The sequence below is a fragment of the Podarcis melisellensis genome, assembly GCF_964234715.1.
Source record: "Podarcis melisellensis genome assembly, chromosome: 4".
Classification (NCBI taxonomy): domain Eukaryota; kingdom Metazoa; phylum Chordata; class Lepidosauria; order Squamata; family Lacertidae; genus Podarcis; species Podarcis melisellensis.
In genome coordinates this window covers 71,611,264-71,899,621 of record NC_138531.1, presented here as the reverse complement: position 1 = coordinate 71,899,621, position 288,358 = coordinate 71,611,264, and the positions used below count along the sequence as shown (strand labels likewise).

The following is a 288,358-nucleotide window of genomic DNA, read 5'->3' as shown; positions in this document are numbered from 1 at the left end:
GAGGCCCCATTAGCTAAAGTGGTACTTCAGGTTGAGAACAGTTTCAGGTTAAGAACAGACCTCCAGAATGAATTAAGTTCTTAACCCAAGGTACCACTCTATACAAATATGAAACCAGTAAAACCATTCCCAATTGAACAGAACAGCAATAGTGGGTGACATCGTTTTGGCATGCCTTTTTTCATGACCAGAAATATACGGTGTGCAACGTACACAATAAGAGGCACATCATTGTTCCACCATTTTATGTTGTCTTCCTTGTTATAAAATGACTGCTTTTCTGCATGTGTGTGTTTTACAGGCTGCACAGATGTGTGTGTGTGTGTGTTTTCATCTTTCCCATCATGGCAATTCCTTGGTACTAGGACCAGTTTGGTTTTCTGAGAATTGCCAGTGTCTCTTCTGTTATTGTTGTTGTCCTAGAGCCCTTCCCTGCCAGCAGATCCAGTCATGAACAAACACCCCAGCCTGCTCCTTTATGTCTGAACAGTTTCCCCACTTTTCTTCTCTTGTTTTTCTAGTAACATGAAAAGGAAATGTGGGGGGGGGGGGAGAGAGAAGGCTGCTCAAAATGAGTCTTCTGGAGAACCAGGTTGCCATTCTAGGCAGCTCCCTTTGTTTGCTGCAGGAGTCTCTCTGGGCAGAGATGAGTCATACATTAGCAGTGCAGAGACTGCGCCAGCCAAGCAGCAGCCATTACTCTCTCAGCAAATTTGTGAGAGAACCCTGCTTTAGAGGGGGAGCCCAGGAGGAATGAAGACCCGGGACAATATCCCCCATCTTTGCCTTCCTGGAGGCAGCTAAAAGAATAAGCAAACTCCCCCCTTTCATCTTTCCACCCATGAAAGTGAGACATGTGGGTAAAGCAACAGACAGAAAAACAACCCATAAGCATTAGGTTGCACAAGTCAGAGATTTGCATGTGCCCTCTATGTTCAGCACCAATTCCAATGTGGATAGACATGGCTGCTCCTGTCTAGCCCTTCACCTCTCATCGTCTTCTTTCAAATTCTTCATGCCATGGGTCAGAGTTGGGGGCTAAGTGCTGCCTCTTTAGCAGGGCCTCAGGACTCTCTCTCTCTAGGCCAAAGCCCATCCCCAAGCTACACCCCTCACTGGCCCTGCACCACTTTTTTCCTGAGTACTTTTGCCTGGCAGTTTGCACTTTCACAGTAATAGCTGTAACCCAGCCATATTTGGGCATTCACAGTTCTCTGAATGTTGTGATGCAGTTCACCCACAACGTAACACATCTAATAGGGGTAAAGTATGCATTCGAAAAGCATATACTAGTGAACATAACATCCAAAAATGCATAATACTAGGGGAGAAACTGCTTTGCAAAAAAAATGTCTATATTGGGCAAGATGGTATACAAAAATGTGCATATTAAGAGAAATTTGCTATTAAGATGCTGGTGAATTTTCATGAATACTCTTTTTCTTAATCGCAAACTTATGTCAAAATGTGGAAAGCTCAACTTAAAAGTGGAAAAATGAGGGAAACTAAAATGGGCAGACTTACTCATCCCCAGTGACCTAGCCACTTGCCCAAGCAGCTTCCTTTCTTTTGGTGAGCATTTTCTCTTATTTGGGTCAATCCTTTTTCCTGATGGCTTCTTTTCAAACATTTTATGCTGTTGTTGCTCCCCCATCAAGATCTAAAACCCTCCTTAGTTCTGGACTGGGGTTATTTGGAGAAGAGGTTGAATTTCCAGGCAGGTCTCTGTCATGTGGTGAATGTGGGGTAAGTGAAGCTAAACTTCAGTTCCCAGATGGAACTGCATGATTCCAGGATTGTCCCAGTGTGCATGTCAGTGTTTTGGGTGGAAAAGAAGCTCTCAAGAACCAGATGACCTTTTCCTGAGAATTATTCAAAGATGCTGAATATGTACTGAACCAAATGGAATCTGCCCATCATTGTGTTGAATCATGTGCTGATTTAAGATACAGAACTATATACTATAGACATTGATTTCCTGTTCCGTTAGTGTCTGACTTTATTGGGAAGCCTTTCGTACAAGGGCCACAATGTGGGGGAGAAAGATCAATAGACATACCCACCAACAAGGCATATGCCATTAAGGTTGCAGTCCTTAACAAACTTACTAAAGTGTAGAGCTGAGTAGAAAGTGATTTGACTGAAAAGTCATGAAATTACCTCAGCAACCTGAGAAGAAATGGTTCTGTGAAATTGCCCCACCCTGATTTTGTTTCTCTAAATTATTTCATGAAGTATTCAGCACATTTACCTGGGAGTAAGTCCCACAAATCTCACATAGCTAATTTCTAAGTAGGCACACATAAGACTGCACTGTCAATCTCTTACTCCCCACTCTCCTCACAAAAAACCAGCATGAGATGCCTTTTGAATCTTCAAATAAAGCAGTGGGGGTTGCAGTATATTCTTATTTTTAAAAAAATAATTAAACATAAAACAGTAGATCAGGATTAAAAATAGTATTGCATGAAATGGCACACTGAGACTTTCTATTTTTAACAAGCCCATTTCAATCTCTTTTTCAGTCACCTTTGAGAAGGGGATGAACACTGCTCTTGAGGGTGGGAGGTACATTTTTATTTTTACTTGTATTATTATTACTTGGTTTGAAATAAAATAAACATTTAAAAAGAAAGGTTCGAGCGATTTTTTGCTAGTTTGTCAGTGTTTAATATAATCCCCACAACCCTCACTCACCCAAGTTTTCCACTATCTCCCTCGCAATCTCCTCTCATCCTTTGAAGTCTCCTCCCACCATGCATGTTTCTCCCCTTTCCCAGATGGTGGTCGCTCACATCCTACTACATAAACTGTCACTTTTCCATTGTGTCATTCAAAGTAAAACCAAGAAACTAGGGGCATCTGCCTTGAAGAGCAAGTGGCAGACCGTTAACCTCAAGTTAAGCCCACAGAGCTGGGAAGACTTTAAACACATCTCGTAGTCACTTGTCCCTTACAAGAAAGGTGAAGGCAGACATCTGCTTGCCACTCAGGGAACCTCAGGTTAAGAACTTATACAGTGGTACCTCAGGTTAAGAACTTAATTCATTCTGGAGGTCCGTTCTTAACCTGAAACTGTTCTTAACCTGAGGTACCACTTTAGCTAATGGGGTCTTCCACTGCTGCCACCGAGCCTCCACCACATGATTTCTGTTCTCATCCTGAGGTAAAGTTCTTAACCCGAGATAATATTTCTGGGTTATTGGAGTCTGTAACCTGAGGCATCTGTAACCTGAAGCATCTGTAACCTGAGGTACCACTGTATTTTGTATACAAACATTACCTTTTAATATATGACATGGGGCTGCCACTCTAACTCCCCTAGAGCTTCTCCTTCCCGCCCCAAGGAAAAGCTAAGCTTCTTTTTACACCTTCCTTAACCCTGTGTCTGAAACCACTCCTAGTCTGCAGCCCTGCTTTTCACCCATACCTGCCCCCTCGCCACCTGCACACAATCCACTCATATGCTAACCCCGTACATACATTGCAAATTCTAAGCACTCCTTTCACCTTCCACCCATTTATGTAGCCACCATCCCCTCCTATTCTGCCACCCCTTTTGCACCCCACTTTCATCTTCACCCTCATTCCCATGCCTCCTCCTCTTTCCTTTTTGCACCCCCACCCACATTTTCACCTGCACCCACTTTTCCCTCACTTCTCCTCCCTTTTCTCAGCTCCCCCCCCCCTTGCACATGGACCACCTTCATTTCCATGCCTCATAATACCAGGTCAGACTACTGGTCCATCTATATACCTGTGAATATTCCTGGGGAAAGATTTTTAGAGTAAGTCTGCCACCTAGGGGCTGAGATATTGTATAGTTCTGTGTCAGCCTAAGACCAATACACACAACAACAGCAAGCCTTGTGGCACCTTAAAGAGAAACAAATTTATTGAGGGTAAGATTTCATGGACCGGGGTCCATTTATCAGATGCACGACTGTCAATCCTAAATGCCTAAATCTGTAAACGCGGCTTTTGTAAGAATAAAAAAGTAGTATGGGCTGAGGGAAATAAAATGCTGAAAGGTCAGTGGTAATTACTGTATTTTTTGCTCTATAAGACTCACGTTTTCCCTCCTAAAAAGTAAGGGGAAATGTGTGTGCCTCTTATGGAGCGAATGCAGGCTGCACAGCTATCCCAGAAGCTAGAACAGCAAGAGGGATCGCTGCTTTCGCTGCACAGCGATCCCTCTTGCTGTTCTAGCTTGCTTCTGGGATTCAGAATATTTTTTTTCTTGTTTTCCTCCTCCAAAAACTAGGTGCGTCTTGTGGTCTGGTGCGTCTTATAGAGCAAAAAATACAGTACATAAAGGCAAAACAGCTACAGTGACTAGGCGCACCGGGAAAACGTTTGCAAACCGGAACACTTACTTCTGGGTTTGCGGCGTTCGGGATCCAATTTGTTTGACAACTAAGCCGTTCGAGAATCAAGGTACCACTGTGTTTTTAATAGAATTTGCACTCCCATTGATTCTAACTGGAGGATAATAAAATCTACCATCTGGAGGGTTGGTGTGCATTATTCCTCCCATGGCAGAGAAGGGTGGCTTTGGAAATGCAGTCTTTCCAGGAGCAACAGCTGTGGTCCAGAGCTTTCTGCAGCTTCAAGGAAGACGCCTACAAGGACAAAGGTCTCTCTCTCTTGCCTCAGAGGATAGTGAGCTGTTGCACTCGGGTCCTCCTTTCAGTTTTCCATAGGCATCTGGTTGGTCACGGTCAGAACCGGATGCTCGACTAGACAGGCCACACCCAGCAGCCTCTGCTTACATTCTTAAGATCTGAAAAATCCCATGAACCTCAGGAGGCCTTCACAGGGACCTTCAGATTTCAGCCTAAAACTACATGCTTATTGTTGTTCTCTATTGTATCTTTCTTTTTTGTTTTTGCTGGATTGTGATGTTTTGTCTTATTATATGAAATTTTAATAAATATCTTTTTTAAAAAAATAAAACTACATGCTTATTTTTGTTTTTGTTTTACTTAGCCTACCCTTCCTCCAAAAAGCTGAGGCAATGGCTGTGTACAAGGTTTCCCCTATCATCCTCGCAAAAACCTTCTGCAAGTATGTGTTTTCCTGTGCACTGACAGGAGTGGGTAACAGGCCAGGTTGGGAGAGCAGCAGGAGAGAGGGGCAAATCACACTGTTGGCTCATGTCAAGTTTGTGGTCAACCAAGATCTAGGTGTCTTGGTTGACCACAAACTTGACATGAGCCAACAGTGTGACGCGGCAGCTAAAAAAGCCAATGCAATTCTGGGCTGCATCAATAGGAGTATAGCATCTAGATCAAGGGAAGTAATAGTGCCACTGTATTCTGCTCTGGTCAGACCTCACCTGGAGTACTGTGTCCAGTTCTGGGCACCACAGTTCAAGAAGGACACTGACAAACTGGAACGTGTCCAGAGGAGGGCAACCAAAATGGTCAAAGGCCTGGAAACGATGCCTTATGAGGAACGGCTAAGGGAACTGGGCATGTTTAGCCTGGAGAAGAGGAGGTTAAGGGGTGATATGATAGCCATGTTCAAATATATAAAAGGATGTCACATAGAGGAGGGTGAAAGGTTGTTTTCTGCTGCTCCAGAGAAGCAGACATGGAGCAATGGTTCCAAACTACAAGAAAAAAGATTCCACCTAAACATTAGGAAGAACTTCCTGACAGTAAGAGCTGTTCGACAGTGGAATTTGCTGCCAAGGAGTGTGGTGGAGTCTCCTTCTTTGGAGGTCTTTAAGCAGAGGCTTGACAACCATATGTCAGGAGTGCTCTGATGGTGTTTCCTGCTTGGCAGGGGGATGGACTCGATGGCCCTTGTGGTCTCTTCCAACTCTATGATTCTATGATTCTATGAAATAACATAATAGCCAGAGAGTGGCTGTGATTTTCCACCTTGATTTTCTTCTTTTTTCTTTTCGTAAACTGCTTTGAAGTATTTTACAATCAAGTGGTGGTGTAGAAACCTTATGAAATAAAATAAATAAATAGGACTTCCAAGACCTAGAACAAATGTGAGGTCAGCCTCTTTTATCCAGAGGAACTAAAACTAAGTCGCAAAGGCAGGGAGAAGTCCTTTAAAGGGCAATTGTAATTTATCTATAATGACTATGCACTCGTACCACAGTGCCATGTCTACTTTTAAGTACAAACACTGTAGTCTGTGAAAGCTTAAGCTACAAATACACTTGTCAGACTTTAAGGTGCCACAAAACGCTTCGTGTTTTCTCTCTCTCTCTTTTTGCTGCAAGGGATTCCTCCCGATATCCCTCTTCAACAAGCCCACCAGTCCTCCAGTGTTTCAAAAGGGACCTGTTTTTCCCTTACAGTTTTTCAAACCAGACAAAGGGTGGGAGTGGAGGTGAATGGAGAGTGTGTTGCAAAGTGTATTCTGGTCCCAGAGTATTGGTGCCTGCCTTCTGGAACAACGCACTCCTTGTAATATGTGAACAGCAGTGCGAGAGCATTTCTGTGTCAAACATGCTCTGTGAAGCCGCAGCCTGCCAGTGGCACCAGATACAATCGCTACCGTGTGCATGTTGTTGGATTAAAAACTGCACTGAAGCTGCTAATCCTGTGCCCCATAATGTGATGCATTTCCCATGCCATTCTCCAATTAACGTGTAAGAAAAATAAGGTGTGAAATATTTTTTTGGGGGGGAGCATTCCTTGCAACTTACAAGCTTATACCTCCACCCACATAATATGTCTGGGGGAGAAAATCATTTTACATTTCTCTTATTCTCTCTGGCTGGCACCTCCTTGTTAGTGATGAGCTCAGAGTTGGCATGTGCAGCCTGTGGAATGGCCAATGTTATTTCAGGTGTCCTCCTTCTGCACAGGTGTTACAGGTAGAAGAAGCTGATAGGTCTTCTACCTAAGAGCATTTGCAAATGTGAAACTAAAAATGCTCCCGAGTCTCATTTTTTGTCATTTATAAATGTTGTTAATGAGCAAGCGAATTCAGAATGCAAATGAATACCTTTTCCTCTTTCTTGACATATCAGTGTAAGATGGCACATTTAAGGTGGCAATCCTATACCCAACTGACCTGGATGTAAGCCCTATTTGACCACAAGAGATCTTACTTCTGAACAGACATTATTGGATTGCAGTAAGTTCCTTTATTTCTACTAGAATCAGGTAGAAATTCAAAAATAATATTTTCCATTTTTATTACATCCAGCCAAGACATGTTAATTCTCAAGAAGATCATGAAAACACACCACAAATCTCTTGGATGGTGAACTCATCTGCCATGGAGTGTACTCAACATTTAGCAGTGTTAGAACATGATGGCATTCTTCATGCATGAACACTACATAGCAATAGTAAAGGAAGTAACATTGACCATATTATAAAGTTGGAGATGGATGATCATAGGACTAATTTGTGCAATTTTGCCCTTCCCTGGGCACCTGCTCATATTGACCAGCTTCAATGTGTGGTCATGGATTAGCAACTGATTTATTTTTGTGACTGAGCCAAGTGAAGAAAAATAAATGAAGTGATTGCCAGTAGCTGTGGCTGATCATCTGGTTGTGCACATGGCTTGTTAATGAAAATATGTACGATTGCAAGTCCACAACTTGCATGAGTGCAACCATCATAAGAACGTAAGAGCCCTGTTAGATCAGATCAGTGTAGTCCAACATTCTGTCCACTGTGTGAGCAGAATAAATCACACAGCGAATCTTCCATATAGAAGAACAGCATATAAGGCCTTTACAAAAAGTATTTTTATAAACACCAAAAGGACTCCAAGCATTACAAAAAATTAGATTTAACATCTGCTGGATGAACTTGCTGATGGGAATACAATGAAAATCTCCCCTCTCCCAGGTGGGCATGCTAAGTGTTGCTCACAACATGAAGAGACACAGTTCTGATCTTAAAGCATTTACAACCTACAATAGACATTCAAAGCAGGGATGGTTGAATAGGATGAGCAGAATAGGTTCTTATTTTCACCAGTAAGTTAGTTCAATGAGATATATCCTTACTCATTTGGTCTCTCTGATAGCTTAAACTCTGAAGAAGTCATGGCAATGTCCTTTTAAGAGACAGTGTTCAAGAAGAGCACTGTGATGTAATGTCTTTCAGTAATGAATATGTTCCTGAGAAACCATCTGACCTATATGAAAATAGATTGAAATAATTTTAAGTTCTATGTCTTCTTAATGGGAGTCTTTCCTCCTCTCTTATTTGACATGACTGGTAGCAAGAGTTCCTCATCGGGATTTGTTTTACTCTGTGCCTGTAAGGCTGGGAACTGCAAGAGCAGAAGGGGTCTCCTGTTCTTCTTTTGGTCCTACGATACTTGCCCAATTCACCATCCAAGATTTCAAGATGTGGAAAAGCCGGCACATCACTAAACATGTTCTTTTCTTTGCTGCAAGAATGGCAGCCTTAAATCCTGTTCTGTCCAGGGTGCTACCAGGCATTCTTGTGCTGCCCAGGGGTCCTTTAAAATGAATGGGAGGCTACAGATGCCCAGGTGGACTCTGTTAACCTGGAGAAAGTGGGCTCCAGTTGTGCTTCCATGCTGCTGGCAACTGTACCCTGCAAAGGAATTGAAGCAGAGGACGATGTGGCAGGCAATGCAATGTTGCTTCTCAGGAATGGTCCAGGAGGGCTGCTGCTTGCATCACTCGCAAGGTTGGCCACATTGAGGGCATTGTTGCTGACTGTCCATAGGCATGGATAGTGACTGAAGCAAAGCAAAGTAAAAACAACAACACTCAACAGTTGAAATTTGCAGTGGTCTCTAGGGATGCTGAGGGATGCGGGTGGCGCTGTGGGTTAAACCACAGAGCCTAGGACTTTCCGATCAGAAGGTCGGCAGTTCGAATACCAGCGATGGGGTGAGCTCCCGTTGCTCGGTCCCTGCTCCTGCCAACTTAGCAGTTCGAAAGCACGTCAAAGTGCAAGTAGATAAATAGGTACCGCTCCGGCGGGAAGGTAAAGGGCATTTCCGTGCGCTGCTCTGGTTCTCCAGAAGCGGCTTAGTCATGCTGGCCACATGACCCGGAAGCTGTATGCCGGCTCCCTCAGCCAATAAAGCGAGATGAGCGCCGCAACCCCAGAGTCGGCCACGACTAGACCTAATGGTCAGGGGTCCCTTTACTTTTACTAGGGATGCTGGGTGTAAAGCACTTCTTGTAAACTAGCCAGCCATTAGCCCTAAGTCCTTTTGAAAAAAATCACAGCCAAACAGAAGCAATGGAAATCTTTCAAAAGGTGCAATGCTCCTTTTATTAAATAGGGTGCCTTGTGTCCTACTGTACAGAGGTTAGTCTTTCATTTGAAGGGCTGTTTAAATCATTGTAAGAAGCAAAAGCAAAGATCTTGAAGCTGTCTGTCAACAACTTGCACCTAGACAGCGCACTAAGCAGACACACAAAACTCCCAGTCAGTTTTCACCCAGTCTGCTCCACTATGGTGGGTTGTAGTGCATTTCTATTTAATTTATTTCTAAGTATGCTCCATGCATATAAGCTAGGATAGGAAAAGATTGTGCAATTGCATGTCCTCTTTTTTTGACCAGGTGTAAAGGCCACCCACTATTGGCAGAGTTTTTGTCTTAAAGTTATACATTGTTATTTCATTGTTTTACAACAAGATTGGAATCCATAGTCTCTACTGGGACCTGGGTTCATTCAATTTTTGAATCCGTTCTCATTCTGCCACCTCACATGCCATCCTTCGAACAAATGGAATACTCCCCTGTCTACAGCTACATCCAAGTGGAAATTAGGATGGAAGGTAAGGCTATGCTAGAGCCTTTCTCCCTACTGTACTGGTGCTTCACTTCCAGGCCTTTTCCCCCCATGGAAAAACTGAATCCCTTCCTTGCCATTCCAAGTGAAACAATCCACTCTACAATCTTAGTATTCTACCATCTCATTCTGCTGCATGTGTAGACCACACCTTTACCCATTTCCTCCACAATTTTGTGGAGAAGGTTGAGCAAGAAGAGACTTATTCATATCCAGGGAGGCCACTGTCATACGTGATGGTTCTCCAAGGGAGCTGTTACACTGAAAGCTGCTAAGGTTGCTCGGTGGCTGCTGCTGATACGATGGGCAATTGCAAATCGATGGTGTGCTTACCTTGGACCCGGGGTGGCCGTACCACTGTTGTGTGGCACTGGGAGCAAGTTGCCATGGTGACTGGAGGGTACTGCAGCCCAGCCTTCGTGGACCGATGGCACTTGAAGTTCATTGTTGCTGCTTTCTATCAAATTCACTTTAGAAAAGGAAGCAGAAGTTGTTAGCAACAGTGACATGTTTCTAACAAAATTATTTTAAGATGACAAATTAGAATGCATTTGTTTATTTGTTGTTGTAACTGCTTTGAGATCCTGTATTGAATGTCCTGGAAGATTGAAGTGTTCTCCAACTGGCTTCTCTGTCTTGTGATTCCTGATGTCAGATTTATGACCATTATCCTTCGGCAGAGGGTTTGGCCTACTTGTCCAATATAGAGAGCTAAAGGGCACTGTGGCATTTACTAAACTGAAAACTATGGCGAGACCGGTTCTGAATAGAGATATTGGATTCTTGTCTCATTACACATGCTAAAGCTATTTTTGGTCATCTGCATACCATCCCATGCTTTTTCCCGTAGGACTAATTGCAGTCGTCAACAGGTTTACCATACCCATTGAGTCAATCACCCATCTCCTACTACCCTACTGAGAAAAACCCCACCCCACCCTCCCACTATATATCAGGGTCTGGTGACTTCTGTTTCAGTGTATCTGAAGAAGTGTGCATGCACATGAAAGCTCATACCCAGAAAATACCATATTTTTCGCCCTATAGGACGCACTTTTCCCTCTCCAAAAATGAAGAGGAAATGTGTGTGCGTCCTATGGGGCAAATGCAGGCTTTTGCTGAAGCCTGGAGAGCGAGAGGGGTCGGTGTGCAGTGACCCCTCTCGCTCTCCAGGCTTCAGGAAGCTATCTGCAAGCCTTGGGAGCCCGGCAGGAGTTCCCATCGGGCTCTCAAGGCTTGCGGACAGCAGCCTGCAGCCCGAAACCCGGGGAGCGCAGCGGAGCGCGCCCCGGGCTTTGGGCAGATATCCGCAAGCCTGGGGAGACCGGCGGAAGTTCCCGCTGGGCTCCCAAGGCTTGCGGATAGCAGCCTGTTCTGGGGGCTGGGGTCGGGGAAGCTCGGGCTTCCCCAGCCCCGCGCCTGGGGGGGAAATAATTTTTTTCCCTTTATTTCCCCTCCCAAAAAACTAGGTGCGCCCTATGGGCCGGTGCACCCTATAGGGCGAAAAATACGATACTTAGTTGGTCTCTAAGATGCAACTGGACTATTTTTATTTATTTATTTCGACTGCATCATACCAACATGGCTACCTACCTGAATCTAGAATCATGGAAAGCTAATAGCTCAATATATTTGTAATTTGTCTAATCCTTTTTAAAAGGCACCTAACCTAATTGCACGTCAAAGTGCAAGGAGATAAATAGGTACCACTCTGGCGGGAAGGTAAACAGCGTTTCCGTGTGCTGCTCTGGTTCGCCAGAAGCGGCTTAGGCATGCTGGCCACATGACCTGGAAGCTGTATGCTGGCTCCCTCAGCCAATAAAGTGAGATGAGCACTGCAACCCCAGAGTCGGTCACGACTGGACCTAACGGTCAGGGGTCCCTTTACCTTTACCTAACCTACCGTATTTTTCTCTCTATAACACTCACATTTTTTCTCCTAAAAAGTAAGGGAAAATGTCTGTGTGTGTTATTGAGCAAATGTGTGGTCCCTGGAGCCGACTGCCCCGAGTGCAGGGGCTAAAATCAGATTGCGCGGAGGAGGGAAAGCTGTAGAGAGGAAGCTGCTGCTTTCCTGCATTCTGCCTCAGGGTCTTACTGCCCACCCTCTTCTGTTTTCGGTTGCTGTGTTTGCTCAAACGCAACAAAAAGCAGGGGAATCCCCTGCCCTCCTGGCAAGCAGAGGGGAAAGGAAAGGATCGCGTCCTTTCTTCTAATTCCTTCCTAGTCACACTGCGCACAGGCTCCAGCTCAGGTTCCGTCGGCTAGGAGCGCAGCCGACAGCCACCACCTCCTCCTCTCTGTGCTGCTGCGTCCAGCATTCTAGGGACTCGCAGGCAGCCGGAAAACATGCAGGTGGGGGGGGAGAGAGAGGGGGGGCTGGCTTGGGTGGGTGGGTGGGGGAAAACTTTTGCCTTCCTTTCCTCCCTCCCGTTAAACCCCTCTCCTGCATTGTTAGCCAACTGCACACCCCTCTTGTGCTCTTTGTCCCTTTTGTGTTTTTCCTTCCCTCCCCACTTAAAACGTGGTTACAAAGCACGGATCCACATGGATCCTCAGGATCTTTGCATTGGGTCACCCCAAATTCACCATCAGATCACATAGCATGTCCGTGGCTACAGCCTGCACCAAAAAAATCACACACCCACTGTTGCCTGGGGCTGCAATGGTGCAAAAACGTGGTTACAAAGCATGGGTCCACATGGATCCTCAGGATCTTTGCATTGGGTCACCCCAAATTCACCATTAGAGCACATAGCATGTCCATGGCTACAGCCTGCACCAAAAAAATAACGCACCCACTGTTGCCTGGGGCCACAATGGTGCAAAAACGTGGTTACAAAGCATGGATCCACAGGGATTCTCAGGATCTTTGCATTGGGCAACCCCAAACTCACCATCAAATCACATGTCTGTGGCCACAGCATGAAGCACAAAAATGATACATCCACTGTTTCATTCAGAATTTTTTTTTCTTGTTTTCCTCCTCTAAAAACTATGTGCGTGTTATGGTCAGGTGCGTGTTATAGAGCGAAAAATACGGTAATTGCCATCCCCACATCTCAAGAGGTAAGGGAGGGTATTGCAGAAAAGAGATGCCTAAGATGCACTCATGAACTTGGGAAGGGGAATTCTTTGAGATCATAAATATCTTTGCCCTTAATTTAAAGAAGAAATAGGAACCATTTATCCATGTGTGGAATCAATAGGGGAAAGTTCTCCTAGGAAAACTCAGTTACAGATAGGTAGCCGTGTTGGTCTGCCATAGTCAAAACAAAAAAAAATCCTTCCAGTAGCACCTTAAAGACCAACTAAGTTAGTTCTTGGTATGAGCTTTCGTGTGCATGCACACTTCTTCAGATACACTGAAACAGAAGTTTCCAGACCCTTCTATATAGTGAGAAGGTGGGGAGGGGTATTACTCAGAAGGGTGGTGGGAATGGGTGATTGGCAGATAGCTGTGATGAGCCTGTTGACGACTCTTAACGACTGCAATAGGTATTACAGGAAGAAGCAAGGGGTGAGAAGGTGAAAAGCGGCTTTGTCATGTATAATGAGATAAGAATCCAATGTCTTTGTTCAGGCCAGGTTTCTCCATGGTTTTAAGTTTGGTGATAAGTTGCAATTCAGCAGCTTCTCTTTCCAGTCTATTTCTGAAATTCCTTTGTAGTAAAACAGCTACTTTGAGATCTTGTATAGAATGTCCTGGGAGATTGAAGTGTTCTCCTACTGGTTTCTCTGTTTTGTGATTCCTGATGTCCGATTTATGTCCGTTTATTCTTTGGCGTAAGGTCTGGCCTGTTTGTCCAATATAGAGAGCTGAGGGACACTGTTGGCATTTGATGGCATACACAATGTTAGACGATGAGCAATTAAATAGTCCTGAGATGGTATGTGTGATGTTGTTGGGACCTTCTCACTATATAGAAGGGTCTGGAAACTTCTGTTTCAGTGTATCTGAAGAAGTGTGCATGCACACGAAAGCTCATACCAAGAACTAACTTAGTTGGTCTTTAAGGTGCTACTGGAAGGAATTTTTTTTGTTTTGACTAGGAAAACTCAGTTTCTTTGACTTTTGATTTGCACTTGTTAACATTTGCAATGTAAATTGTGTGCTTCCTTATTGTTGCTTTTTAGGTCGTTGCTCTTTCCCCATAAATACCGGTAGTTTTTTAAAATGTCAGGCCAAGAACTTACCTGTTGGAGAGTGATTTCTTTGCATGTATGAAGCAGGGTATGGAACAGCCCTATGTCCTCGAAGGGTCGAATAGTGCTCACAGCCATGGTGAGAATGGGCAGCAGGAAGAGGAAAAGACCCACCATACTGATAGCTTGAACTTCCTGCTGTGCACATGGCATCTGGGTTAGAAATCAACCAGCCACCCACTAGAGAGACATTAAGAAAGGAGCATTGATCAAGGAAAATAACAGCAAATGACAATCTCAAAGCCCCTTTCTTTGCCTCTGTGTGTGCGCGCACACAATCTACCAAAAATGTTTCAGGCTCAAAGAGAGGAGGGAATTCTTTTAGTTTAAGATACCCGAACAGCCTTAGTTTCACTATCAACATAAAGCCAAGCCTTATGAGGAACTCTCTCTCTCTTTTAAAGTTTCTCTTTTATTTATTTAAACTTTTCAAGTTTATACATTTCACTTATTTTATACATTTCACTAATTTTACAATCATTTTGACATTTCAAAATTTGACTTCCTTCCCCCTCTTTCTGCGGTTCCTTAAATTTATTTGTAATACCTTCTGCATATCCAAATTAACATAATTTACGCATTTAATCATCTTCTTTAAATATATACTCTTATAAAACTGCAGGTTATTGCAATAACCCTGCCAATGTTTTTATCTGTTTATAATTTATCTGTAAATATTCAATACACCATTTCCATTCTTTTGTAAAAGTTTTGTTGTCTTGATTTCTTATTCTTCCAGTAAGTTTCACCATTTCTGCATATTCCCATAGGTTTTCGTGTCCATTCTTATGAGGAACTCTTGAGGGAGTTGGGTATGTTTTTAGCCTGAATAAGAGGAGACTGAGAGGAGGTATGACAGCCATTTTCAAAAATCCAAAGGGTTGTCACATGGAGGATGGATTCAAGTTACAAAAGATTATGACTCAACATCAGGAAGAACTTTCTGATGGTAAGAGCTGTTTCACAGTGCAATGTACACCCTTGGAAGGTGAATGATTCGTCTTCACTGGAGGTCTTTAAGCAGAGATTAGATGGCCATCTGTGATGGATGCTTTAGTTGGGATCCCTGAATTGCAGGGAATTGGACTAGATGACGCTCGGGGTCTGTTCTATGATTCTAAGAAAACCGTAAGAATCTGGTAATGAAGGAAGTGCAACCAGCTTAGCATGCTGGTAATTTAGGAAGTGCAAATGGCTTAGCATGCAAGCAGCACACAACAGAAAGGTTGGGGACAAAATAAATAAATAAGCAGCAAACAAACTGTTGTGGGTAGAAGAAACCTTCTGGTTATATGTCATCCTATCAACAACCAGATGATATCTGGCATACAATGCTAATCAAAGGAGGTAGAGCTGGGAGGGGGAGGGGATGTATAAGTCAAATGGTAGCTGTTGAAAATAGAAGTAATGTTCCTGATGTTAGAAGGTTAGTTATCCCCCCAGAAGCCTTTCTGGTACTAACCACTGACAGATCAAGATGCTCGAGCCAATTGGTCATTGGCATTGACAAATATGACAAAGAAATGAAAAAGCAAAACTTACAGTGAGAATATGTGATGTGCTGACTTTCAGAGACAATATCTGAAGCATCCTTGGGGTGGTTTCTGAAAGATAGTATTATTAAGGTTATTTCAATTCTAGCAAAACTACGTCCACACAGATGCCTCCCCATTTAACCATGGAATTAATTGAGTAACCTTGGTCTGATCATTATTTTTCAACCTTACCTGCTTTTTGTGAGGGGGAAACAAGAGGGAAAGTCCAGAATGTTTCTTGTGGGGAGTATGGGGTACAAATGTTGTTATTGTTTTAATGCCCCATCATCACAGTGCACCTTACATGTTTATTCTGCCAACAGAGCAAGTAGCAAGCCTGGGGACGATTATCTGAGGTCACTACAGCACAAAAGGGCAGCAGGTATAATGAGGCTTATTAGGAAATAAATTCACCTTTCTTTTGCATCCAGAAAAGCTTTGGCAAAGGGGTTGTACTTGATCTTGAGAGCTGTTATCTTGAGTTTGGAAAAAGAAAAAGAGTTGCATTAGCAAGAAAAATTGACGTTTGACAATTGATCATCTGAAGCCTGCCATTTTCCAGAGTAAGTTTTGCCAGAGGCAATCACTCTCGCGGAAACTTGCATTCTATTTAATCATGTAGTTATAAGTCAGTGGGTTCACTATACTGAAGGACTGCCCTCTTATGAAGCAGTGGCATTTAGTTTGCTGCTGGAAGAAAATGAATTATAGGCCCCGAATTTCTGTTCCATATGCTATTGGGCAGCATCCCATTGCCAACATCCACAGTGTCCCTAGAGAAGCCAAAAAGATGGTTAAAAGACGACAACAACATGGATAGAATTTGTTTCTTTCTCCTTTACATAGCATCATTAAAATAAGCAAGAACTAAAGCCCTATTCTGGTGTTTAGGGAAAACACATGTGACTAAAAGTGGGCAGAGTGGGCGGGCATGCACACACAGACAACCTCCTTCCATTCTCCCTATGTACATTAATGCCACTTCTGACCTTCCATGTTCAGCATACAGGTCTTGTGGTTCAGTGAACGTGCTTAGAACGTGCATGACTGGGCACCTGGATAACACAAGGTTTCTGTTTGCAAGGAGGATTCTAAGCATATTCACCCAATCACACTTACAATCTGCTTTCAGACCTTCATATTGCACTTAGGAAGATGTGTAGGGAATATACACAGGAACATTGATCCCGTATATGTTTACTTCAAAGGCCAAAATAGGGCTCAATACTTTTCCCCATAGGCTACCTGCAGGAGAGAGAGAGAGAGAGAGAGAGAGAGAGAGAGAGAGAGAGAGAGAGAGAGAGAACTAGGCACAGAATAGGTCTAACAAATTCTACATTAAAAAGATGAGATCTTAACATAAAATAGACCATCCAACTATGAAAGTGGACAGAACAATAAATAAGTGAAAGTGTTGCATTTTGATGAAGGCTGACTATTGTTGTTCTATATTAAATTGTTTATCATCATTTATATCCTGCCTTTCTATAGGATATTCAGGGTGGCTTACAATCAAGATTAAAATACAATTTTAACCAAAAAACCCCACCCCTTTCATCCTAATTTTAGCATTTAAGTAGAGAAGCATATCACTGGTTTTAGCGTACACAGTTATAGGGTTTTCTTAAACAATTCCCAGCTGTTTTGATGTTTTATACCCACCTACCTCTTCATTTTGGTAAGCAGTCACAGCTATGAACTGAGTTTCAGGAAAGGAACAATTCATTACCATCCTGTGTGGGCCTCCAACTCGAACAATATGAACTTGCGGCTCATATTTGTGCAGAGAATTCAACATAATCTGTGGCAAGAAAAAGTGAGGCAGAGATTGACCAGAAATAATGGTCCTGAATCAACAAAAAACCTAATCGTGATCATGTCTCATTGAAAGCAATGAAACTGAAATGAGCTGAGACTGGTTAGTTCCTTTGACTTCAGTGGGGCTTAGGCATAGTCTGAATTAGCCCTGGATCAGGTCTAATGTCTTATTCAATTCCATATCATTGGCCTGCATCAATGGTAGCCAACATGGTGCCCTCCAGATGTTATAGACAACATCTACCATCATTTCCCAGTTAGCATGGCCAATATCCAAGGATGATAGAAGTTGTAGTCCGAAACATCTTGAGGGCACCATGTTGGCCTCCCCCTGGCCTACATGGCTCTATCTTACCTACTCCAGCTTAGGGGAGAGGGAAAGTTATGCGTGAATGCACACATGTGTGAAAAGGAAGCACTACTGAGGCGAGAGAGAGGTTGGAGAGCTAGCTGAAGGAATCATGCAGCACAACATATCTATCTTGGAATCACTCAGATGTGCGGTATTTTTTTAAAAAAATAACAAATATCAGTAGCCCCGATCACCTCAACTGCCTGAAAAACTAGGCAAACCAAGAGGGCCGTCCCAATGCATTGTCATACTATGGGAGAAAAAGAATGTAAATTAGCTGTGAATCATTCAGTCCTGATATGTGGGCATCCACTGGTCTCTCAGGCTTGTATGTGGAGAGGCCATGTGAGGGCTCATTGAAAGTGGGGGCATCACGCACGAGGCACAGTATCCTTGTGATAACATGAATTGCATGAGAGCAGAGTGCTCACAGAATCGCACTGGTGGATACTTTCCTTGCTTCTGTACTGTGCTTTGCTATGTACAAACTTATAACTGAAATAATTTTGTGTGGTTATGTTGGTTGTTTGTAATATTTAACGAAAATAATAAAAACAAGTTTTCAAAAAAATAAAAGCCCCCCTCCTACCCATTAAGACCATTAGGTTCAAGAAATAAAATTATCTAGCTGCACCACCATCGCAACAAAAAACATGGGACTACAGCACTGCAGGGAGCCAGTGTGGTGTAGTGGTTAAAAGTGGTAGCCTTGTAATCTGGTGAACCGGGTTCACGTTTCCGCTCCTCCACATGCAGCTGCTGGGTGACCTTGGGCCAGTCACACTTCTCTGAAGTCTCTCAGCCCCACTCACCTCACAGAGTGTTTGTTGTGGGGGAGGAAGGGAAAGGAGAATATTAGCCGCTGTGAGACTTCTTCAGGTAGTGATAAAGCGGGATATCAAATCCAAACTCTTCTTCCTCTTCCTGCATGAGTGTTTAGGCACCACCACAACAGCTAAGACATCTGTATTGCAGTTTATATGCAGCTACTGTCTATCACTAACTATTTAGAATAGGAGCTACTGAGGATTAATGGCATTCCATTCCCAGTTCTCTTTATTCCTTTCCATGACTGAACAATCTTGTACTTAGGATATAGGCTCAGCATTTGGGAAGCCAGGATTCCATTTCAGGTTTGCTACTATTCCGCTGTGTGACTGAACTGGCAAGCCAGGGGTCCTCTGTGCCTCTGTTTTCTTATCTGATGAGATATTGAGCTCCATTTCCCACTTCATATCTTTCTCAGAAGGCTAGATTCATTAAGATCCTGACTGCCTGTGACCACCAACAAACTAGAGCATACAAGATTGAAAGTTCACCTGTTGCTTGCTAATGGGTTTTCTGACAGTTTTGTTCCAATACAAGAGTTTTGCACAAAACAAGTCAAAGGCTTGTTTTTAATATGCATCTAAAGCTACAAACAGCCCAACAGAGCCAACTTTCCTCTTTGCATTTTTAAGGGTCTCGGAGAGAATGCCACTTATTTTCTGGTACAGGTACATGTTTTCTATTATTATTCCCAAGGCCAAAGATGATTCAATGGAATATTGATAATTATCATGAAGCAAAAGCAAGCACAGTAATTATTTCATTTAGGAGAAGCCTTTTATTCGAGTACCTGACTATTGCCAACATTCCACTTATGCACCAAACGGCATGGGGGAGAAAACAAAACCTTAATACCCACAATCATTTCCCCCTTCTCTGAAGTCCTGTGTAAAAACCTTAACACACAAGAAAAAACTATAGGGGGAAACATCCCTGATGGTTAAACCACAGCGCACTCTGTCTCTCTTAACATCAAGGAGTCCATTAAAATCTGAAAGCCCCAATTAAGACCTGTTTATTCCTGTTTACATTTGGACTCCATGGAATAATTGGCATCTGTGGGTGAAGAGGCCTCTAAGGGCCCTTCTAATTGCATAAATGCACCCTTGATATTTCTTGATTGGTAGAAGCCTGAAACCAAAGCCAAGAGGCATGGAGGAAACAGGGTGCCATACCTGCCCATTGCCATTCAACTTGTTGGTAAGTTTCACTTTACTGAAAGATACCGCAGCTTTCATCCAGTGCGCCCCAAAGTTGGGAGAGTCTGGGTGGATATAGACACAGCTGTGATTCGACGGCTCTGGCTTTCCGGCTGGGACCCATTCTCCATTCACATACTTCCAGCGGTGGCTGTCAGTCGGAGCAAAATCAAGCAGGAAAGAATACATGGCATTGGGATCCAAGCCCGAGACACTGATCTTTAAGACAGGGAACATCCGTCTGTAAGAGAAACATGAGGAATGGGGGGCATTAAAACTCCGAAATCATCTTTCTCAATTACTTGTTCAGTAACTTCCTTATAAATTATGTCTGGATCTGTTTGCGTGTCGAGGTCCCCAGGGCCACCCCAATAACTCACACATCACACAGAATTTTTGTTTAAAGTTTTTGGCATAATTTTGGCCACAACTTTATTAAAATACAAAAATGTGAGTGGTTGCTTAGGCATTGGTTGCGACTATCTGCCCCCACCATGGGGGACAGACTGACATTCCGCACGATGCAAAAGTCAGAAAAGGGGAATACACTTGGGGGTAGCGACGGAGCAGGGAAGCTGCCCTCAGCCCTCCCCAAATGCAACCAGGAGCTCATTGCTATGGCCCGAGCCCCCTTGACAGAGTGGACAAGCAATAGTTAGCCCCCAATTCCTTTAACGGAATCCCTTGCAGCAGCAGCATTAGAGGGGCAGGCACAGCCAATCCATGCCCCTCAACCAACCAAACCATAAACCAATGCCTAACCGCAACCTTACGAGTTGTGACGATTTGCTACGCAGTAGGCAAAAACCAAATGGCCCCAGCCAACCAGCCAGATGGACAAAATTCCTACCGGGCCCCTGCCCCAAGAGCAGGCGACCCCATGACAGGCATAGCAAGGTCAAAGCGAACAACCCTAATTCTAGGGAGGGGGGACGGGCAATCCAATGCACGGGCGAAAAGAGGAAGCCCTAGCCTAGTGCAAGGAGTTTTAGCATTTCTGGCTGTCAATCAACAAATGGCAACATTAGCTTCTTCCCAACAACAAGGGAAGTCCAATCACATCAGTGGCCAATGATCAATTAGCCAACCCCCAACTCTGGAGTGTTCTGGCGGCCCCCACCGCAACACGTGCTCTCCATGAAGGAGAACACGCTTTAACATCACAATGTGCTTTCACCAAAACAGCCAGCCATGATTGCATAAGCTAGCATGCATTATGACCAGGGCAACATTTTCTGTTTCTAATAAAGAGTTAAGAACCCCACTTCTGGATCTCCTTTGTCCAGCATCCTATTCTCATAGTGGCCAATCAGATGCCTACAGGAAGTCTGCAGCCCAAATAGTCATCCAGACCCTCCAAGTGTCCCGATTTTCCAGGGACAGACCTGAATTTACAAAAGCTGCCCCATTTTCTGATTTGATTATAGAAGATCCCACTTTTCCTTGGGATGTTCCTATTTTTGCCAGAGAAATATTGGAAGGGATGGAATAGGACATTCCTGTTTTCATCAGAGAAATGTCACTACATCATCAATACAACTGAGAGGGGATTTGCTTGCCAATCTCCCCTTCCCTCTCTCTTACAAACAACAACTACATTTAAGCACATTTCAGTACCAAAATGGTTCATCTGATGCATTTATTTAATGCTGGTTCCAGGTTCCGAGAGGAACTCGGGCACGATATTCTCAGATACCCAACTGCCCCTCCTTGCCATTATCATTGCTGTCCATTTACCCTTTAGGCCCATACTGACCACTAAGACAAAACCTTTGATAGACCTATCATCCATGAACATTAACCATCATAGTTAAATGAAAACGAAGTGTTCAGAGGCAGAGGTACTATACCCTCAAGGAAGAAACAAGGCTGGCCCTAATATTAGGTAGAATGAGGTAGCCTCCTCAGGCAGCCTGCATGTGAAGCAGAGGCAGCCAATATGTGTGTCCCATACTGTCCTTTACCTCAGCAGCAAAATATCTAGGGCTTCTCAATATTTTGTGTTGACCCTGAAAGATTTCAAGTTTCAGGTTCAGTTCTGGTTCACTAGAAAACATATATTTGAGGTAGCAATCCTATAATATTCTATGGAGTGATGCTCTTTTGAGCCCAAAGTTCTGAACAAGTATGGTTAGGAATGCACTGTCAGTTTGACCTAATTTGGGGGGGTTGAGAACAGATTCCGTGTAACCCCCTGATTCTAACCATGTTCATTTTGTCAACGAACAATGTAAATCAATATTTTAACAAAGTTCTGGGTGGATTTTGGCAAAAATCAGCTTGGGTATTCATGCGCTCTTTCTGCCATGACGTCAGACCTGTGTGTGCCCCATCATATATGAGAAAAACACACATGACCATTTAGATGTCATGAAAACCCATCACTAATTGCATAATGTGCACATATGTTGAATGGGTCGCTACTTTTTGTTTTAATGTTAATTTCATTAATGTGTTTTTGGCTGGCTTTGCATTTTGATGTTAAGTCTATTTTGGGGGGTTCTGTTGTGAACTGAAAAGTAGGGTACAAATTAAAATAAAGTAATTTGCGTACATTTCCATGCTTGTTGTAAAACACATAGGTTATATAGATAGATATCTGTGCGGGAAAATCACATCCCATGGAGCCCTTATAAGGTACAATATTTCTGCAAGAAAGTTCTGTATCTCTGAGGGTGGGGGTTAGAGTGTCAGACTAGGACCTAGTAGCCCAAGGTTCAGATCCCCTCTCAGCTATGAAGCTCACTGGGTAATCTTGGACCAGTCATGCTTCTCAGCCTAATCTACCTCACAGGATTCTTGTGGGGATTAAATGAGGAGAAGGAGAATCATGACCACCTTCAGCTCCCTGGAGAAAAGATGGGATATAAATGCAATCACTCAGTCAATAAGACTGTGTACTGCTAATGAAAATACTATTCCAGAAGATGATGAATGTTTTAGTTCTTTCAACTTTCTGCTTATTCATTAACATCCATCAGCTACGTACACATCACTCAGATATTCCATCTCCAAATCTACAGAAATAGCAGCTCTCAACAACCTCTGAATTCTGGAAAAGGGTAAATGGGCAGGTTTGTTCATATATCAAGAAAGACCAGCATTTGTTCAAAGAAGTATTTGGGTGCAATCCACTGGCAAAGTATCCTGCCCAAGCACCACTAAAAGAACTGGGAGCTGTGCATTAGTGCTACTACTCCCTGCTCTCGTTCAGTCCCATTCAATGGGTCTTGCGCAGGAGAATCCCCCCAGTGAGTTGTTGAATAAACTAAGTGCACAGTTAAGCTGCTGTCCCATAAACAGTTCTCTTCATCCCTCGCTTCCTCTAAGCAGAAGATAAGACTCACCTGCCATTCTTCGTGACAATCATCTCATTAGTAACTTCTCTGAATCTCTGCCATAGTGCAGCATCCTCTAAGACAACCTGGAGCTGTTTTTCGGTGGGGTCTCCTTTGTCTCTGCCAGCTTGGAGCTCGTTCTCCACCACATTGAGCAGCCTGGAGACAGTGCAGTCACTATGTTTCTTGCAGCCCAAATCAGTCATGGTGACTTTAATGTCAGAAACTTCTCAGATGACTTAAAAAAAAAAAAAGCAGCAACAACAACCCCACAGATCTGAACCTAAACCAATTAATTAGCCACAGTGGAACAAATGTGCTCACCTCAGCCTTTTGCCACAGACTTGCTCTTCCCCCCACTATGTCCCAGCAGGAGGATGACACCTGTGTGTTAAGGTTTTAACATGCACACACAACCATTTTCTAATTACTGACTGTCAGGTGGGAGACAGCCTGATTAGGCAATTGGCTGCCTCTGAAGAAGAATCTTCCATTCAAATCACCAAGCTTTTATCTTTTCTGAGGAGGGTCTAATTATTCTGCTCAAGAACTATATTTCCATTAATGAAAATGGTTTAATGCCTCAACTGAAACAGTGAATGGAAAGTGGGTCTGTGCAGATGCAAATACCTGCTAGAAATGGGAGAAGTAACAGCATTCAACAGCAATCTGTGGGGATATTACTTGATGGATATACAAATCTGCCCATTTACCTGTTATATATTTCTCAACAGCAAATCTTCTGCTCAACATCAGACCATACTTCCTTGAAACTGGAAAATAACTTGTGCAGGTTTCCTGTATTTGAGATTAAGGAGCTAATTCTGGGGAATGAAGTGAAGGTGGGTGAGGGGAAGTGGTGTGATTAAGTTTTCTCAAAAGAATGCTCATACTTTCTGTTCACACCCAGCAGTCAAAACCAAGAACCAGTTTACACAACCATTCATAGGAGCCCACTCCTAGGGGCTGTGGGGGCTGAAGCCCCCACAATAAAATATTTGAGGGGGTTGGGCCCCTGCTAAGTTGATGGGCATTCCCATTCAAATGGCGTGTGTGCACTGCGTCATGCGATCAATTATGTGAGGGGCAGCCTTACCTGGGCCCCCACAATATTTTATTCAAGTTGGTACCCCTGCAACCACTTGTTCCATTTCAGAGTGCTTTTCTTGTCCAGATTGCACTTGTGAGACTGCAAAGGGATGGTCTTATAAATTCATCATGCTTACAAAACTCAGTTTGGCGATAAATCGTCTGAATCCCCTGAATAACAGCCTAAATATCTAGGGCATTTTAGTTGAGAAAAAAGGTTAATAAGAAGGGACATGATGGGAGCATATAAAACTGCATGTGGTCAGCAGTATGGAGAAAAGAGATAGGGAAAACATTTTCTCCTCTCATAATACTGACGTAGATGGCTTTACAAGTGGAATAGTCCATTAACTAAGCGTAGTTTTACTCAGAACAGTCCTTATTAAAATTAATGAACCTTAGTCATGTTAATTGAATTCAGTGGATCTAGTTGAATTCTAGTTGAATACCATCCTAGACCTTGAAGGATCTACCAGCCAGTGTAAAAATATTATTGTTAAATGTTCATTATATGTTTACTTGAGAAAGTGTGTTTGGGGAAGTGCGCGTTTGCTTTATAGGTAGACATTGCACACCATCATGTTGTATTCCTTGATTTTGGAGAGGGTGTCAAATGCTGATTTCTAACTGAATTCAGCTTTTTTAAATATATATTGAGCTGGAGAGACCTGGGCTTTATCTCTGATCAGTTACTAAATTCACTGAGTAATTTTGGACCAGTCACCCTCTGAGTCAAGCGTAGCCAACATAACAAAAGGATGATGTGCAGGCTAGACCTATCTCCTAGGCTTACAACAAAAAGCACTCTGGCAGATCATAGAATCATATAGAGGTGTAGGGGAACCCAAGGATCATCTAGTCCAAGGATCATCTAGTCCTGGCAATGATCTACCCATTGTCATTGGAGAGAGGAGGAGTGTGCGTGGGGTGGGTGGATTGCCCAGAGTTGTTGAGCTCTTTTTTTGAGGGAGGTTTGCACAGAGATCTACCTGTAGATTGCAATCTGCTGGTTGAACATCCCTGAGCTAGTCCAAACAGCCTGCAATGCATATCATGACATCATTGCTCCTGCTGAGAGCTGCACTCTCTCATATTAACATTGGTTAAAACACATGGTGCCAGTGATTAGTGAAGCAGTTAATGCTTCAGTAAACTATTGGCTAAATAAAACATAATGGAACAGGGTGGAAATTGCAGAATAGTCTCCTGTATACTCAGTATACTCTGCTGAGAAATGGGAGAAAACATAGTTTTCAAGATGCTTACTTCACCTTCATAAGGGAAGATAAATTCAACATCAATATTGCCAGATTCATTTAAATAAGCATAGGTAATTATTGACAATTTTATGATAAGCTATAAATTATTAGAGACATCACCTTGTCAACAAAGGTCCGTATAGTAGAAGCTATGGTATTCCCAGTAGTGATGTATGGAAGTGAGAGCTGGACCATAAAGAAGGCTGATCGCCGAAGAATTGATGCTTTTGAATTATGGTGCTGGAGGAGACTCTTGAGAGTCCCATGGACTGCAAGAAGAACAAACCTATCCATTCTTAAGGAAATCAGCCCTGAGTGGAAGGACAGATCGTGAAGCTGAGTCTCCAATACTTTGGCCACCTCATGAGAAGAGAAGACTCCCTGGAAAAGACCCTGATGTTGGGAAAGATGGAGGGCACAAGGAGAAGGGGACGACAGAGGACGAGATGGTTGGACAGTGTTCTTGAAGCTATGAACATGAGTTTGACCAAACTGCGGGAGGCAGTGGAAGACAGGAGTGCCTGGCGTGCTCTGGTCCATGGGGTCACGAAGAGTCAGACACGACTAAACAACAACAACAAATAAATTATTGCAATTATATATCTGAATATGGTACTTGAGGGAGATAATTTAGCCTTACCACACCTAATTTCCATTGTACAATAGATCAGGCATATCTTGATACAGTCAAACCTTGGTTCCCAAATGACTCCGTTTGGAATGTTTCGGCTCCCAAATGATGAAAACCCGGTTTTTGCTCCGGTTTTTGAATGTTTATCAGAAGCTGAATGTCTGACGTGGCTTCTTTCAACCAATTGGAAGCCGTGCCTAGGTTGTCAAACATTTTGGAAGCCAAACGGGCTTCCGGAATGGATTACGTTCGACAACCGAGGTTTGACTGTAGTGGGTGGGTGGAAAGCAATCATTTGGCCAAAGACTAAAACCTTCCATGCTTTGGAAAAGTAGTGTGTGGTTTGACTGCTCAACCATACTTCTCTTGGCTTCCCTGAACTCTATAAAAATTGAGAACTCTTCTTCTGCCATTAGCAACTATCACCTTAGCTATTAGGTGCTGATGTGCACCAGTCCTGCAGTCTGCCTCTCTCAGCCACTAGACACACGGTTAATTGGCCCTTTATCTGAACTGATCCCTGCAAAAAGCAATGAAAAGACTAATCTTTCCTAAATCACGTAAAAGTCCAATAATCTCCGATGGTGTCAAACCCTGATTAAAAACACCAGCAAAGCAGCTGTCTTTTTGTCCTTCGTAATTATGACTTGGCATTGTATGTCATGGCTGGGTGGGTATTTGGTTTCCCCAGGCTTCTGGAACTGAACGTACAGGGAAGGGACGGCATTCAAACAGGACGTCTGGGAGATGGAAAGAATGAGCTTGTTTCTTGCAGATTTCATTTGATCAAGAATGTCTCCTCTTTTTTTACATGCAGTACAAAAGTCTGTAGGAAAAAACAGCTATCAAATATCAGACAAGGAGGGGGAAAGACCTTTCCATCTTCCCCCCAACCTTGTATGATGTGAGCAGGTATTAGCTAAAGGGGGAGTTTTAGACTTAGCTTAATCAGCAAATCAGTAAGTCAAGAAATAATCTCAAGCAACGTCTAGGCAAACGTGCGCACTGGTAAACCTGCGCAAGCAATGTTAATGTATTAAGCATTCATCAGTGATGACCGTTGCCTGTACCTGTTTGTAATATTCTTTAAAATCAAATGTCACCATGCTTTGGATTTACAGTATTACCGGTAATGGCAAATGCATTGCAAAGACAGGGATGCAAATTATTGGTGTTGCACTATGGCAATCTGACTTGCTGTGCAACATTTATGGTTTCATTCTATGCATGTCAGACAATAGGATGTCCCACTCCTGCATGTTTATGCCAAAGGTGCACTATTCTGACATTACACAAGTTCACTCATTTACCATGTGATAACCCAAAATAAAGGGACGCGGGTGGCACTGTGGGTTAAACCACAGAGCCTAGGACTTGCCGATCAGATCGGCGGTTCGAATCCCCGCGATGGGGTGAGCTCCCGTTGCTTGGTCCCTGCTCCTACCAACTTAGCAGTTCGAAAGCACGTCAAAGTGCAAGTAGATAACTAGGTACCGCTCCTGCAGGAAGGTAAACAGCGTTTCCATGTGCTGCTCTGGTTCGCCAGAAGCGGCTTAGTCATGCTGGCCACATGACCCGGAAGCTGTATGTCGGCTCCCTCGGCCAATAAAGCGAGATGAGCGCCACAACCCCAGAGTCGGTCACGACTGGACCTAATGGTCAGGGGTCCCTTTACCTTAACCCAAAATAAGCTGTTTTTTTACCAAGTCAGACCACTGGTCCATCAAGATCGGCATGCCTCTACTTCACTGACTGGAAGTGAGTCTCTAAGGTTTCAGCCAGGACTCTCTTACCTTTCTGCCATTTGAACTAGTAATAATTCATTTCTTATACCCCGATCAACTGCCTGGGCTGCCTCACCCACGCTGGAAAGCTTCCAACAAAAATTAACCCCCCCACCCCCCCAAAAAAACACCACCCACAAACAAACAAACATCAAACAGTAAAAGCTTCATGAAATAATAAGAAAGCAAGCAAACATTATCTTCCATTCCATGTTCATTAAGAACCTTTCATATGTAAGGCTGTCCTCGGATCTGGTGTGGAAGGCACAATTAGTGCAGAACACAGTGGCCAGACTGCTCAAAGGTTACCAGCAACATGTTACTTTTTTGCTGAGAGCGCTGTGGTGGTTGCCCATGCGTTATGTTAATTCAGAGGTGGACAACTTGGACCCAAATATCTGAAGGACCTCCTAATCTGGCAGAGGGCCTTCTCGGTAGTGGCACCCTCCTTTCAGATGTCAAGGAGATAAAGAATGACACAACTTTTAGAAGACATCTGAAGGTTGCCCTGTATTGGGAGGTTTTTAACACTTGATGTTTTTATTATGTTTTTAGATATGCTGTAAGCCACCCAGAGTGGCTGGGAAAACCCAATCAGATGGGCAGGATATAAATAATAATAAAAGTTATTTATTTATATTAGTAGTAGTAGTAGTAGTAGTAGTATTTACCAGCTCGATCTCAGATATCTTCTGATAGGGCACTTTTGCTGGTCACCCATGCCCCAGAGATTAATTCATCCCTTATCTGGGGCTGCACACTTAAAGTGAACTGTAAAAGACTGTAAACAATTTCCTGTTCCCATTATGGTATGTGGCCAACACTATTAAAATCTAATCCATTGTTCAAAGACTACTCCATAGCTTCAGTATCAAATTTCAGCTTTCTTGAAATGTTTTGCAGTGCTAACTTTATAGAAAAATGATGTACACATGTGTTGAGAAACCAGCTTTATTACAGAAGAGATAGTGCAGTAAGAGTAGTACAAAGTAGTAGTTCTTTTCTTAAGGCAGAAAAAAAGACCAGCATATACAAAAGGTACAATACAAAAGCCAACAAGAAAAGTGTACAAAAATGGAACATCCATTCAAGCTTTTTAAAAAATCAAAACCTTATTACAAAAGTCTCCATTAATGCAGTCATATTGCATGGTGCAAGTAGGCACTTTTTTGTTTTCCAAAAAAGTACATCTTAAAGAAGCCACCTTATATTTAGTAGCTGAAAGGCCTTAAGCTATGACACATTGACATATTTGTAGTTAAGGCCAAGACTGGGTTCATCTAAAATAGTGTTGTAACAAGTGTAAACAAGCTACTGATTAATTTGAGAAAGTGACCATATACATCTAGGACAAGAAGAATATGGAACAAAATCATTTCCATAATGTGAAAAAATGCTTTATGCCAGAACACAAAGGGTAACTATAGCAGAAATTTAAAATTCAGTATACAGGTGATTTTAAGGTTCTGGGAAATAAAAATGTACTAAGATAGTGACAGCTATGTCTTACCACCATAATCCACATTTAGCAAAGGTCCCAGTAAATAAAAATCAATGTCATGATTTGAATATTTTTAACTACGTCCAATGTTATCAAGTGACTTAAAATTGGACTGAATTAGTTAAAAAAATATATTCAAATCATGACAAATATTCAAATCACAACATTGATTTTAACATGTGAATAAAAACCCCAATCTTTAATATAAATGCAGCAGCAGTGTCAATATTAGAAAGGTACTCAAAGACAGATTTTAAATAGAGAAATTGCAACTAGAAAGTATCAGTATGAATATCTGAAATGCATTCCATAATTAAACATTGCAATATTTGAAGAGGAGCTGCTTTAGAAGAGATGCAGCATTGAGGGCTCAATGTGATAAATACACAACTACTGATCCTACCCCTCTTCATACTGAAACCAAGTGCACTAATAATCCAAATGTAATAAATGGATTTCTGAAAAAATGAACTTTCTCCCGATAAAGTAAACCTATTACTACAGCAAGGAAACTTGAATAAACTGCTCAAGTTCTTCTTTTAAGATTTGTGAGTTCCAGCAGTAAACTAGCATCACACTTAACATCTGGACAAAAACCTACATTACTATTGTGCAGCATCTGCAATTGGGGGTGAAGACCCTCTAAATCAAGGAAGTTTTGAGAATTTTAAAGAATGCAAAAGCACCATTTTACCAGAGGCGACCATGGGGAAAATGTGAAACAAAGGTTCCAGCTTGTGATGTGCACATTGCCTTCTACACTTTGGGGAGAGGAGGAACAGACCTACTGTCTGTCTCCAGCCTAAAAAAGCTGGTAAGAAGATCAGAGCTGGTATTTTAAAAAGACCCAATAGGATTTATGACTCCCCTGTACAGAAAAACCAGACCCCCCAAACTCTGAGAAAAGTAGATGAAGGGCAGAGTTGCCCCTTGCCACTTCTCAGCAATGACTTCCCTGCAAGTATTTCTCCAGTACTGAGCTACCAAGCCCAAATGCTGAAGGATCCCTGTCCCTTTTAAGAAAATTCTACCTGGCTCTTAGCTTACTGCAATGGTGTGATGAGAAAAGCCACACCAGATGAAATTCTGCCTTCTGTGCAACAATAGCTGTCTTAGGGTATGACTGGCAACCCTGTGCCTTTTCGCCCTATGCCTATATGACTAATAAATCAAGGCTGCAATTTTCCACTTGCGCACTGTAAATTGGTAGACTACTCAAACCAAGAAATTTCACAGACTTTCATTTTTATAGCTTACTGACATCAGAGCTGCAGTTCTAGAATCTTAAAAAAAATATAACATCCTCATAAATACCTAATTTTGCAAATCTCTAAATGTGCTTGCTTGGCAAAGTTGCACAGTACAACTAAGCTTCCTAAAAACCCAGGTTATAAATAGTCAATAATATCCTATGAAAAAGCTATAGAGAAAGTTTTAGACAAGATTAGGGTGAATTCTGGTACTTTAGAGTTGTTCAAGGAAATTTCTGTGCTCAGATACACAAGTGCTAGTCTCTGCCCAATGATGGGAGAAAGCAGAATAGGAGGTATACTAGATTAAGACGGTCAGTCCCAAAAGCCACTACAGCAAAGAATTTGTTCAGTGGCTCTTTTCTTTTGCAAACAAACACCTGCAGCTTCAAGGTTTCCCAAAATGCTCTATTGACAATTCTAAGACACAAGCTTTAGGATAGCATTAAAAAAGGACAAATTACTCTCGAATAACTGTACAGTATTTCTTTGGAGGGGAGAATACCCTTCATTCCTTCTTACATGGAGACAAAAAAATCTAATGACACCAGTGGAATGCAGCAAAGATTCCCAATGTTTAGGTGTTTGGTCCAATCATTACATGATCATGTCCTATTAGGAAGCCAGAGTGTCATGAACACAAGTCCCTCCAACTGAAAGCAATCATCAGCTAGGCAGACAATGTAAACAGAAATCAAAACAGCAAGATTAAATAGGGGAAAGGGAGCTTGAAAAATACAAGATTTTCCTCCACTCCACAGTTGGGAGAGCTGTACAAAGCCATATTTTAGATGGATGTGGGTGGGAATCTAGCAAAACCGAAGCAGCAAGAGTGGCAAATAATTCATGAGGCAATGTTAGCACTAAGGCAGAGGTCTTGATGTTACTTCAGAGACCATAAAAAGTAGGCAGTAAACTGCTTGCAGAAATGGAAGGGCACTTGCTTGCTTTCATGATTCCCACTAGTATATTTGCTCATGCTGCTTCTGTTGCTGGTTGGACAATGAATCAATGTCTCGGTTATATTACAATAAGGAATCATGCTTGCTGTTCAGTTAGAAGGCAGCTCCTCTTAAGTTCCCTTATACGATGGTAGGAGACAAAAAGTACTTTGGGACCCAAGAAATGAACTCTGAAAATCAATCTCTTTGCTATAAGGCCACAGTAGCCAATGTGTAAGTTGTTCTTTGGACCCTGTAAATTAAGAATGTGTGACTAGTAAATTTAAATCCCACCTACTTTGCAATTACCATAATATCATTTTCACCAGCAAAACAGCAAAATCTGAAGCTGACAATATTGCACCAAACGCACACAACGGCTTAGCTAAGCGAGTGAAAGGAATGTTTCGTTGCTCTTTGGGCTTCTTATCACAAAACTCATTACCCTTGGGAGAATACTTTGTAGCTTTGTCCAGTGATTCACAGGTTCACTTAGCAAGATTAATAGCCTTGCCCCTAGGAAGGTGTGTTTAGATGCAAATGCCATATGACTGTGCAAACCTTCTAGTCCTCAAGGTCACATTTCAGTGTAAGGAGATGGTGCTTATCTTGCTGGCCTGCACAAAAGCAATGAATTATATTTTGAAATAAAGATGATAGCTCTCAGTCAAAAGCCTTAACAACATTTACAGCTTTACATCGGTCAGGTTGTATATTGTTTTCCTTTCCCAAAGTACAAGTTAAATTATAGTAAGACACTTTATAGCATGGGTAGGCAAACTAAGGCCTGGGGGCCGGATCTGGCCCAATTGCCTTCTAAATCCAGCCCGCGGATGGTCCGGGAATGAGCGTGTTTTTACATGAGTAGAATATGTCTTTTTATTTAAAATGTTATCTCTGGGTTATTTGTGGGGCCTGCCTGGTGTTGTTACATGAGCAGAATGTGTGCTTTTATTTAAAACGCATCTCTGGGTTATTTGTGGGGCATAGGAATTTGTTCATTTCCCCCCCCAAAATATAGTCCGGCCCCCCCACAGGGTCTGAGGGACAGTGGACCAGCTGCCTGCTGAAAAAGTTTGCTGACCCCTGCTTTATAGGTATACAGAGGCTTCTGCACACACAGAGAAGTGCTTATGCCTTCTCTACGAATAGCAGCCTGCCGCCCGGCACGCAGAGTGCCCTGAAGCAGAGCGCCCCGCGCGCCGGGCAGACATCCGCAGCGTGGGGAGCCCTGCGGGAGTTCCCGCGGGGCTCCCCACGCTGCGGATAGCAGTCTGCCGCCCGGCACGCGGGGCAGACATCGGCCAGCCCCACAAGCTCAGGGGACAGCGGGGAGGCGCAGCGCCGCCATCCCGCTGTTCCCCGACCTGGTTTTTTTTTGGGGGGGGGAAATAAAGGGGGGAAATTCCTTTATTCCCCCCCCAAAAAAAATTAGGTACGTCCTATGGGACGGAGCGTCCTATGGGACGAAAAATACGTAAATCATTAAGCTGCCTCACTTTATCCAGAAACAAGCTCCAGGGAGTTAGACTGTTTAAGACTGGAGCTCAAGTACTAACAGGCTGAATCTAGACATACCAAAGAAGAGATTCAGTTAAATGCGTTGTAAACCTCATACAGGGAAATCCCGTTGGCGAAAAATGGGCCTCCACAGCGCCATCTGGTGTCATGGTGTTATAACGTGTATAAAACACTTCACAAATGTAGTTGAGTCCTCATTGTACAGGACAGTTTATATTTGTTTTATGGTTCTCTTTTGTAAGATATCTTGAAAATCTAGATTTAAATACACATTTTCAAATAAAATAAAATAAAAAGCTAGCAATGTTTAGGTATGCTACTTAAGAGTATAGTCAGAAGGAGCTGGGGATATAACTATTTTACCACAATATTCCCCCCCCCCCAATACTTACCAAGTTTTTGTCTCTGTTATGTGATACATACGGTGACACACTTCTTCACAGCATCCCTGCAAAAATAAAAACAAATACACTGTCCCCTTAAGTATTTGAATAAGCCGCACAAATATTTAAAATGTATAAGCAATGATCCTTCACAGCAGCAGTGATTTTTGACAAACAGAATCATCTTAGCACTGCTGGGTAAATTAACTCCTGTAGTGGGACAGAAGCCATCCTTTCTACCGAATTGCAACTTCTCAAGCAGTTCAATAGTTGAATAGAGTTGAATAGAGACAATGGTTTCCTGTCCCACTATAGGTATGAAGGGTCACCATGCTCATTTTGCAAATGTTCTGCTCTAATTATATGGCCACTTCACTCAACAATGCTAAGGTGTTTTTTGTTATCACCAATCACTGCTGCTGTGAAGGGTCAATTTGCATACACAAGCTCTAATTCAACTGTCTCATAATGCATTTTTACCTTTTACATTCCACTGCTATTTAACCCTACCTTCTACATTAATCTTTTCCCTTTTCAGCAGTGGTGGTTAACCCACTGACTGTATGTGGCGCTATCTGCCAATACATTGGTACCTTGGTTCCCAAACGGCTTAGTTGTCAAACAAATCAGCTCCCGAACGTCGCAAACCTGGAAGCAAGTGTTCCAGTTTGCAAACGTTTTTCGGAAGCTGAATGTCTGACGCAGCTTCCGATTGGCTGCAGGAAGGTCCTGCAGCCAATCAGAAGCCGCACCTTGGTTTTCGAACAGTTTTGGGAGTCGAACGGACTCCCAGAACGGATTAAGTTTGAGAACCAAGGTACCACTGTATACAGGTTTTGGGTGGCCTGCAGGGACTCAGCAACAATTCTGTGGCATCCAAGCCTATGTACAAGTGAGGATCACATTTCATCTGATGAAGCATATGCCATAATAAAAAACCTTAAATCTTTAAAGCACCACCAGACTTTGTTTTTTCTTGCAATAAACTAACATAGCTACCTGTCTGCAAATTGTTACAAAGACTTTCAACATAGATCTATGGGTAGTTTTGCCACAAACAAAAATATATAATGCTGCTACTCTCTGTTCCCACAAAACCAACATTTTCCATGAAAACTTGGTTCCACTCCTTAGCCCCTAAGCTTTACTGTAACCAAAGTGAAATATGTATCTGAAATAACCTCACATTCTTTTCTTATTTGCTCCTGCCTCCACTTCCTCTGTTGTCTCTTTTTATCAAATTATATATTTTAAGCCCTCAGGGCAGGAGCCTAGCCTCTTGTACTTTCTCAAGTACAGTAATGGCACTATATAAACAATCTAAATGATAAACATTTGTTTGTGATTTATTAATCATAAAACACGTTTCACAAGAGTGCTGAGCTTTCTATATTTTCAATCACACAGTGCTATTTCATCCCTACGAGTGAAATATTTCCCTTCCTCTATTCAATCATTCCACATAGCAAGTAATCTCGAGAATACAGAGAAGAATGCATTAAAGGGAGATTGATTTTTCCAGCCATCCCTATCACAGAAGAAATTCCCCTTTTATGTTTTATGACCTGGGTCGCTCCTGAAGCAAATGGAGGTCAAGATTACCTTGCATATGGTATGAAGGAAATGCTGTACCTAGAAGAGAGAGAAGACAAACACATGTATTAGGAAGAACAGGCGAATACACACACACTCTCTCCCACAGAGTGTCGATGGCAAGTCTGCATAACACATGGCCCAAGCCAAGGATAGTCTACCACATATTGTGGCTTGATAAGTGACTGACAAATTAAAACTAGCATTCGCTTTCCAGTTTAGTTTTCCAACTATCCATGTCAGGATCAGTTTCCATCACCTCTCCCATCATTTCCACATGAAGTAGAGTCTCCTTCCGGGAGAAAGGTAGAATATAAGCTCATTTTCTCGTTGTTAGCAACATCTGCGCACATGGAGACCACTTGTGAAAGAGGAAAGTGGCCGAATGTGGAAGATCAACAGAAGTTGACAATAGTTTAGCCGGGCCTTGGTGACTCTTGCTTTAAGGTAACTAACTAGACTTTCATAAGAAACTTCCTGTCCAAATGGAATCCCCAATGGCAATTGGTTGAGAAAATTTTAGGAGGCGGTGTATTTATGGACATTGGGCTCCATTATTGCAGTCTTTTTATAAAGATATGTGACAGAGAGGGTGAGGAAAGAAACCTCTCCTATTATACATATACACAAACCTATTGCTATTAATAAATATAAAATAATAATAGTAATAATATCGACCTCTAAAGCACCTAAAATTTTCAAAGCACTGTACATATATTAAAACTAGGGGATAGCCAGTTCTACTCAGTGTGCTCAGCATCCCCCCACCCCTCTTTATTTCAGTTTTTCCCTCCCCAGGACCACATTTCCCCCTGCCTGCCTCAATTTCTGCTCAGGACAACCTCACCATGCCTCTGTTTCATTAGACCTGCCAAAGAAGCCTCCCACAGTGCCAGGGAGAAAGACATGGAGGGAGAAGAAGCCACCACCACCCCCAGCAGGAAGGTGGAGCCTTCCTCTGCTGTTCTCCTCCGCCCACTCAGGTGACCCATCCAGGCTCTGAGGTGGATTCCTGCAAGGGCCAGTTTTCAAATCTCCATTCAGTCAGTGTGCTCACCAACAGCTCAGGCTGCCTTCACAATGCTGGGGTGATAAAGGTAAAGGTAAAGGTACCCCTGCCCGTAGGGGCCAGTCTTGACAGACTCTGGGGTTGTGCGCCCATCTCACTTAAGAGGCCAGGGGCCAGCGCTGTCCGGAGACACTTCCGGGTCACGTGGCCAGCGTGACAAAGCTGCATCTGGTGAGCCAGAGCCGCACACGGAAACGCCGTTTACCTTCCCGCTGGTAAGCGGTCCCTATTTATCTACTTGCACCCGGAGGTGCTTTCGAACTGCTAGGTTGGCAGGCGCTGGGACCGAGCAGCGGGAGCGCACCCCACAGCAGGGATTCGAACCGCCAACCTTTCGATCAGCAAGTCCTAGGCGCTGAGGCTTTAGCCCACAGCGCCACCTGCGTCCCCTGCTGGGGTAATAGACGAGTATAATTTTAAAATTATGTATATATATATATATATATATACACACACACACATTAAATGAAGACAGTCCCTGCCTGTCAGCTCACAATCCAAAAGACATAAAGGGTGGGCATTACTTACCATGCTAAGGCGAAGAACTGCAAAATGCAGAAGATGAGGGCAAGTCCCTTATTGTGCCACTGAAAGAGGAAGAAATCATCATAAATCAAGCAAAGAAAATGTCATTAAATTTATATGCATAGTTACATCGGAGATTCAAGTACTTACCCAAAAAGCTGCACAAAGAGTTAATATGAGGCATAACTAAAAGAGAGGAGAAACAATCTTAAAATAAGCAAAACATTAAAACTGTAACTGAAGATGAACATGGTTTTGGGGGGTTTTTTTAGCACTGGACTACAGTGCCAGGCTGCAATCCTAAGCATACTTAAGTGGGAATATTTTTCTTCTTTTTAATCGTCTGGTTTAATTCATCTCTGTGCTAGAAATTGTCAGACTGCATGTTTTATGCTATTGTTATTTTATCATACTGTATTTTATCTTTTTATGTTTATCAGTCACCTGGAGAACACAAATATTGGAAGGCCTTATACTGAGTTAATTATTAGCAACAGTCCCACTGAACTGAAGTGAAACTTACTTTTGAGCAGACATGAATAGGATTGCACTGTCAGTCTGAACATCTGACCCAATAGTACTGAAGTAAAAGGTAAAGGTACCCCTGCCCGTACGGGCCAGTCGTGTCCGACTCTAGGGTTGTGCGCCCATCTCACTTAAGAGGCCGGGGGCCAGCGCTGTCCAGAGACACTTCCGGGTCACATGGCCAGCGTGACGAAGCTGCTCTGGCGAGCCAGCACCAGCGCAGCACACAGAAACGCCGTTTACCTTCCCGCTATAAAGCGGTACCTATTTATCTACTTGCACTCAAGGGTGCTTTCGAACTGCTAGGTGGGCAGGAGCTGGGACCGAAAGACGGGAGCTCACCCTGCCGCGGGGATTCGAACTGCCGACCATGCGATTGGCAAGCCCTAGGCACTGAGGTTTTACCCACAGCGCCACCCGCGTCCCATAGTACTGAAGTACACTATAGCTAATTTAAAGTAACCCAAGGATCAGCAATAGATGAGTGACCTATGCATTTTGGATTTTCCAGGGAATTATGGCAACACTTTTGCCCCTACCTCATGAAGAAAGGACCTGGTTTCAGCAATATACCAATAAGGACACACCAGGTGTATCAAGTTGGGGTGTCCTTATTGTTACAGAACTTCCTAATTAAATACTCCACTTAATTAGCAGGTTATGTACCGATAAGGACACCCTCACACTATATAGTTGCAATGAATCAGAGGTCAATAAAAGCCCTAAGAATATGTCCAATATATTTGTCAAACTATTTCTAGTATATTATCCCAGCACAAATAAAAAAAAAGACAAAGCCCCCATCTCAAACATAGTAGCAGTCGTAACTAAGAAACATCAGTCCAGTTCTGAAGGAGCAGTCTAAAGATACACATTTGCCATGACAGCTAAATGGGATCATTACACAGACACAATAGCCCTCCAGGTACAAGGTGCTGGGGACATACGGGAATACAAATCATTTATTTATTAGCCTGCCTATAAATAAATGCACATAATTAAGCGCTACAAAAGGCCCACATGCCCATTACAACGTAAGCTATATTAAGAAGAACCAACAGAACAATCCCAGCACAGTTAACAAACCATGGGGAACCTTCTTCAATCCAAGACCATGTAGCCTGTGGTGTGTGAGGCCAGAGGCAAAAATGAATGGAATATTCAATATGAATGTTAGCTTTCTACAGTAGGCTAGTTTCCACACACAGTCACACACCATCATCCAGCCAGGTGACTATGACACATTACCAGAGTTCAAGACAGAAACATTTGGAATGCAATTTTTTTTTGGGGGGGTGGCCTAGGGAGACTTGTGAGGGCCAGGTAGAGAGGGCTTGAGGTTCCCCACACCTCCCTTAACTGCTCCTTCGGTTCATGAGACTTGAACTTACAATTTTTTATTATTATTTTACAAGAAACACATGCTGGAAATTCTGCCCCTTTGTTTTGCATCACTTGTTTTCTGACTTGTTTTCTGACTACTGATATTTTACCACAAGGTACTTTTATGTGCTACATTTGCTTGTATTTTAAAATTAAGCAAATTCCCTTAAAAAAAGCATTAACACCGATAGCCTTCTCAATTCAAATACAAGTTAAAACAGAAAAGTTTTGTTACTTACAAGCATAACAGATGTAGCTATCAAACGAGTGGGTTCAAACATTCTTTTCAACTGATTCATTGGTCCCATAAGAAAGACAGTGCTATAAGAAAAAAATATTTAACCCATCTGCTAAGAGCAAAACACACAAATGCACATTATACAAGCGTAAACTGCTACCATTACTGTATTGTAGGAATCATAAACAGACCATACTTTAACCTCAAAGATACTATAATCACATAGTATAACTCATAAGAGAAAATTAGGGAACACGCTATTGGAAAACAAGTAGTAAAATCATATAGTATTAAAAGCAATACAGAAGCCATGCCAACAGAGTTAAACTGTTTCGCTAAACCCCAATCATAAACATGAGACAGGGAATAAGAGTTGAGAGGGATACAATCAAAATATTTCGATTGTAAAATATTTTGATGGTAAAATGGAGAAAGATTATATATTTCAAGAATGAAGTGCTTAGTTCATTCACCTATTTGATATTCTGAGCAAACCTACTAATTCAAGGAAAAGAAGATTACCTTCCAAGAGACGCGATATTCCCCAGTGTGTAAAATACTGCAAACAAGATTAGCCCTTTCCTGGGAACCCATAGCAGACAAGTACCCTGGAAAGACAGACAAAAGAAGGAACATACACCGTCACTGTAAGGAAAAAAAGTCTGTAAAAACAATTACCTGTAGAGAAAATAAGTATTTTGATTGCTCTCATTCATCATCACATAAAATGTGTTGCCTTAAGTTTTCTTTTGTCAAAGCCTATTTTAAAAATAGCATATGTTACTATTATTTTACTTTCATGAAAAATCCTCTTAATATTTCATCTAAAAGCAATAATATTTCAAATTTAGATTTCATCAAGCTGGGAGTCATGCAACATGATCCCAAGTTGCTTTCTGTAGTGGCTTTGTATTGATCAGATGTATGTGCTGTTGTTTTAAACTGTGTATACACACTTATATATGCACATCTATATATATGTGTAACTGTTTTGTGTATATTTTTAGTATCCTGCAATAGTGGGAAGCAAGACAATCAACTGAATCAGCATTCAATCAGTCTGTCCTTGGTATTCTGAACACTTAAGTAAGCCAGGCTCACCACACTGGGAAAACAAGAACTGCAGGCTGCATGTACCCAGTATCATGACGGTTAGGTGTGTTAGCCAAGGCGATGACTGAATACAAGTTTATGACTTGCCCACCCATCAAGAAGGATTTGATATCCCAAGTATGAATGAAAAAGATCAAATCACTGGCTTATTGTCGGTTGCTTGAAAGTATCCCTAAAGCATCAAACACGTCAAATTTACACAAAGGATATTATAGAGATTATTGTTATTAGTCTTTCCAGTCTTAGAATTTATGATGGTTTGGGCTGTATTTTCTCTCTGAACAACAGGCTTCTCATGACACTGCAGAAAACTTGCAACCAATATTCCACATCAAATTACCGTATTTTTCGCCCTATAGGACGCACTTTTCCCCCTCCAAAAATGAAGGGGAAATGTGTGTGCGTCCTATGGGGCGAATGCAGGCTTTCGCGGAAGCCTGGAGAGCGAGAGGCGTCGGTGCGCACCGACCCCTCTCGCTCTCCAGGCTCCAGGAAGCTATCCGCAAGCCTTGCGTGCCCGGGGGAACTCCCCCCGGGCGTGCAAGGCTTGCGGGCGGCAGCCTGCAGCCTGAAGCATGGGGGCCCTCCGGAGGGCGCCCCGTGCTTCGCGCAGGTATCCGCAAGCCTTGCGAGCCCTGCGGGAGTTCCCGGGCAGCCTGCAGCCCACAAGCTCGGGGGACAGCGGGGAGGTGGAGCACCGCCATCCTGCTGTTCCCCGACCTGGTTTGGATTCCCCGACCTGGTTTTGGGGGGGAAATAAAGGAAATTTGTTTCCCTTTATTCCCCCCCCCAAAAAAAAACTAGGTGTGTCCTATGGGCCGGTGGGCCCTATGGGACGAAAAATACGGTACATTTAGGTTGCAAAATGTACAAGGTGGCATCTAATGATGCAGAATGGATTTCTGCTTGTACAACTTGTAGGTCTTCCCTTTGCTTTTCTCTCTCTTTTGCACCCCTAAAATCCTCCTCAGAAGGTCCTTCAACCCTCCAGAGAAGATTTGGACAACTCATAGGAGTTGCAGGAGAAAGAAGAGGAAGTATGCCCGCACAAAATTGGCGTCACCCGTGAACATTTACATTGGAGTAAACCCTACTAATCTACAGTAGGACCTTTTCCACAGCAAGCATATAAAAGATTGCACTATCTCAACTGATGTGAAAATAAAAGGGGATAGATCAGTCACCGTGATTACTCTTCATGGAGTCAAAAATTTTATATTCCTTTAGCAATGATAGAGCTGAGTGCAATACTGAGCAGCTGGGGGGGGGATGGTTGCCTTGCACTGTGGAAGATATTATACAAGAAATCCAAACTTTATCCAACAAAAGGTGATGAGGTGGGGAAGGAAAGCTCTTACCAGAATGGAACACAGAACGCCAATAGCAAAACAAGCTATAAAGCCTTTCAGTCTCGTACTCCAGCTTAAGGAAGATGCATCAATCACCTGGAAATATTTTTTTTTAAAGAGAGAGTCTTATTAAAATTGTAGTGTCAAGGTTTTAAAAAGGCATGCATCAATATACAGCCAGTTGCTTTCATTTCCTCCCAGCAGCTTCACTACACGAGGAAACTTAAAAACATGCTTCTAACATCTTTGTGAAAAGTGCCTCGTCTTATCTGTTCTATGAACAGATATCATTTCCTCAATGTTAATATAAGGCAATATTCAATTTTCTTCTGCTTCGACAACAGCTTCTATTAATCATCACTCAAGGCAACTTTGAGCTTATTCCTTTCACATGTTTACAGAAAGCAGCTACATTTCCCTGGCCATTAGCATTATTTCTATTCTAATATTAAAAACAAAGAGTGTATTGAATCCATTTCAACTGTTTCGCATAGTCAAAGTTTCGTGCCAAGTTTCTCCAAAGAGGATTCCATTTTAAAAAAAATACTAGAAAAAATTCCAACTATTATAACAAATGTATTCAGATAGTTGTATTATGTCTGATTCTACTCTACTAATTCCTTCTTATGACTTAATATAGTTTTGAAAATACTATAAAGTTTCTATCAGCTATCGAAGTATAAATATTTTGTAAGCAAGGGCATTCCTGTAATAAAAGCAGATTTGGGTCATTTTAGTCATTGTTATAAAATCCAAGAATAGCGAAACCATTTAGTTTTTTTATCTATATAACATCAGCCAATTAATATGCAGTTGTCTGAAATCCAAGCAGCTAAAACATGGAAACAAAAACCTGAGATCAAAAGCATTTTAGGCACATCCAAAGTGATCACTCTCACCAGACACTTTGAATTACCTTTTTTTTAAAAAAATGAAATGAAATGAAAAATAGTTTGGCCATATTTAACGCAGCATTGGATGGGCTGTTAATTTCACAAGTGATTTCACATCTGGGCATCAAAAGCCTCATTGGCATGCCTAACTAGTGGAGTAGTTCTTTGGATCCTGGCTAAAAGAATTAATTTATACCATAGAAGAAAAATGAAGGGAAAAAAAGGTGGGGGAGGCACAGAATGATAAGCAAGCAGAATTTAAAGCATGCTATCAAGTAGAATGGAACTGATCCTATGTTTCCAAAATATTTTGTTGTATTTGTATTTATTTGTATATTTTGCAACAAATTATTTTGTTCAAAATTATTGTATTTTGATAATAAATTGATGGAAAAAGCAAACTAAATTTAAACTAAGATCATCCTGGGACATAAATAAAGATTATCATACCCAACATGTCTAGAGCATTTTCAAGTGTTCAAAGAGCTTCAGTTATCTAGTTGCAATCCTTACAAAAACCCTGTAAGTTACATGAGTGTTATTATCCATCAGATTGCAAACGGAGATGAGGACTGAGGCTGAGCGAAGGGCTTGCCTAAGGCTACTTGGTGAGTTCATGGCAGAGCAGAGATGAAAACCCAGGACTACCTGATATGGAGCAAAGTCTCTTAGCAGCCAGACTACATCAATGTTAACTTAGATACTTCCAGATGCAAACTTCAAGGTTGCTGGTTTCCTGCAGGGATGTTGTGTTTTCCCAACCCAGGTGTGTTTATTAACAAGGGCATTCAGAGGTGAACTCCTTGCTGCTGAAACTACAGCATAGCACTGTGGTTGTGCAAGTGTCATAGGTATATCACTAGTGATAATGACAACTCTCTCCACAAACATACATGATAAGCCTCATCTTGTGAACTTTGTATTACTGATCTCCTGAAGCACTTATGCAATGCCCTTTAAAAATAAAATAAAATGCAGTACAACTACCCAACTTTTCTAACCATTTACATTACTTTTAAAGTCACTTTGAATTTTAAAAGACTCCCTTACTCTTGATATGCTCTAACACCGACAAAAAAAAAGGTAATTAAGTACTCATCAAGCTGTTTACCAAACAAACAGAGCACACAAGAAATATGCCTATCCTATCTCCCTACAGCAAGATTAGTCCTGTTAAACTGGGAATAGAATATCATGCTACATCTGCCAAGCTAGAGTAAACAGCACAAGTAGCAGCAAGGATAAGAACCACAGAGGATCCAATAATTTTTCACCGCTCATCCCACCATTTTAAAAGCCCCCCCCCCCCCCGCCGCCGCCGCCGCCCAATTAAGCCTACATTTATTGTGTTGAATTACTTTGGGGGTTACTTTGATGCCAAGGGTTGCATTCCGAGCTGACTTTGTGCTAGCAGAATGCACTTCCATTTATGCAAGAAATGGCACCTTTGCTGGAAGAAAATGCTGCCCATAGTTTTTTCTTTCTAGCCCCCTATCACAGTTACGCAGCAAAACCAAAACAGGTTTTACTTATGGACTTCACCAATCAGTATTGATTTAATCTGCATTAATTGGTCAACTAAAGCTTGCAGGCTAAGTTTTAGAACATACCAAACTATCACAAAGATACACCTTGAGAGAGTGATGTTTCGCTTTCCATCTCCTTATGTTTTGCAAGTTCTACCCAGGGTGCCGTTAGTAGTAAACAATTATGACACAGCTTCCCTTTGGCCTTCGTCCCTTGAGCACAAAAGAATACAGTACAAGAAGTGCCCTTCCGTAGCCTAGGATCATGTTCTCACAGTGGCCAACCAGATGTGCAATATTAACACACTAGCACTCTTCAGCTCCTGCTCTCTAGCAACTGGTATTCAGAGGCATCCTGGGTGTGAAACTAGAGTAAATATATAGCTGTCATGATAAGCAGCCATTCAGTCTGTCCTGTATTTTTCACTCTTCCTTCAGTATGTCAAAAGAAATGCATTTAAGCCAAGTGATCTGTTGAAAGACAAACCGGCGAAACCAATTTATGATTCTTTGGTCGGATGCATAAACGCCAAATTAATTTCTCTAGAACCGCCCTAACCTGGGTGGACTCTGTGCACCTATTCAGCACCTGCTGAATTGCAAGCAAGGTGTGGGTTCGAGTCCAGTTCAGCAACAGGTAAGTACCAAAAGGGGAGGCAGCATTTTTTTTCCCCCCTCGGGTCAAATGAAGTGGGGCGAAGAGAGCTTTGAGCAGTACTTAGCGTGTACACTGTACACAGGATGAGAGCTTGGGTCCTGGGGTTTTTTTCCTGGAGCTTGTGACGTCAGATCCCAAACACCTGGGCGGGCAGGAAGGCAGCAATTAAACGAGAAGCATCAACACGCACTTTGGCCAAGAGAGGGGGGAGAGAGCTGGGCGCTAGGAAGGGTCTCTCACGGCGGAGTTGAAGGCTCAGAAAGCCCCCCTGGCACGGGGGAAGGTTATAGGCGACCTTCCTTTATGGGGTGGGGGAGGGAAATAGCAGGTAGTTGAGGAAAGGAGAGGAATGAAAGGGGCCAAAAAGGGCCAATCAACAACGACGGCCTCAGCTGCTCCCCTGAAATTGGTGAGGGGGGCTAAGCGCCTTAGGGGTGCGGAGAAGGAACCGGGGCGGCGAAAGGAGCTGCCTGAGGCAGACCGGGCGACAAAGCCATGGAAAGAGCCTCCTTCACCCCACACTTTCCCCCTCCCCCGGGGCTTACCTCCGCCAGTGGCCCCGGCTCCTCGGCGTCCTTCCCGTTGAGAACCCGCTTCAGCTTGTCCATGACACTTGTCGCCCCTCGCCAGCTCCACTTCCCGACGCGGCTGCCTCCACTTCGCCGCCCAAGCCTTTCGGAGACTACAACTCCCAGCAATCGAGGAAGGCCGGGGCTCGCCAAGCTTTCCCTCAGCGCCTGGAGCAGTGCATCCTGGGATATGTAGTCGGAGGGGTGCTTCCTGGCACCTGCGCGTTGCAGAGCTCTTTCGACTACGCCTCCGATCCTCTTTGTGGCAACCGAGTTTATGTCCAGTAGTAGGCGGGTTGCGCTTGTGTTTTTTTTTCCGCAGAGAGTAGCAAGCTTTTTCCCGCCCCCCTTTCCTTCTTCTCTATGCTGATGGCTGTTATTTACTAAATTTGTATAGCGCCCCTCACGCGAAGATCTCAGGGCCGTTCACAACATAATAATGCAAGATGAGAACACGAAATACATGAAACAAAAACCAGTGACCTCCCTTCCCACAAACACATTTAAAAGGCCTTACAATATTAAACAGCCAAAGATATGTCAAAATGCTTTTGACTGGTGCATAAAGATATGTAATGAAGACACCTTCCTGAGGATAGCATCCCATAAAACGAGAGACACAGCAGAAAAGGCCAGTTCTTGTGTTGCCACCCTCCAGACCTCTCCTGGTTTGAAGATGTTGTGTCTTCCTAAATAACTGGCAGGGCACATTGATTAGTATTCCTGTTTTGCACACTGACTGGGAAATAGCAGCTTAAGCAGGCTAAGGGAGAGATGGAACCCAGATTCACAACTCATGGTGATCAGGTGCAATCCTAGCATTGCTTTTAAAAAGAAAAAAGAAATTTAAATCTGGGTTAGAAGATATTTTTCAGAGTATTTTCCCCAGGTAGATTTTTGTTACTTAAAATCAAAACCCAATTACTAAAAAGTGTCAATAGTTTGGGCCAGTGTGTAAATGTGGTTGTAGCATATACACGCTACCAATCATTAAAATGTTTTAACTGTTGCCCCACTGAAAGCTTTCTTAACATACATAGATAGTGATTCTCATGATTTTTGTTTGGACCATAGCATGGGACTGAAGGGTAAAATGGCAACGCCACACTGGCCGCAAACCTAATTGTGCAGTTATTCATTTTAAAATGTTCATGTTAGATGCCAATATGCATTTCCTAATGCTAAACGAGATGTGACTAAATGTAAAGATCCACAGCTGCTCATCTGCTCCTTTCACTGAAGGTTGACAGTGCCATCTTCTGTCTTCTAGATGTACAGCACTAGGGTATAGTATGCAAAATAACACATGGGGAGAGAAAACAGGGTGTTTAAGTGGTATCCCAGTTTTAACTCAGGCATATAAACGGTCAATACATTCCCTTCCACATGTGATCTTGTAATAGCGTCCACACTGGCCATCGAGGTAGTTAACAGAATACAATCCCTTGTAGAATTTATGGACACTATAAGGGAGGTGGTAGTGAGCCTGTGACCCTAAAGATGTTGCTACCAGGAATCCCACCAGCCCTGATCCTTGGCCACACTGGGTAGGGCTGATGGGAACTGGAGTCCAATTGAACAGCTGAACCAGTTTCCCCTTCCTACAACAGAGCTTTAGATCAATCTAATGTTATTACCAGGCTACTTAAGGAAAATATTTCTTTCTCACAGTAAAGACAACTGGAAGTTGAGAGATTAAAATGTGGCATACATTTTTATTTAGCAACAGCTGGTTATAGTACAAACCCATCACTTATTTGGCTGACTAAAGGACAATACGAGAGGCCTTTGTGTGTGAAAATCTTAAAACTGCTTCTGCACAAATCCCACTGAAATGAATTTCCCTCCATTTCAATAGACTTGTGCTAAAGATACCCTCAGATACTGAGGGTATCTTTAGCACAAGAGACTTGCTTGTCTTTTCTTTGTCCTTCAACTTTCTGTATGTATTTTCACCCGGGTTCCTTCCCCAGGTCAAGCAATCATCATCTTTGTTCTGTTTATTATATGACTGATAATAATGAAAGAAGAGAAAGGTAGCCAACAAAATTAACAGTTAGTATGAGCAACTGAGATATTCCTAAGAATTACAGAATCAGCTGACCATCTGCATAAATTGTGGTGTCGACACATGCATGTTATTTACAGGTTATACATACTCAATTCTTTAGAAGAATCGCTTTGCAGTGCAAACTGCATCACTGAGTGATTTGCATGAAGTCAAGGTCTTCCATATGCAGGTATGTTCAGTGGTGACCTTTTTACCATTGATCCTTTGGTATCCACCTTTAAAACTCAGCATTCCGATCCTATGCATATTTACTCAGAAATAAGCCCTACAATGTTCAAGGGAACTCCTATTAAACATGCATAGCATTTGACTGCTTTGAAACTCCAAAGCAGATAGGTTTTAGAAGTGGGAAAATGTAGAATAGAAAAAGAAATTCTTGCTCACCACTGAAAAATGAATTGGTAGCACAGAAAAACAAGCAAGCCTGAAACAGTTGCTCAGACTCTTCACCGTCATGTGAAACCGAAGAAATACTGTCATGGCAGCAGAAATGCATATGCTATTAGCAGAATATCTCTAAACTTCCACTGCCATTGGAGGGGTGGGAATTCCAACTTAAGTTTTCCTTTGGAGGGGTGGGAAAGCACACAACACACTTCCCCCATCTCCTGCAATCAGTACAATTAATCTCTTCTCTTATTAGAAAAAAACAACAGCACCATAACAAAAGACATGAAACACAGGTTTTCATCCAAAATATATAGCTCATTAGAAAGGCAGGAAAAGGGCTTGGTAGCAGAGTACTCTCAGTAACTTGTTTTAAGTTAAAATATCAATAACTTAAAATTACAAGTTAAACATATTTGAAGTAGACTACTACGAAGTAAATTACTGACACCATATAAAGGAATCTCATGAATTTATATACTCTGGCAATGTAATCAATATTAACTCCCAGGATTATTATTTTTTAATGGGAGGTAACATTCACCAAGAATATGGTACTGTGCAATCCATTTCAACGATTACTCCCTATTAAAACTGCCTAGCTTGCTTAAGAACCAACTCCATCAAAACTGTTAGAAAGCAACCTACCGTGAAACACTACTGGACCAAACTGATTATGCAACTCTTTGGCTTGGATCCAAAGGTATCTTGCACAAATGGAAATGGGACTTCTGCATGCACATTGGAAGCCCTGTCCATTTTTTCCAATTCCTCTGTTCCACTGCATTTTGAGGGACCCTCAGTCCTCGAGAGTTGCTTTTGGCGGAATGTAGGACGAGGAGCAAAGAAAGCCCCAATTTGCAAACCGAGTTCCATTTTGCCTCCAAACTTTTGTTAAATTGCTTTTCCAAGATCTATGAAACGGTCATTGTATTGTACTTAATGATGTCTGTGAGAGTGGAACAGACTTTTGCTCACACAACAGGACTTCACATTCCCCTTCTCCTCGTTGTAGCCCCTCAAGCATCCTCAGTTTGCTCCAGAGGGTGAGATTTTGGAGGTATGCTTTGGTAGGAAAGTAAAATCTTGCTCCATGAGCAGTATACAACACAGTGCTACCCTTAGTTTCATTTAGAAGGCATCAGCCTAGTTCGCATACCAAATTAAACCATACTTTACACGTCGTTATTTCACCCATGAAATCACCCACCACTTCTGACTAAGCTACACCAACCATAAGTGGAAGCCAAGGTTTCTTCTTCGTTTACCACTCATGGTTTGGCAAGAATCAAATCACAAGCAGAGGGTCACATGTTCCAGCATGTCCAACCCAGGCTTGTTTCCTCTTCTGTGTGCCACAGACAGAAGCCAGGGAGAGCTCATTTATGCAAAACCACTTTATTGTAAACTACGGTTTAATGTTGCATGTGAACAAGGCCAAATAGTGTTTCTCATGTATTTCTTGCTTTAAGACAGACACCATACATTAAAAGAGTAATACCATCCACTGAGATCCAAAAACTTACCAATGTGCTTAGTCCTATGAATCTTATGAAACAAGGCCCTTGTATAAAAAAGACTATGTTAAAAGAAAGTTCGTAGTAGCTGTACGAGCTTATGAATGAGTCTTGATTTTTCCTAAACCCACTAAACTTTCTTGAAATGCTGTATGTCTCAAAAGAATTACTGGTGATTTGTGGGCTTATTTTCCAATGTCAGGTAATTCCAGTCCAGAACCAGTTTCAGGGCACATTTGAAATAGACACAACGAAAATATTAGCAAAGGTTTGAAATTATGTCCCTGCTCCTGCCCATCCACAGCTACAGAAATTTTAGTCAGACATCCAAATAGATCTGTATCTAGCAAGTAGATAAATCTTCAGTGACAACGACCGAGGCATTACATGGTCTCAGAACAAGGTCTGTTTCGAGTCCACAAAATTACGGAGATCCCACTTAAGTGCCTTCTGGTGCTGCTTCAGATTCAGGATGCAAATTCTCGGGGAACTCCAACTTCTCACATATGTTCTCCTTGACAGGTAAATACTGAGCAACCTCATTAGGATCCGTGAAAAGGGGTGGAGGAACATGCTTAAAACCAAAAGAGAAAGAATTATGCAGAGCCCAGCCAAAGAGAAAACATATCTATACACACTTAAAAGGGGCACTGCTAAGCTCAAATTAGAATTATTCATATTGTTTATATAACCTTTACACATATTAACACTACCAAATTTCTGCTTCAAAGCGAGTCTCTCTCCCATAAATGGGCAGCTTGAGAAACATGTTCAGGTAGTGAAAAAGTGCATTACCCTGGAGACTAAAGCTCAGTAAAAAAACAACTATTAATAAAAAAGGTCTTACTACACGAAATAATTTTTAAATTTAATTTCCCTAGTAATAAAACCTTGTAGATGCTCATGAAAGGTAGCATCTGCCAGTGCCCTATCAAAAAGTGATTTGCATCAAGAAGTTACCAACACTGACAAGAGAAAGACGCTCATGGGGTGCCACTAGGGGCGCATCGGAAGATGGCTGACAATAACATCTCTCCGACCTGCACAAGGTAATTAGGAGGCTGTGATGGGAGTAAATAGCCTCCCTACCCCCCCCAAGATTGTCGGGGGGCTGCCCTTGCCTGCTGTGCCCTATACCACCCCCGAATTTTTTGGGGTGGGGGCACTAGGCAGAATGCCCTTGTGCGGATCTCGGTGCTCCTGGACGCTGTCTCTGATCCGCACCTCTAGCTGCAATAACTTCAAAAGAAACAATTAGGAGGAAGCGAATGCACATATTTCAAGGAAGGAGGGGGAGTAAAGACTGCTAACTGAAGAGATCTCTGAAAAACAAGACGGGTCGGAGGAACAAGAATAAATCATGAGAAGATTCACCAAGGCTCGGTATGGCAAAGGGACTGGATGGGGGAGGGGGGAAACTTTCCTTTCTTTTCTCTATGTGATTAAACAAGAATCCCCCCCCCCACAAGTCAGAAATGCCGTTTTAATGACTTAAGCTGTGGATTTATGACTGTATGGAGATAACTTTCTAACCAAAGCATGTTTTAAGAAGATTGTGGAAAGTATAAGAGCTTTGGAATGACGCAGTAAAAAATACCATTGTCATGTTGGCAAGTTCTGTCGGAGGACTTAAGTCTGGGAGGAGGAATAGAGCTGTTTTTATATTGTGGGTGAGACTCCTCAGAGGGACTTAAGAGCGACAGATCTGAGAGATGGAAAGAGTGATGTTATTTATGAAAGCAGTGATATATGGAAACCATCTTGATATGAGGATTGGACGAACGGAAAAATTCACACAGGATTATAATTGGTGTTTATCTGCTTAAGGAGATTATCAGAAGAGATCATAAAGAAAAAAATAAAAAATATACGAACAAGATGAGATGTGGAAACAGCAAGATAAGACTGGATAGAATTGTGAACATTATTTGGATTGATTTGGACATTAATGCAGTAATAAGAAGCTGATCGGAATCCCCCTTCGGAACTTGAAATATGGGTCCCCTCAACAAAAATTTAACATTCAGCTTTGTAATTCAGAATTTATGTGATGTGATTTGATTGGTCGGTTAATAAAAAATATTTTTTTAAAAAAGAGAAAGACGCTCATGCGGAAAATGTTAATACCTTTAAGCTTGATATTTTGCTTTCCCTCGAGGTGTATTCCCGTAACATGTAGTGTTTATCAGCCTAGTAAGAAAGAAAACAGCTGAAATGTAACTGCATAAAATAATATATGATTCTACAGACAGACATGTTGGAAGGACTGGTCATGGGGAAGAGGTTAATTCCCGTCACGGACACAAATCACTCCTTGTATGAGATAAGCCAACAGGAGCAGCATCAGCCAAACCAGTTGCTATGGCAACTGCCCAGTGCCAACTACCAGTATAGAGGTGCTTAAGTTGTATCAGTTCATTTGTCAGTCAGTGAGTCTGTACTTGACTCAGAGTCTGTATTACATCTTGTATTGCTGGAACAACAAAAATATTTTGCATTTGTCTAGATCTGTATCTGCAAAGCCTTATCTTCCTAGCAGTAGAATATTTTGGACCTTAAGCTGCCTCTGTGTGGTGACTGGAACTGGGGGCCACTTCCACTACGTGAGTATCTCACATCAGATTCCCAGATTTACTTCAATAAATGTGAATACACAGAAATTAAATGTAAATTGACAACGCAGATGGTTGGATTTGAAAACATGCTTTTCCCATTACCATTTAGACTAAACTAAAATAGAAATCTGTTGCATCAGACCTTAAATCGCTATCATTTTCAATGAAAATGAGTTTTTGACATCCTCTAATCTACAAATCTGAACAAGTAATGTACCAATTGTGTCTTTCACCAACAATATCCTTGAAGTAATGAAAATTACCCAGGTCGTATGGAACCAACTAAATCAAGCAAGACCAATTTGAAATAATACCTAAGCAATCTTTTCATATCATTTGTGAGTGACAGAATTATTTTGTCTAGTTTTACAGATACTGTTTCATTACATGAATGAAACTTGACAGTTGAACTTGACATCTAGACTTGACAAATGTTCTGGTTACTGAATTTATTAATTTGTATATTAATTTGCATTTATTGCAATGTGTATTTTTGTTTATTCATTTTGAATTTTTGTTTACTGGATTGTCTTTTAAGGTTGTCAACTGCCTTAGGATGGGTATGGAAAGCAGTATGTGTTTAAAAATGAACCTGAATAGTTTAGTTTAAAGGCATTTCTTCTACAAGATTCCACATCAGTACTTATGACAATGAATCCATAGGCACCTGCAGGGGTTTTTTGGGGGGGGGAGGGAGAACACTGAAGGGGGAGAGAGCAAGCTAGCCCCCCCCCAAAAAGGGACTTTACATTTTGCTTCATATTGCAGGATTTACAAATGCTAGGAACTTACTCTTTTTAAAAAAAGAAAGCTAGGAAACCAGAGATTATGGTTACTCCAGGGCAACTGCCCCCCCATGCCCTTGCATAAATCTACCAAGGGTACACAGTTCTAAGAGGACAAAAATCATGTGCAGAGAAGTCTGTACTTAGTCTTCTTAAGACTCCAGGAACCTACTCAAACTAGATTGACAATTCCTAAGAAATAGGAAGCCATCTTCCTGCACCTATCGCGATATCGCTAAAGAGCGCTCTCTCTCTATATATATATATCTTTTGTAATGGCTTTGGCTAGACAATATAAATAATAATAATAAACATACAAATCACAGCATATGGCATTTCATTTCTAAATATTAACCACTTTATGGTCTTCAAAACAAAATAAGCATATTAGGATTTCCTTACCTCATGATAAATCCTTGTATCATTCATTCTGATAAGCACACCATCAACTCGCAGGAAAAACCTCAAGAGCACAAAGAAGCTTGAAGGCATTACCCTCTGTGAAAAACAGGAAAAATAATTTGCACTTGCACACATCTACAATATTTTGCTCTTAAAAGGTAAAGGTACCCCTGACCGTTAGGTCCAGTCGCGGACGACACTGGGGTTGCGGCGCTCATCTCACTCTATAGGCTGAGAGAGCCGGCGTTTGTCCTAAAAAAAACTTCAGTGTGTAGCTCTTTTTCCACTGTTCAACTAAAATACTTTCTTGTGGATATTTATCCTCTAAAAATGTAAATATTATGCAAGAGTAAAGCTGAACTAAAATGTCTGACCTGTACTCAGTTTTAATACAAAGTCTTACAAAAACAACAACATGCATAGCAATCACAACTTTAGTGTTACAGAATATACATTGTTACAAAGTAATTATTATCAGAAACTCAGATTTAAATCTTCAGACAGCATCTCAGATTGCACAAAAATAATAAAGTGCCTACTGCAAGTTAGTATCAAGTTAATATCAGTACAGAACTTCAATTGAATCGGAATAGCCTTCACAAGATAATAATCTTGTCCTTTTAATGGAACCTCATAAGCTATATCCTTCCTGTCTCAAAGTCTTAAGCAAAGCAAAAGTTGAGATGGAAACTGCATCCAGCCCATCATTACTGGTTATTTTGTATTATATTGCTTAATGTCAAAATAGGCTTTTAAACAATTTACAAGTACTATACACAAACCAATATATTACTGAGCTTCTGTTGGCCTTTGGGGGGGGGCGGGGAGATAGAATTAGCTGACATCTTAAAGGAATATATTTAACACAGAGAAGGAAATGTAAGTTGGGGCACTACACCTTTTCGTTTTTTTCCTTCAGTCAAACTCTAAAGACATTTCCTACTGTAAGATATAACATGTACAAAGTGACCGAACTCACTATTTTTACACTCAGGCTTGAAACTCCATGATCATGAAGTTCATCTTCAAACAGAAGTATTTCCTCAAAGAACATAATCTGTTCCCTGGCTTTTAGTTTCTCTGTATCTATATGTTCTGTTGTGGGAGAAACCTGGAAGAGGCAAAATAATTTAAAAGTTATGTTTTTTTTATAAGAGTGCTCTTCAGACATTGTTTAACTGCTTAGTACTACAAAGTATGCAGCCATTAATAGCAGAATTAAGAACGTACCTTTAACTTTAACGTATCACCTAGAAGAGTTCCTTTGTAATCTGTTGTATAGGTCCAGTCATATGGTTTAACAACTTCCTTTGTGTGCTCAGGCTCAGACCTCAAGGAAAAAGATACACAACTATGTAGCATGTCAGGTTCAGAACCAAAGGATCTCTACTGATAGACCCAGTTTTTTATAGAGGCTATGGAAATGTTGCCTGTATATTTGCAAATTCCAAGAGATGTTGAAGATTGACATAACATTATCAGCTGTACAATATCAGATTTGTTTATTCTAGATTAGAAATCATATATTGTAATTTATTTATTTTTGCTCAAGTTTTTTGCTCATTGTTGGCTAGCACATCTGTATTAGCAAGCAGAAATGTCAGAAACCTATTTCATCATAACTAAAGTTGTGGACTCAAGAAGTAATAAATATATGAGACACTGTTAGTGGGTGGTTCCCTGACATCACATTCTCAAAAACCGTAACTCAAGGGAAAGAGAAAATGTACAATAATATGTTATTTATGTTAAGGGAGAAAGTGACAAGCATTAAGCATTTATTCAGGTTTCATCTCAAGTGGGTGACATAAAAAGTAAAAATCTAAGCTATTGCTCCAAAGTAGCTGAATGTATTAATTTGTCATATTAGATTAGATTAATCTTATATCTTATTACCTGCTTTCTTGCCACTCCTCTGCACAGGCAACTTTAACCATACCTTGAGTGTTATTTACACATCTTAAGGCATCAGTTGCATTGAACTCTATTCCAAAGAGAGATTCATGTTGAATTCTTAAAACATTGTCTCCAAACATCATTTCTGGAACACAAGGCATGTGTAGTTCTTCAGCTAATCTGTATGGAAACAAAAAAGGTATGTCACTTTGGAACTATTTCACACTTACCACATAATTTAAAACAGAGACATAATTTGTTCTGAAGAATATTACAATATGCCACATCTACCGTAATTCCAAATATAGTAACACTGAATCAGCTGTGCTTATTTAAGATGAAATTAGCTCTGGAGAGTTTAACCTTCTCCAAACATGTACGTTCCTTTCATTTTTGGTCTGTCTCATAAGTCCCCAGCTAGACCACAAGAGGTTAATTCACTGGAGGTCGCAATTTACTACAATACCTTAACAGCACATGAGCACCACAAATACACTTGTCGGATCAACGTCAGCATTTAACAAGAGGATTTGCCACAAATGTAGCAGCACACGAAGCAGCCCTCAGAAAGCAAGAAAGTAAACTACAAACATATCACTTATAAATAACTGGTGAAGTGTATATGATCTGATTGATCAGAGGGCTTAGTCATCTGGCAGAAACCTTATACAGTGGTACCTCGGGTTAAGTACTTAATTCGTTCTGGAGGTCCGTTCTTAACCTGAAACTGTTCTTAACCTGAAGCACCACTTTAACTAATGGGGCCTTCTGCTGCTGATGCACTGCCAGAGCACAATTTCTGTTCTCATCCTGAAGCAAAGTTCTTAACCTGAAGCACTATTTCTGGGATGGCGGAGTCTGTAACCTGAAGTGTATGTAACCCGAGGTACCACTTGTAACTTGATTACTTAAAACAGCATGCCAGTTCAGAAACCTTACAAGCATCCCCACCCTCCTGCAAAGCATTTGTTTTCTGCACACTTGGGTTCAGGTGAGATTTTTAGGAAAGTGGAAAAGGCTGTTGGTCGGGGGAGGGGGTCACTTTACGTTTCAGCCGCCCAGGAAGATTTCCGGGCTTGTTTTCATTGAAATCCCATCAATAAAAGCCGCCGGCCATCCGAACTGGCCTGCTGCAACCTGAAGGGCTCGGCCGACCCAGAAGCGAAGGCTCTGGCGACAGTGTTCCCTAGCATCCCCGGCCCCCGCCGCGCACCTCTCGGCCTCCGACGACTTGATGATGTGGGTCCGAGCGGCCGTCAGCTTCCACGGCCCGAAAGTGAAGTCTCTCCGGCTGCTCTTGAATACGGGCATCATGTTGGCGGCGACTGAAGTAGCATAGAGAGGGAGAAGCGGGAGAGAGAGAGAGCGACTTGCGGAGACCCTTCCACGAGGAAAGCCCCGAAAAGGAGCCGTCGGAGGAATGAATTAGTAACGGGGTCTGTTGTTGCTTTTTTTTCCCCCTCCCCCAAACAGCCGCCTCCGGAACCAGAAAGAACCCTGTTTCCGCTTCCGGGTTCATCACATGTGCGTTGCAAAAGAGGCTGCGGTCTTTTGCTAGTAACATTTCCGGTTCTTGGTTGAAGTCGGTGCCGTCTCCCATGTGCGGGGCAAATGCATATGAATCGGTGTGGAAACTCAAGCAAGGAGGCCCTTTGTCGATGAGGCGTTTGCAATAGTTGCTCCCCCTTTTCCCCAAATCCCATGCAAAGGGAAAAAGAGACTAAACAAGGATGAGAGCCTCGTTTGTTTTCTTCGCAGGGGTTACACCACCGGGTTGGTGGGTGCGGAGTTTCTGCCCTCTCCAAAGCCTTAGAGAAAGCAGAAATTAAACAGAAAGTGACATGCTTAAAGTGATGGCCGTTCATTTTCTATCTGCTATGTAGTTTTGAAATAGCCCGGGAGTGTATGTAACCCATAGGTGCAATGTTTTCGACAGAATCGTTGTGTCTACCCAAAAGATGCACAGGGTTTTGTTTTGTTTTTAAAAGTGGCCGACAGGCTCCCATGCCTTTAAAGATGCCCAACAACATCTGGGGACCCACAGGTTGAGAACTGCTACCACTGCTGTAGATACACAAACTGACTGTCTTTCTCTAGGCACTGTCTGCAGGGAATTCACACAGGGCATGGTTAATGTTGCCACCCTTCATGTCACATTTGTAGACATATTTGGAAGAGTTGATCTGCTAACCGGCCTAGTGCCTGAAGCCAGCTCCCTGTGGAGCACGTCCTTGGGGATCCTGCCATCTTCCATTCTGCGGATGTGACCAAACCAGCGTAGACGTCACTGGGAGGACAATCTTATTGGCAAGGCAGCTATGGTATTGGTTCGCCTCTCCAAAAGGCTGTGGGAGAATGTGATGCTAACAACCAAGATCAAGGTCAACCAGGCTTGCCAGTTAACCATGCTGCTTTATGGAAGTGAGCTGTGGACGACTTATAAATCAGTGTTTAATGACTTGGTATATGGCAATTTATTATGTTCCCCTGGGGATGGGGGGAGGCAGCAGCTTCTGCTCATCCTTCTTCCATTCTCGCTCCAGCACACCAGACTGCCTTCCCCTGAGAACAAGGAGCAGCAACTGTTGTCCAGGCTAAGGGATGGCCAGTTGAAGGTGCCCTGCCCAGGGTGTGGCAAAATCCTCCAGTGGACACCCACCCTCATATTCCATATCCCTCTGTTCCATAAGAGTTCTGTGTCAAACATTCATCAAAAATCTGTTATCTTTTCATTTTCTGGCCAAGCACATACTTTTCCTTTGTTCCTTCAACTGCCTAATTGACAGTTTCTATTTACTCTCTAAATCATTTAATCTAAATAGGGAATGAAGTGGTGCTTTAAATTCTGCCAGTTGGATAGAGCTACGTGGGTAGAGAAGAGCAAGGAAAGACACCGAATAAACAAAACGCTTACTTCATCATAACTCTTCATTTATTAACAAAACCAATCAAATGTTACATACACGAAATGCTTGCTTTTAACTTTTCTGTGTCTTCTAACACTTGCCAGCAGCTTAACTGCATTTAGGAAACACCCACCACAGAGTTTTCTGTTCCAACACCCAGTGAGCAAAAGGATTTTTCTTTTGGCTAGAAAGCATGTTTATCTTACTCTTCCACATTTCAGAGATGAAATTAGGCCAGCTCTTGAGTGTTCGCAGTAGCCTTATTCTTACAGCCAGGACTGGCTGAGTCCAGATACATATTTATAGATGTTGTTACACAGGACTCTTCTCCATTTACTGTACATCATAAATTTTCTTTTTTCTAACAATTTAAGAATGTTTAATCTCACAAATAATATGGTTCTTCTTATTGCAGAATAGCTGAAACTCATTTTTACATGTTGCTGTTACTCAGCTATACAAAAGTAACCCATATGTACTCAGAAGCTGCCAGATCCAGTCGTCTTTCAACAGCTCAAAAGCCTAGCTGCTAATCCATGCTATACACAACCCCAAAGAAGTGTGTAGAATTTGTAACTCAACTGTAAGACTATAAAATCTTCCTCCAAGGAGTTCAGGGTGATATACACAGTTCTTACTGCCTTTTCATCCTTAAAACTTTGTGCAACAGGAGACACTCATCTTTCTATTACTAGTGGTGGCAAGAATGTCAACGGCCAGCAAATGGAAAACTTGTTCACCTCTCTCCATTGATTATTGGTTTGGTATAGTCTGGGATATAGCTCTCTCTGAGCATCTTATATATCAATTAAAAGTAACTAGGGAAGAATCTAGATCGGATCATTTTTATGCTATTTGGTCAATTTATATATATATATATATATATATATATATATATATATATATATATATGCTTTCGTAGATTTTCACGGGTACAGGAATGCAGGTTTTGGTGTCCTCGGGTGTCTTCCCGTGTAAAAGTTGGGGTGTCTAGGCGACGTTTCGACGAGGTCTCACTCGTCATCTTCAGGCTGGTGCTTTCGGCTTCTTGTTACTGGAACAGAGCAGGATCTCAGTGTTTGAGTTCCTATAAATACTGTTGAGGGGGTGTGGTGTATAGCCTCCAATGTTCTGGGCAGAGAGGAAGTTCCCAGGTTAGTGTGCCTTTTCTTCTTTTGTTCCTTAATTACTTGAGGGATATCTTGAGTGATTTCTTGAGTGATATCCTGAGTACCACTTAGGTGGGTCATTAGGTGTGGATTAGTTGCTAAAGTCTTTGTGTCTTGACCTCTTGAACTTTGTGAAGAGTTTTTCTGAGAAGATGGCTGTACTGCACTTAGTTGTGCTCTGGCTTGGCTTCGTGTATAGGGGCGAGCTGTGGTTTTGTGGCCTGTGTCAGCCAGATCTGTGTAGGGATTGCAGGGGGGTGCAGCATCCGGAGGTGCCACCATGGTTTGGCTACTGGATGGTGTCTGTAATTTATCTGTGGAGAGGGTCTGGGTTTGGGTCTGGTGTGGTTGATTGGTGATGGCGTTCTGTGTGCCTCTGGATCTGGTGTCAGTTTTTGTGGGGAGGGCTAATTTCCAGATGTCTGGCAAGCGGGATGTGTCATATACCAAGTCATTAGCAACTAATCCACACCTAATGACCCACCTAAGTGGTACTCAGGATATCACTCAAGAAATCACTCAAGATATCCCTCAAGTAATTAAGGAACAAAAGAAGAAAAGGCACACTAACCTGGGAACTTCCTCTCTGCCCAGAACATTGGAGGCTATACACCACACCCCCTCAACAGTATTTATAGGAACTCAAACACTGAGATCCTGCTCTGTTCCAGTAACAAGAAGCCGAAAGCACCAGCCTGAAGATGACGAGTGAGACCTCGTCGAAACGTCGCCTAGACACCCCAACTTTTACACGGGAAGACACCCGAGGACACCAAAACCTGCATATATATATATATATATATATATATACACACACACACACACACACACATCAATACAACAGAGATGGAACATAGACAATGGTCCAATTTAGTTTGTAGAGAGACTATGTTCTAGAAGAATAGGATTAAGTGATTTTCCTTGTATTGTGATTATAAAAGATGCATCACATGGATTAATGGAGGGTATTATTTTCCCTTTCTCTTATCCATTGTAGTTTTCCTTATTTTCCCCTTACTGATATAAAAGCTTGATGTTGTTTTTATTTTGTCTTTATTTTAAAAATTAATAAAGTTTCTCTCTCTTAAAAAAAAAAAAAGCTTTGTGAAATAGGTAAAGGAAGAGATTTTGCCCAGTGAGCTTTAGGCCTGAGCTGAGATTTGCAGCCAGATCTTCCCAATCCTAGCCAGACACATCCATACCAGACATTTAAAGCATATTTACACCGCTGCCATGGCTTCCCGTAAAGTATCCTGGGAACTGTAGTTTGTTAATGGCACTGGGAATTGTGAAGAGTAAATTACAGTTACCAGGATTCTTTGGGGGAAGCCAGTGTTGCCACTACTCCACACTGGCTCTCAGCTTAATTCATTTTGGATCAGTCAGAAGAATTTAGCCCAGGCGTGGGCAACTTGAATCCCTCTGGAGTCATCTTCCAGGGCTGCATTCCAGAGGTGGGCAGGCCTGGCACCAAAACTGGGTGGAACAACTTCTTTTCTTCCACCGGCTTCTCCTTTCCTCTCTTTGCCACCAACATTCTGAAATTACTCCAAGGGCTGCATGAAATTAAGCAGAGGGCCGCAGGTTCCTTAATTGTGCTTTAGTTTGATGGACTAGGACGCAAACTGTTGGAAAACCCGCTGAATTCTGTAACTTCATTGAAGGTGCTTTGTGTCATTGAACGAAAGCCCTTGTTGCAAAATTAGCTTTGTGTGCTGTTCTGATCTTGCCCTAAAATACTGTGGACTCCATCCCTTTCCCACAAATACTCCTTTCTCTTCTTATCTCTCTCCGTGTTGAGTCTGGTGCACAGCAAAATGGAGGGGAGAGAGAAAGTTTATGGAGTGTGAAAGACAGGAATCCTGAGGGTGGAGGGGAGAACAGCTATATAATATAAACTGTTTAATACTGGCGGTGAACCAGAGTACTGCTTAGGAACATCTCCCAGCTGCTGGTTTTCGAGTAAACCGCCTGGTCTCTAAAAGGCAAGGCAGCACTTTTGCCCAGGGCGAGCCTCGGCGTCGTTTCCTCACGTTGCCCGGCGCTGACTCGCAGGCAAGCGCGGAGCCTTGGCTCTCTTTCGCCTCGCGAGCGCGAAAGATCAAGAGGCGATATGAAAAGCGGGGCAGCAAACTGGGGAAGGACAAAGGAGGGGAGGAGCGGGGGGGGGGAATGGGAGGAGCGAAACGGGGACTGGCGGGATGGGGAAGAGTAGCTGGGAGGATGGACGGGGAGGAAAGGGGGTCGGGCGCATTTTCTGGGAGTCTGGCGGCGGCGGCTGTGGGGGGTCCTGGGCGCGGTAACCTGACTCCGCTGGCCCTGGACGGTCGAGCAGGAGGAGAGCGGCCGGGTCTGACGGTGAGTGGGTCTCTCTTCCCCGCGCCCCAGCCCGGGATGAAGGGAAGGTGCGCGCAAGGGCGAGCGAGCGCGCGCGCAATGGAGGGGCCATTGTGTACGAGAGGAGGTCCCGGCTGGCCGCCTCTTCGGCGGGGGACCCTCCGGCCCCCGAACTGGCGGGGCCTCCGCGGCTGCGGAACAGAACCGGCTTTGTCTCTCCCCGCGGCTGGCAAGGCGGGCGAGGGAGGGAGGGAGGCGCGCGGAGAGCCCCGCCGCCGCCGCCGCCACGGCCCCTTCCACGCCTCCACGGGTGGCAGCTCCAGAGGGAAAGGGCTGGGCTCCAAAGACGCTTGCACGGAGCAAAAAGAAAAAAGCCCGGCTGGTTGCGGGCAGCTCCGGGGACTGGGGCGGAAGGACGGCTGGGGAGAAGCGGAGGGCTTCGTCCACTTCTCAGGGTGGCGTGTCGAGAGCATCCAGGGAGTGGGGGACTCGGAACCGACGGCCTCCTCTGCGTTTGGGTTGCTTTCGACGGGTGACGAGATCTTGGGCTGGCAGGGATCCCCAGATCTCACACCCAAAAGCGAATGAGATGGGGAAGCTTCGTTGCCCGAATCCGTCTTTTGGTGCATGCAACTCTAGGCCTGCTTAAGATCACAGACGGCTTCCATTGATTCACACACACACACACACACAATTGTGCGGGAAGGAGTTGCTGCCTCGTGGTGGAACCCCGTGTCGCTAGCAAATGTGTGAATGAAGCAAAGCACTTGGGGAAAGAATCCTAGACTGGTAGAGTTGGGAGGGGCTCTGAGGAGCATCAACCTCCTGTAATGCAGGAATCACAACTAAAGCATCCATGGCAGATGGCCATCCAACCTCTGCTTTAAAACCTCCAAAGAAGGAGAGTTCACCACGTCCCATGGGAGTCTGTTCCACTGCCCAACAGTTCTTTCAGAAAGTTATTCCTGATGTTTACTCAGAATCTCTTTTCTTGTAACTTGAATCCATTGGTTCAGGTCCTGCCCTCCAGAGCAGGAGAAAACAAGCTTGCTCCATCTTCCATGTGACAGCCTTTTAGATATTTGAAGATAAGGCTCACATGATTGGTCTTGCCCATATGGTTCATAGCAAGGGCAGCCAATATGGTGCCCTCCAGCTGTTCCAGACTACAACTTCCATCATCCCTGACCATTGGCTACAACATCTGGAGAGGACCACATCAGCTAGTTACCCGTTTTATAGTACTGTATTACATTTCTGCACACAAACAGGACTGCACCACAAGAAAGAGGGAACCAATTGTTCTGGTTTTTTGTGGATGAAAAGAGCTGATATACAGTGTAGGATTTCTGATCTGTAGTAGTAGGCCCCTTCTTGAACTGTGGTATTACATGTTCTGCATTAATTAATAGATCCAGATCAAAAGGGCAAAGGTTGCATTTGTGTCCCTGCATGAAAAACTGCTGTGGTGTACATGCAAAACTAATGTTGAGCACTTAAAATCCCATTGATTTCAATGTGAGAATTAAGCAAGTGATTAATTTCCCCCAGTTGATGTCACCGGATCTTAGAAAGTGCTTGCATTTGACTAGAATCATACCTCTGATTGACAGACCTTTGGGCAGCTTGCTCAGGGTACCAGTGGTAACCAATGGAGGGAGTAGGCTTTGAATTTCCTGATGAGTAAGAATTGCTACTGCCCTACGTGTGTAAAATCTTTCGGAATTCTTGAGCACACTATTGCTCATTCAACAGAGAAAGGTACTGCAGATTGTGGGCAGAAATCCCTGCTTCCATTTAAAAGCTAGAACAGGGAGCTATTCCTATCACTAGCTATCTGCGTGTGTGGAATGCAATAAATGTTATGTACTTAACCCTGTTGTTGATTATTGTTATTACTCAAAGGACAGATTTAATTGGTGTAAAGGGAAATAGAGAATTATCTGTGTACCAAGCAATTAGATACACAATAGTCACTGTGAGACAGATCTGTTACCCATACAATGAACTCTTAATTCATTGCCGCCTCAATTTTGCTACCGCTACTATAGCTGGTTGAAATTCTTGAAATGTCAGGGAAATACTGAAAAAACATTGGAGGCTAACAGTGCAAGCCTAACCATGTCTGCTTGGAAGTAAGTACCGTTGCATTCAATGGAGCTTACTCCCAGGTAAGTAGGGTTAGAATTGAAGTCCCATAAATTTCAATGTGAAGTGTGCTCAACGAATTTACTCTGGATCCAAATGGTGATGGGTGCCACTTTTCAGTAGATTATTAAAACAATAACGATCAATAAAACTTTATAAAAAAACAGAAGAGGCTAATTTTGAAGAAGCTTTTTTTTTTCAATTGCAGGAGGGCAGTTACACCCCTTGGAACTGGGTGGTGGCAGCTCATCAAGCTGTTTCTGCTTCTTCTCCTTCACCTCAGGGCAAGGTGGCTGTTTGTTTACACTGAGTTGTGCCTTCCAATTGAGACATCCCCCACTACCTACTGTATTGGCCCGAATATAAGCCCCAACTCAAATATAAACCGCACCTTGAAAATTGATTGGGGGGGGGAGGGGAGGAAAAAAACAATACCCGAATATAAGCCGCACCCTTAAAATTGGAGGGGGAGGGGGATTCCGAAAGGCACCCGCCCAATGAAGTGCAATCACACAAGAGGAACACACACGAGGCTTGCCCAAGGAGGGTGGTTGGGAATCAAAAGGGGGGTCAAAAATCACCTGTCCCAAACAAGCACACTCTCACCACCGAAGCCCATACGGTCGTCAGCTGCCTAATACAGTGACTGCTTTGCTGGCGGCCTTCCCCCTTCCTTACCACAGCTAAGGGGAGGCTTGGGAGTGGAAGGTGGGCTGCGCATCATTCCCTTGCGCTCCTGGGCTGCTTCCTGGTGGGGGAGCCACGCCTCTTTGCTGGTGTCCTTCCCCCCCCCTTCCTCCTTCTTTCTGGTGGTTCGGGCAAAGCTTGGGAGCCACGGTTGGGACAGGCACCCTTGTCCCACACCCTTGACGGCCCTCGTGGGCAGCTGTTTCAGCAGCGATATCGTAAGGTCACAAATATCAGCCACACTTTAACTTTTCACAGTTGGAATTTGGGGGGGGAGTGTGACTTTGGGCCAATATGGTATATCTGCAGCATTCCTCAAGAGAATAGGACAGACACTGAGTGTGAAAAATCTGCCAGTAAGTCTCCACCTGCATTGGCAGAGAATATATATAGTATCTCTTCTTTTTCAGGTGTCCAGCATGTCCTGGCTGCTCCAACACAGGACGCTCCGACAATGAGCATCAACTCGCCTCTCAGCAACGAGAACGCCTCAGGGAACCTTACGGTGCTGGAAGACGGAGCTGGCCGAGTTACAGAGTCCATTGCTATTATTGTCATCACCATTTTCATTTGTTTAGGAAACCTGGTGATCGTCCTCACTCTTTACAAGAAGTCGTACCTCCTCACGCTGAGCAACAAGTTTGTTTTCAGCCTGACCCTGTCCAATTTCCTCCTCTCCGTGCTGGTTCTTCCTTTCGTCGTGACCAGCTCCATCCGGCGGGAATGGATCTTCGGAGTCGTTTGGTGCAATTTCTCTGCCCTGCTCTACATGCTGATCAGCTCGGCCAGTATGCTCACTCTTGGACTCATTGCAATCGACCGGTATGTTGTCATAGAATCATAGCATCACAGAGCTGGAAGGGACCCTGAGGATCATCTAAGCCCAACCCCTGCAATGCAGGAATATGCAGCTGTCCCTTATGGGGATCAAACCTGCAACCTTGGTCTTATCAGCACCAGGCTGTAACCAACTGAGCTATCCAGCTGCTTTCATTACAGATGGGATGTGGGTGAGCAGTAAAGACAAGCCAGAATACACCTGTGCAGAGAGGGAGACCCGGCTTAAAGTAATACAGGACAAGATTGTCCTGACAGAAAATACTTTTGGGGGAGTCTACAAGCGCGGGTGGCGCTGTGGGTTAAACCACAGAGCCTAGGACTTGCCGATCAGAAGGTCGGTGGTTCGAATCCCCGCGATGGGGCGAGCTCCCATTGCTCGGTCCCTGCTCCTGCCAACCTAGCAGTTCGAAAACACGTCAAAGTGCAAGTAGATAAATAGGTACCGCTCCGGCAGGAAGGTAAACGGCGTTTCCGTGCGTTGCTCTGGTTCGCCAGCAGCGGCTTAGTCATGCTGGCCACATGACCCGGAAGCTGTACGCTGGCTTCTTCGGCCAATAAAGCGAGATGAGCGCCGCAACCCCAGAGTCAGTCACGACTGGACCTAATGGTCAGGGGTGCCTTTACCTTTACCTTACAAGCATCAAAGAGTGATCAGACAGAACCATTCCTCTATGGGGCCTCCCAGAAGACATCTGGCTAGCCACTCTAGGAAACAGGATAAGAACATAAGAATCCAGTTGGGTTGACCAATGGCTCATCTAATCCAGCGTCTTGTTCTCTCAGCGGTCAGCCAGATTACAATGGGAAGCCTGCAAGCAGCGTCTGAGTTGGACAGCACCCTCCCCTGTACCTAATAATAAATAACATTTTAAAATTTATACCCCACCCTTCCCGGTTCAGAAAACCGGGCTCAGGGCGGCTAACAACAAATTCAAAACAATTGATGCAACAAAAAACAGCATAAAATACAGTATAAAACGTGAATAACAATAAATTCATAATTCAAAAATCAATTTAGTGTGCACTAAATTTAGTGTGCACATTCATGTAACATCATAAATGTCAGCTGGTGCTCCAGCATACCTAATTAAAAACTGCACCATAATGACAGATTTGTACAATTTATATTTTAGCATCATCACTTTGTGTGTCCTTTGAGCTCCAAACCATCCAATAGCTGTATCTGTAGAAGTTGCCCATTTGGTTGATTACTAGGGCGAGTTTCAAATAACCAAGAGCAAGTTTTTTAAAGAAAAGACTCATTTCCCCTTCTTACTGCATCCTTTGTTAGGTTGCTGAATCCTCCTTTTCTTTTTCCTCAGGTACTACGCTGTCCTGTACCCGATGGTTTACCCAATGAAGATTACAGGTAACAGAGCTGTTGTTGCCCTTCTGTACGTCTGGCTGCATTCTCTCATCGGGTGCCTTCCTCCGCTCTTTGGCTGGTCTTCGTTAGAGTTTGACCAGTTCAAATGGATGTGTGTGGCCGCGTGGCATAAAGAAGCAGGCTACACTGCCTTTTGGCAGATCTGGTGCGCGCTGCTGCCCTTCTTAGTCATGATGATTTGCTACGGATTCATATTCCGTGTGGCCAGGATTAAAGCGCGGAAGATTCACTGTGGGAGCGTGGTCATCGCAGAGGAAGACACCCAAAGGAATGGGAGGAAAAACTCCAGCACTTCAACGTCCTCGTCAGGCAGCCGAAGGAACGCTTTCCAAGGAGTCGTTTATTCTGCCAATCAGTGCAAAGCTTTGATAACTATCTTGGTTGTGATTGGTGCTTTCGTAATCACATGGGGGCCTTATATGGTGGTTATTACATCCGAGGCACTTTGGGGGAAAGACAGCATTTCTCCTGCTTTGGAGACACTGGCAACTTGGTTGTCTTTTACAAGTGCTATTTGCCACCCTTTGATTTATGGACTCTGGAATAAAACGGTACGCAAGGAGTTGCTGGGAATGTGCTTTGGAGACCGGTACTACAGAGAATCATTTGTTCAACGGCAAAGGACATCCAGATTATTTAGTATTTCTAATAGGATCACAGGTAATAAAGCATGGTGGTATGGCTTACGGTATGATTTCTCTAAATACCACTTTCTCACCCAAAGGCTTGTTGCCTTTTTATTATTTTTATCTTGCCAGGTGATGTTGAAGAAATATTAGTAGTCTCTCAAATGTGTTAGCTAAGGTTACTTAAACATCAGTTGCTCATGTCAACAGGGAAACATTCAGATTCCACTACCACTGAAAGGGAGAGGAATAAATTCCCCGTCTTTGATTTCTCCTTTGGAGATGGCATTCCTGTCATTTGGTGTTTAACTCTGGATTATGCAAACATACTTGTAGCAGCCTTTTCATTAACTCTCAGCACAGATGCTGCAGTTTAGCTGTTGGCTAAATCAAACAGCTGGATAATAAGTCGTGGGAGCTTTGGAACATGCTTTTGTTAAATCTCCCAGCACTTCTCCAGGATGTAGTTTGCTAATGCTGAAGGACTTTTTTGCAGATTTGGGACTCTCTCCACATCTCACAGCTCTCATGGCAGGTGAGAGGACTTTAGGACACAGCAGCAGCACCGGCGATACAGGTTTCAGCTGCTCTCAGGATTCAGGTAACTCTTCCTTTTTTAAAATTTCACTTGCATTTTCCAAGTTGTGAGAAACTATTATTATAAGAAACTGGATTAAAAGTGGCACTTGCTGGTAACAGTGTTTAGCAGTTTAAGGTGCTAGTCTTGATCTATATATCTATATAGCCCTCCATGACCTGGGACCTCTGTGCCCAACAGAATGCCTCCTCCCATTTTTTTTGCACGTATTCATCATAGTAATTCTTCCATAAATTAACTGTACAAGCCATGGTCTTGTTTTAGGAACAGATGTCATGCTGCTTGAAGACTATAGTTCTGATGGAGTTCATCACCCACATTGCCTTTATCCCCATCGACGGAGGAGTTCTGTGACTTTTGAAGATGAAGTGGAACAAACTAAAGGTGTGCTGAGGCTGGGTATTTTAGTCCAAAGCAGACAGAAAACACTTAAAATATTACTGTGTACTATTCAAATGTTAAAAACCAGACAGATCTCTGTCAAAATAGCTTACAGCTATGAGACATAAAGTGGAAGAAAAGAGATGTTGGATGAAATATGATTTATTTTACTACTGTACATAAGGTGTACAGTCACTGCATTTTTCTGGGGGTAATCAACGACACACATTACTGGCACCTTTTTTCTAGAAGAAAAGCACTGTGTACAGTACTTGACTATATTCAATTTGGAAGGTTTTGGTTCAGCTGTGGTGTGGTGTGTCATCTGGACCAATAAACTATGGTCAACACTAACTATGGCTAGTTTCAAACAAGCCAACAGAACTCAGATTACTGAAACCAGTTGGTTTAAAACTAACCATATTTAACATTAGCCATTGTTCCAGATCTAGATGACATGACAAACTGAGGTTAATCCAAGGTGAAAGCTTCCAAACTCCTCCAGGTAGTGAAGGAGCAGGGGAGGCTGGCAGGGAATGTGTGACTTCAGGAGGTGACCAAGCTTGATCAGGTTTCACTAAACTGTTCGCGTCTTGCTAAGCCATACTTTAGCATGGCAGCTGTTCTTCACTAATGGAAGCTAAGGAATAACATGCAAAAAGCCAAGGGGTGAAACATACAGAAAAGAAGGATGAGCTATAGATTGTAAGTGGATAAGACACAGAAGACAATAAAATAAAGTGGGACCTGAGTTAAGCAAATTGTTCAAGGGCAACTTACAGAACTAGTGCTGCAGGTATTGAATAAAATAATAACCTGTAATTTCTGTGCTACCAGTAAGACCAGGCATGGGCAGGTGTTTTGTTAGCTCATGGAGCTGGGTGCAAAAAACAATGATACAAGTATTTGTCCTGTTATTATTACTGAAGTCAGTGTTTAATTCAGAACCATTTTTTTCTCCATTTAGATGACTCTTGCGAGCAGCCTCAATATCTGCTGCCAATGCACTGTAGTTTTAAATTTACGGATAGATGTCCTGATTAAAATATCAGGCACTTGCTTTGCTTTGACTCTCCATTTGGTTAGCTTTAGAATTATTATGTTATTCCATGGTAGAATCCTGAAATTATCTGTATTAATAGATCCACTGAAGAGCTACTTTGTGTATGAGGTCTACAAATAGTTCCTTGTGGGCAAGGGTTCCATACATTCTTCTAAACTGTCTGTTTCCTCTCTTCAGAAGCGGCAAAGAATTCTGTTCTCCAGGTAAAAGCTGACGTTCATAAGTCTCTGGACAGTTACGCATCCAGCCTGGCCAAAGCTATTGAGGCGGACGTGAGGATCACCTTGTTTGGTGGAGACGCTTTACCTGGCTCTCTGTTTCCAGTGCGAACTGTGACAGGCAGCAACGGTGGTGCCCGGCGTGGGGGCAGGACCCACGTTGGCCAAAGACTGCAGCTACAAAGCATTGAGGAAGGGAACACTTGACATTTCTTCCAACGAGGAACAGACGGAACCACTAGGGACGATACAGGGCCTTTTGAAAAGAAAGCAAAATGGCCTTCAGGGTTTTAGTCCAAGGACATCTGAAAAGAAAAAACCTGAAGTTTGTCTTAACAGTATTAGAATTTGTGTGCATATGTCAAATATATGTGTTTTGCCCTTCAGGGTAGGGTTAAGGCCACCTTGTGCCTGACTGACTGCTCAGTTAGGAAACAGGTCAAAACGAAAAGGAAATTAGAAGTAGACCAGGGAGGCTACTCACAACATGAATGATAAGCTCTGCTTCTTGAAGTGATACGGGATTCCTTACAGGATCCTCTTCCTACTTGTTTTTTCTTTAATTCCACCCACTGACACTATCCATTTGAGACCACTCCTTTCCTCCACCCACCCTATGCTTTCATAAATGCGACAGTTTCCTTCAGTTTCCTTCTCCTATGCTCCTGGAGAACAGTACAAAGAAACACAACAGTTGCCTTAATAGATCAAGTGGAGTTTGTCATGTCTAGTGTTTGGTGATGGCTGAGAGATGGCATGATGTGGGGAAGACAAGGAAACTGAAAAGGAAAACTTTCAGGCATCAAGGATTGGTTCCTTACCAGATCGGAAAGGAGATGAATATGCTGCAATCCTAACCCCATTTGTCTGGGAATGAGCCCCACTGAATTCAGTACTTCTGAGTAGACATAAGTTAGGACGGCACTGTAAAGCAGGAGGTGTTTTATGGTTGGACACGTGCAGAAATGTATGTCTAGTCTTAATGACTTTTGAGAAGTGCCGTGTATGTGGTTTTAACTAATGCACAACAGTTGAACCAGTTTTTACATCCCATTGGCAGTGTTTCCAGGTAAGCTGTGAATCAGGTTTTCCTGATGTGAAACCAGCATAAAGTGAGTGTTTGAAAACTGGAATTCATCAAGTCATCCACAACACAATGCAGCTCATACTCAGTCAAACTGAAACCTTTTCAGACACCTGCTTGAAAGCCTCTGTCCCTCTTTTCTTCTCTCCCCCGCCCCCCCATACTTCTTTTTTGGGTTTCACAGAAAGGCTGAAACCTTCAGTCTGCTGAAACAATTGGGAGTTTTGCATAGCTATCACTAATCAGGCTTTGACAAAAATTAGCAAATGGTTAGCTCAGAATTCTGGGTTCGCAGGGGCAGCTTTGAATTCAACATTGCGTGAGGCACCTTGCCTTTAAATTCTCTTTTTATCCCATCTATAACATACAGAAATAGTAGGTGCTATTTACCTACTTGTTCCATATAGGATTACTTAAATAATTATCATACAGTGGTCAAAACATATTTCAAGTGCCATGAATAAACCTCCAGACATACAGTATGCCCATAGCTACTAATTCTTTAAGGTTAGAAGGGAGAAATGAGACTCTTTTTAGTGGTGGTGCTTTAGCATGGTCTCCTGAAGACCACTTTTAATTTCCACTTCAGTTCTGCTTAAATCTGTGGGACCGGCTTCCAAGTAAATATGGTTGGAATCACAGCCATGCAGGCTGGGGGTGATAAGTGCTGGAGTCCAACAATATCTGGCGGGCCACTGGTTCCCCATCCCTGCTAATAGCCTAGTGAATATGCTAACAATGCTTTTATGTGCATGGAAGAGTTGCTGAATTTTCCCTTCTAAGTGTTCCTCCTAGCACAACAGCAAAATGGTGCCCTGAAATACTCCCTTTCCTTTACAGGGGATGTGGAGGATGCCATAAGGTGAGGCTCTGGATGCGCTTTTAAATTTCATAAGGATATGTTTCCATTTGTATTACTCCACTCAGTAATGTAAATCACTGCGTGACAAAAAGCACTTGCCAATCTTTGGTTAAACAAATGAATCTTATTTTGATGGTAGGAGTCCAAGATTTTGCACAGACTTTTTCTCAAACCATCTACCCAAATGATGTTTACAACAGTTACAACTGTGCCAAGAGCTTTGAAATGTTTTATTATTCTGTGTATAACACCTGTTCTGCAATACGGAGCAGCTCTTAACAACTTTGGCAAATGTGTTCAAGCACTCTTGCTGCTAATAACCTGTCTACAGAACAGCGGCATTTTTATACTTGCTTTTCCCTTTCCTTAACTGCAAATGGAAAATAATTATATATTTCAAATATTAAGGAATCCACTCTAGATGAATCCCAGGTGGAGGCTAATGTGGCTAACATCTAAGGCTGCAGTCCTAAATACACTTCTGGGAATCTCATTGAACTTAAGAGTCTTTACTTCTAAGTAGATATACTGCAATAGTAGCATAGACACAATGTGATTTTTTGGGGGGGAAGATTATCCTAACTTTACCTGTTGAAGAACTGGCATCTTGCAGGGCTGGCCCTAATTTTAAGCAGCGCAAGGTGGCAGATGCTGGGATAAGGGAGAGCAAAGATGTTGTAGGGACTCTGCTTCATACAAACCAATCTGTGCCCTCTAAGCTGCCTGGAGATTGGGTGGTCTAGTCAGCCTCTGTATTTGAACTGGGGTGGAGCTGGAGCAGGGAACCATCCTGCCTTTCACCTCAGGCAGCAGCATATCTTGGGCCAGCCCTGGCATCTTGCAATGTCTTCAGGTCATTGTCACATCTGATGTGCCTTCAGGACACTGCTACCAGCTCCCTCAGACCCCAGGTAATTCTCAAGTCACATAGTGGCAATGGAAGCTTGTGCCCCAAATCAAGAAGCCAAAAGTATTTTCAAGAGACTGATACGGTTTCTCTTGCCTGTATTACAAAGAAAAAAACCTATTGGAAGTAATTGGGCCTATTAAACCAGCCTTGTTTCCGTAGTGGAGGAACAGATGGAGGAGTCAGATAGCTATGGTCAGCATTTGCAAAGAACTTTGAAAGGGTGAATAGATAAATTTATGGAGGATAAGACTATAAATGTTTACTAATCCATGATGCCTATGTTATTTCTCACATCAGAGGTAGCACGCCTCTTGGTGCCTGTTGCTGGGGTTCACGACAGGGAGAGTGTTGTTGCACTTATGTCCTACTTGTGAGCTTCCTGTAGGCCTCTATCTGGTTGGTCACTGTGAGAACAGGATGCCGGATTAGATGGGCCTTTGCTTTGGTACAGCAGGTCTCTCTATTTCCTTATGGTACTCTTACTGAGAAGAAAAGTAAGTTAATGAAATAATATTGTCATGCAGATTTTTGTCATTGTTGCATTCTCATTTTGTATTCCCTCCCCCAATTGTTAAAAAAGATATATGGTTTTCTATATGAATGCTTTGAAAAATTAAAAAAATGTATGAAGATAGTGATTTTCTATCCCAAGGAAAACTGTCAGGAAAATAAGGGATTTATTAGACATTTGCAAGGATCAACTCTTTCAACAAGGTCTGATTAGATGGCACAAAAAAACCCACAGTAAATTTAACAATTTTCTACAAAGCTTTTGTTTCAAAATATTATAACAGAAGTTATAAGTAGGATTATGTAATGCCTGTATGTTATAGAACTTTTATGCCTTATACAACACAATTAACTGGTAATTTAATCTTTAGCCTATCAGCACATATTTTCTCTGGATTATTATTATTACTATTATTACATGCATATCCCATCTTTCCTCACAGTAGCTCAAGGGTCGTGTACGTGGTTCCTTCTCCTCACTTTATCCTCACAACCCTGTGATGCATGTTAGGCTAAGAAACTGACTGGTCAAAGGTCACCAACTGAACATGGCTGAGCAATGATTTGAACCTAGTCTATCTTAGTCCTAGTCTGGCATCATAACCATTACACCACACAGTTCTTTAATCAAAACAGAATATTAAGCAGTGCCTATAGATATAGTTAAAGTTGCAATGCTAAACATGGGAGTAAGAGCCATTGCATTCACAGGGTCTCACTTCTGAGTTGACATGCAAAGTATTGCACTGTTGTCTAGAAGTATAGCAAGTCTTAAGGTTCCATAACTTTACTTACGTTTGTGACATTAACCTCAATATATACCTGTTTTCAACCACACGACCTGTTTTCTGCCTAAAACAATTTCCAGAGAAGTAGGTGTATGCTAGTGTTAATCTCTTGTAGCAAAACTGTTACGTTGTGGGTGAACATATCAGACGACACAGCAATTCTTCAAACAGCTCTTGTTTATTCACAGACCTGAACTGAACTGAACTGAAGGGTTCAGCCAGCCTGCTTACAGTATATAGAGCTCCACTACAACGCAACAGTAGCAACTTTCTCTAACTATCCAATCACTGAATGTCACTTTCAATCCCTTATTTGAATATGTGGACCTGAGTGAAAACTATCTACAGTATCCCCCTGCTGGCTCAGGGTGAGAACTTCAGTACATAACAAAAACACCCTGTGGCACTTTAAAGATAAGAATATTTGTTGACTGAAGAAGCTGGGGTGGACTAGTGGCCATCAGATAGGTATTGTAATCTTCATTTGGCTCCTTTTTCTTTGTAGGTGTCCAGCTAGTGCTTATCATCAAGCCAAAGGCCACGGCCTTTCCTTTCCCAAGTGATCACCTATTTACCTCTCTGTGTTTATTTCAAAGCATTTCCACTGGTTAATATTTCAATAATATGTTGAGCGGTGTTGAAGTATGTATACTTGGCACACCTCTAGCTGGCCCATTTAGTCGGGAAAGGGCTCTCAAAGCGTCTTACAGAAGCCAGAATTTAGACCAGTGGTTCTCCAAAGGGACTGGGAGAGGGCGGGATCTCTGGGGGTGCAAATGACACTGGGGAGAGCGAGCGCGAGCTCGTCCAACTGCAGTTCATCACAGGGCGCTGTGTGTCTGCAAAGGGCATGAAACCAGTCGCCCAGCTGGCAACAACCCGGGGAATTCCGAAGTATGAATCCATTGGCTGCTTCCCCCACCAATCAGCGCCCCTTTCTTTCCCCTCCGCTTGCTGTGATTGGGCAGCCGTACGGGCAGAGGAAACGCCGTTCGCGCTCCGTCTGCGCTCTGTGGAGGCTCAGCACCCCGTCCGTATTTCACTCCGGCCCGCCTACTTTTCGTCGTGAATGGCTCCGCCGGCGAAGGAGGACGACGCGATTGGCAGTTTGGGGGATTGACGGGGGCGGGAGGGCGTTACCTCAGGTCTTTTCTCTCCGCTCCCGCCCACCCTGTGCAGAATTTTGCCGGGTTGAGGCGACAGGAAGGCGAGGCGTTTGCTTAGCGGCTCGGCTATGGAGAAAGTGCTGTGCAGCGGGCACGGTGAGGAGCTCGGGTCCCTGCGCGTGGGGTGCAGATGTCTGGCTCTTTTTGAGATTTTGTGCAACTTTCAATACGGGCCGAGCTCGCTGCTCGAGCATGCTTTCACTTTTGCACCTCTCTTCGTTATTTGCAAATGGATTCCTTCTTACCAGTCGATGCTTTATTATTATTATTATTGTTGTTGTTGTTGTTGTTGTTGTTGTTGTTGTTGTTGTTGTTGTTGTTGTTGTTTATTATCAACAGCAGCAGCATCATCATCTTCTTTGGCGTTTTCGTCTCTTTTTTGTTTAGATTGTAATTTCTCAACACTAAAAAGTAGTAAAAAATAGTAAAAAAAAATGAAGTTTGCTGGGGCAATCGGGCAAGTCTTTACTTGCTAGGCACCAGGCTGCCTCCTTTGCTTTCAGAGAGCTAAAGAAGGGGAAATAGTAACACCAGCAAAATAACCAGAACTACTTTGGCAAAGTAGGGAAGCGGATGGCACTGTGGGTTAAACCACAGAGCCTAGGACTGGCCGATCAGAAGGTCGGCGGTTCTAATCCCCGCGACGGGGTGAGCTCCCATTGCTCGGTCCCTGCTCCTGCCAACCTAGCAGTTTGAAAGCAAGTCAAAGTGCAAGTAGATAAATAAGTACCGCTCTGGCGGGAAGGTAAACGGCGTTTCCATGTGCTGCTCTGGTTCACCAGAAGCGCCTTAGTTGTGCTGGCCACATGACCTGGAAGCTGTACACCGGCTCCCTCAGCCAATAAAGCGAGATGAGTGCCGCAACTCCAGAGTCGGTCACGATTGGACCTAATGGTCAGGGGTACCTTTACCTTTACTTTGGCAAAGAGCCTGGCAGTGTTTTGCGCTCAGGTGCATGTCAGGTTTCTGTGCCTGGCTGCAAATCAGGGCCAGATCGACAGCTTCTGCCGCCTGAGGCTGAACAGCAGTCTCTGGCCCTTCAGCTGCTGCGAGACTACAGTTCCCATCTCTAACCATTAGCCATACTGGCTGGTGGGAGTTGGAATCCTGCAACTTCTGCAGGGTAGACTGTCGGCTGCTACTGCCGAGGTACATAGCCAGTTCAGTAGTTATGGCTTTAAGCAAAAAAAGGCCATAAGCTTCTCTCTCCCTCCGTGGCAGTAAAAATACAGCAGCAGCAATAATACATTAACAATTTGCTTCCTTTGCCTACCACCCAAAACGGGCAGTTGCTCTGACTGATGGGCCTATGCTAAAATGCAGGACCGGGGAAGAACTGGATTCATATAATAATGGCATGGGTTGACTATACACACTTGAGCTCAGTGGGTCATTTGAGTACACATATATAGGCTAGTGTTGCACACACTGTCCCTTTCCTCACAAGGCTGCAGACCTCTTGGAATGACTAGAGGCTCAGTAGCTAATCCTGATGAGATTGTTTGCAATACTGACAAAAGGTATTCTTACTGGTTGAAATATGGATTTTAACTTTTTCTTAAGCAGTAGAACCCAAATGCAGCGTGAGTGCATTTGTGAATGTCTGTACACAGTACAGGTGTGAATGTCTGTACAGGGTACAGAAGTGGCTAACTACAGCACTAGGAAGGCTAGTCTTTAGCAAGTCAATATGTCTCAACCTAACCTATCTCACAGGCCTGTTTTGAGGTTAAAATATGGCTGAGAGAGATAAAGAACCTTGTAAGCTTCTTGGGGAGGGCAGGCAAAGAGTGAGATGAAAATGTAATAAAGACATACAGGTTCTTGAAGTGAGATGAAATTTTGACTGATGACACAGAGCCTCTGTCATGCTTCTATTTTCTTCATATTTATCTTTCACTTTGTTCCTGTCCAGGGCATCCCTGCCTTTTGAAGACTGGTATCCGGGATGGCCCAAACAAAGGCAGAAGCTTTTATGTGTGTGGTATCCAAGGCCAGCAGCCATGTGAATTTGTGCTGCTCACAAAGTAGGTTAAATACCTTTCTGTCACTTTTAGTTGCACAGGATTAAAAAACAAACCAAACCAAACAAACCATGGAAGATGGTTTACGTTTAGTCCAAGTTACTTTTTAAAGGAGAGCTGTTTGGTGTCATTGGAAAATAGATCTGTGCTGTAGTAACATATTTGGGGGATTAGAATAGGTTTCAAATTTGGGATCAGGTGATAATGTATTGATTGGCGAGTGAGTAGCCTTGGAAGGGATTGCTTGCCTTTGTAGTAGATGGCTTGGCTTATTTATTGCATTAATACTGAGTGTGGCCCCATTATGTGATGCAAATTTACCTGCTATGGTGCTAATTGTGTATATGCCTGTTGAGGTGGTGGGAATGTGGCCCTGGCATGTGGCTAGAGTGTTAGATTGGGTGGTCATCCTGGGCAAAATCTAACAGAAAATTCTCCTGTGCTGAAGCTGTTTTATGATTCCTTAAATTTTCCTGTTTATATCAATATCCCTTGTTCCTTTCCACAGGCTTTGCCCTTCTCACTGCTTGGTACATGAGAAACATGTGGTGGACCTCCAGTTTTTGATGCAGCAACAGGAGACAGACACATACAAGTATATTTTCTGAAGAACCCTTGATATTTCTAATGGCAGGGATATGGGGTATTAGTATTGCAAACTAGCTTCATTCTCCATGTTTTGTTTCCTTTACCAGGCTGTTCTATCGCTGCAGTAAAGCTAAACTGGAAGGGAAGAGATGGTGTGGAAGTATCCCATGTCAGGTAGAAAGAACAGAGATTGGAGGAAGTGTATTGGGTTTGGATGTAATGAACATTAGCAGTCATACCATTTGTCATGAAGAATGGGGAACTGTACAGGACAGCATTTTAAACTCAATACCTGTGTAGTTTCCGAATCTTCAAAAAAAATATTATTATAACTTTTAAAAATACATGAAAATAAAGATCCCCTGAATGTCATTTTTTTATCCCATGTATGAGTTTCTGTGCAACTATTCTGCAGAAGCATAGAGAGCACTTAGCTCTAGCTTCCAAGATATCTGATTTATATGGTAAACTTAACATTCCACCTGTGTGTTTTATAGGATTCTAAAGCCACCATATTGCCAAATAAGCCACAATCTCAGCAAGTCTCAGAAGGAAGTCTCCTCCATAATCATAGAGATCAAAGAAATCCATTCAAAGTACCAAGCAAGAATCCCGAATCTTTCAAACAAACAAACTACAGTGAGGACAAAAACTTATCAAGTAATGAGGATAAAATACAGGTTCTGGATAAAAAGGATCAGCTGAAGTTGCCATCTGAATCTGTTAAGAAAGAACATCCAGCACCAGAGGTGATCAAGAACAAAAAGTTGGGAGAAAAACGTGAAGGATCACCCAAGGAAGGAATAGAAACAGAAACAAAGGCAAGTGAGTCCACAACTGAAATTAAAAAGCCAGTATTTTTGGATACACACAAATGTAGTTCAAGCAAAAAGTTTGAGACAACTTCTGGACACACAAGGCAGGATTCAGATCTGAGATCTGCTGAATATGGGTTGCAAAAAGAGGAAGGTCCAAAGCAGTCATGGCCCAGGTTCAGTGGCCAAACATTAGGTGTAAAGCCTATTAATGAGGCGCAACTTGGAAGGAGAGGGTCAGAAACCTGCAGGGACAAAGCAGTAAAAATGAAGACAAGTAAGAGCTGGGGAACTGAAGAGACAACACTGATGCCCAGGCAAGTTGCGGCTGTTCAGGAATTAACAGGCTTGCCAGTGGTGCGCCCTAAAGAAAACCCAAAAAAACTATTACAATTGAAAACTGCTCCAGAAGATAAAAGCAGTTCTGGTAAAAATGCCAGCAGTGATGAACGTGACAGATTTGTATCTTCCAAATTGTCTGTTGGGCAGGAATTGGATACCCAGCAGCAAAAGGATCGCAGTCAAAAGAATTTGTCTTCCACATCTCACGAAAAGGCCTCTTTGCAAATGGCAGGAAGTCTGGATTCCAAAGCTCTTCATAGCCAACTTTCAGCTCAGCTGAAGCAGAAAAAGGTCTCTCTTTCGATCATACACTTGCTTGCTTATTCTTTCTGTACCTGATCGCCAGAGGCTTCCCATATCAAAATAGCAACTCCTTGAGCCTTGGTAAAACTGGGCTAGTTCTACAAAAATTATAAACCATTAAGGTATTGCCGCCATAGATGAAGGCGCTCAGACTTTGCCTTAGGCCAGTGTCACACAAAGTGTGTTGCACACATTTTGTCTGAAGCCCACAAGCTTGTAATGAATATGCAGTTTAGCCAACACATAGTTGTCATCCCTCCCCCCCGGGAAATATTTGAAAGAAGCAGTTAACAATAAAGCATTTAAAAACGTATATCCAATGTGGGTGTTCTGGAAATTTTTGAATTCCTAATTAGGTTAATTTGCATCCAGAAATTGTCAATTGCATTGGAAAATTTTCTGATGCTACAGTGATGTACTTTATCGTTTATTTTGCTCATATTTATCAAAGATAAAAAATCTTGCCTAATACTGTATCTGCAATTGGCATCCATTCATTTTTACTAATGCACTTATTAAATGGAAAAGGGAAACATTAACCACTTGAAAATTTTCTACCCCACATCACAGATCCCTGTGTGAAAATGTTACTATGGTAAATTTACTTTTTGGACAATTTTAACCCTTTAATCTATTCTGAAGACTATAAAATAAAATGACACCTGAAGCCAGCCCTACCATTAGACACAGTGAAGCTTGAGTGATGTTAACGGGCAGCAAATAGTTAGCTATTTGATTTATCATGCTTTTACTGCCAGTGTGGGAGAGGAGCTGATGGGCTTCTCTGCCTGAGCTGCCACAATAACTTGGCCACCCTGTGTACGAAACACCTTGATTTAAGTGTATTTGGGGCATCATTTGCGCTTCTGCTTTAGGCAGCCAAATATCTGGAGCTGATTGATGGCAGCAATATTGCACAAGGTGGGTCAAAGAGAAAGGGAGGGTGAATAGGGGCAGCAGCAAAGTGGAACAGAGCAGTAACGTCTCTTCAACTTCCCCAATACAGTGGCGCCTCGCTAGACGAAAAGAATTCGTTCCGCGATTCTCTTCGTCTAGCGGTTTTTTCGTCTTGCGAAGCAAGCCCATTGTCAGCTTAGCGGATTAGCGCTACAGCTGTCAAGCGGCTTCCAGCGATCAGCTGTTAAGCGGCTTATCAGCGGAACAGCTGATAAGCGGCTTAGCGGCTTAAGAAAAGGGCAAAAAAAGCAAAAAAAAAACCACGGGGGGATGCAAGATTTTTTTCGTCTTGCGAAGCAACCCCATAGGGAAATTCGTTTTGCGAAGCGCCTCCAAAATGGAAAACCCTTTCGTCTAGCGGGTTTTTCGTCTTGCGAGGCGTTCGTCTTGCGGGGCACCACTGTACTCAGTTATTTGCTGGTTCCAGTTATGTGTGCTTCCTTCACGCTCATTGACATGTGGCACTCTTCCTTCTTGGAAGTTCACAGGAAACAATTCCCTAATCCGGTATTCCACTGATAAAAACATAAGTAGTCTGCCTGGTTGGACCAAGCACTGTTCTCTCAGTTCCTAGCAAAGGGAAGTCAGTGGGGATATGTAGATTTGTGCATGCAATGGAGTACATGCAGCATTTATTATATGAGAGTCATCCGAATTCCTGCTTGCTGGTTGATTTCTATGTAACTCTTAAATATTTCAAAGCTGTTGCGGAGAAAACGTCTGGTAAAGGTGGGGAAGTTGAGCATTCAGGTAGTCAATAACACATTACTCTCCCTTGTTTTCTCCCCTCTTCTCTCTAGAACACTTTGAAAACCGTGAATGTTCAGGCTCTACCCGATAAAGGCGAGCGGTTACTAAAGCAGGTGCAGGACCTGGAAGCAGCACTGAGTTCTCTGAACCTGGAGGCAGAAGAAAGTGTAAAGGAAGGTAAGCTTATTCATTCCGAATTATGAACATCACGTTTCATATGCCTAAGGAAGAAACATTTTCCTTTATCATTGAGTACATAGTTGCATTCTTTATCTTCCAGAAGCAGCAGTACTGGTATCATCATGCCTCTGCCAAGAGCCCCAGCAAAGAGTTCACTGATAATACCCCCCCCCCCCATCCTGACTTGCTCCTCCTTTTCACCATTGCAACCTGCTCATTTCCCTCTCTTGTCTCTCTCTGGCCCAGACAATGGTGGTGAGGAAGAGGAGGGGCAGTAGAAGCCACTGCCTGCTCACTCACTGGCTCTCTGCCTGGCATGCAAGAAGTGGCAAGGACAAAGGAGCAGCTTATTGACTCACAGAGCAGGTCCGGAAGTGTCCTCCCAAACCTGGAGTCAGCCCTCCCTGACAGGCAGGGAAGTCAGATAAGCTGGCTGTGTCCCACAGCAGGTCAGCGCCAAGAGTTTACCTCTCCCATCAGTGGAAGGTCACAGGTTCTCCCTCCCTGGTTTAACAAAACAAAATACGGAGGAGCGTTTGCAGCCTGAATTGGTACTGTCCAGGAAAGACTGTACCACTTACAATTTTCTGCATATTTCAATCGGTTTTTTTTTTTACAGCAGTAGACGTGAACAGCAGTAAGCGTGAAGAGAAACTGCACAATCCGTTCTCCAAGACCACCGTAGAACAGCCAAATACTGTTAGAGGGCAAGGACCAAAGCCATTCTGGGAGCCTCAGGTAGCCAGTTCCTTAGAGCACCACCCTCCTTTGGGATCTAGTCAGTGTTCCAGTAGCACTTATAGAGGTAAGTGGGAGAGGGGGCAGCCATGATGAAATCAACATGGTTTTGTTACAAGTACAGTGGTACCTTGGGTTACAGATGCTTCATGTTACAGACGCTTCAGATTACAGACTCTGCTAACCCAGAAATAGTATCTCGGGTTTGCTTCAGGATGAGAACTTTGCTTCAGGATGAGAACAGAAATTGTGCGGCGGCAGCTGGAGGCCCCATTAGCTAAAGTGGTACCTCAGTTTAAGAACAGTTTCAGGTTAAGAACGGACCTTCAGAACAAATTAAGTTTTTAACCCGAGGTACCACTGTATCATATGAAGGTTGGGCTCCCCTCACCCCCAGCACATTCATTTACAAGTGGGAAGGATTCCATAAACGGGCCTTCCATAAACGGGCCTTCTCAGCAGTGGCTCCCCATCTGTGGAATGCTCTCTCCAGGGAAGTTTGCCTGGCGCCTTCATTATCCACCTTTAGGCACCAGGCCTAAAACGTTCCTTTTTAACCAGGCCTTTGATTGATCCGATTTACATCCTGTGCACTTTTAAAATGTATTTTTATTTTGATTATGTATTTTGTGGTTTTATATCTTGATTTTATTCTGTGAACTGCCCTGAGATCCCTGGGTGTAGGGCAGTATATAAATTATAATAATAATATATATATATATATATATATATATATTTGCTTTCGTAGATTTTCACGGGTACAGGAATGCAGGTTTTGGTGTTCTCGGGTGTCTTCCCGAACTTTGACACCCCAACTTTTACACGGGAAGACACCCGAGAACACCAAAACCTGCATATATATATATATATATATATATATATATATATATACACACACACACACACACACACACACACACACACACACACTTAGCTGTGCTGTTAAGTGAAGACACTTCCCCATGCAAGTGCTTAACCTATCTTGCTTGATGACACTTAACCGCTTAACTATGTTCTGCCTTAACCGCTACATCACACCTCCTTCAGAATCAGCACTGTGATTGCTCATTGTTCTAATTTTCTGCTACTGTATTTTAGAGGATTCCCATATGAAGGCCCTTTATGGAGGCCGAATGACTGAAGACCGTCTCCGAGCCGTGTATGATGCCACCAGTGATGCAATCAACCAACTTCACAGTTCCCTTAAGTCCTGCCCAAAGGAGGAGACAGTGGCTGAGGATCCACCTGGGTTAAAGGTGAGCTGGGACAAATTAATAGCATTCCGCAGCTTGCTTTTCCTATAATCTTTTCTCCCCAATATGTTGCCAAGTTAAGAAGTGTGTTAGCAGTGCACCTACAAATATTGAGCGATTTTTGTGCAGGCAAGAAAAAGATCATGGAAAGGGGTTGAAATAGTTTCATCTGTGATCTTCTGCTTTCAGTAAAACCCTTCAAGGTTCGCCTTCCATTTGAAACGAATAGCTACAAATGTTTGCTGCCACCTAGCAATAGGGAGCAATGAATCTTACTAAATTGTACAGGTGCCGTGTTGCTCATCTCCTTAAGAAGAATGTGACGAAGCTTAATAAATGGCGGACTAGTCACAACCATCTTAGTTTGTGGAATCGTAGAGTTATAGGCTGATTGCATAACCCCAGTTTTAATGGCCTGGGAGTGCCCAGTGTTCATTACCTGACATGTATGCCATTCTGGTTACCTTGGAGATCAGGGATAGGGAGCCTGTGGTACCCATCAGTGCCAGCCAACATGACCAGTGGTTCAGGGTGATGGAAGTTCAAGTCTTGCAACATCTAGAAGGCTTCAGTTTCCCCATCCTAGCTGTAAACTCTGCGCAATTGACCTGTACCGTAAATACATGAAAAAGCCATTAATTCTGCACCTTATGGCTGGCTTTCTCAGGTCTCCTTGCTCCTGCATCAGAAGCAGGCACTTGCTTGGCTTCTCTGGAGGGAGAGTCAGAAACCGTGTGGAGGAATTTTGGGTAAGGAACTATTAGACATTATGTGATTCTGGTGTTTGCTGTCAGATAGATTGTAATGAAAGTAGCTTTGCTTTTAGGTTTTGTGTTGAACAAGGGGGTGAATAGGAAGGTTGTTCCACCCTAAAATATTAATCTGAGCTCTGGGAAAGGGCCTTAGGCTTATCACAAATCTGTCCTATGGCCCTTGAAGGATTTACAAACATCCTGTCTTGGATGATGGAAGGCTGTTAATGAGAATGGACAGGTCCTTACAATGCAGGTTACTTCTTCTTAATGTTCAACTAGAGCTTCTCTTGGATAAACCTGTTGACTAGCTTGTGAACCTCCAGATATTGTTGGACTACAACTCCCATAATCCCTGGCAATTGGTCATGCTGCCTTAGACCTGATGGGAGGTGGTGTCCAACAACATTTGGATGACCACAAGTTGCCCATGCTTGGATGAAGGAACATTTTCTACATGTCAGATCCAATTCCTTCTGTTCCCTGAAGGATGGAGCACCACAGTGAGACACTTAGCAAATAGTTTTACCTGCCAGGCAGTTGAGTCAGCAAGTTAAGATATCCAGCACCAAACATGCCTATCACTCCCTGATTTCTGTTTTGTTCTATGCTGCTTTTTCTTCCCAGCGGATGATATGGGCTTAGGGAAGACTCTGACAATGATTGCTCTTGTTCTGGCTCAGAAGTGTTTACAGAAAGACAAAGGGAAAGAGAAGAAACTCGAGCTTTCAGTGTCAAAGCAAGGTACAGAAATAACAAGATACCGCCAATTTTAGCAGCACCGTCTGCACTTGTTTTTCACCATTTAATAAAATGAGATTCTCTTACTGGTTGGAAAGCAAATGTTGCAAATACTGCCTGCAGTATTATGATCTTTTCTGCATTACTGAGACGTTACCGTGCAACATCTTTACCTGTTAATGTTTGCATTTCAAGATACCTCTGTAATCGCTTCCCACGGCACGCTGATTGTCTGCCCCGCGTCTTTGATCCATCACTGGAAAAAAGAGGTAGAAAGACACGTCAGAAGCAGCAGGCTGAGAGTCTGCCTGTACCATGGATCCAACCGAATTAAGAACACGACTGTGTAAGTGCGCAGCTTCCAGCTCATTGGAAGTTAAAGAGCCTTAGCCTGGTTCAAGGCTTAGGTATCCTGAATTGCAGAAGCACAGGCATAGAGAACTGATGCAACATAGTCACTTCAGTTAAGCTAAAGAACACCTTTTTTATTGTTTGAGACCAACTTGCTCCCAAAGTGCCTAAAGGACCATACGATTCCTTATGCTCCACCTCTGAGATCCTCTCTTGGGACACTTTTGATGGTTTCCCACACTTCAGCTGGCCTTCAGGAGACACTGAGCCTTTAGTGCGGCAGGTACTGCCCTTTGGAACTCCCTACCAGTAGAAGTTCAGCAAGAACCACCCTCCCATCTTTCTGAGACTTAGGGAAAAAGCAACCCTGGCGCAAAGACTGCTTTTAAGCTCTCAGCCTTGCTAGCTCTGGAACTGCCAGGGATTCTCTTGCGAGACCTCGCAGGACAATCTGACCTGTGAGATCTCGCAAGAGCATCCCCACCTTGCCTGTGTATACAGGGTTCCTTGGGTTAAGAACTTAATTCGTTCTGGAGGTTTGTTCTTAACCTGAAACTGTTCTTAACCTGAAGCACCATTTTAGCTAATGGGGCCTCCTCCTCCTGCTGCTGCTGCACTGCCGCTGCATGATTTCTGTTCTCATCCTGAAGCAAAGTTCTTAACCTGAGGTTAACCCGGAGTCTGTAACCTGTAGCGTATGTAACCCGAGGTACCACTGTACTTGAAACTGTGCAAGCTAAATGTGCACAAGATGTGGGCAACGGGCATACTGCAGCTGTGTCCTGCTTTGTGTATCTTGTTGCTGGAGGCCATTGCTGCACGTCCTTACAAAGCGAATGAGAAGTACTTCATCAGTTATTGGGCTGAGGTGATTCTACAGAGTGTGTTGTCTCTTCTGGTGTCGACATACAAGTTCTGTGGCATCACGTGTTCTACTTTGTCTCTTCCTTTCCCCATCTCTGCCAAGAAAATATACACAGAGTTGATAGAAGTCAAGTTTATTATTACAATATTCAATTTATATACCTCCCTTTATCAAAAGATCCCTAGGCAGTGTACATTAAGAACACATTTCACAGAGCACTATAATAAAAGCATAATAAGAGACAGCATAATAATGAACTAATAATAAGAGCCCGTCCCCCAGTATTAACAGGCCATAGAACATTTAATGGCCAAAAGCCTGGGTAAAGAGGAATGTCTTGTAATAATGGTGCCAGGCAAGCCTCTCTGGGGAGAGCATTCCATAGACAGCCACCACAGAAAAGCCCCGCTCTTGAGTTGCCAGGTGACAAGTTTGCCATTGGTTCCCTCTTTTCTGTTCCTAAGAACACTCTGTGCTGAGTTATTCACAGGCTGTGGCTCCAAGCACTCTTAGTCCATTGGACACAATGGACTTCTGAACAAGCATACGTACGATTGGTGTTTGTGAGCTTGAGAGTGACCTTTTGGAAGCAGCCACACTGATTCTGCATCAAGATTAAAATCCTAAAGTGGTTCGTATTGCTTACCAGCTCTCCCTTTCCTCTTTTTCACAGGCTTTCTGAATACGACATTGTTGTCACTACTTACAGTATTCTTGCCAAGGAAATCCCTACACAGAAGGAAGAGGCAGAAGTTGCTGCTGACGACCACGTTGTGCAGGTGACTGAAAACGTGCCAGACTTGCTTTTAGGAGATGCTGAGATAAAAGCTGCATTTTAGTCTTAAAATGCGTATGGTGGGTAGCCTTGCATTGCATCTGAGTTGTGTAATTGCAGAGAAGAGGAGAATTTGGCCAAAAATAAAAGTAATTAAGTCTCAAGTTGAAATACGTTTTTTTTAAATTTTATTTGTTTGAAATATTAAATCCTTATTACAGAAGGCGTAATTGCACAGTGGTACCTCGTAAGACGAAAAACTCACAAGACGAAAGAGTTTTTCATTTTTTGAGTCGCAAGACAAATTTCCCTATGGGCTTGCTTCGCAAGACGAAAACGTCTTGCAAGTTTGTTTCCTTTTTCTTTTTCAATACATTCCTATGGGAATCCGTGCTTCGCAAGACGAAAAATTCGCAAGACGAAAAAACTTGCAGAACGAATTAATTTCGTCTTGCGAGGTACCACTGTAATCTAATGTCATAGACTCGGATCCTGACCAAATTTAACTATTTTTCAGCTAACCTCTGCCCCCTTTCCTTCCAAGTCTTGCATTTTAAAACCAGGTCTACTTTCTGCTCTAGGATAAGTCCGTTCCCTTCTCTCCCCTGCCCTGGATACACTGGGCTCGAATTATACTGGATGAGGCCCATAACATCAAAAACCCCAAAGTCCAGGCCTCAATAGCAGCCTGTAAATTGCGAGCTACCGCCAGGTGGGCCGTCACTGGGACACCCATTCAGAACAACCTCTTGGATATGTACTCCCTGCTGAGGTAATTTGAACACATCCATGATCATGCCTTGTAGATTAACTCTGATTTGCAAGTCTCTTCTTTAATCGGCCTTCAACTTACAAGTTTTTCTCTCGCTGTCTGTCACACATGCTGCAAAGAAAGAAAATTCCTGTTTTCCTAAGACGCACACCTTCAGAAAATACCTGCACATTTAAAAACACCTTAGGAAAAGTGCACACCTTAAAAAGGGGGGTTAACTTTTGTCCCAACACCTTTAGATGGAAAATATTTCCTGGCCACCCCAATTCTATGGAGCCTAGTGGTTATACTTCCCCTGTCACTCCTGCCTTCCTCTTGCTGCCGTTTGCCCTCCTAGATTCCTTCGCTGCTCTCCTTTCGATGAATTCAAGGTGTGGAAGAATCAGGTGGATAACAATACAAGAAAAGGAGGAGAGAGGTTGACGCTCTTAACCAGGAGCCTCTTATTGCGAAGGACTAAGGACCAGCTGGACTCATCTGGCAAGCCTTTGGTAATTGATGGCCCATCTCCTTTTGTCTGTCTCTTGGATTTGTGTTCTCTTCACTGATGGCCAGTTAGGGCAGTTCTGCACATACAGCCAAATGTGCCATTTTCCTTCCATCTGCAAGTTTCATTTACCAGCAAACGAAGTGTTCTGGCTCTTGCTGCTGAAAAGGGATCAGAGCACTCCAGAAACAGGAAGGAGTGCCCTGATCTGCTCCCTTGTTTCCTGAGCTCATCACCATCATCAGCACTCTGGAAACATTGGACTAGAGAGCCCTTTCTGGCTCTGATTTGCTCTGATCGGCAGCTGCTAGACGACAGGCACTTCATTCAGTTCTGATGCCATCAGTAAATTGGGTCAGGGGCTGGCAGGCCACTGAAAATGGCTTGGTGAGCTACTGCTTTTCCACCCACCAACCCCTGTTCTGTACATTGCTTAATTTTTTCTTAATAAAGGGACTGTAAACAGTGAGATTTTAAGCATCTGTCAAAAGTTGCCTCTTTGGACTTACTGAGGCTATGTTTTGGCTGCCTGGAAAGCTCATTTTATGATTAGTTTAGGTATTATCACAGAAGTTCATTTCATTAAAATACAGAAGCGTAAAAGGAGCCAGTGCTCAATCTGCATAGAATCCTTAGACCTGCTGGTGGGCAGAAAGCAAAATGTGCCATCTGGACCTTTCATAGGAGAAATGTCTCTTTGAAAAGCCACTTTAGTGCAAATTATACTGACACACTTTTCAGTCTGTTTCTTTTCTCTCTCTAGGTATTGCTGCCTCAACGTTGCACTCGACTGCACAGACTAAAACTCTCTGAAGATGAGCAATCGGTGTATGATGTGCTTTTCAGAAGATCAAGGTATGATAGAGACCTGTGAAGGCATTAAGAATGAGTTCATTTCAGCCTGTAAAGGACAGTGTACACAATGACCTCACTTTCTGTAGCCCTCCTGATGCAAACCTGCTCTGCTCACATCCCTTCCCTAGATCAGTGTTTCCCAACCTTGTGCCTCCAGCTGTTTTTGAACTACAACTCCCATCATCCCTGACTAGCAAGACCAGTGGCAAGGGATGATGGGAATTGTAGTCCAAAAACAGCTGGAGGCACAAGGTTGGGAAACACTGCCCTAGATGTCCTGATAGTTCAGTGCTCTATGCAATAGGAGTCACTATCTTGGTCACATACCACTTAGAAGCCAATTTGGACATGAAGTGGTGCATTGATTAGTTGATTAGTGGTGGTAGTGCGGTGTATTAATTCATTTAGTAGTAGGGTGGCATGCTAGTTATTCATTTTATATACCACTTTGATGTTAGAAGAAACTTCAAAGTGGTTTATAAAAAGGCAGAGCACAATAAATGAATTTATTAATGAAAGTAATATCACTAGTGTAGTATCTTAATTAATTTAGAAGCAGTTCTAGTAATAATAATATCTCTGCAAAGTATTTCAGTGTCCTCACCTCCTGCCAAATAAGGGAGAATAGTACTCTTCCACCCCCTTTAGTGCTTTCACATGCTAAGCATTTTGTTCCTCATTGACCTAGATTCTTGTTAGTCTCCTGATAGTTTAAATGAGGACTTTATTTTCTGGCATGTTGATGCCGCTGCCATTATCATGTTGTTAGCAAGATGATACTAGGAACAGAATGTGTTCTGTCTCAGCAGAGAGTCGTTTTTGAAAAGAGAACAGAACTGTTCTTTGGGGGGGGGGCAGGAGTCAAATATGCTGCCTCTTTTTCCCCAAGTTTTCTCTCCTTTTGTGTTCAATGTTGTCCCCATCCATCTACATTTATCGTGCTTATACCGTGGAAACGGGTTGCAAAACTGCCTAAATTTAACTGTGGTTTCTTCAACCAGGTCAACCCTGCAGTCCTACATCAAACGGCAGGAGATGCAGTGTACAGGACAGCAGCTTGGGGAGAACCCATTTGACAAAGGTTGGAATTTAAACTCTTTGCCCCGCACCCTAGCAAGTGCAGAAAAAGTGTTGAGAGGGATGTGATGAGGGTGGCCTCACCCCCACAGCTAATTTTGCCCTGTTCTGTAGCTATTCTACAGTATATATTTCAGCAATCTCCAGAATACAGTGCAGGTGAGGGCAACTCCAGGGGCTGGATGAGGCCCTCCAGCCCCCTCGATCTGGCCCTCAAGGCTTTTTCCAAGTTGCGCTCCCTCCACAGCTACAAATATCCCTCATCCAGCTGTGCCCCTCTTCTTTGCACCCCCCAAGTGTTTTTGTCTGACTAAAAGCTATCATTGAACTCTGATAATGCCTCTTGTTTTCCTAGATGGAGGATTGAGAGTGGGGTGTGTGTGTGCAAAAATCGAGCCCACTATGAGGAAAATTTTCATTTGTTGCCCCATCCACTACCAGCCTGTGGTCCCTGGAAGATTGCCCAAATTGGGGTGTGGCCCTCAGTCTAAAAACGGTTCCCTATCCCTGTTTAAGTGCCACCTGCTATACTTTGTTTTGAAAAATTTGCAAAAGATCTGCATGCCTACATTTCTTGGTTGGTTTTCTCTGCCCTAAAAGGATAGTAATATAAATGTTTTTTCATAATACAATCCTATTGAAAACAAACAAATCTCACTAAAAACAGAAAAAGAAAAGAAAATGCAGAGTCCTGTCTTGAAGGTAGCTCTTAACCTCGACTCGCACAAAGATGTCCTTTCTGCTCCCATCCTCTCACCTTGGGAAACCTTCCCTTCCCTGCCTCTCAGTCAGGGTCCTTCTTAAACTCCTTGTGTGAATAATCCCAGTAAAGACCCAACAGCAGAGGACACCATGGAAAACAAAAGAGGAAGGAAGGAAGGAAGGAAGGAAGGAAGGAAGGAAGGAAGGAAGGAAGGAGAGGAACAGAAGAGAAAAAAGGAAAGAAAACTAGATAAAAAGGACTTCCCATTTCTATCTGTCAGTTATATATAAAAAAAATTGTTCAAAATATTCACTGGTTGGTTTTCCGATTCTTCTTAAAGAAACTCTGAATGGTAGCTCCAGGAATTGGTTGCTCTGACACCTGTGCCATTTCATCTTCTGACAGGAGCGCAGCAGTTTAGATGCCACCCACAAGGCAACCTGGAAAAGCCTCGCCAGGATGCTCCTCCCGTCTCCACCACCATTCACATCTTGTCCCTTCTTCTGAGGCTCCGCCAGTGCTGCTGCCACCTGTCCTTGCTGAAAGTGGTAACTATGTGAACAGGCTTGGAGGCGCCCGGTTCAGAACTGTGGTGTGCAGTGGTTAGAGAGTTGGGGGTTTGGGTCCTGAAGCTCCCTGGGTGGCCAGTCACAATCTCTCAGCCTAGCCTACCTCACCTGGCTGTTGTGAGGATAAAATGGAGCAGGGGAGGAACCGTGTAGGCCACCTTGAGATCCTTGGAGGAAAGGTGGGATAGAAATGTAATTGCAATAAGAAAGTTGCCATGCCCCTTATGTATTCTTTACATTGAAGGCTCTGGACCCGACTAACCTGAATAGTGAAGGCATCTCCCTCTCCTTGGAGGAGCAGCTCAGTGCTTTGACCTTGTCTGAACCCAATGATACCAGTGACCCTATGGTGTACCTCTTTGGTACAGCTTTTAGCGTGGATCTCTTCGAAGCAACCAAACAGAGCACCAAGGTATCGTTATTATTACTTATGAATCACCTAGAATCCTAGATCTCGTGACGGATTTGCAGCAAAAAGAAATGCAGAAATCAAACATCTATAGATAAAACAGAACACAAAGAACAACATTAACATTCCTAAAGTGCTTGCTGAAATAAATATGTCTTCACTGCATGTCCCAATCTGTATAGTGTTGACATCTGCGTCTCCCCTGGGAGGGTTTTCTGTAACACTGAGGCTACTGTGCTGAATTTTCTGTTCTGAGTATAGCGAGAACTAATTTCTAGGGCATGAAGCACCACCAAAAAGCTCAGCTCCTGACAATTTTGGTGAGCCCATCTATTATTTTATTATTATTTATTGAATTCGTATACTGGCCTATACCTGTAGATCTCAGGGTGGTACATAATAAAAAAAACACAAAATACTTAATCAAAACAAAAACAGAAACAACCCAATAATCCCCCATTCCACAACACATTTAAAAGGGCATCTGATGTCTATTAGTTGTGGCGCTCTTTAAGGTAACAGAGCTATGACAATCTTTTCTAGTAAGCTCTAAGGATCAGGGGTTTCCTTCCCTCCACTTTTATTTTTTTAAGAACTCCAGTTCAGTTAATTTCTTCAGCTCAGGAATGGGAACCTTTGACCCTCTAGGACAATGACTCTTCCCAACCAGCATGGTCAGTAGTCCGGCATGAACATCTTCTGGCAGGGCACACATTTCCCATCCCTGATTTAACAATGCAATCCTAACCATGTCTACTCAAAAGAAAGTCCTGTTGAATTCAGCGGAGCTTACTCCCAGGTAAGGGGTAGGATCGCAGCCTAGGTAACCATTTTAACAAACAAAAGGTATAACTCAGTACAAAATGTATTTCCTTCTTAACAGTGTGCAGTCAAACACACAGTGACAAAGAACCAAGTTTTCTGTTGTGGGATTTATTTGTGTACCTATGCAATACTAAGTGGGCTGCCCACCTGTTTCAACTTTGTAGTGATTTCATATAGCAAGATGGGAAATCCTATCTTAGATATGGGTTCCTAAAATTTGTACGGCTAACATTAACATTAGTACATCTGGAGTCAACCTATCGTGTTGTGTAGAGAGAAATGGGGATCATCTCCATTTGGCCCCTCCTCAACTCAGATCAGTTCTGTAACTTTTGAGAAGTGGTGTCTTGAGTTGTTTTTCTCCCTCTTCCCTCCCCATCCACTTTTCCTTTTGTGTTGTGTCTTATCAGGGCTTACTAGTAGTTTGATCAGGATCCGTTGGCAGATCTCAGGATTATTTGCAGTAGATCAGCAAGGGTTTCTGACTCCCATTGTTGAACAATGATAACAAAATGTATTTTCCATCTAAATTAGACCACTGGAATGAAGAAAGCTACCCAAGTGTGGACCTTTGTGTGAAAGGAATGTGGGCTCAGGTCATTTCTAGTACTGAAAACAAAATCCTAGGCTTGGAATGAGCTCAAAGACTTCTAATTCTTTAACTCTGTCTGTGTGCCCTTTGCACCTGGCTCTGGTTGGCAGCTCTTAGGCTTCTAGTGAAAAGCAAGCCTTGTATTTGCCCACCACTATTTTAGATTGCAAGTCCAAAGCCATGACTCCCTTGTTATTGATCTCTTACGCAAACAACTCTGAGAGCCTTTTCAGCTGGAGTGGAATAAAAATAATTTAAATAAATGAGGCTTCAATCTCAAGCAGAGTTACTTGAAAGTCAACCCCACTCAACTCAGTGGGACTTCTGAGTAAACCTGCTTAGGGCTATAAGTGCATTTTCCTTCCCCTCCTTCTAGCTGTCGCATCTCTTGGAAGAGCTGAAGGCCATCAAAGGGCGTTCCCAGAAAGCGTAAGTACGGACATACCATATGTCTCTTGAGGAACATCAAAGGGTGGGTTGGGATGCTATTTAATGTAGATGTGTAGGTAATGGTGAGAAGGACCTGCAATTGCCTCTCCAGAAGCAAAGGCAGGTAGAGTTGTGTATCTGGATAGGTGATCACTCAGAAACACAGGGTTTTATTCAGCTGAGTTTTACTCAGAGTAAACCGACTGGAAGTAAAGAACATGGTGAAGTTACTCCTGCTGGTTTCAATAAGTTTATTCCATAAATCTTGGTTCATACGATGTATAAGATGTATACCTTAGACTAAGAACAATACAGTCGTACCTCTACTTACGTATCCCTCTGGATATGGAATCTTCGGGTAACGGCCATGGCAAACCCGGAAGTGTATATTTCCGGGTTTCACCACATGCACAGAAGCGCACCTCTATTTACGTAATTTTTGGTGTGCAAACGGACCCCCGGAATGAATTAAGTTCGTATCCGGAGGGTCTACTGCACACGAATAGAAAAATTAAGAAGGGGCTACCATTTCCCGGTGCAGTTTCTGAACACTCTTGCAGTGCCAACCTCAGGATTCCAAATGCATTGAAATCTGGGAGTATTCAAAGAGGGCGAAAGAGAAATGTAGATCCCCATGTAAACTGGTAAAGCAGGTATGGGGAGGACTCTGCTGTTGACACGTCGTGGGGCTCCGATTCACACCAGCATCAACCAGCCCAGTTAATAGTCAGGGGTAATGGGAGTTGTCGTCCAACAACATCTGGAGGGCTGCAGGTCTTCATTCCTGGAATAAAGCTTGTAGCTTGTCTTTATGTTTTCAATACTTAACCACAGAGAGAAAGCCATCGCTAATGACTTGGTAGATTTATTAAATGAATGGTGGAAAGAGATTAAAACGTACGAGATCCAATTCAAGAAGAATAGTTTCCAGTAATTTTAACATTCAAAATGATACTTGCTTGGCGTTTGTTTGCTTATGTATCGCATTCCAGCCATTTTAGAATATTAATACTTATCACTTTATATAATACCACCTCAAATGTTTTTAAGTACTTCATATACACGTATCTCAGTACACTTTACACCAGCCAGAAAAGATGGGCTGTTGTTTAATTTTATTTTTACAGTTTCAAGGCCTCCTTTTCAAAACATAAAGCTTTCCCAACATGGCATAAGATCATAACAAAATGTTTAACATTTCTCCATAAACCTGCATATAACAGAAAGTAGGGGTGAGGTGAAGGCTGAGAAGCTATAACTTGTCTAAAGCCACTTCTAGTGGTTTGTAGTTAATGTGAGTTTTGCACCAGGGACTAGATTGATTGAGTGATTGATTGATTGATTGATTGATTTCTCTCCCCCCTCCTAGTGTCATTGTTTCTCAGTGGACTAGTATGCTGAAGATTGTGGCAGTACACCTTGAGAAGCTGAACATGAAATATGCCACAGTGGATGGCTCTGTGAATCCTAAGCAGAGGATGGATGTGGTTGAGGAATTCAACAATAATCCTGAAGGACCTGAGGTATGGGAAAAGATCAGAGAAGCTGCTGAGTTTTGTAGCTTGTTGTCACTGTGACTATCGGTGCAAGGTCTGATCCTTAATTGCTAGGCAGGGTTAACCAGTAGCCATTTTAGCCAAAGATCTGACAGTCCTATACCCACTTGCCTAGGAGTAAGCCCTATTGCACTCAATGGGATTTACTTCTGAGTAAACATTCTAGGTTTAACATACCATATACTGTAAAAACAAGTATTGCGGGGCACAAAAACGCATTTAAGAATTTCTCCTTTATAAAACAACAATCTAGGTTTCTAGCTCATGTTGATAATTATATAGTCACCTGCCCATAACATTTTCTGGGTAGCTTACAAATTATATATATATATATATATATATATATATATATATATATATATGAGATAGGTGATAGATAGATGGATGGATAGATAGATAGATAGATAGATAGATAGATAGATAGATGAGATTATATATATGATTATATATATAAATAATCTTAAAATACAATGAAAACAAAAAGTTAGTAACAGCAACACCATAAACCTTTCCCTAGTAGAGACAAAATAAAACTTGTAAAACCACACTCTTGACTACAACCCTAGCCCCACTTACCTGGGAACAAGCCCCAAAGCCCCAGTGAATTCAGTAGGACTTACTTATAAGTAGGCATGGTTAGGATTATGCTGCAGGAGAAAAGAGTGTAAGGTTTATTTTGAAAGTATACCAAAACAGCAAAGGTCTAGGTAGGGGTCTGTGGGAGGAGGTGATATTTCAGATAACCTGGGTCCAAGCTGTCTAGGGTTTTATAGGCTAAATCCAGCGCTCTAATTGATTCTGGAAACAAACCAAGAAGCAATGTAACTGGCAAAGTATAAAGTGTACGCAGGCTGTGCCGAAGAGAAACAGTGTATAAATGTGTTGTGCAACACCTCTTTCTCTTGTTACAGGTGATGATGATCTCTCTCCTGGCTGGAGGTGTTGGCCTCAATCTAGTTGGAGGAAACCATCTCTTTCTCCTTGACATGCATTGGTAAAGATGCGGCATCTTTTGCCACTTAACAGAAACCTTCTCGTGGTGTTTTTTCTGTGTGTGTTTTTGCAGCTGCAAGAATCAGATCTGAGTTGACCAAAAGGATAGGATCATTTGGGACTCCAAAATGATTGGACTCCAAATTATGTATTTGGTTCTTACAAATCATTGCAACTGGAAAATATAGCCCATATTTCTGTAAACTGCATAAGAGGGTTTTGTTTTCTTGTGAACTATTAAGAGGTTTTGCTAAAATGAAGCGGCATATAAATTTTGTTAAATAAATAAAAAATATTCACTGTTACACCTGTTGTCAGTAAATCACCTTGTGTTAGCGAATCGCCTTCCAGATTAGTTCTTAGTTGGTCTTTGAGAAGATGAGGAAGCAGGGACTCATTTTATCCACAAGCACCTTCAGTTCAAGGAACAGATTCCAGGTGTGCCACCAGAACGGGGAGGAGGATGACAAGAAGCTGGGAGGAAATTGAGGGAGATGTTGTCACTACTTCCTCCAAGGCTGAGATAGATTTAAAGTGTTAGGGGATAATATATGACTTGCATTTTGGCAATCCTGTGTACTAGATGTAATTGTATGAGCTACAATATTTTTCAGCTAGATTAACCTATAGTTATAAAGAGGGAAATGACTGAACAGTTTATTAAATTTCAGGAATCCAGCACTGGAGGACCAAGCCTGTGACCGCATTTACCGCGTGGGACAGCAAAACGATGTCACAATCCACAGGTCCTGCTTTGCTTTTTGCACCATCTCTGTTTGCATAATTTCTAGAGGTCGTGAGATTTCTTCAGGTGCTATATGGAAGTTGGGGGGGGGGTATTCTGATCCGCCCTCATGATCTCTTTTCATGAGGTTTTTTAGTGATCACACTCAGTTCTTCTAAAGCAGCGGTGGGGAGCCTCTAGCATGCAAGCTTGATTAGGGCCTTGAAGCCCATTTCCCCAAAGCACACCCATTTGGCCAACACCTGACATTCCTTGTTGAAGCTTCACTGTCATCAAAGGAGCTCCTCTCGATGCCAATCAGTTGGTGGTGCTTCTTCAAAGGGGTTCACGTTCAGTGCTCCACAGATTATTGGTGCTGAGAAAATCTGCTCAGAAAGTAATTTGTCAGCTGACTGGCATCAACAGCCTGCTCCTTTGAAGAGTTTGCTTTCAGCACCGATCAGCTGATGGGTGCTGCAGGGAGTCCCTTTGAAATCATCGCCTGACATCATCTTGACACGTGGTGATTGTTAAGTGAACTGTCCCATCCCCCTGTCAAAGTTGGCCAACAAGGTGAAGGGTGGAGGATGTAAGGATCCAACCCTCTGGTCTGATTCAGTTCTTTGCACTGTGCTTAATTTATTTTGAAAGCTTGACCAATGAGGATGCACAAAACCTGTACTCATAATGCTGTGTGCTTGATTTTAGGTTTGTCTGTGAAGGGACAGTAGAAGAAAAGATCTCGGAGCTACAAAACAAGAAAAAAGAGCTGGCCCAGAAGGTGTTGTCAGGAAGAGTAGATTCTTCGACAAAGCTCACCCTGGCAGATCTCAAGCTCCTTTTTGGCATTTAAACACTGTTTCTGTTTTAAATATGTGGTTGCCACGTTTGTATGCGCCTTTTGAAAATTCACTCTATTAATGAATAAAAGTGGTTAAGTGTTGCCTTACCTCATTCTTCATAATTAAACCTTTCTATAGGAGGACGTATCCTACTTGTGATCCTTTGAAATTTGGGAAGAATGATCCGCCTATGTCTGATATTGAATCATTGCTAGCTAGCCAGACTATTGTCTTGTGTTTTTCCACCCACCTAGTATGCTCCATTGCAAGGTAAATACTTCTCTCCATATCACATGGCCAGCAATGGCCAGGATCCTTTTCTTTGAACTGCTGTCCCAGTGAACACCAACTGAGGCCACTTAGAAACCTGGTGTGCAAAGCCATCCCTGCTCATCTGCAAGAACTTTAGAGACAAAGTGGTTCAAACAGCAGTTGAAATATTGAAGGTCACAACTTGCCAACAAGATCCGAAACAACAAGCAAATGCTGCAGTTTGGATTGGTTCAGATCATGCCATATATTGCAGAAGGATGGGCAAGCATGTTAGGAGTTGGATGGTACAACTGGGAGCACTAACAGGAAATCCCCAAAGATAGCCAGATCCTTCTAGTGGTTAGCCAGATCTCTGTGGGAAAGCAGTGAGCAGGATTCAAGCACAAAAGCACTCTTACACCACCCCACTCCTGTGGTTTCTGCCAACTGGTATTCAGGAGGACACTGCCTCTGACTGGAGGCAGAGCTTTTTTCTTTGGCAATCACTCGTAGCCGAATAAGATTGTCTTCTATAAACACGGTTTTATCAATGAGTCCGTAAGTGACGGTGGAGGCCAATTCTGGATCCACACGTCCTTCCACAGTGGGGACATTGGTTTCCGGGCAGGAGTTGATCACGGTGTGGATTTGCCAAGCGTGCCTTCCTCCTAGCACGTTTCTCCCTTGCGTCCTGAGTACGAGTGTCTTCAAAGCCCATGACACCTTTGGTAAAGGCTGTTCTCCGACTGGAGCGCTCGCAGGACAGTGTTTCCCAATTGTTGGTGTTTATACTACATTTTTTAAGATTTGCCTTGAGACGGTCTTTAAACCTTTGGCCAGCAGCCTTCATGTTAAATGGTTCCAAAAGGGATACTGGAGCCTCAGATCAGAATGAATTCCTAAATTTGCTGCTGCATTTTGTTATCTCAATCTGTTTCCTAATAATTTACACACCAAAGCTTCCTTCAGGTTGTGTGTCTAAATGTATTTCACTAAATCATGCTTCCTCTGGAAAAGGAAGTATATTAGCTATGAAAGAATTATTAATCTGATCCTCAAAGAGTGCTGTCTTGGGGCCATTTTTGTTTCATATGGTGATCAGACATTTAAGCTTGCACTACATAAATTGCAAGCTTGCAATAATTGAAAATAGGACTTGCTTTATACTGCAAAAAGACTATTCAGTAACCTTGTATATATAGAGCAAGTTTTGTAGCCTGCAATGGTCTTGGAACCTCTGCATAGAGATTCTCTACCTGGTTCAACAAAAATACTAGACTGTGTTCTAGGGAGATGTGTAAGAGGAAAACTCGGGACACATGAATAGCTTGCCAAAGGGTGAACTGAGTGTTAGCAAGTCCTTTGTTTTATATGCCATACATATTTAAAATTTATGGATTGAAGAATGTACTCAATGTAATCTTGGATTATGTTTGAGATTACTAGGACCTGTTTGAGAGCTTCATTTTCTATCTGTCAGGATGGCCGAGCGGTCTAAGGCGCTGCGTTCAGGTCGCAGTCTCCCCTGGAGGCGTGGGTTCGAATCCCACTTCTGACAAACACATTTTCTTTGTTTCAGTGCTAATAACAGCCTGCATTTCCCTATGTAGTTTCTTTTTAAACCTGGGATGTGTTTTGCGACTAAAGAAAGATTAACGTATTCGAAGCAATATTTCCCTCCTGTATTATTATTATTATTGCCCTTCTTTAATGTAGTGTTCAGAGGTTGGAGAAAATAAATATTTTTATTAAACTTTTCTGAACGATATATTGCCAAGGCGTTGGCAGAAGGGTCAGAAGCACAGAGCGGGGACCAAAGAGGTGCCCCCACCCCATTTCAGTAAGACATTGCGGGAGCAATGCCTAATTGCTGCCCAAGCTGCTAGCAGAGGCGAGAAGCAAAGCGATCTGGAGAGACGGTCTGCAGTCGAAACGAGTCTGGGATTCTTCTTAAAGGAACACGAGCCCTTTCAGATCTTCCCCCATTGCATGGAAACCAAGGCTTCCATGCCCTCTCATGTTTGATATGAGGACGAGGTGGAGGCATGTTTGCTGGCCCCGGTGAAATGCAGGCACTTTGCACATGCTCAGATGCACAATCTTTGCAGCGCCCCCTTGGTGTTGTGCCCTGCCACTTAGGTGTGAGTAAGCGAGCTTTGAGGAGTCAGCTGAGAGGAGTAGCTTGTTTGTTTACTAATAAAAAGTTTTATTTATAAAGAACTACCATTCAACACCAATTTTAGAAAAGTTATTGAAAAATATTCAAGCACAAATTAAGTAACTGGCTTCATTCTTCACTCTTCAGACACCAATGGTAGAATTGGGAGTGATACCATTAAACCACCGCATTTTTTCCTCTATAGGTTTAAAAATTAAAATAATAAGCAAAACAGACTCAATAGCTATTTCTAGTTAGAAATACTGTAGAAGAGTAATATTGTCTCCTTTTAACATGATTCGACCCAGCTGTGTCCTTGATTTTGTCTTGGAGTGAATCTCCTCAGCATCCAAAACCAAGTTCATATATTCATCAAATCCAATAATACAGCCTTCTATCCTCATGCTCACCTGTTCAAACAGTCACACCTGAATTCTGGACCTATTCTGTAGGTATCTGAAGATGAGGTTGATGGGCTGCACCTTCTGGCCTTGGGCTGGGAACGACCCCTGACAGGACGAGCTGACTTTGGCTGGACGGGGCAGCCCGCTTGTTTGTTTGTTTGATTGATTGATTGACAGCGTGCTGCTTTCTCTGTTGCACATCAACGGCCGGCTTGAGCTTTGTGATGGAAAAAGGTAAAAGGCGGATCTAGACGGATCCTCGTGAATTCATATGATTTTTTCATTCAAATTAAATAAAACCACCATGATACTGTAGACTATGTCTTACTCTATAGACAGCATCAAAAAAATCACACATCTACTATTTCGTGGGGCCGCAGGGGCGCAAAAACATGGTTAAAAAACACGGATCCTCATGGATCCTCATGATTTTTGCACAAGAGCAACCCAAAGTCACCATCAGTTCAAACATCATGGCGAGGGGCACAGCATCCACCACAAAAATCACGGATCCACGGCTTCCTGGCGATACCGTGGCCCAAAAACGTGGTTTTGAAGCACGGATCCTCATGGATCCTCACGCTTTTCGCATTGGGCCACCCCAAACTCACCGTCAAATCACACATCATGGCCAGGGATACAACTTGCACCACAAAAATCACGGATCCACGGCTTCCTGGTCATACCGTGGCCCAAAAACGTGGTTTTGAAGCACGGATCCTCATAGATCCTCATGATTTTTGCACAAGATCAGCCCAAACTCACTGTCAAATCACACATCATGGCCAGGGGCACAGCCTGCACCACAAAAATCACGGATCCACGGCTTCCTGGCCATACCGTGGCACAATGACGTGGTTTTGAAGCACGGATCCTCATGGATTCTCACGCTTTTCGCATTGGGCCAACCCAAACTCACTGTCAGATGACACGTCATAGCCAGGGGCACAGCCTGCACCACAAAAATCACGGATCCACGGCTTCCTGGCCATACCACAGCCCAAAAACGTGGTTTTGAAGCACGGATCCTCATGGATCCTTACAATTTTCGCATTGGGCCAGCCCAAACTCACCATCAAATCACACATCGTAGCCAGGGGCACAGCCTGCACCACAAAAAAACTCGGATCCACGGCTTCCTGGTCATACCACAGCCCAAAAACGTGTTTTTGAAGCACGGATCCTCATGGATCCTTACACTTTTTGCATTGGGCCACCCCAAACTCACCATCAAATCACACATCGTAGCCAGAGGCATAGCCTGCACCACTAAAAACTCGGATCCACGGCTTCCTGGCCATACTGTGGCCCAAAAACGTGGTTTTGAAGGACGGATCCTCATGGATCATCACACTTTTTGTATTGGGGAACCCCAAATTCATCCTTTAATCAAATATCTTGTACATAACCACAGATCTGACCACAAACATCATGGATCTACTGCTTCATGGCCCTGGTCAGATGCTACCCCGGATATATTGGCCAATTTTTAGGTGGGTGTGCTGGGATGGAGGAAACGGAGTCAGCTGAATCTCTACCTGTAATGGTTATGAGTGGGTTACTTGTGCGTAAATTGCCTTCAGTTTAGTTAGATTGTTTGCTCAACCATGTTTAGGGTTAGAGCTCGCCCCCCGCGACCTGTTAGTCACTTGCAGAATCCATCAGTGGGCGTTTCTTGAATCTCTTCCAGCATAAAAGCTGTTTGACCCCAAGTCTCCTCCTATGTTCCCTGCACGGAACGCGTCTGTGCAAGAAAGGGGACGGTAGGGGCATGCCAGCGCTCTCTCCGCTGGTTTCGGTTGAAGGGTCTTGGAGCCCTGACACCGATTCCTCCATCTCCCTCTCCTCTCTATTGGTGTCACGCTGAATTCCTCCCCCCCCCCCCCAGACTGGTTCCCTCTCCGGCATCGCTCTGGAGCCCTGCCTCCGCTTCTCGCTCTGATGTCAGTTCCCTGACACTACCCATTAAAGATGGGCGCCCAATGGCTTGGCCAGAATAATTTCAGTTTGGTTTTCCAACTCCCAGCTCTTCATGGGGTGCAATAGTCCCCTGTATCTGCCATCAGGAGTCTCGGTGTGATCCTGGATGCTTCTGTCTCTATGGAGGCTTGCTGTATACTTTCTGTATACCTGAGCCAGGGAGTGCAGGGTATAAATGTACAGCAAGTTAAAGTAGTCTAGTCTGCAGGTGACTACCGCATGGATCACCATGGCTAGGTTGGAAAGGGACAGCTACAGTACAGATCGCCTAACCTGACATAGATTCAAAAATTCCAGTTTGGCTACATTTGTGACCAATGCCTCCATAGAGGATCCGACCTTCAAAACCACGTTTTGGGGCCATGGTGTTGCCAGATAACCGTGGATCCATGATTTTTGTGGTGCAGGCTCTGCCCCTGGCCATGATATGTGATTTGACAGTGAGTTTGGGTTGGCCCAATGCAAAAAGCGTGAGGATCCATGAGGATCCGTGCTTCAAAACCACATTTTTGGGCCACGGTGTTGCCAGGAAGCCGTGGATCCGAATTTTTTGTTGTGCAGGCTGTGCCCCTGACCATGATGTTTGATCTGATGATGACTTTGGGCTGATCTTGTGCAAAAATCATGAGGATCCATGCTTCAAAACCACGTTTTTGGGCCACGGTATGGCCAGGAAGCCACGGATCCATGATTTCTGTGGTGGATGCTGTGCCCCTGGACATGATGTGTAATTTGACAGTGAGTTTGGGATGATCTAGTGCAAAAATCATGAGGATCCATGAGGATCCGTGTTTTTTAACCATGTTTTTGCGCCATTGCGGCACCACGAAACAGTGGATGCATGATTTTTTTGGTTCCTCCTACAGACTAAGATGTGGTCTACAGTAGCATGGTGTTTTTATTTTTTTTCAATATAAAAATCATATGAATTCATGAGGATCCGTGCCTCGGATCCATGTTTTTGTGGTGCTGCAGCGCGGAAAAGTGTTGGATCCACGTTTTTTATAGTCCAGTTTGTAGGCGTAGCTTTTAGGTGTGATTTGACATTGCATTTGTTAGAATTATTCTTTAAAAAGTGGAGGATCCATGAGGATCCGTGTAGATCCGCCTTTTACGCAGACCCCTGAGATGCCACAGAGCAAAAACCATAGATAGAATAAGCATATGATGATGCAGCCCCTGTAGCTCTTTAGGAGAGGGAAAAGCTTAAACTGGAAGAAGGAAAGGAACTCTCAAGGCACCGCTGGGATTCGAACCCAGGATCTCCTGTTTACTAGACAGGCGCTTTAACCAGCTAAGCCACGGCGCCTATTGTTACGTCATACCTTTATTGAGGCCTCCCCTAAAGAATAATTCAACTACTGCATTTCACAATGCAGGAATGTCTAAATGCCAGGATGACTATTAGATTCTGAGTGTGTGGGCAGAGACTGCTTTATCTGTCACTTAGCAGACCTTAGTAAAAAAAAAATGTTCTTAATAAATGTGGTTTTTGTTTTGTTTTTATTTTGCAAATACCCAACAAGCAAAATCAATAACAACATCTTGCTTTATTTAGCATGAATTCATAGCTGTCAACTTTCCCCCCTTTTTAAGGGAAATTCCCTTATTCCGAATAGGATTCCTCGCAAGAAAAGGGAAAAGTTGACAGCTATGAGCATGATATATGTTAAACCCACCCTTCCCTTTGTGGGGAACATACATAGGAGTCGATCCCGGTAAGGCTCGATGAATTGCAAACCAATTTTCCCTTTCCATGATATGAGATTTAGGAGATTTCATGGAAAATGCACCCCAGAACCCAACCCGGGATCCTTCCGAATAAGCGAGTGGCTCCTAATTTTGCTTCAGGTCTTGCAGAAGGAATAATATAGCTAAGAGGATAGGATAAAATTGTGAAACTCGCTTCCCTCTTCGTGTGCATTCAGTTTGTCATCTCTGATCCTTCCAGCTGAAGGTCCCCTCGCTTGCAGAAGCAGCAGTGAGCTGCTGAGAGGCGGAGGGAGCTCACCATTCATTCTTTGCAGAAAAACAAGCAGCGATCATTCCCCTGGGTTTTTGCTTTTCTCCGCCGCTCCCTGTGCATGAGATTGGGCAGGCAACCGCCCCAATTTCCCTTCGCAATGAGAAAAATATGCGTGTTTTCAGAGTGCGGGCATCAGGGGAAATCCGATGTGCTGTATAGAATCTAACTTTGAAAAAAGCGAAACTTCACACTAGTATTGAATTTCTGGAAGGGGCAAAATCTAAGCGCCTCTTTCAGCTATGGCCGGTTAGCTCAGTTGGTTAGAGCGTGGTGCTAATAACGCCAAGGTCGCGGGTTCGATCCCCGTACGGGCCAGCTAACTTTTCTTTCCTACTCTGGGGGCAAACATTAGTTTTATAGATACAGTTGCTTTATTTTTATATTTATTCATGGAAATTTCCCCATAGGCTTTACTTTGTTCTCCAGGACGGTCTCTGCCCTGCAGTTGGCTTCTGCACAGTATGTATAAATAAAGTCTCTTCCTTCTGCATCATGTCTCCAATGCACTAAAATGGTTTCTCTTTTAATGGTTTGCTTTGTGCGCCCCTAATAAATTGCATTAGAAAGCCTGGAGGTAAGAGGACTCCTTTGCATCCCTTTCCTCTAGAAAGACGGGAAACATTTTTAAAAGGGAAAAAAAGAATCAACAACTGGAAACAAAAGGTGGTTACTGTATCAGCTTTCTATCCTGCTTTCTTAAGACCAGAAAACAAGGTGAAAACTTTTGCCGTGACTCGGATTCGAACCGAGGTTGCTGCGGCCACAACGCAGAGTACTAACCACTATACGATCACGGCGCGCCACCGCTGAGCTGGAAAATTTCTCATGAAAAAGCGTACTTGAAAACGATTAGCAGCGAGAGATGCAGTCTTTAACATTTCGCTGCAGGTTGTAATTAAATTGTTTAATACTGTTCATTAAGCAAAGTAAAAGCCTCTTTCTGATTCGTTAACTACCCGCATTCCTTCTGTGTTTTTTTTTGTCTTGGTCCTGTTAACCTTTGTGTTCTGCATGCATTTATACTATTTGGAAATCTTTTTCTTCTGATGACAGCCTATATAGTTTTACTTCTGTAGAAGTATAAAGGTATCGGATGGTTTCTCACACATATGTTACCATTTTAGCCTAGATAGAAGCCCACCCATTGCTCTGACATCTCTCCTGCCTCTTCCTTATTCAGAAAACGTAAAGAAAGAAACTAGATAGTAAGATTTAATAAATATGTTGCATGTTAATGGTGGGGAATATTTTAGTTTCCTCTCAACCCTTCCTGCAGTTGAATTAAGCCCCTGATGTCACAGGCTAGCTTTCTTAATCCATAACTACCGTAATACAACACCTAGTTGCATGGTATTTATTGAAACTTTTGCTTTTTCTTATTTAAAAACACTTTTCAATGGACCTAGTCTAGTTTATATAGAAAATTTAACAGGTACCTTAAAATAGAAGGAATCTTTGCTGGGGGCTTTCTGTAGTAGAATCTTTTTGGTGACACTCAGGAAACTGAGTAAAACAAAATCAGGGAAGCCAAAAAAGAATCTTAAATATTAACAACTTAATGTAGGGAATAACATTTAAGGCCATTGAGCACATATTTTTTTTACATCATTTTTTGAAAGCAACAGATATGAAGAAAAGCAGAATTCCCCCTAGGGAGCATACTACAACATGCTGCAAAACACACTCAGCCTGCTTTCTTAAAAGTTGTTCTCGGATTACCTATAGCTGTGTACAGCAGTGTGTTTTCCAACTTTCACAGAACCTAAAAGTTAATATAGAGCCACCACTTAAGATGCATTTTGGATGAGTGGATACATCTGCACCCACCCTCACAGAGCAGAGATCTTATGGCAAATAAAAGCGCTATTTGTTTTGGTGTGTCTGCGCCTTCAAAAATAAATGCCTATTGAAGTTACCGCTGCTGTTTGAGAAGGTAGTCAAATCCCAACTTGGGAGAAAGGCAGGATATAAATATATTAAATGCATAATTTTGAATATTGCTTAGGGTCATCCATGTGCCAGATGAATCAAAACCTAAGCAGGTGCCTTTTCAAAACACTGGTCTGGTTCGAAATTCCACAAAAACAGAACTGTTAGAAGAGTGAAATTTAAGTTTTGCTTTTGAATATGAGGTACAATAGTGGGCAGCCTGACTGATAACTTTCAAAATATATTATATATATATACATGAATTTATATAAACAATGAAGTTATACAGTGACGGAAATCCAGCCGTCATGAGATGGTGATTAGCATAGAAAAATGACACAGAAAGCCAGCTATATTTTCATGATGGTAAGAGCAGCTCCTCTGTCTGCCCTTCTCCGATTTATTCTCCTTTTGTTCTCTCCAGCCGCATGGCCGTTTGCCAATCTCATGTTACCTCATCCGGTCAAGCTTTTATTGCACCCATCGCCATATAAGGTCATTACATTCCAATACATTGTAAAGCTCAGAGTGCTGGTCGCGAGGTCCGGAGGTACCCTGCAGTATTTACAAGCCTCTGCCATGGCTTTATGACTCCCACAATACAGAGTAAGTGTCCTGTGAAGGATGCATGAGCAAATGAAGTTATCTGGGTGGTTCTCAAGTGTCTTGAGTTCTGAGATGTCCTTGAGGAGCTGGGTTGGATCAGGATGAGGGGTGGGATGAATTACCTGCTCACAAGCCCAGGGAGGAACCTACCAGGCTGACAAGAGCAACATCAGGGTCCTAAGAACCATCACAGCAATGTGCGTGCAAGACCACCGATGAGGAATCCAATCCTGGGAATGACCCCATGTTCACATTGCCTTTGTATTTTGTATAGAATAATAAACCACTTGCCAGAAAACATAGCTCCCTAAAACCTGAAAGAAAAATGACCAGCACACAGGTTTGTAGCCTCAGCTGCTTTATTCAGTTTCACAGTAAAGGATGTAAAGTTCTGCCGGCAAACAGAACATTAAAGTCAACAGCATTTTGTATGAGCACTAAATAAGTTATTAGGTTCTGTAGATTTGAAGGCTGTGCAGGAGGGAGAATGGAAGACATGGAAAAATTCAAGGGGAAAAATTCCCCTTTTAAACCAGGGGTTTTAAATGATTGGGGTCGGGAGAAATCTTGGAAGAAATTGGAAACGCTGTTGTGCAAAACTTGAGCAATATTTTCAAATAGTTACAGCCAACTAACACTAGTGCAATTGTTCTGATTCAAGATTCCAAAGGTAGCAATGTAAACAATCATAGCATTGCTACTGCATTGGAGGACTTATCAAGCAACACGCTTAGCACATGATACTGGGAACTTTCAAATGTTGTTGGAGGCAGAATATCATGAAGGATTCGGTCAAATCTACAAAACATGGCAGCCTTTGGAATTTCTCTGACTCTTCCAGCTTCTCCATTGCCGCAGATTCCTCCATTTTCTGCACTGGGTGAAAAACTGAGGAACAATTGACAACACACAGAAACACAGAACTAACTTTTGCACAAAAGAGCTGATCCATTTTGGGAAACCCATAAAGCTCGGCAAATATCCCATGTATGTTTACTCAGAAGTGCTCCAATGAGATCTAGCGGGTTTACTCCCAAGTGTGTGCATAGTATAGTGCAGAATATACTACTGAAAATTTTAAATCCAGAGGGGAGTTTATTTGTGGCCTTCTGTATGTTGTTGGGCACTAACTCTCATCAGCCCTAGCCAGCATGGCTAACAGATCATGAATGTTACAGCCCTGCTGCTAGGTTTCTAGTAAGGGAGACCACTGAAGGTTTTGCCAAAAACAAACCAACCACTTAAAATTCTAAGGAAGCACACTCCAGCTCAGTTATAAAAACCGCATTGTGACCTTCGCTACAATGCAAGTAGAAGACCATCACACCATAGGTATAGAGCCATTTCCACATGTAAAATCTAAGCCTTGGTGTTTAAGAAAAGCCTTTCATGACAAGGTGCAGGTGCAGTAAACCTGAGATCAGAGAAGCCTTTCTTCATAAATCTGATGTGACAGAAGTATGTTTTGCTCTTTTTAAGACATTCTCAGCTGACATTCTTTTATCACCACACATCCCTACAGTACATTCTGCCAACCCAGACAGGATCAATTTGAATTGAGGCTTTGGGGCAGTGGTGTAGCGTGGGTTGTCAGCACTCGGGGCAAGGCAAGTAATTTGTGTCCCCTAACCCGTGGATTTGCGCCCCCTAACCCGTGGATTTGCGTCCCCTAACCCTAACCCCCAGATGTTGTGCCCGGTGCAGCCGGCCCCCCCTGCACCCCCCACGCTACGCCACTGCTTTGGGGGCCTTTTGGGCTGAAAAGTGGTATAAAAATAAGCTTTCTACGGTCGTTTTCCAGTGTCACTAGGCTCACTTTTAGGTTTGGAATGAATCACTTGCAAATGTTAATACGAAACAGAACTGAAAATCGAAATGTATGCATTCTATTCCATGCAGCTTTTTCATTTTATTTACAAAATGTGGGAAATACAAAGAGGGCACGACTTCTAAAATTGGTCCAAGCTGTCACTGCTCAACTGCTCTTAGCCATGCTTCTGAAACTGTGGAAACTCCTCCCTTGGACAAGGTTAAGGCTTCTTGAGGGCAAAGGCTGAAAAAAAAAATCATCCAGCAAGTGAGAAATGTTACTTACTCTGTGCATCTGCTGGGAAAATGTTCAAAAAACTTGCACATGTTCAAATATGTAGGAACAAAGGAAGCTGCCCAAGACAATATCAGACTCTTGGTCAATCTTACTCAGTATTGTATGACAATGACTGACAGAGGCTAGTCTCCAGAGTTTCACACACAAAAGGATTCCCTCTTCCCTACAGGAGAAACCAGGGATTGAACTTCCGGATGCAAAGGATCCGCTTCGCTAGTGAGCTACGGCCCTTTCCCAAACGTAATGCACTGTGCTTTATATAAGGGAATTTATGCAGTACTGTCTGTGAACGCATATTACAGGAACCTCAACTGGTGATCTAGTGACAGGAAACCACTGTCCAAATTTCTTTTACACTGTTCCCATTGCAAAATATTCCCCATCATATTACTCATTCGAGAAATTATTGCAGATCAAAAGGACAAGCTTTAAAATACATGACCCCATGGGACACAAAGTGGATTTAAAGAGAAAGCAACTCTTAGCTGCTGAAATGGGCTCAGATAGCCTATAAAAGAATCATGCCAATCAGGAGGGTAAATCAAAGGAGGTTCCTGGAAAAACAGCTTTGGGCCTAAACCTTAGGAGCTGGTGCAGAGTTTTAGGGCAGTGTGTGCCGACCACATTTTGAGCGCATTTCACCTTGTTGGCCTGCCTCTGCACCAAGCCTGTTGCATTTTCAGCAGTGTATCATACCGGTACAAATGGTCAAGTGATCCTCCCACCAAGAAACTGCTAATGGAGCAGCTTGTGGCTTTTAAAATGGATATTTACACATAACAAAATCGAAACACTATTTCTAAGGCACATGATAAAGAGAATAAGTAGATAAAAAAACTAACTGCCACACAATGGCAGCTTGATGAGCAAGCAGGCAGGAGTTTGTGTCCTTCCTTCGTGGCTGGCTGAGGGCAGGCGACGCAGCTGGTCAGGGCACCCAGTCTTTTGGATGGCGCAAAACTTCTAGGATTTCAGCTTCCCTGGAATTCTCTGGGGGAGAATGCATGTATTCCCACCTGCAGACAATTTTAAAATTACAAACATACAATTACTTTCAGCTGGAGAGCAGGATGCATGCTCTCTTTCATACTACTTTTGATATCCCAATGGGTGTCTATGTGATCTTGATTCACTAGAGAGGAGAGGAGGGGAGGGGGGTGTCCACCAATTTCCCCCTCTCCCTGCAGCCTGTGGCACTCAACCCCGCCTAATTCAGCTCCCAAGAGTTGGGGGACCCTGTAGAATAGCCAGGAAGACACGTAAGTAAAGCAGTAAGAACTCCCTGAGAAAAGGTCTACCTGTATGTAAAGCAGGACTTTTGAATATCCTTAATCTCTTCCTCATACTAGATAAGTATCCAAACCACCCTCCCTTATGGTAGCAGCATCTCTCTCTCCACAACAGGAAAATATGCAGATGGAGGGACTCGGGGGGGGGGGGGAGGCTGTTGGCCACAAACCCAGGTGAGCCCTCATCAGACCCTGAGGTAGTCTAGGGCAGTGTTTCCCAACCTTGGGTCTCCAGCTGTTTTTGCACTACAACTCCCATCATCCCTAGCTAGGAAGACCAGTGGTCAGGAATGATGGGAACTGTAGTCCAAAAGCAGCTGGAGACCCAGGGTTGGGAAACACTGGTCTAGGGGAAGCAGAGCTTCTGATACTGGCCAGACACTCGGCGTGTTCTTCATTTAAGCATCAAATCCAGAGGAGCAGAACAAAAACAGTAGCTGGATACTTTCCAATGGAAAGGCAAGTTGTTTCTTATTGGTAGCAATATCCCCAACCAGCCAGCTGAGTTCCCCAAAATTAAAAATCTGAGGAACTACTGAGTTCAGGTTCAAAACATGGAAAAAGACCCAGCTGATGGCACTCCCTCACAGTTGCCCATTCATTAAGCACCCAGCAGCAGCAAATATCTATCTATCCCCACCTCTCTCGGGTCTCTCCAGATTGAAGCGTTCTTCTCACAGTGGCAAGGACATTCTTCACCTAGTGTTGGCTTAGTGCGCATGGAAATATGGATTCTGAGAAAGCTAATTACTGCTACTTATTGCACAAAGCTAGCTAGCACACATTTGGAGCTGGACTCTCTTTAAACTCACTGCAATGAAATCTTGTTTGCAATTAAAAAGCAACAAAACTTGTTAGTTTCCTATCAAGCAACAGCTGAAAAGTTCTGTTTAGAAGTTGAGATTATGCTCTTACCTGGCAGTGAGTGGCAAAGACATAAGAATGCTTTCAATCCTAGATCCTGGTGTTGCAAGTCCAAACTTAGTACCTCTGTCATAAACAAGATTGAATTCCACATACCTGTGGGAGAACACAGGGGAGAAAGAGAGACTTTTGTCTGTTTCCTTAAACTGTGTTACTAATTCTGGCTTTGCTAATTACAAGTAAAGGAAAGAAGTTCTGCAGGAAATTCTACTCCAGTACCTGGCCAGGGAAATCCTGCATAAAAGCCTTAGCCTTCATGATTTTACCAAGCACTTTCCACATATTTTCAGGTCGAACTTCATTATAAGCTAAAAAAAAAAAGTAACCCAGAGTCCAAGGATCTTAAGCTGAATTCTGAAAGTCGATGCTTGCAGAGAAACTTGGAATAAATCCAGCCATGCACATAGGTTAGCAACATTGCTAGTAAAATAACTGCTCAATTGCTTGGCTCAGAAACAAAAGAGCATCAGTGTGAGACCTACTTCAGCATTTGTGCAACAATCAATGGTCAGTATTGTCTCCCTGAACAAAATAGGAAACACAGAAAAACTTTTATTTTTGCAAGAAAGAGGAAGACGGGCTTCCAAATAAGCTGTCTGAATGGACTGTCAAATGAACATACACCTTCAAGTCCAGTCACAGTAGACTGAAAATTACATTTGAGTCCTAGGCATAATTTTGCCATTCCAACACATGAACCAACCACAGAAGCCTTCCCAGCTCTACAGCAGCATCCTTATCCCATATGCTAATCCCCTCCCAGGGCCACAATCTCAACTGGTCACAGGTCTCCTGCCACCTTCTCTAGTTGCTACCTTAGAGTATAAGCCATTGTCTTTGAAGGAGGACAGAAAATGAATGCTTAGTAACATTTTAAAAGTTGGAAACGGCAAGTTTTTCGTGTGTCTCAAATTAAAGGAGAGAAAGTATGGAAGCCAAACAAAAATACAGTGGTACCTCGGGTTAAGAACTTAATTCGTTCTGGAGGTCTGATCTTAACCTGAAGCACCACTTTAGCTAATGGGGCCTCCTGCTGCTCCCACGCCACTGGAGCACGATTTCTGTTCTCATCCTGAAGCAAAGTTCTTAACCTGAAGCACTATTTCTGGGTTAGCGGAGTCTGTAATCTGAAGCGTCTGTAACCTGAAGCATCTGTGTTGGTGACACATCATTTTGCAAACACAATAAAACCCCTTTCTAGTGCCGGCAGGAGTGTGGGGAGCGTTTGCACGACACACATACACACTGCAGCCAACACACTAATGTGTCACGGCACACAGTTTGGAAAGCTCTGTTATAGGATACAGCCAGAGTCACATTGACTGCAATTTCAAAATGTGCACAGCAGAGAACTCTCTATCTTAAAGACCAGTCACAATGAATGGGGAAAAGAGGGGTTATAATGGTTAGCTTGTTGCTCCTTATCTCAGTGCAAGGAAAACCAGAACTCAACTACCCTGATCCCAGCCTCTACATGGTTTATCAGAAGACACGAAGCAGCCCCTGTGTTTTTCCCCTTCAAGCAACGCCCTGATCTCACAAAACCAGAACCATGCTCCAAGGCTGTCTTTAGAATCGAAAGATAATCAGACATAGTCAGCACTTGGAATTTCAAATGCTGCAACAAGATTGTTCAGAAACTGTCATTAGTTTGTGGATACAAGTATGCTGATAGAGTTCAGTTGGCGGGGACATATTTATCTTGCCAACAGGGAAACAAATTCAATGTCTTCCAATTAAGTTCTGGGCACAACTCAACAGGCTGGCAATTAGAAGCCTGGTAGAGCTTCAGATGATGAAGAAAATAGAATACCACTGACTTAGGACAAAGAGACACGAAGAAGGTTCTTGGTTACTTCAAATGTATTAAACTGACATTTTATGAAAAGGGGGCAAAAAGGTTTTGGATTAGCCGTCTTGCTGATCAACTGGCGAGCAAAAGAGCACCCCTTCCCCATGGTTTGAAGCCTTCCAAAGCTCACCTCCCTCTGCGGATCTGCTGCCACAATTTTTCCTCTGGTGAGAATGTGTCATGGCAGTGCTTCTTCACAATGGGAACATAGCAAGGCACAATGGCTTTGGCACAACTCTGCACAAACTGAAAGACCTCTTCTTTTGAAGGCGAGTCCAGGTCATCAAAAAATATGCCTCCAATCCCTCGTCGTTCTCCTCGGTGCTCGATATAAAAATAATCATCACACCTACAACCATGAATGTTAGGCACAAAAAATTTGGTTATATCAGCAGATTTTGAAATACATCACTATATACAGCCTTGTGTGGGGCACAGCTGCATAACTGTGGGGAGGGGAGGGGAGGGAGGGAGGGAAGAGAGTCAATTCTCTCTGGTCCCATTCAGTTCTTAACGACATCAAGAGTACAGACATTGGCTGAGCAGCCCTGTTTAGGGAAGTTTTTAATGTCTCATGTTTAATTGCATTTTTAATATTCTGTTGGGAGCCACACAGCCAGATGGGCGGGGTATAAATAAATTATTATTATTATTACTATTATTATTATTAGATAGAGGACAACTTTAAAACTACAGGACAAAAGCTCCAAGGTGATAGTTTCTTCCTTCCTCAAGGAAAATTTGATTAGGGCTTTCAACATACCATTTCTTAAACTTGGGGTACAGCTCTGGATTATGCCGATCACAGGCTTCCTTCAGAGTTTTGTGGAAATGAACGGCGTCATCTTTGTCCAAGTAAGTTGGAGTGAGGTCTGTTCCACCACCAAACCACCACTGTGTCGTACCTAAGGGCAAAAAACCCCCCCAAGAACTACATAATTATTTTACCCATAAGAAAGTTATTAGATATATTTGAGCTGTTTCCAACGCTCCAGAACCTGAACTCCACTTCCTCCCCTCACTGCCATGCCCATAAAATCTGCTCTGGAGGGCCCTGCAACCCCTTAGAGCTGATTTTGAGGGTGTACAGGAGGCTGCAGCAGACAGGAATGTTCTGCAAGCATAAGTCTCTAACTCATCACTTTTTACATTTACTCTCGTAATATATGAATAATCACATACATTTACTTACTGACTCATCTGTAATATACACACACAAATATATATATATATATATATATATATATATATATATATATATATATATATATATATATGCTTTCGTAGATTTTCACGGGTACAGGAATGCAGGTTTTGGTGTCCTCGGGTGTCTTCCCGTGTAAAAGTTGGGGTGTCTAGGCGACGTTTCGACGAGGTCTCACTCGTCATCTTCAGGTTGGTGCTTTCGGCTTCTTGTTACTGGAACAGAGCAGGATCTCAGTGTTTGAGTTCCTATAAATACTGTTGAGGGGGTGTGGTGTATAGCCTCCAATGTTCTGGGCAGAGAGGAAGTTCCCAGAGAGGGCTTCCTCTCTGCCCAGAACATTGGAGGCTATACACCACACCCCCTCAACAGTATTTATAGGAACTCAAACACTGAGATCCTGCTCTGTTCCAGTAACAAGAAGCCGAAAGCACCAACCTGAAGATGACAAGTGAGACCTCGTCGAAACGTCGCCTAGACACCCCAACTTTTACACGGGAAGACACCCGAGGACACCAAAACCTGCATATATATATATATATATATATATATATATATATATATATATAGTGAACTTAAGGCAACTGGCTGCATTATATTTGCCAATACATCTGAGGAAAATTTTGAAGGATAGTTGAGAAAATTGATTACATATAAGGCACTTATTTTAACTTCTGCACTCTCCCAGGCTTATGGATGAGAGAAATTCTTTTTAAAAGTAATAAAAACCAAGTTTATATACAGAAGGCAGGTTGACACTACTGTTCCTTGGTCACAGAATACATATCAGAACATCCTGCAAAACCAGGGATTAAAGCATCTGAAATGCTTCCTAAAATAGTTGTGGAAAACTGAAGAGTCCATTGTACAGTGGTGCCTCGCATGACGAAATCGTCTTGCGGTTTTTTCGTCTTGCGAAGCACAGCTATTAGCAGCTTAGCAGCTATTAGCGGCTTTTAGAAAAAGGGAAAAAACTTGCAAGAAGCAAGCCCATAGGGAAATTCGTTTAGCGAAGCGACGCAAAAACCGAAAAACCCTTGCGCGTTTTTCGTTTTGCGAGGCATTCGTCTTGCGGGGCACCACTGTAAAGAGAAATGCTCAGCTATTTTTAGGATGCTATGACAAGCAGATTCCTAGGTTAATTGGTAAAATTCATGTTCCTTGAGAAAGTCATCCCACTGGGAATAAAGGAGATAAATTTGCTACCTACATCTTCTCGATCTTCTTTTCTCCCTCCTGCTGACTTCTCTAATAGGCCATGGCTGTAGAGATCTGTTATACATGCCACAGATCATCTTGTTTAGGCAAGCAGAGGTTAAGGAGGGCAATTCTCAATCTCTTACTGCAGCATAAGAATTCTCCCTTTTAAAGGTGGGCTCCATTATTTTTTCACTCACATATAATTCAGACACTCCTGGTTCATTACTGTTCTTACCATCGGCCTCCTCAATTTCAAAGTATCTGTAGTTGAAGTGTATGGTGGGGACGTGAGGGTTCTTTGGATGAATAACGGAGCTGACTCCCATAGCACAAAAAGGCAGTTTTCCTATAAGGCAAAATAAAGGAAGTCTGTGCCAACAAAGAAAACACCATCCTGCTCTGAAAACAAAACAATTTTTTCTAATCGTGCTTCCAATTCTGCATCATGCATCCCAGAAGCAATGTGCACGGACCCACAACTGGAGCTCTTATGCACCTATAGCAGAGCCTGAGCCTTGCATCGTGCCTGAGCCCTGCCTCAGCTTGCCCTGTATGCAGCCTGAAGCCTGCCTTGCTTTGCTCCCATTCAGAGCCTGGCCTTGGGCAGACCCAGATTTCCAGAGCAACATGCCTTACCACTTTTGCCCTTCAGGGTTTTCCCTCTGCTTCTCATCTGTTGAGCTGCTTCTTCAGAAAGGTGTCCAAAAACAACAGATACATTAACTCCGGCCTTCTCAAAGACTTCTCCATTCTGTAGTACGCAGCTGATGCCTCCCCCACCTGTTAAAACAAGAAGCAGGATTTCATTTCACTACCAATCAGTTTGAAATTAGTGTACACCATTTGTAAAGACACCTGTTCATATAGTTATCCAAACCTAGGCAGTTTGGTAGCTTGGCTCTTCAGAACAGGAAAAGGCAGCACTCAAACTACAGAGGAGGGGCCAGGTGGGACTGGACACTTTTACACTTTGTTGATGATTTTGCTAAAACTGGTGGCAGTCAGAATGTTGAGTTAAATTGATGTTAAAGTCTTCCTTTCATCCATGCCCCTCAATCATGGGAGCAGTGGGATAAACTGTGCAATGATAAAACTTTCAATAATTACCTTGAAGCATGAAAAATTCACAGAAGTATTATTTCAATTAAACTTCAATCAAGTTGGGATGAATTACCACTACATGGAGAGACGGCTACTAATGATCTGAAGCTTGTAAGGAACAGTCACCGACCATGTTCGCAGGTCACAATACACAAGTTGGCAGCATATTATGGTTTTAGAAATAAGCAGCATGCTTGTGCCCAGTCAGATTATTCCTTTTTCACCCTGCCCCAGGCACAAGAAGAAGAAACAACCCAGGAAATCATCATTAAGAGTGGCTTTCTATACTGCCCCAAACAAGGAGAATCCTGGTCTGCTGCCTCCTAACAAACCAGCATTTATAAGCCAACAACAAACTATGGGTTAAGTCTGGTTTGCTAAAGAGCAACAAACCTGGGTTTGGACATCACAGGAAGTCAAGCTTAATTGCAGCTTCCTGGCATGCAGGAAGGAAGAGTGAAGCAGGAGTAATTGGGCAGTGGCTTCCATTATGCTGCTGGTTCCCAATGTAAGCCAATAACCTTGGCTTATTGTGATGTGTGAACAAAACTACGATCTGTTACTAAGCAGAACTATAGTCAGAACTACCTTCCACCTCATTAAGCAGAAAGAAAATCAACCAATTAAGTTTTTCTTAATTTTTTCCAAAAAAAAAATCAAAGTGATATTTTTATAAAGCTTCCTCTCAAAAATGATGTGCATTAAGACAAAAAGTAGACCTGATAGTTTTTTTCTGGTTTTAAAGATGCAGTGTTCTCCGATATTTGTAAAGAGCAGATAGGACCTCAGTGGGACCCTCCTTTCTTATCTGCTTCACTCCACGCACCCTGCATGCCACACTGGTCTCAGTCGTACAAAACCCTCCCTTGAAATCAACCGCACTCATCTTCAGAAGTCAACTGCCCATTAAACACAAATCATTTAAGGGTATTTTGCCTCTAAAAAATGGTATAGTTCAATTAACTGTGCAACTTTGACTTTCACAACTCTTCTGCTTCTGTTAGGTAACATTTTGTTCCTGATCTGGTAATTCAGAAGCAAATATGGTTAACAGGAGAAAACTGAGAGGCATTTATTAACAGCCCCTGAAGCCCTGGGCACAAAGTCATAAACAGAAACTGTTCAAAGGTTAGGTACGCTTATATTAATTACATATTAAAAATTCTAAGATTAAATTTTTTACAACTCCAATTATCAATCTAAGGCACGCACTTCCCAGATGTCTACCCGTCTTCCCTAAAGGACGTCCCTCTCATAAAGAGACTTATATGAACATACAGTCCAGATCCCATACACAAAAGATGGACTAAAAAAGTCCCAAATATAAGATATTCTAATCTTCCCACCCCTTCCAATCTGCAACTTCCTTATGTTAGGCATTTTCAGTGTATGTACACAAAGACCACACTCTCTTATGCTCCAAAATAAGCTATGTTGGATGGATTCAAATTCACCCATAAACACAGTGATGTCTTCAATCACCAAAATTGCGACAGATCCGCTGAAAAGTGTCAAAAAGCAATTAATCCTCACTTTAAAAACTTCCTGCTACAGCTCACACTTACTATAGCGGTGTCAAAACACAGCCAAACATGACATTGTGGCAGTTACACACATATATACAGGCACCCCTAAAACTCACATGGCCCATACTCAGGTGTAGGTAACACAGGTTACATATCCTTTACCCTTGCACTAGTTTATTGCAATCACATTCCAAGTCACCAGCTCTTTGGGTGAAGAAGGGAGTCAAATCCAAACTAGCTATTCTGCTTTTGTTTTGAAAAGTGTTGCTCAAGCAGTGCTTGCAATCCTGTACACACTTGTGAGAAAGTAACCTTGTGGTTATTTCCCCATGAGTAACCTTGTGGTTGACCTTACAGCAGAACCAAGTCCCTTGAGTACAGTGGTGACTATTCTGCATCAATGAGGCTGCAAACCTAACCCTGCTTACTTAAGGAAGAAACCCCCACTGAATTCAGCAGGGCTTATTTTCTGTGTAGAGGTGGTCAGAACTGACTGCCTTTAAGGAGAGGGTGTTTTGATGTGATGCTTTTATCCTAGATGATTTCACTGAGATCCCTGCATGGCAGGGGTTTGAACTGTGGGTGACCCTCGGGATCCCTTCCATCCATAGCTGTCAACCTTCTCTTTTTTTGCACGAAATTCCCTTATTCCAGCGCCGTTTCCCGCTGCTATCCCGGATTGTTAGATATCCCGTAGACTGTCCCCGGGACAGGTGACGCTGCTGATCCCTTATTTTCAAATCTGAAAGTTGACAGCTATGCTTCCAGCTCTACGATTTCAGCGATCCGTTTGCTTTAACAGATCATATAAATTCTATCGAATTGTTATTACTTTCTACGCTTTTTTGGTTCAAGCCATCTTGAGAGCCCTTGCCAGGAGGGGAAAAAAAAGTCAATGACAACAATAATTCCGAGAGCCCGAAGTGCACGTGTAGGACGTGCACTTCCGTGCGTGTGCTCGGCACCCCCCTCCGGAACTTGGGTCACCTTCCTTCCTCTCCCAGCGGTCCACGGTGAACTGGGCGCCGCGGTCGACCTGGGCCAGGGCGCTGCACACCTGGCTCTGCGTCTCCATGATGAGCAGCTCCATGCGGCTCCGCATGGCCCCGCGGCGGTCGCGCAGCTCGCCCAGCCCGCTCACCGGCGGCGCCATGAAGCGCTCGCAGCGCAGCGCCAGCTCGTCGTCGCCCTCCGCCTCCCGGCCGCCGCCGCCACCAGCCAGCTGCCCCCGCCGCCGCTCCATCTCGGCCCGCCGGGCCAGCCCCAGCCCGGCCAGCACCGCCGCCGCCGCCGCGCCCCAGCCCAGTCTCTCAGCCCAGCGGGAAGCTTCCGGCGGCGCCCCGCAGCCGCCTGCCCACAAGCTCCTCCTGCAGCAGCAGCGCGGCCCGGCGCGCAGCGACATGCCCCGGGCGCCCGCGGCGCAAACTCCGCGCACCAGCAGCGACATGGCGAGCAAGCGCGAAGCTCGGCCACCGCCTGCTTCTCGCCGCCCGGACTACAAGGAAGAGGCGCACACGCCCCCTCGCCTCGGGAAAGGGGCGGGGGGAAGCAAGCAAACAATCCCGAGCAAAGGCTCCTGGGGAACGTAGTTCGGCGCTCCGTCGTGGGCGTCGCCGCCGGGAGGCAGCCAGACTACAACTCCCAAGCTAGCTCCGGAATGGGCGTCCGAGCGGGGAAGCGCCTGCTTTGCGCAACGCGGCAGGCAGGGCAGCACGTAGGGCGCGTTGTTGGTCGCGCGGGCTGTCAACGCGGGCGCTGAGCAAACTGAACTAAGCCGCCCTGTGATCGTCGGAGGAAGCGCGGCATAGAAGTTCAATAAATCACAATAGTAAAACGCGCCCGCAGCCCTGGGTCGCGTTTCTCTTAACGTGAGAGCGTCGGATCACGATGCATCAAGAGGTTCAGTCCTAAGCACTCGTGGAGTAAAGCCAGACGAAGGAATACCTAGTCCTGGTATATTTATCAGTTTGGCACCTCCTCGGCAGTGGGGCGTCTTGCACTAGCGCTGCCTGAAGCGGTTGCTTCATCACCCCACCTGGTGGGTGGACTGACTGCAGTAGGTGGCCGAACTGATTATAAATGGCCAACTCAGTCTTGGAGAAGAGGTGGTGCTTTGTGATGTTGCCTTCACTGGCCTCTCTTACTTTCCTTGTGATAGGAATTTTGAGTTCTTACATATATGTTAAATGTTCATAAGTGTACCAACCAAGCACGTACATAGATCAGCACAGGAAGACCGACCTAGAACCATTTTTGATTCCCAAACTGACCAAATATTTTCTCTACAAGGTCAAAGGAAAATGGAAAAGCCTCCCCAATGTCTTTCCCTTCACAAATCCTGTCTTAAGGGCAGTGGCGTAGCGTGGGTTGTCAGCACCCGGGGCAAGGCAAGTAATTTGCGCCCCCTAACCCATGGATTTGCGCCCCCTAACCCCCAGATGTTGCGCCCGGTGCAGCCGGCCCCCCTGCACCCCCCACGCTATGCCACTGCTTAAGGGTATGTCTGTGTTTGAATAGGGTGTGAGCCTGTGACATGGCCAAGGAACTACCGTAAGTATTTATCATTACAAAAGAATGGCCAGGCTCTTCAGGCAATCCAATCTAGTAAGCAGGGTATCCAATCAAGTAACCTGCCAGACAGGAGATAAACAACGACAGGAGAAAAACCACATTCAAATTTCTGTTTTAGACAGAAATTTAGAAGGCGCCTGATGAATCTCTGTTGGCAGTGGATTTCATAGAACTAGGCCAACAACACTAAAGACTTGGTTTCTTGTTGCTGTTGCTGAACCGCACTTAAAGCTCATCCAGACTTCCCTTTGTGCCTTGTTTCTAGGCATAGGTCCACAGTTTAAAGCTCCATGTCCAAGTAAAGACAGTTCTGAAAAATAATTTTGAAAACAATTCTGTGGGAAACCTGAATTGCCATTTGTTCTGATTCAGTGTTAAAGAGTGGGTTTTCCTGGGGAAAGACACAGATCGGATAAGTGCGGACCTGTGCCTAGAAAGCATGGTGCAAAAACTAAGTGTGGATGAGCTCTAACTCAGGGAACAACTAATGAAACTCTTGCAGTTAATCTTAGTGACTGAGGTGGCATATGAGGGTTTAAGTGGTCCCTGAGGTATGCTGGACTGAAGTTGTTTAGGGCTTTGTAAACTAATACAAGGACCTTGAACCTCGCCCAGTAGTAGATGGGCAGCCAGTGCAGATGTTTAAACAATGCTGTCACATGTACTCTGACAGCAGGCTGGCCTCTGTGCTCCACACCAGCTGGAGCTTCTGAACCAGCCCCAAAGGCAACCACACACAGAGTGGTTATAAGCTTTCTTTAGTCACAGAGAAAGCTTAGGCCTCCAGTGAGAGAGAGCCAGTGTGGTGTAGTGGTTAAGAGCGGTAGTCTTGTAATCTGGGGAACCGGGTTCGAGTCTCCGCTCCTCCACATGCAGCTGCTGGGTGACCTTGGGCCAGTCACACTTCTGTGAAGTCTCTCAGCCCCACTCACCTCACAGAGTGTTTGTTGTGGGGGAGGAAGGGAAAGGAGAATGTTAGCCGCTTTGAGACTCCTGAAGGGGAGTGAAAGGCGGGATATCAAATCCAAACTCTTCTTCAGTGACATATCCAGGGGTACCTGCAAGCTTGACAAAGGGTAAAATATACATTTTATAAACAAACAAGAGACTGGAAAATCAGAAGTTTCTGTAAATCCACAGCTGCCCTTCTCCTTCCATTGTCTAGATTTGCCAGTGTAAGTCTATGTCCTTCGAAGCAACTCATAGCTAATTCAAGGATGCAGTCAGCCTTGTGCACTCTACAAAAATGCAAAAACTTGAGAGTGCTGCAACATAAATTCTCCAGTAGGTGGCAGCAATTAACTTGGGTGTACGCTGCAAATGCTTCTGCCATCTGGAAGGCAGGAGGAAATTACCGTAGTATTCCAACCAGCAGGTATCAGCAGAGAAGGTCCTGTAGCTGCTTTCAATGTCTAGACTCACTCTTTCTTTCTTTCTTTCTTTCTTTCTTTCTTTCTTTCTTTCTTTCTTTCTTTCTTTCTTTCTTTCTCTCTCTCTCTCTCTTTCTTTCTTTCTTCTACTCCAAAAATATTTCTGTGACAAAAAAATTCAAAAGGTCAAATTCCATAATATTGCAAGGGAAGACATAGACATAATCTGCTCTTCCCTTGAAACCAGTTTCAGGAGCGTCTGCCTGTCTATGTCGAGACTATTTCTGAAGCATCAGCCAATCCCGAGGGAAGCAGAATCCCAGCTCCTAGAATGGCTCACACACTTATAGCCTTAGTAGGGATTACAGAAGGATGACCCCACTTATTAGCAGTTTCAACCAACAGGAATTGCAGCCTAGGATTTCCCCCATAAGGTTAGCAAATCTCTGCTAATCTCTCTTCAGGATTAAGTACAACTGTAGTTCAGCTCTTAGATCTAGTGGCAACAAGACCACCAGGTCACCCTCTATACCCACCAAATGGGTATAGAACATTCAGAACATGCTGAACCAGGGTGTTCCAGGTGCAGGGAGCAGCTGAGCCAGCCAAGGATCCAGTGGATCCCAAGCTAGTCTCATCACTGTGACATGATGGCATTGGGCCTGATCGCTGCATCACCTCCAGGCTGGCACGGCACATTATGGCTGGTGTGTGTGGCAGGGCCATTGTTGCATCTGCAACCCTGCCCATCCAGTAAGTCCCAATGCTCCCCAGCAGGCTTTTGGATTGCTGCCTTCTCCTTTCTTGTCCAGAGTTGCCCCTGCGCTCCCAGTGACACTTGTGCTCAGGCTGAAACAGGCTGTTACGGAGGGCAGTTGGCAAAGAGCCCAGCTCCAAACACAAGAGTTTGGAGTCCCTATATTGCTTTGGAAGACTGTCATTCATTCAGTTGCTATGTTTTTGTAGCCATCCATCAACTCTCTTATACAAATATTACATGAACCAAATTCCTGGAAGCTTCTGTCACGTTATAATGGGCAACGTCACTTTATGTAAATTGCTTTGGATAGAATCTTTGCTCATTCTTTTGCATAGCAAAACTTTCCATCCATGGCTTAAATTTGATGCTAAGGATTTTAGTCCAATGCAGACTAGGCCAGATATCATCATTTAGCTAAATTATATATTTGGCATGCATGGCTATGTAATGCAAGGCTATATGCAAGAAGATATGAGATGAGAGATCTGGCTCTGAAGAATTTAGAAAATTGGATGTACTGGACCGATGTCTCACCTCAGTAATGAGGGCCAACAAACTGAAGCTCAATCCAGGTAAGACTTTTCTGGAAATGCCAGAAAGAAAAAGGAACTTTCATCCATATATGATGGAATGTAAGCAGATTGTGACTTTTTCCCCTGTGGAAAGGTATCGGAGATACTATAAGAGAAAGTGCAGGATGAAGTCTGCAAATAATAGCAACAATAATGCTATTAAACCATTCATACAGGTCTCTCAACGTGGGGCTTTTAAGCAGGAACTGCCAGAACCCCAGTCAGGGCTCGACTGTAGTTCCTCAGAGGCTCCCAGAAGAAGTCCTCCTCAGGAGAAAGGCTATACCTCAGGTACAGCCCTTTACTAATGAAAATTAGTAAATAGGCACTCCACCTGAGTATGAGGGGCCTGGGTTGCCTCTTGAGGCAGAGAACTATTTCTGGGCACCTCTTACTCCAAGATGGAGCTATCAGGTGGCAATTCTGGTAGTCTCTCCCTCGAGCCCAAGCTAGATCATTGGTATGGGCTGCTCCTGGAAGTCACTAGTCTCTGGAGAAGGAATTTTCCAGTGGGCAAAGGGAGTTGGGCATGATATCCACACTCTTTTCAGTTTTAATAGCAACAACAGTCTGTTTGACATCACAGAATATGGCTTTTAAATAGCGAGCAATGGTATTATGTAGATTTAGAAAAAAACGCTGTCGCAAATAGTACAATGTCACTCCAAGACAGATGGGGTTGTTTGAACAGCTGCCTAAAGGAGATAGGGTTTTCCATGAGTACGGTTTGTTGTTAGCACATTGCAGTTGTGTCTAGATGTTGCAATTTATGACCTACATGAAAATCATGATAAGCTTCAGGGCCTATGCTTCCTTTTTGTTCTCTCAGCTACATTTAGGCATTCAAGATATATTTTTCAATTAAACTTTCAGAAGGCAACACAGCCATTTCTAATCCTTTGCCCTGAAATCCACCATAGGGGAAAGCTTTTCACATAGTCTTACGTTAATAGTCCATAAATACAATGGCCTCAATTTTTTCTAAAGTTTGCAAATGTCATGGCTTGGCACATCACATTTAATATATATATATATATATATATCACAGTCATAATTCTTAGGAATAAAGTGTGTATTGAGCTTGAATCATAAACTGGAGCCGTTCTCATGGAAAGAAAGGTGGAAAATTAAGTAACACACCAATGTATTTGTTCAAATGTTGCTCACATAAGTTAACCAAAAAATGCCACAGCTGTTGTATTATTTTTTGCATCTCCTTCCCTAATTAAAGGGGTAATGGAATAAAAACTTGACTGAAAAGACGCTATCATGGGTGACCTTACTTCTGAAGATGGAGGCAGCCCCAAAGGTCTTTGCTTGGAAGATCAATACAGAGCAAGTTCACATGGGGAAGTTACTGCAAAAGATACATAAATAAGTGGATCTGGAACAAAATGTTACAGTATATCCCACCAACCAGTACAGGAAGTCCTCTTGGCCAAGGCCCCAGACAGCTGGGAATAAAATGTTCATGTTCAGGACTCTGGAGAGGATGAGCTGTAACAAGTGTAAAGATAATAATAATAATTTATTATTTATACCCCGCCCATCTGGCTGGGTTTCCCCAGCCAGTTACGAAAGAGGACACTTCCCGCACCTCCCCTGCTGTTCTATATAGACCTAGTGGCTCAGTCAGCCCCAAATTGACATAGATAGATTGAAAGACAGTGTGCTATAGTGGTCAGAGTGCCTGAGAGACCAGGGTTCAAAATCCCCACTTGGCCATGAAGCTCTTTGGGTGACCTTGGGCTGCTCAGCCTAACCTACCTCACAGGGTTGTGTTGTTGGGGTTTTTTGGGGGGCGTTGATTGAGGAGAGGGAGTACCATGTTAAGCTACCTTGAGCTCCTTGGGAAAACAGGTTGGTTATAAATGCAATAAATAAATAAAACAAATATATGTATATATAATATTTAGGTATTGATAGGTGTGTGTGTGTGTGTGTGTGTGTGTGTTGGAGAGTGTGAAGGGGGGAAAGCCCATTTCAGTTTCTTTTCTCTCAAAACATCCCTGTACTGTACCATCATCATCATCATCATCATTATTATTTATTAACTTGATATCATGCTCTTCCTTCCAAAGGAGCCCAGGGCAGCAAACACAGAAGCGATAAAACAATGAAAACATCTAAAAACAATTCCGATACAGAGACAGACTTGGCAAGATGTCTATCTAAAAGGCTTGTTGAAATCCTCTTTTGGAAAGCTAATTTTATCGTGTGGTTGGGGACATTTTTTTTTACTTTGTAACTTCCACATACACACACACAACTACAATCTCCCTCCATCATGCCTTCTGTGACCTAGAATCATAGAATCATAGAGTTGGAAGAGACCACAAGGGCCATCGAGTCCAACCCCCTGCCAAGCAGGAAACACCATCAGAGCACTCCTGACATATGGTTGTCAAGCCTCTGCTTAAAGACCTCCAAAGAAGGAGACTCCACCACACTCCTTGGCAGCAAATTCCACTGTCAAACAGCTCTTACTGTCAGGAAGTTCTTCCTAATGTTTAGGTGGAATCTTCTTTCTTGTAGTTTGGATCCATTGCTCCGTGTCCGCTTCTCTGGAGCAGCAGAAAACAACCTTTCTCCCTCCTCTATGTGACATCCTTTTATAAGAAGGACCTGCCAGGGACTTGAGTAGGTTGGTACTCTTTTCCTTCCCTTTCTATTTTGTCTTCTAATTCCACATACAGCTAGTCGCTGGATCTTCCCTCAACCCTGCAATAGGACAGCATGCTTCACTCAACTGGGGGAAGCAGGCTAGCTTGGGGGTGACACCGCAGTAGCCCATGGAGCAGACGCAGCTCTCTCCTCCAATACCTTTCTCCCACTTGCTCACGGGTTTTCTTGCCTGCTGCTCACCACCCACTGAGACAAATGCTGCAATGCCAGCATGGGCATGGGCATGCATGATGTACCCTGGAGTCCCATCACTTGATCTGACTGCTTCTTTGACTCCTTGCTCAGTCTGGGGCCTTTCCCAATGGCGCTGTCTGTGATGCATTGGGAGAAAGAGAGGTGAAATGCACAAGGCAACCCATAAGTTGTTAAGGTTTGCTGTTGCCACCCCAGGGGAGTGGGAATGGCTCCGGAGGAATGGCAAGGTTGGGTGGATTGCTGCTTTACACTGCTATGTGTTTACTTTATGGGTGGGCAGGTACAATCAGATTTCTTCAGAAGCCTGTTTGCGGTCTCTATTTCCTGTTCGGCCATGCATTGGACTGAGAAAACCATAGATCTGACGCAGCATAAACAAAGTCCCATGCTTTTGCAAACAATCTGAAATCTCTGAAGCAAAACCAAAGAGTGTTGCTACTCATAATCTCTTCTGGTATATGGTGCCTTCCAGAATTGTTGTGTCGACTAGTTAACTGATTTTTCTTTAAAGAATTTCTATTTCACTTTATAATATATGTCAAATGGAGAACAATTATAACAACAGATGAGAAACAAAACGATAAAACAGACATGCGGAATGAGTGCGGTTGTGCATGAGTTAAAATAACAAAGTCCAAGTAAAGACTATTAATGTTATCAGATCATCAGGTATAGTTCCTGATTTGCCCGGCTAGTGATGAGGGTTTCCTTGAAAACGATGGTTCCACTATATATTTCATAAAAGAATGCCGAATCATATAAAAAGATTCAGGAAGTTGTAGTCGAAATATAAAATTATGAGTAGTTTCTTGGGAAGGAGGAGGGTTTGGCTTTTATCTCATTCATTAAATTCCTTTCATACTTGTTCTATTTCTTTGGAGCTGTGGGAGTTGGAAAACTTCCTCAATGTGTCAGCGTATATTATTGAACTTCCTGTTTGTGCAGGAAGTCAAAAGAACAGTGATCTGGTCCAATGAAGGTGGCCAAAACGGGCCTCGCCTTGATCAAAAGACAGGATGTTTGTAATGATAGCGTGGAATGTTTTGCTGTCCTTGTGTGTGACTCTTCTGTCTCTTCTCCCTTTCAACTTGAGCCAAGTCTCACTCGTGGTCCTTCCACCATCTTATCTGCCACTTTCATATGGGCACAATTTTTGGCTGTCAGACGGGGAGACACCAGAGAGGTAATTCAAATGGAATAGAATTACCTGGGCTCAGATATCTGCACTGGTTGCCAATTTGCTAGGGAGGCAAGTTCAAAGTGTTACTATTCATATGTCAAGACCTTAGCAACTTGGGACCAGATTACCTGCAAGTTTGCCTTATTCCATGTATGCCCACTAGATCCCTTTGATCTGTGCAACTGGCCCTGTTACAGGTGCTGCAATATACCCCTTCTGCATTTGTAAGAAATCAATCTTTGAGTGTGGCAGCATCTAAACTCTGAAACTTCCTGTCTTATTGGCACGAGGCACCTTCACTGTACTCTTTTCGGTGCCTGCTAAAAACATTTTTGTTTTAACCAGAATCTTTTGTACTAGGAATTATAGATGAAGAAATACCAAAGGACGTGTTAGATCTGGAAGGTTATAACAATGCTTTTGGTTGGCACGCATATTTGTGGTATGACAAAGCTAAGATAAACAAGGCCTTTAAGAACCATATTGTCAGAAAAGCAGTGTTTAATGTCTGGACAAAATACAAAGACATATTGGAAAATAAAACTCCAAGGTGGCTCTCACCCTTGGAAGCTAAGGCTTGGAAAAGACCCAATATGGAAGCCTATTGGCCAAAATATTGGGAACTGTTAGAAAAAGATGGGGATAATTGGAAATTGCAGAGTATGGAGAAAATGAAGGATAAAGTGCGAGACTGGTTACATTACGCTCAGATTAAGGAAATCTTTAAAAGTGACAAAAAGCTAGGATTCCAGGTGGAGAAATCGAAGTTGGAAACAGAACTGTTAGAACCTAAGACTAAGGTACTTTCAAGAATGTATAATTTGCTGCTGAAATGGAATACGCAAGACGAAACGGTTAAGTCGGCTATGATAAAATGGGCACAGGACATTGGACATAACATTATGTTTGAGGACTGGGAAAGGTTGTGGACCACTGGGTTGAATTTCACTGCATGTAATGCTTTGAAAGAAAATGTAATGAAAATGATATACAGATGGTACATGACCCCAGTTAAACTTGCCAAAATATACCATTCGTCTGATAATAAATGTTGGAAATGTAAAGAAAATGAAGGAACATTCTTCCACCTCTGGTGGACTTACCCTAAAGTGAAGGCCTTCTGGGAAATGATATATAATGAGTTGAAAAAGGTGTTTAAATATACCTTTACCAAGAAACCAGAGGCCTTTCTTCTGGGCATAGTAGACCAGAAGGTGTTAAAGAAAGACAGAACATTTTTCATGTATGCAACAACAGCAGCAAGGATACTACTCGCTAAGAACTGGAAAACTCAAGATCTACCCACACTGGAAGAATGGCAGATGCAACTGATGGACTATATGCAACTGGCGGAGATGACTGGCAGAATCCGAGACCTGGGAGAAGAGAGGATTGAAGAAGATTGGAAGAAATTCAAGATTTACCTGCAGAAATATTGTGATTTAGTGGAATGTTAAGAAGGATGCTTGGTTATAAATAATTGGCCATCATTAAAATAGATTAAGAATTGATGACAAGAGAGATTAAGAGAAATAATTAGTAGGAGAATTATTTTATGGTATTTCAGCAAGTGGTTATAGATTTGGAAATAAGATGATAATTTGCTTGACAAAAACTTATTAAAGATGTAAATGGGAGCGGGAGACGTGAGGAAGTTCAAGGATATTATGAAATTTTGTTAAAACAAAGTAATAATATGTATTGTTATTGTATTCTTTTCCTAAAAACTCTAATAAATATTTATAAATAAAATAAAATAAAACAAAACAAAGCAGCAGCAAAAAAAAAAAAAAAGAAATACCAAAGGAGCAGAAAAGACTTTTTATGTATGCAACGGCAGCTGCGAGAATGCTTCTCTACGCCCAGAGACAGAAGGAAGACAGTGTTCCAACCAGGGAGGAACAGACAATTAAAATGATGGAATAGGCTAAAATGGCACAAATGACCAGGGAAATCAGAAATCAAGAAGATATTTAATAAGGAATGGAAAAAATACATAGACTATCTTGAAGAACACTGTAAACATTTAAACTCGTTAGCAGGATTGACTTAACACTTGTAATGGAAGAATTTGAAGGTTAAAATTTGGACACATACCAAACACAGATAAATGTTATAAGATGCAGTATAAAAAGATTTATAATGGGAACCAGGAGGGGGCGGAGGGAGATCTGAGGATTCAGAGAATCCTTATATGTATAAAATTGATTGGGGTTTTTTTTGAAAGGAAAAAATATTTGCAAAAACCGAATTTTTCTGTTAAAAAAACTTTTTGGTTGAATGGAGATTTTTAATCTGTTTTTAGCTTACTGCTGATTGAATGTTTCAAGAGTTGTTTTATAGCTTTTACTGAGAACTCTGTTGAGAACTCTATTCTCTTTGTAAACCACGTTGAGATGTTTTTTTACAATCAAGCGGTGTATACATTTTACGAAGCAAACAAACAAACTGCATATACCACCTGAAGCATTTTGGGGGAAGTAGCTTAGGAGGATAAAAAAATGAAAAATAAATTATTGGAGGATGGGGGAGTACCATACAGATGTTCCCTAAATGTACTCAGAATAAGAACAGGATCAACACAGGGTGGTTGTGCGCCCTGCTTTCTAGATGACAGTGTCCTTTTTGAAGTGCTGTCTGGTTCAAGTCCAGTTTGTGGATAAAGAAGCATCAGGAGGGAGAGCAGGAGGGGGCCTTGCTGCTGCCCATCAACAGATAACACCTGCATAGCAGACAAATTGATCACCTGGTTATAGTCTTCCTCACTTTGGCACTGTATGTCTATTTAAATAATAGCACTTATCTAAGTTTGCATCTGGGACGCGGGTGGCGCTGTGGGTAAAACCTCAGCGCCTAGGACTTGCCGATCGCATGGTCGGCAGTTCAAATCCCCGCGGCGGGGTGTGCTCCCGTTGCTCGGTCCCAGCGCCTGCCAACCTAGTAGTTCAAAAGCACTCTGGCTCACCAGAGTAGCTTTGTCACGCTGGCCACGTGACCCGGAAATGTCTGTGGACAGCGCTGGCTCCCAGCCTATAGAGTGAGATGAGCGCAGAACCCTAGAGTCTGTCAAGACTGGCCCGTACGGGCAGGGGTACCTTTACCTTTTTACCTTAAGTTTGCATCTATACATATAAAACAGGGAATCTAATGCAAAGTTCCAGTATGAAAATTTTATGCACACTGGTATCCCCTTTTGCGGCCTGCCCCCGCCCCTTAGCAATATATTAAATAAACATTTTAATAGTAGCTTTGAAGAGTGAGTTCAGTTAGCATGCACAATAAACATAGCGCATGCAAATATAATTTCCATTAACAGAGCTGATGGCGTCTAGTAGTGCGGGGTATGGCTGGTGACAATTGGGGGGGGGGGGAGAGAACGACAGGAGCAGTATATGGCTAGGTTTCTCTTTCTCACCTGAAATAATGTTGCAAGAAATCAACGATAAGATTGTCAGTGTCGTTGCAGCAACAGAATGTGCTCTGGATATCTTGCACCTGCCAACTTCTACTTTAATATGCTTTAGTATTACTGTTTGCTGTATGGCCTGCAGCTATATTCTCACAAAAGCAAGGAACTGGATATAAAACACTCCAGTCCAGAGACTACACAGAAAAAAGGAGTAGGGTTCATAGGGACACTATAGTTCTTGCAAACCTGCTGTGATGGCTTAAAGTCTAACCCTCCAGCCCTGCAAACATTAACCACATTGAGTATAAAGAAGTCCAGATCTTTCAGTCAGAGAACAAATAATATGTAGCAGGAATAAATGAAATAATCCATGAAAACCTTTTTAAAACACTTATCTATCTTCTATCTATCTTACAGGTGAACAACTAAACAGAACAGTAGCACAATAACACTTATGCCTTTCAGAATGTTGGAATATTGGATATTATTATTCTCCAGAGATACATATGTCATCAGTCATGGGGATAGACTTTTGTTATCAAAAGTCACTTTTCCAAAGATTTCTTGTGTTTGAGGTGGTGTCAGGTGTTGTCCTTTCTTCGTGGTTCTTAATTTGTAGGTCAATTTTTCCACGAATAATATGTGAATTCATGATGGTAAGAAGATTCCTCCAGGGATCAGTCCAAAGGTCCAACTAATCCAGTGCCCTGTATTCACATAGTAACCAGCCAGTTATCTATGGGAACCCCATATGCAAAGCTGGAGAACAATAGCTCTCTCTTGCTGTTCCCCAGCAACAGATCCTCACATGCATGAGGCCCTGGATTCTGGAGGTGGTTTATAACCATCATAGCTACAACCAATTAATAACGTAATATTTGTGTTGTAGCTGAACGGAAAAAATGAGGCTCGGGGAAATTAAACAATGCATCAACTCATTTGAAAGGACACATAATGATTAACAAGGGTTTAAGAATCACAGTGTGTCCAGCTTTGGGGGAGTCCCCTGACATTTCAGAATACAGTGTTTGATGGTCACAGAATATGAACCCAAACACATAAGCAAGGGGCAGAGTATGATTGTGATTCACAAAATTTATTATTTATACCCTGCCCATCTGGCTGAGTTTCCCCAGCCACTCTGGGCGGCTCACAGCATATATCAGAACATACTGAAACATCATATATTTAAAAACTTCCTGATACAGAGCTGCATTCAGATGTCTTCTAAAAGTCAGATAGTTTTTTATTTCCTTGACTTCTTTAAGGGAGGGTGCTACACAGGGAGAGCGTCACTACAGAGAAGGCCCTCAAGGTGTAACCTTAAAGTTTACAAGCTAAATAGATACATGACAGACATTTATCTTTATCATTCTCTTATCTGCATGACTTACATAATGACTTACATAAGCACTTGGTTTATGGCAGACAATCCTGACCATCCCTCATAAAAAGAAGCAAAGGTCCATCTGCTCCACCATCCTGTTTTTCACAAGGGTTAACCAAGTGCTTCCAGAAAGCAGATGAAAATAGCAAGAGCCATCCCCTGCTTTTCAGCTAGCAAAGAACACCACTACCTTGGAACCAGAAAGTTAATACCCACCGACAGGCTTATCTCCATATTCTTCTCTAATGCCACCTTATCACCTTCAAAATTGATGGTCATCACCACATTATGTGGCAGTGAGTCAGGTAAGTTAATTATAACCTGTTCGAGGAAATAGCCCAAAGTTCTGCAAACAGAATGGCTGCATTTGGGCACAGTGCTAAACGATGGTTTTGCATTATGTGAATTAGCATTAGGCTCATCAGCCCCCCTCTGGCACAGCCAAGAGATCAGAAACCACATTCTGCTGCCTTCCAACTTCCTTCCTCAGCTAGTATCAGACATCGAAAGCCCTGAGAATGGGGATCCCTGTGGAGTTTAAGATATCCCCAATATCTGAAGATGCGCCTTCTCTCTTGCCAACCTGTCAAGGTATTTAAATTGGCAGGGGAGGCCCTACTTGAAATACCCTACTTCTTACTTAGTGAATTTTTGGGGGGTGGTAGCATGTGAGGGAGCTTTCTCTGGGGGACCCCTAGACTGTGGAATGCCATACAGTGGTACCTTGGGTTAAGAACTTAATTCGTTCTGGAGGTCTGTTCTTAACCTGAAACTGTTCTTAACCTGCAGCACCACTTTAGCTAATGGGGCCTCCCGCTGCTGCTGCGCTGCCGGAGCACGATTTCTGTTCTCATCCTGAAGCAAAGTTCTTAACCTGAAGCACTATTTCCTGGTTAGCAGAGTCTGTAACCTAAAGCGTATGTAACCTGAAGTGTATGTAACCCGAGGTACCACTGTATTTTTATTTATATATATATATAGGCAAGTAAAGACACACATCTTTGCCCAGGCCTTCACAGGAGATTGGAACAAATAAAAGGTAGCTACCTCCTGCAGAATGTTTAACTGGTCTGTTCTAACTGTGGTTTTCGTTATTTTTATGTTTTATGCTGTTATGCATTTTACTTATGTTTCCCACTTCGGCATCATGCAGTGAAGGGTGGATTATAACTGTGATATAAACAAGCCTTGACTAGCGGAGCTCAGGACTTTGTTGCCATCATGGGGGCTGTTCCAATATGTGATTAGACTACCACATGTAGGTGTGAAACATGTATTATCAACAATGGGACACAACAAATCAGGACTACTTCATTCATGGCATTTTGTACTGTGGCGTAGCAAAAAGCATTGCCTGCGAAAGTCATGCAATCATTTCTTCCTCCAACCTCTTTGGAAGTTCTTGTGTACTGCAGTTTTTGAACACGTGTTATGTACAGTATGTATTTTTCTGTGTTGAGATTCTTCCTTTAAAATAAATGATAATATGTTTATAATTAAATTAGCATGAGAAAAGTAATATATTATCCAGCAGCAGGACAAAAACAGCAGCCAGGTAAAGGAAGCTCTGTTTTTGAGTGCTGTAGTGATAGGCATTTTGTTGAGTACACCTAGGAGTAAATTATGGTTTTCATGAGAAACAGAACAGTTGATCAAAGGTCAGGCTTCGCTGTGGGGGCGGCGGGGGGGGGGGGAGAGCATAAATAAGCAAATTAGGTGGCATAAGCCATCACCCTCTGCTGGAATTTCAGTTTGTTTCAGTTCAGTACACACTAAGCAATGAGTGCAGCATGGCAGGTTTCTCTTCCCCAGCGTTGAGTGGCATCAAGTGGCTGAATTCAGTTCTGCTATTTTGCAAGCAGAGAGACAGGGATGGTTCAGGTGCAGTGTCAAGTGGTATGATTCTCTGTGCATGAACCTGGCTGGACTCTCTTCTTCCCCGCCATGCTGCAATTCCTTTTCTCCTTCACGGTGTGAGGCAAAACACAGGTGACTGTTTCATCTGAATTAGCTATGACTTGTGCTTTTCCCTGGAAACCAATATTAGAAACCAGGATCAATACCTGGTTTGCAGGGCAAGTGCAACCATAACTTGCTGGTATGGTTGAAGAAAAGGAGGAAGGGAATCAACATGCACAAGGGAAGAGATACTGTGTAAGTTTTAGGATCCAGTTGGATTCATGTGCATAATACAAAACAATAGTTTGGAGATACTTTTAGATCAATTCATCAGATTCCATATCTGAAAATGCAGATTTGGGTGACCAGAATAAATTGTGTAAGGTCATATTTATTCTCAAAAATCACGGTTTTCAAATACTTTGGAAACTTTTTTAAAGGAAGCTGGTGATGTATGAAAAAAGAGGAAATAATAGAAGGAACATTTTGATAAAATGGCCAGTGAAGTGAAGGGGAATCTCACTCCCTCTCTACCCAGCTCCTTCAAGCCCCTCGTTCTCTCATAGCTCCTATGTATCTCTCCATCCCTGCTTTATTCAAACCTCTGCTGCTGTTTTATCTTAAGCCCCCCCCCTGCCTTGACTTCAGGTGAATCCAAGACTGTGATACAGCACTATAAATCCTCCAGGGTGGGCTGCACAATGAAAACCTTACATTTTTATCTACATAGAAAGGTCGTATGCAAAATTATTTGTATCTTGGCTTTTCTACCAAATGAAGCTCAAGGTGGCAAACAACTATAATGCAAATACAATAAAATATAAGAAAATAGGATAAAACAGGAAGAAAATACATTTAAAAAAACAAAAAAAACCCCCAAGGTAGCTAAAATAGCAATAAAAACTACAAAACCATATGACATATTTATAAGTCAGCTTATGAGTTATATTTGCCTTCTTGTGGAAGTTTATCAGAGAAGGATCTAGGCAGGTCTTATTTGGCAAGGAGTTCCACAAAACAGGGGCAGCCACTGAGAAGGCCCTCCCTCAAGTTCCTGCCAAATGTTCTTCAAATGTTGGCAGCTCAGAGAGAAGGGCCTCTCCCTTAAAATTAGACAGGCTCATAGGGGAGAATGTGCTCTTTCAGATAATGCAGTCGCAAATCATGTAGGGTAAATCACAGAATTGAACACTGGAAATGCTAGCCATGACTGATGGGAATTGTACCCAAAACATGTTCAAGGCTAGGTACCTATATTCTGCCAGCACTGGTGCCTAGCCAATTAGCAGTGTTGACATTAGACTGACTTGCTTTATTTGCCTTGGGGCACAATTTCTCTTGCTTCCAGTTCCACTAAGGTAAAATCAGGGCACTAGAAGGCAGACTTTCAGGCAGAAGTGGTAGTGTTATATAAAAGAGAATACACAATATATCAAAATCTTGGAAACAGGATGTGTCACATTTCTGACAATCACATTTAATCTGCCCATTATGATTAAAGCTATGAGCAATCTTATTTAATCTGCTCGCTATGAGAAGCATTGCAGTTATTTGCAGGGTGTTGGACAGGGGTCAGCAAACTTTTTCAGCAGGGGGCCAGTCCACTGTCCCTTGTGGGGGGCTGGACTATATTTTTTTGGGGGGGAGGAATGAACAATTTTTTGTGCCCCACAAATAACCCAGAGATGCATTTTAAATAAAAGGACACATTCTACTCACGTAAAAACACACTGATTCCTGGACTGACTGCAAGCCGGATTAAGAAGGTGATTGGGCCGGATCCGGCCCCCGGGCCTTAGTTTGTCTACCCATGAACTAGATGGTCCTCAGGGTCCCTTCCAACACTACAGTTCTATAATTCTGAGAGTGGTTTGATTCTAAACCGAAAGTAAAGGTAATACTAGCCTGCAGCTCCTCGTTATAATGGCAAAGTACAGTGAAACATAGATCTAGGATGCAGCCAAAAATAATTCATGGAAAAGTACACACTTAAGATTTCTCTCAGATACTGATGTGTCACTCAAGTTCCTCTTATTTGGAGTTTCGAGACTATTTTTCAAAGTGTGTTGACACAAACCTAGCAAAACTAGTGCAGATTCTCTGGTGAATATGTCATCTTGTAATGCAATACCAGTGTTTTATGATGCACAGGACAGCATTCTGCGGTTTTGCTTTGAATTGCACAATCCAAGAGTAAAAGGCAGCATGTCCCAAGTGTCTTTTCTTTACTTTGGGGAAAGGGGTGATTCTTTCTGCAATGGTTCAGCTCCTGAGTTGAAGGTATGATAATGGATTCTAATCTTGGCTTTTCGGTCTGCCCAACATGCATTGATCATAAGTTTTCTGTAGGTGTTGAATGGCCTTTACATAACCAAAATCATAGTGGGAAACAAACATATTGGAGTTTCAACTAATAGGGGCTTCGTGGGCAGGGAGACTTTTGTTTCACATGCCCTTTACAAAAAATACAAAGTTAACTTGTGTCAGAAATGTAGATATCTTTCCTTTTTTATGGGTAGTGGTGGCCCTCAGAAACATTAAATCATTGTAACAGCTTACAACTTATTAGCTCCCACCCAGTGAAGTAAATAATAATTTTCCTGCAGGATAATCTCACACATTCTCACAGTCACAGGACAGAAACTTCCCCTCAGCATATCAGCTGAGGATGGAATTATCACCCCTCCCTGCTTATCAAATCATTGATCTGATGACTGGAGAGGGGGAAAATTGCATCTCTAAAGCACTCTGTGCCCACTTTATTTATTTATTCATCTTCCTGGATGCCACCACTACCAAACTGGTAAAATCTTGGGGAATAAAAAAGAAAAGGCTTATGGGAGGGGCTGAACCAGACCCTCGGTTTGGGTGTTTTCTAAGAATATCAGATTGCTTTACCACAAGCCCACTTTTAAGAATGCAGGAAGGAAGGAAAGACATCTGGTTCGGTCAGAAGAGCATCTGCAAGAACAGGGCAAATAATGCTTTTTGGCAAACAGTATCCCAACGTACAGTAAACTTAAGTTATGCAGGCAATAGTGGATTCTCATATGCTGCCCTCCCCATCAACTAAAACGATAGAAATACTTAACTAACTGACCAATCATGTTGGTAATGCACCCCCCCAACAAAAATCCTGGCTATATGCCTAAGGGACTCCTGTGCTTGACAGAAATTAGGAGTGCTTCATCACCCTGTTTGTCTTTCAGACAGGTTTGTCCTAGATTTTAATTCAGACCGTGTTCAGTGGGGCTTACTCCCTAGTAAGTTCACACAGCATCACCGCCTCAGACAGCCGTTACCTGAGAGTAAGTCCTATAGAAAAGAACTTCTGAGTATATTTGACTGTGTTGTTTACCTCCCATTCTGTTCTCCCTCAGAGAGAGGTCAAACAGAGAGGGAAGCTGGAGTTTGGACTTTGGTGTAAAAAAAGAGAGAAATGTTTCGCTTCCAGTCTAGAATCCACTTCTTCCCAATGTGCTGATTTCCCCCTTTCCCAGAAGCCAAACAGAAACTCTGGACTATCCTCACAACAACAACAGCAGCAGCTCCTCCTGCCTTGTGGGAAGCACCCCATGCAGAAAACACGTGTGAAAGAGCTGCGAGCAAACAGGCCCTAACAACCACATTACCAACCCAGGAAAGAGGGCCTTAGGTGTTCACTCCCAAGCAGAAACACTGAAGTTAATGAAAGAACGTGCTGCCTTAGGTGCATTAAATGTCAAGAGGTCTGCTAAGAGCCAAAAATAAAACACCACCCATCAGGGGTGCCAACCTGAATAAAATGGGGGAGGCGGGTAAGCCCTACTCTGCATAATCAATCACATGATGCGATGCACGGACACTATTTGAATGGCAATGCCAGCAACTTTGGGGGCGGACGCCTCAAATATTTCACTGGGGTAGGAGTGGGCGAAGGGACCTCGGCCCCTAGGAGTCCACTGCCTATTTAAGGGAATGTGTCCTCCCGGCCCAAAGCGCCCTAACCTTTTAACCTTCGAATAAAGTCACCAGGTTGGCGCAGGAGGTTTCCCTTCCTGGGAGTCTTCAAGGTGGGGAGGCTCAGCCCGGCTCTAGCTTTCCTGCCTGGAGCAGGGGGCCGGGCTCACCCAGGCCTGCAAGGCCCCCTCCAATACTCAGCAATATTGGGGGCTGGCTTGTGGCAGGCGAAAGCCCTCCGAGACCTCGCTCGGGCGGCGTCCCCTAGAGCGCAGCTGACTCGTCCAGCTGCCGCGTCTCCTCGCCTGCCTCTGAACTTTTCCTTGTGCGCGGAGGAGGGGCCGGGCTCGCCCCGCGACCTGGAGGGCTTCCCTCTCCTCGAGTGGGCAGGCCGTTGGCGGCGGCTGCAGCGGGCGGAGCCTCCTTCTCCTCCTGCCGCGGACTCCCTCGCCTTCTCGGACTTCTTGCTCGCAGCGCCGTCTTAGCGCCAGGCTCTGTCCCTCCGTCCCTCCCTCCCACCGTCCGTCCGTCTCTCTCCTCCCTCTCTCCGCCACGGCCTCCTGCCCAGATGAGGCTCCGTCCCTTCGCGCTGAAGACCCGCCGGAGCGACGGGAGGGCCGAAGAGTGAGGCAGCAAGGAGCCGCCGCCGGGAAGCACAGGCTGCTGGGAGCCCAAGGCGGGAAAGCCCCGGCGCTGCAGCGCAAGCGGCTCCAGCCACGCTGGAGGTTAGCGAAAGAGCAGCAGCCCGCCGGGCGCGGTAAGGGGAAGCGAACGTCTGTGGAGAGGAGGGGCCGCCTGACGCTGCAAAGATCTCGGCAGCTGCCTGGCTGTTAGGACGCTGGCGCCTTCCCCACCTCTGAGGGAGGACTTGCCTCTTGGGCCAGCCTGGGCGAGTTGAACGAGGTCGCTTGCGAGGCGACCCTTCTTCTCTCTGCGCTTCAGTCTGTTGCAGAAATGGGGGCGGGTGGGATGCAAAGCTTTGTGCGGAAGGATTGCGGGTACCAAGGGTGACACTCCGCGCAAATCTTACGTGAAGCGTGTTATTTCTTTCCCACCTGGATTTATGGGGGGGGGGGCGGGATCTCTGCGTACGAAGGCAAAGGGAAAGCGGGTATGTCCTGCAAGCCTTGAAGGCTTTCCCACCTCAGGCTTGGAGCGAGGCAGCGCGTGGCTGCACGAGGCGCGGCGGGTTTCGAGAGGAGCTTGGCGCTGCGGTTTCAAACTTTTTAGGACGCGCGAGAAAAGTGCCCCCCGGGCACCCGCGCGGGTTTCGGGGTCCTGCCTTTGTCTCTTCCCGACCTCCCCCCTCCCAATGTGGCGTGAAGTTTGGGAGCGAGGCAGACGGAGAAAGCGCTTTCTTCCTTTCAAACTTCCCCTCGCATCGGCAAGAGACGCAGCCCGCGCTTTCCTCGGGAGGATTCCTGCAGCGATCACACATCTCGGGGCTTCTCTCCTCGCGCTTTTTCAAAGCCGGAGGGGAAACCTTTCCCGGTTTCCATGCCTCCCTGTCCCTCCTGCCTCCCGTGCTTCCAGGAAAAAAGGCGAAAAGTTTAAGGCCTCGGAGTGAAACGAGATCTGCTGAGAGAGGCGTGACTTCCTCCCTCGGCGCTGTTAGCAAGCAGCCGAAAAGGGCCGACGTGGTAGAGAGCGGCTGCACCAGCAGCAGCATCGCTCCTTGGAAAGGTTAAATGCAGACGGGCAGTGGTGGCCCAGTCATCCCTTCCCTCACTAGCCCGCCCCCTCAATCGTTGTGGCTTATAATTTTCTCTGTCTCACTTTTCTTCCTACGCTCTTAAAAACATTTATTCGGTTTGGGTCCTGGTGAGGTGAGTCTGTGCAAACAGTTTAAAGAGATGTCTGGGCCCTTTGATTTTTTCCGCGGTGAAAGTTAGGCAAGTTTAAACAAGAACAGCCTTCACCTCTTGTGACTTTTTTTCCAAGTACCTTGCGCCTATTATGTGTTGGTTTTATAGCTTGCAGCCAAAAGGTTTAACGAAACCATTCCCACTCTCCACAAACATTTGTCTTTCCACAAATCCAGACTTCCAGAATGGTGAAATTCTGAATTTTATTGAGGTCAAGACTTTTGCTCTAGTGATGTTAATTGACTTTATGCTTTACAACCAATATCAATCATAAATATACTTGGGTGATATCCAACTAATGTATACTCAAGACTAGGTCCGTTGAAATCAGCAGGCTTAAATCCATGAAATATTACACATCATCCATACTTTGTCTATGTAGTCATCTCTGGTCCATTTGGTTGAAAGCTGAATGGAAATCATTTTGAGGCTGTATTCACACAGCAGTTAATTCCATTATCCCAGCTGTCCCTTAAATGCTAATCTCAGCATTGTATTTGAACTTTTAGGTGTCATAAAAGCCATTTCTGGAAATGTAGCAGAATATAGCACAAGTTTAGCTCTCATTTCTGTGTTATTTCCTTCTAGACTTCATTTGCAAATAATACAGAAATGGGTGCTATATTCTGCTGTGTTTCCGGAAGGGTGGAAGTTCAAAAGAATGTGCAAAAATGACAGTTAAGGGGAACATTGTGAAAATGGAATAGACTTGTGTGTAAATGCAGCCTAGGTAAGTGGACCAGACCAACATGGGTGAATTAAAGGTTCTGGAAAACGGAATAGCAAATTCTGTAAGTGCATGCGTTTAAGAATCTCTACAGGACAGAGTGAAATTTGGACACTGTAAACGGGCATGAGAGAAATGGTTATTTGGTTGTCAAAATTGTTGCTTACTGTTTCAAGCTGTGGCTTCCCTTTGTTGCTTGCTGCACGGTAATCATAAGACCAATTTATAGACTGTGTAGTCCACCCCTGAACATATTTACTTCCAAGTCCCACTGATTTTAATGGTGCTTACTACTAAGAAATGTCTGTTAGATTGCTATGTAAACTAGGCAAACTGAACAAAGTTGCTCAAACATGCTTGCTTTACACGTTCATCACAGTTTGCTTCCAAAGGCTTTTCTCTCTGCATGTGTCCCATTTTTATTTTAGGTTTTAGTTTTTGCACATGAAGGAAATTTATTGGAAAGGCAAGGAAACATGGGCTATAGAGTGATGGAAAATATTTTGTTGTGGTTCTCAGGTTGATTCTGCGGTTCTTGGACCATTCCTTGGGGAAATCCCCAGCTAGAGATCCATGTCTGTCTTTAGAAAAACTGACAGCCTGTTTTATTTTTAGGCTATTGGGGGAGAAAAGAGAAGATAAAGCTGATTTGATTAGAAGTCCCATTTAAAACAGATGGATTTGTAATGTAATTCTCCAGTGCACTTGATTTGCTTTTATATAATTTTCCCACATCCTTTGGAGATGTGTTACCTCTTAGCATGCTTAGCCGTGTTTTGGGGTTTGTAATATTCACTTCTCCTCTGCATATGATTTGTTGTCATTTCCTTTTGGATATGGGCTTCCTCTTAGAACAGGCATGTCCAACTTTCAAGAGACTGAGATCTACTCCCACTATAAAAAAACCTGGCAGTGACCTACCAAGGTTTTTTTTATGAAGGAATCATTGTTGAGCAGATTGCAATCTACCTGTTGGATATCACTGTCTTAGAACATTTCAGCCAGGATTTTGTAGGGAGAGTGATTAAGTTGAAGTGCATCTCTGCAGCAGTGTTGTGCAGAATGCCTCCTTCCCTTTGAAAATCTAAAATTTAAGTGGGGGAGGGGGAATTAAACGTACATTTGCAATTCTAATCCATGTTAGAGAATGAGATTATAAACCAGTGTTACAAACTCAGATATATAAGCTAATCGCCAAACAGCAGCTTAAACCTAGTTTACAGTCACTGCAATGCAATGTCTAGGCACCTTTTTCCTAATTAGATTTATTGTTGTTATTATTAGTATTCATTGGATTTCTATGCCACTTTATATTTTAAAGAAAAAAATCTCAAGGTGGTTTACAACGCATCAAATATAACAAATTCAGGCTTTCCCCTTATTTCTTACTTAATTTATATAGCTTCCCCATAGGACCTGTGAGATAACAGAGTTCAAATCCCCACTCAAGCCATGAAGCTCACTGGGTGACCTTGGGCCAGTAACAGCCTCTTAATCTACCTCACAGGGTCATTGTATGGATTAACTGCGGGGAGGGGGAACCATGTACCCCTTGGAGAAAAAGATGGGATATAAATGCAATAACTAAGCTCTTCTGCTTACTTCATTAAGAAAACTGGGGGGTGGGGGGGCAGCCAGATGGAGCTGTCAGGCATCAACCTGGCATTCAAAGATCTCCACATGGTCACAATTGGACCCACACTAGTTGCAAATTCACCTGGTGTCAGGGGAATTTTGAGCACTGGTATAAGCCCTGTATTTGGAACTAATCTGCAAAAAATTATCCATGCCCTCAAACACTAATTTTAGGTGCTAAGTTATAAACAGCAACAGGTTAAAAATACAGATAGGTAGCCGTGTTGGTCTGCCATAGTCAAAACAAAAAAAAAATCCTTCCAGTAGCACCTTAAAGACCAACTAAGTCAGTTCTTGGTATGAGCTTTCGTGTGCATGCACACTTCTTCAGATACTTCTTCAGATGGGTATCTGAAGAAGTGTGCATGCACACGAAAGCTCATACCAAGAACTGACTTAGTTGGTCTTTAAGGTGCTACTGGAAGGAATTTTTTTTAGGTTAAAAATAGCCTGTCAAAATTAATTTTATAAACACACTTTTTATAAATAAAGATTTATTCTTCCCCTCAAGCCACTTCTGGGAGAAATGATGGAATATACTTCTGGGGAAATGAATAATTGTTGCATGTTTTCTATACAATTTTATATTTAAAAGCTATTTTAAAACTTTGGTTTGAGGACAGACCTCAGTCCACATTTTAGGAACACTGAAGTGCACACATAGCACTGAGGCTGGACATACTTGTGCTCAAGAAGTTTTTCAGAAGTACAAGGGATAAAAACCAGCTTTCCCACTCCTACTCAAGTTAATAGTGCTTAACTTGCTTACTGTGACATCATGCACTATGAATACATAGCCTCAGGGCAACACCTGTAACCTTCATTGAGGGGAAAATACACTTGGTTTTTTAGTCGTTTAGTCGTGTCCGACTCTTCGTGACCCCATGGACCAGAGCACGCCAGGCACTCCTGTTTTCCACTGCCTCCCGCAGTTTGGTCAGACTCATGCTGGTAGCTTCGAGAACACTGTCCAACCATCTCGTCCTCTGTCATCCCCTTCTCCTTGTGCCCTCCATCTTTCCCAACATCAGGGTCTTTTCCAGGGAGTCTTCTCTTCTCATGAGGTGGCCAAAGTTTTGGAGCCTCAGCTTCAGGATCTGTCCTTCCAGTGAGCACTCAGGGCTGATTTCCTTCAGAATGGATAGGTTTGATCCTCTTGCAGTCCATGGGACTCTCAAGAGTCTCCTCCAGCACCATAATTCAAAAGCATCAATTCTTCGGCGATCAGCCTTCTTTATGGTCCACCTCTCACTTCCATACATCACTACTGGGAAAACCATGGCTTTAACTAAACGGACCTTTGTTGGTATGAAGACATAGCCTTAGGGCAACATCTGTAACCTTCATTGAGGGGAAAATACACTAAGCTGATGTAAAGCTGTTGATGTATATCACAGCTTGAGTAAAAGGTACACCTCCAACTTTTTTCAACATTATGCGAAGACTACATGTTCTCCCAGGCAGAGTTTGGAATCAAGGCCTGGAATGCATTATCCAGTGGTTATTCTCGATTTCCTTGTCAAGCATTATGCAGAGCGGCCCTGAAAGCATACCCTCTAACATTTTTCCAATGAAAATAGGGACATCCTATAGTCTTGGTCTGTTCAGGAACAGAAAAGAGCCAATCTTTGGGGAGTTCAGAGGTGTGGAAAAGATGGCTTTGAGTGTGCACTAGTCACTCTGAAAATGCAGGCTTGGGAACACACCTTCTATACCATGCAAATTAGCATGTGTTCGGAGTGCCTTTTCCCTGTAATCCACTTAAGCACTGATCTAGACATTTGAAGGAGTTCCATGCTCCTTTCCTCTGCATTTTTTTTAAACCAAAAGGATCCTACGCTGGCTACAAATCTTAACTGGAAGAAAAGCAGGAAGGGAGAGGCTACTTAATTCTAGGTTCCACGTTTGCTTTGCATCTCAAAATCACACCCCCCTCCCCAAGCTGCTTGTTTTTAACCTATGTGGGGGAGCATCTTTCTCTCTGCCGGGAGGAAAGCAATTTGGAGAGCATGGCTTTGAGATGGTGGCCAGAGAGGAACTTGTTCAGGAATGGGTCTCAAACTTTCTTCAAGAGAGTTTTTGCTTTCCTCTCTTACAGCACTTGACCTCACCCTGAATGAGAGAATAGTAGCATGTAGTGGCACAATTTTATTCCCAAGAGCACTGATTAGCTCAACAAAGTAACAGTGCAGTGCAGGCTACTGTAACCTGTGCAGGCAGTGGAGTAGTCCATACGTAATCTGGTCTGAGCCAGGAACCTCATTCCTCCACTACTTAACCTGGTGGGGAGCTCAGTGGTAGACTGTCCAGTATATACTTGTCCAGCAAAAACCCCTGTATGAGCAACTCCTTGGAACACCAAGAACAGGCATGGCTGTTAAACTGCTGAGAAAGGTCTCAACCCTTACCTTTTGCCTCTGACCCCCTCTGCCAGTTGCCTCCAGCCATTTCTTCCTTTGAAATTGCAGCTGTCTAATAAAGTACCCTTGTGAGTTGTAGGAAGTTATCTGTCCCATTGCCGCTCATTGTAATGTTGGCAGTAGCTTTGCAAATGCCTAAAAAATTATTAGCCCACCAGCTACATGAGGTTGCATGGGCAGATAGAGTAATGGCTCTGGTAAGCTGATAGATGGTAAGGAATTGTTGCTTACCTTGGTCAAGGCTGCATTTCAGGTGTGACCATGTCAACCCATAACTTAGCAATCATTTATTTCTTCTGTCCTTGTATAAAACAAAGTCCTTTTACTGCTGTCAGATAGCTATGGGTTTAGATGTGTTATTGATTTATGGTGTTTGCATTTTTAAAATCACAGTATTATTTTATTATACAATGAGACGCTGCTCTTGGATTTAAAAGGCAGGGGCATATAAATCTTCTAAATCAAACACTGGAAGGCACACAGTCCTATTTAGATCTTTATCAGGAAGCAGAAGGAAGCAGAAAGTTAAATGTGTGAGCAGAGTAGTGAGTCAAATACTGAAACGGCTGAAACAGGACAAAAATAGACAGTAGAAAGTGAGAGGGAGAGGCACACTAAATGAAACTGTTGTAAAGACAGTATGAATAATAGAATTGTAGAACTGTAAAGTTGGAAGGGACTCCAAGGGTCATTTAGTCCAAATCCCTGCAATGCAAGAATCTCAACTAAAGCGTCCATGACAGATGGCCTTCCGATCTCCGCTTAAAAGCCTCCAAGGAAGCAGAGTCCACAACCTCATGAGGGAGTCTGTTCCACCATCAAACTGCTCTTACTGTCAGGAAGTTCTTTCTGGTGTTTAGTTAGAATCTCCTCCTTTCTTGTAACTTGAATCCATTGGTGCAGGTCCTAACTTTGGAGCAAGAGAAAACAAGCTTGCTCCATCTTCCATGTGACAGCCCTTCAGATACATGAAGATGGCTATCATATATCCTCTTAGTCTCCTCTTCTCCAAGCTAAATATACCCAGTTACTTCAAACCCTTATAACATTTGGTTCCCAGGCCCTTTATCATAGTTGTCACCTTCTGAAGACAGCCCTGCTTAGGGAAGTTTTTAATGTGTGACATTTTAATGTATTCTAATCTTTGTTGGAAACTGCCCACAGTGGTTGAGGAAACCCAGTCAGATGGGCGGAGTACAAATAATAAATTATTATTCATCTGCACAATATCCTTCTTAAACTGTGGTGTCCAGAACTGGATACAGTACTCCAGGAATGGTCTGAGCAAGGCAGAATAGAGTGGTATTATTACTTCCCTTGATCTAGACACTATCTATACGTCTGTTGATGCAGCCTAGAATAGCATGACCTTTTTTTGCTGCTGCATCACACTGTTGACTCATATTAAGCCAGTGGTCTACTAAGAGCCCTAAAGCCACAAAAGCTCATGGTTGGTTACCTGTATATGGAACTCAGTATCTGAGATCCTCCTCCTTGCCCTTCTTCTTAAAAAAGCAAGTTTCCAGACCTTACGTATGTAACAAAGATGCAGGTCACAAGTGTGCATACTAGGCAGTGTCTGTAGTAGTCAGTAGTCAGCCAGGGGCTTGGCTGAAAACTGTAGAGACCTTGTTGAGTAAGCATACATAGGATTTTGCTGTTAGTAGAATTTTCAGTGCCCAGGATCTAAAGCTTTAGTTTCCAACACCCCCACTTTCTTTCACTGATATCTATTAGAAGCAGGAGAATTATGCAAGTTCAGACAATCTATCCAAGGACATAGAATTTGTTTTTTTTAGGTTAATTCTCTTCATTTCTTCAGCATACGCAGTCCTGTCCTTAGTGCAAAGGAAAGCTTTGTATGGTAGACAACTCTTCTGATCATTACCTCTGATTACAAAGAGATGTTTGTTCTTTTGGAAAGGAGGTTCATGTGCTATTCAAGCTGACATTTATGGATTTGTATTCCCTGCTTGAAGTATAGTGGTATGGAGAGTTTGGCATGCTGGCTGAAGCCAATGAGAGATTTAAGGATGTAATCCTAAGGCATTAGTGAGTGGGAGCTGAAGGCAGTTAGATGAGAAATGAGGGCAGAGGAGTGAACTCTGTCCTTTTGCAGGGTTTTTCCCCCCCTTCTTAATCAGTTACCTCCTATTGGATCCTAGCTTTCCCTTGGTTCTGCCTTTGCAGACCTCACTCTTAACCCTACTAGCATTTATTTATTTTAACAATTTATATATTTTTGATTTCTCTGAAAGACTAATAAAAGAGTAGAAGGAACAGAACAAAATAAACAAGTCCTTAAACATGATGTACCTTCAAAATTAGTAAGAACAAATTCGAAGTTGGGGCTCTCACATTGGTAGGTCCTTAACACTGTGTGTGCAGTGTGGCAATCACCACATTAACTCACCCTTCTCTGATGTACATCAGTGGACTGCAATAGGGCTGCAGAACCTGTAAAAAAAAGTATTTTCAAAGCTGAAAAGGTAGCAAATTTTCAAGCTGCAGACAGTGTTTGAAATTCCCATTGTTTTAGGCGCATTTTGCGACAGGGCATTTCATAACCGCAGCAGTTTTTGACCTCTGGGAGCAGTCCTGCACCTAAGATTTCTGATTAAAATTCAGAGTGGAAGGAAAGGAGGACCTTTTTTTTGCTTCCTCACTTCCAGCTACTCTCTGAAGCCTGGAGAAGAGACCCTCCTAAGGATACTAGGGGGGTGGGCAGGGTAAGGACTAGACCATGTGAAAGATGAACATAATATTTTAGCTGCAGTTCATTCATTTTCATCTCTGTATTCTTGTTATTAAAAAAGTGTGCCTAGATATTCCGTTGTTGCTCCCATAACCTAGCTTTAAGGTGCCGTTTAGCTCCTAGCTTTCATATCTCAGTTTCTAACACTGGCTGCAGATCCAGAAACTTTCCTTGTCTTTCAGCACTAAAGGTTAATCCAGTAAGAAGTATCTGCTAACCAGTTAGCTTCCCTTACACACAAATAATCTTTCTCAGGGGTCAGCAAAGTTTTTGTGGCTTGGGCCAGTTTATGGTCCCGCAGACGCCACTGTGGGCCGGAGTGCGTGTCTGCGCATTCACGTGCAAACGCTATTTCCGACGCGGAGGAGGTGTGCGCAGCTTCCCATTAGCTGCAGGAGCTTCCTGCAGCCAATGGGAAGCCTGCCAGCATCACAGAATGTGGTCCCCTTAGTATTCTGAAGGTGGTCCCCTCAGTATTCTGAGATGCAATATTCAGGTAACTCGCATTTAACTTGTGGACGTTCAGCTTTTTGTGCTTGGCAATTATTTTTTTCTATCAAAAGGGTGAGGCATCCGTGAAAAAAGACTTTGGCAATCCCACCCATCCTGGAACCCAATGCGTTTTGACTATACATTATTTTGGCTTTTTCTGCTATCCCCAGAATATAATCCCCGTGAACGCTGAGAGTTGCCTGTACAGCCTCAAAGAAGGGCAGTGGGTCAGGCATCTGCTAACTGTTGGGGAAGCTTACCTCCTGCAGTTTGTGGAGTAATTGCCTTTTGATAAGAGGCAAGCAGTTATGAGAATGAGGTGTAACAGAAACTAGAAATGTTTCATAGAGCTGCTGGTCCAAGAATTAATTACTTGAAGTCTTTCCCATTAATACGCCTTATGGCACTGGTTCTCAACTGGTGCGTGGGTCGCAGCAGGAGCACTACCATCATGTGAAGATGCAGTAAAAAAATTGAGAAATGGGTCCGCCATTGCATGTTTGAGTTAAACATGGGTTTTGGGTCTAAAAAGTTTGAAGATGCCTTATGAAGATTGGAAGTGCTTATACTCTTGAGTCAGGATTTCTAAGCAGGTCCATTCAAGGTAAAGAGTGATATTGTGGGAGACAGTTATTAGCTGTATGTTGGCATGCCAGTGGTGTGAAGGGGCAGGGTTGTCAGACCTCATGGAGGATAAGAATATCCATGTCTACTAACCTAGATGGTTATGTTCTACTTCCTGAGTCAGAGGCAAAAGGCTTCAGGATACCAGCTGCTGGTAATGGCATGTGCTGTTGTGCTCAGGTCCTGCTTGCAAGTTTCCCACAGGCATCTGGTTGGCCACTGTGAGAACAGGATGCTAAATTAGATGGGCTATTGGCCTGAGCCAGCAGATTTTTCTTCCAGCAGAGCCTAATGGAAAAGGCCAGTGGCCGATCTAGTCCAGCATCCTATTCTCACAGTGGGTGATCAGATGTCTGTGGGAAACTAGCAGGCAGGATATGAGCACAAGAGCCCTCTTTTTCCTATGGTTTCCAGCAACTGGTATTGAGAAGTATTGCTGCTTCCAGCTGTGGAGGCAGAGCATAGCTGTTATGGCTAGTATGTTCTTATGAGTCCCATCTGTATGACATAGAGAGGTAGGGCTCATTATTGAGATGGATGAATGAACAGAGCCCTTCCTTTCTCTTCCACCTTATTGTTGACTCACAGTTGTTAGCAAACCTGATACCTGTGACATGCTGCTGTTCACTTGCCCCTGTTTATTTTTCTTTACGGGGCTCTCATGCTTCCGCAGGACTGCAGGCTTTGAATTTCCGAAGGCTACAAGGCTATGCTGGAAAATAAAATGGACTGTGTGACTTATCTCGTGATGGTATTCCACGTCTTGTGACCTTTTGATGTTTTCCTTAGCCTTTCCGCTCTCAGAGTCTTACGATTACATTGGAATTTTAGCTTTTATTTCTTTTTTAAACCAAGCTTTTCCAGAAAAACTAGACACTCAATAGAGAGAGCATTTCTTAAAAATAAAAAGATACCTTCCTGTGTTACTGAGCTATAATCCTAAAGAGGTAATGCTAGTAGGTTATATGCCTGAGCTTGTAAAGTGACACTGTTGAAACTGGTGTCAGCTGGAGATATGTTATAATTGAAACACAGACTACAGTGTGCTTAATTTTATTGAAATCAGTGGTCTTAAAAGCATATTTAATTTAGCATGGCATGCTGTCCATTTTAAAGGCGATACATTTCTCCCATTTCTTTATAGTGCAGGAACTCATGTTTATGCAAGCATAACATGTAAATCCCCTTCTTGTTATTATTATTTTTTGTATTAAAAACTTTAGAAGCCTTTTATAATTGAACTGAACTACAGTTAAGAACCAGGATGTGGTTGTAGCTGGTGACATTGAGACAAACATGTGACTAAGCTTAGTTACTTTGTGGTGTAAAACTTCGGGGTTATATAGATGGCTGAAAGGAAGACATGCTACGTACGATATTACCATAATGCTGTTAGACAAATCTATGGTGTGACCACAATTAAGAGTACAGTTGTACCTTGGAAGTTGAACGATATCTGTTCCAGAAGTCCGTTCGACTTCCAAAATGTTCAGAAACCAAAGCACGGCTTCTGATTGGCTACAGGAAGCCAGTCAGAAGACGCTGAAGCCCCATTGGACGTTCAGCTTTCAAAAATAGTTCGCAAACCAAAACAGTCACTTCCGGGTTTGCGGCGTTCGGGAGCCAAAACCTTCAAGAACTAAGCTGTTTGAAAACCAAGGTACGACTGTACTTTGTACTGTTCTGGTCGCCTCACCTCAAACAGGATATTGTAGAGTTGGAAAATGTTCAGAAAAGGGCCAAAAAAAGTGATCAAGCGGATGGAGCGACTTCCCTGTGAGGAAAGGTTGCAGCCTTAGGAACTTTTTAATTTAGAGAAAAGGCAAACAAGAGGCAGCATGATGGAAGATTATAAAATTATGCATGGCATGGAGAAAGTAGATAGAACTCGGGGACATCCAGTCAAGCTGGATGTTGGAAGATTTAGGGCAGATAAAAGAAAGTACCGTATTTTTTGCACCATAACACTCACTTTTTTCCTCCTAGAAAGTAAGGGGAAATGTCTGTGCGTGTTATGGAGGGAATGCCTACGGGTGGCATGCCTACGGATTTTCCTCCTCTAAAAACTATGTGCGTGTTATGGTTGGGTGCGTGTTATAGAGCGAAAAATACGGTACTTCCTCCTGCAGTGCATAGTCAGACTAAGGAACTGCCCAGGAGGCAGTGGTGGCAACCAACTTGGATAACTTTAAAAGAGAATCAGATGAATTCATGGAGGAGGAGAGGGCTATGGATGGCTACTAGCCATGGTGCTGATGCTCTTGCCTCCTCATCTGAAGGCAGCAGTGCTTCTGAACGCTAGTTGCCGGAAACCACAAGAGGCAAGAGTGCTCTCGAGCGCATGTTCTGCTCCCTGGTTTCCCGCAGGCATCTGGTTGGCCACTGTGAGAACAGGATGCTGGACTAGGTGGACCATTGACCTGATCCAACAGACTGTTCTTGTGTTTTTATGGAAGGTGATTTGAAGAAAGAAATACAGTGGTACCTCAGGTTAAGAACTTATTTCGTTCTGGAGGTTCGTTCTTAACCTGAAACTGTTCTTAACCTGAGGTACCACTGTAGCGAATGGTGCACCGTACTGCCGCCCCATGATTTCTGTTCTCATCCTGAAGCAAAGTTCCTAACTCAAGGTACTATTGGGGCCCACTAGGGGGCACATAGGAAGATGGCCGACAATAACATCTCTCCGACCCACAGGAGGTATTTGGAGGCTATGTTGGGAGTAATTAGCCTCCCTACCCACTCAGGATGGTGAGTGGGGCTGTATGCCTGCTGTGCCCGATACCACCCCCGAATTTTTGAGGGGGATGGGGGCATTAGGCACAAAACCCTCCTGTGGGTCGGCACTCCTGGACACTATCTCTGACCTGTGCCACTAGCTGCAAGAACTTCAAAAGAAACGATTTGGCACGAAGGAAATGCACATACTTCAGGAAATGAGGAGGTACTATTTCTAGGTTAGCGGAGTCTGTAACCTGAAGCATCTGTAACCCGAGGTACCACTGTAGGGACATTCTAAGTCCACCACTTAAACCGCGCTTGCATGTTACAGGAGAAAGGCAGAACTTCCAACTGCAGGTATAGATTGAGCACAGTGAGAAGCTCTTACTCCGACCCCAGTTCCCAATCCTAAAGGCTATGGTACACTGTTGGATTTCACCCTTGACTTGAACATTTCAGCTACTTATCAGGCAGGGGTTTTTAAAAAATGAATATTGTACCAGCTTGTATCAGAGCAAGAACAGAAGGGGAATTTAAGCTATTCTGGCCTTGTTTCAGTCTTGATTAAAATCCGTCCTTTGAAAGTGCTGTTAGCTTGCAGGGACGGAGAATCACCACACAGATGCCAATGGAGGATCTCCTCCAATGACAACTGCACCTTCAAAACAGAAGTTTTCAGCAGGACTTCAGCAGGCTAGGAAGGATTGCCTGCTCTGATTAGTTATTTCACACAAGCACACTGGCAATGCAAGTTGCATGGAAAAAAAACCCCAACATGTTGTAAGTTAGGTGGAAAAGCACATTTAACTTCAAGTATAGTTTAGGTTTGAGTGTTGGGAGTATGAGATGTCTGTATGTAAAAAGAGTGGTATGTGTTGGAAAGCAAAGTAGGTGCAGAAAGGGTTTTTTAAAAAAGCTTGTTTCATGGGTTTCCACTTAATCAGTCCTTCTTTTACTGTATTTTTGGTTTCTATGGAAGCCGCCCAGAGTGGCTGGGGAGGCCCAGCCAGATGGGCGGGGTATAAATAATAAATTATTCTTTTTAAAATTATTTGTTCTTTATATAGTTGTCAATGTAGCCTGGCTGAATGACATTTACAGTGCAATCCTACCCATGTTTGCTCAGAAGGAAGGGTCGTTTAGTTCAATGTGATTTCCTACCAAGCCACTGAATATAGGATTGCCATAGTTTCTTTTATACTCGTGGAAATGTATTTGATTGCTTCATGTTAATCAGCTTTACTTTTCATGAGAGTCTCATGTTACAATTGTGCCACCTCCTTTTTCTCTTCCTTTGTGTGAACGCAAAGCAAGTGACACTGTCCATTTTTCCATACGCTTTAAAGATTATCCCTTCTTTCATAACTGTTATGCAAACTTTACATAACCTCCACAATTTTCCAGTTGAAAACGAGATGATGGTGCCTTTAAAAAAACCCAAAAACATAAACCTGATTGACAGAAATCTCATAGCACTAGTGTATAATAATAATAATAATAATAATAATAATAATAATACATTTCTTACCAACTGAGAAACAAATGTATTTACATTTTTAGATGCCACCAATCTGTGGTTTTTTGCTTCTTTTTCTTTCCATCACACCCAAACTTGTTCTCACGCACTTTAGATTTCTCAGAACTTCAAAGTGATATGTTAGTCATTTTCTACATGCAGTAGCAGATCAAGAAAATATGCCTCGGGAATAGGCTTCAATATTACAGAATCAATACATGCCAAAAACTAGTTCACATAGATGGAGTCTGTAGTGCAGAAGTGCTGTTAAGTGAGTTCCTAGGAAAGAACTGCCCCCATCATTGTACTTTTGGAGCAAGGATTGCATGGCTCGGTTGGTTAGAGCATGGTGCCGATAACACGAAGGTTACAGGTTTGAGCCCCACAGCTGCATTTTTCTGCATTACGGGGGATTGGACTAGATCAGGGGTCAGCAAACTTTTTCAGCATGGGGCCAGTCCACTGTCCCTCAAACGTTGTGGGGGGCCGGACTATATTTTGGAGAAGAAAAAAAAAGAACGAATTCCTATGCCCCACAAATAACCCAGAGATGCATTTTAAATAAAAGTACACATTCTACTCATGTAAAAACATGCTGATTCCTGGACTATCTGCGGGCTGGATTTAGAAGGCGATTGGGCCGGATCCGGCCCCCGGTCCTTAGTTTGCCTCCCCATGGACTAGATGGTCCTCAAGGTCCCTTCCAACACTTCAATTCTATGATTCTGAGGATAGTTTGCAATAATGAGGTCCTAAAGGGGAATAACCCCTTTCATTTTTCCAGAAACAGATGGTCTTCATTCTTGGAAAGGCAAGGGAACCTTTCTCATCCAAGCAGGCAACAGTTCCTCTTGTCTCAGGATACAAACCTGAGATGGGGAGCCTGAGGGCAGGAAGAGTTGTTGTAAAGATAGGAAACTGTGGGGAAAGGTTATCTTGGCACAGGAAACAAAAGATTCATCCAGGCTTGCTGCAAGTTTCCTTTTGAAACATGTTTCTTTGAAACTGCCTGCAGCTTGCAAGTTGGTCTTTTGTGAGAATGTAATGAAGCATGGAGGGACAAATAAGCCTCTGATAAGATATGCTTTTGACCACAGACGCGTGCCCTTTCAGAGCAACACAGGGAATTTTGGAAAGAGCAAAAATCAGAATTATGAATTGCAGATTTTTCTCAGTGTTTCTTTTCAGAAAAGAATTTTTATCATGTCTGCTGTCCGTCTGTTCAAGTGCAAGGACTGCTTCACTGTAAGTGTCCAGTGACTTAGCAGCGAAAGTGGAATAATAGTTTTCTGGTTTGTGCACAAAAAGTGGTGAAAACATTTTTGGACCATAGCTTGGGCCACAGCTCAGTGGTAGAGTGTCTGCCTTGCATAAGAAGATTCCAGGTTGAACCCCTACCATCTCTGAAACCCTGGCGAGCTATTGCCGGTCTACATAGAGAATTGTTTTGTTCGCACGTAATGCTGAGCCGAGGTTTATTAATATGCGGTTTCTTAAATGATGGGCTAGCATTAATGTGAACCCAGGCCAGGTAGCTTAACTATGGTTTATTAACTATGACCAAAGTTCACTCATTAACCAAATGTTGTGGCTGGCTCACAAAACATTAGTTAACATCCACCATAGCTTAGCATTATTTGTAAACTTGGACTGTGGGTTCTTAACTATGGTTAATGAGCTGTCATTGCCCCAAAGCATTAGCACTGTGAGTGAAGAGTGGTTCTTCTTGGCTTGCGTCTCCTTTAATGGAGAAAGGGAATGTAATAAGCCACAGTTTAAGTGACCATCTACTTGATGCCTCAGTTTTAACTGTGGTTAATGTTAACTTTGGCATAGTGTTATGTGCAAACAAGGTCAATACTGGGCTAAGTAGACCCAGTGGTCTGACTTTGTATCGGGAAGATCCCTGTGTTCTTAAGAAAAGCAACAATGTATGTGACCATCGCACATGATTATCTACACACGAGTTACACATTGTTTCCTACAGATTCAAAGGTATTTTGTAACAAGTGAAGTGGTTCTGAAAATCAGACTGCTGGTGCAAAAGTCTCCTTGAAACCTGCCTTTATAGACTGGGTGCATGAATTGTAACTGCAGCTTGGCCTTTTAGTGCTTTGATTTTAGCTTACAATTGGAATGCTCACATTACTTCTCCCATGCAACCCTTTTCACTCTATATAAAAAGCAATCCAGTATATAGTATCTCTGGGTCGTTCTTCCTTTCCTATAAATATATTTTTAGAAAATGAGGTATTCTTCTGTCAGGAAATAAGAGGATAGAGAAGGGAAGGGACGGGAAGGGAAGACTAGAGCAGGAGTGGAGAACCTTTGGCTCACCAGATGTTCCTGAACAACAAATCCCACTAACCCTAGCTCAGCAGCATCTGAATGGTGTTAGGATGGGCTAAAAGACCCAAACAACAACAACAACAACAACAGTATTAACTGTATCATTATACAATGATATCATTGTATAATGATATACAATGTATAATAATACAGTTAATACTGTTAGGAGCAGAAAAATCACACTGGCTCATTAGGGAAAACACATATCAGAGCAACAGTAGATGATGTTTTTATTGGGACTGCCTAAAAGATCAGAGTAGTGAGCAGAGTTGAACTTATCCAGTAAGCAAAAACAAAAATTAAAATCCAAAGGTTATGGGAAAAGAGAATGTATATATTGCAGGGCCTGTTGAGAAACCCAAGCCTGCAGTTTGTAATGGAATGGAAGGTGGATGTTGAGCCTGACTTAATTGGGAGCAGTGATCCATGTTGTGGAGGAGAACCATTCAGATTCATATACCCTGAAGTTGTGTGCCCATTAAATACGGTCTGGATCCCCCCAATGCTTTGAAAGAGAGTAAGGGGGCACACAAACAGAAGAGAGGGAGAGGAAATACCATACGCAGCCCAAAGTGCTGCACTAGCAAAGCTGTTTAGCTGGATGCCACCCACCCTGTTCTCTCTACCACCACTGATGAGATCTTTATGCCCAGGGAGCTTTACATGAACGTACCAGAGATCTGGTCTCCCTCTCCAGTTGCAGAGCAGCACTCATAGATCTCATAACAGCCCCTTGGCCATCATTCTGCCAGATTTAGGATTGCTCTGTAAGTAACAAAGTTGCTATGGGAAAAAATGGGGGGGGGGGAGGAATGTGCTTTCATTATCTGTATCCCAGGGATCTACAGATCCAGTCAGCTTTGGCACTGCTTGTAAATAAGAACAGCTTCTTGCTGATTGATTGTTTTAGAAGTAAGTAGCTTTCTGAAAAAAAAAAGTTTAATTGGCTGTCTAGCATTCTGCTTGCTTGGCTTTTTTATTTTTATTTTTTTGGCCAAGTGCTCAGCAGCATGTTTTCTTTCATACTGAAGCTCTTCAGAAACAAGACACTCCCTACTGTCAGCGTAATTTGCCTCTTTCCTCGTAAGCACTAACTAATGAATGTCCATGCTACTCCTCCTACAGGATATAAGAAATGCTTCCTTCCTTGACCTATCTGTGAACTTCTACAAAAAATAAAATTACCCATTATCTCGTATAATTGTATGTTTAATGCATTTTCCATTACATGGCCGTTTCTGTTCAAACAAGCTAATCCATACATCTAATAGTATTATTCCTGCCTTTGCCTTCTGTGGCTTGTAAATCAGGCTAGAGCAATTGATGACTCATAGGCTAAAAGTATATGCATGGGAGAGAGGTATTCTGTATCTAGATGTTTTATCTCTCATAGGGGGTTTTGGACACAGTGCGCCCCAGCTATGTTAAGCACATGGAATCCATAACCATGAAGCCCTCTCCTTAAGCAGTTGCCTGCTTAATTTATAGCAGTTGCCCAGAAACCAGCCATGCAGCTTGTGCAGCAAAATGCATTTATATCTTAAACTAGTGTCCTGCTGGATCAGGCCAGAATACCCACAGTGGCTAACTAGATTTCTTGGGAAGCCAGAAAAGAGGGCAGCAGACCTTCTGTGCTCCCCAGCAGCTGAGGTTCCTGAGGTTCCACACAGTTGTCATTACTGGTAGGCACATGTTCGCCATGGCTCTGTCCAGTCCACTTTTAAAGGCATCTAACATAATTGCCAGAAAAAAAGCAGAAAGCAGCGACATCACCTTGCCAACAAAGGTCCATATAGTTAAAGCTATGGTTTTCCCAGTAGTGATGTATGGAAGTGGGAGCTGGACCATAAAGAAGGCTGATCGCCGAAGAATTGATGCTTTTGAATTATGGTGCTGGAGGAGACTCTTGAGAGTCCCATGGACTGCAAGAAGATCGAACCTATCCATTCTTAAGGAAATCAGCCCTGAGTGCTCACTGGAAGGACAGATCGTGAAGCTGAGGCTCCAATACTTTGGCCACCTCATGATAAGAGGAGACTCCCTGGAAAAGACCCTGATGTTGGGAAAATGGAGGGCACAAGGAGAAGGGGATGACAGAAGACGAGATGGTTGGATAGTGTTCTCGAAGCTACCAGCATGAGTTTGACCAAACTGTGGGAGGCAGTGGAAGACAGGAGTGCCTGGTATGCTCTGGTCCATGAGGTCACGAAGAGTCGGACACGACTAAACGACTAAACAACAACATAATTGCCATTGTCAGCAGTTCGCAGCAGTGAGTTCCATAAATTAAACACGCGTTGCATGAATAAGTAGTCATTTCTGAATCTGCTGCTACTCCACGGTGGCTGGTGCCCATTGAGGTGCAAGGCAGGCAGACCAATAGTAGGTGGCGCCAGAGCCAATTGGAGAAGGGGAGAACTTGTAGGACTAGTTTAGCCCCTCTCCTCTTCCCCACTGAGTTCTGCAAGGGGCAGCACTTGTACACTGCAACTGTAAGGGACCCACCTCCATTGCTGCTAAGCAACTTCCTCATTGGAGGAACCTGAGTTTTAGTATCATGAATGAGGGAATTCTTTCTTTCTCCATGCCAGGCATAACTGTATACATTTCTAGCATCAAGCTGTTTGGCAAGCCACTAGTCTCCCTATGTGGCCTGCAACTTGCTTTTCCTCACCTCTTCCCTTGTGCAGCAATGAGACTTGAAAATACGCTTCCACTTGAACTAATGGAAGGATGCTTTCAAATTTAATTGCTGCACAGAGGACATTTGGGAGGGAGGAGTTTCAACTGGAGAGGGAAGGATTAACCCTCTTCTCCCTGTGTGCTATAACTCTCTCTCTTGCCCTTTCACTTTATAATTAGGCTTGGAAAAAATCTTGTGGGTGTTTTTTCCCCAATATGAATTTTTGCATGGGAGGGAACTTGGTGTAGTTTGTAGCTTTGGAGGGAATGTTACCGGTAACTCTAGTAACAGGCTTTCTGAAAATCACCCCCGCTACAATAATTTCAGGACAGAGGTATGTGTGTGAGAGAGAGGGGTGTGTGAATATGGATGGATGTGTAGCTGGGGGAGATATAATATAAATTAGTGTGTGTTAGGTATGAGAATTAATGAATGCTTTACCTTCCCAAACAAAACATAAAACTTTCACTCATCTATGCTGGCACACTCATCTGCTTGAGGGGGCAGTGTTTCATTTTGCAAAAATAATTTATTTCCCTGAAGGTCCCATAGGGTTGCCATATTTTGAAGAGCAAAAAAGAGGGCACATTTGCTGAGTTTTACTTTTAACCATGAATTGCTATGATGACTCTGCCCATGAAAAAGAGAACAGGTCCTGGAAAAAGAGGATAGATAGTCCATGGTGGTACCTGCTTGTGGATGAGATGGGTTAAGCTTTGATGTTTAATGTGGATCAGCCACTCTGGCTCAGTTCACATGGCTGGATAAGACAAACCATTTCCCCCAGGCGACCCCAAACTTGGCCCTCCAGCTGTTTTGGGACTACAACTCCCACCACCCCTAGCTAACAGGACCAGTGGTCAGGGATGATGGCAACTGTAGCCCCAAAACAACTGAAGGGTCGAGTCTGGGGATGCCTGATTTTGACTATAGCTGCTTATTGATGTGGTTCTGCTCCATGTGCATAATTCAGACCTAAGCTAACTGGTCCATCAATCCCTAGACTCAATCACTCAGCATGAATAGGTTTCTCAAATGCAAGCTATTCTGTGAGACTTTATATCAATACAACCCCCCTCTTTTTTAAAAAAACATTAGTAGCAATTTCAACATAACAAATTATCAAACCATATAATCACATACATTATTTTCCCCCTTCCATCTCTCCCTCCCCTCTCCCACCAAAGACTTCCCTCAGCTCCTCTCTCTGATTTCTCAGCACATACTATTCTCTGCATGTTATAAAATTTTACATATCCTTACATTATCTATCTAACATGTTATCAACCAATAAATCTGTGTATATTTATTCAAAACCTGCCAAGGAGTCCAGTTCATTTTGTTGCCTTTTTAAATAATTTGTAATTCTTCCTTAAAGCCACAGTTGTTCTTATCCCACAATTTATATGTCAGTTTAGCCTGCTATGCATAACTCATCACTTTTTCTTGCCACTGTTCTTTCGTTGGGATTTCCTCATATATCAATACAAACTTAGTTTGAGGAAGTTCTTAAACATGCAGCACATTGGAGTGCCCATCACAACGGATGTTGCAGAAGTTGAACTTCTCCAATTCTACTATCCTTAGCTTCTCGAGGTCTTTTGCTGTCTTAAATAAGGGCCAAGGTAGATGTGACACCAAGTGAATTGTTAGGAAGCCATTTAGGGCTTTGAAAGTAATAGTAATAGGCAAGTAAAAACATTTTTTACAGGGACCAGAGTGTACAAGGTGGTGAGGCTTAGTTCTCTCCCTCACTGGAATCCCAACAAAAGCACCCCCTCCAGCACAGGGGAAAAAATTTCATTGGGCATGTAGCTGCAGAAAGAACCACTTTTGCGTACAGTCTCTGTGGAAATAATTTCTGTACCTTCTATTAAAATATAAAACTCTGATGTACTTTCTGCTTTCTAATGATACATTGAGTCCTATGTCCAGGTTGACCTTATTTATTCATTATCCTTAGCTGCCTGTTGTTTCTAGGACTCCTCCCCTGGAATAATGACTTGGTGCTACATCTTTCTACCATCAACCTACAGCTACACACACACACACAAAGAGAGAGAGAGAGAGAGAGAGAGAGAGAGAGAGAGAGAGACCCCTCTTTCTCTGATCTAGGCATGTTTAAAGGACTTAACACTGTGCTCTGCCTCTGTCTCCCACAACTGCTTATGCCCCTGGTCAGCCCCTCTTTTTCCTAGCCCTCTAAAGTGCTGTTGCACCTGTGCCCCACTTTCTGGCTTCTTGGAGGCCTCTGCCTAGTCACTGTGACAAGAGGATGCTGGACTAAGTGGGCCTTTGGTTTGATCCAGTAGGGTTCTGCTTGGGTTCTTAAGTGCCCTGGTTCCCAAATTTTGTTGCCACTTTGTCAATTTTTCTCTCTCCTTTTGGTTGGAAACTAAAGGAGTGCCTCTTGCTGAGCCAGATATGACTCAAAGGCTTCCGAACAGAAGTAGATATCGCATTTATGTGGAGTCCACCTGATATGAGGTCCTCTCCAAACCCTTTTTCTTACTGGCAGAGGAAGAGACAATAGCAACATCACATACTGCTGCTTCTTACTCATCTACGAGGGATCGCCAGAGAAGTATAAGATATATTGCCCACAATCCTCCCACACTTCCTTTGTTTGCTTGTCCTTATATTGATCGTTCTATTTCCTTCACCTGCAGATAAGGAGGGCCCAGTGCTGTTGGTAGCCTCCATTCTGGCAAGGATTCTCTGTAATTTAAGAGCTACTTGGATGGCAGGCATGCTCAGGAAAGGGAAGCCTTCCACACCACTTCACCATGTAGGAAAACGTTTCAGGCTGCTAAATGACTACCTGCCAGGCAACCGTTAAATGCATGGGAGTTCTGCCAGAAAAAAGTGCTTTGCTGTTTGAAATGTTCACCCACAGCTTCCTCTTTCTTTTATCTGGGTGCTAAGAGCAAGTGGGAGGAGTCTAATAGAGACCAAAGCTCTTGCAAAGTTCAAGTGGGTTGCTTCTTATGAAGGTCATGGTGCATCCACATTTAGAATACTCTGCTTGGTTCTCTCCTCCCCACTCCCAAGCTCAAAAAGGATGCTGTACAGATGTGTACAGGTAAAAACAAGAGGCAAAAAAGCAGTTATGTGAGCAGGAGTCATAGCATCCTGCTGCAAAACAAGAGGCTTTACAAATATAATTTGGAAGGAAGGTAGCAGAGGTTGATGGTTATGAACTTTTGTAGGCCTGGTGAATACAGAAATTGTTTCCCTTCAACACCCTAGAATGCATTGGAAGTTGAAAGTTTTAAATTAAAAAGCTGACCAATTTTTTAAAATAAAACGCATCTGATCAAATAAAACCACAGAGAATCACCAGTGAAAACCTATATTGGAAAAGAAGCAAAGGAGATCTTGAAATACCTGCCCTAACAAGATATTTTCAAGCAGTAAAACTTGGCCTGTATCTCAAGGTGATTCAAAATAGGCAAAGCAATTAAGGCAGAAAAAGAGATCTATAATAGCAGTTCTGGAAACTGTTACGGCACAACTAAGAACATACGTTATTGATTCTCAAGTCTTGACATCCACTCTAAATCTGTATTAAAAGTTTGGCGTAAACACTAACATCAGTTACCCTCAAGCAGCATTTGAAACTCCCATTGTTCTAGGCACGTTTTGTGACAAGTAATTTCAATAGCATGAGCAGTTTCTGAGGTCTGGGCGCAGTGCTGCACCTAAGATTTCAGATTAAAACTGTAGAGTGGAAGGAAAGGAGGACCTTTTTCTGCTTCCCCACTTGCAGCCACTCTCTGAAGACTGGAGAAGGGACCCTCTTAAGAATATTAGAGGGGTGGGAAGAGGAAGCATGGCTTTGTTTTTTGCAGTCTTCAGAAGAGGACTAGACAATGTAAAAATGAATATAAGATTTTAGCACAACTCATGTCATCTTGGCCCCATTGAGGAAAGAAATGCTAGAGTCCCTTCCCCTCCACTGCTCCCTGGCCATCTGTGCTCTTGAGCATTTAAATCAGCCTTGGTTCTCCATTTAATAGAGTGCTCTCTTGCGTAAATCTAAAGTCTATGCTTGTTGGGGGGTTTATAGAGGTTTTCCATTTTGCTGAAGCAGGTTGACCAAGATGCTCAATACAGAAAGCCATGTTTAGGAAATAGTATGTCAGAGAGAATGAACTGAGCTGTTTTCAGCAAGCCACAATATTTGCTACAGAGGAGGTGTTTTACATAAAGCGGAAAGGAAACGAGCTGAAAACAAAGACAGAGAGCAAATATAGGAACAGATTGCTACGAGGCCCTTAACCAGGATCACGGAGGATATTATTACAGAACTTAGCTTTGATAGCTGGTCAAACAGTTGTGAAAGATCTACCATTTTTCCAGGCTCAGAGCAAAGACTATGCAAGATTTGTTTCATGACTGGTTTATTTAAACACCTTAAAACCTATTGAGCAAACACAGCTGCCTCCATATCATATTAATAGGCAAGCATGTCAATGAGCCCCTTTGTACTTCAGCTGGAATTTGAGTGAGTAGTCCATACACTTAAAAGAAAACCTGTGAAACTGATAAATGACAGGTGACAGATTATTTCCTTTCTTTCTTTCTTTCTTTCTTTCTTTCTTTCTTTCTTTCTTTCTTTCTTTCTTTCTTTCTTTCTTTCTTTCTCCCAAATAGAAATAACACTAACGATTCTCTTTTGAACTTTTGTTTCAGATTTGACAGTCATGAAACGGATCATATGTGCGATTCTCTTGGGTGCGGGAGTGATGTATGTTATACTACACCGAAACCTGCGACGGACAAATGACTATTGGTAATTACAACATCTTCTTAGACAAACTACCTGTTAATTTGTCACTGCAGATCTGTCCCAGAATTCTTTGGCTGTACCTCTGCAATTGCATGTCTTATTCAGGAGCTGGAAAACATGTTGGTAGGTTAGTTAGCAAACGTGTCTGAGGAAAAACCAAATGACTGCAGAATTACTTATGACATTGTAGGCAAGTGTCTCTGACTCCTCTCCCATCCCTGGCCTGAGAGGGACTTAATCTGAAAAGGCAGCACTACCTTATTTTGACTAAGGATGCTTGAGGATTTCACAGTTTTAAGCGATTTTTAATACCCAAACTGGAACACCATGATGCCTTAATTTTTACACTTTTCTGAAGTCTTCAGTACAGGAGGACAATATGGTTCTACATTTCCTGAATCATAAATTTATTCTTGAAAGAGGATTTCATTATCTCTGTGAAGTCTGGTTCCTATTTACAGGAGGGCGGTAATTCAACTGTGTTGGTACATGTAAGATTGGTCTGCCGATTAGTATGTACCTCTTAAGGGTCAGGATGGTTTCTGTACCTTCTGGATTGAATGTAAGACAGGAGCTTGTATCAGGGTCACAGATAGTTCATGAATGGTATATTTTATCTGAAACGTATGCCAGTTGCACTGACGCCATGATCCATAGAAATAAACCACGAGAAAAGCCCAGACTTAGCACCCATTGTTAACCTGCTTACTTAACTTTTCACTGAATTAAAAAGCCCCAAATGCTGCAACCTTCCTTCTTAAAACTATTCCAAATGTAGTTGCACCATAGATTTATATAACCGCACTATAATATCGGCAGTGTCCTTTTCAACTTATCTTGTGTCGTATGACAATGTGGGTGGGGCATGTCATGTTTCAAAGCCTTCTGCATTCAGCTCTATTAAAGTTCTCTTTTGGGTGCTTTTTAATCAGTCATTGAACTTGCAGAATAAGTAGCCTATAAACCAGGGAAGAAGCATATGCAATTCAGCATCACGTGTTGTGTAGTTTAAGGCATATGACTCTTGTGCACTGAAAACAGTGCAACCTAGAAAGACTTAATTTGAGATTGAAGGCTGCGGCAGGTTTTACGGATTGTCTGTAAATAAAATGGTGTGTGTGTATATAAAATGTTGCTTCAGATGTTCACTACCTCCTATCAGTCTGTTTATTTTAATATGGTAAATTTGTTGTTGTTGTTCTAGGTTGCCCCCTACAGATGGAGGAGACAGAAAAGGACAAATAATAGGTTGCCCTTACAAACCTGGCGTTTCATCTTTAATAAAGTAAGGGGAAAGGGGGAAAGGGGTCATCAACCCAGATTACTAATGGTCACCATGTGCTGAATGGGCTTGCAGTCCCCTCTTCCAAAAGCAAGGGTGGGCGACTTCTTTTCTGTTGCGCACTATCCTACACTATCTCTGCAGTTTCTTATGACACCTGGAAGCATAGATTTGATCCACGGTGGGAAGAGTAAACCCTATTGGATTTGATGGGGTTACTCTCAAATAAGTATACTGATGAGGGTTTTTTTTAAGCATTACAGAGCAATACAGTTTTCTGGAAAGCAAGTGAAGACAATTATTTTCTGACTTAGCATGTGTGCTCACATACCTCGCTTATCAGACATTTACCCAAAGCGATGCAGTCAGGAAAAAAAGTAACAAAATAACAACACCCACACCAGTTCATGTTACCCCCCCCCCAAAAAAAAATACTGGTCCTTCTAGTTGTTCTGCACTAACTACACAGAACAAAGGCAAAAAGCCAAGGAAAATAAGCAAGGCCCGAACAAGAAGGATGGAACTCTGATGGGATAGAAGAGTGGGGCAGCTTCAGAAGGTACTAAGGGCCATGTTCAATAAGGTTGTGGTTTGCATGCAGCTCCTGATCCACAGGCTTCCCACCTGAACCGCAAAAGAACAAGTTCGTAGCAGAAGCAGCTCACCAGGTGGGATGGAGCCACTACACTAACTTCTCATCAGGTGGGTTGCTGCTGTTGATCAGAAGGGGCAAGGTAACAGGGAGGTATTTGTGGTGCAAATTACCAGCAGATTGGTTCTACCAGCGTGTTTGCACTGCACCAGCCTCCCTACTGCCTCGCTCCCCTCCCTCCAGTAAGCAACAGCAGCCTACTCACTGGAGGTTCAGGCTGCCTTTGTGACATAGTGCACCATTTACCAATTTAGGCTGCTGCGCTTTCTGTTCGACTGTCTGGCCTCAGTTATTCACACCCTGTTATTCTCCAGCTTAAACTACTGCAAGGTGTTAACCTGGGCTACCTTTGAAGGTGGTTTGGGAACTGCAGTTCATCCAAAATATGGCTATGACTTGAAAAACCAATGCAGTTCAACACCAAGTATGTTGTATCAGTGCAGTATAATCAAACTACTTTATACAAGTCAAGTGTGGGCACAGACCACCCTAAGTGCAGATTTATGTACAATAAGAGCAGGGACCTCTTTTTCACCAGTGCAGCACTAGAGCCACAAAAACATGAGGATGAGTACCAAGCAATGCATATCAGGCATCGAGCCTATATGCCAGACGCCAGCTGGTTTTTGTCTATAAAAGCTACACTTTCCAGAATGTACATATGAAAATGTTTCACTTCCGTTTTCTGTTCTGCTTTAACAGCCTTCACAAATGACACACTCCCTCCTAAAAGGAGTTTTTTAGGCACTTTAATCCATCTTCCTGTTTTCCTGATCTATTAAATACTGCATTTTATTCAGTCTTTCATAGGATATGAAAGTCACTTCTGGAAATCTAGTGAAAGTTTTGCTTTCATTTCAGTGATCATTGCTTCCAGAAAAGGCATTTACTATGGAATAGTCAGGCTTATTGGGCATCCATAACAAATGTTTTCTGAGCACTTAGTCTTAGAAAGGTGATGAAAACCTTTGAATGTATGTCTGAAGGGAGATTTTGGATGTTGTTGTTTAGTTGTTTAGTCGTGTCTGACTCTTCATGATCCCATGGACCAGAGCACACCAGGCACTCCTGTCTTCCACTGCCTCCCGCAGTTTGGTCAAATTCATGCTGGTAGCTTCGAGAACACTATCCAACCATCTTGTCCTCTGTCGTCCCCTTCTCCTTGTGCCCTCCACCTTTCCCAACATCAGGGTCTTTTCCAGGCAGTCTTCTCTTCTCATGAGGTGGCCAAAGTATTGGAGCCTCAGCTTCAGGATCTGTCCTTCCAGTGAGCACTCAGGGCTGATTTCCTTCAGAATGGATAGGTTTGATCCTCTTGCAGTCCATGGGACTCTCAAGAGTCTCCTCCAGCACCATAATTCAAAAGCATCAATTCTTCGGCAATCAGCCTTCTTTATGGTCCAGATCTGACTTCCATACATCACTACTGGGAGATTTTGGATAGGTGAGAGCAAATCAATGAAGTTTAATTTAGAAAAGATGGGAGTTCTGAGTGTTGAACAGACTGCTGTATGAGTTTTGGATGAAGTTGCATTCCATCTAAAAGAGCCAGGTGCACAGCTTGGGGGTTCTCTTGGATTATGTGCAATCTGGAGACACTGGTGACCTAGCAAGCTAGGAGTGCCTCGGTTTATGCTAGTTCACTAGCCACAGCTCTTTCGGGAGAAACAAATCTTGCCTCAGCTACACATGCTCTGGTTGCATGCAGAGGAAATTATGCAATATGTAGGACTGCCTTTAAAGACAGTTCAGAAACTTTAGCCTGAACAGAATACAACTTTTAAAATACAGTCAGACCTTGGATCCCGAACGCCTCCGTTTTGGAACGTTTTGGCTCCCAAATGCCGAAAACCCAAAGTAAATACTCCAGTTTTTGAACGTTTTCAGAAGCCAAACGTCCAACACGGCTTCCGCTTGCGTGCAGGACATTCCTGCGACCAATCGGAAGCCACGCCTTGGTTGATGAACATTTCAGAAGCTGAATGAGCTTCCAGAATGGATTACGTTCGACAACCGAGGTTTGACTGTACTTGTGGGAACCAAGCAACACTGTGCTGTCTACAGTGGCTGCCTCTTTGTTTCCAGGCTCAGTTCAAAGTGCTTGTTTTGACCTTTAAATCACTGAAAGATTGGGGACCAGGTCTGCACTCATATGAATCTTCCTAGATCCTACAACCAGGCTGAGAGGCCTTGCTTTCTGACTAATAATAATAATAATAATAATAATAATAATAATAATAGTCATCAAAGCTCATCACTGAAGCGGACATCAAAGATAGGGTCTTTCTTCTGGTTGCCCCACATTTCTGGAAATCTCTCTCTAAATAAGTACACATGACTTTGCCTCTACTTTTACATAGACCTTTCAAATTTACTTGTTTCATTCATTTTTTTATTGACGTGTTGTATGTGCTGGTTGTTAACTACTCCCATTTTTATTTGTTTGGGGGTTATTTATAATGCATTAAAATTATTGTTTGTTTTTGTCTGAAATGTTGGTAAGCAGTCTTGGGATGGTTTCTTTTTTGGCACCAAAACGTGGCATTTTATAAAACAAATGAACTAACATTTTAATATTTCCCCCCTCTTTTTTCCTCTAGGGGGGAAAAATTCTATCCTTTTCTGTGCATTAACGATTTTGTAAAAGTGTCTGGGGACCATGGAAGTCACAGGATCGAACTACCTTATGGAATAAAAGGAGCGGGTAAGCCATTGATATGTGCTGCATTAAATATAAGGTTATGCAAGATTAAATGATGAAAGTGAACCTTTCATTATTTATTAATGGGTGTAAAGTTTTTTTCTGAGGTGTTGCTGTTTAAAGGCAGTATGGGACACCACCAAGCAGATATGGAAAATGTAGAATGGGATTTCCTGCTTCCCCCTCCTCATTCCACTTCAAACATGGTATTGCATGCACTCTTCTTTACCTGCTTATAATTGGGGTGGAGAGGAGAAATTGAATGTTTTGGAAGGTCCATGCAATATTTCATTTTAAACATTTGAATTGCAGGTGGTGCCTGCAGGGATATGGAATGTGCAGAATGGGCCCAATTTAATTGTGAGGATGCATATCACAGAAACATTCTGGCACCTTGGTTGGGAGCAGGGAATTATAGGCTGCTTCCATATATTTCCATCAATTAACATGGAATAGAGATAAGCATAAGAAACTTGTATACTTCATAATCTTTGTATGACTATTGCCACTGGGGTTTTAAGTCTCTGCTCCAACAGTGTTCATGAGATTAAAATGCCATAAACTTATTTAACAAACTCACACTGACCTCTGACAATTTAATATTTTATTTAAAAATTCACATAACACAATTACGTTTAATTTTGTTGGTACAATAAAGTGCTGATTCTTAATTAATTATTTTTCTAAAATAATTTGTATTACAGAAAGGTATTTTCATATGGCACTTTCAAGACTACAAAACTGCAGAGTATTCACTGAAGATGATAGGTGAGGTTCTTTTTGTGTTATTGCCAACTGTTGATGAAAAATACAGTCTTTGGATTGATATAATTGCTACCATTTTAGCTGAGATTAAGGCCCATGTAAAAAAACAAACAACAAACCCAGCCGCCCAGGACACACAAGATGGAATTGCTCAATGCATAGCTCAGCTGAGTTCTAAATGCAAATTGGAACTCAAAAGGATTTGCCCTTTTGATTGTTCATTTAAAGAAAAATAAATCTGGGCAGTTCTTCAATTGTTGACATCAATATTCATTCATTCTTTCATTCATTTTAAAAATGTTGTTGGCCATTTTAATTATGATGATGATTTTAATTTACTATTTACTCTTTAGCCTAAGGTCACAGGGCAGATTACAATCATTTAAAAGAGAAAAATTTAAAAAAATCCAGTTTAAAAACATGTAATTAGAAAAAGATACCAAAAAATGGTCTTGTGAAAAATAGAATGTGTCCTGAAAATATACATTCAATTACCTGCCCTTCACCAGCTGGTCCCATTTTAATGTCCTGGATCCATGTGGTTTCTACACCATAACTTCATATTTGAGGGTGGCTTAATTTTTAAATACAGTGGTACCTCAGGTTACATACGCTTCAGGTTACAGACTCTGCTATCCCAGAAATAGTGCTTCAGGTTAAGAACTTTGCTTCAGGATGAGAATAGAAATTGGGCTCCGGCAGCGCGGTGGCAGCAGGAGGCCCCATTAGCTAAAGTGGTGCTTCAGGTTAAGAACAGTTTCAGGTTAAGATCGGACCTCCGGAACGAATTAAGTACTTAACCTGAGGTACCACTGTATGGATAAGGTAGAACTAAGAACATAAGAAGAGCCCTGCTATACCAGACCAAAGGCCCATCTAATCCAGGATTCTGTCCTCACAGTGGCTAGCCAGATGCCTGTGGAAAGAGAATGTTGTTTTCCCAACATGGGGTTCAAACCCACAACCCTGTCATTAAGAGCCTCATGCTCTACCAACTGAGTTATCTTGGTCCATTCGTGTTGCCTGTGATACTGCACTGTTAGGATCATACACACAGACTCCCATGACTACTAATCTTTCACTCTATTCAATTCATGCCTGTGGCAGCAACTCCCTTCTGAAGATTCTTTAGGGCAGCACAGGGGAAACCAACCACCTGATAGCAAACAGAGTCTTTCTCCCCTCCCAGTTCTCTGGAAGCTGCTCTCTTAGGGCTGGAGGGTGAGGCAATGCAGGTGGAAAAAGCCATTACATGTTGGTCAACACAGAGTCTCTCACCTCTCATATTGTGGTAGCGAATTCCATTGTGCTTTGTGAAGAAGTACTTCTTTTTGTCTGTCCCAGATCTCCCAACATTTAGCTTCAACTCCCAACATTTGGATCACCCTCGTTCTAAAAGGATGAGAAGAAGGGAGCAAAGTATGTTAAGTTTAAAACAATGCCAGAGTTCGAAAGAACGTTTCTGATTTCTCCTGGGGGGTGAAGAGGTTGCTTTGGATAAAGGTGAAGGGTTGTGCAGTGCAAACAACACCACAGAATAGACTTACTGTTGCTGGGGAACGGAGAGGAAGGTGGGAGGGTATTGTGTTGTTTTATTGTAGATTGGTTGCTGTGTGCTGAGCACTGATATTTGGTTTCGGGGAGCTTGTCACACAGCAGTTGCCTTTCTCTGCTTTTTCCACACCAGAATGTTACACAAACCAGTGTTGTTTGCTGCTTCCTAATCTGGCTCATGAGTGCCATGCCCCACTCACAGATAACAAATAAGCTTGTTACATGATATGCATTTATGTCAGCAAGCAAAGTGCCAAGCTAAGATATATTCATGAATTTCTTGTGCACATTGTGCATTCTTGTTCAGGCTCCTGGGTGGGAGGGAAGAAAGGAAGAGAATGATAAGCAATTAATGCCTCCTTTGAGAATGTCCAGCCTGTTTCATAAGCAGAGGTTTGTGAGGCTAGAAGGACCACAAGGACAGGACGTACCCACTGCCTGGTGCTGTCTAGGTAGGTGGCTGGAATGGCAATTGAGGTCCTTCAGAAGAAGAATCTATTAACCGCTTGTATGGCCCAGCGGGAGAAGGGGCTTCACTGCAGGCTTATGAAAAAGTTAAGCACACATAGTGGAAGAAGAGCTTTGTGGTGCTCCCATTAGCCCCAGCAAGCACAGCCAATGACCAGGGATGATGAGAATCATAGTCCACAGCATCTGGACAGGACCCTACTGTGAGTCCAAGAGCAATACAAGACCTGGATTCTCTTACTTTTTAAAAAAGAGGAAAACCTGAAAAGAAGCTTCAGAAGCTGCAGTCAGGAGCAGAAAACTACCAGGAGGGCTGGCCGGTCCTAAAATCCCCCCTTCTGCTTAATTCCTCCAATCATTTGGTTATATTCCCTATTCTTTTTTCCTCAAGTGGTTGGCTATCCACTTTCATTGTCAAATTGTCTCAGGGTTTAAATGTTTGTGCTAATTATGTTGTGAGGTGGGCTATATTAACCCTCCCCAAGAAAAGCATCTTCTCCACAAAACGTTGATGGATCACAATCTCTTTGTTCCAGCAGCCCATCCTGTAAAAAATGTGTTGTTGTTGGCAATGGAGGGGTGCTTCGAAACAAGAGTCTGGGGGAGACAATTGATTCTTATGATGTGGTAATCAGGTAAATGGATTTTTTTTTTGCATTAATTAATAAGTTTTAGTAAGTATTTCTATTGTTCAGCATCATTTTCCCTATATGAATCTTTTGTTCTTCTGCAAAATAGTGGCTACCATGACTATTCCCTTTTGAATTAAAGGCCACTGTCATCAGTCTTGGGTGCTAGTATTTTAAAAAAATAGCTAGCTTCTCTTTTGGTACAAATCCTATAATTTTCAACTTTTTGGGTGGGGTGGGGTGGGGTGGGTGGGAGGCAATATTTGAAATTATGCATATAGGAAGGAAGCATAGGGACAAGAAGAGAAATACAGCATATGAGAAGGTGTCAAAGAATTAATTATTCCTTGACAGCTGGTTTCTCTGTTCCACCAGCAGCCGCCAGCCCGGGCTTTGTAATCTCTCAGAACCCAGTGAGCTTCCTCAATAACTTGCTCCTCATTAAAGAGAATGTACACTTTACTCTTGAACTGTTTGTCCAGCAATAGAAATGTTTGCTCAAGACTGATTTGCATATTGACAATGAAAAGTCTAGAGAAGCTGTGAGTGATTTCACTAAACCGTCTCTTCTTTATAGATCTCTTTTTCTTTAATTTCCTTATATAGACAGGAGTATTGTTACATTGCCCAACGTTGCTCCTGTTAACACTGTGGCAGCTCCGACCCAGTTTTTTAAAATATGGTGTTGGGTGGGGTTTTTTTTTATAGTAAAAGAAGTGGCCTTATTTTCATCAGTGATGGCCTAGAAAGAGAAGTGGAGGTTTCCACCCACCCTGCCCTCTTCCCTTCCTTTCCCTAGAATGCCACTGTGCCCAGGTGTGCCCAGAAATGTTCTCCATAGGGACAGAAGAGGGATGGGCAGCTGGAGGCGAATGCTTTGTCTTCTGGTCTCCCTCTAAAATTCTTTGGAAAGGGCCCTGCCTGATAAGTTTGGGGGTAGTGGCTTCTGGTGATTTGACTCGTGTTTTTCATCCTAGTTTTGCCTGTTTTAGGTGTGTGGATGTGTGATCTGTTTTGTGTGGGGATGGGCATATGTGTCTTAGCGGCAGGTAGCATGGCAGAAGCCGGGCATCTGTGTAGGCATGAAGCTGTATTGCAGAAAAATGGGATTTATTTTTTATAACCAATTTTTTTCAACAGAATGAATAATGGACCTGTTGTAGGCTATGAAGAAGATGTCGGAAGAAAGACAACATTCCGGCTCTTTTATCCAGAGTCTAGTTTTTCAGATCCAATTCACTATGACCCTAACACAACCGCGGTTCTTGTTGTCTTCAAGACCCATGACTTAAAATGGCTTTGGGATCTGCTAAGTGGCCAGCGTTTAATAGTAAGCCAGTTTTATTTTATTTTTTAATATGCAGACAGTGTTGAAAATGATGTTGATAATGAAATGTACATGGATTCTCATCAGTAAAATTCCCTTACAAAAATAAAATATAAAGCTCTCATACATTTTTTTTAAAAAATACAAAATGTATTAATTAAAACAACAACAAATTCAAAATATTATATAACTTTTGCTCACAGAGACCATATAAAAGTATAGCTCAGCTTAAAACTCCACTATAAAAGAGCAGGAATATAAAGGTTTATTTAACACCTACCATAAACAATGAAGGCCTAGGGTTTGTTTTACAAAATATGTTTCAAAGGCCTGGGTGATTTAAAAATGTCTTAACCTAGCACTGAAAAGACCATAACAAACATGAGAACAACCTGTTGGATCAAGCCAATGTCTCATCTAGGCCTATATGTTTATAGGAAACCAGGAAGCAGGACTCAAGCACAAGAGCTCTCTCTCTTCCCCTTCCAATGGCATAATGCTGGAACAAAACCTTCATCTATATACACCTTCAATCTGTGCCCATTGTCTATAACAGCACCATGCCATAGGAGTGTGTCTCTCGTCTTTGTGTTTGGCAGAGTTATTGTTCTGTCCTTGTCTAATTGTTTCCTTTCTTAGAAAATACTTGCATTCTTTGTATATTTGTTCCCCACCCACATGCTCACTTAAAAATGGCAGTGATCAAAATCCTCCTCTGTAATCAAAACATCAGGCCTGACTGTGTGTCAAAATGTAGCGCTTCTTTGAAAATGGAAACCCCTTTTCCCAACCCCTCCAGTCTCTGGGCAAAGGGACATTACCAGAAACCGTAGATCTGTCTAATAAATAGAATCCACTCTGCATCAAAGTCAGCAGGCAGATGAAGCTACAGGTATTAGCTTTTCATCAAGCTGCTAATCAGTATAATCACTGAAGCTCTGATCAGTTCATTCCTCGAAGTGGAAAAATAAACAAATTGTGTTGCATTTTTTCTTAGGATCTGAAAGGTCGCTGTAATCGCTTACATATAGTTTAGCCAGATATATAGCTTTTAAGAAGGTGCCAAAAATATGTGAATTATGTTGTAATAGGAAAGGCTATCTTTCAATGATTCCTCTTGACCTTGACACCATCTGTTCTGAAAAGCTCTGCGGTTCTCCCACAAATTCCCAGCACAATGTTTTAAATTTCTTGCCAGTTCTGTTATACGGTTTTCTTGATATCTAGCCATGAAAAAGAATTATCATCTTATTGTTTTCACATTTAGGAAATTCGTTATTCAGTCATTTCCCTTTCCCATAAATGTTGCCCCATGACACAGAATGCATTCAGGAACTCAAAGTGACTGAGTATTTACAACTGGGGCAGCTTCTTTCAGGGTGAGGCTGCGTGTGGTTTCTTTCCCTTACCTCTCCCCTCTCAGTGATGTGTGACCTCGTCGAGATAATTTCCCTTCCAGTAATGTGACTTGCCAAGATGTAACAGAGGCACAGTTTCGAAATGCTAAATGCAAGCTCTTTGTTCCACAGAGAACAAATGCCTTCTGGAAAAAACCAGCAACACAAATGATATATAAATCCCACCAAATCAGAATCCTTGATCCCGCCATTACCAGGAAAACAGCCTATGAACTGCTCCACTTGCCTACAAGGTTCTCCAAACACGTGGTAAGTATTATTTCACACTGCTCATTTCAGGAGAACTATTACTGTCCCTGCCATTCTACATGAGTTGCAGGCTGTATAAACCCTAAGTCACATGGTGAGCCTGTACGAATAGAAGTCAGCATGTTTGTTTTCCTTCCTTCTGTGCTGTATTTCAAGATTTTTTAGGATAACCGATTAGGGCTATTATCAAAACAGATGATGATTATGATGATGATGCACAGGCACCTTGAAATACCATTTGGCTTTGGAGTTTCCTGTGATGAACTCTGTAACACAGCCAATGCCACAGGAAGCCTGTGCTATAGAAAGAAGACACATAATCCCACAATCGGGTAATGCCTTTATTAGGATCAATTCAGATGTCATAAAGTAGTGTGCAAGCATCTGAGTTTTCCAGGACTCCTCCTTTATACTAGATGGCCAATCAGACCCTTTTGTTCTTTTGTTTAATATCCAGCCAGAAGGTGATTTATGTAGAACCTAAAAGCTTGCTTGCTGTTTTGTGAAATTTGAGAGGTTCCTAATATTAGATGCTCCTAATAATGGTATAATCCTGGGCTGGATCTAGACATATTAAAGCGGCGTTTCAGTTAAACACATTGCAAACTTTGTATGAGAAATCAGGTTAGCAAAAACAGAACTCCACAGCGCCATCTGATGTTTTTTCTTTGCCAGTGTAGCTGAGTCCCTAGTTTGACTATAATATAGGCTGCAAAGTATTTTGAATCTGGCTTTTAGTTCTCTGAAGCTTGAAATGAAAGTTTTTAATTTAAGCAAAACATTTCTTTCTCCTTAATAAGTAACCAAACACCTGGGCTGTTTTTTTAGCCAGAACTCGCCAGACCAGAACTCAGTTCTGGAACCTCTCAGATGGACACCATAGCCATTAAAAATAGGTGTTCATGATGAGTTCTGGCACCTCTTTTTCTGGAAAAATAGCACTGGCAAACACTAATACATTGTGTTCGTGTGATGCGTGTGTTTGTAGATAAAATGCTTTTGGTTTTATGCAGCTTGTATTTTTGTGCTTTGTTTTGCTTTTTTAGAAACCCAAGCATCCCACCACAGGGTTAATTGCCATTGCTTTTGCATTTCATATATGCAGTGAAGTTCACCTGGCAGGCTTCAGGTACAACTTTGAGGACCGAAACAGTTCTTTGCACTACTATGGTCACGACACCATGTCTCTGATGATCCAGGTAAAGTGCTACTTCCTTCTTAGCATGCATGTTTTGCTTATTCCATTTTATTTTAATTTTGATTGGATTCTATCAAAGAGTGGGTTGGTGCTAGCAGAAAGAGAGGGTGCCTGATTTTCGCAGAACCCCTTCCAGTCCTCTGTACATATTGTTTCAACGCCCCACCCCAGTTGTAGGATATTTCGGTTTCAAGGGGCTGCAATGGGTTGCTCCATCTTGCGTGAGTGAAAATGCTTTCCACCAGCGCAAAGCCGCCATTGGCTTTAACCCTGTATTTCTAATCTATGGTTGGGCTCAGTTGGTGCATAAGGCAAAGTGAAACATGGCTTAGCATGGATTTGTGGGTTCCTGGAGAGAAGATTGGGATCCCTTTGCTCCTCCTTTAGTCCTTTGGCTTAGCATGTCGTCCAAACCCAGGCTCATGCCTTGTTCTGCTTACAGACAAACCACCAGCTGTATGTTTTTCTGGCAGGGGCCCTCATTTGAAAAGGCTGTCAACTAACCTAAGGGAACTGGATGGTGGTCTGCAGCACTTCAACCTGAGAAAGCTTTCTCTGTTAAAGTTGCAATTTACATAAAGGGGCTTTCTTAAGTTGTCACTTAGGGACAATCTTCCACCATTTTTGCTGACCATGGCAAGGATGTGTCTGCCCTCTTGCAAACATAACAAACCCCAGCCTTCCTCCCTTGGAGCTGCAGAGGTGGGCATGAAAGGGAGGTGAGGAGCTTACTTGGCTGAGCAGTTGTTCAGGTTTCCCATTTCCTTGCTCAGAAGCACCTGAAGCACGTTAGCTGTGCAGTGGCAAGAATAGCAAGCAAGTTCAGGGAAGTGGCACCATCATTTTTGACTTGGCTACCGAGTCCAGTTAAAAATCACGGACCCTTGGTTAGAATCCCATTTATTTCAGTGATATTTAGGGTGCATAATGTTCCCCTGATAGGGCCCCGGGATTAAGATGCAGATCCCCCCTTTTCACTTTTTTAAAAAAGATTACAAAATTCTGTGTTATTTTTGTTTTGCACAGAATGAATACCATGATATTTCTGCTGAACAAAGGTTTCTGAAGGAACTTGTGGACCGCAGCATTGTGGTCAATCTCACAGAAAAATGAATATGGAAGAATAATCACTATTCACCACCAGACTGATCTGGAGTGGGACGCGGGCTCATTTTTTATTTGGATTCTTATTTTTCAATAAGATATCTGCCAAGTTATTTAAGAAGAGGATTGAAGAAGACAGGTTGTGCATAACCCCCAAGCGTTGAAAACGCTGAAGGATGCCTCTGCCTTGTTGATACTTGACCAACAAGAAACCATCAGAGTTAATTGACATGTGTGGATTTATTGAATAATGGAAGAAACGCAACCTTCCGCGAATAGTGTTGGAGATCTATAAAAATGATGGAGTTTTCAGTTGCTGGTTTCTTTTTCTTCATGTTCTTCTTTCCACGCCCACCCCCAATTTGCTTTGTCCCCATGTGATCACTTAGCACCATTGTAGACTTTCAGAGGTCTAGGTTTTGGAAGTGGGGCATATACAAAGCCCTCTGTCAAATTTGTGAGTGAAAAAGAGAGGTGTTAAAAGAGAGGTCCATGAATGAATCTTCATCCAGCTCCAGGATGGCAGAAATGCTAGAAGTCATTTATGCTACTTAATCCAGCTTGGATGGATACAAACATTGGCCTTTCCAAGGAGAATTACAGGTGTGATAGGGACAGTAAATATAATTCACAACTCTGTTCCTAATACATAAGTAACATGGAAAGTTTGATTTTGATGGTCTGAGTCTTCTCACTGGTACTGTTAAAAAGTGGTTTGAGAGTAGCTGAGTTTTTAAAATAATTGCATTATTGCTGAAGCTAAAGCAGTTGCTCTGCTCTAAAACCCCAACATCTTGTAATAGGAAACTTGTGTGTTTCTACATGAATTAGTTAAAATGTCTCTGAAATTTTGAAGTGGCTGAATTGGTGGCCACTAGTGAATCTTCTTCTGAACAATTCCAGAACTGAAGATGTTTCTTCCAAACAGTCAGTGGTTTAGAATCCTACATGAAGCCATAAACAATAATTTATGTTGGTAGTGCATGCAATCTGAAGGCTAAGAAACGTTGAGGGCTTATGCATCCCTTTTGTGTTGTTAATGTTTAGATTGGTTGAGCAACTGTGAGACACCCTTTCTGCTTTCTATTACTTGCACTGTTCATTTTTTTAACATAACACTGAAGTCTCTCCCTAAAAGGGTGAGAACTCTTAATAGCTGAGATGTTCTTTTAAACAATGCACATTGTTGGTGATTTCAGTGTCATAGTTTTAGCCAAAGTCTGCCTGAAAATTTCACAGAGATGTGTGTGAATGAAGAAAACCCAACTTGTAGGTTTTTCCCTTGATGGGGCTGTCCATTCGCTTAACAGCTTCAAAGCAGGAAGGAAGAAACCCAACAAATTGTGGTCTTTCCTTCATAAGTGCTGCATGTATTCAGCTGCCTGATTCGAGTCCCACCTGTTGATTAGTATGGTAGGGCTGGCAATCAGGCAGCTGCTACTCAGCACTGGGGAGGCGGACAGCTTCACCTGTCAATTTCTGATCTGATTTCCAGATCCAGGAGCCTTGCCAAAGGGGTAAAGAGAAACCCAGTTCGCAATGCTTGCAGGTGTTATTGCATAGGCCTCCATTTTCTCTCTCCTTTGCATTGTTCATCCATGAAATGTCTAGGGTTCACGCAAACATTGCAAGATAAAAGCATTGCAACACAAATTATTATTACTAATAATGAGTGAATCCTTTTCTTTACGTGGAGGCAGAATGATAGCCAGTGCTTCATCTCCTTACCTTTTGGCATATTGGGTTGTTGACAGAGGTGTAGGCACTGTACTGGTGGGAAATCTAGAGCTGATTAGCCCTGTACCTTTTTCTAGGAGCAAATCAGTTCAATAAGGTCTGATAATAGAAATTTGGGAACAGGGCCATATTCAGGAAGGCTAAGTGGGTAATAAGTGCCTATGTAATTTGTGTGTGTGTGTGCACTTGCTAAATCTTCCATTGGACCCACTCAATGCCCTTTCTCTCTCAAATGCAAGTGTGCTCTCCCAAATTATCTATACCAAAGATTGCAATGATTCTTCCCAAGGAAGATGATCCTAAGTTTCTGGGTCTATTTGGTTTCAGTTTTAAACCCTCCTCCCACCTGGTTTTCTCATTAATTAGAGCACTTTTTTGAAAGCATTTAAGGTCTCTGCTTGATATTCTTCTATAAAACTAATAATAATTTTGCAATTACCGTGTTTGTTTAAGATGCTCCCCCACCTCTCATTACCATTGTTTATATACATGCATGGCTTACGATTCTGATTTTGTGCATAAGAACTGGCCTATGTGGCAACGTACTTATATGCCTTGGCATACCGATTACTTTTCTCTGGAAAAAATAATAATTCATACCATTATGTGATTTCTGTATGACTCCTGGCAGCTGGTAGGAAAAAAAGGTACAGAATATGAACTAAATACATATATCTCTGAATCCTCGCTGACTTGTACCTAACACAGTTATTCCCACCTGTAAAAAGTGAATTTTTTAAATAACAAATGAACAATTGTACTGTATAGCCATTTTGAAAAGGTATAAATGAGCCCATTTATACATTTAAAAGTTGACATTCATTTAGCACCTTGGTAAAACTGCAAGTTGATAGATGACTACTTTGATTTGTCTCTTAAAAAATATACCATTTGTGGTGTAAGGTCACAGTTTCCTCTGCCACACCACTCTGTTTTAGTCTGATAACTGTTGTGTGATTTCCCAGGGCTGGCTCCAGGTTCGAGAAATGCCCTCCCCTATTGGTGGGCCTTGGTAAGCTGACCAGTCCATGACAGCAGCCAGTCAGAGAGGAATTTTTGGCAGTACTGAGTGGCTGAGAATAGCTGCCATTTTAATTTCCCACAATGTCCTGGAGCATTGATATGCAGGGGGAATGGTGGGATATTTATATGACAGCTAGGCAGCCAGGTTCAGAGAGCTGAGCTGAGAGGAAAAGAGCCCCCCTCAGAAGCAGGCATCAGTGGTGGATCCCAGTGGGGTCCTGGGATTCTGGCTGCTGCCCAAGCTTGCCAGCTACAAATTCCAGCCCTGTGGATTGTACAACAGTGCTCGAATGTGATGTCCACTTGTGACCCTGGCATTATTTTCATTCCTACAACAACACTTGAGAAGGCTTCCTTTATCCCCACCCCCAGCCTCACCCTTCGAGAATAGTATTTCAACACGTACTTTAAGTGATTAAAATGTAGCATTAGTGTGCAGTCTAACAGTACCACATCCCAAACACCATGTTTTGGGTTAACTAATCCCAGTCCTTTAAGTACTTTGGCTTTTCCAGGTTCTATATTGAGGTCATTGGCTCCATTCTTGAAAGCAGTTTCATTTCTCTCAGTTGGTTTAATAATTTAAGGGAGTACTGGTATATGAGAATGGAAAAAATGATGGCTCAGATTTGCACTCTTGAACTCTTCAGTATTTTGATTCTGATATACTATTGTTAGAATTCTTAATATCAAGCAGCAGATGTCACTGTCACAAGAAATGTATTTTGTAGTGAAAATCAGCTAGTGTTACGTCACTGTAGACCTTAAATGCTTGTCTTTTCTATCCCCCAAAGCCACCTTAGCTTTCTTACCATTTAAAATGTTGGCATTGTTTTATACTTTAAGTATGTATGTGTGTGTATGTATGTAAATTCGTATCTTGATAAATGAAAATATTCATGGCTTTTCAAGTTTGTTGTCTGTTGACCCAGATTTTGTGGTCTGTTGTTACTATTTGTTTAAAATGAAACTACCAATGTGAATACAGAGACTTATTTTTGTTATAATAAACATACTGAAATGCCACACATGGATTTGTTGTCCTCTTTTGAAAATTAAGTACATCCAGTTGTGCATCAATATTGATTAGATAGGCACACATGATGCAAAAAAAATGACTGATGGGATGCAGAAAGCATACACACAACTCCACAATTCAATCTGAATCCTATACATGCCTACTGAGAAGTTAGTCCCACTTAGTTCAGTGTGGCTTACTTCCAGTGGCTAAGTACAGGTAAGTGCAACCCTAGGGTCCTTTTTACAAATCACAGAATGGGTGCAACACATAACTCATCATGACCCGCCACACTATTCCTCCCAAAATCATTATAATTCCCAACAAATGCCATTGTTCTTTCTTTTCGTGGAATGACAAGAAATAAATATGCTGAAACATTTCAAAAAGGTATTTAATAAGATCTTTTACAATCAGTACAAAAAAATTAAATACAAATTTATTTGCTATTTTCATCTCTTCCATACCTATAGCCTAGCAACGGGCCCCAAGATACCCCAGTTTAGAAGCTTCCTATCATCTCAGCATTCTATAAAACTTCTCATTTTCATGTCTCCGTTATTGCAGTTTTGTGCTAAAAGATATGCTGCATGAAACTCTGTGTTTAAATAATGGAATGGCTGAGTTATGTTGTATGTGTGATATAAAAATTGAAAATTAATGACAGTATTTTAAAAATCATAATAATAATGGAAGTGTGTGCTAGTTTGAGTCCATACGCGTTGCACGTGAAAGAGGCTTCTTTCAGTTAAACATGGTTGGGAGGATTCAGCAAACGAGCCCCTTCAGTGGAAGTCAAGTGTAAGGACTTCCGCTTGTGCAACAGGGCTTCTTCCCCCCCTCATCCCCCACATCCCCCCACCCTGGACACTGGCTTGGGGTGGTGGGGTCAGGAGAACCCCCAGAACAGCACACAGCAGGAGAAGAGAGGCTTGTTCCATCTGGCAAGTTGAAACGCTTGGGCAGACGCAACACTCGGAAGGGCACGACGTTGAATTTCACCCAGAGGCTTCCGCTTATGTGAAGAAATGACGTAACCTCGTTTAAACTAATGTAACCAAAGGGATGTGCAGCTTCGAAAAGCATCCTTTTTCACTGTGACGTTAGCACCGTTGTTGAAGAGAGAAGACACAATCCATCAAAGGGTTAGAGCACTTAAAGCTCATTGATGCTGCTCCATGCTAGGGGGTTGTATACCTGTTGCAAAGGTTTCTAGACCCACATCTGTACGAGGAACCTTGGGCCCACGTGAGTGCTGCCCATATGGAGGAAAAGCTCAAGCTGCATTGCTGCGCTTGGCAAAGTTTACATTTGCCACATCACGGTGGTTGTGGCAGAGAGCCACCCTCTTCCTCTATATAAATACTGCGGTAAGGAAAAGAGGTTGCAGTTAGGAAAACCTTAGGGGGTGCACACTCCTGCTGTAGACATACCCCAAAGTTCTGGAGGGGTAAACTCTGTTACCCTTTGAGAGGTCTCCAGAGTAGCCCAGCGTCTCTTGAAACCCAGTTGTTGGGCTAGGGCCAGCCTTGTACATGCAGTTCTTTCCCTGAACTGCCTGCCCTTCTCTGCCTCCACACAGTCCTGTTCAGCTGTTTGGTCATAGCACTGATCAGATGCTCATCAGGAAGGAAGCAGGGATGAATTCAGTTCCCCCTTCCTCTTCTCTACCAGAAAGTCTTCATGGTTGTCACTAGTTTGAGCTACCTTTTGCACATGCACACATTTTGCTCGAGGCCAATGGATTTAAGGAGGTCTAACTCTGTGCTGGATTGTGGCCACAGCATACTGCTGCTTTCACATTCTTAAGAATCTGCAGCCTGCATGTTCTCAGGGGCAGGCGTTTGCAATGAGGAACGAAGCACACATTCAAAGGACTGGGAAGTGGTTGTTAGCCATGTGACGTGACCTCCATGAAGGTGGCCCTTTCAGGAGACGACTGACGAAAGAAAAGCCGCTGTGCTATCCTGAACCATTGCTAGCTAGCTTACCCACCATTTATTAAGTGAAGATAGAAGTGGACCAATGAAGAGGCAACTTCAGTTCTCAGCTCATTCCAAAGAAAACTATTGAGTCCCAAACAAAGAGGCAAACAAGATGGGGGGGGGGCATAATTCAGCCAAATTTAAGCTTGTTAATGTTGCTTTTGATTTCACTGGGTGCAGGAGTGGCCAAACTAGACATGACATGGAGTTCATGTAACTTCCTCCTCAATGAAGCAGTAGAGGTTGCAATCCAGAACTGGAAGACCAGTAGGGAGAGAGTGGAGTCACTGTAAACTCTTTCCCCTCTGAAGATAACTCCACTGAAAATCGTTCCCATGCAGCTTTTCCTATGGAGAAAAGGTGGTTGGGAAAGGGGGCTGCTTTTAGCTGGAAAACTGTCAAGAGAGGAGAAAGTTAAAAAGCTGCTCTCCTCCCTCCTACAGGAGTCTTTTATTTTTGCAGCCTCTTTGGCTGCAGTGTGTGTGTGTGTGTGTGTGTGTGTGTGTAAACTGCAGATGGGTGGGTGGGAATATGTGATTCTGTGTCAAATGTGCTTTGGTGCTAAGCATGTACAGTACGTCGCTTTCACCGAATGAAATCAAAGCAATGTAGAAGTGCTCAACTCTCGCACCATTCATTGGTGTTTGTTTGAGATATATTTTTCAGCACCCATGACTCAGGTGTCACAACCTTGGCTTTGTTACATGTTCACTATTCCATATACCTATTTCCAGAGGTCTGTTGGCTGATCTGTGAGGCAGCAGAGATTATCTAGCAACCACAAACCTGTTCTGTCCTCACCTTCACTTGTCTTAACATAACAGATACATTCACCTGGACTGAAAGTTTTATCTAAAAAGTCATTGTTTTCCAGTACTTATAGATCTAGATAAATGCCTTTGAAAGTACTCCAGTTGCTGGTGAAATGACCCACTGCTCACTGGAAAAAAGAACTGGGAAAGTTTTCCTTGGATTTCTGAGGACTTGGGGTCATTTCCTTGCTTAGCTAGCACCAAAAGCGATTATTTTCTGTCATTCTTTGCAGGTATGAGTTGGAAGAGTCCTGCACAGCAAGAAAAGACTATAGGAAGGAGAAGCTTAATTTACATTGCAGGATTCTACACCTCTAGTTCACATCTGCATCATACATTTTAAACACTCTTATACTAGTGCAACTAGTACATTGCTGAAGGACTTCAACTTATTGCTCCACTGAATTCCTTCCTTGATGTGGATGTGACCAGCACTACTGTTGCTGTACAGTACTCTAAAATCAGCACCACTGTTTCTTTTTCTTTCCCATATCCTCCTTTAGCTGAATGTTTCAGGTAAGAAAACAGTAAAAGTGCATCACATGAGCACCTGATGTGAACCCCGACGTAGTCATTATCCAAGGCAAATGTTGAACATGTTCAGTGTACAGCAGCAAACAGATCCCCACTGGGTTTGCCACCACTTTTCTCTATAACAAGCTGTAAATAATGTTTGAAGTTGTAATTTTATTTGAATGATTGTACATGTTGGTCCAAAAAATAAAACAAAATAAAAGTCATTAAATGCACCTTTCAATGGTATAGATTTGGAGAACGGGCAGGGGGAGTTTTTGTTCTGTCCGAGTGTTTTGGTTTACATGGGATACAATAAATATCCTGAAAAAGATGAATGGACATATTGCCCGGCATAGAGTCCTGCTGCTTGTTCGGATGGCATCTGGATATAAACTCTGTCACCTAGCGTCAGCTGAACGACGGCACTCCCAGAAGCTTGGTCCAGGAAGCCTTTCTTGTACTCATCGTACGTGTACATTAGGGGCTCGTTGTTCTTGAACAAAGCCACCCAAACATTCCCCCCTTTACAGTGAACGTGGTAGGCAAAGTAGTAAATCCCTGGGATCTCGCAGGTGAAGATGCCAGTCTGTGGGTTATAGTTCTGCCTGCCATTGTAGAGGAGCTTGTCAAACACCACAGGAACTCCAACCCGTGGGAAAGGTGTGGTGAGCTCAGCTGTGAAAGCTGGCATCTCGTAGGAAGCGGCGCCGTTTTTGATTTTCTTGTAGCCGTATGGCGTCTTTGCTCCATCAAGACCTGGACCCACCTCAGGCAAATATTGTCCCATAGCTGGCGGTGTGGGTTGTATTATGACTGGTGGGCCTGGTGGGCCAGGAGGCCCTGGAGGTCCCTGGAGGCCTGGCTGGCCAGGAGCACCAATGGACCCAGGCTTCCCAGGTGGGCCTTGCATCCCCGCAATTCCGGGTTTCCCTGCTCCTGGAAATCCTGGCTGGCCTGGTAGGCCTCGTTCACCCTTCACCCCGGGAAGCCCGGGAGGCCCAATTGGGCCACTGGGTCCTGCGATGCCTGGGATTCCAGAAGGGCCTTGGAGGCCTTGAGCCCCTGGGATCCCAGGCTCTCCTTTGGGACCCATGGGCCCATGAGTACCAGGCAGACCTGGCAAGCCTTTGTGACCAGCTTCCCCTTTTGGTCCGATTGGGCCAGGTAAGCCTCTTAGGCCTGGAGACCCCACTTCTCCTGGGAAACCAGGCTTCCCTGGGAAACCCTGTAAACCAACTTCACCTTTTGGACCAATTGGTCCTTGAGGGCCAACAGCTCCAGCTTCTCCTTTAGGCCCTTGAAACCCCATAGCACCTGAGGGCCCCATTAACCCTGGCAATCCTGGTTGGCCTGGTTCTCCTGGTGGCCCACCCATACCAGGTGGGCCCATGTGCCCCTTTTCACCCTTAGGCCCAAGTGGTCCTGGAATACCGCCCATGCCACGCTCACCTTTAGGCCCGGGGAAACCTGGCTTCCCAATCCCAGGCATGCCAGGAGGTCCAGGTAAGCCTGGCAAGCCTTGCTCACCTTTCCCACCTGGAAACCCTGGCTGCCCTGGAATTCCATCTTGGCCTGGTTTCCCCACACCTGGAAGGCCAGGAGGACCCTGAATTCCAGGAGCCCCACCTAACCCCCGAGGCCCTGGCTCTCCGGGAAGCCCTGGTTTGCCTGCAGGTCCCTGTGGACCTGGGAAACCAACCATTCCTGGCTTGCCTACCCCTGGAAGCCCAACAGGACCTGGAGGACCAGGTAAACCAGGTGGACCTTTTAGCCCTGGCAATCCTGGAATCCCAACACCTTTATCTCCTTTTGGGCCTGGGGGGCCTTGCATTCCAGGTTGCCCTTTCATCCCTGGCTCGCCCTTTCCTCCTGGCTGTCCTGGCAATCCTCTGTCACCTGGCTTTCCTATTCCAGGGAGTCCATGAGGTCCTGGTTGTCCTTGGGGCCCTGGAATGCCCATAGGTCCAATCTCTCCCTTTGGCCCCATCTCTCCTCTTGATCCTGGAGCCCCCATCGCTCCTGGTTTTCCTGGCATTCCGGGCATGCCTGGTTTGCCAATCCCTGGATATCCTTGTGGACCTGGTTTTCCTTTGGCTCCTGGCACTCCGTGCCCTGGTATCCCTGGTGGTCCAGGTGGGCCTCTTGGTCCAGGCTCCCCAGGAGGACCCTGCTCACCTCTCAAACTGGCTAATGGAAGTTCTGCTGTACAAGAGAAAAAGAGGGAGCGACAATTAACCATTATGTCAATTGACTGGCCAATCATCTGAGTACTTCAAGGAGAATTAATATAGTAAGCTTTCGCCTGGATTTGCTGCTAATGCAGTTGATACCACAATTGAGGTGGCTTGATAACCACAGTCTTCAAACAGCATTGCCATTTTAACAGTTAAAAACCATGTTGCATATTTTAAATGGCTATCCACCATTTTCAGTGGCACAGTGTTATTCTCTGAATGCATTCCAAATATAAGACTCCTGCTTTCAGATGTACATGCCTTAGCTCCCTTCCTCTCCCATGTTTCAAGTAAGAGTTCTATCTCTTAAGCTAAGCGTGTGTATTGAATTTGGAAATTCTGAATATTTGGGGGATAGGTATGAAACTTCATCCAAATGCATAAATACATGCCTTAGGTCACTTGGAAATATTTACAGACATAGTATTTTAAAAACCTTTTCGGCATGCCATGCTGAAACCCTGCAGAGCTCCCTCCAGAAATAACTCTTTATGTTCACTTACTATTATACAAACAAATATACATATTTTCTGTTAGATGACAGAGGGATGGTTAAGAACCGAAGTAGGAAGGAGCAGAAAGAAGGACAGCTCACGTCTTGCCAATGTTACCTTTTCCTTTCTTTGAAATCCCCTTCTTGCCAAGCATGGGTATCTGTGGGATTTCTTTGATGTACTGAGGCACATATTCTTTCCCATAGGGCAAGTGTGGCCCCTCCTTGGCCATGTGCTGCATTGGAACACCATCTTTGCCCAGTGGCATGTGAGGTACTTGTTGCCCCAGGGGCTGGTACTGCGGCACTTGGGGAGGCATCTGCTTGATCCCATAATAAGCACCTGCTTGGGTGGGTCTCAGTAGCCCAAGGTAAAGGGATGCAACCGCCGTCAAAAGCCACATAGGTGCTAGCAACAAAGCCATAACCTGCAACAAAACAGAACAGAACAGCAGTTGCAAGGGAGTGGGGAATGGCAAAGACAACTGTATGGCAGGGATGGAACCAGAGGCATTGAGAAGAAGGAGGTTTGTGGTGGCTGCAGTTATCTTAACCTCTTTAACCTAAGTGCTTTTCTTTATAGTACTGGGTGAAGCAGCTATAGCTGTAGCCACCATCGTATTCCCAGTGGCACATCATATTCTTCCCATGGCAGTGCATGGTAACAACATTTCAAACATTTTTTTATTAAAAGGAAGGAAAAAGGAAGCTGAAATCAGTCACACCTAGAGTCCATGGGTCCCAGCCACCAAGGCTATCTAGGCTGGTTCCACACTTTCTCCTCCATCATTCGGTCAGCAGGAGAAGATTCCTGGAAGATCAACTTGGAGGACTTGAACTTTCGTTCTTGTTGAATTATTTGGTTCCTAGCTATTTTTGTGTGTGCATGTTCATGAAGCCAGTTGCTGGTTTTTTATTGCTCAGGCGCAGATCTGCTGGTGGAGGGGATGAACTCCATCCTATTTCTTTAGATGTAATTCTTTCAAGTGAGCAATCTGGGACGGGTTTCTTTGACCCTTCAATCAATGCTGCTCTTCCTTTGTCAAATAATGTAACCTTCCAGCTCTTCTGATACATAACATTGTTAAACCATGGGATTTGCTACCGTGGTGCAGTGATAGCTACCAATAGAGGCAGATTTAAAAGAGACAAATTCATACAGGATAAGGCTGTCAACTGCTAATCAAGATGGCTATACAGTGATACCTCAGGTTAAGAACTTAATTCATTCCGGAGGTCTGTTCTTAACCTGAAAATGTTCTTAACCTGAGGTACCACTTTAGCTAATGGGGCCTCCCACTGTCACTGTGCCACCACCACTGGGCGATTTCTGTTCTCATCCTAGAGTAAAGTTCTTAACCCAAGGTACTATTTCTGGGTTAGCGGAGTCTGTAACCTGAAGCGTCTGTAACCAGAGGTACCACTGTATCCAGAATCAGAGGCAGCATGCCTCTGAATACATCTTGATGGAGAACAGCAGCAGCAGGGGGCCATTTCCCCTCATGCGCTGCTTGTAGGTTTCCCAGAAGCATCTAGTTGGGCTGCTATACTTATGGAAAACAGGATGCTGGATTTGATGCACTTTTGGTTGAATGCAGCAAGGCTCCTCACAAGTTCCCTGAGAGAAAGAGCTAGAAGAAGCTAAGATTTGGCCTAATAGAACTAAACAGAAAAAAGAGAGTGGAAACCACGAAGCAGTATTTGTAAGTGCACACTAGAGGGGGTGTTTGCTGTACAATTCTATACAATCCCCACTCTTCTGAAAATCCAGATTTTTTGTTTGCATCATAATTAAATTTGAAACAGTCATTTCACGTTGCATTTATATGAAATTCCGAGGGGGGAAATATCTGAAGAGAGGTTGAGTGTCAGTAGCGCTCCACAGTAATAATGGATAAAATCAAACATTTGCAGTCAAGTACAGCTAAGTCTGCTATGTTCAGCATGGCTAGATTTGCTATGAAAGCGATCCAACTTAGAATAGTTTATGAGGACAAATGCTTGGATCAAGGGCTCTTACCTCAAGGATACTTCTTTGTCACTAGAGGCCCAAGTGTCCTCTGTGGCTAGGAATGCCTTCTACCAGCTGTATCTGGTTTAACTATGAAACCTCCTGCACAGGGATTGCTTGACCACTGCATTGGTAACCTCGAGGCTCAATTACCGTAATGTGTTCTATGCAGGGCTGCCGTTGGGCCTGATTAGGAAGCACTAACTGGTGCAGAATTGCACAGCTGTGGCACAGGGCATAGTTGTGCCATGACACAGACTCAAAACAGGTAGTTTTACCTTAAACAATGACTATTCTTTTGGGAAAACGCCCACAAAATGGGTAGACAGTTAAAGCCTCAGGCATTTACAAACATTCTTTACACATTTTTTTTAAAACTAAGTAGTGAAAGTTAAGAACAAATGTCCCAATACTTGGGAGAGGGGGCCACGCACAGTATTAACATATTTGAGTAAGGCATAATGTGCCAGTTCATAATTACACACAGCTTCCATTCTTTGCTTCCTATATTCAGTCGATGTGGATTCAAAAGTCAGCTAATTTAAGACCTGACTTATCAGGCAAAAACGACCAGGAATGCGTGGAATATCACACTCAACAAAGCCCTCAGTATGACACTCTCATCATTTGCATATGTAGATATAATTCCAATGCAACCATTTGATAAACAAAACTCTATTTTGTTTGGTTTTTTGGTTTTTTCTATTAAAAACATTTATTCTGCTATCAAGCAGAAAAGTAATAGTTACAGTTTTATCACATTTGCAGATTCACGGAATTTTCACACTTCAGAAAGAATTGTCTGTATATATATATAATTTTCATAATTAAGCCTCACAAACATGGCCAGGGAAGAGGATTATATGTGTGGTTTAAATATTTTAGTGCTGAACATGTGGGTCCTGATTTTTAAAACAGCTTATCTTCATGAAAGAAAATCTGTTATGCATAGCTGTCAACCTTTCCCTTTTCTTGCGAGGAATCCTATTTGGAATAAGGGAATTTCCCTTTAAAAAAGGGAAACGTTGACAGCTATGCTGTTATGTGATACACAATTCAGTTATAGTCTTCCTCAGCTTGAGCCTGTATATGCCATTTACATTACAAAAAGAGTTAAAGGTGTATTTAGAATATTGCAATACAGGTGTAAGCTCTGTCTTGTCCTTCCCAACCCAAGTCATCCCACCAATTTCCCCTCTGCAAGTGGATCTGCCCCTGATACAAGGGTTACAACAGAATTGTGAGTCTCCTCCTTGTTCTCATGGACTACAGTCACTACACAAATCAGCTCTAAGAAAGCATATCTCATCATGGAGGAGATGAACTGACAAAAATATGGTTTGGGGAATTCTCAGCATGATCCGAGAAGCTCCTTTTGCCCCCAAATCAGTAGACAAATAGCTCCACTGAAGACAACTGGAATGAACTTGCAAGTTTTATTTCTAGGCTTAGCATCTCACTAGCAGAGAACAGAGGAGGAATAATGAAAAACTTGGGTTGAATGGATTCTTTGTGGCCTAAAAGGGACACACCTTAAAGTATGGAGCAATTCTACTCTACATGATTCAGTATCGCTTTATATTTACATTTGATTGAATAAGTCAAAGCAAATTTAAGCACCCTGAAACTCCCTTGATCATTTCACTAAACAGCAATGAAATCTTTAAATAAAGGAGTTCAAAAGTAAGCACACCTTTTCAACATTTTAAAACAGAAGATGCACTTCAAACATAAGGCTTATCTGAGAACAATTCTTGCCGAGTTTTATTTATTTAAATTGATACCCTACCCTTCATCCCAGAGGAGCCCAGGGGGGCAATGTAGACCTCTTTTGCATTTCCCTTGTTTGATCACTCAGCAATCCTAAAGCTAGTAAATGCAGGTTCTAGTCCATACACTGAATAGCATATCGCCTAGAGAGCTGGGAACAAGATTGTGTACAATTACCTGAATTATTGTTGCTCATATACTCATTTAAATGCAGATAAGCAAAGTTATCCATTCTGCTCTACATTTAACAGGGTTTTTTGCCCCCTTTTTTGTTCTTGTTAATCTGGTTTGAATAAGGCTGTTCAGTTTAATATATTGCAAAGGGCTGACAAAGCCAACTTGCAAAAGGAGGATGCAAATTAACGGTTCCACCAATGTTTCAAGTATCTAAACAATTCCATTAAAATATCTTGACATTTGAAAGGATAATTGACTGTTGAAATGGGAGTGTTTTCAGCTTCAAAGTATGCCCCTAATACCTTTAGCTTTTGTGAGATGGCCCTAAAAGCTTACACTTCAGTTTCCCTTTTGCATGAACCTCTTATAACCATCGTCCCCACAGGATGTCTTTTCTTCTTGCTATTTTGATTTCCTTAAGGGGATTTTGTCATTTTTGCTGTGCTTTCGAAAGCAGTGAAGTGACATTGGCAACAAAGCTCTTTTATTCATTTTTAGGAAGCATGAGGAACGGCACAGCAGATCTGCAAAGGTGAAAGCAGGCTACCTCGAAATAGGAAAAGACCCCTAAGCAGGCTCTATAACATTGCCATGATAGAGTGTGTAGTGTTTGTAAAAGAAAATGCATTTATTGTTGTTCTAGATTTAAAAAATGCAATTAAAAATATTACCTCAATGAAAGCATCAGATAGAGTAAATATAAATACACACAGAGAGAGGCTGAGAGAGAATATCTCAATTCGTCCAGCTATAGCTTGTTGTAAACATTTCATCTGTTGGATGTATGACTACAGACCTTGGAGAAGCGACTGCCACCAAGGACATATGACTAGAAGCTGCTATTGGCAGAAGACAACTGGTATATCACACTGATCCTGGCCTGACTGCACTGGCTGCCACAGTTTCTGGATTCAAGTCAAAGTGCTGGTTTTGACTTATAAAGCCTTAAATGGCTCAGGACTCAACACCTCAAGGACTGACTCTCCCCACAGGAACTGACCCAGACCCTGGTGGGGGGTGTTTTTGGAGGGGGGGGAGAGAAAGTTGTTGAGCTTTTTAGGGGAAGATATCCTTGAAATAAATAAGTTTTGGGGCTTTTAATTTTAATTTAAAAGCATTTTTCTTGAAAAATCTCCCTAGTTGCCATACATCCGGGTTTTCCTGGACATTTTGCAGATTCAGTGAAAATCCGCCCGGACGCCATTTTGACAGTCCGATTCCTGGACATGTCCGGGGAAAAACCAGGTGTATGGCAGCCCTCCCTGCCTGTGTTCATAATCTGAGGCCCTTCTTTGCTTGCCTCCTCCATGAGAGGAATGGAGTGTGGCAACATGAGAATAGGCCTTTTCTATGGTGGCTCCCAGTTTGTGGAATGCTTTCCTCAGGGTGCTCACCTGGCGCCTCAGTTACATAGCTTTAAGTTCCAGGCAAAAACATTCCTCTTCAGCCAGGCTTTGGGTTGATTAAACAATTTATAGCCTTTTAAACTGTGGCAGGTGGTGGTATTATTTTTGTTTGTTAGTACGGTATGAACTTACATATTTTTATAATGTAAACCAGTGATCCATGGATGAAGGGAAGTATAGAAACAACAATAACAACAACAACAACAACTTATTGGCTCCCAAAAAATATCATGTGAACAATGGTGATTGGCTCATCAGGGCAAATGGGCCCGCCTGCCTCAGGCTGCCTCAGTCTGCCCCCAGCTAGTCCCCACATGCCTACTCTCTTCCTTACAACTCCCTCCCAAGTTGCCCCCCCCCAGCTTCTTCCTCCTTTGTCTCAGTGGTGCCCTTGAATAACTCAGCAGGGGCAAAATGAAGTGGAGGCAAAACAAGAATTAGTAAAATTAGTAGAACAAGAATTAGTTCGCTCTGCCCATTGTTGTCTGTGGTTACCTGTGTCATTGACTCTGGCTCCCCCTACTGTTGGCCTCCCTCCCTCTCTTCCTTCCACCCCACCTATCCCAATGGCCATCAGCCACTACTGCATATGAAGCAGCCTTGAAATGCTTAAGTATGATGCTAGCTTAAATTTGCTTAATATTATTCTTGAATGTGATTCTCTGTTGCAATCCCATGGTTTTACGGCTTGATTGCTTGCCATAAAATACTTTCTTACCCACTTCTTTCTACAAACTAGCAAAACACAGCATTGGCCTTTCATTTGTTCACTTTGATGCTGTGCACACTGTGTTTTCTTAGTTCTTGCCTCCACGCTGCTTTATGGCTTATCTCTCTTTCAGAAAAGTACAGCAAAATTGAAGTTTGTGTCTTGGGCCTGAGTCTCTGCCATGTACAGTAATTCAGCCCACTGTACTTTGATTATCCCGTCCAAGAAGGGGTGGGGAGGGAAAGACAACCGCCTCTCTTATTTTCTTTTCTTTGTATTAATTTTATAGCTCCTTAGAAACCCCAAATCCCAGTCCAAGGGAGATATTCAAACCATGAAAAATGTCTATACAATATTTTTCTTGAAAAGGTCTCTGGCCCTTCAGACCATTTTTATTGGAAGGCAGCATTTCCCCCACCCAATTGCAAAAGAGAAATCTTGTCTTGTGCGTACCTTCCCTCCAATTCTGGAAGAGAAGGTATGTCTATCCAAAAAAGCAAAATGAAGTGCTACAATCCACCCCAAAGGAAAACAAAGCTGAAAACCACTGGCCACATATGTCTCTCCCCCTCCCATCTCTTTTGCTTTACTGTTGTCGCCCTTTTCAGGTGTTCACCTCGATCACAGGAGGGATAAACATGTGCAGGTAGACAAGCATGTGCACATTTTCATGTATACCCCAATGAGAAGCCATGCCTTCAGTGTTTTGGACCTCACTCTCTAGAACCCCCTCCCACAAGAAGTTAGAAAGGCATTGTCCTTACTAAATGTCAGATTCTTGGTCAAGATTGTCTTATTTATTTTTTGTCTTCTCTTTTTGTAAACTACGTTGAGTGTGTGTGTGTGTCGTGTGTGTGTGTGTGTTATAATCAAACACTGTATACATTTTATGAAATAAATAAAATAAAATAAATTTCAGAAGACTTTGCACCATGAATGCTTCACAGATTTTTTTTTTAATGGTTGAGATTTTAAATTCTAGAGGTTTTAAAATTTGGAAGTTTAATTTAGGCTGTAATTTTTTGCATATTTCAATGTTGCTCTCTGCTTTGAGACCTCGACGGTAAAAAGCAGGATATACAATTTAAAATAAATAAGCATCCTCTGCATTAACATCCTCTGCATGCTGGCTGCACCCTCTCTTCCTCACCCCCTCTCTGAATTTAATTCAAAGGTCTGAAAGATGTTTCAGATGAATGCTGTTAGAAGAGGACACTCCTGTCGTTTGATATGGAGAATGTTCTATAGATTGGATGTAGCCTTGCTTTGACGCTGTAGGCAATTTAAATGATAGCTTCTAAACCCAGCTGCCCAACTCTAATGGGAGTGCCAGAATTTCCTTTCTTTTCAGATAGGGGCCTTAGGGCAGGTGGCAGCAGCTGGGTCCCCAGAAGTTGCCCAAGGGTGCTTCATGCAGTTGGTGGGCCTAATCGGCCCATTCCTGAACATATATTTATTATAACTACTACATAGGCTGCTCATGGAGCAAGGAGACAACTGCAACCCTGTTATACGTGGTGGTCAGGGCAAAAGGTACGAGCGGCAAGATTGCTTTGCCTGCAGGTGGTGCCCCAATTGGGCCTGATGCTGCTGCACAATGGCAATGAGACGGATGTGGGATCCAATGGATCCCAGGCAGACTCATTGTCTCCTTGCTTCTGGAATGCTACATTTTGGGGCCTTCCACTAGTTGCCACCAGTGGAACTCCACCCACCTGACAGGTGGCAAGAGATCAGCTTAGTTAGGAGTACTGGATAGAGCGACCCTTCTGCCCTACCATAGGGAGCGGGTGGCGCTGTGGTCTAAACCACTGAGCCTCTTGGGCTTGCCGATCAGAAAGTCGGCAGTTGGAATCCCCGTGACGGAGTGAACCCCCGTTGCTCTGTCCCAGCTCCTGCCAACCTAGCAGTTTGAAAGCATACCAGCACGAGTAGATAAATAGGTACTGCTGTGGTGGGAAGGTAAATGGCATTTCCGTGCACTCTGGCATCTGTCACGGTGTCCTGTTGTACCAGAAGCGGTTTAGTCATGCTGGCCACATGACTCGGAAAGCTGTCTGTGGACAAACGCTGGCTCCCTCGGCCTAAAAGCAAGATGAGCGCTGCAACCCCATCCAGGGGTCCTTCACCTTACCTTTACCTTTTTACCTCTACCCCACCAACTCCCTCTCACTATACTTTTTACTTGTTCTTTATCTACAACAGTTCGAATGAATTATTTTTTCCTGCTGAAATTAACAAAAAGAAGTAACTGTTAGTATTTCACGCCTCCGATGTTGCAGATGAGACTGGTGTAAATCACATGCCTGTCTGGAAAGAGTGTGGGAACGGAAGACAGTCTTATCTCTTCCGCTGTATGTACTATTGTACTGTACATTTGTTTTTACTTGTCCTTTTTTTCTTCTCTCGGAGCTGGAGAGAGAAGACGCCATGATTCTGTTTGTCTGTACACGGTGTGTAAATAAATACGTAGATTAGCTCTACAATTACAGATAGGTAGCCGTGTTGGTCTGCCATAGTCAAAACAAAAAAAAAATCCTTCCAGTAGCACCTTAAAGACCAACTAAGTTAGTTCTTGGTATGAGCTTTCGTGTGCATGCACACTTCTTCAGATAAGGTATCTGAAAGCTCATACCAAGAACTAACTTAGTTGGTCTTTAAGGTGCCACTGGAAGGATTTTTTTTGTTTGTTTTAGCTCTACGATGTCTCACGCTTCTTGCTGTGTTATGCTAGAAGATTAGTGTGCATATATCATTTGATATATGTTGCTGAAGCTCACTGGAGAAGAAGGGAAATGCCTTTTACTGGAGGACGCTCGGAGTCCAGGGGCACCCCAGGGTATTTTTCCAACAGCGACTTCAGTAACAGTAGCCCTTGTATCCCATTGAGGGAGGGGAGAGAAGCAGGCAATGGAATAGCTCTGAAAGTTACATATATGGCTGATCCTTGCTTTCCAAAGAAAGCTGAGAAAGCAGGCACACATGTATTGTTTCCTGCACAATTTTAATACATTCTAAAAAGCAGCTGATTGCCGTTCACAGGTCTCTGAATGCATCTGGAAGTGGGATTGTCAAGGCAAAATTCTGTTCACATCACTCACTGGGATGCACAGCTGCCTCAGCATCCAGTCTGCCCCATACCTGGAGAAGTGAGCATTTCTCCTCCTCCTCCTCTGTAAGAAGCTTTGCCTGCCAAGTGTCAACACTACTGTCAAGCCTATAAATCTTGGAGATTACTTTTGTTTGGAACTTCTCCTGCTATCCTGATGAGGAAATAATGGAACTGCCGAATTCCTCTGGTACATACAAAGCTAAATTGAAAATAAAGTTGAAATGTAATCAGGCACAGATGGTTTTGATATATATTTCTGAGTGGTTTAATCACTGTGTCATTAGTTTGCCAAATAACACGACTGGGATAAGTCAGATCTTAAGCCATATTCTGCTTTTAACAGAAACGATCAAACATGTTGCTTTGCTGGCTGTACGCAAAGAAACATTGTGATTGGGTTTTTTTACCCAGGTACAGAGACCGGATGGAAGAAAATACAACAGCCCCAAATGCCCTCTGCATTATTATTATTATTTTTCAAAAGAAGACTGATATTTTAATAACCTAGATGGACCAAAAAACCAAGGGTTGGGTTTCCCTAAAAAGCCTGTTAGCATGGCGCTTGTTTCTTGCAGACACCAAGCAGTTGACATCAGTGAAAATGAAGCAGGCCTGTAAGTTTGTATTTTAGAGGTGGCAGCATACAGTGCCAGGAGAAAATTGAATATTTGACTTAAAAATATGAAATGTCTTCAGCTAAGCTGCCTATCCATGAACTCATGTTTGAATCATTAACTAAAATGATAAATCCATGCAAAGGCAATTTTTCTTCTGATAAGAAGAACATAAGAAGTTGCCTTATACTGAGTCAGACCATTGGTCTGGATTTGCCACACCCAAGTTTACTGTGTGTTTGCCGCTATTTGCGTTCCTTAACATATTGGAGAACTGGGCCAAAACTAACCTAATGAGTTTCAACAGGGACAAATGTAAGGTTCTGCACTTAGGCAGAATAACCAGCTGTGCAAATATAAGATGTGAAAAGGATCTAGGGGACCACAAGCTTAACATGAGTCAATGGTGTGATGCAGCAGCAAAAAAAGCTAATGCAATTCTAGGCTGTATCAACAGAAGTATAGGGTCCCGATTAAGGGAAGTAATAGTACCACTCTATTCTGCCTTGGTCTGACCACACCTGGAGTACTGTGTCCAGTTCTGGACACCACAATTTAAGAAGAATATTGACAATCTGGAACATGTGCAGAGGAGGGTGACCAAGGTTATTAAGGATTTGGAAACCAAGTCTTATGAAGAATGGTTGAGGGAATTGCATATGTTTAGCCTGAAAGAGAGGAGACTGGGAGGAGATATGATAGCTATCTACAGTCTGAAGGGCTATCATATGGAACATGGAGTTAGCTGGTTTTCTCCTGCTCCAGAGAGTAGCACCCAAGCCAATGGCTTCAGGTTACAAGAAAGGAGATTCTGACTAAATATCGGGAAGAATGTTCTGACAGTCAGAGCTGTTCGACAGTGGAATCGTCTGCCTCAGGAGTTGGTGGACTCTTCTTCTTTGGAGGTTTTTAAGCAGAGGCTGGATGGCCATCTGTCATGGATGCTTTAACTAAGATTCCTGCATTGCAGGGGGTTACACTAGATGACCCTCAAAGTCCCTTCCAACTCTACAATTTTATAATTCTAACTGTAAGCAACACCAATTTTAATGGTTTTCCTCTGTAAATTCATATCTAGCCAATAATCAAATATATTAAGGAAAAACTGGCCCCATATAGCTCCACTCAGGGTCACAGGTGTTTTGGCGTGAGTGGATCAATCATCACTTTCTGCTACTCTCCTTTCCAGGCCCACTGCTTCCTTGAATCTCTGGTGTTGTTTTGGTTATGCTCATAACTATTTCCGGTATGCTCCTGAAGAAGAAGAAGAAGAAGAAGAAGAAGAAGAAGAAGAAGAAGAAGAAGAAGAAGAAGAGGAGTTTGGATTTGATATCCTGCTTTATCACTACCCGAAGGAGTCTCAAAGCAGCTAACATTCTCCTTTCCCTTCCTCCCCCACAACAAACACTTTGTGAGGTGAGTGGGGCTGAGAGACTTCAGAGAAGTGTGACTGGCCCAAGGGTACCCAGCAGCTGCATGCGGAGGAGCAGAGACGCGAACCCAGTTCCCCAGATTATGAGTCTACCGCTCTCAACCACTACACCACACTGGCTCTCTGAACAGAGTGTAGCATTATATATGTTTTCTTTTTGTTTGAACCCTCAGATCTGCACAAAACTAGAAAACTGTAAAAGCATACCACATTAAAAACTGTTTGCTGAGAATTTACAATTGCTTGACTGCAGGAGATGCTGGGAATTGAACGAGGGAATTTATGCATTTACTGTACCACTGAGTTTCATCCTTTCCCCAGATATTCAAAGAAGACTCTACGGTATAAGAACCCATCAACTGAATGCTATCTAATTTAGATTGTAAGCATATTGGGTCAGGGGCCTAGCCTTTTTGCTCATGCTACTCTTTAAAAGGCTATGTACACAAACAGTGATTTATACCTAAGCAAGCTGATCATCTTGGTTCATTTTGAACCTTGCGTATCTCAGCAAGGAGTCAGCACATCTGTTTACATTGTCACAGGGTCTCTAAGGTTTCCCTAGCACAGTAAGCTCTTTGAAGAACAGACAGGGAGACAATTCTTCCAGCATGTTCTGTGAATGTTTTAGTAATGGCAAATAAAAATAACGGATTTACTTTGATGTCTCTGGCTCCAGACAGAAAGCACTCTGGGGGCCTGACTGTCCGTAGTGGAAAAACTGTTACTCTAGAGATCAAGGACTGATAAGGTGGTGTCCAGCTGCCACTTACCATGAAATGTTACCACGAAAGGCTAATTCATAGAGTTTGTAGCGTAAGAGAGAACTGATGAATTCCTGCATCAAGTGTCTCTAGGGCACAAAGCTAAATGCACATCTGAATCCTAAGAACATAGGACGTTAATGCCAAGTCAGACCATTGGCCCTTCCCGCTCAGTATTGTTGACACAGACTGGCAGCAGCGGCCAAGACTTTTACGCAGGAGTTTTCCCCAATCTTACCTGGAAACACCACGGATTGAACCCTGCAGCCTACGACAGAGTAAGCTCCTGTTGCTCTGTCCCAGCTCCTGCCAACCTAGCAGTTCGAAAGCACACCAGTGCAAGTAGATAAATAGGTACTGCTGTAGCGGGAAGGTAAACAGCGTTTCCGTGCGCTCTGGTTTCCATCATGGTGTTCTGTTGAGCCAGAAGCAGTTTAGTCATACTGACCACATGACCCAGAAAGCTGTCTGTGGACAAACACCAGCTCCCTCGGCCTGAAAGTGAGATGAGTGTCACACCCCATAGTCACTTTTGACTGGACTTAACTGTCCAGGGGTCCTTTACCTTTACCTTATGCTCTATTACTGTGACACAGCCATTCCCCATGCTGATTATGTGGGTTAATATAGTCAGTAAAGGGGTAATGACCAACTTTATCCTGAACTATTCATATTACTCACCATAGGCTCAACGTTAACATCTCACCCTTGGACATCTGCAACCCACACCCTGGCAAGGCCCATTTTTGTGGCTTGATTTTCTAAGCAGTTGGATCTATCTGCCATTCCTCACAGTGGCCCCAACATAACACCACTCTGGCCCAGGCTTATATATTGCTGAAAGCCATGATTTCCAGTTTGAATCATAATTTATTGTGCAGTCATGTTATCAAATATTTACCTAAACTTCCTTCTATTTGTTTTCTCTTATTAAAAGAGGGTTAGACTATCAATGGCTTTTTTTTTTACCTTGCTAGGAATCACAAGGGGGAAGAGCGTTGTGGTGAGGAGAGAGCTCAGGTCTTGAGGGGTTTCCTTTGCACCTGGTAGGGCACTGTGAGAACAGGATGGGCCTTTGGTCTGATCCAGCAGGGCTGCTCCTCTGTTCTCAAAATCTAAATAGAATGGATCTGTTGTTTTCCTTGGTTGAAAAAAGCAGGGCAGTAGATTAGCCTGACTTGAACCAACTTTGAGTGAACTCACGCCGCCCATGATCTTTCCTTTCCTTTCTCTGATCTTGTTTTTACTGTTGTTAAGAAACTTTCAGATAAATAAGACCAACAGAAACCTCAGAACGTTCAAACGAAACCACAAACTAAGCATGGGGAGAAACTCTAGTCAGTCTGCAAGTTTATAAGTTTTATTCAGCAATACAAAAGCTGAAGAGAATAAAATCCCTTGCAAAATATATTGTGCTTCAGGCTGTTTATTGGGCCAGGAGGCCAAAAGTTTTAAAGTCTAGCCGCACAGGTTGGGAAAATAAAAAGTCAAAGTCTGGCTTGAGGGAAGCCTGGGGTGTGTGGAGCTGTAGCTCAATGGTAAAACACTTGCTTTGCATGCAAAAGTTGCCAGGCCTGTCAATGTAGACAATACTGAGCTAGGTGTGTCACTGGTCTGACTTGGTTCGAAGGGAGTTCCTTGGGCTCCCATGACTCCACCATAATATCTCAACACTGTCCAGAAACGGTGCTGAGTGCTGCTCATTGGCAGAAGCTGGTTACCTTAAGATTTAAACCAGTTCTCAGGTATGCATAATATGATCTTGTAGCCTACAAGTCATCCATCTCTCCTGACCTCTTGTGCCAGAAGAGAAACAGAAATCTTTCTAAATACAGATACTTGCACGCATAATGAAAAGAATGCAATTTCAGAATTCATGCCAGGGAGGGGGAGGGAACCAGACGTCCCAGTTACAAACATCCTAAATTCTATAAATTTAACCAAAAACATGGCAATAGCTGAATGTAGCTGGTGAAATAAGAGCATTTGTTTAAACCCTGGCTGCTATTATAGAATGCTACTGGCAAATACAAGTGTGCAGGAGGAGGGGGGGGAGGGAGAGAAAGTTTGTGCTTTTCTACTTGGGAAAATTCTGATTTTATACTGATCACTAGGTGGCACCACTGATCCACTCAGTTTCAACAGAGTCATGCTTTGAAGAGGATGAGCTGGAAACTCATAAATTTCTCAGTGTTAGGACAGGTGCATTATGCAGAGCAAGCCAATAAAAGAACCATTCAGGCTACCTTACACATCACAAAATCCCTACACCAAAGGCATAACTTGAATTGTGCACATAGAGAACTGTGTGGAATAATTATCACAGACATTTGCTGAATCCACACTAGTGCAATACCTGTATTAAAGGTAAAGGTAAAGGTACCCCTGCCCGTACGGGCCAGTCTTGACAGACTCTGGGGTTGTGCGCCCATCTCACTTAAGAGGCCAGGGGCCAGCGCTGTCCGGAGACACTTCCGGGTCACGTGGCCAGCGTGACATCGCTGCTCTGGCGAGCCAGAGCCGCACACGGAAACGCCGTTTACCTTCCCGCTGGTAAGCGGTCCCTATTTATCTACTTGCACCCGGAGGTGCTTTCGAACTGCTAGGTTGGCAGGCGCTGGGACCAAGCAGCGGGAGCGCACCCCGCCGCAGGGATTCGAACCGCCGACCTTTCGATCGGCAAGTCCTAGGCGCTGAGGCTTTAACCCACAGCGCTACCTGCGTCCCTAATACCTGTATTAGGCCAACCAAAATGCTACAAAATAGTCCACAAACTTTGGAGTCTCCAGAAACTTTCATCAGCCTGCATTTTATTTTCCCTTGTGGTTCAGCACAGCTGCGTTGAATTTCTGCAAGAATATTTTCTCAGTTTTCTCACCCATTCTGTGCACATGCAGCCAAACCTGCTGAGAAGCTGTGATCAAGTACAGCTTCTCAGAAATCATACACAGACCCATAAACTCCAGGTGCGCAATCATCGCATGGGACCAACATACACAAAATAAGCATTATTTCCTACCAGCGGCTGGGAATCAATAGTGGAGAGAGTGTTTCTATACTCATGTCCGGCTTGCAGGCTTCCCATAGGCTTCTGCTTGATCACTGTGAGAACAAAATGCTGGACTATATGAACCTTTGCTCTGATTCAGCAGGAGTCTTTTATGTTCTTAATGTAATTCCATTTTTAAAGGCATTTTACAAGGTAGGAAACACCCCAAATGGCCTATTTGCAGAACCATTTTTTTAATAAAAAAATTGAGGGCTATTCATTTAAGCCACCATGAACTCATCTTTTTGGCACAACCATCAGATTGGATAATGCTTCATTGCTCCAAGCACACTTCAAGCTTATAGCTCATCGTACTACAATACAGTGTGCTAGAAATATCTGAGACATTTTTATGATCTGAATATCTGTAAAACACGTGCTTCTTACAAGAATTTCGGTTGAGCAGCCGTCCCACACAGAGACAGTTCAAAGTGGGAACATAATCCAGGGCACACACAAGGTTACTGGGTTTGCATGGAGTCTTTTGCAATATCCAGCACTCCCTATATAGATCAGCCATAAATCCTGTGATGTCAGCAACACTTTTTGAAGACGAGATCTCTTAAGAGATGCTGGCCCCATGTCTTTTTAGGGTTAGTAAGAAGACATGGGTGGCGCTGTGGGTTAAACCACAGAGCCTAGGACTTGCCGATCAGAATGTTGGCGGTTCGAATCCCCCCAACGGGGTGAGCTCCCATTGCTCGGTCCTTGTTACTGCCAACCTAGCAGTTCGAAAGCACATCAAAGTGTAAGTAGGTAAATAGGTAAACGGCAGAAAGGTAAATGGCGTTTCCGTGCACTGCTCTGGTTCGCCAGAAGCGGTTTAGTCATGCTGGCCACATGACTCGGAAGCTGTACGCCGGCTCCCTCGGCCAGTAAAGTGAGATGAGCACCGCAACCCCAGAGTCGGCCACGACTGGACCTAATGGTCGGGGGTCCCTTTAGCTTTACCTAAGAAGAACATATAGGATGACTACAGAGCATCTATCCAATAAATGTGACGTATAAATGAAAAATCACAACAGATATTTTGACACCTCTCTCTCTTGTTAACACTTCATCAGTTTGACAGATAGCAATAATGAAGACCATGGTGAAAAAAGAATCCCTGACACATCCACCTTTTCTCACCCCCCCCCCCCCGTAACTTTGGAAAAGGAACGACCTTGAAATACCAAGCACCAAAGTCTGATACATTCCTTTGGACTGAGTGAGAGTGCCAAGAATGCATGAATTCCTGGTGACCTTTAGCTGCAAACTGTGAACTTTGTTCACTAAGCATAATGCATACTTAGGCATCATTACTCAGGCCTTAAGCCAGACCCTTTCCTTTCCTTTCCTCTGCCATTACTTACGTAGTGACAGTTTGCCAAACAAAGTGAGGAATGGGAGCATTTGTCTAAGTAAATGCTGAACCCTGTTCTCGAAACCATCGCTTCTCAATCTGTGGCTCCTTCCCAAAATATGGAAGGCCCAAGAAGAGGGATGCTATTCACATGGAAGAGAGGTGGCAGAATTTGCTGCTGTCACCGGTCTAGACAGCCGCTGCATGTTTACAGCTTCTTTTCAGCCAAAGGCTACTCGCTTCACATTGCAACAGACTACAAGGCTTGGTCCAAATGCTTCTTTCCTCGTGACCTGTCTCACCCCCACAAAACCCCTAGGCTTATAAAATAGGAACTAAACCTGAAATGACCTGTGAGACAAATTTCAAGTTCACCAACAATTTGAATCCAAATACCTGTATTTCAGAAGGTTCCAAATTTTCTTTGTGAGTATGAATTTTTGAGGAACTGTGATTGCCTTCCCAGTTTGACTTGTGGATGTGCATGTGTGCATTCTCAATCCATGGTGCCTTTATTCAGTCGGGGTGGAAATCCCACTCACAGGAAGTGATGTATATGACAATTTATAATTTCAATGTCAGGTCATTCCAGAGAAGGGAACAGGCCCAAACAGGCGCGCTGACTAGTGCCACATGCCGTGTTCCTGCCGCATGAGCACACCACCCTGACATGTTGTGCACATGCCACATGGCTTGCACACGTGATGCAAGCACACCACACAGCGTGCATGAGTAATGTGAGCACATCAAGCAGCATGCATACACGGCATCCATACGTTGCCGTTGGATATTGAGGGAGCCTGGCCCCTTGCTTGAAAAAAAAAATGTGAGGGGCCAAGGCCCCTCGGCCCCCCTATCTGGTGCCCCTGGACGCAAACAGATGCCCAACAGAACAATTTTATTGCTAAGGACAGCCTAGAACAGCAGCATAGCTAACTGCCCCCGTTCAGACACAGTGCCACCTACAGTTGGAATAGCAGTTTAACAGTTAAGTTTCCCATGACATCCCTCATTACCTAAACCTTAAATTTTGTTTAGGCTCAAAGTTCACTACAAACTTGCCAGTTTCAGTGCCTTTACATGACCCCCTCCCCCCGGAAAAGAAATCCCAATCCAGCTTCCTTCATAACTGAATGCAGCGGCAGTCACTAGCACAAAGACCCTGGCAATATCACCCAGTGAACATGGTTCACTGATAATTTCTCCAGATTAGTCCAGTCAGTCTATGGTTGAACCTCAAATTTATTGCAGCAGAAGCAATCATACACCAGCATGCTCTGAAAGATGAGCTTTTATTGCATACAAAAAGTCTCCCAGACTCTGACGCTCTGGGAAAAGTCCACATGCCCCTTTTTTTGGCGTCTCCCACCATCTGAAAGGGCACACCTCAAGCTTAAAATTAAATTTATATATAATGCTTTGAATCTGCAATTCAAGATGTACTGTGCCCAAAATAAGTTGAATTAAAAAACAACAACATTTGAGCACTGATATTTTATTACAGAATGATTTTAGGTATACTAACATGTAGAGCTTCCTTTTAGGAACATGATTCTAGGTATGATTTGTCCCAGAAAAAATGAAGGAAGAATTCATTCACTCACACACTTCCATCTCCCCCCCAAACCCGTTGGATGGTTATATGAATTCATAATAAATGATATTGCACGTGAATGTTGTGCATTCCTTTTGGTTTAGGTAAATATGTCAAGGATCTAACTGGAATCTAACTGTTGGACACAATGTATACCAAAGTACAAATTTACACAAATATTTAATAATTGCTATAAAATAAAGTATTGTACTGGCGCCCTACCAATTTCAAATAGGAGAAATTATCAAGTGAAAGTGCTCTTACATATTTCCCATGGAAATCAAGGGGGGCATATTTGGCTGTGCTATATTTGGTCAGATTGTGCCATGTCATTTTTATATACAGTGGTACTTCGGTTCTTGAACTTCTCCATTGACGAACATTTTGGAACCCAAACACTGAAAACCCAGAAGTAAATGCTTCCATTTTCGAACGCGCCCCGGACGTTGAATGGCTCCCACTGCGTGTTTTTCAATTTCCTCAACTGAATTTGCAGACAGCCCCTTTGTGCCTCAGTTTTCAAACATTTTGGAACTCAAACGGTCTTCCGGAATGGATTACATTCGAGAACCAAGGTACCACTGTAATTATTTAAAGCTATTGAACATTTAAAAACAAATCCATTTCAATGTTTCATTGGTAACAGAAATCCTTATGTTTGGATTTTGGCTATTATTGGCATGGGGTTTCTGAGCTTAATAATGTCTTGCGCGGTTCTATTTTGCTAGAAAAAGAAGTGCCGGAACTCACCATGAACACCTCTTTTGTTCTCCCTTGGGGCCTACCTGAGAGATGCTGGAACTGAATTCCGGTAAGTTCTGGCTGAAAAAAAAAGCCCTGGTCTTGTGCTCAAATAAAGCATTAAAGCAGATAAGCTTTAACACCATCACACAAAAGACACTTCCCTGGAGGTGTGGATGAATTATTTGTGGTGACCCAAAGCTTATTATGAGGTGCCCACCTCCAGTTCCTCATTTTCTTCTACATATTTTATTATTTATTTCATTATTACATTTATATTCCACCTTTTATATTCCAAGGAGGTCAAGATGGTGTACATAGTTCTCCCCCCTCCCCATTTAATTCTTGAAACAAACCCATGAGGTGGGCTAGGTTAAGAGACAGAGACTGGACCAAGCACAGGTCATCACCCTGGGGGCTTCATGGCTGAGTTGGAATTTGAATCTGGTCTCTCAGGTCCTAATCCAACACTCCACCCACCACCCAAAATTGCCTGTGCTTTGACTATTATTGGCTTGGGATGTCTTCAAGTTTGACAGTGTCTGTCAGATAGTTTGGATAACACTGAGCTAAATGGGCCTGTGGTCTGACTTGGTGTAAGACAGTCCCTGAGACCTTCTGCATGCAGACCAAAATGCATAAATCGTGACAAACCTGTGCTAGCTTGTGCCTTTAATTTAAAATCAAAAATTCCAGTTTGACCATTGCGTAACTGATACTAAGCTCGTGAGTCCCTTTGAGGTTGCCTTGATATATTCCCCCTCTGTGTTGTGGCTGGAATGAGAGAATGAACTGTACAGAGTTTTCTATTTGGATGTATTTCTATTTCTCTCATTTGTATGTTCAAAAAAGCATACATTATTTTTCTTAAGTCCTTTATATATATCCACTTGGCGATGATTAAGTTGGGCCAATCCTACATTGGATTACAGCAAAGGAATCCCAGACAGACTGAAGAGACTCAGGCAAGCGCATTCTTAAAATATTTTGTTACTTTAATCTAAATCCTTAAGTCTGACTATTATTTTCACATGATTGTGTGTGTGTTTTTCTATAAAAAGTTTTTTAAACCGCCAACGGGTATATTTCTGCTTTGCCTAATGCTTTCAGAGAGAATCCTGATGAAAGCTGAGCATCTTCTTTTCACCTGCATAAATTGAACATATTTTCCTTTGGGGTTTCAGAAAACGCAACATTGGAAGGCCATTTGTGAGGGAAGTGGGGAGTGGGTGGGATTTAGAGACAGGAAATCCCAGAGAGGACCTCCTGTTTTTGGTGGAGACAATTATAGTGTTGCTTTTGGTTGGAGCCCAGAATCTCTATTGGATACAAATGTCCTTGGCAACAGACATGAAGCCTAAAAGCTTACAGATCTCTGTAAATTTGGGAGATGGGACCTGCCACTGAAGTTTGCATATAGCGTTTGCAGCTTTGCGTTGGGGGTAAGTTCACATCAACAGTGTGTTTTCAATTTCTTAAAGCTGGCTGATCTCGGTAGATAAACACTCATTGTGGTGGAATATTTGTGCCAAGGTTTGTCTAAACCTTCATTACATTCCGATTCTTTTCAGCGGCTGCAGCCGACTCAGGAAGGAGAAGGCACCAGTTTGCTAAAAGGGACAGCGCTGGAGTCAGTATTCAAGGTTCTGTTTCTTCGATTAGCTTGCGGACTTGTATAACTTCTCCAAGTATTAGTCCCTATGTCCAAAAGAAGGAGTACGTTGGCTTGAGTCCTGAGTTGCTCTTCTGTTCATGCAAAGTATGTCCATCAACTCCTCTTTCTACTTGCAGCCCCCTACACTATATCCCGCACCATTCCCAGCAGTGCCGGCTCTAGGTATTGTGGGGACTTTGGGCAAGGTGTCTTCATGACACCACTCCTCCTCTCCATGGCTCTGCTGCCCACTCACTTGTCCTCTCCTTCTGCCTAGAGCCAGTAGTCAACCAGAAGGCCCAGGGTTCTGAACCAGTCCAACCTGCTGACCATGTGTGCCAGGCCCAGATGGTAGAGTGAAGGCTGGTCCCATCTGACCCCATCCACAGAGCCCCCACCTGGGCTCTGAGAAAGGGTGAAGGATGTCCTTCCTAGATCCAGCCATTCTGGGCAAGGTGGCCTGGAAAATCCCTACACTACTAAGCAGTGAACTGTGTGACAGCGCAAGCATTCTCCTGGCCACCTCACCCAGAATGCCTGGTTCTGAAGGATTCCTGCTTTGGCTCCTTTCCAGAACCCAGCAGTGGCAGAGAGATCACCATAGCTGCTATCAGTACAGCAGCAGAAAAGCAGGTGATTCGCTGTGGTTCCTGCATTACAGGGCCCCTTCCAACTCTTTAATGCCATGATTCATATTTTTTTTTTTAAGTAAGAGAGGGGGCAGGGGGAAGAATATGAGACATGGGGGAGATCAGTGGCATAATGTGGGTTGCCAGCTTCTGGGCTGCATGGAGGGGTGGGAGAGAGTGAAATAGATGGAGTAGGCATGCACATTCAATGGCTTAACGGACATCTGTGTCATCCAGGAGATCACAGCCTCAGAGATAAGAAAAGAAGAGTCATTTTGTTCTCTGGAGAGGTCACTTCCTGGTTCGCATGGGGAAGCTGCTTTCAACAGAACCCAGGGACAGGAGAACGCAGCTGTATTGAGGCAGCACCAGGTGTTGAAATTTTGTGCCCCTAACAAAACATGGGCTGCAGTAGTGGGATACATAAATAGCCTTTTTTTGTTAGCCCCAAAATGGAAAATGAGTGAGGTCTCAACTAAAGATGACTGGCAACTTAAACTGATGGAATATGCTCAGTTTGCAGACTTAACTTACAGAATAAGAGAACAAGAAGAATATATGTTTAAAGAAGATTGGAAAATGTTTAATAAATATGTGGGTGAAAATTGTGTACATTTGAAAACATTGGCAGCATTAAGATGGTGGTACTTACATTAAGATTTTGGGGGGAAAGATGGAGCTGTGAGTTAGTGCACAAGGGTGTTCAGAAGCCTTGGTTTTTCATCAGACTTTGGAAAGGAAAGAACTATTTTTATCGCCAGCACCTAGAAAAAAAATAAGTTGAAAGGTTACATTTTGAACTATAAATCACCCCTTTATAAACAAACAAACAAACATCCTGCAGATTTTTTTAAAAAAACATACAAATATTAGATTAGAATTTTCAACCATAAATAGTTCAATTTCAATTTAAGATTTTACAGTGAAATTTGAGATTTGCCTGAAGTGGTGGTGCATTTTGTGGTGGAGAAACTGCCATTTCTGAAGCCCTACTGGTCTGCAGCAGTCAGTGCAGAAGTTGTGTGTAAATAAAGAAATAATAGCATATTAGAATAAACGAAGTATCAAAAGACTTAAGAACATCAAAATGTCTTTACATGGCATTGCAAAGAAGTTATCTGTGGAATGAGTTCCATAAATTTGGTTCACACAACTCAGAAAGCCCTCTCTCTGGTTTTCACCTTCCTAACTCTAGATGGTTGAAGCCCATCTTCCAAAGATGACCTCAGTATGATACAGGCAGGTTGATAAATTATCCTGATTTAAGACCTAGTTGCATGAGTTGCTGTTCCACCAAAGACACTGGACTAGTTCACACACTCTCTCAAAATGAAGAGGATTGTATCTTTTTATCATGCTCACAAAGTGTGTCTGCTTCAACTTCAGATTCACCAGGCATTTCTTTAGTGTTGACATGCATAAAATCCATTGAATTCTACTAAATAATCAGTTCCATACAGTGTTCCATACTTTATTTAGATGCATAAAATCCACTGCATGGTTGACATCCAACTTATATATGGCGAGCATGATCTGGCCATCAACCATGCATTGGACCTTATACATCTATGAAAAGTTTATTCATTATACCACTGGCTACACATAGAGGGCGAATGGTCCAGTTGGCATTATAGATGCATCTGATGGGCAGAACAGGAAACTGCAGTCTCCATCCACATTTAAAAACTATGTGTAACTTCAACTAGGGGGAAAGGTAAATCAAACAAGTCCAGAGCCATGATGAAATGAGGTGATGTCCACAGTGGGGTATGATAACTGTGATTTATTACTGACATGTACAAGATTGAGTGTTTCCTTCTGATGCAGGGATGAAGATGAAAGCTATATCAAGCGATGTACTGTATCTTTGTTATTCTGACAAATGCTGAAAAAGAAAGGTAACAACTTTGCAATTAACCAAGATCACTATAACTGGAACTATAAGGATTGTTTCAGTTTTAGCAACAAGAGGGCTTTTCAATATGTTTATTTATCTTTCTTCCCATCTTGTAGATTCAAATATTTGTTTCTGAAATTTGAAGGTCTGTAGCCTATTGGGCATAAATGCTGTCTTTCTTATATAATGGCAATGTTTCCCTGTTGTCATTAAGCAGATTCTACGAAAAAGCCTACAACAGCTTTTGACAGATGAGTCACATTGCATTTTCTTATATATTGAGCCATCAGAAAAATCAGGAAGCAGGACAGAAAATCAGGGTAGAGCAAGACCTTTAGCAAGGCAGAATCCCAAAATATAACTTAATTACATATAAAACATTAGCAAAGCACAAGCAAAAGATATGCAATTTTAAAACCCTGGCAGAACATACCAAGGCAATGATTGCCAATAACTCGGTTACTAAGGCTGCAATCCTATGAGTAAATCCCACTGAATTGAACAAGACCATTTCTGAATCAACATGTGTAGGATTGCCCAGTTTGGCTGTAATCCTATGCTCTATGAGAGCCAGTGTGGTGCAGTGGTTAAGAGCGGTAGTCTTGTAATCTGGGGAACCGGGTTCGCATCTCCGCTCCTCCACATGCAGCTGCTGGGTGACCTTGGGCCAGTCACACTTCTCTGAAGTCTCTCAGCCCCACTCACCTCACAGAGTGTTTGTTGTGGGGGAGGAAGGGAAAGGAGAATGTTAGCCGCTTTGAGACTCCTTAAAGGGAGTGAAAGGCGGGATATCAAATCCAAATCTTCTTCTTCTCTTACTGGGAGTAAGTCTTGTTTATTATTTGTTTATTGTATTTATACCACACCTTTTATACCTCACCTTTGTGAGATACCACAGATGCTAGCAATTCCTTCAGCTCTTTCTGATGCCTGTAGGCCATATTTATGACTAGTTTAGCTCAGTGGGGTTTGCTTCTGAGTAGACATGCATAGAGTGTTGCTAGGCACAGAAGCAGCAGGATGAAAAAGCTGTTTGATCACGTTTTGCCCCAAACACACCTGAATTTAGGACAAACTTTGCACTTCGTTAGCTACAATCTATTAATAGGGAAGTCTGGAATCACAACACTTGCTCTCACTTCTTGATTGGAAGGATCACCTGTTTCAGTTCCTCCATACAGTGAATCAATTTTTGCAGTGTAACACACACACAAACAGAAATCTCTTCCTTCCCCCTGCCACATTCTGTTCATGGCAAAGCAGCACATTAACCATATCTCTGCTAATACAGTACTGTGCAAGTAGCTTGCTTAAGAGGAAGAAAGGAAGAAAATAACCTTGCCTTCAGTTCACTGGAGGAGGACTAAACAGGGCAGATGATGATGGCTTCCTGTGCATTGAGACTTGCAAGCATGCGCCACTGAGCTGAGTGGAAGCATTCACTGAGTCATGTTATGTCATCAAGCGATTAGACTTCTACCAGGCACATGGCCTAAGCTCTCTTAGCCTGGGGATATTTCTTCCTCGGATCAAATGCTGGCATTAAGGGATTCAGTAATGTTCCCGCCCCTAGTACAGTGGAGGGCTGGTCTTCTGCAGGTGATCACAGCTCCCAGAAGATACACAGCTATAAGCAGGTTCTCCATCCATCTCTAGGATCCCAGGATGTTCTTGCCACCACAGCTGTTGCTGATGAGTCTCCTCCAGCACCCACTGGATGTGAGTGTACTAGTCAAAGCACAGTGGTTTTTCATTCAGTACAATATGGTTCATATTTAGGAATAGGCAGCCTACACTAGCAACCATTCAAGATCCTCAGAAGTTAAAACTGCATTAGCAGCTTTATAAATCACATTGCAGTAAAAATGTCACGGGTAATTGGAGAAGACAGATGATCAGGGCTAAGTGCTTTATACCTCTGCCACTATTGCTAATGACAAGATGGTCCTTTCCAAGGAATTGTGTGTTTTTATTTATTTGATCATTAACAGGAGCCTACTGTAAATGTGACATGTAAACAAGCACCACATTTAATGCATTTCTGTGGATTTTAAAAATTCTTCCTTTCACCACCCACTTTCTCTCTCTCAGATGTTTGTAGGTGCCAAGGAAGCACTAGAAATTCTAAGAATGGGTTTAAACTTCAATGTGCTCCCTGGGCTTTTCTTCTCTTACTTGTGAGCAAACTCCATCGTATGTGGGAGATGTATGGGATCATGGCTGAAGCTGACAGCTGCACGAAGGCAATTTTTGGGGGTGCTGAACTGGAGAGATGGAACTGGGGGTGGGTGGAGGGGCAAGGAAACCAACTTGGCAATTCTCATCAGGCAAAGAAATCCCAACTCTGTCTCCACCCTGTGGACAGTCAGCATGGTGTTTAGCATGGTGACACATCCAAGCATAAAGGTCCAGTCACAGATGACTCTGGGGTTGCAGCGCTCATCTCACTTTATTGGCCAAGGGAGCTGGCGTACAGCTTCCGGGTCATGTGGCCAGCATGACTAAGGCGCTTCTGGTGAACCAGAGCAGTGCATGGAAACACCATTTACCTTCCCACCGGAGCTGTACCTATTTATCTACTTGCCCTTTGACATGCTAGGTTGGCAGGAGTGGGGACCGAGCAACAGGAGCTCACCCCGTCGTGGGGATTCGAACCACTGACCTTCTGATTGGTAAGCCCTAGGCTCTGTGGTTTAGACCACAGCGCCACCGCGCTGTGATGTGGAAAATACCATGTACATTTGAATTGAAGCACAGTGAAAAATAACCTCACTTTGATGGTAATGTGTTTACAGCCTTATTTGGGGAGCTATCTTCTAGATGAGGTGTTGTCAGTTCCTCAAATCCAGCCTTTTCCTTTCACTCTCAGCTTTCCCACACACTCTTGTCTCTCCAGTCTTAGGAGGAGGAAGATCCACACAGACAGATTTATGAGACATTACGACATCACTGTATTCACAAGTCAACACATTGGTCCAGCAAAATACTAGACTGCACATGCGACCTCATATGCTTGAAGCAGAAGTTATCCATGAGTCCGAAGTTAGCTCACTTATTTTGTGGAAACTGAGGATGCATTTGCACTACACATTTAAAGCACATGGCTTTCCCCCAAGAATCCTGGCCACTGCCCTTTGTTAAGGGTGATGGAAATTGTAGCTCTGTGAAGGGGAAACTACAGTTCCCAGGATTCTCTGGGGGAAGCCACATACTTTAATGTATGATGTGTGTGCAGCCTGAGTTTCCAGGGCATTATTTATCATAGTGTATAATAATAATCATAATAATAATTTATGAAAACTATGGGTCTTGAATTTCCCATTCGGTTAATCATGGCAGAAAGGCAACACTCCACTATAGAGGCAAACTAGGTAAAACTGTTTGGTTTTCAAAAACTCATCTATGCAAATGTCTTGGAAAGGGAGAGCTCTTTGGAGGTGATACACAGAGACAGCTTCGAAGCTCATGGGCTTGGTATTATATTTTGGATGCATTTCATAGGATGTGATGAGAGTCTCCTGATCTCCACCAGCTGCAAATGCGGTTGTAATGGGAAGAAAGTAAAAAAAAGTAAAGAAAAATTATAGGAAGGGGAAATAGTATTATGGTCAACTCCTGATCGTTTAATGCGCTTATTGTTTTGCAGCTTGGTGCTTGCTAAGGCACAGGGTTGGTGTGGGGACAGTAACATTTCAATTTGTCCAGGACAAAGTAAACAGCAAAAACCCCAGGACTGTTGGTTTCTGCTTCCCTCACTGAGCAGCAGAAGTGCTTGTCACAAGACAGGTGTTTACATTCCACACAGTCTGTACTGTTGGAGGTTTTCTCACGGGAACGGGAGACTGGATATGACGTACACTGGTTTCCTGTTTTTCACTGTTCTTTGCAGTTTCAGTTAGTGATTCTCTCTGTGCTTTAGAGGAGAGATGATGCATTTCTCTGCTCCGGCAGAGGGAAAATGTTTTTCTGTAACTTACCAGCTTTGAACTGTAAATAAAGTAGTATAGAGCATGTTGGCTCATATTTCTCATCATTCCGCTGTGCACTGGACACTGCTTATCAACAACATTTGGTTTCGGGCCCAGAAAAATGCAGTGTTTTGAGGATGGACTTCAGAAGTCGGGCTCCTGGCAGAGGAACAAAGGAGCAAGAGACGAAGTGCCGGCAGAGGATCGGAAAGCAGCAGAGAGACGGAACGCAAGGTATCTGCTCTGCGCGTCAAGATGATTGATGAAGGTATGTGCTACTGCTCCGGGCAGCCTGCCAGCCTCTAATTAATGGCTTTAAGGCTGGACTTTGAACTTTTATAGCCGGTTTTGCCGCGGCACAGGCAAATGGCTCAAAGGGACGCTATGCTGGGGGAAAACGAAAGTGAAAGTGACTTTTGGAAGTGCTGTTGTTTCACAGCAGCTGCAGACATGACGCAGCAAAAATTAAAGGGCAACATAGAGAAAGCACTTGGGGACTATCACTTTTGAGCTTGCTTTTGGAATGCAGTTTGAAACAGCTGCAGATAAGCAACGCAGCATACAGAAAGGCGCAGGCTCAAAGGCAGAGGCTGTTTTGAAATTGCCTTTGGATTAAAGCAGCTTGATTTAAAGCAGCAGCAGACAAGCAGAAATGGCGACTGCAAAGCTAGCTGATGCTTGTGGGATTCCTAAGCTCAATAAGAAAAATTATGCGGACTGGGTTTTGTATGCAGAGGCAATTCTGCGGAAAGAGGGTCTGTTTGAGGTGATTACAGACAACCCCCCAGCTCCAGTTACAGATGAATGGAAAGCTAAGGATTCCAAGGCAAGGGGAACTCTTACATTGATAGTATCCCCAGAAGAGCTCTGTCTATTGCGTGATAAGACCTCAGCCAAAGAAATTTGGGATGCTTTGAAAGAGGCTCACTTAAGGACAGAAGCTGGGTCCACTATGTTTTACTTCAACAAGCTGCATAATATGGCTCTTGCTGAAGGTGGAGATGTGCGTATACATCTGATGGAGATGCAGAATCTGAGACATGAGCTGCAACAGAGAGGACTCAACTTTCCAGAGGCTGTGTATTCCTTCATGATACTACAATCTTTGGGTTCAGGTTGGGAGTCTGTTGCGACTCAGATTGCTATACAGCCAACTGCTCAGCTGACAGTGAACTATGTTACTGCCGTGATATTGAATGAAGCGGATCGCCGCGGTGCTAGCTGCATCAACAAGGGGGAGACTTCACAGTCGTCATCCCGCAGTGCAGTGGAACCACCAGATGGCGCCAAAGCTTTGAAGGCAGTGAAATGCTACTCGTGTGGACGTCTAGGCCATATGAAGAGGGATTGCAAATATCCCAAGGCCAAGACAGAGCAGCGCAGTGGAAGCTCATCGCGTGGAAAAGGCCAGAGCAAAGGCAAAGGTCCGGTGTCCAGGACAACGCAGCACAAGGCAATGGTCTCACACTACGCTCCAAAGGTTGCAAAGGTTGCAGAGGTTGCAGAGGTCCTGAAGACATCTAGATCTTTCTTCGTTGTTGATTCGGCTGCAACGCATCACATGTGCAACGATAAGCGACTGTTCGTGTCTTTTACACCGCAGGAAGGTGCGATTCACCAGGCAGATGGCCACACGATCCCCAGTAAAGGCTACGGAACTGTTGTTCTTCACAGTTTGGACTTGTCGATACAGGACGTGCTTTATGTGCCGGACGCGAAACATAATCTGCTTAGCGTTGGACAGCTGATGGAGCGGAAAATAGACGTTTCCTTTAAGAACAATAGATGCATCATCACCAAGAAAAATGATTATCAATTGTATGCTGAATTTGTTGATCGTTTGTTTCTTTTGTATTATGATGATGTTGTGCAGGATGACACTTGTTGCATTGCAGGTTCTAACAAAAGTTTGCATGCAGATTGTATTCATGCTTTTCACAGAAAATTTGGACATTTGCATTTTGAGGCAGTATCTAAAATGCCTGCTTTGGTTGAAGGTATGACTATTAAACCCTGCAGGTACCACATGAAGTGCAAGGCATGCGCAGCAAACAAGGTGAAAATGGCTGCGAAAGGTAAGGTGTCTAGTAGGCAAGCTACAGAACCATACCAGGTTGTTCATGCTGATTTGGTTGGTCCACTAGCGCCCTCTTTGGGTGGGAATAGGTACTTCATGGTTCTTATTGATGCATTTTCCAGGTATATTTTTGTGTACAATCTCAAGCAGAAATCAGAGGCTTTTCCTAGGTTCAAGGAATTCTGTGCTTGGTTGGGAAATGTGCATGGTAAGAAGATTAAGATTCTTTTCACCGACCGGGGGGGAGAGTTCACTTCTCAGCAGTTTGAAGCTTTTCTGGCTGAGAAAGGAATTCAACATGATTTGTCTAGTCCTCGCTCGCCATGGCAGAATGGGCTTGCGGAACGAGCAAATCAAACATTGCTTCAAGGGTTAAAAACCTTGCTGCATGATGCAAATCTTCCAGAGAGTTATTGGGCCGAAGCTCTCTCATGTTTCACTTACAGTTATAATCGCAGGTTGTCTTCAGCGATTGGTTGTACCCCCTATGAGAAGATGTTTGGCAAGAAGCCATACATCAAACACATGAAAATTTTTGGTTCTGACATGTGGGTTCACTCACCACAAAACTCCAAGTTAGACAAGCGTGGATTGCATGGTATCTTTCTAGGTTATCAGAAAGGGTCTTACAGAATAATGATGACTGACTCTAAGGAGATTAAGCTCACAAGAAGTGTTGAGTACAATGCCAAGTGGGGGGAGAATGTGGGAATTTTCCAATGTTATCCTGATGACAGTGATGAGACTGAGGATAGTCAAAAGCAACCACAACAACCCACACCCACTGATGAAGGTTCTGATTCTGAAACTGAAACTGAATCGGATGATTCAGAGGATTTCAAGAGTGCGAAAGCCTCTATGCGACCCTCTGAAAGCTCTGATCAAGAATTGGAGGAACCATTGTTCACAATAGGTCGCCTTTCTCCCAAGAAGGAAGAGGAGAGTGTTGAAGACCTAAGGCTAATTCGTAGGTCACAGAGAGCCACAAAAGGCAGACCTCCAAAGAGATTTGCTGATGAGTTTGCTAAGATAGCAGTAACAGCTGTTAAAAGCTCCAAGAAGGTTTTTGAACCTTCAAGTTTCCAAGAAATCCAGGATTTGGATTCAAAGGAAGCTGAGCCATGGTTAAATGCCATGAAGGCTGAGCTTGATTCCTTGGAAAGGAACAAAACATGGGAACTTGTTCCAGTAGTTCCAGGAATGAAATTGCTTGGAAGCAAATGGGTCTTCAAAGCGAAGACTGATCAAAATGGCAAGATAGTCAGACACAAAGCCAGATTGGTAGCCAGAGGATTTGCTCAGGTACCAGGTGAAGATTATCACGAGACCTACTCACCCACAGTGAGGTATGAGAGCATTAGGCTTATGCTCAAGCTAGCTGCAGAAGAAAATCTACACATTAGTCACCATGATGTCAATACAGCTTTTCTGTACGGATCTCTAAATGAATCACTTTATATGCTTCCACCTGATGGCGTACAGGTAAAACAGGGATATGTTTGTGCTCTGAAAAAGTCCCTTTATGGTCTCAAACAAAGTGCACGGTGTTGGCACACAAAACTCACTGAAGTATTGTTTTCTCTAGGTTTTAAGCAAGGGAAATCTGATCCATGTGTGTTTGTCAAAGAGGAGGGGCAAAAGAAACTGTATTGTTTGTTTTATGTTGATGATCTTTTATTCTTTTGGAAAGATGTCACAATGTACAATAACGCCCTAGCTCAACTGAAAGAGCACTTTGACATGAAAGATCTTGGTGAGGTAAACAACTACCTATCTCTGGAAATAGAGAGAGATCAAGATGGTAACATTCTAGTACACCAGTCACGGAAAATTGCTGATGTGTTAAACAAACTAAACCTGATGGATGCTAACCCTGTGGACACACCGATGATAACAAGTTATCAGGTAGATGACACTGAAGAAGCATTTTCTGACACTACACTGTACAGAAGTGTGCTAGGCAAGCTAAACTTCATTGCCAGATGTTCAAGACCAGACATTGCTGTTAGCTGTAATTTGCTAAGCAGACAAGTCAACAATCCTACTGTTAAGGATTGGAAAGCTCTGAAACGCATAGCGCGGTATTTGAAAGGCACTATGCATTACAGACTGAGATTTAACAATCAGAAGTCTGGTGGTCTTGAGATATTTGCAGATGCAAGTTTTGGAAGTGACACTACAGACAGGAAAAGTACGTCTGGAGTTTGCTATAAGTACAATCAGGGTCTATTTGATTGGTCGTGCAAGAAGCAAACAACAGTTAGCTTAAGTACTTGTGAAGCTGAACTGAATGCACTGTCTTATTCACTTAAAGATTGTGAATGGTTGTTACAATTGTGCAAAGACATGAAAATTCCTGTCAAATGTCCAATCCAGGTTTACCAGGACAACAAAGCATGTTTGGCTTTGCTAAATTCTGAAGGTTGTAAGCAAAGCACGAAGCACTTGCAATTGAAGTTGCAACATGCTAGGGAACGTATTCAGAAGGGACTCGTAACGGTGTCCTATATGCCAGGTAATGAAATTCCTGCTGATGTATTGTCCAAGATTGTATCAAGGGATCAACACTGTACCTATGTGCAGAAGTTGGGTTTGTACTGATATTGTACGAACACGCTGCCCAGAGATGTTCACAGAAAGGGGGAGGATGTTGGTTTCTGCTTCCCTCACTGAGCAGCAGAAGTGCTTGTCACAAGACAGGTGTTTACATTCCACACAGTCTGTACTGTTGGAGGTTTTCTCACGGGAACGGGAGACTGGATATGACGTACACTGGTTTCCTGTTTTTCACTGTTCTTTGCAGTTTCAGTTAGTGATTCTCTCTGTGCTTTAGAGGAGAGATGATGCATTTCTCTGCTCCGGCAGAGGGAAAATGTTTTTCTGTAACTTACCAGCTTTGAACTGTAAATAAAGTAGTATAGAGCATGTTGGCTCATACTTCTCATCATTCCGCTGTGCACTGGACACTGCTTATCAACAACAAGGACAGCTCTGACTGTACAGTGTGCTACATCAGTAAATATTGTGTTAAGTATCCACTAAAATCCTGGCAATGTCCCAGCATTTCAGAATGAAACTAGGTCCCAGATCAGGTTTCAGAATCGCTTATTATCAGGGCTTTATTTCCAGCAGGAACTCACCAGAGCTCAATTCTGGCACCTCTCAGGTGGGCGCTATTGCCATTATAAGAGAACAAGGAAGGCATTTGTGGTGAGTTCTGGCACCTCTTTTTCTGGAAAAATAGTACTGCTTATTATATATAAATGTTTTACAGTGGTACCTCAGGTTACAAATGCTTCGGGTTACAAACGCTTCAGTTTACAGACTCCACTAACCCGGAAGTTGTACCTCGGGTTAAGAACTTTACCTCAGGATGAGAACAGAAATCACACAGCGGCGGCACAGCAGCAGTGGGAGGCCCTATTAGCTAAAGTGGTACCTCAGGTTAAGAACAGTTTCAGGTTAAGAACGGACCTCCGGAACGAATTAAGTTCTTAACCAGGGGTACCACTGTAATTACATTTCTGAAAAACAACAACATTCAAGGTAATGTACCAAATGCAAACAGCATGAAAGTACAATAAAGAAAACCAGTAAATGTAAACCAATAACTACAGAATGACCCTCAAAGACTAAGGGTGCAATTCTATGGTCAATGGGAAGGCATCCCAGGAGCCACAGGATTGGGTAGGTCTCCCTCTCTGGAGCACGCAGGTCTACGCATGGAGGCCTCCTTCATGCAACTCTGTGGCTGTCCCTTCCCTACTGCACTACTGTTGATGCTCCAATAGCAGTAGAATGGGGAAAAGGGACATGTTGTCTGCTGGACCACCATGGACAAAGAATCCCAGAGAGTGAGGCTCATCTCATTCCATGTCCTGTATACCTGAAGGAGCGCCTCCGCCCCCATCATCCAGCCCAGACACTGGTCCAGCACCGAGGGCCTTCTCACCGTTCCCTCACTACGAGAAGTGAGGTTACAGGGAACCACGCAGAGGGCCTTCTCGGTAGTGGCACCTGCCCTGTGGAACGCCTCCCAGCAGATGTCAAGGCAATAAACAACTATTTTACTTTTAAAAGACAACTGATGCGGTATTGTTTTTAATATTCAGTTGGAAGCCGCCTAGAGTGGCTGGGGAAACCCAGCCAGATGGGTGGGGTATAAATAATAAATTATTATTATTATTACTTGATCTTAACTCAACCATAGTTCAGATTAATCCCAGTTCAGAGTTCAGCTGTAACAGTAAACTGGAGTTATCCCAAAAAATTCTGACTCCTCATGCTTCCATTAGAGGAGGAGAAGATTGGTGGAAAGTGTGCAAACTTTACTTCATACAATTTTCTCGTTTACTCAGATAAAATTATATTTTTCTGATTTTCTCAGATAACTTGAGGCAGTAATTCAGACCCATTTTGAAATTATAAGAACTGTATTTCATTCCTTTCATTCCCAAGGCATTAATTCTTCATGATGACAAAAACAGCTGGACAAAATAGCAATGACAGTCTTGGCGGAGTGTCACCATTTTGACTGGCTGGCACATAGGCATGGATGCAATATCTTCTTGGTGCTGTTAGTCTCTGACAACTTCTAATAATACAATCTGTTGCTATTGCCCACTCTGCCAGGAGCACTCCCAGACTGTCACTATTTTTGGGTGGGCCTCAACCACAGGCTTATTTATTATTTTATTTCATGAAATGTATATACTGACTGATTGTAGAAAACATCGAAGCAGTTTAGGTTATACTATTATAGCTGATTGGCCCAACTCAGTCTGGACTGAACCCAGCGCTGTAGGCTAGTCACATGCACATGTATGGTGAGTAAATAAGTCATAAGCACATACTGGTCCTAAGGCTAGCAAGTCACCTAGACTGATTTTAAGAGATTTCACAAAGTTATTGAGACAGGCAGAGGTATCACAAACTATTCTTTCATAACAATGGCCTCTGGCTGCCTTCCCAAATACTTGACTGAAGAAATATGTCAGTTAATAGTAAGCATGTACCACAGCAGCATCTGAAGACATTCTTTGTTTTTTAACCCTCTGTTTTTATTGCTATTTTAAAAGAAAAATAATCACCTTTAAAGAGTGTGTGTGTGTAACACAAAAGTATTTATAAGAGCCTAAGTAATGCAGTTAATAGAGTATAAAGGGACCCCTGACCATTAGGTCCAGTCATGACCGACTCTGGGGTTGCGGCGCTCATCTCACTTTATAGGCCGATGGAGCTTCTGGGTCATGTGGCCAGCAAGACTAAGTTGCTTCTGGCGAACCAGAGCAACGCATGGAAATGCCGTTTGCATTCTCGCCGGAGTGGTACCTATTTATCTACTTGCACTTTTGATGTGCTTTCGAATTGCTAGGTTGGCAGGAGCAGGGACTGAGCAACGGGAGCTCACCCCGTCGCGGGGATTCGAACCGCCGACTTTCTGATCAGCAAGTCCTAGGCTCTGTGGTTTAACCCACAGTGTCACCTGCGTCATATAATAGAGTATATGCTCCAGTTAATTCCCAGCCGCTGTCAACATTCAGTTACTATGGCTTTGGGATTTTAAAGAACTACAGGGATATGTGAGGGCAGTGAAGGTCCTGTGTGAGTGTCTGGAGGCGGTTGGAGGATGGATGGCGGCTAAAAGATTGAGGTTGAATCCTGACAAGACAGAAGTACTGTTTCTGGGGGACAGGAGGCGGGCAGGTGTGGAGGATTCCCTGGTCCTGAATGGGGTAACTGTGCCCCTGAAGGACCAGGTGCGCAGCCTGGGAGTCATTTTGGACTCACAGCTGTCCATGGAGGCACAGGTTAAATCTGTGTCCATCTGGTACGTAGGCTGAGACCCTATCTGCCTGCGGACTGTCTCGCCAGAGTGGTGCATGCTCTGGTTATCTCCCGCTTGGACTACTGCAATGCACTCTACGTGGGGCTACCTTTGAAGGTGACTCGGAAACTACAACTAATCCAGAATACGGCAGCTAGACTGGTGACTGGGAGCGGCCGCCGAGACCATATAACACCGGTCTTGAAAGACCTACATTGGCTCCCAGTATGTTTCCGAGCACAATTCAAAGTGTTGGTGCTGACCTTTAAAGCCCTAAACGGCCTCGGTCCAGTATACCTGAAGGAGCGTCTCCACCCCCATCATTCTGCCCGGACGCTGAGGTCCAGCGCTGAGGGCCTTCTGGCGGTTCCCTCATTGCGAGAAGCAAAGCTACAGGGAACCAGGCAGAGGGCCTTCTCGGTAGTGGCGCCCACCCTGTGGAACGCCCTTCCAGCAGATGTCAAAGCGATAAACAACTACCTGACATTCAGAAGACATCTTAAGGCAGCCCTGTTCAGGGAAGTTTTTAACGTGTGATTTTACTGTATTTTTGGTTTTTATGGAAGCCGCCCAGAGTGGCTGGGGAGGCGGGGTATAAATAATAAATTATTATTATTATGATGATGATGATGATGATGATGATGATGATGATGATGTGCAGTGCAGTGTCAGAAGACATACTGAGCTGGTTCCATACAGAGAGTGCACTCTAAATCCCAGATGCTGATCAGCAGGGCTGCACGGAGAGGTGAGGCCACTGCCACACCAACATTGCTGCAGCACATGGCCAGGACCAAGTGTGGCAGGGGACAGGAAGGTTGCTTTAGTCTGGAGCTGGTTCAGTGATTGGGGCCAGGTCAGGGGCAATTTTGCTGCATAGTGGCACTGAAACTGGCTTGTGATGACACAGCCCTCAGGCTGCCTTAGCCCCTTCTATTCCATGCCCCCAGAATGGGGCCTTTTCCAGCCGGAACTCGCCGGAACTCAGTTCTAGCACCTCTCAGGTAGGTGCCATTGCTATTATAAGAGAACAAGGGGGGCGTTCATGGTGGCTCACGCCTCTATTTAAATGGGTCCTGGTCATGCCTCCCCAGCCAGCGGATTGGCTGGCTGGTCGATGACATGGCCGGGATCCTCCGGGCAACCCCGCCCCCCGCCCCCGGAGGGGAGTGGGCAGCCACGTGGTCCACTGCAACTCCTCCCCACATTTAAGTGGAGCGGATTTCTGGCTCCTCTTTTTCTAGAAAAATAGCATTGCCCTGAAATACCCCTTTCTTGCATCTTTTGCTGGTGCTCCCAGTGGGAATCCCACTGGTGGTACTTTTTGCCAGTCTGCCCATTGGCTTTGCCAGCAAAACTTAACCTGCATTTTTTTTTTTATTACTTTGCCCATTAGTTATGACTGCAGTTGTAAAATACAATGATGAAGATGATTAACAATATCATTGCACTAAATTCCCGATTCTTTCAAAAATGCATTTGTTCTGTGGACATATGACCTAACCAGTTTTCCTTCTATAATTTCAGTGGGATCAAGTTAAGGACTAAGACCCATTTAATACAGTGGGGGACAACAAAGGTCTTTTTGCAATTACATGTATTGCAGACAGTGATATTCACTGTAGCTTAGTAACAAACAATACAGATTCCATTGGTCAAATAAACAATTAATAAAATGGTCTGGCAAAGCAGAGGATGTTAGCAAACGTCTACAAGTGAAGCATTGAAGGATTTCCCAAATATTTATCCAGAGAGTCTCAGCTCTTACACGGCAGAGGACAATACGTTCTTTGTCTCACTTGAACTTGCACAGACAGAAAGTATGTTTGCATGGGATGGGATCACGACGAACGGTCAGGTTTGGAAGGCATTCAGGCAATAAAGAGTTAGCAGCAGGGCTTGACAGATCATTCTGAAAAAGACCTGCTACTGCTAGCTCTCAAGAGAAATGACCGAATATGTTGTAAACAAGAAGATTTTGAACATCAATCTTAAAAGTGTTTTTAAACAATCCTTCAGACAGGGATGAGGAACCTGTGGTCTTCCAGATGCTTTTGACTCCAGCTCCTACTACCCTTGACAATTAATGCCTGACCATGTTGGTTGGGGTTGGAGTTGGAGTCCAGCAACATCTGAAGGTTCATCCTTGTCTTAAGATCTACAGATATAACAAGTGTATATTAATAGCTTCTATCTTCTGTTGGTGAACAGCTTAGGAAAAAATTCATATAATACAATTTATTCAGGTAGCATTTAAAGTCAATTATGAGATATAAAAAGTTATCCAGAGAAGGCGTTTCTATGTAAGACTCCTTTACTAATTTGCAAAGCACACACACATACACACCACCAATAACAATAAAAACAATAACAATACCGCCAATATTAAGAAAAATTAGGTATCCTGGTAGTGAAAAGCATAAGATCAACAGTAAAATTGCATTTATAAAACAAATACAAAATACATCAATGAATTAAAACTTGTAATACTTGGTTACATATACATGCAATACCAAATTGATATCAGCTGTCAGAACACATTCCTGTTTATATATAGGTTTTACATTAATGGTGTAATTTCAGAAATGCAGAAAAGATAATTTCAGAATAAAAACAGAAAATTTTATTTCATGACTCATGAGTCATATATATAGAGGGGGGGAAAGTTTCTCATGAATTTAAAAATCTGTCACATCTTTCCATTAAAACTGTAAACCAGATATAAGTTTTAAAAAATAAAGCCAACTAGCTTATTGAATTGTGTTCACCTCCACAATTTAATTCTGCACAAGCTGAAAATCTAGTAGCTTTAAGAAAATCTGCTTTTAAAAACAAACAAAAAAACCCCCTTTAAATATACAAACAGCAGCCAAGGTTGTTGAGAAATGTTCTTAATGTTCACAGGGAGACAATGAAGTTTTGAAAAATCTGTAGCAATCTATGACTGTATTGAAGCTGCGGGGGGTGAGGGGAAGCGGGGCAGGGAACATTTCCCAGAAAATTCCCTAGGTTTTAATTCAAGATGCTGACCTCACATAGGATATTTCACAAGTTGTAAGAGCACAGCTGAGTCTTGTGTTTCCAGTTGTATGGCTTTTGAAGTAGCAGACAGTCTGATGGCATGACTGGCTTAAGAGCTCTAAGTGTATTTGGCACATAAATTATTTGGCTTGAACTTTGCATCTACAGTCACAAGCTGTCATTCTACAATAAAACAATATATGTTGTTCAGAGGGGAATTACACCAAGCAATAATAGTTCCTTTTTTTAATTATATCTATTTTAGTATGATTGCCACTGCTTTGAACTATTCTTTCTTAATGCCGCATTGTCCTGAGACATAGAATTAAGGATAGGACCTGATCTATGGATGTGCATCATCATCATCATCAATTATTATTATTATTATTATTATTATTATTATTATTATTATTATTATTAATACCCTGCCCATCTGGCTGGGTTTCCCCAGCTACTCTGGGCGGCTCCAAAGAGAATATTAAAAACACGCTAAAACATCAAACATTAAAAACTTCCCTAAACATGGCTGATTTCAGATGTCTTCTAAAAGTCAGATGGTTGTTTATTTCCTTGACATATGACAGGAGGGTGTTCCACAGGGCAGGTGCCACTACCAAGAAGGCCCTCTGCCTGGTTCCCTGTAACCTCACTTCTCGCAGTAAGGGAACCGCCAGAAGGCCCTCGGAGCTGGACCTCCAGGCTGAACGATGGGGGTGGAATTGCTTTGAATTTGATTCTTTGGAGAGAGTGAAACATATCCGTAAAACTGATGCCTTGCTTTAATGAGCGCTAGCCTTCAAGGATAGATGTTATGAGATCCATGCCAAGAATGCATCCATCAACTTGCCTACAGGTAAGGAATGGGAAACTGAAGTGCTCTTAATTTCACATCACTGACCTAAGGGGGCCTCTGGATGGATCCCACCCTTAACAGCATATTGGTTACACAAATGACTGCAGCCAAGAAATGCGGTAGTCTGTTTACATATGGAAGCTAAGAAGCAGAGAAGCAGCTGCCTCCTGAAGACTAGTTCAAATTACATGTGGGTGTTTTATGATACTGCACCCAATGGATTATGTACATTTTGCTATTCTTATTGACTGTGTAGTGAGTGACCAGTGCCAGATTTACGTATAAGCTAAAGAAGCTATAGCTTAGGGCCCTACTCTCTTGGGGGGCCCCAAAAAAATTTAAAGGAAAAAAACCTGGATGTACATTTCCAAAATATAAGATAAAAAACTTACATACATCAACAGTATTTTGTGTTGTATAGGCGCCTATGATGTAAGTAATGGCCTCCGCCTGCTAGCCTAAAATATCCCTAAAATATCACTGGTTTGCTCATTTCTATATATAGGGTGCCTACATTCTGTATGGACTGGTTGCATGGCAACATGCGCAAATGGCTTTAGATACCTATTAGGTCCATAAATTACCATATCGCATATATTCAACACAAAAAACAGCGACAATTTGTTGTTGACAAAGGACACAGGGCCCCATTACCTTCAGTGGCTAAGGGCCTCATCAACCCTAAATCTGGCCCTGTGAGTGACCATCTGAATGCAGTCTTTGGGTGCTCCAGACGAATTGTTTGTTCACTTAAAACAGGGGTGCCCAAACTTTTTTCAAAGAGGGCCAGATTGGATGAAGTGAACGTGCCCCAAAGTTGTTGAGCTTTTTTCAGGATTTCCCCCAGGACATATACTGCCACAGGGGCCAGATTAAATCAACTGGTGTCCACATTAGGACCCCAAAAAGGACTTTGGACAGGCCTGCCTTAAAAGATGGTTGCTAGTTGGCACTTTCTAGCGCAATGAGATTGTCCATTGTCTAATGCAAAAAGTCCAAAAAGTGACGGGAAGAATATGGGATAACAACCACCAGTTGGCAATGTTGTGTAAGCACTGCATGCACATATGAATGCTCAATAAACAAGCGATACAACATTTTCATGTCATCTAGTGCATCTTCTTCAGCCAGCCATTTTGTTCCCATTCTTATCTGGTACAAGTCAGGTCACCTTGTTTTACAATGTCTTCTGCATTTCCAGTAATTCACTGTTTAATTTCTGTCAGTATTTTATGAGATTTGCTTCCCAAAGCTAACTCTAGATCCTGTAATGCTCTTAACATATCAGCAAATCTGTTACAGTAGCTACTTTATTTAAACAACAACACCTCTTCTTTGGTGGGGGAATTAAGCCATTCCTAGCAGGAGCAGTCTGCCAGGGTACTTAACTCTGAAAGGGTTGTATGACCAAAAGAATGTTTGGAACATGCAAGCAGGAAGCATTTCCTTCTGCGACACCTGAGGGGAATATATGTGAGCAATTCGAAGAAAACAGCAGAACAGCAACTGAATTGGAAAGTGGGGATGGGGAGGCAATTCAGGCCGCTTCACATTTAAAGGTGAATTAATGTTGTACTGTGTTTTAATTTATTGGAAGCCGCCTAGAGTGGCCAGGGGAACCCATTCAGATGGATGTAATAACAATAACAATAATTCACACTTCATGAAACAATATCAGAACTGAAACACAGACATCCTTCAAAATCCCCCCCCCCCAAAAAAAATTTCTCAATTGCAGTTCTCCGGCCAATTAATGTATGGAAAAATGTATATCCTAAGTAAAGTGCACATACATAATGTAATATGAGCAAAAACAATATTAAATGTACATTATATAGTGTCAAATGGCTTGCAAAAAATGTGTCTATTAGGAATTCACATGAAAATTCTGATGAATGTCCATGAGAACTTTTTTAAAAAAGAAAAAAAAGTATTTTCAAACCGATGTGAAAATGTAGTAAAGTGAACTTAAGATTGGGAAAATGAGAACCCCAAACGATTCACCCATTCCTACTTGGAAGTGGTACTAGAAAAAATCTGCTAGCTGGAGTGTGTCTTTGAACTGTGCAAGTGTGTCTTGCTTGCTTGCTTGCTTGGATGAATGAATGAAGGATGGAGGGTGTGTGGGTGGGTGTGGAGAGAGAGAGAGAGAAAGATCTTTGACTTCTGCATGGTTGGATTGAAGGTAAGAGTCATATTCAATATTCTGCCCACTTGTGTCTCTACTGGCATTCACCAATTATAGTGGTTTTGCATTCTAAACTAGGGCTGCCTCTCAGTAGTAAACAAGCTGCAGTGAAATCCTTGCTGAGAAGTAAGCCCCACTGAGCTCAATGATTGTGCAGGATTGCAAGCAAATGTCTGGCCATAAGTCGTTACAGAGCTGACCTTTCAAAAAGAAATAAAATCCCTTAGAACCAGTGGAAATGGAAATGTACAACGAATGCAATTTGTAATGGCATTCAGTGAGAAATTTCTATGGGCCAACTAAAAGTTGCTTAATTCATAATGTATGTAATGTATTAGCCACCATTTGCCTGTCAACAATCTTCCCTTGGATGTTCTTGTGAGACAAATGTTAGGCATGTACTGTTGAAGCAAACCTGGATCCGAGAAAAGAGATATAAAAATAAATGAAGCTGCTGAAATATTAATTGCTGGATTTACAAAAAGTCTGCCTGTCTGATTGGCCTACCTCTCTTTTCCACTGAAGTCATTTGATAGAACTCCCAGGAATTTCATTATGAGTTAGGAAAGTACTGAACAACCTACTCAAATATCTGAATGTGTGCTGTGTATATAAAGGTCATATAAGGCTTACAAGGAGACATAATAAAGGGATTTTGTCAGTTAAAAGCCAGGGAAACAGAACTGCAAGGCTAGTTCCACAATACAAATGTAAACTGGTTTAACAGCCATTCCCTTTTCTCAATAAAATATGGAAACTGAAGTTCACTGGAGGTGGAGACGTAGGGTTGCTCTCTACACCTCTCCAAACTACAATTCCCAGGATTCTTGAAGGAAGCCATGACAGTTAATGAGGTATAAAACTGCAGCATATTGCCTGTGCCTTGCTACTGGTCCACTTTAACAGCTGAGCTGTTGCTTGCAGTACGTTATAGTACCTACATGTATACATAGTACCTACACATATACAGTACATTACAGTATCTACATGTTCTGTTAACAGAGGACAGTCCTCTATTTCAGGGTGTCCTCTATTTGAAGCACTGACCAGTTCAGCTCTAAAATAAAGAACCGTAAGAAGGGAGATCAGGAATCTGCCCATCAGCAGTGGGACAGCAAGCTGAGAAGGCACGCAATTGATTCAGTCACAGCTTTCTCCCACAATGGGAAAGATCACTCTATTTACATTTTTATTATTTTTATTATTTTGTTTCTTGACTCTGTTAGTTGCTTTATCTTGCCCAAGGCAACCCAGAGCAACTTAATAACTAACCAAACAAAAAACCTACATAGATACATTAAAACTAAGTGGCAGTGAAAGTAAACATTTCTATATATTCATCTATGCATAAGATTGCCCAGAAGGAAATACAGCCCTCAGCTTGACAAAGTTTCTAGTTATCTCTATAACATTTGCTTACTTATAAAATTATGCGCTGTTGAAAGTAGACCCTTAACTCTACACACTTTGGACACAAGAATGAAAATTGTTGCTCCAATGTGCTTTTTAAAATTGTGTTCATTGCATAAAACAGCTCACAAGCAGTATTTCTGTGTGATGACACCATTGCCAAGTGTGTACATTGGTGCTCTGTATATACCAAACAATGGGACGTGGGTGGCGCTGTGGGTTAAACCACAGAGCCTGGGACTTGCCGATCAGAAGGTTGGCGGTTCGATTCCCCGTGACGGGGTGAGCTCCCGTTGTTCGGTCCCTGCTCCTGCCAACCTAGCAGTTCGAAAGCACCTCAAAGTGCAAGTAGATAAATAGGTACGCTCCAGCGGGAAGGTAAATGGCGTTTCTGTGTGCTGCTCTGGTTCACCAGAAGCAGCTTAGTCATGCTGGCCACATGACCCGGAAGCTGTACGCCGGCTCCCTTGGCCAATAAAGCGAGATGAGCACTGCAACCCCAGAGTCAGCCAGACTGGACCTAATGGTCAAGGGTCCCTTTACCTTTACCTATATACCAAACAGTGAAGTGAATTGGAGTGAATCAGGGGTTTCCCCCCTTCCTGGGTCAAAACTCATTGTCAATACATGCCCCCCCTCCTGCTGCCGCCCCGCAAGTCAGACCTGGGACTCTCTAGTACTCGTGTCATTTTGTTGCTTTGTTTCTGCACTGTATTTCCAAATGCAGTCCAAAATGTTGTCTCTGGAACATTGAAAAACTCTGGATTATTATTAAAGCACATCAGTGGAGGATTTTTAAAGAAAGAAGAAGAAGAAGAGTTTGGATTTGATACCCCGCTTTATCATTACCCTAAGGAGTCTCAAAGCAGCTAACATTCTCCTTTCCCTTCCTCCCCCACAACAGACACTCTGTGAGGTAAGGCTGAGAGGCTTCAAAGAAGTGTGACTGGCCCAAGGTCACCCAGCCGCTGCATGTGGTGGAGCAGGGAATCAAACCCGGTTCACCAGATTACAAGTCAACTGCTCTTAACCACTACACCACACTGGCTCTCATTTAAGTTTAAAAAACGACAACAACGCTACATTGCTCTGCTTTAACAAACACACACGACATCATCCATAGGGCTCCAGAACTCAGAATGCAGTATTCTAGACAGCCTCACACTGTGAGACCTATTGGGGACCTCTAAAGGCCTAAAATAGCACACACACCCCCTCAGAGTTTAAATACTGTTCCGAAAGTGAATAAATGTGTCATTTCTGCTTTTTATGAAATCTTGTGAATATGAGGTCACCACAGTTGGTTTGGCAAGGCTAAGCCCCTTGCTAGGAAAGTTCAGGCCAGTTTGGTTTATGACCAGATTGGGAACCTGGAACTGACAATAGCTTCACAGATGTGCATAACAAGCATCCTGGGAGTTTTTAAAGATAGTATATTTACTTTCGGAAACAGAAAAGGGGGGCATTTTAGCATCCCTTCTTGTAGCATTGACTACTGGACTTTGCCTTGTTAAATTCTTCCTCCTTCGTGTAGGATTTCAAGCTTCTTATTGGCTTGGTTTTTGTGGCATTCACACCAGGGCTGGTGTCAGCACACGGAAGCTTCAGGCCAGAGACCCAGGATGATGGCAGGACTGACTATGGATATGTACCATGCAGCTCTTTAAATCTAGATGCCATTTTAACTTCCCACAATGCCCCAGGTACAGCACTGAAGGCCGGTCAAAGACATTCCGGGAAGGACTGAAGCTCATTGATAAAGCATCCGCTTTACACGTAGTCTGTCTTAGGCTCAATCCCCAGCATCTCAGGTTGGGTAAGAGAGGCTCTTGCCTGAATTCCCGGAGAGCCACAGCTGGTCAGTGTGAATAATACTGAGCTAAAAGACCAATGGTCTCTGACTTGCTGTAAGGCAGCTTCTATGTTCCCTGGTGAAGGACAAAACACCCCCTCATTCAACATAGGCTGTGTATACACCACAACTTTAAAACACATTTCTACCCGCCTCCAAAGAATTCAGGGAACTATAGTGTATCCCCCACAGAGCTACAATTCCCAGCACCTTGAACAAGCCACAGTTCCCAGGATTCTTTGGCCGGAGAGGCAGCCTGTCCCATTTTGATGCCTGAGGCAAAACAGGAAGGTGCTGCCTCCTCCTGCTACCGTCCCCTGCCCTGCTTTGCCTTGCTTACTGGGGCTATATAGCTTCTGATGAGATCTTGCAAGAATTCCATTAGATCTCATTGGAACCCAGAAGCTGCAGCAACGCGGGATGGGCATCCCACCGCCACAGGATAAGCAAGGAAAAATGGTGGCCGCAGTGAGATCTTGTGACAGCTCTGCAAGATCTCACCAGAAGCCACTTCTCCAGGAGTGGCAGGAGGGGTGGGTAGGGCCCCCACAGGAGTGCCACCCCTTGGGATTCTACCACCCAAAGCGGCTGCCTCAATCCACCTCAATCCCTGATGTTATCTGAATGTGCTATAAAGTTATGTACGTAGCCTTAGAGAAGCCAACTGGATTGGTGGTTCAATCTTACTTCAACAGTAGTACAGTGGTACCTCTGGTTAAGAACTTAATTAATTCTGGAAGTCCGTTCTTAACCTGAAACTGTTCTTAACCTGAGGTACCACTTTAGCTAATGAGGCCTCCTGCTGCCGCCGCGCCGCTGCAGCACAATTTCTGTTCTCATCCTGAAGCAAAGTTCTTAACCTGAGGTACTATTTCTGGGTTCTGAGTCTGTAACCTGAAGCGTATGTAACCTGAAGCTTATGTAACCTGAGTTACCACTGTAACAGGCTAGCATCCTTCACTGTACTCAAGGGCAATGGGCTAGCAGAGAGGGTTTTAAAATGTGCTTTGAATGTATGGTATGTATGCAGCAGCCTATGATGTTTTTGTGAAGTATATGGACCTTCAGCTTTCAATGCTGGTCGGCACATCTTTCCTATGTTACCAAGGAGGCAGATGGATCAAAAGTAGCATAAGCAGCACTTTTTTTCTTTTAAAAAATGTTTAGGGGCACTCTCATTTTGACTCAAGAAAATCACCAGAAAAGGAAATGAAGCCGCCATTGGAGGTGGTAACAATGAAACTGACCAATCACAGTGCTAGATTCCAACTCCTACTTCACACATTAAACGCCCGCTTCCGTCTGAGACTCAGGAAACACTATGACAAGAAATAAGATCACCATAGGTGGTAGCAACAGAACTGACGATTCACCGTGCCAGAGAAGAAACTTATTTTTTAATTTTTTTAAAGTTTCTTCTCCCGTTAGATTCACAAAATGTTTAGGGGTATGAGTACCCCTGCATCCCCCCAGAAAAAAACACTGGGTGTAGTATTACACTATGGAGAGGAAATCAAAATCCAGGGTTCTTTCTTGATTTGAAAAGGCCCTGAATGTCAATCAAGAAAGAACCCTGCTCCAAGCCATCTAACATTCATCAGCCTGTAAGATTTCCAAAAAGCAGAAGAAAGTCGTGTCCATCAGGGGATTAACAGATGGGGCTGCAAGACATAGGAATGTACCTGTGGATGTGGCTGCCCACGCACATGTTCTGAATCCAACGCCTGCACCAAGCTTTCCCAAAATTAACTGATGCAAACCCCTCAACATGTGCAGCAAGTTTATCCTGGAGCAGCAAGCACTCAGACTCCCAAAAACATGTTTTTTAAAACAAGTTTCTTACACTGACTGTCTAGAGAAAAGCGGGGGGGGGGGGAGTTCTATGAGTGTAATAAATGTTAGCTTCTGGAGGTGATCTATTAAGCAGCACCGTAGCAGGGAGGAAGACAATGCCCCCCTTTCTTCCCTCCTCGCTTATGTAGGCCATCATCCAGAGCTGTCAAGGAATCAAGCCCTTTCGGCAGAGTGTTCCCAGGTGCTTTCTGTCTACTGGAACGCAGCAGAAATCCTGAGCCAAAGGGACGGTGACTACAGCCGCTCGGTTACACGGATGATGTGGGGCGCTTGTTTGGACTCCTTTTCATTTCCTTGTCCTTCGGACTTCGGAATGTGAGGTTCGTTTCAATCGCATAACATCTCTGAGGCCACTTATTCCTGTCTGACCTTTTTTTTTACATGTCAACACAGACTTACTTAGCTGGCTCCCTTTACCTCTCTGTACTTGGAAGAGCTTTACATAAAATAAAACACATGCCATTTTCATGCTTGGCTCCCATTTGGAGACCCACCCACTGCTGCCTTGTGGAAAACTTTGAAAACACCCTAGCTAATGAAAAAGCTCTTAGCAAGATCTAGATCTTCGGCATTTATCTACTCAAGCTGCCACCCTAAACTGCTTGGCTCGAAGCGGGGCTTGACTTAGCCCTTCAGTCTACTTGCCCAGCCACAAAGGTAATCTAAGTTCATGTAATTGCCAGTGTCCATTATCTTTGCCTTTTCCACCCCAAGCCATCCTCAAATGTCAGACTGTATTCATTTTCCCGCTTTCTCTGATTGCAAAGTGCCATGGACAGGGCTATATCTATTCATAATTATGTTTTCAAACCCAAACACTTAACATCTTCAACTACAAAAATAAACCCATGCAAAAGATTAAAAATACATTAAAACATCAGTCATTAAAAACTTCCCTAAATACGGCTACCTTCACATGTTTTCTAAACATCAGATAGTTGTTTATTTCTTTGACATCTGATGGGAGGGCATTCCACAGTGCGGGCACCACAGAAGGCCCTCTGCCTGGTTCCCTGTAACTTCGCTTCTTGCAGTGAGGGAACCGCCAGAAGGCCCTTGGGGCTGGACCTCAGTGTCCAGGTTGAACGATGGGGGAGGAGACACTCCTTCAGATATACTGGGTATACACAGAAGACCTTTTAGCTTATGCAAGAGACCATCCATAAAGTGTGGCATTTGTATTTGTTGCCACACTTTACCCTGTTTTAGCCAGTCTTTCCTTTTTGACAACTTTGCTACCCACTGTGTCCCCCTGATTCAAGGCACACTGTTTGTGTGTTCATGTGTTACATTCAACAAGTGTACTATCTGAAAACTGTACATGCAACAATTGAGCTATACAAATGAACAAGTATATACACTTGCACAAGAGCTTGGACCTGTGCTCAGTGTAATGTAGGGACAACCCTTTTACGGGTCTCAGAGTGGCTTATTTTCCCACATCACAGAATAGCCCCACAACTAGTCTCTTTGGTGGACATGACATTTTTCAACTTATTTATGGACTGTACACATTGAATTATGAAATCCTGCAAATGTTAAATACTTGGAAGGGAATATTGTGTGACGACAGTAAATAATAATAATAAAAATCTACCAGTGTGCTTTCTAAACTGTTGGGAAATGTATCATTTCGAGTTAATCTTCTAAAAATTCTCTGGCAGGGTCATGGATCCGCCCCATTTACATTTGCTCACTGCCATATCACGATCCTTTTGTTCATGCAGTATAAATAAGGATACTTATGTTTTCTTTGTCAAGTGCAAAACCTTATGGGAGAAATAGTTTCTTTTTCATAAACACATCACCTTACAGGCTCAGTTTTACACTGTCATTTCCAATGCAAATGACAGTAAGAGATGAACAAATGTGCTCAGGTAACGCCGCCCCCCACCATAACTTGATACTAACATCTTAGCCTTGATTCATTTTCAACACTAGTTAACATTTGGGGGCATAGATGCCAGTGGTGGCTGGTGCCCATTGGAGCTGGTAGGAAGGCAGACAAACAGTAGCCAATGGCATGTGGAGCCAGCTAATTCTAGTTTTGCTCCCATCCTCCTCCCTGCTGCTGAGTCCTACAAGGGCAACACTGAGACTAAGGAGGAGGAAACTGACAAGCAGTGCCAACCCCTGGGCTTGTTGTTAAAAAGAAGACAGGCAAGGTGGTGGCTACCTGAGGGCAGGGTGACAGTGGTGGGGCCATGCCTCATTTGTCCTAAACAAGTAACTTCCAGGGATGGATGGGGTCCCCAGTAGTAGCCAGTGTGGTGGTGAGGTGCTGCCCTCTCAACACTGGCATTGATGCAGATTACCTGGATGAGATGGGGCATTCCCACCAGTGTGTCTGCTCATCTCCACTCATGCTGTCATTGTGGCCTGCTCCATCCCCATCCAGTTAAGCTGCTGTGATGCCAGTGCTGGGTGGGTGAGTGGCTCTGTCCCACAACACCAGTTGTTCCTGGTGGTCGTCTGGTGGTTACTTGCAAGCTAAACACCCGTGTAATGGTCAGTCATCCTATGCTTTTGTTTTTATATACCGGTATGTTGTAAGCTGCCCAGAGTGCCTGGGGCAAGCTAGTCAGAGGTACAGAGGCTGGGTACAGATAATAAAATTATTATTAAATTATTATGCCCCTCTTATTTTGTTTTATCCTTATGGATATCTGTTCTCTTCTCAAAGCCATTTGTTGATCTGTTCTCCAAGTGGATAATTCTATCTAATCTAATCTAATTATTTAATTCTTCCATGTATATTCCATCTTTCCTTCAAGGACCTCAAGGTGGTGGTGTTCATGGTTCCCATCTCCCCATTTTAACATCACAACAGTCATATGAGGTAGGTCAGGATGGGAGAGAGGGAGACTGGCCCAAGGTCAACCATTAAGCTTCATGGCTGAGTGTGGGTTACAACCCTGCTATCTCAGCACTTTAACCACCACACCAGACAGGCTCACCCTTCCAAATGAGCCACCTGGCCCAGAATATACTTCTTCCATGTTCTATATTGCTCACACAGCTCAGCCCATTGCATGAGGAACTATTTGCCCCCATCCATTTCTATTTCAACACATTGTGTATGAGTCTGCCTTCTACATGGCTTAGAAACTCTCCTTAATATTTCTGCTAGTCTTTGAGGCTCTTACTCACCTTTCTGTTGAGTGCCCAGACCAATGAACTTGCACAGTATGAGGCCCTTGTACTTCAGGCTGCAATGGCCCAGAACTGTCTACAGAACATACTGTTTTACCCTCACCTCACTTCTCCAAACTGTTAGAAGTTCCAGGCCCAGGGCTACAGGGTTTCATGTTCTTTGGATGAGAGAACACTGGTGATATTTGCTTTATTTGCAAATATGCAAGGAGAAGAAATAAATATGTTCTTCTGAAGCAGACAGTGTCTCTTTCATCAGATTGCCAGAAAACAAGTTGTGCAGAGAGGAAAAGACCCTCACCCCACCCAGGGCTGGATCTAGAGTTGATGAGGTCCTAATCTACTGAAGGTAACGGGGCCCTTTATATGTCCAGATGTCCTTTGTCAATAACAAAAGGTCACTTTTTTGTGTGTTGAATATATGCTATATGGTAATTTATAGACCCAATAGGTATCTAAAGCCATTTGCTCATAACAAAATATGTATTTTATCAAAGTAATTGATATAGAAATGAGCAAACCAGTGATATTTTAGGGAGCAAGCTAGCAGGCGGGGCCCATTACTTACATCATAGGAGTCTACACAGCACAAAACACTGTTGCTGTATGTACAGTAGGTTTTATTTTATTTGTTTTTTATCTTATATTTTGGAAATGTACATCCAGTCCCCCCCCTTTAAATTTTTTTTGGGCCCCCAAGAGAGTGGGGCCCTAAGCTATAGCTTGTTTAGCTTATAAGTAAATCCAGCACTGACCCCACCCCTAAAGCTGTACCATAGTTGGATTCAGTTAAACCAAGGGTGAAAGACCTTGTTCTGCCCAACAGTTGCATCCCCCCCATGAATAATTTTGAGGGTGTTTAGTCCAGTGGTGGACAAAGCCAAAGGCAAAAATTGGTTAAGACCAGAGGTAAAAGAAAGCAGAGCAATGGGTGTAATTCTTACCTTTGTACAGTAGGGTACATTCCTGCCACACAATGGTGTCATCCATTTGTTCCCCTCTTTTTCAAGTGATGTTTCCATCTTTACTCTTACAGAAAGCCCAGTTCCATCCCCCGTCCCCCATGAAAGACAGAAGAGTAGTGAAATCTCCACAGGGGTAAATGCCATTGGCAACAATCTTCTGTCTTCATTAAGAGCTAAGATTTTGACATGTGAACCTATCACAGCTCTGCACACATTCACTTTAATCTTTGCAGCAGCACCATTTTACCACCTATTTATTTTTGAACAAATCTTTTACTTGGCAGCAAAATACTTCTCTCTCTCTCTCTCTCTCTCTCTTGGTTAAAAACTCTAAGTAATAGTGAAATGCCAGTTCAATGAGCAGTATAACAGTCGAACACCTTTTGCGGGGGTGCAGAAGATGTGAAAACCCATTTCGAGTCATTAACACCTTAGTAAGTTAATGGTGATGGGGACAGACTTCTCCCTATCATTTCTCTTATGGGATAATGGAAGAAGTACTAATTTTGTACACACCGTACAGGCATTTGCTCATACAAATAAGAGTTTAGAGGCTGTAGTCTAGGAACGGATGGATCAGTTCATATCTGGTCCATGTCAGTTTTGCATGTGTCTATGCATAATGTGCTGGAGACCAAGTGCTCAACCTCACCACACATATAAAAACAAACTTATACCCCACCTTAAGAGTCATGGCTCTCCCTCACAGAATCCTGGGAACTGTGGTTTATTATGGAGACTCCTACCAACTCACAGCATACTTAACAAACTTCAGTTCCCAGGATTCTCTCTCTGTGTGTGTATGCGAGGGGGAACCATGACACTTAAAGTGGTGTAAGAGTGCTTTAAATGGATGGTACGGATGTGACCCAACACAGGAGTGACACAGAGGGTAGGAGTGCATTAATTTCTACTAAACTCGTAACACAAAGATTCCATTTAATGTGTTGATTTGCCTTTGAGAAAATAGTTATCACTGGGATGTCCTGTGACTTTCTCCCTCTCTAAGCTGGTTAATGCATAGCTGTGAAAAGGCCACGTCCTGAACCTTTTCAGAAATCCTCGTTTTTCAGGGAGTTATGAATGCCGAGTGTAAGTCAGCAGAGAATTTCACACAGGTCCGAGGTGACCTGTGTATGTGTGACAAGAAGCCATGCTATGAACAGCATCCTGAAGGTATTCTTTTTCTTCTTCCAGGCTCTGGCTCGAAGAGGATGGTGATTATTTGACTGCTTCCAGATTCTTGGATTGCGGCGGCAGCATTTCAAAGAATGTGCTGCTTTAGTAGAGGACACACCCCTACTACTAACATTTCTTGTTCATTTCCTACAGTGTAGGAAAGAATTCCAGATGGAACGGTGCAACCAGGATGTCCTAAAATGACTCTCCCCTCCCCCTCCCCATGCCGTGGATTAGTTTTAATAATAGCACCTCTTTTGCTGATACTTCAGGGATCTGTTCCTGAGGCTCATAAACACATGAGCTTCTGCTACTGTTTTCACTGCAAGGTTCGGTCACAAAGGGAGTGCATCCAAAATGACCCTGAACCCAGTGATTTCAGAGGTTTTCTTCCCCCTCACCCCCATGTGCATATTAGGCAAAATTGCATGTATGTTAGGATAAGTTTGCATTTAAATGCTGGTGATTTTTTGTGAGGTTTTTTTTTTTAAAAACAACCACCACCACCACCCTACCTGTGATCTGATATGGAAATGTGGAGAACTAAACTTCCCAGCGAACTCTGGGGATTGTAGTTCTCTGAGGGGACTAAAGGTCTCCTAACAGCTCTCAGTACCATTAACGAACTACAGCTGCCATAATTCTTTTGGGGAAGCCATGACTGTTTAAAGTGGTAGAATATTGTTTCAAATGTATAGTGCATATAGAACCTTTGTCTTTTAAAGCTCCTCTTGCTCATTTCAGAAGAGAATGCTGGAAGTAGCAATGGCAAAGGAGTCAAGAAATGTGGTGAAGCTATTCAATATTCTCTGTTAATCTGCTCCAGTAATTTTTGTTGGTAGATTATAATTTTTGGTTGCATGTTGCATTCACAGGCACACTGTGGAAATGTGATGGATAAACAAAGGATTTAATCCAATCCACCAGTGAATTGTGAATTGGCAACTTCTGCCAGAATATTAGGAGAAGTAGCATCAAGACAACAATGTCTATCCCTCTTTGGAGCCATTGGCATTTCTGATGTGACAGTGAGGAATTATTGCGCTTGCTGCTGGAAGCATGTGTACACTGGCTGGAATGACACCTAGGCGAGGAAACTTACCGTATCGACTTCAGTCATTTCGAGATATTCTCACACCTCAAAGAGTATGTGGTGCTGTCCATTCATCTTTTTAAAATGGGTGTTTGTCTTGGCTCGTCTATGCTAAATGCAGTTTAATGTAGCAATTTCTTCAATAGCTTGGTTGTTGAATGGGGAAAGTGAAATAGGACTATGGTCAACCACCAAGTGACTAGGGGTCTTTTCCATTGAAACAGCACCTTTGCCCATAACAATGGAAAAGTTATGCCAATTATTCAGTTTCTTCAGACCTCCCACACACAATTGGGTCAAGCAATACTTCTATGTTCACCAGCAAAGAGTTTGAGGAGTTCCTCTCTGCCAATGGGACCAAGTGGATCAGCTGACCTTAGCTGTAAAGGCAAGGCAAACTGTGCTAAAGAAGGTTCTAAGAAGAACCATGAAATAAAATATCTCTTGCATGTTTGCTGTATATCAGACAATACCGCACATACTGCTACTTACTGATAGACCACCAGTTGAACTGATACATGGCAAGTCCATTTACACTTGATGGGACTTGCTGAAATCAAGGATGAGTCTTTTGGAAATAATAATTGATTAAGCAGAATCATGGGAGCCACCACCCTGTAGCCCACTTCATGCATGAATCTCATAAAGGATGCATAAAATAATCACCATAAGATTTGCATATGTGTGTGTAATTTTTGAAATCATCATAGAAATATAATCTCACCACTGCAGGGAAAACCAACTAGGTGACCTGTGTGCATGATCTGTCTGCTGTCCTGGTGCTAATTGTTGATGGCAACATCAAAACCTCTTCTCTCCTTTATTTTGAAACCAGATTTGGACAGCCCTTCATAAAGAGGACTATGCTCTGTATAACAGGAGAGGACACACGGCCACATTTCTGGACATTGCACTGAAGCAGCTCATGATTACGCAGCTGCTATCATTATAGGCTTCCATACAACCAGGTCCCAGCTGTGAAAGGGATTTCTGTGATGCTTAAATTTACCTGAGCTTAAGCATCTGGGAGGAATTCACTGAAAATGGACTACCAAACAGGTTCCCTTCTTTTTGGCCATTTGACCACCATCACGACGCGGACTCTTGCTATGAATGTTTTTTACCTTAGTTATCTACAATGAAAGGGCTGCTTTAAATAAAAGTTCATATATACAGTATACCAAAATTGTCTTCATTGTACTGTTTTGGGGAAGAGTAAGAACCACTCCCGGGGCTTTTCCCCCAACAAATATTTTGCTCTTCTGCAAACCCTGAAGCTTCTCCATATTTGCTGATCCCTCCCTCTTGAGCATGGGTGGTGCTGTGGTCTAAACCACTGAGCCTAGGACTTGCCGATCAGAAGGTCGGCGGTTCGAATGCCTGCGACGGGGTGAGATCCCATTGCTCAGTCCCTGCTCCTGCCAACCTAGCAGTTCAAAAGCACCTCAAAGTGCAAGTAGATAAATAGGTACCACTCCGGAAGTGGCATAGTCATGCTGGCCACATGACCTGGAAGCTGTATGCCGGCTCCCTTGGCCAGTAAAGCGAGATGAGCACCGCAACCCCAGAGTTGGCCACGACTGGACCTAATGGTCAGGGGTCCCTTTACCTTTACCCTCTTGAGCATGGCTGGTGCCATTCTGGTTACATAAGCATCCACACTCAGATAATGAGTTTGCTATTAGTATATTGAATATCTTCCCTTATATTATGATGTGGAAAGACCTACATCAGTGATGGGCAAACGTGGCCCTCCAGCTGATTAGGACTACAATTCCCATCATCCCTGACCACTTGTCCTGTTAGCTAGGGATGATGGGAGTTGTAGTCCCAAAACAGCTTGAGGGCCAAGTTTGGCCATCACTGACCTACATTATTCAGAAGGAATTAGGATGCTTGTTAATTAAAGTGTTTAAAGAAACACTACCCCTTCCTGTCTAACTTCTGTAGAATTCAGTAACTTCTTTTCTCTTTCTCCAAGCGGTGATTCATTTGAATTCCTTTTATTACATCATTTTTATCTTCAAGTCCAAACTAGAAACAGAATCTGTCTGGATCTTACTCATAATGCTCAAACCATTAAATCGGTGAGAGCACTAAATCTCTAAAATTGTATAATTAAATTGGCATAACACTGGGCTGTGTGTTTATTGTTTTTAATAAACTGAATTTTTACACAAACGGTAGGTTGCAAAATCCACTTGCCAACATCTTTCTGCAATTGCCAGGTTTCCTGCATCCTGGGCCCAAAGTGCTCGAGGGACAAATTCGTTGCAAGGCTTCCCTTGGAGTTCAGACAATGGAGACGTGTTACTGTACACATTCCTAATAAGAAACAACACCCTATCACATCCAGAGAAGCAGAACACTTTGTATAACGTCTTTTAGCATTCAAAAACCAGCATCTCATACAGTATCTCCTGCAAGCCTTACAACAAACCCATAAGGTTGCATTCTAATCTTCACAATGAAGATGTGGGGCTGAGATTGAGCGGTTTGCCAAAGTGCATGGCAGCGGGGACATCTACGAACATAAGAAGCTGCCTTATATTGAGTAATCTTGGTCCATCTGCATCAGTTTTGTCTACACTGACAGACAGCAGCAGTCCAGGATTCTAGACAGGGGACATACCCAGGATTCTTGGCCCTCTGTATGGGGAAATGCCCAGGCAATTAACATGGGACTTTTTGCATGCAAACCATTTGCTCTTACCCTGAGAAGAGGTTTTCGATCGAGGAGATAGATGCACCCACCAGAGAAGGTGAGCGGATTTGACCACAAAAGATACCAGAACTGTGTTCTGGCACATTCTGCCATAAAAAAGCACTGATAATGTTGATTTTTGAGAGGGCTTTATCATAATCAGATTGCAGAATGGTCCCTCATTCTAATTAGTGGGAAAGGAACATGTGATGGCCTGATTGCTTCCAACACATGTATCTCAGTCAATACTAACACCAGGAACCACATGGCAGCATATTCTAGGGGGTGCAGTGCACCTTAAAGGTGAGGAGGCTCACATTAGACAAACCAACCAAATCTTTCTGTGCATTCCACAACCTTGCCAAGAGCAGCTGTTGCCGCACAAAACATTTCCTCCTGGCTATCATTTAACTAATGCTGTGTTCCAACTGCTCAAGCGTGTATTTCACAGAACCAGCTCATCAGTTCATCCCTTTCCCAGCACTGGTTAAAATGCTGATTTCAGCACATCACATCCATGATGGAATGGTCCATAGGCAGACTGGCCCTCATCTTGGCTTCGCTGATGTGGTCCAAAGGAAAGGAAAGCAATACATTTGGCACCAGCTTGGCAGCAGGAGTTGCTGGAATGAGGAGTACAAGATGCCATCCAACCACCCTAGGGACTCCACTCCAGATTTGTGTAGGGTTTACTCATTAGCCTTTTCTTCTCCCAATGATGTCAGGCAAGGCAGCGGGTACAGATTTTTCATCAGGGTTTACTCCCAAAACCTTTCCCATGAATGAGTATAGCTGCCAGGCAGCAGAAGTTCAGGACCAGAGTTTTCCTTCTCTTAGATGGGCTACCGCCCCAAGTTGACGAGCCCCATCTGCCTCATTTCCCTCCACAGCACGTGCAGAAAGTCTTCATGATTTTTGCAGAGCAGTTTCCACTAAAATAACGTATTCTCCCTAATACAGTGGTACCTCAGGTTACAGACGCTTCAGGTTACTGACTCCACTAATCCAGAAATAGTACCTCGGGTTAAGAACTTTGCTTCAGGATGAGAACAGAAATCGTGCTCTGACAGCGGGAAGCACCATTAGCTAAAGTGGTACCTCAGGTTAAGAACAGTTTCAGGTTAAGAACGGACCTCCATAACAAATTAAGTTCTTAACCTGAGGTACCACTGTACATATATTTTAATAGCCAATTTACCCTAGTATATGTATATTGTGAAAATTCGTAGACATGAGAATTTCAAAGGCTTGCTCTTGTTTTGTAAAGTGCATATTAGGTAAAGGTAAAGGGACCCCTGACCATTAGGTCCAGTCGGGGCCGAATCTGGGGTTGCGGTTCTCATCTCGCTTTATTGGCCAAGGGAGCTGGCGTACAGCTTCTGGGTCATGTGGCCAGCATGACTAAGCCGCTTCTGGCGAACCAGAGCAGCACACGGAAACGCCGTTTACCTTCCTGCCGGAGCAGTACCTATTTATCTACTTGCACTTTGACATGCTTTCGAACTGCTAGGTTGGCAGGAGCAGGGACCAGGCAATGGGAGCTCACCCCGTCGCGGGGATTCGAACCGCCGACCTTCTGATTGGCAAGTCCTAGGCTCTGCGGTTTAACCCACAGCTACACCCACATCCCTGAAGTGTGTATTAGGACAGTTTAAATTCAAACTGGATTGAATTTCCACCGTGATCCCTAAGGTTGAGTGTGAGATGACTGGTTGAAAGGGAGTGTCGTTCCATAACGGACACCATTAGAGGGGGAGCAGCAGAGATACACAAGACCAAATACCAGGGAAAGTCCCTGGCTGGGTTAGGCTGTGGAACAGTCTTCCAAAGGAAGTGAGAGAATCTCTCCTCTCCCTGGGGACCCATAAAAATAAGCACTTGAAAACATACTGCGAGGAACAATGCCGTTCTGGCAGGGAGGCAGGATGATCTAATGTGCCTTTTCCATCCTTAGAACTGCACAGGCCATGAACAATCTGACCCTACTAGCAGCTCCTCGTAGACAAGATTTCCAAGATAAAAACAGGAATTTTTCAAAACTATGTCTGAAAGCAGATTTCTGTGAGAACGCTTTGAGAGGATTGTTATGACCTTTTTCTAAGGGTCCTGCTATGTGGGTGGGGAGGGCTTCCGCTGCTGTGTGCTGCCAAGGAACTGGGAGGGAAGAGAGCAGGAACGGGATGGGAAAACCATTGGTGAGGGGAGAGAATCCATCAGGCAAGGCCTCCTCCACCTGCCTTGCCCCACTCTTCGGCCCTAGGAGTCCTCATAAGGGAGCTGGTCCTGGAGGAAGAACTATGAGGGGAGAGACTTTGTCAGGAAAGGCCTCCTTCCACCTGCCTTGCGTCACCCTCTAGTCTCTGCTTCTACAATGTATTGTATTGTTTTATGTACTGTGGCTTGCCATTGTTTCATTTTAGTTTATTATTTATTGTAACTGCTGAGTGGATTTCTGTTTCACTTTTATATGTTGTTGTTGTTATTATTATTATTTAATACTATTCTAATGATTGTTGAATGTTACTTTTTGATATAGGTTACCTATTTTAAAGTTATGTTTTATTATCACATTTTTGTATTGCATTAGATTGTTATAAGATGTACATTTTTTGTTTCTTCAGCTTGTAAACCGGCTTGAGCATTGTAAGATAGAAAGAGGGTATACAAATTAAAAATGATGATGATGATGATGATGTCATTCTGCTTTATCAGAGCCTGGGCGACATTTAGGGCTAAATGTTGGGAGGCAGAGGGGAACAGACTCCAATGGAAAGTGGTTATGGACCTCGAAGATTGGGAGTTAAGACTGCTGATTAATGGATCTCTGAGAGCGGAGCAACGGGCGGGACAAATAAATCAAGTGATGAATCTCCATTAAAAGACCGGTATGTTTGGAGTGAAACGGAAAGGAGGTGGAGGAAAAAACTTTTCTTTTTTTGCCTTATGTGAGTATTAATAATCCTCCACCCCAGAGAGAAGAATCGTTGCAATTTATTAATCACAAGCAGGAATTCAAGAACTGTGTGGAGTGAATTATTGATCAAAGAGAGGATTGGTAAACATTGGAGAACGGAGGAAAGTTTTATGACACAGTTTCAAATGGCATCTCGCCAAGACAGGCTTGCCTAAGAACGACGGGGAGAGGAGGACCAGGGTCATCGGAATGCGAATGGTTATTGGAATGTGATCTAGACCTGGCAGAGCCCTCGGAGATATGTTTGGCAAGCCTGGGAAAATCAACGGACAGACCGAGGGAAAGTCTCTTTACGGAGGTGTGGAAATGGCGTCTGTCCTTATGTGATATGATTTTTGGAGAGTGTAAAACCCACACAGAGGATGTTTGTTTCCAACCCGCTTGTGAAGATTATCAGAGATCGCAAAGAAAGGAATATATGATAACAACAAGAAGATGAGGAAAGTAACACTGGGAGCCAGTGTGGTGTAGTGGTTAGGAGCGGTAGTCTCATAATCTGGGGAGCCGGGTTCGCGTCTCCGCTCCTCCACATGCAGCTGCTGGGTGATCTTGGGCCAGTCACACTTTGAAAGTCTCTCAGCCCCACTCACCTCACAGAGTGTTTGTTGTGGGGGAGGAAGGGAAAGGAGAATGTTAGCCGCTTTGAGACTCCTGAAGGGGAGTGAAAGGCGGGATATCAAATCCAAACTCTTCTTCTTCTTCTTCTAACAAAGAGTCTATCTGGACAGAACTGGATAGAACTGTCTAATTAAAGCAGCAATATAAGTGATGTTTGGACCCCGTTTCGGAGCTTGTAGTATGGATACCCCCAACAAAAATTTAAAAATCTGGCTGTATAATTTGGAACTAATGTGATTTGGAAATAATGTGATTTGATTGGCCTGTTAATAAAAATTCTATTTATAAAAAAAGGAAAGTGGTTATGGATCTGATGGAAGACTGCAAGCGCAGTCCTCAGTTCCTGATTGAGGACTGTTAACTGGGGAAGAGTGATATAGCATTGTTGGTTGCAGTTCCTAATGGGGGAAGGGGACAAAGGCTTAGATAAGCAAGCTCTTACAGCGGCAGAAAATCTGTATTGTGTTTTCTATATCATTTAAAGTGACAGGAAACATATAGGAATTTGCACACAAACCTCCCCACGTGTCTTCATATGAATAAGCGTTTTAATAAAATACAATGTATTTTGTTTTTATTTCATATTCGAATCTCTGCTGTTTTGTCCCACACTTAAACATAGCTACTGGTGGGTAGATGGAGGAAGAAAATAACGATACAGTGTGGCAGTGCTGACAAAAAGGTAAGAATAGTCAGTGACAGGTTGCAGCTATGGAAAAACAAACTAAAGTGTAAGATTAATAAATTACTAATAGAAATAAACAATAAAGCAGTAGTGGTGGGAGGCTTCTCTACATCACTTTACACCATAGCTGTCAACTTTCATATTTGAAAATAAGGGATCAGCAGCCTCACCTGTCCCGGGGGCAGTCTACGGGATATCTAACAATCCGGGACAGCAGCGGGAAGCAGCAGAAAACGGTGCTGGAATAAGGGAATTTCCCACAAAAAAAGGGAAGGTGGACAGCTATGCTTTACACTTGAAAGAAAAAAAGAGAATAGAATCATATATTGAAAGTAAAATGGATTAGTCTGACCACAACAAAAACCAAAACCCTTCAGATCAGGATAATGAGCCTTAACATGCCTTGTGTTTATTTTTGGTTGAATAAAATGAACCTCTTTAGAGATTTTGACCAGTATGATGGTGTTATCATGTCTTAAATAAAATAATGGGTGTGTGTGTGTGTGTGTGTGTATATATATATATATATATATATATATTTACCTTGGGTTACATACGCTTCAGGTTACAGACTCCACTAACCCAGAAATAGTACCTTGGGTTAAGAACTTTGCTTCAGGATGAGAACAGAAATTGTGCTCTGGCAGCGCGGCGGCAGCCGGAGGCCCCATTAGCTAAATTGGTGCTTTAGGTTAAAAACAGTTTCAGGTTAAGAACAGACCTCCATAACGAATTAAGTACTTAACACGAGGTACCACTGTGTGTGTGTGTGTGTGTGTGTGTGTGTGTGTATGCTAGATATATATTTCAATTCTAGGGATGGATGGAAACTTCATCTGCAGTTTATTCCAGAAATAGTTGGGATAGCCTCCTAGATTACTTAGCTGAAAGTTCTCCAGAAGTTTGCCAGAGTTGCTCATATTGGCTCTGGCATGAATTGAGTCCCCACTGAGAAGTGGGTGCAGGTCAGTTTTGCTTGAAGACTTCTGGTTCCATAGAGCATAGTGTGTTGGAGGCATCCAATATAGCTGCTGAATTTTCAAATGTGGATTTCATAGTGGCACACTGGGGTTCTCCAAACCTGCAGGAAACCACTGTCGTACACACTAATTTAGCAGTAAGTCCCATTGAACTCCATAGAGCAGACTTCTGACTAAATATGCAGTGTTGCTATAAGCTGTGTGACAGGTTGAGTAACACAACTAAGCTTAGATACATCACACGGCAATGGCAAGCTAACTTAAATTTCAACTGTGGAGTGGAAATTTATAACTAGAGTCTCACTGTCTGTTTTAAAGCCCGATTTCAAGAACACATCATCCTTATTTTTTCAGAGCAACTATCTCTTTTTAACTAGACAAGTGAGGGTCAAGTGTGGAGGTTCTGGATGTCTTTAAAAAAAACACATCTGGTCATGCAGTGCTTGCTCTTTGAAGATGGAAGGGAGAGGGAAAGTAGGGAAATTATTTATATGTGTGCACATGCTGTGTTATAAACCTCTGAGTAGTGAGATTGCCGAAATGATCTGTGGACAGTTCCAAAAAGAATGGGAGTCTGCATATTTTCTGCTGATGCAATGACTCAGTGGTTTGGTAAGCTCTGACATGAAAGGTGTCTTGAGTTCCAATCTCATTTTAGGAAAGAAGTCCATGGCCTTGGTGACTCCCATTCAGCACTGTTGAAGCACAGTGGTTGAAGCACTACACTCAAGGGTGACTCATCCTGAACAGACGAGGAGCACTATCAGAGGGAAATCACCTGTCTGGGAGGAAAGTAGGCACAGGAAGTTCTGGCCTGTCTACTCAGTGAAAAGGTCAACTGTAGAAATTTTGAGACTCTGAAAGCAGTAGAGCTGGATCTTTGGTTCTGGCTGAAAGGGGGAAGGTAACTTTGTTCCAGGGACATCTCCAAATCCTCTCACTGTATGCTTCCATGCCAAACCAAGAACATGAACAATGAGACCAAAAATTTGATATTCTATACCAAGGGTGGATTTGAAAGCAGGAGCTGGAAGCTTTCAGCTACAAAAAGAAGCAGGCCTTTTCAATAAAAACTAATTATAGTAAGATTAGAACCCTTTTCGGACTTCTCGGCCTTATTGTATAGGCATAACATTTTTATTTGTGATTTCTTATTTTAAAAAAGGAAGGTAAATGCATGAGAAGTAAACCCTGAAAAGATGAAGAAAAATTAAACTCACAAATGGATTTGTTGACAGAAATAAATGAGACTGATCTATTTGGTAAAGTTTAGTAGCTCCATTCTGACATTGTGTTCTCTAATCCTCCAAGGTATGGTTTGGAAAACCAAACAAATCCTATGCATGCATACTCCTTCCTCTCCTTGTGAACCTGGTTTAAAAGAACGCATCCTAGCTTGTCAAAGCAGAGCTTTTCAGTATTGTCCAAATCGACAAATTGTCGTTTGAGTAAACCCTCTGAACCAGGATTACAAACTACAGGTTTATTCTGGTACGCAACCTGTATTTGAGTGGATCACTCTAATCACAGTTTCCTGGTCTGAACCTCACAGGAAACTTTGGTTTGACAAACTAACAAACTAACAAGGGGACACAAGGGTTGGGAGTGTGTGTGCGCACGCATACTACAAATGGCCCAAATTCTGCAGCCCATACATTAAAGAGGGGGTATTTATTTTTTTGTGGGGTGGAGAAATTGGGGGTGGGGTATCTGTGGTAGGCTGTGCAGCCCACCTACCATTTCTCCTGGAACAATGCTGTTTGGGGCCATTCTGAGAGGTAAAAATCTGAAAGGTTTGCTGCTGCCACAGTCTTAAGGAAGCCCACCACTGCTAAGACTAACCATGTTCCCTGAAGTCGCTGCCTCCAGAACATGTTCAGCGGTCCAATTTCACTTCCCCACTATCACCACAAAAATCTTTTATTGATCTTTCATTTCAGTCCTAGCACACACAGTTCTCCAATTTAAAGTTGGGAGGACTAACATGTTATTATTATTTTTTAAATTAAGGAACACTTTAATTGAACATAATTTTTAAAAGGTGTATCATTATAAAAGTTAACTATTACAATTCCCTATATATTTATCTAATGTACAAGTATTATTATCCATATATAAGAAACCTACTATATATTTTATGAATGCGTTCCAGATAACACTATATTTGTCCATGCAAAGTCTACATCTATAAGCAGTCCATTCATAATTTGCAACTGTAGTCATATCTTTAATCCACTGATTAAATGGACCTGTACATTCATCTTTCCAGTGCATCAGTATCAGTATTTTGGTCACAAAAGGGGCATGAAATACCCATTTACGTTGTCCAGGTGTCACATTCCACATATGTAGCTCAAAAGAATATTTTCCTATGAAAACTTAATAATTTTTTGCACAGTCATATTTATGTAATCCACCACTTTCTCCCAAAACTTAGTAAGTGTAGGGCATTGTAAAAACATGTGTTTTAAAGAAAGATGCTTCTGACTAAATTTCCAACAATTTTAATAGGAGTTCTCTCAGACCACACATTATCAATACGTTATTGCAAAGTAAGAAAGGTCGTAACTGAGTAGTAGGACATCTGTTTTGAATGCAGAAGGTCCTAGGATCCAATCTCTAGCACCTCCTGGTAGGGCTGCCTGAAACCATGGAGTACCACTGCCAGTCAGTGTAGACAATACTGAGTTAGATGGATCAATGTTCTGGCCTAATATAAGGCAGCTTCCCATGTTCCTGTTCCTGGGAACTACACACATGCCATCTTGGATTCCATGAAGGAAGAAAGATGGGATATAAATAGAATATAATAAAATAAACACAGCCCTCTCGGTCTCTGTTATAAAGATCATTTGTCATGAGAAATGGAATAGTGACAGTAATTTTCTTATATCCAAAAAGCAAAGCCTACTTGGCATATAGTTTTCAATAGAAGTATAAAGAAACCCAAGTTCTTTGGAAAGCTTCAATTAATAATAGCAAATTGTTGTTGTCATTGCTTATTTCTGCTATGTCTTATTCAAGAAATTAGACTGTCTCATCACAATAATTTGATAGTTTAGTCTGCAGGACTTCTGCTCTCATCCTTAAAAGTAGGAACAAGACAGTTTGCAAATGTCATGTCTCAATAGCTCTGCAAGTTGATTATATTAAGAGCTGGATATGAGCAAAGCCATTACATCACTTTTCAGGGCAGAGAAGAGGCAGGGGAAAGTGTGACTGAGTTGAATAAGGATAAGGAAGATCCAGATTCAAATACCTAACCAGCCATGAAGCTCCTTGGAAGACCGTGGAGCAGTCGCTGTCCCTCTCAGTCTAATCTACTTCACAGGTTGTTGTAAGAATAAAACGGGGGAAAGGGGGGCATAGTACCCGGAGCTCTTTGGAGTAAGAATGAGGAGAATGAACTCACACAGATTCTCAAGAACCTTCCTAAAGACTCTCCCCTGAATCCTCAGCAGATTAGCTCCATTCTTTTCATGTGGCTTGTTTTTGTTTCCAGTCCCTATGGTTTCAAAGGAAAACAAGAGGGTTGTGTATTTATTCTCAAGTCCCAGAAAACAAAATCAATCTTTTGGAAATTTCCAAGGCCATCTCATGATGTCCAAACTGCCAGTTTGTAACTCCGAATAACTGGAGACAGGAAACTCTTCCGGTATGCTGATATCTCATTTTTCATATACGTATGTGGCTTTTCTGTGACGGTACGTATGGAGAATCCTCATCTCTCCCCCCCTGCGCACACACATGACAGCTAATATGTTCTGGCACCTATGGCACTTTTATAAAGATATGAGTACCAGCACCTCATTATTTTTTTAACCAACACACACACACACACACACACACACACACACACACACAGCCTTTCCAGCACCACTGATGAGAATGAAAAGAGATAGAATTTCTCTATCACAGCCTTCATTAAGGGAAAGGTTCTGATGACTTACAGGTGGCTGTACAGGAGCCCCCCCTCCCAATGTCTTGCTGTTCATCAAACTCCTCCAAGTCACCTGGTGTTAATTATAATGTTCTATAATGTCGGAGGACTAGCCAGCAGAGTCGCAGCACAAGTGCCGGCTCTGTGGATACACTCTGTTTCTTTTGAAAAGAAACATCCCGTCTTCAGATTGTATATTCCTCCTGGATTAAATTTCTGTGAACCTTGTGCGGAGTTAAAGTGACTGAGGAAAGCGTGAGCCTGGCTTTGAAGCAACTTCCTATTTTCAGGATAGAAACTACCTCCCTGCACAATATACAAAGGCTCCCAAGCTGCAGGCTGCAGTATTCAGACCAGTGGCCGAAAGAGAAAGACCCAGGCATGGAACAATATGGGGTTGGGAAGTCAGGCCTGGTTCACCCAGTATATGTACTGCTATGCAGAGGCCCAATGGTACTTCATGTAGCACCTGTGCCAAGTTGACTAGGCCTGCCTTCCCATCAGCCACCACATAGTTGCAGTAGCTCAATATAAAAACACATATCACCACACTGGTGGCTACTGCTGTGGACTGCATGCTTTGCATGAAAATGGTCCCAGCTTCAGTTCTTAGCATCTCTAGGTAGGACCAAGGGGGAAACCTCACCTGAAACCACAGAGAGTCACTCACAGTCAGTGTACAGCCAGGAACAATTGTGGACTCATTTTGAGATTGTAATTGTTCCTTTGCAGCCATATGATGTCAAGCGCTCAGGACCGCAATACCTCAATGTCCGCCTCTCTCCATATCAACTTACCCGGACCCTGAGATCATCTTCTAAGGCCCTTCTTCATGTGCCTCCTCCATGAGAGGTCTGGAGAGTAGCAACAAGAGAATGGGCCTTCTCTGCAGTGGCTCCCCATTTGTGGAATGCTCTCCCTAGGAAGGTTCAGCTGGTGCCTTCATTATACACATTTGGGTGCCAGACAAAAATGTTCCTCTTTAACCAGGCCTTTGGCTGATTGACATCCAATGTTCCTTTAAAACATGTTGAGGAGGGGGAGATTACTGGGTTGTTCTCGTTTATGTTTTTATTATAGGTAGGCATGGTTTGCCGCTTATATTCAGCAATGGCAGCAAGAGCAAGGAGGAAGAGGAAAGCCAAAGGGCTCTGGCCAAACCCGACATCGCCACGTGGAGTCACTAGGCAGCTCCCTCCCTCTAAATTTCTCATGGTGTTCAGTGTTGGGTGGCCAAGTGGCCACCATTTAAATTCCTTAGTGTTGTTAACACAGTGTCACTCAAGGGCATTGTGGGAAATGTAAGTGGTGATCACCCAGTACCACTGGCTGGAAGAACACAAGCACTGCAACAAGAAGTGAGCCTACTAAGGCTATACACCAAAGCCCCTATCAAAGCCTGTAGCTGGCAGTCAGACCCCTGTTGGGGTGTGGGCTTTGACAGGCTTTGAAACCTTGACATTAGCCTGGTTTCTGTGTTTATTTTAAATGTTGACTTGTATGTGATGCCACAGAAGAGATCTGCAGCAACTAATGGAAATAAGACATACAACAGTGCCATGGAAGATGGGTTTTAGTTTTAGAAAACCATCCGACACATTTCAATCCTGTTACTCTCCCTACAAAGTTCTTCCTCCCAACTCTTTTCAGGTATAATAGATTACCTTATTTAACGTGTGTGCTATCCCTAACCCCCTGGATTTATAATGAAAGCGGGGAGCCCACAGAGTAGGGATACTCAAGGAATTTGATTTGTGAATTGCAACATGAACTGACCTGGTTTACAGATCCCAGAAAAAATGGGCTGATCAAAACATGGCAGTCAATCAGATTTTGCATTTCTCCCAATTTTGTGATACAGGCCTTGGCTAAAAACAAACAAACATGCATTTAAAATGTCTGTTTTGCCTATTTTAGAATAAAATAAGTGGAGATGAATTATGCCATTAATGTACATTTTGTGATAAAATATGCATTAAAATACACATTTTTGTTCAATGAAAAAAATCACAGGAAAGGAACAGAGGATGCCAATAATATGTCTGAAATTGACATGCACAGAAAATAGTGTGACTCAGCCATCCCTAGTCCAGACAGTCTCTTCAATGAAGTGCCGCTTCCATGGGGAAACCACATTCTCCCAGAACATGCTGTGTGGCTGCTGGGATGCTATTTTAGAAGTTGCCCTGTTCGTACCCTGCTCCGCACATCCTTTACATTCCCACTGGCTCATCTGCATGAGTTCGTACTGCATGTTACATGGGCACACTTGAATTTCCCCTCCTCAGGGCCATTATGCCTACAGCCAAGCACAGGTGCACCCAGCCATCAGTTCCCTCACTCTCTTCACTGAAGTTGCTTCCTTGAAGGATACAGTTGGTACCCACAGGGTTGCAGTGCAACTGCAGGGCACACCCCTTCCAGAATCGTTACTGACCCCTTCACCAGCTCCCTTTCAGTCTAACTGAATGAAAATAGCAATTAATTCATGTTTTGAAAAATCCAGCTGTTTTGAGTGTCCCCTTGACTAATGGAAAAAATGAGCTTTGGCCATATTCCGTATAAGCACCTAAATACATGCATGTGTGTTTATTTTTTCTGCTTGCTCCTAAAACTGGAAGTCCTGGTTTTTTGGGCTTTTTTTGAGATTGATACCACCTGTGTGGAGGCATCCAAGGCATCTAATGTGTGTCAGAAGGTTCTAAACATTTCCAGTCCCACTTGATTAAAGGCTTAGCGTACTGTATTGGAACCCTTCATCTAATTTGCACCAATCTTCATTATGTGCCATTCAAGGCTTTGCTCTCCAGCTGATCCAGCACAATGAACTTTTTTTTTAGGGTTCCTTAGGTGCAAGATTACACTTTATTAAGAAATAAACGTTGAGAAAAGAATGTGGCTCTGAATATATTTCTGTGGCTTCCATGCCTAACCGTCTCTTTACGGTTGTAAAAATATGTTTTCAATTACTCTTAAAACCTTTGATTCAACCTAGTTTGAGAAAGTCAAGATGAACAGTGTGCTCCTCCCCCCCCTTTCTTCTTTTTACTGCCCACACAGCATAGCATGCATTTGAGCTCAGGAAGAAAGAAAACCCTCCAATGTAACATTCAGATAGGAACACAGAATGTAACAAGACACATTCTGAATGGAAAGTACAGAAGAGCCAAGAGCTGACTTTGGACCAATTCATCTCCTCATGGTTGAAAGAATGGTATGTAAAGCAGACAGGAAAAAGTTTGAGAATTAAGGAAATTTTATTAAGCCCTGGAAAAGAATAAAAAAGGAGGGGGAAGCCTACGAGTCATGTTTGCTTAAAAACCGTTTTTCAGACCATCTCAGAGATTATGCCAAGTCTTCAACTGGCAAGTGATTCAGGATGAGCCAGCTTCCCCATTCCATTCTGTGACTGCTCAGAGGGTTTGCTCTGCCCTGCGTTCCACGCCTTGTGGGTTGTGCTTTGAATAAGGAATACAAGCTGGAACTCGAGCATGCAGAGTTTTCATCAGCTCTCAGTTCCTACCACTTGTTGACATCTCACCACCACCACCAGTCTGACTGCAAATGCAGGTGTCCACCATCAATCAAAGACTGCAAAATGCAGTTCTGATGTGAATGACGTACAATTGCATCAACATTCTTTATTTTTACTGATGCGCCCATGTTCTCCATCGCAGTGCTAAAATGGCACACACGACCATGAAAAGATCTGTTTGTGGATGTAGCTGAAGTCACATCAAGGCTGCAGTTTGATCACTACACGCATGTGCATCCATATTGTATGTATGTGTTTGTATGCTTCAAGGGGAGTCAGAAATGAAGAAGTGAAAGCTCAGCTATTCCAGATTAGATACATCTAAGCTATCAAGATAATTTAAGAAGGATATTAACAAGCTGGAATGTGTGCAGAGGCGGGCAACCAAGATGATCAAGGGTCAGGAAACTAAGCCTTATGAGGAATGGTTGAAGGAGCTGGGCATGTTTAGCCTGGAGAAGAGGAGGTTAAGGGGTGATATGATAGCCATGTTCAAATATATAAAAGGATGTCACATAGAGGAGGGAGAAAGGTTGTTTTCTGCTGCTCCAGAGAAGCGGACACGGAGCAATGGATCCAAACTACAAGAAAGAAGATTCCACCTAAACATTAGGAAGAACTTCCTGACAGTAAGAGCTGTTCGACAGTGGAATTGGCTGCCAAGGAGTGTGGTGGAGTCTCCTTCTTTGGAGGTCTTTAAGCAGAGGCTTGACAGCCACATGTCAGAAGTGCTCTGATGGTGTTTCCTGCTTGGCAGGGGGTTGGACTCGATGGCCCTTGTGGTCTCTTCCAACTCTATGATTCTATGATTCTAACCATCTTCAAGTATCTAAAAGGCTGTCACAGGTAAGATGCAGAAAGGTTGTTTTTGCCCCTGGTGTGGAGGGTAGGACTTGAACCAATGGCTTCAAATTTCAATAAAGGATATTCCAACTAACAACAGGAATAATTTTCTGACAGTAAGAGCTGTTTGACTGTAGAGTTGTCTCCCTTGGGAGGTGGTGGACTCTCTTTCACTGGAAGTTTTAAAGCATAGATTGGATGGCCACCTGTCATGGATCTTTAGATGGGATTCCTGCATTGCAGGAGGGTTGGACTAGATGAGCCTTGGGGTCCCTTCCAACTCTATGATTCTATGATTCTGATTCTATCATCATTTATCTATGAGTCTGTGAAACTCTTAACAAAAAATGGCCATCTACTGTTCTTTAACAGATCTCCTGGAACAGGAAGTTCTGCAATTCTGAAGAAGCCAGCAAAAATGCCTCTGTGCACTAAGAAACTCTAATGCTTTGGTGGGGGCTCCTGAGGGCCACATTCCTTTGTAGGAAACATTCTTGGGGCCACATGCCAGAAGTGAGGGGGCCAGAGCCAAAAGTGTGCGGAACAATGGATGTACGAGCACAATTCCAAGTATTAGTGTTGACCTTTAAAGCCATAAACGGCTTTGGTTCTGTATACCCGAAAGAGTGTCTCCACCCCCTTCATCCATCCCGGGCACTGAGGTCCAGCGCCGAGGGCCTTCTGGCGGTTCCATCGCTGTGAGAAGCAAGGCTACTGGGAACTAGGCAGAGGGCCTTCTAGGTAGTGGCGCCTGCCCTGTGGAACGCCCTCCCAGCAGAAGTCAAGGCAATAAGCAACTATTTTACTTCTAAAAGACAACAGAAGGTGGCCCTGTTTAGGGAAGTTTTTAATGTCTGATGCTGTATTGTTTTTAATATTTGGTTGGAAGCCAACCAGAGTGGCTGGGGAAACCCAGCCAGATGGGCATGGTATAAATAAATTATTATTATTATTATTATTATTATTATTATTATTATTATTATTATTAAATACAGTGGTACCTCAGGTTACAGACACTTCAGGTTACAGACTCCACTAACTCAGAAATAGTACCTCGGGTTAAGAACTTTGCTTCAGGATGAGAACAGAAATCATGGGGTGGTGTTGGCGCGAGTCCCCATTAGCTAAAGTGGTACCTCAGGTTAAGAACAGTTTCAGGTTAAGAACGTACCTCCTGAACAAATTATGTTCTTAACCCAAGGTACCACTGTATGTGGCTCTTACCTTTCTAGAATAGACCACACTCCAGTCACGTGAAAGTCTGAGGTTTCTACACACACACCACTCCACCCCATCCAGCAAACCATGCAAGAAGCATTAGTACAGTTTAAGGACACATACCAGTTGGTCAAGATCACTTGAGCAGAGAGGTGTGGAGCAGGGCCAATGTGGAGTGTGGCCTGGGGAAAGTCCTAAGAGCCAGATAGAGAACTGAAGGGCCATGGTTGGGCCTGAAGTTCCTCATTTCTCCTCTAATGTATTAGTCATATAAGAGCACAGTCCCAATGATTATTCAATCTGGATAATGTTCAGACAAATGTGAATCCTGGGTATAGGAAAGTTTTTATCCTACTGCCAACATTCCCTTTTAGCCGAACATTATTCAGATATTTGGGATATGTTGGTGGCAGGATCCTTGGGTAAAGTCTTGATATTAGAATTGTGGAGTTGGATGGGACCCCAAGAGTCATCTAGTCCAACCCCCTGCAATGCAGGAATAAAATTAATATGAAGGCAGCACAGGAAAACAGAATGTGCTCTTTTGGGTTATGAATACTTGCTTCATGGTGGTTGTGACTATTACATTGACATTTGAATGTTATTTATTTCATAAAATTTATGTGTAAACCCCTCAAATCTCCACAGTTCAATATTCCCTGGACACCTTTCTTTCTTTCTATATCCTGCAACTTCTGTCAAAGGATGCCAGATTCTTTGATTTGTCATATCTATACCACAGAGGCAAACTGGTGAATAAGTATTCCCTCTATTCTGGGGACTTGAAAGTCTATGAGGAGATTAACAATCCTTAAGAGTGTTCCCAGCAGCTTCCCTGAACTAGTTCCCAGTATTCTTTGGGGGAAGTCAAAATGGACAAGCCAGTATAAAATCAATGCAAGTTCATAAAACAGATATGCCTATTTAGGCACTGTAAGCTGTCCGGAATGGCTGGGGAAACCCAGTCATATGGGTAGGGTGTAAACACTGTTGTTGTTGTTGTTGTTGTTGTTGTTGTTGTTGTTGTTGTTGTTTACCAGTTGCATTTCTGCAGCAGTTATGTGCTTGTTATAATGAACCAAAACTCTGAGAAACTATTCCACAATATGAATGAGTGTTGGAGAAGAATGAAAGTAGTAGTATTTCATCTGCTTAATCCAAAGTTAGTGTGTGCGGCTTATCAGACACCAGACTGGATTGCAGCTAATACTCTAGTTGGGTCCCCTTCCCTCGCCCGAAATAAGCGAAAAGCAGTTGACAGATCCAAAATGCACACTCTTCTCCCATGAAAACATTTTTTCCATTCTTGCTTTTCCAAAAAAAATGGAAAGTTCAAAGCTTAACTACCTCTTGTTATGAAAGAATGAATTTTCTACAAGAGGCTTGGACAAAGACATGAGCCTATGTAATTGCCCTGTGGCTGGGTGGATAGGGAAGAAGCAGGGGGGGCGGGTGGAGATTTTACTTGTCAAGAAGCAACGGGAAGCAAACACATTTGTCTGGATTAAGAAAGATCCAACATTACGTTTTCAAATCTGGGCTGCTGGTGTTTATCAGTTGCTTATATACCTCAAGCTGACAAGTCAAATTGAACAAGGGAAAGAAGCAAAATAATGCTGTGGTTGGATCCAAAGTAGCCCTTCCCCTTGCAAAAGCAGTTCTTCACAGAAGTTCACAAGTTCTGGTGCTTTTGCAAACTGAAGTGCAAGATGTGGGTGGGTAGGTGGCAAAAGCAACATCTCCGTGTTCCTTTTTCTCCCTGTAGCCCATAGCTGTCAACCTTCCCTTTTTTTGCAGGAAATTCCCTTATTCCAGCGCCGTTTCCTGCTGCTATCCCGGATTGTTAGATATCCCGTAGACTGTCCCTGGGACAGGTGAGGCTGCTGATCCCTTATTTTCAAATCTGAAAGTTGACAGCTATGCTGTAGCCCCCTGCACTGCCTACGGGGCTGGTCTACCCAGAAGGTGGGTAATACAAGGAGTGGGTCAGGGGCAGGAGTGCAAGAGGCTTTGCCCGCCCCACTGCTTCTGCAACTGCATGGCAGACATGTTGGGTTTCCTGGGCACACAAGTTGATGTGGGAAGTGTTCCCAAGGCAGACTATCTCCTCCTTCTTTACTCTTCTCCTGACAGGCTAAGAGCACCCTTTGGCGACGAAGGCACAGGCAGTGCTGATCACTGAGCTGCTGTCAGGATGGACTGTATTTTAACTGCTCGTTCTAAATTTATTCTGGTGCATTTTGATGGTTGTTTTTGAACAGTTTGCTTTTATTGCTTTGTACTTTATAATGTTGTTTTTAAAAAGTTTATTGTAATTATTTGTATATTGTAAACAAATTAGAGACACAGACAGACAGTTAATTCTACTGATGTTTGGTTGTTTTTAAATTATTTTTCCTATGTTTTCTATAATTATTGTTTTAATTTGTAAGTCACTTTGAGTTCCGTCGAAGAAAAAGGCAGGATATAAAGATAATAAGAATAATAAATAATCCTTGAAACACAACTTGAGAGAAATGTGGGATATAAATACTAATACAGTGGTACCTCAGGTTAAGTACTTAATTCGTTCCGGAGGTCCGTACTTAACTTGAAACTGTTCTTAACCTGAAGAACCACTTTAGCTAACGGGGCCTCCTGCAGAGGCCGCGTCACGGGAGCACTGTTCTGTTCTCATCCTGAAGCAAAGTTCTTAACCTGAAGCACTATTTCTGAGTTAGCAGCGTCTGTAATCTGAAGCATATGTAACCCGAAGCGTATGTAACCTAAGGTACCACTGTACTAACATCAATGTTTAAAAGCTTCTGGTCTAGAGTGAAATTCCTTCAGCTGCTTCATTTTTCCAGGCGTTTTAAAATGAAAGACAGTGGCAGTGACCCAGGGACATAGGAATGCAGGGAACTGCCTGGGTTAGAACAAGGGTCCAGCTGGTCAGTATTATCAATACTAACTGGTAGCCAGCTTTCCAGCAATTCAGACAGAAAACTTTCTCATGCCTACCTGGAGTTGCTGGGGAATGAATTTGGGAACCTTCTACATACAAAGCACTTGTTGTCTCACTGTGTTACAGCCCTTCCCGTTAATGCTTGCTGCTCATTAAAGCAGCTCCACCGCCTTCATGTTAATGCTTCCCATGTTTTGTAAATATGTGACAAGGAAGTGTACAAACTCCCTCCAGTTTCTAGATACCGTGCAAAATTGTCCTGGCGCAGGCACCCGTCTTTCTTATTTGATTTTATTATTCATCACAATATCACGGAACAAGTTTAGCTGTCCAAAGCTGCGATGAGACAAGGCACAGCTGAACTGTGGGCTTGTACAAAGTCTCGGCTCAGTCTCCATCCACCAATTAGCCAGTGAGCTCCCCTGTTAGCATTGCTGATTTGTAAACACACGAATTACTCAGCTGTGATTACATCACAATTGAAATGATTTATGCACCAGTAAAATGAACAGCAACTAGGTCATCATGGCACATCAAGTCTGGATGCTGAGAAGAGAAATGAGAGGGTTCCCACGAGGCAAGACACAGTGATAATGGCAAAAGCCTTTATTAAACTAACAGAACTAGACAACAGGGGCAAAGCAACTGCTAATATACATTTCTGAAGGCCTGGGCCACTCCCACTCGCAATGTGATTGGCTGTCTAAACTTCAAAGCTGCAAATCATGACTCAGAGTTTAAGGGCTAATGGCAGAGGCCCCAATCCTGAAATGATCTGTGATTGGATATCATGTATCGAATCAGAACACAGGGGCTCAGAATCCTTAGTCCAGACTCAAGCTCAGGCAAACACAGACCACTGAATACATAAGACTCTCCATCTTGCAGGCATAATCCACTGGATGGACTCCCAGAACAGCCTCAGTAGTAGCACAATCAGTCCAGATCATCTTCTGAGGCCCTACTTTGTGTCTTTGCATGATGTGTCTCCTCCACAAAAGATCTGGAGGGTGGCAACACAAGAACAGGCCTTTTCTGCAGTGGCTCCCTGTCTGTGGAATGCTCTCCCCAGGGAAGTTCGCCTGGCTCCTTCATTATACAGCTTTAGGCGCCAGGCAAAAATGTTCCTTTTTAACCAGACCTTTGGTTGATTTGATTGACATCCTATGCCCTTTTAAAATGTCTTGGGGGAGGGTTATTGGGTTGTTGTTTTTATTTTGTATTTTGTGGTTTTATATTCTGATTTTTTTTTCTGTGAACCACCCTGAGACCTGCGGATATAGGGCGGTATATAAATTAAAAATAATAATAAAAAAGAGGCTAGTATAGAAAATAACATTTTGAACACCATGGACAGAAAACTATTTCAAAAGGGAGGCCAGGCAAAAACTTGAGACCAACCCATCATCTGCATGTTGGTCAGAACGAGAATTAGAACTAGCGATAGAGGAGCAATTGTAAAGGCAAACTTACAAAATTAGCACTTTCCAAGACAACATGCAAACTGAAACACAGCTGCCCTTCGAAATTGGCACTTCTCCAAATTTTGCAATGCTGTTCTCCTACAAGCAATATGTACAAAAAGTGCCTATATTAAACTGTGCGTTAAAATGCATATATTAGTGGAAATAACATACAAAAAGGCATTCTATATGGGGATTGCTTTGTAAAAAAAATGTAGGAGAAATGGCATAGAAAAATGTGCTGACTAGGAGAAATTTGTGCTAAAATGCTGGCAATTTTTCATGAGATTTTTTTTCCTTTCATTTAAAAAGCTGCAAATTGTGAATTTAAGATTGGAAAAAGGATAAAGCGAGAGAACCCAAACTAGCATATTCATCCACCCCTAATTAGAAACTGGAGTTTGATGAAAGGGGCACATCAGTTGTTATGGACTAGTTGGATGCAAAGGAGTGGTAAGAGGCACCAGCTAGGGAACCCCCAAAGGAAGAAGGCTCAGAGCCAGGGGATTGGTGATGGGACCACAATGAGTGGCAGAGGGAGAGGAGGGAACAGGCTGGGAGAAGGTGGTGTCGGAAGCTGAAGAGGCAACAGGGTTTAGTGAGCAGGAAAAGGCTGTGGCAGAGAGCAGTCCAGAAGCAGAGGCAGAAGCAGAGGCTGAAGATGAGAGGGGTCAAGAGGCTGATGAAGAAGCCAGGGGTCTCTCCCTCCTGCAGCAACCAGTTCTCTCCCCGCACCCAGTCTCCCATAAGAAGGTGGAGCAAAGAGAGAGAAGGTGAAGGAGTCTCAGGTTGCTGGGGAAGGATCTGGTGGGGGAGGAGGCTTAGGTAACTATGGGGAGGAGAGGACCTTCAGTCCTCACAACTGCTTCATTGGGGCAAGATCTACTGGGAAGAGTTGCTGTGCTCACTAGGCCTAGCCTCCTGAGCTATTTGTTCCTTTGAATAAAAAGAGTTAGCTTCATTGACACTGTCTGAGATATTACTGACCTGCTCCTGGCACCCATCACAGGCATCAGTACTTTAAGAGCACAATAGCCCTGCTGAATTACCAATGGTTCATCTACTTTAACATCCTGTTTCCCAGTCGGATGCTTCCATGAAGGCCACAGGTAGGCCATGAAGGGAACAGCCCTTCCCTTTCACTGTGATTGAAAGTCAGAGGCATATTGCCTCCAAGCCAGGTGGCTCCATAGCTAATAGGTCTTATCAATGGCAACCTTCCCTTGAAAAGCCATCGAAGCCAGTGCCCATTGCCACATCTTGCGGTGTTGAATTCCAGAAGTTAATAATGTGTGAAATGGAATTCAATTGGAACATAGCTAGAATGCCTGCCCTGATTCTACCGCCAATCAGCTTCATTGTTTCCCCTGTGTTTGGCCCCCAGAGTACCATTCCAATCTATATGAAGCTTTCTTTTTCAATCCATCACAAGGCAATGGAACATGCTGCATGCAGAAGCAGAAGGATTAAGTAGGCTGTAATATGCATAAATATTCTAATAAAAATCTTAGATTTACTGCTTGCAGAATTTATTGTGGAATTTGAGGATCTTAAGATGCTCAGATTCAAGGAGCCATGTCAAAACAGATTAGCATTAGAATTTAGCCCTTTTGAGCAGTGCAGTCTGGATGCATGAAGGAGCAAGTAGGAATGGGCAAGGGAAGTCCTGCCAACTCAGTAATGGCCAGCAAGCAATCTGCTTTATTTTGAAATGGGTTGCCATACCCAACACATAGAGCTTCCAAAGTGGAAAAGAGAACCCTGGTTAACCAAGCTTACCATCCCTGTGTTGGAAACCCTATGTGTGTAACACCAATTATGCAATGGCTAGGAAAGACAGCATCAGTAGTTTCTCCCCATGCATTTTCACTTGCCTTCAAACAGAATGCCTGCAGAGTGATTATGCACTGCAAAAATCCAGATAGAAATGCATGGATATCACCTCATCTCGTTCTAGGAGTATAGCATACCAGCAGCTTCATAGCCTCATGGCTTGGAATTCTACAAAACAACAGCAAAATCAGTGCAATTCTTAAAGTTTCAGTCCACCATCGTGATTCAAAATGGAGTCCATTGGTAGCCAAACACAGACGGAAACCTATTCCTTGATCCCAGGAATCACCATGCAAAATTTGATGATGACATCTTTAAGATGTGTCCAACTGGATAGTAAACATACAAGCAACTTTCCAAAGTATTAACTCCATAACTTTTCCAGAAATTACACAAGAGCGCTTCTCAAGTTGAGGGTGTATGGGCTATTTCGCTACTACATCTTTAATTCCATTCTTCTTCGAAGAAGCTGAGGGCACTCCACCCAGTTCTCCGCCCTTCCATTTTATTCCCACAATAAGCCTGTGACTGACCTGAACAGGGATTTAAACCAAAGTCTCCTCGAAAGAAAGAGCTCAGTACTGTACTAAGGCTCTGCCACACACTGGCCAACATACATTTTCCAGGTTAGGTGGGGGAACTTTGCAGGTTGCTATTCTTATTGCTGCTGTTGTTTGCAAAAAACGCTTCCCCCTCTGCTGTTGCTCCAGAGCCCCCAACTCCTCCCCACCGCCAGCTGCTCCTTTCCCAGAGTGATCCTTGCCAAAGCAGGAGTACGTAATAAAACATAATGAGATCATAGTTCTGCAGCTAATCAGATTTGGCTATGTGTCCATGTCACATGCCAATTCGGACTGAAGGTAAGGAGCAATTCAGACTGAAGGACAGTGTCCTCAAGGTGAATGTCAGGGCAGGAGCCAACCATCCACATTTTTGCAAGGGATGAAAAAGTTTGCAAAACATGTCCCAGGATTTAGGCCATTCCTGCCGACCATTTCCTTGTGGTGGAAACATACGCTTCAGGTTACACACTCCGCTAACCCAGAAATAGTGCTTCAGGTTAAGAACTTTGCTTCAGGATAAGAACAGAAATCGTGCTGCTGCGGCGCGGCGGCAGCAGGAGGCCCCATTAGCTAAAGTGGTGCTTCAGGTTAAGAACAGTTTCAGGTTAAGAACGAACCTCAGGAACGAATTAAGTACTTAACTTGAGGTACCACTGTACAGTAAATGGACAAAAGTACGTAGATTCACAAAATGTTTAGAAGTATGCATACCTCTGCATCCCCCATGAAAAAAGCACTGTTTGTATGGATATAATTTGCCAGGAGACTGGCTACAAAAAGGAACAGGTAGAGCTAAGAACAACTTAACACTCTTTGCCAATGTGTCTGGCTTACCTACAGGCATCTGGCCTTTTTCTTGGCTGACTCAGATATCTGCATTTCTTTGGCACTTTGCATTTTGCCCATGCCTAGCCTTTCCACTTATTTTTAAGGAACAAGTATAGACTTGCGGTTAAGGCACCAGGATAGGAATTAACTGATCTGGTTTGTGTTTCTGGAGCTGGTACAGTTTTCCAGTGTTTTTCGCCAAGTGGCTGAAGCTGGAATTCTCCAAAGAGCTCAGCTTCACACACACACAGGGGCAAATTTCCTGAAACATTCATCAGGCATCATCAAGCAAAGCGACTGTACCATCATATCTGGACCACAGATTTCGGGTGCACATCTCAACATCTCTCTGCACCCATTTCTGAACAAAGAGACTAACGTGATGCAACGGTCTTCATCTTATCAGGGAGAACATAATCCAGTCATCCTTGTCAGTTTTCAAAAAAATCTACCACATCCCCTTCCCGCCCATGTATAACTGTTTCATAAGTAGCTTGACCAATGAATCAAGTTGTTTGCCTCAGCCGCAAACCACAGGAAAGTGACTAACTGCAAATGCTGTGGCTTCATTTAAAACCCCAATATTAATTTAAAATTCTTCTTGGCCAGAGGTGGCCAGCCTTTTGGGGCCTGTAGGCACAATGGCAAACTAAAGAAACTGGTGTCAGTGCCACACAAACACCGTAACAAAACACACCCCACCACCGAGTCTATTGGCTACAAGATAATGCTTCTTTCAAGTTGAATTTTGGTGAGGGGAAGGGTACTGAGTACTAAAGGTCCATGTACACACCACTCCTTTAAAGCATATTCAAAACATGTTCGTTCCCTTAAAGAACACCGGCCACGGTAGTTTGCTTCTCACAGAGTTACAATGCCCAGCAGCTTTTAACAAACTACAGTGCCCAGAATTCTTTTAGGAGAGAAAGGTGCTTTGAATGTGCATTAAAGGTATAGTGTGTCTACAATGTCAGTAAACAAAAATCTGACTACATTATGATAGTGTATGATTAAATGTCTTTAATACAGTGGTACCTGTGGTTATGTACTTAATTCGTTCCGGAGGTCCGTTCTTAACCTGAAACTGTTCTTAACCTGAAGCACCACTTTAGCTAATGGGGCCTCCTGCTGCCGCTGCGCCGCCAGAGCACGATTTCTGTTCTCATCCTGAAGCAAAGTTCTTAACCCGAGGTACTATTTCTTGGTTAGCGGAGTCTGTAACCTGAAGCATATGTAACCTGAAGCGTATGTAACCCAAGGTACCACTGTAAAACACATTTTGGGTATTAAAAATGCATTTTACAACATTTAATAACTTTTTAAAATAAATGTTCTGCAGTGTTAATACACATCTGTAACCCTAGCCAAACTGCTGAAATCACCTCAGAAACAGCAGACAGGTAGCTGTAATAACCTGTTGCAGCAAGAAACAGAATTCTGTGGCCCCCTAATAACTAACAAATATATTGTGGTATGAGCTTTCATGAGCAAAAGCCCACTTCATCAGACGCATGACAAACAACACGGGTGGAGGCAGGAGCATTGTGGGAACACCACAGAATGGCTACAACCACACTGCTGCTTATAAGATAGGAAGCAGGAGCAAGATTCTGACAGTGAGGATAATAGTTGCTTTCTGTTAATGGTTGCCCATGGTTTGGTCTTGAGAAAAGCCATGGAAAGAAGTTGGCATGTTCATCCCATGCTCTAATAAAACTAGTGATTTGATGCCGATGTTGATGCTGATGAACAGAAAGCAGCTAGCCACTAATACCATTATTACTATTAATTATTTTTGTGAATTACCTGCCCTTCATCCTAGGGTCCCAACAATTTAAAACATTAAAAACAATTTAAAAACCTACAATTACAAAAGAAGTAATCAAAAGTAACGAAAGGTCATACAATTATTTAGATTTAGATTTCCAGTCTTTCTGCATTAGAAATCTCCAAGGCCGTTTACTAAAAAGAGACTGTGTGATGGGATGTGCTTTAGCTGTGCTTGCAGGTGGATCTAACAGTTACATTAGCATCATTTCGGTCTATTCCTCAGCTAGTTCTTCAACTGCTATTAAATTACAAGCAAAACTTGTATATACACCCTTGCACGCCAAGAAAGCTTTCTAAAACTTTGTGTGGTTTTCTTTCCCACCCTGTTGGCTGGGTTTTGTTTTGCTCTCTTCCATCATCACCAACTGTCCTTTTAAATGGTTTATTAAGTCCCCCAGATAAATGTCCAACTGCCTATCCCTTCTATAATGAACAGCAACTTTTCCAGACATATATTAAAAGCAAGAAACAAATATGAAACAAATGGAAACTTGGTTTCGAACAATACCTACCAGGTAGAACGGGGTAGAACACAGATATGATGGCAATGGAGAACAGAAGAGAGGTCAACCTTGCTTTATGCAGCTGCCAGATCAACGACTAAGTTTAGGATTAATGAGCCATTTGTCCCCTATTCCCTTTACACCATGCTACTTTTTGCAGGAACATATAAGCCCTCTTCAAAACAGATGTGACATAAATCACACACACTCACTTTCCACACATTGCAGATAACACATCACAGGGCTGGAGGGATAGTTAAACGCCGCAGAAGACAGAATCACAACTCAAAACGATATTGACAGGCCAGACCCATGCCGAAAACAACAATTCAACAGAAATCAATGTTAAGTCCTGCATTAGGCACAAAAAGCCCCAAAGGAACAAGTGTAGTCTGGGGAAGACCGGACTTGGCAGCAGTAAACATGAAAAGGTTCCATGTGTCCAAGTGAGCAGGAGTCAGCAGTGTGATATAGCAGCTAAGAAAGCAAATGCAATCTTAGGAAGAGCTAAGAGAAACATAGTGTCCAGATAACAAGTAGTTTTGTTGCTTTCTGCTGCACTGGTCATATCACACTGGTGTGCTGTGTCTGGTTCTGAGCACCATATTTCAAAGAGAATGACAAACTAGAGCATAACCAGAGAAGGACAACCAGGATGGCTTGGGGTCTGGAAGGTGAGTCGTATGAGGAATGGTTGAAAGACAATGCAGGTCACTCATGGTCAAAACCAAATCCAACTTAACACACTGATCTGCAATCATTTATAAGCATAAAGGTAAAGGGACCCCTGACCATTAGGTCCAGTCGTGGCTGACTCTGGGGTTGCGGCGCTCATCTCGCTTTATTGGCCAAGGGAGCCGGCATACAGCTTCCGGGTCATGTGGCCAGCATGACTAAGCCGCTTCTGGCAAACCAGAGCAGCGCACGGAAACGCCGTTTACCTTCCTGCTGGAGTGGTACCTATTTATCTACTTGCACTTTGATGTGTTTTCGAACTGCTAGTTTGGCAGGAGCAGGGACCGAGCAATGGGAGCTCACCCCATCGTGGGGATTCGAACCACCGGCCTTCTGATCGGCAAGTCCTAGGCTCTGTGGTTTAACCCACAGCGCCACCAGCATCCCTATTTATAAGCATAGTTCAGACTTAATGCTGAAGCATGGTTTGCGGTCTAAACCATGGTTTTAGCATTGAGTCTGCATGAGCCTTAGGCTCATACCATCAACCCATCTCCTACCAGCTTTTCTCCTTGTGGTGTCCAAATGCAGGGAACTGTGGCCTGTTCTAACTGTGATTAGTTGTGTCAATTGATATCATAACCTTATGCAAGTTAAACCATCCCACTGAGGTCAACCAAGTCTTTTACCTACATACAACTTTAGCATTCAGCTCCAAAAACATTTGCCATGGGAGAAGAGCCATACTATGGTTTTGCACATTCAGCGGTGACCTCTCCTAGAGGCTGAGCTCTTTGGGGCCCCTCCAAATTTTTTGAGGAGAGGCTGGGTGCCTCAATGTCTGAAGAAATCAGGGGGCAGAGGACACCAAGCGTGGAGCCAATCATGGTGTGGCTTCAACAGCTGGCTCCTTCTCCTCCTTCTCCTGCTGCACAGGGGAAGGAGGCAGGAAGCAGTCCCTGGGCAAGCAGGGAATTGTGCGCCATGCGGCAGTTCCTGGCTGGTGGCAGCGGCAGCAGCAGCAGCAGCAGCAGGAGCTGCCAGCCATTGAAGCCATGCTGCTGTAGCATTCGACTCCTCCTGGTGTTGTATGCATGACATCAGTCTGCCCCCGGAAACTCCCTTACAAATTGGAGCCTCTCTGCACAGCCAAGAGTGCCCATGGACAGATGTGCAACCACATCTGACTTCACAGTTAGCTCTTTCTGCATGATGTAGGCATCAGGCTTTAAGGAGTCATCCATGTTGACAAATTGGCCATTTCCCACCCTGCATGGCAAAATATTCAAATTTTGACATAGGAACCCCTATCCATCCTGCCTCTGACCCCAACCCATCATTTTATTCCCCTTCCTTCCCTCCCCCTTCCCTTTTTATGAAGATTACCTGCTCTGGGATCCCACAGCTAATTCTCCCCTGGTCTAATGGCACAAATAGGACTAATTTAGCCAGCTAGCCCTGGTGATCATCTAATGTTTATTGGATGGATTTCCCCCCTAAATTGATTTTTGAATTCTGAATGTACTGTTATTCATGTTTTATACTGTATTTTATGCTCTTTTCGTTGCATCAATTAAGTGTTTTAAATTTGTTGTTAGCTGCCCTGAGGCCGAACCAGGAATGGCAGGGTAAATAAAAATGTATTATTATAATTTTTTATTATTACTATATCGCATCCTTGCAACTGTACTTTTCCCAAGCACTGAGATGCTTCATTTTTGTTTAGTTCTGAGAAGGCTCCACTCCTGTTTCACCCTGATTGACAGCTGTGGTGGGTTGGCAACATGCCACACAGGCCAACCAAGACTCACAGGGGGAAGGGACTGGGAAACTTCACAATACTTTTGACCATGGTCAGTGTATCCTTAGAGAATCCATTCCATATGTAAAAAAAATGTTTTCTTGTATGCTTCTCAGCAGGGCTGGACAAAGCTGTTTAATGGAGAGCACAGAGCTCTTTGATGATCCCAAGTCTTTTGGTTTGGGGTTGTGGCCGTGTCCCCTTTGAAGCTAAAGATATGATTTATTACTTATGAAAAACCAAAGAATCAGCTTTGGCCTGGACTGTTTTGGAAAGCTCACTTTTCAACATTGCCTTGTTCTCCACTTCCAGCGCACATTGACAAGTAATGGCATTTCTGGAACAACTAAAACATGAGGGACTTTCTTCCTAAAGTCCAAATTAGCATTTTCTGCAGCAAACAATGTGAATGCTACTATGGCACATTTCATCTGCTGGCCAAGTGGAAATGAGCAGAGAGTTATTTCTTTCCTCTTTCAAAGAATGTGCTTTATAAGAAGTGGATGCCAGTGGAAGGTGCTGGCTTAACTGTTCTAAAGTGGAACTGAATTAAATTTAGCACAAAGTAGGATCGGGACAATTCTCCTTAGTTAAATTTGCTTGTAAAAAGAAAAAAGAAAGAAACAATTTATGTCCGTCTAATTTGGCTTTCTCCCTTACGAATGCTGCTGGGCTGAGATTTTGGGGAGTGGGGTAGGGAATCCATAATATAAAAGTGTTGCATTTGGCAAGCTGAGTCTTAACATTAAAGCTTAAAATTCCTCAGGGAGACTTAAGATTTAAGGGACAATCAAAGCCACACACAGAGAAAGAGAGAGCGTGCATTGTGCTCATTGCCATAGGGGACTGCATGGTCCCCTGAATTTTTGAAAAAATGAAATGCAGGCATTTCTGTAGCACAGTAGTATCCTACTTCACATACTTCTTGTGCAAACAGGGAAGGAGAGAAGACAGAGGCTAAGAAACAGTGCTCCTGGCCCTGCCCATAGGTCACACAGTTCCCCCCCAGTCCTGCCACCCCAGCCTTCCACCCACGCTTTAGCATAGCCATCTGAAGGCCATCCTTTGCATGGAGGCTTCCCTAGATATTGGAACTCTGCATGATTTGTGTTCTGGGGAAGCCTCAGGTCAATACTAAAATAGCAAAGCCTTTCTCCTTCACCAGACACAAAAAAGACAAAGGGACCCCTGACCATTAGGTCCAGTCGAGACCAACTCTGGGGTTGCGGCGCTCATCTCGCTTTATTGGCCAAGGGAGCCGGCATACAGCTTCCGGGTCATGTAGCCAGCATGACTTAGCCGCTTCTGGCAAACCAGACCAGCGCACGGAAACGCCGTTTACCTTCCCACTGGAGCGATACCTATTTATTTACTTGCACTCTGATGTGCTTTCAAACTGCTAGGTTGGCAGGAGCAGGGACCGAGCAACGGGAGCTCACACCGCCGCAGGGATTCGAACCGCCAACCTTCTGATCAGCAAGTCCTAGGCTCTGTGATTTAACCCACAACACCACCCATGTCCCTCCCCAGACACACAGCCATGCTAACACATGGACAGCAGGCCCAGGGCTGGGGTGGGAGGACCACATACCCTTGGGGTGGGGCCAAAAGTGCAGTTCCTGGCCCCTTTCCACTCATTTCCCCTCTTTGTAAGGAGTGAAGAGGAGAGCTATTGTGAATTCTGGATGTGCCCCAATGGTGGTGGTGGTGGCGTGTCCAGGTTTCTGATCCCCAGAATATGACAACCCTATGAAAAGGGTTGCCCACTCCTGTGTTAAAGGAAGCTTCTTTCACCTCTTTGCCGTTTTGCTGACTCCTAAACATGGAATCCGTTTTTAAGCACATTGTGGGTATATCCCTTCCATGATTATTTAGGGCTTGTATATCTTCCCATCAAAGACCCCAGTCAGGATGCTCAGAACTCCACAGATATCTCCCCAATCACATACACCCCAAAGATTTCTCTGATGAAAATAGGGATGTCTTATTCCATAATAATAATGATAGTAATTTTATTATTTATACTCTGCTGATCTGACTGGGTTTTCCTAGCCACTATGGGCGCCTTTCAACATATATAAAAATATAAAACCTTTTTTATATCCCATAGAAATGCTGGAAAACTGAATACAATAGCTGTCCACAAATGGTTTCTCAGAACTCTACACCCTCAACAGTGGGCAGAGAAACTGCAGGCGTCATTTCATCTATTTTCTCCAGGGAAGAAGAAATTCTCCAACAGCTTCTCAGTGTCAACGCTCCTTATTAGCACTAGTAGCTGCAAGGGTTTTTTCTTCTTCTTCCCCTCAGGTTTTCTCTTCAGCTTCCGCACCCTTTATTTTATGTTGCCACTGCCCTGGCAACAGCAGCAATTCTTTCAGCGACCTAGTCACCATTTTTACATCTTTCACAGTGACCTAGATCTAGCATCATTCCAGGATATATAGTGTGTGTTTGTTTGTTTGTTTGTTTGCTTGCTTGCTTGCTTGTTTGTGTTTTTCCCCCGAGAGGAGTGGGAAGGTAATGACAGCCAATTTAAAAACATAGTGAGGAATATTTAGAAAAAGTCAGCCATGGCCTTTTCTCCTTGGCGAGTGGGATAAGAAAAAGAAAAATCTCAGAAAAAAATGTCTTCTGAGAAATTTCAGCTCAGCTCTACTGAATATCTCTTGCTCATTCTGCAGCTGCCTGAGGCAAGCAGCCAAATTCTATTTTTCTGCCTGTATGATGGATCACAACTCTGCATAGAACTGGAGTGGAGGCATAAAAACTAAGGTGATGAGAACCAAAGAACAAAAGTTGGAGTGGAGTGTGGCAGTGAAAACAGATACCCCACCCCCACCCCGACCGGCTTCTGTAGTACTTGAACGTATAGAAAGTTACAGGATTGCAGCAGGAACTTAGGGGACATGCACTGTTTGGAAACAAATCAGTATGTCCCCTCCGAAACATTTGTAGTCACAAATAGCATGGAAAGTGGGATCGCGTATAACTGCTCTGCTACAGCTATGAGCACAAATCATAATAAATGCACATTAAAAATATGTCTGGTAGGATAAAGCCCAAGATATTTAAACTTACTAAACCAAAATATATTCAATACGACAAACAGGGAATTCACTAATTTTAAGAATATTTTTTTAAAAAAATGGAAAACTTGCCAAATAATCAGTAGGCCATGGGGATCAGTATGCCATTAGACCACCAGGAAAAAGGAAGGTGACACCACAGGAATTCAGCAGAGAAGCTGAATGAATGAAATAATGGAATTCATGCCAGAATTCTGAAAGAAAAAACATGAACTTGATGTAACTAATTTGAAGTAACCATTGCCTCAAATATGTAACCGTCCTGATATCTTGTGATGAAGGACAGTATTTTATTTATTTATTTATTTATTTATTTATTTTAACATCAACCTGCCATTAATATTGACAGCTTTAGCTGAAGAATAAGAAGTTGCTATCTGAAACACCGGAATACTGTACATACAACAGGCCTCAGTTCAGCAGTTTGCAAAGAAATTATTTTAAATAACAGACATGGGTTCTGAATGTAGGTTCTGAAATACAGCACTGACTGATATCAACTGGGTTTGTTGTTGGGAGACAGGTACCGTATATTTTGAGATGGCAGGCAACCCTGTATTGAATACAGTAATCTGTCTCTGCTATAATGAAAACCACCAACTCAGAGAGCAGAATACAAGACCCAAGGGACAAGGTATTATGCAAAAACTAGCCCTACATAAATATACTCCTAAGAATGTTGACAGACACAGTGGTCATAATGCAACCACACCCACATTTGCAGCATATATTCAAACCACTATGGTACCTCTTTAAACAGTCATAAAGGTAAAGGTAAAGGTACCCCTGCCCGTACGGGCCAGTCTTGACAGACTCTGGGGTTGTGCGCCCATCTCACTTAAGAGGCCAGGGGCCAGCGCTGTCCGGAGACACTTCCGGGTCACGTGGCCAGCGTGACATCGCTGCTCTGGCGAGCCAGAGCTGCACACGGAAACGCCGTTTACCTTCCCGCTGGTAAGCGGTCCCTATTTATCTACTTGCACCCGGAGGTGCTTTCGAACTGCTAGGTTGGCAGGCGCTGGGACCAAGCAGCGGGAGCGCACCCCGCAGCAGGGAGTCGAACCGCCGACCTTTCGATCGGCAAGTCCTAGGCGCTGAGGCTTTAACCCACAGCGCCACCTGCGTCCCTTTAAACAGTCATAGCTTCCCCCAAATAATTATGGGGACTGTAGTTTGTTAAGGGTGCTGAGAGGGATTGGGTATTAAAACACTCAGAAAATCATCGCTCTGTGAGGGGGAATAGGGGTCTCCTACTAACTCTCAGCACCCTTAACAAACTACAGTCCCCAGAATTCATTGCAGGAAAGCCATGGCTGTTTACAGCAGTGTCATAGCACTTTCCTTGCATGGTGTGAAGGTTGCCCATATTCAGTAGTTATTGACAGAAGGTTGCTTTGGTTACTGCTGCACTGGCAGGGTCTAGTTTGCAAAGTGTTTTTGGCTACCAGGAACTCTCTTGTCACAGGAGTGCCTTCCTACTGCAGTTGTGGAGAAGACCTTGGAACAAATGATCCAAGACACATGCACAGACATAGCAGTCATCCACTTACTGTGTACTCGCAGCCTTGGGAATAGTGTGCGCAGCCTTAGCACTGCAAGCTGTTGGCCACCCAGCCAGACAGCAGAGAGAAGTGGAAAACAGAACACCAGTGAATTCTCAGAACAAGAGGGCTGGATGCATTCAGTATCTCGCCCCCTCACCAGAACCAGAAATGTATAACTTTCGCATGGATCTAAGGGTATTTGCGTGCCATGGGTTATGTCCATGCTACAAATTCAAGCCAACTCCATCCCAACAACCAACCCAACCCTGTCATAAAGAAAAGTCTCAGAAAATATGCATCGTATTTCAAGAGGTGTCACAGAAAGTGACTATAATACAAACTGGGGTTTAAGCTGCTCTGTTCTGTTTTTCTGCTATATGTTTTTAGAATCTGAAATGTGAGCAGCTCTGAAACTGCCTTCCTTCTTTTTAAATACTTCTGATACTGCCTTTCGCAAAACCACCAAGGCGGTGTGCAAAAAATATATATTCTATGATTCAAATCCCCACTCAGTCACAGGAACCTTGGCCAGTCACTGGACTCTAAACTACCACAAGGTGTTGAGGATAACACAGAGAGGCTATCCTGAGGAACTTCTGGAGTAAATGGAATGGAATGGAAGAAGGAAAAACTCTGTCTCATCACCGCTCATTGTCTTCCGCAAAACTTCAGGAAAAATATGTCATTTTGCATGCCTTTACAGAACTCATCTTCCTTTGACAGAATTAGCAAGGGCAAATTACCACTAACTCATCTATGAAATTCTGCTGGCAAACAGCAGCTGCATAGGGTTGGGTAAGAAATATATTTTCCATTCCAAAAACAACTGCAAACTTCTTATTTCTTTTCAACTGGGAGAAATTTGATCTTTTAAGCGTTTTGGTGGGTTCTTTTAAAACCGAAATTTCAGAAACATTTGAGATGAAACATTCCAGTATGACATTTTTAAAAAATGTGTAAATGTTTTATTTTGTTTGGACATTTTGGAGACATTTTGTTTTGACTTGCCGAAACAAAATGTTTTGACTCAACACTCATTGGCTTAAGAGGGGCCTAAAGCCTGCATTTTTGGAACATGCTCAGTTAATAACTATTTCAAGACACCATTACAGGGATCACTCAGCACATCATCAAAATCTTCAAGTGGAGAGTTGAAATCTCAGTCAATCTGTAGGCCTTGGGGTGGTTCATCCAGCTGCAAATAACAATCACAACTAGTCTGCCTCAGTCTCAGGGATTTTTCATCCTTACATGACTTTTTACTGCTTGGCTTCTGTAACAAAGAAGCACAGCATTTTGCTGTAGGTAGCAACCTGCTCCAAAAACATTGTTAAGATCACTCATTAGATTTAGGCAAGAATTGGTTTAAATGCAGCCTGCTCCTATGGCAGAATGGGATATTACATCCTAGCCATCCCAGGATGAATGCTGTTAAACCACTGGGTTGTATATAGGGATGGGCTAATCTGTCAGTTTTGGTTTCTCACAGTTTCTTAAGTTCAAGACTTCACATTTCCACGTCAGTTTGCAATTTAAAATGCTTGTGAAAATTAATCAGCATTTAAGTCCAACTTTCTCCTAATAAGTACAATTTTGACGCATTTTTGCCTAATATACACATTTCTGCAAAGCATTTCCATAATGTAATGTTATTTTCATTTATCTATGCATGGTACATGGACTGGTACATGACATCTTGACATCCTCTTGTCATATTACGTAGCAGTCAAGTTTGCAGCCCTCATGACCAAAGCAAATTTAAGCAAAATAAAAGGATGAAGCTAAAGATGGAGGTAGAATAAAGGTTTTTAAAATTGCTTAGCTTTCCCATTGAGAATAAGATGTGTGTAACACAAGCCCATGCATGTTTATTCATAAAGAAGTTTACAATTGCAACCTAAATCTTTGGCCAGATCATGTCCCATGAAAGCACAACTTACAAAGGAGTGATACTAGCAGTTCCAGATGGTTCAGTTCTGTTGCGCTCAGCTATCATATAAAATGTGAAGCCCTCAACTTGTTTTTTGATCTCTCTGGACTGCAATTCCATTCTGCGTGTAGAATAAGTCAAGTCAAAACACTGCAGCATGACCAATTCATTAGATCATTAAAACGGCAAAAAGAATCTTACATCTTCCTGTCTTCTGTAACTCCTAATTCAACTTGATGAAATGTGGCACGTGTAAACAAAACGGCTTGCAAAGCAGACAGTGTCTTAATGTGGGAAAACAAGTTTGTGTGTTTCCCTGCATATTTAAAGCTATTAGTTTGTCTGGTAAAAATCACCACTGGTAAACACTGTATCACTTTTGCCCCTTGATATAAACCACAAACAGAACTGATCAATGCACTAGAAGTGAGAAGTGACAAGATACAAGGGGTGGGAAACCTGTGACCCTCTAGCTCTTCGTGGACTCAAACTCCCATCAGCCTCAGCGAGCATGTGCCAAAGGTCGGGGATGATGGGAGCTGGAGTCCAACAGTATCTGGAGGACTGCAGGTTCCTCACCCCTGCATTAAAGCAAAAACTCTAAGAAACTTGTTAGCCTGGAAGAGGTCACTTGTGCAGATTAATATGGACTAGATCAGCCTTCACCAACTTGGTGTCCTCTAGATGGTTTGGACTAAATCTTCTATCATCCCCAGCCAAACATCTGAAGACACCAGACGGACTGGATAGTGGAAGAATGCCAATGTGAATGTTGTACATGCATTTTAGCCAATATGTGGTTCCAGTCAAATGACACACATCAAAAACGTACATTTGTGAGAACAATCTTACAGGATGCCTGGTCATGCTGTTGGTTGAGCCTATTAGGATAACATCTGAGGGCAGGAAGTGGGCAACATATCAGGAGAGCACATTGCAGGTGGTAACACCTGAAGCCAAATATTGGCTCAACTGGACAGAGACCAGAAATCTGTTTCTAATGGGAAAGCCCTGAATTACACAAATAATACAGAAGAAGGCTCTTTTGAATATGTGTCAAGACCCTTTCTCTTATCACTGAATAACTAAAGCTAGGTTCCACATAAGGGGTCCCACTTCCACATACATGTCGACATCCAATGAGTGTGTGATAAGGTACCAGAAAAACACTCAATGAGCATGACACTCAGACCCCTAGTGGCCAGGAATTCTGCCACACACATACAGCTTGCCTGCCCAAGTTCTTCCAGCAGACTGGGAGTGGAAAAACTTTACATGTTTGTAGGGTTACTGTCTCACACATGTTGAACACCGTCACAGGGCATGGCTGGCATGCATGCCAGAGTGAAAGGGGAGTGGTCAGTAGGCACATTTCTGCTATCCACACACCATTTATTGAATTCCTGCCATTGCTCATCTGAACTAAAGCCAAGATATTTTTCTGAGAAATTATCTTGTCCCCCACTTTTTCCTCACTCCCCTAAAAAATGAAGACTACATTGCATAATTATCTCTAAATATTCTCCACCATTTTAGTTCATTTTTCGTGGTCACCATTCTCCCCCACCCCACTGCCCTGGAAGATGCAAAATGATGGCCATGCTGCCATGACAATTGCCTGTGTTGCCAGTGAGCAGCAACAGCAACACACCCACACCCCATAGGAAATAAACAGAAGCTGTGCTAATACCACTGCTAAAGGTGAGCCCCACTCCTAGCAACCTGCTGGAGAGTTTCTCCTCATTCTAGAGAAACTTGGCGAAATTGTCCCTCCAGTTTCGCCACCCACATATAGGGTGGAGGATTTTGACAGACCATCGGCACACAACAGTAGACCACTGTGGTTTTAGAGGAATTGACTTTTGAGACAGAGGGGTAGGAGTTTCAGGTAGGTTTGAATCTAAGTATCTCTCATTGTAGGCATTAAGCACTGCCTGGAACTTTCTAGACCTCACATTCCTGTCACGGGCTGGCCAAGTCAGAACAAGGCAGATGGATGGTTTCCTGAGTACCCAGGGGAGGGCTCTGGTGGGATGGGGAAGTCTCTGCCAGAGTTGGGACAGCCTGAGGATGAGAATGCTGGGGAGGGTCCAGGTGGGGAAGATTCCTTCAACCTGCACTCTCGCCTAACCTGTCGTCACAATGTGAGCCACAAGCCCCGCCTCCCTCTCCACAGCTGTTTGAGCCTATCACACTACCCACCCCAGGATCGCCAGACACTGGAAGTATCCCTGCCTCTCCACCTTGTATATTTTTTTCTGGTACTGAGGAATGCTCCCTGATGCTATTAGACATCAACAGCATCAGTGTGTGTGTGTGTGTGTGTGTGTGTGTGCATGTGCAAAATCAACATTGTGTGATCTCCACAATCGGGACCAGTGGAAGATTCCCATGGAAGGTTGTTCAGGGTGGCCTGTCTAATTTTGTGTGATTCCATGTTCCCCATGACAGCCATTTTTTTGTTATCCCCTCTCCCCTGGAACTATTTTGTGCCTGGAACCCTCAACACGCTCTCAAAATTGACAATGTGCCCATTGATCCAAAAAGGTTAGCAACCAATGTGCTAAACCATAGTTTAGTGTTACACCTGGGTGAATATCATGGAGCAGGGAGCCTTTACTGTAAAGAATGCTCAAATTAAACCAAAGTGTTTTTCCAACAAAGCAGGGTTCCTCCTGCCTTCATTCAACAGATTTAAGAACAGGCCTTCAACAAAAGACTGAGAAAACCACAGAGGGGAACGAATTAATAAATCCATCTGAAAAGAACTATGGACTGTGGATAACATTCTGGCAGGAGAATATCCATCAGGAAAGCAGCAGTTCACTTTGCCTTATTTGAAACCCAACAGTTAGAATTCGAGAGGGCTCAAAGCAAGTAAAAAAGCTGTAATTTTGGAATTTATGTGGAAATTACAATCATCCCCCAAATATAATAGCTAACAGCCTTAAACATAGGGGAAGCAAATGTTAAAAATGACTACGTATCACAATGAAATAAACTGCTGACTTTTCTTTGAACTCCAATGAATTCTTGAGAGAGCCAGAACACTACAGCTAGGACATTTGGAGAGTGTGAGAGGGAAGGAAAATCTTCTGAACAGAAAATATGGAGCAAACTGTAAAACAGGTCAAAGTACTATTCTGTCATAGAGAATGTTCATCCAACTTGGATGGCTTTACAAGAAGACTGGAGAAATTCATGGAGGATAAGGCTATCTCAATGGCTATTACCATGATGGCTATGCTTTGCCTCCACAATCAGAGGCAGTGATGCTTCTGAATACAAGTTGCTGGAAACCACAGGACGGGAGAGCGCTCCTATGATCCAGTTTGGCCACTGTGGGAAGAAGATGCTGGGCAAGATGGGCCATTGATCTCATCCAGCTGGCTCTTCTTATGTTCTCTTATGCAAGTGGCATTCAAATTCTAGGCTGGTTCTAGACCAATTATACTCCAGGTTAGACCCATTGAAATAACTGGGGCTTAGGGGTGTCAACTTGAATAAAATAGGGGGGACAGGTAAGCCTTGCCTTGCATAATCGATGCACATGACTTGGCACACACACACCATGTTGATGGCAATACCCATCAACTTTGGGGGGACCCAGCCCCCTCAAATATTTTATTGGGGGGCAAAGGGGCCTCGACCCCTAGAAGATGGCTCCTATGGTGGGACTTATGTAAGCCATGACTAACAAGTCCCATTGATATCCATAGGTCGACTCTACATATGACTAAGTCTGGACCCGACCCTCTTTCCACAGTGAGGTGTTGAACAATGGAGTAAGTATATTCCAGGAAATCGCAGGTCACATCTGTAACATACAGCCAAAGCACTCTTATTCCAGTTTAAGAGTCATGGCTTCCCCCCAAAAGAATCCTGGGAACTGTAGTGCGTTAAGACAGCTGAAAATTGTTCAGAGACCCCGGCAAACTACAATTCCCATGATTCTTTGGGAGAAGCCTTGGCACGTAGTGGAATGAAAGTGCTTTAAATGTGTGGTGTGGATGTGGCTACAGCAGTCCTGTACACACCAACATCCTGTGTCCAACTGGAGTGCTGGGAAACTGCTGAGAATACAACCCTTTTACAATGTAGTACATTTGTGTTGGACTTCTGTGCTCTTTTCTTGATCTAACTCAACAGCCTTTCCTGCATTGACCACACTCTATAAAGGGATTTCAGTGCCAATACTGCCATAAAATATATGGTTCTAACAAGCTGCCCTCCTCCCTCCCCAAAAACACATTTGGAGATAGATAATCATTTCTGAAGCTAGGCACTGCCTAATTTCCTCTGGTCAGTCCAATGCTGAAAAGTGACACTTCTCTGAACTCCTGACCTATTTTTCAAGGCGGGAAAGGCACCTGTAGGAGAGTTTAGTTTGTATCAGGAATATTCCTCTTTGCTAATCAAAAATCTGCCACTACACACTACAAAAGCAAACAAACCAGCTCGATTTACAGCAGTGTCTCACTTTCAACACATGCAGCTATTCTGTGTTAAACACATTTTGTCAAGTGTTTCCTTCTGGGAATACTACTTGAAGTACATTTTCAGACATATTTGGTTAAGAAAAACTTGCATGATAAATGGAATTTCACAGTAGGATCTTATTTTAACCTGAATTCTTCAGATAGCACATTCCTTGAATTATAGCCTTGCAAGTTTTCCCCCCTCAGTTGTATGTGGCTTGTTTCGTTTTATTATTTTTGCTAAAGACTAAAACTTGATTATCAATATCTATGTAAATAATAATAATAAAGAGTGTGCTCAAACAACAGTTTAAGAATAAGGAAATAATTTAGGAATGTATTGAGCTATTCTTGTCCAAAAAAATTGTGTGCTCAATTTGTTTTTCAAAAAGTACAGATTGCCCCCCCCCGCATCTCTAAAGCTTAGCAAAATGTTCTGTACTTTAATAGCAATTTCAGAGGACATCAGACACTTACGTAACTTTCAGTTGGACTTTTTCCTGCTACTATGAGATAAAATTTCAGTTGCTTACTCTATAAAAAGAATTGCAATGCTTACTGTATCAAACCACACCTCCCAAACTAAATTAATACAGCATTTGTGGCATCCCACCAACTGTGTGGCTGCATTTAGAGAGAAACTGTGTGAAATAATATTCAATAATAGCAAAGCAGGGTTCAGAAAAGGAATGAAATGGCATGGATCTGCCTTAAAGAGTACAAAAATGTTATATATAAAGCTATGCAGCCCCTGTTTTTCTGGATACAGTTAACTGCCCCTACTTACACAATACTAATTCCTGATCACTTGTGTTTCTATGCAGGCATTCCTGGATTAGGGTTTATATGATGGAATGCCTTTAGAAAGGGGACTTATGTGGCTAATGCCTTGGCTCACTTGCAGTGTGAGAATTGCCCCTAGAAATCGAAATGCATTTCTGTGGACAGACAATTAGAGGGGTGCATTTAAGAAATGCTTTCCAAAGCCTTTGCTTTTAATGCCTCTAATTCAGTGCCAGCACTCTTTCTATTGAGGCTAGAATATGTAAACATAACTGGCTCACTGTTGGCCCCTGCCTAAGAAACATGTGGAAGATCTATTGCTTTATGCCGCTACACAGGCAGAGATATCTAACGCAATTTATCCGTTAAGAAGGTGCAGCACAGCTTGTCCTATATTTTCAGGAATTGGGACTTCGATCTCGAGGCATATTCTCAAGGTTCCTGGCTTGACAACTTCTCTCCGTTGTCAAACACCCACCTGACCGGTGTTCCTCCACGAAGGCAGCAATCCAAACATGCCTTATTTGCAGAGCAATAAAATGTGCAAAAAGATGCTCTTTCCAAAAGTTAGGAGGAAGCTTTCCCAAATATGACAACAGGCCCTTTTCCTAGGAAAATCTTTGCACTCCTAGAAAGCCCACATTTTTGTTGATAACTTAATGACAGAAACATAGTTTAACATAACAACAGAATTTTAAAATGTTAAATAACATTTCCAGGCATGCTGCTTTATAGATACATATAAAATACAGAAGGGAAAAACAGTGCCACAGATGTTATACATTTCCTAGTAATTTAAGCCATTTTCTTTCATTCTGAAAACAGTTTGCTACTTGTCAGTTGCAAAATACCGACAAAGCATCCCCAAGAGGATTATCAGCAACGCTGGCACATGTCACACAACAACATCTGGATACAGCTGAAGCAATTGAGATAGGAGCATTCTTACCTTGAGTTTGCAAGGTCCCAAAGAGGGGAAATCACTGGCTCACCACGCTGGGAAGACTGAAAGAGTGCTCTGATCAACTGCCGGTAGCATGCAGTTAGCTTTTATGTCCAGGTGGGAGGAGCTGCTGTTCAAAGTAGGTGGGCAGAGAGCAGAGTCAGGCAGTAGCCAGAGGCGACTAGCAGTATAAATACTTTGCTTTAAGGGATGAAGAGGGTGTCTGGCACCTGGGGGAGGGAGAAGAGTAACCATGATTTAAAGCAGATCCACATCATGCATTTACCCAATGCCTATTTAAAGCACATGATGTCATCCCCACCAAGGATCCTGGGAACTGTAGTTTGTTATGGGTGCTGGAAATTATAGTTCTATGGAGGGAATTACAGTTCCCAGGATTCTTATGGGGCGGTCATGTACTTTAACTATATTATGTGGATCTGACCTTAGTTTTTATTGCCCAATAGGTTGTAGGATGGTGTATTATTATTATTGTTATTATTATTATTAACTACCCTTCACTCGTGGGTGGCACTGTGGGTTAAACTACAGAGCCTAGGACTTACCGATCAGAAGGTCGGTGGTTCGAATCCCCGTGACGGGGTGAGCTCCCGTTGCTCGGTCCCAGCTCCTGCCAACCTAGCAGTTCGAAAGCACGTCAAAGTGCAAGTAGATAAATAGGTACCCGTGCACTGCGTTTCCGTGCACTGCTCTGGTTCCCCAGAAGCGGCTTAGTCATGCTGGCCACATGACCCGGAAGCTGTACGCTGGCTCCCTCGGCCAATAAAGCGAGATGAGCGCCACAACCCCAGATTCGGCCACGACTGGACCTAATGGTCAGGGATCCCTTTACCTTTACCCTTCACTCTAAGGTCCCAAGGCAGGCTGGAAAATTCTCCTAGGCTGATTCTGAGTTTCTTGAATATGCTGCAAAGCAGAAATGGTAGCACTCTTTAAGGTGGTGGGAGTTCTGGCAAATGTCTAACCTTGTTGCCCTACAAAACTGGCCCTGACGTCTGATATAAACCAAAGTAATTTTCCACCTCTGAATTATTTTTTCTTGCATTCATCATTATATATATAAAAAACAGACTTTAAAAAAATTCTCTTTATAATTAAATAACCTGATTCCTAAAAAACAATAAAATAAATCCTGCAGGTAACTTTTTTTATTATTCAACACAGCACCATTTCAGAAGTAATTCTTCTTCCTTTCATTTTATTTATTGACTGTAGGATAGAAGACATTAATGATTTCTTCAGTTGTCAAGAGAGATATTTATGAACAAGTGGTCTGAGGCAATATTCCATCTTCCATTTATCAAAGACCTCCCAAAGACTTTCAGGCAGATTTATATTTGAAAGAGTCAATGTCGAAGAACTGCATTTTGGAAGAACAACTGATTTACCTTATGAATTCACAAAGTTAAGAAGTGGATGCTGAGAACAAAGCTTTTTGCTTTTTTATTTGTTTCTCTTTGTATTCCAGCTTCTCCACTGATGACATGATGCAAAAGGTGTGGCTATTGATCTCAGCATTTAATTCTTCCCACCTAACAGTGACATGGAAAGTTTGAATACACAGACGCTGAAGAGGCAAATGATGGTCTTTTGCAGTTCTAGTATTTTCTGCTGATTTAGATAATTGCATATAATAACGATTTCACTTAGGGGTCGAGCATCCATATGCAGTGGTGTGGACCGAGTATGCAGTTTAAGCTGCATATTTTATTATGTATGGAACAGATTTGTATAATTTGCATTATATTCACAGTTCTAGGGTGCTGGTGCTAGAATAGAACATTGTGGATCTATCTGGGCAGATTCCCAGAATGCTGCTCAAATGATTCCTCTTTGCTTTCTCTCACTGAAATTGCAGAGAAGCCACCTATTATGGATGTCCACAGGAATTTTGGGGGTTTGGGGTTTGTTTTTTTCAGGGGGTGAAGTAAAACACTGAAAGGGGGAGCAGGCCAATTTCTCACATACAAAAATGTGTTGTTAAATTTTGCCTCATTCCTCAGGTTCTACCAATGGCAAGAACGTACTCTTTTTTAAAAGAAGGAAAGAAAGAAAGCTGGGAATCATGGAGTTATAACACCGGTCCTGAGAGATCTGCATTGGCTCCCAGTACGTTTCCGAGCACAATTCGAAGTGTTGGTGCTGACCTTTAAAGCCCTAAACGGCCTCAGCCCAGTGTAACTGAAGGAGCTCCCCCCCCCCATTGTTCAGCTAGGACACTGAGGTCCAGCTCCGAGGGCCTTCTGTCGCTTCCCTCATTGCGAGAAGTGAGGTTACAGGGAACCAGACAGAGGGCCTTCTTGGTAGTGGTGCCCGCCCTGTGGAACGCCCTCCCATCAAATGTGAAGGAGATAAGCAGCTATCTTCTTTTTAAAAGACATCTGAAGGCAGCCCTGTTTAGGGAAGTTTTTAATATTTAATGCTGTATTGTTTTTAACACTTGATTGGAAGCCGCCCAGAGTGGCTGGGGAAACTCAGCCAGATGGGCGGGGTATAAATAATAAATTATTATTATTATTATTATTATTATTATTGCTCATCCATTATCACCAGAAAATATTATTTAATATTGTGCATTGCTCTAGGATCTTTTGATAAAGTGTGGCATATGAATTGAATTATTATTAATATTAGTATTTTATGCCAAATAAAATAGCAATTAAATAAAAAATGAGGTTATAAAATGGTGCTCACCAAAGAGGTTATAGGAAACGTGCAATGAGCTGTGCTAAGTTCACCTGCTTAGTAGGTCGCTGACCATGTCAAAAGCACAGATCTTTAAAAATGGGAGTGTGAAGGGTTCTACATCTGTAGAAGCTGTGCAAATCTTCCATTTTTCTATTTTAAGAAGTCAGAATTTCTGAGGTAAAAACAAAAGTCAGAAATAGTATTGGGTCAATTCAGGAGTACAGAATTTTATCCCAGCCAGTGCCTGGATTGGATTGGATTTTTATAATATATGTGTAATCAGTACTTTTATTCGGGGGGGGGGGGGGAGTGCCGGTACTACATACCCTTGAGTACTCCCAGAAAAGCACTTTGTGTTATGGGCTTAACTGTTTTTATATATGCAATTGTTTTGACTGCTTTTGTATACCCAGTTGTTTCATATTATGTTATTGTGGAATTGCTTTGAGATGCTTCAAAGGAAAGCATTAATCAATGAAATAAATAAATGTTGCTTTTCGCAAAATGGAGACCACTCATGTGAGGAATTATTGTTCACCGCCAAGCAGTTAAGGCCTTTTCCAAAAAGGAAATGTCATGTCTTGGCTGTGGCTTGGGTGATTGATATGATTGCTCAGCACTTGGTCCTTTCATGGGTACACAGCAGTTGAGAACATAGCCTGAAGACTGTTTCCAGTCCTGGGAACCCGCCTTGCGTGGACCATTTTTAACATGTTTCATATATATTCCATTTATTGTAATTTATGTTACGTTGTAAAAAGTGCCGAGTTCTCACTCGGGCCCGACAGATGAATTTGTTACCTTAAGCCTATTTTTAATGCAAACATGAAGCCTAACTTCCTTTTCTCAAGAAGATATGGGCAACATTCATGTCAGTTAAGAGTTACAGTGCCACATTTAATGGGCTTTTGTGTCATAATGGTTGGAAGGGAATTGATCTATAATGAACTGTTTATGAAAATATTGGTCTCTGGCAAAAGAACCAGTATGATCACAATACTATCTGATCGTTCTGTCTAGCCCATCTTCCAAAGATGTCAATGGAACGGCATTAAAAATGGTGGAAGGATTGTTTTTTAAAGTTTTCTTTGGATGTAAATCTCACATTGCCCTTTAATAAAATGTCTGACAAAGGCCTGATTCTGCAGATTCACACAGTTCAACCTAGTGTGTGCTGTGGGTGGTAATACTTCACAATCTGCTGCTGTCTCTAGATCTTCCACATAGTGATTCCTATAGATAAATTTTAAGGGTTCAGTGTTATACAACAGAAACTAAATCCAGTCATGACTGCACTGGCCTTAATATCAACATATTCCAAATTCACAGACAGACTTGACCCTTTAGTCTCACCACTTGAAATAACTGCCCTTTATCTGTCTGACTAGCCTGTAAGTATTTTGTACCCCAGGTCAGAAGACCATAGACTGCTGAATTTTCAAGACCAGACTTTTTTCTTTTTTCTTTTGCTAACCCTCCTTGATTGAGTTTGATGGCAATAGTCTTGGGTCTCTAGTGCATGTTTCAGCTGCTGGACTGCTGTAAGAGAAAGATGATACAGAAATAGATAATATAGATTGATGCACAGACATATTTGAAGCTACTCATACACTGACCATTAAGCTTAGAGCATGAGTGGAAGTTCCATGCTGCCTTATTATTTTTCCACAGATCACGTTGTCAAGAAACAGGCTCTCTCCCTGTTCCCAAGAGATCTTCTCATTTTGCACATCCAAGATATGGTATTGCTGCTCTCCAGAAATAATCCATGCGTGTAGGTTAAATAAGTTCAGAGTGTTTAGCAAAGTGAAGAATCACTAATTAACAGTCTCCAACAGATCTACATTTTCTATTGAAGCCTGTAACTCCAGCCTGTAACACCTCAACTTTTTGCAGATTTTGTTATTTTGTGTCATCGTTCATCTCAGATTTGACAGCTTCTCATATCTTTTTTCACCCACCCCACATTTGCTGGTATTTATTTTGGATTTTTAAAAGTATCCAACTGTTAACTTTCTCTAAAACACTTTAATGTTTATGCTCAGTGTATTTGTAAACACCAAGCCAAGATCATTCTGTCCCGAAACCTTTAGGATAAGTTCATTCCAGCAAAAGATCTACTGCAGCCGTTTTATTTTATTTTAGTAATACTGTGGCTATGAGTAGATCACAAGACTTAAAACAGCAGCACTGTAGCTAACTTTGGAAGAGAAGTTCAGGAAGCCACAGTGCCACCTTAAAAGGTAAAGGGACCCCTGACCATTAGGTCCAGTCATGACCGACTCTGGAGTTGCGGTGCTCATCTCGCTTTATTGGCCGAGGGAGCCGGCGTACAGCTTCTGGGTCATGTGGCCAGCATGACTAAGCCACTTCTGGCGAACCAGAGCAGTGCACGGAAACGCCGTTTACCTTCCCGCCAGAGCGGTACCTATTTATCTACTTGCACTTTGACGTGCTTTTGAACTGCTAGGTTGGCAGGAGCGGGGACCGAGCAATGGGAGCTCACCCCGTCATGGGGATTCGAACCACCAACCTTCTGATCGGCAAGTCGTAGGCTCTGTGGTTTAACCCACAGTGCCACCCATGTCCCACAGTGCCACATTAGGACACCACTATTTATTGCAGGAATGAGGATCCTACGGCCTTCCAGATGCTGTTAGAGTCTGACTCCCATCAGTCCCAGCCAGTATGGCCAATGGTCAGGAATGATGGGAGCCGTAGTCTAACAGTATCTGGAAGGCTATGGGGCTATGTCTGGCTTATACTGAGCACTCTAAACAGAAGTTAATGGGGCACCTGTTCAACTGTTAATGGGGCACCTGTTCAACTGTGTTGCTTGAAAATGTTTGCCAGCACCCTAAACATCAGGACTTTCAGAGGGCTCCATATGCCTCTTGGAGTTGCTTTCAAGAAATACCTTTTCCTGGCATTCCAAGTACAGTGGTACCTCGGGTTACAGATGCTTCAGGTTACAGACGCTTCAGGTTACAAACTCCGCTAACCCAGAAATAGTACCTTGGGTTAAGAACTTCAGGATGAGAACAGAAATTGTGTGGCGGCGGCACAGTGGCAGCAGGAGGCCTCATTAGTTAAAGTGGAACCTCAGGTTAAGAACAGTTTCAGGTTAAGAACGGACCTCCGGAATGAATTAAGTTCTTAACCCGAGGTACCACTGTAGCTGCAGCCTTTCCCTCCCTTGTCTACCTGCCCAGACATAGTCATGTTGCTCATTTTGTGGCGCATCAATAACTGAGACAAACCTCTTCCTGCTTTCAAAAGCTTCATTGTTCGGTTGCCTGAAAGCAATGCTTTCCTGCCACAATGAAGCTGGCAAATGCTTCTGGGTGGCAGCTGCCTGTCCCCGCTCGACGGCGGAGAAGCAGAGGCATGCCTGACAGGTCATCTCTTTAATTCCACTGGGCAAATACTTGCCAACTTGGGCCTACAGGGGAGCAGCAGACACAAGTAGCACTCTCAGTTGTGCAGGTGGCTTGCGGGAGCTGACGCCCCTGGTCCCAAAGGTATGCAAGAATCACATATGTTCCAACAAGGGATCCAGTTCCAAAATACACTTGTGATTGTTGTGAAGGAGTGAGGATTATCTCTCACTGCAAAAGAAACCCGAAGCTCAGAGGGACCTCTGCTCTAATCTTGGCATGGCAAAAGACAAGGAACTTACAACAGTGTTGTGTTAAAATCAATTCTTTGTCATTTCTTAAGCCTGTGCTTATATTCTGTTAACAAGCAGGAATCTCAGCCCATTATGCTTTCCCTGGAGCTATTTCTGTTTAAGAGAATCATTTCACATTATGCCACAATCACTTACCCTCAATAGCCAGAAGCTATGTTGATGGCTGTGAGCTAACCATAACAGCTCTCCCTTGCTGTTTGCCTTCTTAGATGTTTGACTTCATAGTCTCTCAAGGCTTGGATTGGAAAACAACCCTTTCCAGCCTGAGACTCCTGTTTCTCGACCATGGCGGCCTAAAAGATTCCACGGTGAAGAATTTAATCGAGGTAATTTGCAGGACTGAATTCCCACAAAAGTGAATCTGACTCGGCAGACATTGCTAGCCCTTCCACGAACCTCCTATGAACACTGATGAATGAGGTTCATTTTGAAACTTGTCAGCTGGTCAGGAAAAGAGATGCCTAGTTTTTTCATGGTGATAAAAGGTCTTTCCTATGACACTCCTTTTGACAAAGTGAAGTGATGAATATCACGTCACTTCCTGGGGACAGCTGTCATGAGCAAGCAGTTAACTGGGACGGCAGAATCATGTGGGATAGTTTTTGCTGGAATATACAATAAAGGCCCTTGACAGGGAAAAGTGGATATTTGAACCCTGGTCCTCCAGGTCTATGGTCAAACCACTACACTGCTCTGGCTGTGATGCAATCTGCATAGATGCAAATGTAGAGATAAATTATATAATTTAAATAGAAAATTAAATTATGCTCAGTCTTCTATCCAAGGGCTGATGGGCAACTTCAAGGTCATGGCTTTCTGTCCTTACGGTTCAATGTCTTTCAACCTTATAACAGAGAACTTTGAACAGAGTGCAATCCGCTCTACAACAGGAAAAGCTAGGTCCTAATTATATCTCTCCTTACCTTACCTAATGGCTATATGGATTTAAATCAAAGGCAAGTCCATCAGTCACACAGCATCCTTAATTAATCAAAGGGCTGTAAATATGCACAATGTAAATTGAATAATTTACTGCATGTTTACTTACAATCCTATTTTGAAAGTGTGCCTGAGCTCCTGTCAGCAAAATGCATGAATCACTCATACTCTGATAGGCACATCCTATGTACTAGTTTCCAAACAAGTTTCCCACAAAGGCAGCCTTGGAATCAGGAATCTCCTAATTTGGACATGAGCCTCTGTTCCCTGTTTAACAAAGACACACCAAGTGTAAAACAAAGCAAGCAAGGCATTAATATTAACAGTGCACTTAACATAACAGTACCATTGATGTTCTTAATAATAATAATAATTTTTTTTAAAAAAATCTATTGTGGGCAAAGTTGTGTGTCTTCAGATGACCAGCTACCATTTTGACGCTTCCAGTTGAGAAGAAGAAGAGTTTGGATTTGATATCCCACTTTATCACTACCCTAAGGAGTCTCAAAGTGGCTAACATTCTCCTTTCCCTTCCTCCCCCACAACAAACACTCTGTGAGGTGAGTGGGGCTGAGAGACTTCAGAGAAGTGTGACTAGCCCAAGGTCACCCAGCAGCTGCATGTGGAGGAGCGGAGACGTGAACCTGGTTCACCAGATTACAAGTCCACCACTCTTAACTACTACACCACACTGGCTCAACCACTACACCTCAAGTTGAGGTGAATACAACCATATTAGGAAGTCTCTGTGACATCCATCCACATGATAAGGTAACATTAACATCTGAAACCAATCAGAAATCCGGGAAAGCAGGGATACTTCAACAAAACAACAACAACAACAATACCAACAAGAAGAAGATAGCTAGATAGTAAATATGACCAGTATGAAGAAGATTCTTATGCATGGGGCTCAGAAGTGTGGACCTCAGGACCCTGATGTAGAGCTATGATTCCAAACAACCATATATTCCCACCTCTGTAGAGATAGAAAACAAGTTCCACATGGTCACAACTGGACATGCCCCTGTTGTTTCTTCTACTCTTGAGCAGAGAGGTATGTCTCCTTATCTGTGAGTGTTATTCAAGGTCCTGGGAGCGTTGCCATTGGCTAGATCAGTGATGGTGAACCAGTCCAACAATATCTGGAGGGACACGGGTTCCTATTCCTGGCCTAGATCCTGTTGGGGGGAGCCCAACCTGCTGCTGTTTTTAAACTAGCCCAGTTGCTTTG

At 43.0% G+C, this 288,358-nt stretch overlaps 8 protein-coding genes and 2 long non-coding RNA genes across 21 annotated transcripts; 4 read left to right on the top strand and 6 right to left on the bottom strand.

The window, feature by feature from the left end:
- Positions 1–7,225: 7,225 nt before the first annotated feature.
- On the bottom strand, positions 7,226–23,254 carry TBX19 (T-box transcription factor 19; the record flags this gene model as incomplete). Its single annotated transcript, XM_081909128.1, has 9 exons — positions 7,226–8,703; positions 10,106–10,241; positions 13,970–14,158; positions 15,521–15,582; positions 15,928–15,989; positions 17,180–17,314; positions 19,687–19,951; positions 22,700–22,762; positions 23,058–23,254. 9 exons carry the CDS (start codon positions 23,252–23,254, stop codon positions 8,460–8,462), a joined length of 1,353 nt encoding a protein of 450 aa, XP_081765254.1. The 3' UTR covers positions 7,226–8,459.
- A 10,153-nt stretch (positions 23,255–33,407) lies between these two features.
- On the bottom strand, positions 33,408–45,093 carry SFT2D2 (SFT2 domain containing 2). The gene is made up of 8 exons (XM_081908593.1): positions 44,825–45,093; positions 41,212–41,298; positions 39,263–39,348; positions 38,742–38,823; positions 36,745–36,780; positions 36,598–36,656; positions 35,010–35,039; positions 33,408–33,472 (listed from the first exon to the last, which is right to left on the bottom strand). The coding sequence occupies exons 1-8, from the start codon at positions 44,885–44,887 to the stop codon at positions 33,433–33,435; spliced, it is 483 nt and encodes a 160-aa protein (XP_081764719.1). The 5' UTR covers positions 44,888–45,093; the 3' UTR covers positions 33,408–33,432.
- Positions 45,094–46,535: 1,442 nt separating this feature from the next.
- Positions 46,536–56,026, bottom strand: TIPRL (TOR signaling pathway regulator). Its single transcript, XM_081908564.1, has 7 exons — positions 55,735–56,026; positions 54,522–54,701; positions 53,856–53,955; positions 53,605–53,736; positions 52,626–52,721; positions 50,951–51,013; positions 46,536–49,397 (listed from the first exon to the last, which is right to left on the bottom strand). Exons 1-7 carry the CDS (start codon positions 55,833–55,835, stop codon positions 49,263–49,265), a joined length of 807 nt encoding a protein of 268 aa, XP_081764690.1. The 5' UTR covers positions 55,836–56,026; the 3' UTR covers positions 46,536–49,262.
- Positions 56,027–60,827: 4,801 nt separating this feature from the next.
- On the top strand, positions 60,828–72,367 carry GPR161 (G protein-coupled receptor 161). 3 transcript variants are annotated; one of them, XM_081908495.1, is made up of 6 exons: positions 60,828–60,954; positions 64,179–64,590; positions 65,931–65,977; positions 67,118–67,222; positions 67,484–67,603; positions 68,841–72,367. In XM_081908495.1, exons 2-6 carry the CDS (start codon positions 64,223–64,225, stop codon positions 69,086–69,088), a joined length of 888 nt encoding a protein of 295 aa, XP_081764621.1. In that variant the 5' UTR covers positions 60,828–60,954; positions 64,179–64,222; the 3' UTR covers positions 69,089–72,367. The 3 variants fall into 3 exon arrangements, with proteins under 3 accessions (XP_081764621.1, XP_081764619.1, XP_081764620.1); XM_081908493.1 differs by having other exon boundaries at positions 65,931–66,655; XM_081908494.1 differs by lacking the exon at positions 60,828–60,954 and adding an exon at positions 61,295–61,315 and having other exon boundaries at positions 65,931–66,655.
- Positions 72,368–74,186: 1,819 nt separating this feature from the next.
- TTF2 (transcription termination factor 2) lies at positions 74,187–96,575 on the top strand. Of its 2 annotated transcripts, none has more exons than XM_081908381.1 (23): positions 74,187–74,297; positions 76,117–76,228; positions 76,734–76,820; positions 76,921–76,987; positions 77,311–78,261; positions 80,031–80,157; positions 80,783–80,965; positions 81,997–82,154; positions 82,819–82,900; positions 83,531–83,647; positions 83,840–83,990; positions 85,534–85,639; positions 86,217–86,407; positions 86,745–86,898; positions 87,658–87,749; positions 88,751–88,830; positions 89,935–90,077; positions 90,343–90,510; positions 92,301–92,353; positions 93,723–93,876; positions 94,821–94,903; positions 95,574–95,648; positions 96,335–96,575. In XM_081908381.1, the coding sequence occupies exons 1-23, from the start codon at positions 74,270–74,272 to the stop codon at positions 96,477–96,479; spliced, it is 3,507 nt and encodes a 1,168-aa protein (XP_081764507.1). In that variant the 5' UTR covers positions 74,187–74,269; the 3' UTR covers positions 96,480–96,575. The 2 variants fall into 2 exon arrangements, with proteins under 2 accessions (XP_081764507.1, XP_081764506.1); XM_081908380.1 differs by having other exon boundaries at positions 80,780–80,965.
- LOC309368491 lies at positions 79,999–85,243 on the bottom strand. The gene is made up of 3 exons (XR_014167781.1): positions 84,766–85,243; positions 83,818–83,900; positions 79,999–80,129 (listed from the first exon to the last, which is right to left on the bottom strand). It is a non-coding gene; the product is annotated as an uncharacterized lncRNA (long non-coding RNA).
- An 11,112-nt stretch (positions 96,576–107,687) lies between the features above and the next one.
- Positions 107,688–118,524, bottom strand: CPOX (coproporphyrinogen oxidase). The gene is made up of 7 exons (XM_081908834.1): positions 118,014–118,524; positions 115,036–115,179; positions 114,635–114,745; positions 112,759–112,900; positions 112,126–112,344; positions 110,135–110,239; positions 107,688–108,946 (listed from the first exon to the last, which is right to left on the bottom strand). The coding sequence occupies exons 1-7, from the start codon at positions 118,471–118,473 to the stop codon at positions 108,859–108,861; spliced, it is 1,269 nt and encodes a 422-aa protein (XP_081764960.1). The 5' UTR covers positions 118,474–118,524; the 3' UTR covers positions 107,688–108,858.
- Positions 118,525–137,579: 19,055 nt separating this feature from the next.
- ST3GAL6 (ST3 beta-galactoside alpha-2,3-sialyltransferase 6) lies at positions 137,580–178,078 on the top strand. Of its 4 annotated transcripts, none has more exons than XM_081908905.1 (10): positions 137,580–137,718; positions 161,476–161,575; positions 162,777–162,857; positions 166,107–166,210; positions 166,912–166,975; positions 169,531–169,629; positions 170,764–170,953; positions 172,480–172,617; positions 173,664–173,816; positions 174,842–178,078. In XM_081908905.1, exons 2-10 carry the CDS (start codon positions 161,487–161,489, stop codon positions 174,926–174,928), a joined length of 1,005 nt encoding a protein of 334 aa, XP_081765031.1. In that variant the 5' UTR covers positions 137,580–137,718; positions 161,476–161,486; the 3' UTR covers positions 174,929–178,078. The 4 variants fall into 4 exon arrangements, with proteins under 4 accessions (XP_081765031.1, XP_081765033.1, XP_081765030.1 ...); XM_081908907.1 differs by having other exon boundaries at positions 137,609–137,750; positions 169,534–169,629; XM_081908904.1 differs by having other exon boundaries at positions 137,609–137,750.
- A 4,083-nt stretch (positions 178,079–182,161) lies between these two features.
- Positions 182,162–280,038, bottom strand: COL8A1 (collagen type VIII alpha 1 chain). Of its 6 annotated transcripts, XM_081908460.1 has the most exons (6): positions 259,973–260,248; positions 258,996–259,084; positions 248,455–248,547; positions 206,397–206,508; positions 184,856–185,165; positions 182,162–184,212 (listed from the first exon to the last, which is right to left on the bottom strand). In XM_081908460.1, exons 5-6 carry the CDS (start codon positions 185,160–185,162, stop codon positions 182,309–182,311), a joined length of 2,211 nt encoding a protein of 736 aa, XP_081764586.1. In that variant the 5' UTR covers positions 185,163–185,165; positions 206,397–206,508; positions 248,455–248,547; positions 258,996–259,084; positions 259,973–260,248; the 3' UTR covers positions 182,162–182,308. The 6 variants fall into 6 exon arrangements, with proteins under 6 accessions (XP_081764586.1, XP_081764587.1, XP_081764588.1 ...); XM_081908461.1 differs by lacking the exons at positions 248,455–248,547; positions 259,973–260,248 and adding an exon at positions 279,792–280,038; XM_081908462.1 differs by lacking the exons at positions 258,996–259,084; positions 259,973–260,248 and adding an exon at positions 279,792–280,038.
- Positions 223,327–238,060, top strand: LOC309368503. Its single transcript, XR_014167796.1, has 3 exons — positions 223,327–223,387; positions 236,864–237,134; positions 237,917–238,060. It is a non-coding gene; the product is annotated as an uncharacterized lncRNA (long non-coding RNA).
- Positions 280,039–288,358: the final 8,320 nt, after the last annotated feature.

Excerpts from the sequence above, each read along its gene's own strand:
- SFT2D2 (XM_081908593.1), bottom strand. The coding sequence starts at position 44,887 with ATGGACAAGCTGAAGCGGGTTCTCAACGGGAAGGACGCCGAGGAGCCG. Across the intron at positions 36,781-38,741 it reads TAGCTACATCTGTTATGCTT|TTATGCCTCATATTAACTCT; the intron begins GTAAGTAACAAA and ends CCTCTCTTTTAG. Across the intron at positions 35,040-36,597 it reads CAGTTCTTCGCCTTAGCATG|GTACAGCATTTCCTTCATAC; the intron begins GTAAGTAATGCC and ends TCTCTCTTCTAG.
- TIPRL (XM_081908564.1), bottom strand. The coding sequence starts at position 55,835 with ATGATGCCCGTATTCAAGAGCAGCCGGAGAGACTTCACTTTCGGGCCG. Across the intron at positions 53,737-53,855 it reads GTGATACGTTAAAGTTAAAG|GTTTCTCCCACAACAGAACA; the intron begins GTACGTTCTTAA and ends TGCCTCTTCCAG. Across the intron at positions 52,722-53,604 it reads CAAGCCTGAGTGTAAAAATA|AGGGTAATGCCTTCAAGCTT; the intron begins GTGAGTTCGGTC and ends TGTTTTTCACAG.
- GPR161 (XM_081908493.1), top strand. The coding sequence starts at position 64,223 with ATGAGCATCAACTCGCCTCTCAGCAACGAGAACGCCTCAGGGAACCTT. Across the intron at positions 64,591-65,930 it reads GGACTCATTGCAATCGACCG|GTACTACGCTGTCCTGTACC; the intron begins GTATGTTGTCAT and ends CTTTTTCCTCAG. Across the intron at positions 67,604-68,840 it reads TGAAGTGGAACAAACTAAAG|AAGCGGCAAAGAATTCTGTT; the intron begins GTGTGCTGAGGC and ends TCCTCTCTTCAG.
- TTF2 (XM_081908380.1), top strand. The coding sequence starts at position 74,270 with ATGGAGAAAGTGCTGTGCAGCGGGCACG. Across the intron at positions 83,991-85,533 it reads CGAATTAAGAACACGACTGT|GCTTTCTGAATACGACATTG; the intron begins GTAAGTGCGCAG and ends TCTTTTTCACAG. Across the intron at positions 94,904-95,573 it reads TTTCTCCTTGACATGCATTG|GAATCCAGCACTGGAGGACC; the intron begins GTAAAGATGCGG and ends ATTAAATTTCAG.
- CPOX (XM_081908834.1), bottom strand. The coding sequence starts at position 118,473 with ATGTCGCTGCTGGTGCGCGGAGTTTGCGCCGCGGGCGCCCGGGGCATG. Across the intron at positions 115,180-118,013 it reads CCGCTGGGAGAGGAAGGAAG|GTGGGGGAGGCATCAGCTGC; the intron begins GTGACCCAAGTT and ends TTGTTTTAACAG. Across the intron at positions 110,240-112,125 it reads CAGCAGATCCGCAGAGGGAG|GTATGTGGAATTCAATCTTG; the intron begins GTGAGCTTTGGA and ends GTTCTCCCACAG.
- ST3GAL6 (XM_081908905.1), top strand. The coding sequence starts at position 161,487 with ATGAAACGGATCATATGTGCGATTCTCTTGGGTGCGGGAGTGATGTAT. Across the intron at positions 161,576-162,776 it reads CGACGGACAAATGACTATTG|GTTGCCCCCTACAGATGGAG; the intron begins GTAATTACAACA and ends TTGTTGTTCTAG. Across the intron at positions 172,618-173,663 it reads CAAGGTTCTCCAAACACGTG|AAACCCAAGCATCCCACCAC; the intron begins GTAAGTATTATT and ends TTGCTTTTTTAG.
- COL8A1 (XM_081908461.1), bottom strand. The coding sequence starts at position 185,162 with ATGGCTTTGTTGCTAGCACCTATGTGGCTTTTGACGGCGGTTGCATCC. Across the intron at positions 184,213-184,855 it reads GATTTCAAAGAAAGGAAAAG|CAGAACTTCCATTAGCCAGT; the intron begins GTAACATTGGCA and ends TCTCTTGTACAG.